Below are 288,358 nucleotides of genomic sequence, written 5' to 3' on the forward strand. Positions count from 1 at the left end.
AAATTGGCAGTATTTCACTATGAGAACATGTAAAACACACCAGTACATATCCAACCTTTCACATACACTACAACCTGCCCATGGGGCTACATTGGTGGTGTCTTACATGTAGAAAAAGGAAAGGATATGCCTGGCCAGTGATTGCACTTGCCAGGTCGACATGACAGTTTAAAACTGCACTTACAGACACTGCAGTGGCAGATCTGAAACATGCTTGCAGGGCTACTCGTGGGTGGCACAATCAGTGCTGCATGCCCACTAGTAGCATTTGAATTGCAGGCCATGTGAACCCCTGGTGCACTTGACAAGGGACTCAGGAGTAAATCAAACATGCCAATCCTGGGTAACAGAAAAACATTATCATAATTTACGCAGTGAGCGCTTGCACTTTAGCACTGATCAGCAGTAGTAAAGTACCCAAAGTTCAAACACCAGCAAACACTAAACCCAGTATACAGTCAAAAATACAGGTGGTAGAGGCAAAAAGGCTGGGGAAACCACACCAGGGATGCCAGGTCTAACATGCGGTAAACAGTGTTACAGCTGGGCTGACCAGAACACCCAAGCGTCTGGCTCTATCCAGCACCCCCAGGTCAAAAGGAAAGGAGCCTGACAGTTCACGGCAGGTAGTACATCTGGGTCACGTCAGTATGAATCCCTTCTTCCTGCATGCTTCTTTAAGGCAGTAGGGAACTGCAGTAGGTCACAGCACTCCCAGCACCCTGTAGACCGCTCTGTCTAAAGAATCAGAGTTAGACAAATGTCTGGCACAACCCTCAGAGCCGTTTAATGGTGTAGAGCATCTTTCAAACTTCAGTGCTGATTTGACAATCAACGTTTCTGGCTGGGATATTGTAAGGCTACAAATTTGCCCCGTTGACGCCTGGATACCCTCATGGGTGACACAAAGCGCTGTACAAATCTACTGATTGATCGATTGATAGTTACTATCCAATCACCCCATAATTCCCATCTAAGAACACAACCCATATTACTTTGAAAAGGATACTGTTCCTGCCCAGGTAGGAAGGGGAGACTGACTTGCTCTTAATTATGCACACCTTAACTGTTACATTGGTACTGTCATTCTGCTATTCTCTTCACTGGCAAAAGGTTCCTATTCCTTCCCTCGTGTGGAGGATTGCCTATTTACTGTATCCTTCCGACTGCTCCCTTTCTGTAAAAAGGCCTTTAAATATTGTAGTTATCTTATCACATTTACTGTGCAATCAAAGACAGAGGTCAAATGTCTGACTTTGTCTTCTGCAGGAGCTTGCTGTTTACTTTTCTTTTTCGAACTTCAAAGTGGGAGGATGTATGTGACAATCTTGTGAAAGGAATGGCTTTTTTTGTCTAGCACCTAATAAAATGTAAATGTCTGTAAATTAACTGTGCAGATATTTCAGAATAGATCAGAATTAGGAAAGCACAAATGAACCACATTTTTTTGTAATGCTGAAGTGTTGTGAAAACAAATATTTTAAAATGATTCGAACTAATCGGTACACTAGGTGATGACATTTCCACACATTATCGTTGTGCGCTTAATACTTTTATAGGTAAAACGTTATGCCTGTGCAAATGTAATGGTCATTTCAATTGAAATGTGTTGTCTTTAATTGCGGTGCACTACCACGCCATGCATACTCCACTCTACACCACTCCACGCTTCTGCATTCTACTGTGCACCACTTCACTCTATGCCACTCCTCTCTGTAACACTGCACTCTACGCTACACCACTCCACTCTAACTCAAGGGGTCATATTATTACGAGCCATCCTTTTAAAGAATCTAGGCAGAAATTTTCAACCTTTGGAGTGTCTCGCTAGAGCTGCCATCTTTAGGCCGGTAGCACTTTAGGCGTTGGCTGCGTCCAGGCCTATTTAAAGCTGGCCACAAAGTGGATTCGCAGCGGAAGCCCCACTGGCACGCCGAAGGCAAGCCCGTCTGCGCTCCGCCGCACCAACTGGGACCAGGGGCCAGCTGCCATGCTCAAAAATACATCTACTCCCCAAGCAATTCAGAAGCTTTGAGTCGGTGAGTCATCAATTAGATACCAGACTCCAGTTTAAGTTGCAAAAGTTAGGATTGTTAAAACTAAGCTATCGCTCGGTTAATCCTGTTGAACCTATGTTACCCCATCACACAAGGACTCTCTCCCAGATAGCAGGGAGCATTAATCAAGGTAGGTCATGTTTTAACTTAGACTCGCTATCTATTACCTATTTCAAGACACGTTCTCGAGTAAAACAAAACAAATTACATCTTCCATTTTTTAGATTTTGACACGCCAGATATTCTGTTTTTGTTTGAAACCTGGCTCACTGACCAATCCTCGCCCAACATTTTAGCCGCCCTCCCTGAGTACTACTATATCATCCTTTTCAACAGGCAAGGTTGGTAAGAGGGGAGGTGTAGCAGCACTGATTAAGAACAATTACTACTTTTTAAAATTAACCTGCCTCAACATTCCTGGCGTTGACAGCCTCATTATTTCAAATGTAGTCCCAGACCTCCCCACCTATATGTATTCTTACTTTCCGGCCCCTGTCATACATGTAGACTATTCCCCAGCAACGTTATGAATCAATGCCCCCCTTTTAATAGATCATGCTATGATTTTAATTCTTGGTGACTTTAACTACTGAGCCAATGACGAGAATAGCTGCCAGAAATCTTTAGATTCTCAGACTACCTTACCTACCTTAATTTAGACCAACACTTGTCTGTTCCCACCCATAATAAAAGCCAAACACTGGACCAGGTTTAGCCGATTAAACTACAGCCGCTCAACCCAGGTTTCACCCTTGCGTTTTTCTGACCATTGTTTTATTAAATGTTCCCTGCCCATGCTCTCCCGCCAAAAATACAAACCACATCCTGGGAGTCTTTCAAGGAACTGGTGTCACGTTGACATAAATACCTTCAGCAATTCTCTGGCAACCACCATACCTGGCGTGGAACATGACACTGAGCCCTTTGAAAAGGAGCTCGCGGCCTGGTGACTTGTATCTAGCAATTTTCATGCTCACGCAAGTCTCAATGGGTCAAACATCCTTACTAAGTTAAAAGGTTTTCCGATTACCTAAAGTCAGCTAAGTTGGGACTGCGCCGTTGAGAACGCAAATGGCAGAAAGACTATTCTTCCCCAAAAAAAGGAAACTTATAAAACCCATCCTACAAATTACAAAGCCCGCCTCTTGCAAGCAAAACCTTCTTTTTGTCCACCAAAATTCTTCTCTCCATGAATAAATATAAGGACATTTTTTAAATTGTATCAGAACTATCTAACCCTGACAGACTCACACTGCCCATTTCCCTGTCTTAGAACTTCTGAGATTCAATCAACGCTTTTTTCATTGACAACATTAAGACTATTAAAGATGGTATACCAGCTAGCATGCTTTTTAAATTGTGTTACACCTGAAGATAGGAATCCTTCCACCTCGGCCATCTTTCCCACTATTAGTAATGAACATCTTATAGAACTTCTAGTCAAAGTAAAATTGGGCTCACCCGATGACCCTTGCCCCCTGAAGTCCTAAACTAGGTCTTCTCTGCATTCCCTGGTCCTGCTTTGTAATTCTTACCTCTATCAAGGCCTACTTCCTAGCTCGTTTAAAGATGCTGTGGTGATTTCTCTCCAAGAGAAAGCCAGCAAGGATCCCCTTATATGAAAAGCTATCGCTTGATATCCTTGCTACCCTTCCTTGCAAAAGTGTTGGATGCTCATGTGGCACAATGTCTTTGCTCCTTTCTTGAAGAATCAAAATTCTTTGTCTTGCCAAGCTGGTTTTTGACCCGCACACTCCAGGGAATCAGTAATCATCGCTGTCGTAGATGACGTGGAGATGTGTGGAGAAGTGTGGCTCAATGGTTAGAGTGGCAGACCCTGATGCAGAGGTCTGGCCCGGGACCAGGGTTCAGACCCTGATGCAGAGGTCTGGCCCGGGACCAGGGTTCAGACCCTGATGCAGAGGTCTGGCCCGGGACCAAGGTTCAATTACCGCCTCGGCGGGTCTTGAGCTCAATTTCGCCGGACCTGATAATTCTCGCCTCGGTGCCTAGTCTAATCATGGGTCCCACTCTGTGACTCTGGGCAATAGCTTGCTTAATCTCCACAACAGCCCCAGCAGCGCTTGGATGCCTGGCTTCACCTTGGGGTGCCCAGGAGTGGACATTTCACAGGGAAAAGCCAGGAAGGGTTCCACAGCGGTATGAGTACAGCGCCAGGACGCCCCGTTGCTGGGGCAGCAGTGCGCTTTACAAGTACAAATTCATTTCATTTCATTTCATGACGTGTGTTGGAAATGGGAAAAAGACTACGCTGGCACTAGTTTAATTGGACGTATTTTGACATGGTCGGGCCACACTCTTCTGGTGAATGGTGTTGAGGCCGCAGGGCGGCATGGCTCAGGGCTTAACGGGATCAAATCATTCCTGAAGGAACATTCCCAAACGGTATTGCTTTCTCCTTCTAGGGCAACAAACGCCCATTTGGATTGTGAAACACCCCTTGCCTCTCACCACAACTCTTCAACATATACATACATATGCTCCCTCATTCATGCACTCAAAAGCGAACTGCATAATCTGCAATTATGCTGATGATATGCAAATAGTTTTAAAGCTTGATGACTCCCCTATGTCTAAGGAAAACTTTTAAAAGACCATGCTTTTCATCCCCAAATGGATGAACAGTAGCCATCTTAAACTCAATGCGAACAAAACCGAAATCGTCATCATGAAAACAAAAATGACTATTGGAATGCCTCGATTTGGCAATCTGATGTGGGGGGTTCCCACTTCCTAAGAAATCTTTAAAAAGCCTCTGAGTACTCATCAATGGCCAGCTATCGGAGAAACCCCAGTTAGGTGCAGTCATTTCGTCCTGTTTGCCACTGCTCCTCAGGATAAAGCAAATCTCCACGTGCCTTGGTCTATCTCGGCTGGACTATTCCAACTCCCTCTATATTGGACTCCCCAAGATCCTTCTTCATAGGCTCCAAGTGGTCCAGATTCAGGCATCACGTCTGATATTTCAACAGGCTAAAGATTGTTATAGTACCCCTGTACCGAGGGATCTCAAACGATCGTCTTTAAAGTGTGGTGTATCATCTTTAACCCCTTCCATGCTCATGACGAGCTGAGCTCGTCATGAGTTGCGCCGCTCGCATGCTCATGACAAGCTCAGCTCGTCATGTAACGCGGCTTTTTTAAAAAAGCCGCACATCGCGAAAAAATCCGCCGCACGCATGCGGTTAAAACTCTTGATGAAAAGAGTTTCTCAACTCCTGAAATACACATTCAATAGGACGTTTCGTTCCTCTTCCAAGAATATCTTGTTTGCACCCGAGTTTAAAAAAAAATGGGTGGTTCCACATTTCAGTTCTGCCCCAATACCTGGAGCTCTTGTTCTCTCGAGATACGGATGGCCCCAAATTACACAAACATTAGACTAGCTCTCAAGATCTGGCATTTTAGACAAGTATAGAACGAAAGCATCTCTTTTCTCAGCAGTCTGTCTATTTACGCCTCCTAGGCCATGAAACCATTTGGTGTGTGTCCTCTAAATCAAATGACTGTAACATAACATAACATAAATCTATACCACGCCCATTTTTGCCACTTCACTCTACTCTGAAACAATTTACTCTACACCACTGCACTCGACACCACTTCTCTCTCTGTCACTCTCCTCTAATTTGCACCGTTCTGCTTTATTCCAATGCACTCCACACTGCACCACTGCACTCTACTCTGTACCACACCACTCTATGCCAATCCACTCTACACCACTGCACTCTACACCACTTCACTGTCACTCTACTCTACTTTGCACTGCTTTATTCCAATGCACTCCACACTGCACCACTGCACTCTACTCTGTACCACACCACTATATGCCAATCCACTCTACACCACTCCACTCATCCCTGCACCATTCCACTCTATGCCACTTCACTCTACTCTGTAACAATTTACTCTACAGCGCTGCACTCAACACCACTCCACTTTATAATGCAAAATTGCACTTTATGCCACTGCACTTTATTCGACACCACTCTACTCAACGCCACTTCACTCTAGACCAATCAACTCTATGGCACTCTAATCGACTGCACCACTGCACTCTACACCACTGTACTCTATGACACTGCACTCTACACTTCTTCAGTCTACTCTGAAACAATATACTCTACGCCACTGCACTCTACTTCACTCTATGCTGCACCTCTGCTCTCGATGCCACTGTACTCTACGCCACTCTATGCGTCTGCACTCTATGCAACTCTGTTTACACCACTGCACTCTGCCAGTCTACACTGTACCACTGCTCTCTATACCATTATACTCTATTCTGCACCACTCTGTGCCACAGCACTCTACGTCACTACACTTTACACCACTCTAAGCTACTCTGCACTACTGTGCTCTATGCCACTCTATTCTGCATCACTATACTCTATAGCGCTGCGCTATATGCCAATGCACTCAATGCCACTCTCCACCACTGCACTCTATAACACTGTACACTCTGTCACTGAACTCTACTCTGCACCACTCTACAGAACTCAATGCCAATGTACTCTATGCCACTCTACTGTGCATCACTCCACTCTACACCACACACTTTAATCTATTCTACACCACTGTACTCCAAGCCACTACACTCTACACCACTCTCCTCTGTATTGCTCTACACTATGCCACAGCACTCTACGCCACTGCATTCTACGCAACTCTACACCACTTCATTCAATGCCACTCAATTCTGCACCACTCTAATCCATGCCACTGTATTCTAAGCCAGTCCACTATATGCCACTCCACAGTACACCACTGTATGCAAATTCACTCTATGCTACTACACTACACAACACTCTATGCTACTTCACTCTACCCCGCTCCAATCTACTTTATGACACTTTATTCCACTCTGCGCCACTCCCCTCTACGACAATCCACTGCACTTCATGCTACGCAATGACACTCTACACCACTCCCTTATGGTTCCCTGTTCTACCCCCGTGGGTTCTGGGGTAAGGGGTGTGGGTTCGATCACTGCTGGTTCCCGGTTAGACCTCGGCTCGCACAGGTCTGTGGCAGCGCTGCAGTCCATTCTTCCCTCCTACACTCACCCCCGTGCTAACCTGGCACCCTCCGCTGTCCTGCCCGATAAGGAGCTGCCACCACAGCCCATGGCACCCACCCATGCCCGCCGGAGCCTGGCACACCTACCAGGTTGTGAGAGGGAAGGCGGAAGTTACAAAAGGGGAAGGAGCAGGTCGGAAAACAAGGATGGCAAGTGTTTTTGAAAACCTGAGATAGCTCGGTCGGGTCATGCGCCTGCTGCGGAGATGCCCTGCAGATTTCTGGGCCGCTCAAGTTGGGGTCTCTCAGAGGATGATGAGGCGAGCTTCTCGGTGACGGGGTAGCACTGGGAATGTACCCGGATGCTGGGAGGGGGCGTGGCACACTATCATTCTATATACCCTTATTTTCACTGTTTAAGCACGCTCGTGGGCGGGGGGGGGGGGGGGGGGAGAGTGAGCTGCGTGTAAGGCGCAGCCTTTGAAGCAAGCAAATGACGAGCAGGGACAGGCTCCATTACTGAGATGGCGCCTTACCAAGTCACACAGACTAAAAGGTTTTGTGGACTGCCATGCACACGCACCTGAGCAAGTTCTGTCCTCACCCAGCCCAGGGCCTGCCCTCTGTGCCCCTGACAGCTGGAGGCCTCTCACTGCGGCGGGCTGGCAAGGTCCTGCCTCGAGGTGGAATAGGTGACTGACGTCTTCTAGAAGGGGGGCAAGGTGGTTCCCCCCCCCCCCCCCCAAACCGGAGAAAGAAAGGGGGCTGAATAAATCATTGCCCAGCACAATTTTCAGCCACATTTACTACAATTCTATTGGTTTTGAAGGGGACCCCTTGGAGGATTCTATTGTTTCACTGTGTGCCTAGAAAGCCGCGTTTTATTTATTTATGCAGGTTTATATAGCGCCAACTCGGCATTGGAGCACTTTACTTAAGCCCCAGGGGGGCAGATTTACAAGCCCCTTGCGTCACTTTTAACACGGGAAAAGTGACACAAAAGTGGCGCAAGGGGCTTGTAAATCTGCCCCCAGGCACATTACTCCTGGCCATATTCATTTTCATTTTTTTAGGCCCCGGGAGATCAAGTAATTTGCCCAGAATCACAGGATGTTGTGCCGACGCCGTGACTCGAACCTGGTTGCCCATTTCCAAAGTCGCCATCTCTGGAGAAGCCACACATAGTGGGGTCTCCCCAGCACTGGTGGGATCACACTATCCCCAAAAACATTTTGAAACGAGGGACAATTGCGCTTTTTCTGGACAATTTCTCTAAAAAAAATGTCCAAAAAGCCAAGCGTGGTAGAGGTAGTCCAGAAATTATAATTATCCATGACCAATCCCCTTAATACTGTATTTCTCCACTTCTACATTTCACCTCTTTTCTTTTTTAATTCTGCTCCTTCCGACTAGAATCACATACAGGAGTGTAGCTATGGGTGGGTGAGGGAGGGATTATACCCCATAATAAATGTATTCTGTAGTAATTAATTGAGTACAGATGCTTTCAGGTGGGGATGATGAGGTATCTGCTGGATTTCACCATGGATTGTTACACACACACACACACGTACACACACACACTCATTCTCCTCTTTTAAAGTTAGGTTATTTAAAAAATATTTAGCTTTAAATACACTTACAATCAGCATTGATCATTGACCTCCCTTTCCACTGCCCCTTAAGCCCCCTTTTCATGTCCAGCTTCTCAGATAATGTATTTTACCACAATAAGTCAGCGTGAGTGTTGGGAGATCAGAACCTCCCCCTCCTAATCGGACTGACCAAGCTACACCCTGTGTACCTATGTTACAACTGACAATCTCTCTGGAAGGGCCGGGGTGAAATAATAGAAGATTCCACACATCTCTCAGCCTGCAACTGTAAACAGTTTTCCAGACTCATCTAGAAGTGATGGCACTCCAGTACCACAGGACTTAAAGGTTCCACCTGTCCTGCTGGGAAAGGTCTCACCCAGCAGTAGCGATTGCCATTCAAATGTGAATTTTAAATAACGGTGGAAGGTGAAACATTTTATCAGGAAGCATCAGCGTGTTAGCCAATAAATAAATAAAACTATATTCCACATTATAACATTGGAATCTTGAGCGCACCATTGAAGACCATGTAGAAGCTCTCAAATGGCCGGTAAAAGCCTGGAGCATCAACATTCCAATGTTGTCCTTCACAACTGTTGCTGTGAACAAAGGCCTCACTGAACCGAGGAGATTTCAAGCCCCTCCGGGTCCCTGAGACCTTTGTTTTATAAATTAGAACATTCTGCCCTCCAAAGGCAGAATGTTCTAATAGCCTTACCGCCCTCCGCGGTGCCCTACACCGGCCATTAGGGCTAACTCAGCAAGGCCCTTTAACACTGGAGCGGGTCTTTAATGGCCAGCATAGCCCGCTGCAGCGGGGTATTAGGCTATAGAACAAATGCTTGCTTCATGAAAAACACTAACAGGTTGTCCTGACATACTGCTGATTCATTCCTAGAACCTATGTTTTGTTCCCAAGCGTTAGTGTATAAGTTTCATCAAACACTCTTGTATACCACAGCCACTAGTGTATGGAATCTACCCTTCATGCCCATGTATCAGTATCTCATGATATGGATGCGAGGAATCACCACCATTGTATTACCACCATACCAAGGGCGAGGAGAATCATACCACGGACACCCGCAATATGCCGTACAGTGGATGTTAACCTTTTGACTTCTTTGGACCCCCACTTAAATCAATACTGGAACCTGGGGACACCCACTAAATCATTATTTGGATCTGTGGACGCCACTGACTTATTACTGGAAGCCAGTGAATCTCACGTAAGTATTTTTGATAATTCGCACCACAAAAATACAGAAAATTAAGGCTTGCTGTATTCCGTTTTTATTGATTTTTAAAGATAAGTACAGTCCGAAAACCATTTCTTTTCTTATCTGTTTATAATTTTAAATGTGGGAAAAAAACAGAAATTGGATTCTTTTTTGAGTGATTCTAAATACTGTCAGTCCTTACTGCCGGGCCAATAGCTGTGCAGATTGACAGGTAAGGGGTTAAAAAAGGAAAGGTATTTTAATAAATGGGCTCCTCTCGCTAACAGTCATGCTTGCACGCTCTTTTTTATCTATAACCCTGCACAGAGACTTTATTACCCCATTTTTAAAACAACTCTGTTTTTAGTTCATTACAAAATCGCCATTTTTATTGCCCTTTTGAAAAATCTGATGTACTGTAGAAATTTGCAAATGTTGAACTTGTAAAAGGTTTAGAAAATGCTTACTGGTTGATTATCAGCTTTTTCACCCGTTTGCACTCGCACTATAGTTTCTGGTGGGAATCAGGAGTACAGAGTGTGGTGACGTCTAGCCTTTCTCCTGCAAGGGCCGGAACCGGAAGGTGTAGACAGGAACCGGAAGGCGGCCATTTTGTGTGGCGCCGAGCCCGGCACAGAGAGATGTGCAGCCCCGGCGCTCTGAGGAATGAAACCAGTTATATCACATTCCTGGCTCCGTGCATTATTTAATGGGTGAAGCAGCATTCCTACAATGGCGACGAGGCGGGATACGAGCAGATAAAGAAAAAAAAAAGGAACATGCCACCACCGGAGCATAAGGAGTAACCTCGGAGCCAGAAACCGGTCCCCGGTAGCTTGTCTCCTTTCTGGTGAAGAATTGGCTTGGTAGTTTGGTCTGCCCTGTTCCCATGATGCACTGGGCCAGGGACAGACTAATTTGCATATAGCCAGGTTCTGAGCTGGGATGGGGCAGTGAGATAAATAACGGTGATGGATCAAGCCCTGATCTTTGGACTGGGTAAGAGTGGTCTGCTTAATTCAGACACTCTGTTCATCACCACCCCCTTTTCTGAATCGTTTTTGGCCACTATAGGTGTGGCAGGGTATACTCAGACATGAGTCCCTTTCTCACTGCTCCATCAGGATTCAAGCAAGCCGGGCCGAAGAGGCTGAAATGCCAGAAACCGGTCCCCGGTAGCTTGTCTCCTTTCTGGTGAAGAATTGGCTTGGTAGTTTGGTCTGCCCTGTTCCCATGATGCACTGGGCCAGGGACAGACTAATTTGCATATAGCCAGGTTCTGAGCTGGGATGGGGCAGTGAGATAAATAACGGTGATGGATCAAGCCCTGATCTTTGGACTGGGTAAGAGTGGTCTGCTTAATTCAGACACTCTGTTCATCACCACCCCCTTTTCTGAATCGTTTTTGGCCACTATAGGTGTGGCAGGGTATACTCAGACATGAGTCCCTTTCTCACTGCTCCATCAGGATTCAAGCAAGCCGGGCCGAAGAGGCTGAAATGCCAGAAACCGGTCCCCGGTAGCTTGTCTCCTTTCTGGTGAAGAATTGGCTTGGTAGTTTGGTCTGCCCTGTTCCCATGATGCACTGGGCCAGGGACAGACTAATTTGCATATAGCCAGGTTCTGAGCTGGGATGGGGCAGTGAGATAAATAACGGTGATGGATCAAGCCCTGATCTTTGGACTGGGTAAGAGTGGTCTGCTTAATTCAGACACTCTGTTCATCACCACCCCCTTTTCTGAATCGTTTTTGGCCACTATAGGTGTGGCAGGGTATACTCAGACATGAGTCCCTTTCTCACTGCTCCATCAGGATTCAAGCAAGCCGGGCCGAAGAGGCTGAAATGCCAGAAACCGGTCCCCGGTAGCTTGTCTCCTTTCTGGTGAAGAATTGGCTTGGTAGTTTGGTCTGCCCTGTTCCCATGATGCACTGGGCCAGGGACAGACTAATTTGCATATAGCCAGGTTCTGAGCTGGGATGGGGCAGTGAGATAAATAACGGTGATGGATCAAGCCCTGATCTTTGGACTGGGTAAGAGTGGTCTGCTTAATTCAGACACTCTGTTCATCACCACCCCCTTTTCTGAATCGTTTTTGGCCACTATAGGTGTGGCAGGGTATACTCAGACATGAGTCCCTTTCTCACTGCTCCATCAGGATTCAAGCAAGCCGGGCCGAAGAGGCTGAAATGCCAGAAACCGGTCCCCGGTAGCTTGTCTCCTTTCTGGTGAAGAATTGGCTTGGTAGTTTGGTCTGCCCTGTTCCCATGATGCACTGGGCCAGGGACAGACTAATTTGCATATAGCCAGGTTCTGAGCTGGGATGGGGCAGTGAGATAAATAACGGTGATGGATCAAGCCCTGATCTTTGGACTGGGTAAGAGTGGTCTGCTTAATTCAGACACTCTGTTCATCACCACCCCCTTTTCTGAATCGGAGCGCGGCAGAGGGCAGAAGTCGGCGTATTAGGCTGGCGCGAAGCAGAGTCTGCGAAACTTCGCACCAACTGGGTAGGCGCAGGGAGAGAACACGAGCTACTCCCGGGGAGAGGGCAGACCCAGAAATAAGCGCACACGACGCAAGGAAAGGGCGCGCTAGGCCATAGAAAACGAGAACTGTCCCAGAACTCAAAGCGGGAGAGAGGAGAAAGCGCAATACAGCACCTGCCCCTCCTACCCCTGCCACAAAACGCTGGCGGATCGGCCCATACGGGGTGAGGAGCCTGGCAAGGAAGAAAGGGCTGGACAACGAGTAAACCTGGAACCCAGAGGGGCAGTGGGAGGCGTGGATAGCAGACAGGACCAAGGGGAGGACGCGGATGCCAGGCAAGCGCCGGGCAGCCGGCCCAACCGTACCGTTCCCGCCCAGGCAGTCCAGAGGGGTAACGAGAAGATGGCGACGCCGTCCACTTCCCTCACCAACATGGTGCCTTTCCTCCCAAAGAGAGGAGAACCCACAATGCCTTGGGAAGATTGGAAACGATATTTCCTGAATTACCTGGAGGCCCTGGAGGAAGAAGGCGATGCAGAATATTCCAGCCCGAGAAGGAGGAAAATACTGCTACACAATCTAGGACCAGAAGGCTTAAGGGTGTTTGACACGATGGTGAAAGTTAAAAGACGCGACGGACACGGATGTATTCCGTCATGCGATAGAGGACCTAGATGCGCACTATAGGCCTGTTGTGTGTGTGGCCATAGATAGGTGCAACTTTTTCCAGCGAAAACAGGAGAGTGGAGAGACCATAGATGAATACATGGCGGCGTTACAAAAGCTGGCACTTATGTGCACATTTGGCGACCTACACGACGAACTGGTAAGAGATCAAATAATCATGCATACGTCAAACTCGCAAATACAAGAAAAGCTATGGGTGAATGGCGATGCCCCCCTCAAGGAGGTCTGGGCCTTGGTCAAGAAGGCGGAGTTATCAAAAAGATGTGCGCAAGCGGCTAGAAGAGACACGGGGAGCACGCAAACGGTATTCAAGATGATGGTGCACAACAAAGGAGACAAAACTAAACAACAAGGACCACCTAAGTACCAGTACACCAGGAGAGGCCAACAGAACGTAGGTGCACCTCCGAAGACTGGTGGGGACAGAAGAACGAGTTGCTACAGATGCGGAAGCGCCTCACACTTAGGAAACAACAAAGTATGTCCGGCGTTCAGGGCGAAGTGCGCTTTCTGCGGCGTATTTGGACATTACGAGAAAGTGTGCAGGCGGAAACCCAAAGGTGCAGCTATCAAGTACATTGACCAGGGCGGCCCAGATGAGGAAGAGGCTCAAGCTGAGGAGGAGTACCTTGAAGAAGTCCTATACATCGACGCCCAAGTCCTGGATGTGGAATGCAAAGAGTCCGACAAACCGAGACTCAACATGAGCATAGGAGGGGTGAAGATCGACATCGTAGCCGACTCAGGAGCTCCCATCACGATAGTACAGAGAAAAGTGTGGGAAGAGAAGTTCATGGAACAACTAAGGGCAGAATTATGTCCAATGGATGTGAGCCCAGTCACCTACACAGGACAGAGGATACCCATGTTGGGGTATTGCCCTCTGCAGTTCGAATTTAAGGGACGCCGAGCCACCTGTAAGCTGTATGTGGCAGAAAAGGGGCCGTCGGTGCTGGGATGGAAAGATCTAGGTGCGCTGGGTATCCAGCTGAATCCAGGAGGAGTAGAGAAAGTGCTGCTGATGGATACGGAAAGAGGACAAGAGGATGAGGCATGGCAAAGAGAATATCCTGAGGTGTTTAGCGGACGGATAGGAGAATTAACAAAGTTCATGCACATGATACGCTTAAAGGAAGGAGCAAAACCCGTGGTCCACAAGGTCCGGAACATACCATTCCGATGTAGAGAGGCGGTGCAAGAAGAACTCGACAGGTTGGAGAAAGGAGGAGTGATAAAGGCCATCGAAAGTGCGGAATGGTTGTCACCCTTAGTGGTAGCACAAAAACCCAATGGGAAGGTGAGGTTGTGCGTGGACCTCAGGGAACTCAATAAGAACATTCTGATCGACAAATTTCCGCTTCCACGCATAAACGAGATGCTCTCAATGACTAAAGGAATAAAGTGGTTCTCAACAGTCGACTTGTCCTCGGCATACCATCAGGTGACACTCCATCCCACATGCAGCCACCTCACATCCTTCATAACACCTTTTGGGTGTTATAAATTCGTGAGAATGCCGTTTGGTTTGGCATCCGCCGCGGCAGTATTTCAAAAACTGATGCACAAGCTCTTCCAAAAGGTGGAAGGAGTTCAATTCCTCCAAGATGATATTCTCATAATGGGAAAATCCAAACCAGAGCACAATGAAAAGCTGCACACCGTGCTAAAGATACTACAAAACAATGGACTCACCGCGGAATGGGCGAAGTGCAAATTCGGGGTGCCATCGGTGACGTACCTGGGGCACGAAATAAGCGAGAAGGGGATTGAACCGAAGAGAGCTAACATGGAGGCGATAAAGAACGCACCAGCCCCCGCGACGAAAGAAGACGTCAGATCGTTCCTCGGCATGGCGGAATTCTATAGCAAATTCATCCCCAACTTCGCCACCAAGACACACCACCTACATCAACTGCTGAAGGAGAGAAACGGGTTCAAGTGGGACAAGGAAGAACAGGAAGAATTCGAGGACTTGAAGAAGGAAATGAGCGAGGCCATACCACTCAAGGGCTTTGACCAAGCAGCAGAATCCATACTCACCACCGACGCCAGCGACCGAGGCCTGGGAGCGGTATTGATGCAAAGGTCAGACAATGTAGAGGTATCAACGGTCTGCTTTGTATCCAGATCCCTGGCACCAAATGAAGAGAAATTCAGTGTCATCGAAAAAGAAATGCTAGCAGTGGTGTGGGCGATGGAACGCTTCCGACAATTCCTGTGGGGGTCCAGGTTTTTAGTCCACACGGACCACAAACCGTTAATAAAGGTCCTGACCTCAAATGGACATGCGCATGCCACCTCGAGGATAGCAAAAATGACACTAAGACTCCTAGACTACGTATACGTGGTGGAATATATACCGGGGCCTAGGAACAAGGTTGCGGATTTCTTGAGCAGGGCAGCTGCCAAGGAGAGAGCAGACGAACAGGAAACCCCAGGATGGGAAGGCTACATGGTGGCGACCATGCAGGACATGGAACAAGTAATCAGTGAACAGGAGTGGGCGGAGGCGTACAGACAAGATGAGGACCTGGAGGCAATCAAGGGGTATGTTACGCATGGATGGCCGGAGAAAAGGCACCTGGCTGAAAAAAATAAAGAAATACTGGGAAGTGAGAGAAGAACTGTCCCTAGGAGAGAACCCCATGTTCCTGCTGAGGGGTGACAAGGTCATTCCTCCCCACGGACTGGTAGAACACCTGTTGGCGATTTTACATGAAGGACACCAAGGGATCACGAAAACCAAGGCCTTGGCAAGACAGGCATACTGGTGGCCAGCGATTGACGCCCAAGTGGAAAGGTATGTGAGAAATTGTGATTCGTGCTCCAAGGCAGACAAATCCCAAACCCTGATGAGACCACAGTTGGGCAAATTTCCTGTGCCCAGCGGCCCATGGGAGATGGTATCCATAGACATTATAGGGCCCATCTTGAACATTGAGGGGATACAGAAATATGCCATAGTATTGGTTGACAGGTACTCTAAGTGGCCTGAGGTGGAGGTGAAGGAAACGGTGGACACTGAACCTGTACTGGCATTCCTGAATGCGATATTGATAAAGGAAGGAATCCCCAAGATAATAACTTGTGACAACGGGCCGCAGTTTGTCCCTGCCAAATGGGAAGCGTTCATGTCCAGAAATGGAATATAAGTTAAGCACACTCCCATATATCATCCAGCAGGGAATGGACTTGCCGAACGGTTCAACAGAGTAATAATGGGGACCGTCCAAGCAGCCATAAGCGATGGGCAGGATTGGAAAAAGGAGCTACCCAAAATGCTATGGGCCTACCGTATCACCCCTGGAAGTACAGGTTACAGTCCCTTCAAGATATTTAGGGGAAGAGAGCCGTTCACAAAGGACAACATCGCGTGGAGACAGAGTGGTGCAAAGCAAATGGTCACCTGCGATAGTGAAAAGGAATCTGGCGAGAGCACAAGAGACTTATACAGAGCATTACAACAAGCGACGTAATGTGCGAGGAGTGACACTGGAAAAAGGAGACTGGGTGAGAGTGAAAGTAGCGACACTGAAAAGGAAAGGAGAAAGTAAGTTCACGCCACCCCTTCAGGTCCTGGAACCGTATGCAAGGTCAGCGTTGCTGAGCGATGGCAAGGTATGGTCGCAAGACAGGATGGCGAAATGCAACAAAATCCTGAGATGGGGGACGGAAACAGAAGGTAACATGGAAATGGAAGAGGAAGTGCCGAGCAGTGAAAGTCGAGGAAGAAGACAAGAGCAAGTTGAAAGAAAGGAAGGGCAAGTAGAGGGAACAGAGGACGAAAACTGTGATAATGGTGAAGAGAGAGAAACTGGAGGTGGCTCTAGTGTGAGGGGAAAGGAGGGAGAATGGAACAAAGAGAGACTGGAGGAAGCTGGAGGTAGCAAGAGTGAGAGACGAAGACTGCACGCAGTCCCGATGACCCAGGGAGGCGAAAAGGAAGCAGGAGAGGTGAGAACGAGAGCAGGAAGAATCGTGAGAGTTCCTAAGAAGTTTGAGGACTTTGCCATGGGCATTCAGTAAGACTATTTGCACCAGTTATTATTGTTGATACAATGTTTAAAGGGGGGAGATATGTGGTGACGGTCTAGCCTTTCTCTTGCGAGGGCCGGAACCGGAAGGTGTAGACAGGAACCGGAAGGCGGCCATTTTGTGTTGCGCCGAGCCCGGCAGAGAGAGATGTGCAGCCCCGGCGCTCTGAGGAATAAAACCAGTTACACCTCATTCCTGGCTCCGTGCATTATTTAATGGGTGAAGCAGCATTCCTACACAGAGGTTTGCCTCACTTCCGGGAGTGCCGGAAACACTTAAGGGAAGGGAACCCGGTCAGCGATCCAGATGCTGAATACCGAGGGTTCTAAAAGCACGGCTGCTGTGCGGCAGCTCAGCGGCCGCGCGCCAAAGGCAAGCCTGTCTGCGCCTGTCCACGCACCACGCCAACCACACTGTCGGTTTAGTATCGCAATCTATAGTGAATACCCGCCATAGATACGCAAGGGAACAGCACCTGATGATAGGTGAGCGAAGGGGTGTTGCTCCCTATTACATCAATTTGACGCAGGTGAGAACACTCCCAGAGAAAGTTGGAGTGAATAGCCTCAAATGTGGACTAATCAATGCTAGATCCCTGGTGAAACATCACCAGGAGATATATATCTTGGTAGAATCCCTCAACCTGGATGCATTATTTCTAATGGAAACATGGACACGCCCCGGCTCAGATGTCAAACTGGGGCTGGCATGTCCACCAGGCTATAAGGTGTTACACAAACCACATCCCAATGGGAGAGAAGGTTGAGTTGGATTCATTTTTAAGGACAGTTGGAACTTCACGCAGACCACCATTGATGAAGCCGAAGGCATTGACCTCTTGGGGTTCGCCTTGAAGGATCTAAGCATCTTCGGTGCTCATGACGAGCTGAGCTCGTCATGAGCCACGGCACTCCGGTGCTCATGACGAGCTCAGCTCGTCATGGCCCGTGGAACACTCAGGTGCGGGGAGAATTCCCCTGCTGTGCTGAGCGTTCCACGGGAGCCGGTGCACCTGTGACGAGCTCAGCTCGTCATGAGCACAGGAGCGCCGTGGCTCATGACAAGCTGAGCTCGTCATGAGCATGCGGGCGCTGTGCGCGCCCCCCCAGCACAGCAGGGGAATAACCCCCGCAGCGAAGGGGTTAAGGGGCATCTGCTCACAGGCATGGTCTGTTATAGACCCCCTGGCGCAGTTAGCCCTCCACATCAGACATTTATTGACATTCTTTACAATATGTCTCTTACTCAATCCAGGTGGTTATTCTGGGGGATTTTAGTCTTTGGGCTAATGGGAACTCAGGTCCGGCAATAAAAGACCCCCTTCAATCCTGTGAGAATGCGAATCTGCAGCAGCTGGTGAAGGAACCTACACATCAAAGGTGGCCATATTTTAGACTTAATTTTTTTAGAGGAAAAGTGGCTGAAGTGGAAGAAATGTCACCTCTTTGCTGGACTGACCACTATCTCATCACTTTCTCAGTGTCCAACCCCTGAAAGAGCAAAGACTCTGCTGCCACGGGTAGCTACCGGCAAGGCAGGGAATGGAACAAACCGCGAAATGAATCCAAACAAGCCCCAGTATTAAAAACGTCTTTGATGTAATAAAATCAGTGGAGGAAAACTATTTGAAATTCTGTAATCAGATCACCAATGTCATTGATCTGATCATTCCAGTGAAAAAACTAAAGAATAAGCATAAGTCGTCAGCCCCGTGGTTCAATGAGAAGTTAAAAAAATTAAAGAAGTGCAGTAAACGAGCTGAAAGAAAATGGAGGAAGTGTTATGAGGAAGTTGATAAAACAGCCCTAAAGGCAACACTGGGCAACTATAAAAGGGAAATGGCTAAAGTGAAAGCTGAGTACTATGCCAACACCATCTTAGAGGCGTCCAACAAAGCTAGAAGTGTACTTAAATTAGTAAATGATCTGTCTAAGCCCGACGGCATAAAAAATAAGACCATTGCGACCCAAGACTTATGTAATGGTGGAGCGACTTTTTTCAAAGAGAAAATCACTAAAATAATCAATGGCCTTGTAGTAGATCATGAAATCATGAAAAAAAAACCTCCCATGTACCCCCTCCCTCATAGGGTATGGAAGGCGCTCTTCCCACAGCTCCGTCAGATCTGCGGTCAATCCTTGAGCAGTGGGGTAGACCCTGCCTGCTGGAAACAGGCAATTGTTACACCCCTGTTAAAAAAAGCTACGCTTGACCTCCAGTGCCCAAACAATTACAGACCCATTTCCCTTCTACCTTACCCAGTGAAAATTCTAGAACGCCTGGTTAGTAAAACTCTCTCGCAATTTCTAGAAACTAATCAAAGGCTGGAAGACGTACAATTTGGCTGTCGCCCGAATCATGTTACGGAGACTGCATTAGTAACAGTCCTGGACGAGCTTAGAATGCGAGCAGACAGAGGTCATTCGGCTATATTGATCCTACTGGACATGTCTGCTGCGCTTGATACAGTCAATCATAAGATCCAGGGCCGGCTCTAGGCTCACGGAGGCCCTGAGCAGGGAGTGTAGGTAGGGGGCCCGAGGCCGCCAAATCCCTGCCAGGGGCCGCCACGCAAATATGTATCTAAGGATATATATTGGCGTGGCGGCCCCTGGGATTTGGCGGCCCTGTGCAGGTACACAGCCTGCACATGCCTTAGGCCGGCCCTGATAAGATCCTTTTGAGGCGGCTCGTGGAAATTGGGGTAGAGGGCATGGCAGTGAAATGGTTCCAGTCTTTACTTTGGAATAGACCGCAAGCAGTGGCCCTTCCCCCTTTTCTACCGAAATATGGTACCGTTCAGCATGGTGTCCCCCAAGGATCGGCAATCAGCGCGATCCTATTTAATATTTATATGAGCCCATTGATTCCAATCATCAAAGCTTATAAAATCAATTTGGTGAATTATGCGGATGACACGCACCTCATTCCGTCTCTAGAGGAAAATCAGTCAATACCACTCAGGTTTTCATGAATGTATGCAAAAAACTGCTAGATGGTACAGATAATTCCCTGCAGTTCAACGGAGAAAAAACAGAAATCGTGTACAGCACGGCCAAGAAAGTCCCTCGTCTGCTCCCGGTTAACTTTCGGCCTACCACTTCAGATAAGCCCCCTACACCCTCCGAGTCAGTGCACAACCTGGGGGTAGTGTTTGACGACAAGCTGAGTCTAGAAACCCACGTAAACAAAACGGTGGGAACATGCTTTTCCTTTATCAGAGCACTGCGTAAAATACTCCCTATGCTACCAATGACAGCCAGGGCACTCGTGGTGAGAAGTGTCATTCTGAGACAACTGGACTATTGTAATCCTCTTGATATTGGGCGTCCTAATTCCTTGAACATGAAACTTCAAAGAATTCAGACGATAGCTGCAAAGCTAGCCCTAAAGACAGGGCCGGCTTTTGCACTGGTGGCGCCTGGTAGGACAATCATTCTTGGCGCCCCACACTCCATGACCGCCTACTCGGATTCTCTCACTACCACCAGGCAAAAGTGCCCTTCATCTCTCCAATCATAAGTTATTGCTAAATACAGCACCCTTCTTGAGGTCGGCACCCCCCTCCACAGTTCAGGGCCCAGTGTGGCTGCACCAGTCACACTGCCCTAAAGCCAGCCCTTCCTAAAGAAACCAGGCAGATCTTCAGCCTCTTTGACCCTTAAAGAGCTCTATTGGCTTCCGATATCACAGAGTATACAGTTCAAATCACTCTGTATCGTCTTTAACCCCTTGGGCGCGGCCGCGATTCTGCGCCTGTACGGCCGTTTTGAAGAGTGGGCGGGATCATGACGGCCCCCAGCCGTCATCAGCACACGCCCACCGTGATGCATGACGGCCGGGGGCCATCATCTGCATGGAAGGGGTTAAGGCTCTGCACGGACTAGGGCCGGCGCCACGGCAGGAATAATGTGTCTGGAATGCCCCTATAAGAAGCCTTTGATCCTCTGCAGCCCATCTGGTTAGCACACCCAGGATTAGAACCACCAGGTTTGGAGGAAGAGCATTGAGCTCTGCAGCCGTTCGCTTATGGAACGAACTCCCGCCTACAGGCCCGGACTGGCCGTTGCGGGCACCGGGCAATCCCCCGGTGCACCGCAAAGGTGGGGGCCGGTTTTGGGCCCTGGGGGCCGTTTTTGTTACAGGTCCGTTTTTGCAGCATAGCTGCGAAATCGGCCGAAAACCGGCCCTGGCAAAGAGCTCGGTCGCACCCCCAGGGGGCCGGCAGAGCTCTTTGCCAGGGCCGGTTTTGGTTCTCAGTCCGGCCCTGCCCGCCTAACCTTAGGCAAACAGGATATTTTCTACACTTTAGGAAGAAGCTTAAAACCTGGCTCTGCCCAGGGGTCTAATGTAGACCAGTCATCCTCATGGTAATATGTGCAAATAGGGGAGCTGATGTAACCTCAGCGCCGGTGTAGGAAACCGGCTATTTCTGGTAGGCTAAGGCTTATGCCAAAGCCAGGCAGAAACCACCATTCCAGTCAGGGCAAGGAAGTCACACGCCAAGATAACCCCTGCTCGCCCTCTAGGTAGCATGGCGCGGGCAGTCTAGGCTAAACTCGGAGGCGATGTGTAAAGCATTTGCGTCAGCGCACGACAGCAACAACATACTAGGCACACCACAAAAGAGACTCCACACAAGGTTATATTAAAATAACTTTTGTATTGTCAAAACATATCAGATAGAAATCACACATGTACATTGTGCCAACTGGCACGGCAATATTCACAAGGGATTACGTACACAGGACAGGGCCACATAGGCCACTGTCATAATCAGCACTTCTAGAAATAGAAAGAGTACTTATAGAACTTAGAATAAAAGTGTATAAAATCAATGTTCCACAAAGTAACAGTTATAGATCACATCCAGTAACTACTGGGAACAGGTAAGTACCTCCTACGCAACCCTAAACCCCTTAGGAGACTGTCACGCAGGGGACCAGGACCTCACTAGGACCACCTGTACTAAAAGAACAACCCCCTAAATATCACACAGCATTTAGGGGTCTAAGAAAAGAACACATTACCCATGATGCAATAACCTACATTCAGAGGAGTAATAAAGAGAAACACAGGATGCCTAAAGCATTCAGAGGTGTTAAGAATAAAGCACATGATGCCATAAAATACATTCAGGGGTGCAGCGCAAGAAGACACATGATGGCTAAACATTCAGAGGTGCAGCGCAGGAAAAGTAAGACACATGATGCATACACCTACACATTCAGAGGTGTCAAGAGTAAAGCAATAGCGCAAGAATCACATGATGTCTAAAAACATTCAGAGGTGTAAGATCAAGGTGCGTAATCATACTAAATGCATTACATTTCCTAGCACCACATCACAATGCGCAAAACTCACATTAGGCAGATACTATCACATGAGCCACTACCTGTGGCAGTCCCTAGGCCAACTGGCCTTGTTGGGGCTCAGACGCCCTGAGTCTCAGTGTCAGGGTGCGCTGCCATGCAGCGCCAGTCTCAAAGTATAAAAAGCCTAAACGTGGCAGCTGCCCACGAAGTGCTGGGCAACTGTGTACCAGAAGCTGTGGCAGGGCTCTCAGTAGCCCCTAGAACAAATCTGCGCCACCTGAGCCACACAGGCTCTAAGACAAACACTGCGCACGTTGGAGCCACACAGGCCCTGGCCAACACTGGTCAAACGTTGGAGCCACACTGGCTCTAAAGCAACATGCCCCCTGGAGCCTCCCTGGACACGAGCTTCTCCCAGGCAGGAGGGGACGGGCACCAACAATATGCCCCGACGCCCCTACTTATCTAACATGGCCCCCACAAGCCTCAACAGGCTCTACACACCGTTGGGGCGGCCCGCTGCCATCCGGGGCCGCCCTGAAGCAGTGCCTCTAAACCGGCACCAACACGAAGCAATGCGGGCCCTCAAGAGCCCCTCGCGACATGGCCCCCACGAGCCTCTCAGTTGTACATCACGTTGGGGCGGTCCACTGCCACACGGGGCCGCCCAATCTTCCGGCCCACAGCTGGCGCCTCGCATCGGCACCACCACAGCCTCGCGGAGCCCCCCCCAGCCGCGTGCACTCACCGGCTGTCATCGGCGGGGGCTCTTCTCGGCAGGCCGCCCTCTCATTCTCATCTTCTCCGGTCTCCCTCTCAATCACGGGAGACCGGCGACACCCTCCAGTTCACCAGCAGGGCTCTCCTCAAGACACGGGAGCCCTGCTTACACCGGCGCCGCCATGCTCCTCCATCGACTTGCTCAACTCCAGCAGGTCACGAGCGATGGGCCAATCCCATCGCGGCTCCTTCGGCGAGCCCCCAGTGACGCGTAGCTTCTTCGGCCAATCGGAGCGCGGCTCCTGCCGAGGGACGGCCAATCAGGTCGCGGCCCCTTCGTGGCTTCGTCCACGGCCGTGCATCGGCGAACGGTGGCTCCTGGACACCTTTAAGCCCCCGGGCAGCGGCAATCACGGCGTGGGCAGCCGAAGTTAAATAACACTAAAAATAAGCGAGGTGGGCACTCGCCAGGGCGGGCAAAGTGCGCCTCAGCGCTATAATCAAAATAACGCGCTCTTCCAGGACTGCGAGCACCAAGGCGCCCCCAAGGCGCTAGATCACAAAGTCCCAAGGTCCTTCCAGCAATGCAGCTCCACCATGCTGCACAAAGGTCCCAGAGAGTCTCAGCGGGCTAAGCAAAGTTCCCCCATCAGCCCAGGCGAGGCAGAGGGTCCCCCAGGAGTCCAGGAAGGTCCATCAGGTGCCCAGGGCTGGGCAGAACCCAGGGATCTTCCCCGAGCCCAAGCAGCAGCAGCCCCTGGCAGATTCAAGTTGAAAACAAGAACATTTTGGAAGGGGCAGAGCCCCTTCTTATACACAGAAAAAGCTTTGAAGCCCTTTGAAGTCGTTGTGTAAGCGAGCCCTAAGCTCTGGGAGTATCTGGTTTCCCTCGCCTGTCAGCCTCAGGTCAGAGGTGACAGGGGGCCATCGGGAGGGAGAGTCATCCAGGGTGGGCCGACAGACACAGCCTGGCACCACCAGAGCTCTTTCCACTCCCCCCTAACAGCAGATGGGGGGCCTTTCATCTACGGCTTGACTCAGACCCCCTCCTCCAGACAGTCCATCTACCAACAGGCCCAGGCATGCCTGGGCCAGGCCCATCAGCCAATCACGTGCTAGCAGACTCACTACACAATTATGCCAACTTCTAAAAGTGGCGCTTCTAGACTACACACAGCCATGCCGCATACACCATTCTGCAGCATTCATTCTCACGAGTTCATACATATCAAACTCGCCCCTGCACTCCCCATGCATCAGGAATCTACCATGGGCATACATATTCCCCATTCATTCCTATGGGAGGGCAGGTCACTCACCATCCATACACAGAAAGCACACGCACTTTACACTGTACCACAGTGAAAAAGTGCGCAGAGGCCTACAATCACCAATCCAGGTTCCAAAAACAGGCTAGGAAAAAGCAAAAAGTCACGGGGTAAACCTGCCCAAAGGACCGGGTCCAACAGCCGGGATACCCCTGGGATGACTGCGCCTTATAAGACTATATTACATTACATTAAACAGCAGTAGATAGGCACTACCCTGATACTGAAATCTTCATGTTTTCATATTCCTGCATTGGTTTATCAGCTGTAGGTGTTCATTGAAACCTATCAGGCGTTCAAGCATGAATGTACATGTATCGGTTATGTAAAATGTGGAAATATACGAGTTTCAACTTAATTTTTTCACAAAACTCAAAATAAATATGGGTAAATGCAGATAACGTCAGCAAAAAATAAGGATAAATACAGACAGAAATGTAAAAAAAAAACATACCATAAAACCGGGAGCCCTATGTATAATATACAGCAATAATCTGGTTTTTATGGGACCCCTCAGCCCTCTGGACCCCGGTGTCACTGCACCTGCTGCACCAACGGAAGCTGCGTCCCTGGTAAGGAGACAGTGACAGGATGGATTGTTTTACGGTGGGGAGGGCTGGTGGCGTGGGGGTGTCACGCACAGACTCGTCTGCTCAAGTTCACTCATTTGCCCAGGACAGCGCCTTTGGCCACGCCAGAAGCACGAGGAGCTATACAAACGCTGCATGACAATCCTGTGCGCCACTACCAGAAACAGTGGCACTTGATGCAACTTGCGCCACTCCACAAACGGACGACCCTTGGTCCCCCCGCCAGTGAAACATCATTGTGTCTCGTGGCAGAAGAGGAAGGGGCGGGGCCTGGTAAGGAGCCAGGGGTGTGGAGATGGGGGGGGGGACGCCCTGGAATGTGGGCGGGAGACGGTGGCCGGAGGAGGAGAGACCAGCACCAGCTCAGGCGTTTTACTGCTATGGAAGCCGCGCCTCGGCTGGAGAGGAGCCCTCGGCGACCGAGCAGCGCACTGAACACAGGCTCTGGGCGCTATGTACCCTGAGATGCAGCGGGGTCGGTGAGCTGCGGACTCTGCCTCGTGGGTGCAAACTACACTACCCAGCCACCTAAAGGGCCCCTTGTTCCCTCCTCAAGTGCAATCTTCACCCCCGAGTCCTATCTGCCCAAACAGTGCACATTCTACCCCATGGCCACGCCCCCTAGCCCAGGGCCACGCCCCCTGTCCCTTCAGCTATTACACGGGGCCCCACGTCTCCCCTTCACTGACTTGCACAACTGCACCCTCTAAGCACCAGTTAGTTACCCCACAGTGCCCTCTACCCGTGACCGGCACACTACACCAGTGCTACAAACTCCACCCTAATTACCCCCACAGGGCATTCTACCCCTGTTGCACTACACCAGTGCCACCAACTCTACTGTAATTACCCCTACAGGGCATTGTACAACTGATACACACCAGTGCCACACACGCCCCTGTGCACCAATGACCCCAAAGTACACAGTACTCCTGGGCTTCACACTACATCAGTGGCAGTGCCACAAACTCTCCCCTAATTACCCCCACAGGCCTTTGTACCACTTATATACACACACTACACCAGTGCCACACACGCCCCTGGGCATCAGTTACCCCCAAGTACACGGTAGTCTACTCCTGAATGGCACACTACAGCAGTGCCACGAACTCTCCTTTAAGTACCCCCACAGCACACTCTACCCCTGACCGGCACACCACACCAGTGCGCCCCACTTATCCCCGCAGAGCACACTCTAACACTTCTATACACACTACAGCAGTGCCACGTGCTCTCCTTTAAGTACCCCCACAGCACACTCTACCCCTGACCGGCACACCACTTATCCCCGCAGAGCACACTCTAACACTTCTATACACACTACAGCAGTGCCACGTGCTCTCCTTTAAGTACCCCCACAGCACACTCTACCCCTGACCGGCACACCACTTATCCCCGCAGAGCACACTCTAACACTTCTATACACACTACAGCAGTGCCACGTGCTCTCCTTTAAGTACCCCCACAGCACACTCTACCCCTGACCGGCACACCACACCAGTGCGCCCCACTTATCCCCGCAGAGCACACTCTAACACTTCTATACACACTACAGCAGTGCCACGTGCTCTCCTTTAATTACCCCCACAGCACACTCTACCCCTGACCGGCACACCACTTATCCCCGCAGAGCACACTCTAACACTTCTATACACACTACAGCAGTGCCACGTGCTCTCCTTTAAGTACCCCCACAGCACACTCTACCCCTGACCGGCACACCACTTATCCCCGCAGAGCACACTCTAACACTTCTATACACACTACAGCAGTGCCACGTGCTCTCCTTTAATTACCCCCACAGTACACTCCACCCCTGACCGGCACACCACACCAGTGCGCCCCACTTATCCCCGCAGAGCACACTCTAACACTTCTATACACACTACAGCAGTGCCACGTGCTCTCCTTTAATTACCCCCACAGTACACTCCACCCCTGACCGGCACACCACACCAGTGCGCCCCACTTATCCCCGCAGAGCACACTCTAACACTTCTATACACACTACCCCAGTGCCACACACCCGACCTCTGACCTACAGTTGTCCTCTTTCCTCCTGGTATAAACACTTCAGAGGCGCGCGCACACCCCCCCAAAGGAGGGTGCCCTCCACTCCCCCGCGTGGACTTTAGTCTTCCGGGTCACGCGGACCCTCGTCGGGTGTGAGCTGCTGGGGGTGGCCCCAGTCACGGCCACGTGGGCCGAGGATCCGCCCGCGCCTCGAAGCCTCCGCCCCGGGGCCGCACCTGAGTCCATCACCTGCTGCGGGCCACCAGCATCCGCGCAGCCAGGAACGCCCCCCGCGCAGGGCAGCCTCCTGCGCCTGGAACTCCCTCTTGGCCAGCGCCTGGCTTGAAACACCCATCCGGAGCTCCCGTCTGACTGAAACCGGTAGCGCCTTGAAGCAGCAGTCCGGAGTCCCCGCGGGGAAGAGGAGCCTGGGCTGCGCCCTGAAGCGCCCACCTGCCAGAGGCGCCTCTGCCACACAGCGGACCCGGCGTCTTGTCCATCCGCACCAGGAGGTGCCGTCCCCGGCAGCGCCTAAAGCGCCCACCTGGCAGCGCCTTGAAGCAGTGGGACTCGACTGCGCCCCCTGGGTAAACCCAGCAGCCCAGGCTGCGCGCCTCATCCATCCGCACCAGGAGGCGGCGTCCACGGCAGAGCGCCTTGAAGCGACCAGAAGCAGTGGGACTCGGCTGCGCCTTGGCGCGCCCCCCTGGGTAAACCCAGCAGCCCCGGGCGGCGCGCCTCATCCACCCGCGCCAGGAGGCGGCGTCCCCGGCCTGGGAGGGGCCTGGCCTCGGCCGTCTCCGGGAGGGCTCGGTGCGGGGCCGGTGATGGACGCGCCCCGGGCAGGAGGCGCCTCCCGCGGGGCCCGGGACTCAAGGCACTGGTGAGTGTGTGTGGGGGCGAGCGGAGCGTGTGAGGCGCCAGGCCGAATCCACGCCAGGCCCGGAGGGAGGATACAGAGGGGGCGAGGGAAGGGGGTGTAAAGGAAGGAAAGCGCACAAAGGAATAGAACCAGATGTGAGAAATAGAAACATGAATCCCCCTCGAAACTGGCGGGAATGAAGGTGTGGAGAGGGCGGGAGAGGAGAATAGTTTCTGGAAATCACCCTGCTCTTATCACGGAAATAACCCGCCATAATGTCATTTCTTGTTAGGCGCTGACGGACCGTGGCTGACACGTGTTTCGCTCCGGCTGTGAACTTGCCCTGGAGTTTCCCCCATGCACTCCTGCCGTGTGTAGGGCGCGGTGTGCTGCGTGTGGGGTCCGGCAGGGAATCCCCAGCGAGAGCCAGCTGTTCACTCGTGTGGGCTTGGACTAGGCTGTGAGCCTCTGTTGTTCGCACTCTGACCTCTGTGAAAGGTGTGTCTGTACAACTGGATGAAACCTGTTTGTGAAGCAGCGGGTAGAAGCGCCTGCGGCGCATGACATTGATATAGCGCTTTCTGCATTTGACCGTGTGTGTCTGTCTCATTCTAGGATTTGTTTCTCAAGTTTATTTTACCTATTTTTGAAGGGGATGGGGTGAGGAACAGGCAGTGGGTGGGTGTGGGTTAGTGGGGAGACAGAAAGAGGGGGGAGAGAACAGAGACGGGCGGGGGGTCCTCGGGCGGCGTGGATAAGACGCAACAGGGCGCAGCAAGAGCCAGGAAGGACGCTCGTGAATGCAGGCTGACGCTACAAATGCACGATTTATTTAAACTCTGCAGAAAGAATCCGAAAACAAAGGGAAACTGATAGTAAAGCATTCTTGGCTCAGTGTGTTCGCGTAGATAGCTGACAGGGTTAAGGCGCCTGTTGCACAGATCTAGTCTAGCTGCAGTAAGCTTCAGGGCACTGTACTGGGAAGGTAAGTCCGGCGGTGAAGACTCTCTCTGGTACCACGTTTGAAACAACGTGAAGCAGCTTAGTGTTGATGTGCCTGCTGCGGGGGTCATCTTGTGACCTGCAGGTGACACGTGCCAGGTGTGGTGAGATAGCTCAATGGGTGAAGCGCTCCGTGCAGACACAGGCACACCACCTGTAAGACGTCATCCAAATCGCTGCCGGGTTTAAATGCATATCTCAGGAAGTGGTGCCTTTTATGAAGGACCGCCCCCAAAACAAGAGTATCTAGTGTGTGATGTCTACTCCCGCCGGCCCAGTGTGCGGTGTGATCACAGCGCACCTCTCCCCCCTGATGGACTTCTGCCCCAGGGGGCGCCATCACCCTGGGCTTCTTGGCTCTCAGCCTGAAAAGAAGGGGTTGTTGACTGTCCTTTAGATGAGGCATTACTGTGTTGTCGTTGGTTGGGTAAAGCAGACCTTCCATTTCCTTCTCCTCATCCTGCTCTTGAAGTGAGTGTGTCTGTGTGTGTGTGTGTGTCTGTGCGCGGGTGTGTCTGTGCGCATACACCACACCAGGAACAGGATATTGAAGGGCAAGGAGGCCGCAGTCAGCGAGGCGTGAGCAGAGGCAGCAGGAGGGAAGCAAGGCAGACGGGGCTGGGACTGGGAGGACTGCAGATGGGTCAGGGGCGGTAAGCGGAGAGGGACAGTGTGGAAAGAGGCCTGTAAGTCACTTTGACGTCCACGTGCTGATGCTTAAACGCCCGCATATCCCTTGTAGGTCAAGGGTCCGAGCCGGCTCACTTCCGGTCTCCTTCAGCCCCTCAGACAGGCCTGCTGTCCAGCCTGCTGTCGGTGCTCACAGTTGGATTCTCTCCAGGTCTGTCCCAGGCCCCTTGTGGATTTGGTGACTGATTGTGTGCTCAAAATAGAATTAGACCAGAGCAGGGTATGGTGTGAGGGGCAGAGGGCGGGGCGTGTTTCCCTCAAGGGAAGCAAAGTCAGGAGCCTGATGGGCCTTCAGCAGGGCGCCTCGTTGATTTATCTGTGTTTGAAGCAGTGTTTACTTTGGAGACCTTAACACACCAGGGCTGGTCTGGGGCCGGTGGGAGGAGGGAGTTTCCCTGCTCTGCACAGCTGTGCTGCTGCCCAGGCCGCAGTCTCCTGGGAACTGTGGCCCCCACGGGGGTACATGCAGTGTCTGTCCTACCTTAAGTCTGGCCTAGAGACAGACTTGTTTTTCTTGCACACCCCATGTGGTTAAACGACACAAAAATACACACATACAATTGTGCATGTATTCATACCTAGAAAGGGTTCGGGCTCAGCCCTCTTCATTCATTGGCCTCTTCAACTGACATTCACATTTTGTTTCCGCCCACCACAGCATGCAGCACTGGGCAATGAGCCAGCCTATTTAAGACACGGTTCTCCCTCTCACTGCGAGTGAAGCATTTTGCCTCACCACGTGCACATTTACTAAAAACAGAAGACACTTTTTTTTCCATTTTTTAAAAATCACCCGTGTATATGTATTGAATGTTTTAATGTTACAGTAATTCAAAGCCAGAAGTACTTTTTTTTTCTTTGCACGCTGTAAGTATAAGAGTTTCCTGTGATATGCTTTGGAACTAAAAAGGGTGTTTTTATATGTGTTCCACATACACCTGCTCACTAGGAAGCAACATACTCCTCTATTTACATTATATGCAAAGGTTAATTTATTTTCACATTTAAACATTTTATTGCTCTCATATGGCATGCTCTATTTTTCTCTTGTCATCTGTTTTTGTGGCATATGCTACTGGTGAAAATAATAAAAAATAAAGTATTACCGCTCATGCTTGCCAGACCGATTGGTTATGCCAATGCTTCTTTTTAGGGTCTGCCTCTGAGAGTTGTCCCACTCTTCACGCCCCTAAGCCTGCTTGGTGCAATGTATGAGTGAATGGGCTGTACGCCGATTAGTGTGCTACTGCGGAACTCGAGGTTAGTGGTTGATCTAGTGGTTATTGTGAGCAGTCTATGCCCAAAGCGCCAAGATACCCTCATGGGTGATTCAGCGCTATACAATTAAATAAATAAATATCAAAATATCAAATATCAGTCGTGCTCGCAAAACAAATGTGTAGTATGTTAGTCCATACATACATGTAATGATGTAGCCGAGGCAGATGTAGTGGAGTTATGAAGTAGATTTATTCAGCCATATTCAGGATAGTAGGAAGTATAATTCTGGACCAAGCAGCCCCACCAGGAGCAGCCTCTTAGCTACTCAGCCCATACTCCAACTGCCAACCCTCATACCAGTCACACAAGCATTCCATCCATGTCAATCACACTCACATTCTAACCTGGAACACTCACACTGGCTGAGTAGCTAGAAGCAGAGAAGCGCAGTAACATAAACACTAAACCCAGAATACTACAAAATGCTATGCATTTACTCCAGTTACTTTGATATATTAATATCAGGTAGGTGTGATCGGGGGTGGGGGGGGACATGTTGTTTCAGGTGAATAGTTAGTGAGATAGGAAGGGTGGCGGTGAGTAGTTAATGTTACATTACAGCGATAAGGTTTTGAAGAGGAGAGTTTATGGCGTATGAAATGAGGTGTCAGCCAATTGCAGAATTACAATCAGATGCACTGCTCGAATGCTCTTTTTATGACAACCGCTGGCATGTTTCCAAGGACTTTAATACCTGTTTGCTGTTGCTACTTCAACAAATAAAAAACAAAAAAGACAACGCCCAACCTCGCCGCTTTTCTCCTTCTTTCACTCTGAACCTCATTAGCTCATTTTCTCAAACTCCTGGTCCCCCTACAACCAAGTTACACATTCTGTATTGTCCCTGCAGATGTAAATGTCCAGTATTTGTAAAGCGCAAACAATTACCTGAGGGTGTCAAGGTGCTGGGGGTTGTCTTGAAGATTAAGCGAGCTATTGCACAGAAACAAATGGTGCTGAGCTGATCTGCCGCCGGTACCAGGGGTCGAACTGTGAACTGTGAGCCCCCAGGTTCCGAGGTCAGTCACCCTGGCCGCTGCGCCACACCTCTCTCCTACACTGATGATCCCCTCCAGTCTGGGTTCCGTGCTTTCTGCACAAGTGCGATAAACGCTTTTCTTGTCTCTAACCTCTGCACATCTGTCGCCATCCTCCTTGACTGACATGCCACAATGATGGCACAGTTCTACCTGACCCCCTGCACACTTGGCACGGATGGCACTGCCAAAGGCTGGTTCTCTTCTTTCTACCAGCCACTAGGACCTAATCCTCCATCTAGTGGGGAAGTGTGGCTCAATGGTTAGAGCAGCAGACCCTGATGCAGAGGTCTGGCCCTGGACCAGGGTTCAATTCCCGACGCGGCGGCTCTTGGACACAATTTCCCCGGATCTGATTATTCTCGCCTCGGTGCCTAGTCTAATCATGGGTCCCACTCTGGGCATTAGCTTGCTTAATCTCCACAACGGCCCCCACAACGCTAAGGATGCCTGGCCTCCACCTTGGGGGTGCCCAGGAGTGGACATTTCACAGGAAAAGCCTGGAAGGGTTCCACAGCAGTATGAATACAGCGCTACGAGACCTCCGGGTAGAAGGCGCTATATAAATACAAACACATCTAGGAGCGGCCAGTCCTCTTCCATCTACGAGCAGCTGGTCTTCTTGTATCCACTACAAGCGTTGGGGTCCTTTTCTTCGAGGAGTAGCTCTATTGCTCTTCGGTTGCCAGATCTCTCTAATGTTCCTACTTATGATTCATTTAACACTGGGGCTCTGTTTGATGTTCCTTGCTCAGTTATACTAGAAGATCCAGTTTCTTCACTGTCGACAGCTAGTTGTAGGACTCTGGACGAGCTGATGCTTTTTACATTGCTTCTTAAATAAGATTTCAGCTTGAAGAGAGGCTCCTCGGCATTTCTGCTATCTCCTGAACCTGGTGGATGGTGACTTCAGCTGCTTTTTCATTAGCCCACTGCCTAGAAACTCTGCCCCCCTCACTACTTCTCAGAGAACCCATTGACTGCTCTCCCCACCACCCAGAGAGACCAGTGCAGAATAGGTGGTACAAGGCTCAGTTATCAGAGCCATAGTAAGCTGTACCTCAACCACCACAGCTGGGGCCCAGAAAACCCTGTCTGGGGGACCACAGGGCCAGGGGCGGCTTTAGGCTCATGGCGGCCCTGTGCAGGGAGCGTAGGTGGGGGGCCTTCGGAAGAGGGGGTCCGGGCGGGATGGAGCGCGGAGGCCAGTAAAGAGGGGGGTCAGGGTGTTTGGAAGTCCCTGCCAGTGGCCGACACGCAAATATGTATCCATCCTCAGAAGATTAATATATTAAGGATATATATTGGAGTGGTAGCCCCTGGGGTTTGGTGGCCCTGTGCAGGTGCACAGCTTGCACATGCCTAAGGCCGCCCCTGGCAGGGCAGAGTGTAACTGAGATGCAGCAGGCATGGCATGTTCAAAACGGGAAACATGCCTCTTTGCATGTAACCGCAGATCCACCACTGATCTGTGGGTACAAAAGAATACATCCTGTTTGTCAAGCAGCAGATTCGACCCGCAGTGCTGTGTGCATCTGCAGCGTTGCCTGGTGATGGCGCCGACTCTAGACTGCCTGTAGCAGTTCCTGGAAGGCGGCAGGCGTGTCCGAGGCGCTGTCGCTTCTGCTCAGTCTGTTTGCAAAAGGAGCCTTTGACTCATCAGTTCTTGCTAACAGTTTCCCACGAACAAAAAGTATGGTGTGTAGGAGGGCTGTGTTGATGCCTGTAGTGTGGACTATGAGTCATTGTGTTGTTTTGAGCCCTCATTCCATCCTTGCCTCTAATGCAAGCCTTTAATCTCTAGAAGAGGCATAGATGTGACACACCTGTGCACTGCAGTGTCCACGTTTCTGTTCCTCTACCGCCCCCTGGAGTCAGCCTTCTCTGCCTGCCAACGCTACCGTTGGAGAGTCAAGTGCACAAAGGAAGTCACTTGATTATTGAATTGTATTGAAATTAATCTGAGAGTTTACAGTCTACTTGAGCCTTTAGTCTCCTACTAGTAAACAGTAGGAGTTCATAAAGACATTCTTAGTTAAGGTAACGAGTGCTATAAACCTTTGATAAATGCCGCTCACAAGGTGTACATTTCACTGAGAGGGCCAGACAGGAACCCAACTTCCACCCACAGTGGGAATGTTTAAGCCACAGCACTGGGAAACTTGATATTTAACCTGGCTGTACCACTGTGCCAAAGTATGATAGTTGTGAACTCTGTTTTAAGTCTGGGCATGTCCACGAAAAAGCAACCTTTCTTTGGTGTGAAAAGTTCTTCAGTCTCACCAGAGGAACCCCTCACACCCTAGTTGTGTAGTGAGCAACATAGAACCAGTAAACATGATTTTTGTTTGTAAAATCCTGGCCTCCCCTTGTGATGAATTGTGTGCTCTTGGGCAATCGCCTTTTGAACAGATTTCTCTACTTTGTGGTTTTTTGCTAAGGTAGAAAGAACTTGAATCTAAACACTGGTAGCAAGTCTGTGATGAGAGAAAAAAGGACTTTGACCCAACAAACATTTGATTTTACCTATCGGGGAGAGAACCAGTCTCCTAGTCCACTCACTAAAATGTGGTGGAGTGAGAAAGTTATGAACCTTGAACGAGGAGGCTGGCGCTGCGGCCTTGATGCTCCTGTTCCATCAAATAGTTTGATCTTGGTTAAATCATGTCCTTCCGTTTGGATAATTTTAAAACGGATTGAGTTTTGCTGGTATATTAACAATTATTGAAGCGAATATGCTCATTTCTTATTAATGTTTTTAACTGTATTTTTTATATTTATCTTTTACGATTCAGAAGAATCGAATAAAGTTATTTTGATGAAGTCCTTCCTATGCTGTTATCCCTTTAATTGCCACAATATGATAGAAGAGGGAAAGCCTCAGGCGGCTCGAGCTGGTACCTGGCTCGGCTCGGCTCAAAGTGCTCTTGGGTCTTTGGCAGGGCCGGTTCTAGGATTTGCGAGGCCCTGGGCTAAAAGGGAATGTGCGAGGCCCCTCTAATGTAGATAAGTGGCCCCTTGCAAGGAGACCATTCACAGACACTGTGGGAGGCCCATTGTCCAGCATTTTGTTGCCCCCCACAGTTTTAACTTTGAGCCCACAAGCATTTCTCACACCTTCAGTCCGATAGGTGTGAGAATTACTTGTGGGCTAAAAGTTAAAACTATGGGGGCGCCAAAATGATGGACAATGGGCCTCCCACAGTGTTTGTGAATGGGTCTCCTTTCAATTGAAGGGAGCGTCTCCCTCCCTTATGTATCCAGATACCATCCCTGAGAGGCCCGGGGAGGGGGGCTCCTCCATTTCAAAGAAAGGTCACACCTTTCTTTGAAATGGATCGCCTGGGAACCGACAGGACACATCACCAGTGCGTGGCCCCATGCTGGTGGGCTGAGTGCGAGGCCCTGGGCAGCTGCCCACGCTGCCCATGCCTAGCGCCGGCCCTGGTCTTTGAGGCCAAAGCAGTCCAGGCCTCCCTGCGGCTTCTGTCTGTCACCCATGCTCCAATCTCACGTGCAAAGAATTGAAGACAAAACATTCACTTTTGTGTAACATGAAAGAGAGATCCATCTAGTGGCTGATTGGCATACTGTGAAACCAGAAAACCCGGAATTCAGAGGCTTCCCTCCTTCGCCAAATTGTGTGATCTTAGGCACTTGTTTTGTGCACCTGCCTCCTTTTCCTTCATTAGTACATTTGAGAGCTCCTTGAAATGCAGGAGTTCAGGATGTGCGTTGTACAAATCCCTCTCGTGCTTGATTTGATGAACTGTAATATTATTTCATTTATAATATCATCTTAAGGCATAGTGGGTGCACGCGACACCTGAGTTACCTCATAGTTTACTAGCAGCATTGCTTTCAGATATAGGGAGGGCATGCATGTTTCTAAGTTCATTTTTGAAATCTAGGCCTTCTAATAAATGCCACTCAATCCAGTGATATAATCTGATGTACTAAGGCAAAACTCTATCGCATTAAAGTAATGCACTTTTTTGTGACTTTTTAAGAGACTAACCTATTTTTAAATGTGTTGCACAATGTCTTTAAATATGAATTTGTTACTCATGATAAGTGGTGCAGTACACATTCTTTCCTTTTCCTTTACTTCATGTAAATAAATATTTGCCCGTTTAACATGTTTCTGAATGTTGGTGGTCTGCCACCTAAACAGCAGCCCAATGCTTGTGTACACCAGGGGACTACATGGTAAGGTCCGGGGGGACCGCAAGCGGTCTCCGGGCCGTACAACGAGTAGCCCTCCTTCGACTGGTCGTAGCCGGGACAGCCAGTGGCCACTGAAACCCAGGGCTACGAGGCCATTTAGTGAGTTTCAATTTTCTCCAGAGTGGATATCGACTACTGTTTTCTTGCACAATGTCTGAGAGATGTCTGTCGTGGCGCTACTGCAAAAAGGCCATGACCATCTCATGATTCTAAGTTTTCAAACCATTAAACTTTGCAGTAATATTTGTCGTTCACAGCACTAAGAAATGGCTCAACTGCTACAAAGCGCGTAAAAACCAAAATATAGTTTATTAAACCCACAGATCTCACATGTGTCCCTCTAGAAAATAGTTGCCCGTGCAAGGCAATCCGTTCAAAAGTGGCACGATGCACGAACACGCAGGTACTGGTGGTTTTCAGGCAGCTGGGATACAAGAAATTTCGAGGCCACAGGCTTCCTTTTGCGTAGCTACAATGAATTTAGAGCCATTTCTTGCAAACGGGTGCCCTCTTGTGGCCATTTAGAGTAACACTGTAAGGCAGCTGCTGAAATTGCCTTTATGCAGTTCAGGAACTGAAGTCAATGAACTTTCTTTCCTCTCGGGTTGAACAGTTATCTTTGTCATTGTTGCCCTCCCCTCTGTTTGCATCCCTCAAATTCCAGTGCACCTTTTCCGGCTGATGTTTGTTCTTCACATTCAGCAGGTAGCGGTGCGCGCGAGTGTTGCATAACACAGATTGACTGCACTAGTTTGAGACTGAAGATTCCCCTGACAGGGCACAGAGCTGTAGAATTATCTTCAATTAACCACACGCAGGCAGTGCTTGGAATGGAAATGTAGAAGTGCCGGTACTCTCCAATTAAAAGTATTATGTCGCTCTTGAGAAGTGCCGGTACTCTCCAATTAAAAGTATTCCGTCACTCTTGAGAAGTGCCGGTACTCTCCCTCTCAAAATAAAAAAGTGCCGGTACTCCCTACCGGACAGTACCGGCACATTCAAAGCACTGCACACAGGGCTGTTTATCTGTCTTTTGGAATCCACAATCGGCTTTGCAAGATGGCGCCTGCAGTGAGCCAGCTGTGTAACTTCTGCGTGGTCCTTGTTCTCTTCGTCACACCTATTCTCACTCTGATAGATGCGTCTGTCACTGAAAGAAGTAGACTTACATATGCGCAGAATTTTGTGTGTGGGGGGGTTTCTCTGTTTTTGCTTGTGTGGCAGTGTGTGTTTATTTTTCTCTCTGTTTTTCTAGTCTTATGTTTGTTTCTTTGTATGTCTGTCCACACGCTTGCGCTCTCTTGGTCTCTTTTACCTGGCCTTTGCTTCTTTTTCTGTCAGTGAAGTGCAGGACCAACTCCTTGTTGATGTCAACTCTTATTTCAAATTAAAGTGGCAGCTTCTTCTGTGACTGTGTTTAAAAAAAAAAAAAACTCCTCGTGCCGTGTATTGTGACCGCAGAAGTTACACCCACCGATACTTCCCTTCCAGCAGTACCACTTCCACTTGTGAAGCTGGCATCATGCCAGATGACTCTCTGGGAGAGTGCCATGGCTCCCCCTGGCACACTGGCTGTCAGCTGAGGAAACTCCACAGGGCTGCACCGCCCCCTCAGCCCTCAGGCCGAGCATGGCTCTGGCAGGTTTAGAAACCGAGCTCCGTTTTAAACTGCTCAGTTTTACAAGGAATAAAATACCATTTTATGTTTTTGCTTCTCGTGCTGTAAGAACACAGAAGGCAGGGTATGGCTGGTTAGGAGAGGACGGGAGGGTATGCCTGGTAGGTCCTAGAGTAGTGGCTTACCGACTTTTGTGGGCTCTAACTGTTTGGTTGGCCCTCTGGGGCCGACCAAACCAGTCATGTGCACTCTACATTTTCTCTATGTAGGCCTCATGCAATTTAATGCTTTCATTAAAAAGGTATTTCTATATGTAAAGAAGTGAATTATTAATTGGGCTGGATGGAAATCCAACGCAACTAACAAAGTCACTAACCTGTTATGTCCAGTCTAATATGTTAGTAATTTAAACCTAATCTCAAACACTAGTAGCTATGGGAGCACAGAGCAGACTGGCTCAACCTACAAAAAATTTGTAAAGCAATTAGAAGTACCAAAACACGTATAAAGTTAAAGAGACAACACAGCACAAATCCCACTCCAGTTTATGAAAACCTGAGAAAAATGTAATCAGCAAATTGACACCAAAACAATATAAATCCAATCCTGGGAACCAAAGATCTATATTTCTAAAGGCTTAAGTGGAAAAAGCGCCAAGAAAAATAGAGGTTCTGTGTAAGTCCATTTAGGCAGTAGATCGAGACAAGGCTGCAATTTCAGATTGACAGTGATGGAGCCCGGATCTGATCCACAAAGTGGATTGGTCCTGGTGAATGTCTGGAAGACATAAAGTGGATACAGTTTCTAATTTCCACTTCAGAAAGGTGCTTTGTCACTTTTTGAGAAGAAAAATCCTTCCCTCTAGGGTCGATACTAAAGCTGTAGTCTTCGCCATCAAACCAAAATCCAGATACCTGAAGCAAGATTAGTGCTCTGGTGCATTCCAGTTTTCTCATAGAAAATAATTGTTCAAGTCCCACCGCAGAATGGGAGTTGTTCTGTTTTTTGGAGATGTGGGGACCTTGAAGCAGGATGAATCTAAACTCCAATCTGATGCTGTGAAACTGCTGCTTGGATACTTTTCTCAGCAGGTCCCAATACATCTCTCAAGCAAACGTTTCTACATTTTTCTCAGGTGCCCAAACTACCACAGGAGTACGTCACATATAATGCAGCCAGGACCTCGGGAGAGGCACTTAGGGACTCTCAGGGTGTGAGTTGGAGGCCATCACCAGGATCTAGTTGCTACTGGTCGGTCAAACTCTATATTAAAAAGACTTCTTGCAGTTTGTCGTGTCCCTGTAGCCATGCAGGAGACCAGCCAGCTGACCCCTGGAGTTCACTTTTTGCCCTCTGTGGAAGCAGTTCTGGGCCTTTGGGTCTCCTCCCAGTTCTGCAGCAGGGGATGCAGTCCTCATCTGCATTTCTATAGGTCCAAAGAGTTTTCTATGGCAGATGCCTTGGGGTGCCACCTTTAGGGTTGGCAACAGCTAGTGGGCAGGGATGACTCCTGGCTCACCCATAAATAATGGAGTAAAGTTCCATGGGGTAACCCTATCCTCTTTTTTTTTTTTTTTTTTTTTTTTTTTCCCAGCACTTCCTGTTTACCCTTCTGTAAACAATCCCACCCTGCCCTTTGCTATTAAAAATCAAGCTGGAGAAATACTTGAGTGTGCAGAGCCAGTGTCCACCCAAAGAAGTTGCAAAGTACACAGTCCCCTCCTCTGTGGCCACTCAAAACTGGTTCTGGGAGTTACTTTTCTCCCGTAGGGTTTATTGCCAGCATGACACAGGCTGGGCATTTCCAGTTTTCTCCTAACATTTACTTGTGGCACGGCATGCCCCTTTGAAGTTCAGGTCCTTACCCACCCAACTGATCTTCTTGCCAGGGGAAGAAGACTCCCCCCCACTCACAGGCCATTGTCACTGCTCTGGAAGCAGTTTTCACACCTCATTCAGGCTAAGCACAGGCGAGGCAGTGGCTGCAGTGCTAACACAACTTAGCCTCCAGATGCTTCAGGCAGGTAGAGATAATGTTGTTTTGGGCTTAATCACTGTGCTTGTGTGATGTTTTTAATAGTACACATGTTCCACACTTAAATAGTATGCGCCCTACCTCACAGGCAGCAAGTTGAGCTTCGGTAGGTTGTCCTACCTGTCAAAAGGGTGTTTTTACAGGTCCGTGCTGCAGGGTTCAAGCTGCTGCTGTCAGGCTATTTATTTATTTTATTTATAAAGCGCTCTACCACCCAAACGGTATCCAGGTGCTAGCCAAATAACAGAGAAAAGAGATACACAGACCAAAAAGGACCCTAAAAAGAAACCCTGATGGGCAACTAGAAATGATAGCAAGACAAGACTTAACCAATTACTTGGGTGAAGAGCCAGGCATAAGTGCCCTCCTACATTGTAACAAGTCAGTCATGGATCTCAGTAGAAGAGGAAGTGAGTTCCAAAGCTTGGCTGAGCTAACCATAAAGGTCCGGAGACCTTGCCTGGATTTCCTGTACTTGGTCGCGCATAGCAGTTAGGCTGATGTAGAACGAAGAGCTATGCTGGTAGTATATCGTCTAAGCCTCTTACGCAAGGGGGCAGGGCCTACCCCCTCAAAAGCATTGAACATGATGCAAAGAGATCTGAAACAAATTCTTTGCTTGAGTGGTAGCCAATGTAGCTACTTCAGAGCCAGGGTGGCAGATCTATTAAGGGTAAGTTTAGCTGCTACCTGAACTCTTGACAAACGATGTAATAGGTACTCCGGTGCGTCCAACAGAGGGCATTGCAGTATTCCAGGTAACTAAGAATGACACTAAGGACTACGAGCGCTCTAGAGGAGTGGGGAAGCACCACCAAGATCTTCCGCAGAGATCTCAGAAGCGCAAAACAAGTGCCTGCAACTTTATTCACATGACTGTCCAAACTTAGTTTGTCATCACATGTGTCTCCCAGATTCTGGACCACTTTGACAGGAACCACAGGACCCTCAAACGGCCTAGGGCAAAAGTTTGGAAGGGAGTACAACCGGGGCTTTTTGGGGTGCAGAGCAGCTCTGGCTTATCACCATTACATTATTAGGAGTTTAGACCAAGCCACTGAATGATGTCCTTCATACATCATGAAAAATGGAGAGTTGTTCATTGCTTGCCAATGAAAGAATAAGTTGTGTATCATCAGCATAGTTGACCAATGTCCCCTTATAGGACTTAATGAGTCTAATCAAGGGGGCCATATAGATGTTAAAATCGGGCTGGCCTGTGGCACTCCATGTTTGATAGGCCTGACCTGGGAGTGGAGCGGTGTTGGAGCAACCTCTAGACTTCTGTCCAAAAGATATGAACGGAACCATTGCAAGACTGTCCCTGATCCCCGCCAGAGGTCTCTAGCCGAGCTAGAAGCGTGGTGCCGCAGACTGTATCGAATGCGGCCGAGAGGTCAAGTCAAACCAGCATCACTGATCGCCCCTCATCAACTCGCCTCCTTAACTCGCCTCCTTAACTCATCCATGGCGGTCATCGGAGCTGATTTGGTTGCTCTTCCTCCAGATAGTTACTGTTTTCCAAATATTGGGCTAATGTCTTACTGACGTTGCCTTCCAGGATTTTGACTGGGTAAGACAGGAGAGAAATACACAGGGCAGGCCTGAATCCATCTTTTCACTGGTCACTAGCAGAGGGACCAAAAAGTGCTGCAATCTATGGGTGACATGCAACTTTCCATGTTACAAGTGTAGTTTCTATACCATAATACTATGACCTTACAAGAGAGTGAACTAGGTTAATCCGGGACGCTTGAAGTTGTCATTTATCCAGATGTGGAGCTGGAAGTGCTGAAAGTGAAGGAAACACCTGAATTGGACGAGTCAATCCTGTATAAGAGGGGACACCATGAAGCACTTTTTTTTTCATTGAGGTTAATTGGAAGGAAGCTCAGAAGGTAGCTTTATCCCAAAAAGGGAAAGAAGGCCAACATTTGTGTCATGTGAGATGGACATGTTAGGGAGACCTGTGTAGGTGCATTGTGGGTCCATGTCCTGTCTGGCGTTTCCACCTTAAGCCCTTTGCAGCGGGGTTTGTTCAACACAAGCTAGGACCCTAGAGGCAAAACTGGAAGTGTTAGTCCAAAGGTCGGGTGTGGGGATGTGTCACTTATGATATAGCCAAACAACAAAAAAAGAGAGAGGTCTGAACTGGTCAAGCCCACGGCTACCAGAAACGTGGAGCAAAAAGATAAGCGAGATATTATTGATCACAGTCACTCTAGTTTAGTGGGATCATAGTCACTCTATTTGAGTAGGAAAGCCCTCACACACCGACCTAGTCAGTGTCATGCTTCATCATCGGGCCCCACCGAAGAGACAGAGTGTCTCTTCGGTGTGCTGCGACGCCAGAAAGACTGCGGAGCTGGTTGTGTGGGGAGGATGTGTTGTGAAGATTCTCAAATTAAAAGTGACTAACAGGGTATCAAAAAAACTTTAATAAGTGATCCCTAAGACACGTGTAAGTGGTATATGTGTCTGAATTTAATAGCCAAGGTTATTAGGATCTAGTTTAAATTCAGCTAAATACCACAAATTTATTAAAATCAGTCAACATGTTTCTGCCTTCAATGTGGTATATATTTACCATGGCATTCTTCAGGACTAAAACCCCGGCGGTATGGACACTCTAATAGTCCACCCTGACCTGGGGGCGTGAAAGTGAAAAGGAAAAGTGAAAAAAGTGCTTAAAATGGGAGAGCAATTTGCTCAATCCAAAAAACCCCAAAATTAGGGGTGTATCAGCACTTTAAAAGTGGGCGCTACTTGCACCATGGGTCTCGGGAGGGGGGTTGGAGCGCGATTGGCACATCGCCCTCAGCGCTCACAGCCCGCTTTTAAACCTGTTGCGACCCTCTAGACCGGACCCCGACGATCGTCCATACTCTGTCTCTTCGGTGGGGCCCGATGATGAAGCATGACACTGACTAGGTCGGTGTGTGAGGGCTTTCCTACTCAAATAGAGTGACTATGATCCCACTAAACTAGAGTGACTGTGATCAATAATATCTCGCTTATCTTTTTGCTCCACGTTTCTGGTAGCCGTGGGCTTGACCAGTTCAGACCTCTCTCTTTTTTTGTTGTTTGACATTTAACCGGGGACTAAGAGAGTGTCTTTGAAATCTCCCTACCTCTCTCTTTGTTGATACACAACTTATGATATAGCACCGCCCTGCAGCTATGAACATTAGTCTGAAATGGTAGTTGTTTTCTAGCACCTGCACTTGGAGAGAAAGGAAAGCATTCAGGCCCTGAGGCAGCTCTGGACGTGTTCCAGCTCGACAGGTGATGATAAACCATGCCGTCAGACCTGTATCTTGGGTTCCTTGTAGTGGGAGAAGTTTTTCTCGCTACACAGTGCTAGTCCAAGAAGATGCAAGAGAGGCCTGGCCTCTCTGAGGATCTCTCCCCTCTTCAGCGCTGCATCGTGTTTGTATTAGATCCACGTGTACTCCTTCGGTTCCGGATGATGCACAAAGGGGTCCACCTCCCGACGTCCCCAACTCTGGATAAGGTAACACAGAGTAATAAGGCAATCCGACGAGGGACAGGGAAGGGTCAGCGGGGATGAGGATACCTGTAACAAAAGGATACAAGGTTAGTACAAATCCTGGAACTCTTGCTACTCTCATATGATCTCACTAGGACTGTCTAGTACCTGTGAACTTGATAGGGAAGGCGTCTGTATTCCTGTATATCAACATAGAGCCCATAGAGCTACTTCTCTCCAATACCATTGCTGTATACCTACAACAAGAAAGTGTGAAACACATTCAACCCCAATCATACCTGTTGACAATCAAAACTCCAATTCTTATACTCCTAGACACCCAAGGAAATTACTTTTATGCTCAGAAGAATTATAAATAAGGAATCCAAGGATGCTCTCCCATTAAGGTTCTTAGAAATCATGAAAAGGAAAAGGTGATCAGAAGTAATGAATCCACTTGTAGTCTTTTTCCCCTAGGAGAGGAATGCTAGAAGTAGATATAAGGACAAGGTTCAAACAATGATAATTTAGTGTAGGGAATACGTCCTCCCTCTGAACAATACTCGCCGAGTACTGAGCAGAACCTCTCTGATGCTTAGAGTGGAAGGCAGTCCTGCACCGATCGCTGTGCAAAAAGAAAACCGCCCTAAAAAGCAACGAAAATGAAAGCGCTTACCTCAGCGAGTGTCTCAGCGCTTACGTCAGCGCGATGTCGGCTCAGCGCGAAGCCAAAGCAGTTTCCCCACTTCTTACTACGAACATAGCATGGTCACTGTAACACGGGTTCAGCGAGGAGCGCCTCCAGAACAATAGTCAGGCAGAATTCCAACGAGGCAAGGGACGAGGAACCAGAAATCCGTGAGACCTCACGGCAGAGAAACCAGACTGGATTACGCGCACCCACAGGTCACGCACGCCGGCAATGACGGGATGGCCCCACCCACTGCACTGGTAGGAAACATGGGAATTGTAGGTGAGTTAGCTAGCGCTTGACACTTTGTGCAAGTTGAGCATCTTCCAGGGTGAATGTCATAAGCGAGCACAAATAGACCACGCAGATCAACCTATACCTGGACATCTACCAACCGCAAACGCCAATAGAGTTGTTAAAAATATCACTTTTTTATAGTGTTTTAAGTGTTAGTATATGTGTTAAAAGTATGTATTATTATTGTAATGCATGTTTGCATTTTTTTAAAGTAATGAATTTTATGTTCTTTAATTTTTGCATAATTTAATTCTGTAGCGGGTTTTGGGTTTATAGGGAATAGGGTGGGAAGTAATTTAATTATAGTAAATTAAATATACATTTTTAGGAATTTTTAATTTTATTTTGCATTTTTAGTTCTGTAGCAGGTTGTGGGTTTATAGGGGAATAAGGTGGGAAGTAATGTTGTAATTAAGTAATTAATTATCTTTATTAATTGGTATTGCTAAATTATTTATTGTTAAATATTAATTGGTAATTAATTTTTATTGGTAATTTTTTATAAACTGTTAATATTTATTAATTGATAATTATATTGCATTAATTTATAATGCGGAGCGGGTTGTGGGTTTATAGGGGAATAGGGTAGGAAGTAATTTAATTGTAATTGAAATGATGTTTATGTATTGATAATTAGTTTACTGCTAATTAATTACTGGCAACTTTTTTATTACTTATTAATTTTTGGTATTCGCCTGTGCGAACAGGGAGAACAGTCGTTATTACATCTTTTATGCATTTGCTCCTTGCTATTAGAACCTCGAAAAATAGTCCTCCTTGAGATTTTTAGGAAATATCAATTGAGGTCCTGCAGAGCTGCAGTGATGCAATGCCTTGGTGAACTGTCAATACTGTTGTCATGTCGAGCCATCACCTTTTGGAAAATGGCAGCCAAAGAACTGGACAAAAAAACATAACAGTCCACACGGCAAAGATATATGACTGTCTGGTCACTCCCTTCCTGCACTGACAATAAATATCACTCTTTTCATATTGAACTGCGATGAAGTTCTTACAATTTGTATAGACTAGAATATTATTGTTTTTAATTGTTGTTTGTGACCAAAGCTTATGATAGGATAATGTTTTTATTTGCTCGCATTTTACAGATTTTTATCTTTGATAACTATTATGTAATGTCTTTTTTCCATGCTTTAATGATTTTTAACAAAACCAAATAAAAGTAATACTTACAAGTAATTGAAATTATGTTTATGTATTGATAATTAGTTTACTGCTAATTAATTACTGGCAATTATTTTATTACGTATTAATTTTTTGTATTGAAAATTTATTTGTTTAATAGGTAATTCATTTTTAATTAATGTAATGGTATTTATAATTTATTAGATAATTTGAAATTTGGAATTAATTTTTAATGTATATGTATTGGTATTTATAATTTTGTAATTGGTAATTAATTTTATATATTTTTTATTGGTATTGATAATTCATTTATACATTTAATTATTAAATCATTAATTTCCTTACTTTCCCACTCTCTGGAGTGGGAATAGTAATTTTTACCCTCCCGCTTTCCAATACTTTCTCTATTAAATTTGGTGGAGTGGGAATAGTAAATTATCCCTACCCGTTATCCAGCACTTTCCTTACTGTTGCACTCACTGGAGTGGGAATAGTAATTTTTACCCCTACGCTATCCAACACTTTCCCTACTGTTGCACTCTCTGGAGTGGGAAAAGTAATTGTTATCCCTACTCTATCCAACACTTTCCCTAATGTTGCACTCACTGGAGTGGGAATAGTAATTTGCACCCCTACGCTATCAAACGTTTACCCAATCCAACACTTACCTTACTGTTGCGCTCTCTGGGGTGGGAATAGTAATTTTTACCTACCCGCTATCCAACGCTTTCCCTACTGTTGCACTCACTGGAGTGGGAATAGTAAATGTTACCCTCCTGGTATCCAACACTAAAAATATGTAATATTTTTTAATATTATTCAGTTAACATATATATGTATTAAAAAATAAAAATGCATGTTTTTTTTAATTACATCATTTATTAATTTTGAGGCTATTTAAGTGTTTTACTTCATTATATTCATTATTTCATTATTTTACATTACTTTCAGGACATTTAAAAAATTTGATAATTTTACAAACTGTTATTTACAACGATATTTTGAATTCGATGTTTTTGTACTTACCTGTTTGTAGATAGGAAGTCGATATTCTGTCATTCCATAATTTTTCGTCGATATTTTGCTCCTTGATATTCTGTCAGTGATCCACAGCAAAGACCAATAGACCCCGCAGATATACCTGGACACCTAACAGCAAACACCAATAGACCATGCACATCAACCTATACCTGAACATCTACCAGCAAACACCAATAGACCACACAAATCAATCTATACCTGGACACTTAACAGCAAACACCAATAGACCACGCAGATATACCTGGACACCTAACAGCAAACACCAATAGACCATGCACATCAACCTATACCTGGACACTTAACAGCAAACACCAATAGCCCACACACATCAACCTATACCTAGACACCTTTGTACTCTGCAAACTGACATGAACGCTCTCGGGGGCACACAAAACATGCCTTCAAGCACTCACGCCCACACAAACACACACACACCAACAAACATGCAGCCATCCAAGCATGTGCACACATTCACAGTAGCCATGCTTCATGGGCACACAAAGCAGCACACTTTGAAGCGCACACACAAAAACATGCGAACATCCAAGCGCATGCACACACAGTATCCGTGTCACATAGGTACACAAAACACACCTTCAAACACTCACACACACACTTAAAAAAATGCACACATCCAAGTGAACACAAGTATTCATGTTTCATGGACACACAAAATGCACCTTCAAACACTCATGCCCACACACACCTACAAATATCCAAGCATGCACACACATAGATAATATCCATGTTCCATGGACACACACAGTACACCTTCAAACACTCCTACACCAACCAACAAACATGCAGGCATCAAAGCGAGTGAGAGAGCACACACATACGCTATGCTCACATGATCAGGCGTTCTTGTGCACATAAACTCCCTTAAACTCACCAATGCACCCTGCATACATACAGGTCTGTTGGTCTGAGACGGCACACATGGACACCCCTACAAGATCTCGTGCAGATACAGTAACCCACTGACCTAGAAGCACACAAATGGAGAGATGAATACAATAACAGACAATACGTATGCAGGAACCCACACAATAACTGGGTGCATGGAGGCACACTGGTACCTATAGATGGACAGGTAATGCGTGACTGCCTGGATTATCAGGGAATGCATGGATGTGAGTGGATACATGAAGGACTGGATGAATGTGTGAGTGAGGTGGATTAATGGATGATTAGCTGGCTGGCGGTATTCAAGCCTGGATGGATTGATGGAGGCATAAACATGCGAGTGCTTGAACACCAAAAGAGGGAGTGGAACATGAATGCAAAGATGGGAATGGATGTATTTCCATCCACACATGTACTGACTTATCAAGTGACCATTCATCAGTCATACTTACTCATTCATCCATTCATTCACCGGTGCATCCAGGCACACACTCCACCGTACACCCACCCATCCATGCAGGCTCAACCCTTCATCCATGCTCTGTCACTCACTCACCCATTGCTGCATTGTCCTACTCATTCATTCATTCAACCATTGCTTCATTCCACACTCACTCACCCCATAGCCCATTCATAGGACCAGGCACACAGAGCCGCCCATTGGTGCGCCCTTTCACTTTTCTAAAACCCAAACCTATTGGCCTTCTCAATATTTGTGCTGTTTTAAAGATTAAAGAAAAACCAAAAGTGGTGATGGACGGAGCGTTGACAATACAAACACTCACCCCCAGTCAACTGATCTGGGTTTAATCCATCACCGTTCTTTAGCTCACTCCGCCACCCCAGTTCAGACATGGCCATATGCAAATCAGTCTGACCCTGTGCCTCATGGGAACAGTCCAGCCCGAACTGCCAAGCCATGTCTTCCCTGGACCGGAATCAAGCTTCCCAGGACCGGTGTCTGGCATTACAGCCGTCTTCAGCCATGCTTGCTTGACTCCAGTGGCAAAGTGAGCAAGGGACTCACGTCTAAGCATATCCTGCCAACTTAGGGCGAACAAAGAAAAAACAAAGGTGGTGATGAACGGAGCATTGACAATACAAACACTCACCCCCCGGTCAACTGATCTGGGTTTAATCCATCACCGTTCTTTAGCTCACTCAGATCTTTTGACTGGGTGTGAGTGTTTGATTGATTCAGATGCTCCGTCCATCACCACCCCCTTTTGTACCGTTTTAAAGATTAAAACACCACTGCAAGGTCATTTGACAACTGTTATTGTTACAGGTGCCCGGCGTATGAGGGCCTGTTTGCTTTTTAAGCGTTAATATTGGAAAATTGGAATAAACAGACTGAGCGATGCTAAGGGTCCGTCTCAGCGCTTTGCACACGCGGGTACCTGGCAGCTGCTTTGTTCTCAAGGTCACAAAGCTCTTGCATTTAGTGTTAGGAATGAATACCTTGTTTACACTCGGCTGTTGTATCTTGGTTTACCCACATCGCTGCGGCCGCTATTCCGCCGCAGTGCTAAGGGGGCGGGGGGGCCGCGCGGCGGGCGCATGCTGGTGACTGAACTGGTCCATCACCAGCTGCGGTTGAGCTGTGCTCATGACGGAGCGGTTCCGTCATGGTCCCGCCCGCTTAGAACGCGCCGTGCAGGCGCGTCGGGCGGGCCATGACGGAACCGCTCCGTCATCAGCACAGCGCCACCGCGGCTGATGACGGAGCGGTTCCGTCATCAGCACGGAAAGAGTTAAGTGCAATGCATCTTCCCTGTTTATCTGTCTTGCTGCTCAGCCAGGGTGAGTGAACAGTGGGATGTTGGTACGTGTGATGAGATGATAGATTGTTGGGGATGCCTTGTGGATGAGTGTCGGTTGAGAGAAAGGGCTGAGCAGCAAGGGAGCTGCTCCTGTACTGAGGACTTATACTTCGCCAATAAACCTACTTCACTACTATACTTCGACTACATCATCCACTTATTTCATTGGCATTCGTGTAGCGCGCTTCCTGCTGTTAGTCTGGCTTCGCAGCTCTTTTCGTGGTCCGGGCCTGACTTTCCAGAGGTTCCATGGCTTCCTCACAGCCTGGGGTCTGCCTCCGTTTGTAGAGATGTTTGGAAGGGTGAGTGAGGCCAGAGGGTATTGAATATTTCCGTGCTGACGTAAGCTTTTTTTATATGTCCTGTCATATTGTGAAAAGTATCAGCCTCGTGCCGCATGCCAGCCTCGCCTGGGCCTGCAGGAACGGACCAATCAACAGGGATAGCGGGCCTGACGTAGCGAGGTAGAAAGGGAGCTCGTGATGTGGTCCTGCATTCCTATTGGTCCTCGCAAGGGCGTGGCCCACCCTGCTCTTTGTGCGGAGTCGATCACTTTGCATGCAGTTGAGGAAGTTGCCCGGGGCAGGCAGTGCTTGTAGACTCGGGGCCAGGTTTATTTTTGACACAACGCAGCACAGCAACAAGTTTTGCTGCTCTGTGTTGCACAAAGGGGAGTAAACCGCACCATCTCCTGCACTGGCGCATACTAGGCTGACTTGAACAGCCTCCCACCATGGAGCTGAAGGGATTGTGTGCGCTCTAGCATAGGTTTTGTACTGGAAGCATTCCCCAGGGCTTTAAGTGGGCTGGGTCTCACCGGGTCGGAGCACCAGCAGTTTTTTAACCCCTTCGCCGCGCTGCAAATACCGCCACTGTGCGAGGGGGAGGGTGGGGCTGAGCGTGGCACTCTGGTACCCAGGACAGCTCCCGGCCGTCATGAGTCACAGTAGGCGTGTGCTCATGACGGCTGGGAGCTGTCCAAACTCCGCCCACTGATTAACCAGGGAATTAACCGCGCATGGGCGGATTGGCTGTCATGAGCACACGCCTACTGTGACTCATGACGGCCGGGAGCCATCCTGAGCATGGAAGGTGTTAAAGGAGGCCTCAAAATGGGTCTCTATTGGGCTCTGTTTTGTTCACTGGCACAGGCGGTCCGTTTTTAGGTCGAGCGTAGCGAAGCATAGCGATGGACCTTTTGTTGGCGTGTTAGGGGGAATGTGAGACCGTGTACAGGCACGAGCGTCTCCGATTTGCCTTCGAGGGCGCGCACGGCGCCGTGCAGACCCGCACACATACACACACGAGAGCACTGAGGCCCCCCCAGCCCTTTGGAACTTACCGGGCCAATCTCGGGGGACTCCACTCGCAGCACGCTCCTTTCCCGGGGCTTCCACTTGGTCAAGGGAGCCCCGCAACACTTCCGCAACCTCCTGCTGGCGGCCCCGGGGCTCTCCACCGCTCACAGGAGCCCAGGGCCGCAAGACGGATTTACGCCTCCTCTTCCGCCGAACGCAACCACGCCCCCGTCACAAGGCGACCTTGTTCTGCAAGAAGTCAGAACTGAAGCCTTTCTTGGAGACAGGACCGGCATTTCCTTCCCTGGCGGCACAGCCTTTGTTGCATTCAGAACCCCATGCGGGGTGCCCCCTTTCCTCCAGAAACACTCACCACCCTCGCATGTTTTTTTTTCTTTTTCCTTTCTTCTGGTGAAATTCGCGCCAATAGTGCATTTTACTGACGATTTGTTGCAATGCTTAGGGAGGCTTTGACTTAATTTCATCAAGTGGGCAGCAGAGTCCAGCCGGAGAGGCGCGGGGATGCCGCGGTGCACGGGGGAGGGGAGCCGAGGGAAAGTATCTGAGCTGAATGTGAGAAATTCAACGAGTGTCCAGCCCGGCATTCACTGCACGCATGCGCAGCGGCCTCTCCAAGGAAACCGAGGCGGAGACGAACTTTACCGCGTTAGTGACCGGGATCAAAGATGTTCTCATGAAGAAAACTGAAATGAGGTTCAATGGCCAACACTGGAAAACTCCTATATTAATGTTCGTGTATTTAGCGCCACGATCGAAGTGGATGTGCAGGACACATATTTATACGGTGCCCTTATTAAAAACATTAAACACTTAAAGATGGAATGCAGGGGCAAAGATTTTCTGAAGAGACTGGGGCTGCCGAGGCATCCTCGCCTTAATTCCATACCATGCCCGTGTTTCCCCCCACCGCACACTTCCTGTCTCCTTATATTTTTCTTGCAAATTCCTTTGTATCACTACTTCCTCCCTTTGTCACTATTTGCCCGTCTTTCCCTACAATGCATTTCTGTCTCGCGCTCTCTACGTCAACGACGGATGATAAAAGAATAAGGGTCCCCCATAAGAGCACTGATGCCTCCGTCACACACACCAATTAAGCACCTGATGTCAAATGTACACCCAGAGATAAACACGTCGATCACAATCTTCCACCAAGAATTGTTACCCTTCCACTACAGTAGTAGTGCAAGCTGAGAGCTTACACTACTGTAAATATATAAAATAATTAATGTTTTAAAATACAGAAGACAAAATGGACCTTACAGAGGGGGCAAAGCAGGAAAATACAGCGAAAACTAGATTTTACGTTCCTAAAAAGACCCTCATTGATTTGGCGATTTAAAAAAAAAAAAAATTATATTTACCAAAACTCAGATGACGTAATCACCCAGGTCCAATTTATGTTTTGCCATTAAGGCTTATTCTGGACAAGAATGTACAACTTCAAATGTAGTGCCAGCGCAGGGGCGTCAACAGTCATCACAGGACGACAATGCAACAGTAACATGTGCACAGATTTAGAAATGTTTGTGGGATAAAAAAACAAGCACTGGCGTTGCCAATAGGTCTCGCAAGAGTTTAAGCTATTGGCATTGTAAATGACAATGCCTTTTATTTATGTTTTAAAAACCAACACGTAAATAAAAGGCATTGCCATTTACAATGCCAATAGCTCAAACTCTCACAACTGCGAGACGTATTGCATTGAAAATGCTTGTTTTTCAATACCGCCGGTCCGGACTCCCCATCTCTTTTTGAAAACTCTGGAGCAGCAACATTGTCATGGTGTCACCAGGGCTTTAAGTGGAAGCTTTTTCAATATTATATACAACGAGCCATAGTTGGTGTTTATTTATCTTGTGCAGCTAACAACCATTCACAAAGGCAATACTCCTGACTTGTTGGAGGTATGACGTTACTTGTGTCATATATCTGGATGCAGTGACTGCAACAGCAAACTACAGGTCTGGCAACACACTATGCTAAGAACAGATTTTTAGTGTACGTGTTTTTAAGCCACGCCCTTAATTACATTGACCACACCCCTTTGAGAGACACCCCCCTCCCCCAGTTTTTTCATCCCACTTAAAGCCCTGCCCATCCCGTACATATGGCTTTGTCTGGAAGAACACTGGTTGTGGTCTCTGCAATTCAGCGTACATACAATGCAGTAGTTTTTTTTTTTTTTTGTAGGGTTTTTTTGGAAACATTTCCACTTGTTGACGCCTGCTTCAAGGTATTATATTTGTGTAAAGTCTGATCTGGCTGTCTTAGTAGATTGGGGCTGTGTGTTGAAACCTATGTGTGTTTGATGTGTTCCACCCAAATACTGCACCATTAGTTCCCTATTTACACCCCGTTAATGTAAAGCAGCACAGAATGCTTTTAGTGCTCACAAGGGGAGCAACTTTTCATCAAAAAATATATTTTTTGCTGGAGAGTAAATGCGAATGCGTCCCTATGTGACAGCGCAAAATCATAGTAAATCTAGGCCCCAATTTCTCAGCACTTTATAAAATAAATCCGTTCCATGGAGATAGGATATGTCGCAAAAACCCTGATATGATCACGATGATGGTTTTGTCACTCCTCGTCTCAGGAGTGACATCAGATGTGGATTCTGCAGTTGAAGATTGATGCAATTGCTCATATACATGGACTCTGTTTAATACCCAGAGTCTATAATTATCAGATGAGTTCTTTGCCTGTTAAGTTAATAAAGTCAATATAAATTTAACTTTTAGGGCAAAAAATGCCCACTCTGAGGGGCATATTCAACTCTTTCTGTCGTGGGGTCGTACACATTGAGCAGTCTGTTTTGCTCACAGTTTCCCCTGGCGGCCTGTCCATGATACCTCAGGTTGGCACCTATTACTCTGAACACATTCAACGCATTTGTTGAGGGCGTTTTGTGGATTCAGTCCTGTGATGAGGCTGCAGAATAAAATCAAAGAGTGATGCCGACACAGCCCAGCGGGCACGACGTGAAGGTGCCACGCTGTGGCCAGCAACGCGATAGTCTCCTGGAGTCCAACATGTGTTCACCATGGTTTGGGGTCTAAGTTTGCCCAACAGATTGAGGGAAGATATCTCGATTACCCTCAAAGCACCCAGTTCATCACTCCGCCACCCTCCACGCTACTACAATTCCTGGCTCTAAAATTTGGTGAAAGCAATCCTTCTGAACATCAGCATCAAGGATCTTTTGGAAATTGATGGTCACTTCTCAGCTAGACCCCAGACGAGCTCTACTGCCCCCTGGGGACCTCCGGTAGTAATGGCGGATCGCCTCCATTGTGATTATTCTCACCAAAGGAATCCGTTCACATGTATTCCCAAGATTCCACCATTGTTAAATGGCAGATCTTTGGAAGGTGAAAGGTCATTTATTATACAACACTCTGTGCATACATACATACATCATGTCTTAGTAGTGCACATAGCCTTCATGGTATATATTGAAAGTTGTTCAAATGAAACCTTCACAGTGGCACTGGTGATTTTGGAAGGTCAGAGGTCACCAGTCACACATGGGAACATAGGAAAGGCATTGATGGGACTCTTAAGGTACAGCAGTGCATAGCATCTGGTTGCCATGGCTCCGCCACTTTAATTTATCAAGTGGGGACAGGGCTTAAAGTCCACAAATACATTTTCGAACAAAAACAATTGCACTCTTCTGACTCTCGCATGTGTCCTTTTTATACCCTATAATTCGTTTTTTCATTAATTAAATGTTGCCCATGTTACTGAAATACTTTTGTCCATTTCCATAACCTAACCACAACTGTATACCAAACAAATATTGCAAGTCACAATGGAGTTGTGCAATAACCAAGCATTGGCAAAGCCAATAGATCTGGCTGTAGTATATTGATACACACAATGTTTAAACATTAGAGCAATACACGACAGAGAGCGCCAGTCAGCAGGAAGAGAGGACTGCACTTATAAGACAGTCCCTTATACACTTAAATGCAAGCACTCCTGTTGAGGCGGAAGGATACAGACAAATAGCTAACCGTTTTAGGTGCGAGATGAATACTCCACTGGGCTGAGCCAAGACATGGTTGACAAGGTCCCATTCTAATGGCTAAAAGAGGCTGGTGAAAGTAAGCCAATGGTTGAAAGGACTGGGCCCTGTGACACTCTATGTATATTGTAAGCAGTAGGTCTGCTTGACAGCTGCCCCTCCGAAACCCAGCCCTGAAATCACATAAGAGGCTGAGCGCTTTAATCGAAGCACAGACCTCAGAGGTGATCTCCAATCTCAATGTGGGGACATTAGTCTAAGACAATAGGGACTCTCTGTCTGACATATGCAAACCTGAGCCTTAAAGCTTGCTGTGGGTTAATGCAGGCGTGGGGGGACTTTTCAAAAGAGAGAACCGGCCTTGGAGACCTGCACGAGCTTGGCTTAGCACAAGTAAATGTGCAGGGATGCCATACCTCTAATCGTGAATTATAATTGGGGCTCCCAGTCTCATAGATTTTTTTTTTTTGTTTATTTTTTAACATTTCCGTCTGTATTTATCCATATTTATTTTTTGCTAATTTTATCTGTATTTACCATATGTATTTTGGGTTTTGTGAGTAAATTAAGCTGAAACTGGTATATTTCCACATTTTTTTAACCAATACATTTACACTCCTGCTTTAATGCCTGCCAGGTTTCGGTGATATGAACACCTGTGGAAGATATATCAATGCACTTGTATGAAAATATGCAAGCTTAGGTATCAACCTTGTGCCGATCTACTGATGTTTTACCCTTTTTACCAAAATTCCTTTCTTTTTGTACCCCCCCCCCCTTATCTAGCAATCCACACACATACTGGCCTGGTAGTCATGGCAGAGAGCATCTAAAATCACTCAAAAAGCAACCCAATTTCCATTTTAATCCACATTTAAAAAGAAATCCAGACAATAAACTTTTTTTTCCGTCTGTATTTAACTGGAAAAATGGAAAGCATGGAGCCTTCATTGTAATCCGTGCATGGTGGCGTTGCAACTACAGCCCTGTGAAGGAATTAATGCGAAATAATTCTGATGGTGTTGTGCCTATGTTGGAACTGTGCCATCAATAATTCTGCCCTTTGATTTGTTGATGAAAAATGCCAATAAAAATGTAAAAAAAAAATTTTTTATTCTGCCCTTTATTAACCTTGAATAATGCTAGGTATATGAATGATGATGTAAGGCTGTGTGACACATTTCCTGCAATGGATTCTTGCTTTCCCTTTTCTGGTCTGGCCTTTTCTGGCTAATCTGAGTCTGGCACGGGCAGATTTCAACAGTGGGACCCAGTTGTACATTTTACACCATAATTTTGGGGTGTGTGTGACATCTCCCTGAATGGAGAGGTCTGTCATCTTTCCTTGTTCTGTGTCAAAATAAAACCCGCCTCCTCACCAAACACGTTCTCTGATAAGGCGGGGCTAGTAGAACGCTGGTAGAACGCTTGGGTGTCAGGTGAGCTATTAACATTGGACATGTTGTATCAGTAACAGCCTTGACACAAAGAATACATGGATGAGGATTTGTTACAGTTAAACTAGGGCTGGCTGGCTGCCCGGAATATTCTATGAACGCTTCACCAGGTGGAGAGTGCAGCACGCGGTGGTACCATGCCACGCTCCCATGGGTAGTATGCCGCGTGGATTAGAGGCACGCGTGCACGACAGGTGTGCGGACAATGGTTTTCCACTTGGGGAATTTAATCTGCCCACAAGCCTGATCCTCCTTTGTGAAGGTGCAGCTGAGACCCTATTGGCGAGTTTTCAATGAAATGTTTTTCACCATCTCCTCACAGGAACAAAGCGCCTCTTATCTCTTGGCCTGTTTTACATGACAACCTGTCGTTGTTTGAGTCCAGGGAAGAGATGTGCCTGAACGTTGGACAATATTTCACCCTCTTGTTGTGCAGCCGCCTTCTTTCCTTTTAGGAGTGGAATATTTCTTGGAGAGAGAGCGGGAATTATTGAGTGAGTCAACGAGTGACTCAGAGTGAGTGAGCCTTTGGTTATGCAAGTGAGTGAATAAGGAGTGTGCTATATTTGATTCCAGTCCTTAAACCTCCACAATCCCACCACGGGTTATTCTTCCGCCTGCCATTTCCTAAAGTTGTTTTCATGACACTGAGTCACTGGTATGGGAGTGCTAAAGTGTAAAAAAAAAAAAAAAGTATGATAAAAATAAAATACACCTAGGTGAAGCACACAGCCCTAAAATAGAACCTGGATGGGGGAATAGTGGGAGCCCCCTCCAGGCTTTGGCACGTCAACAAACGCATGCGCACATTCTAACAGACGCACAAATTTGACGTGTCATGGTTATAGTGTACCTTTCTGTTCCACTGGTATTCCATTCAAAGCACTTCCTATGATGCATCAACCAACCAATAGCGTGAGGGTAGAGTGTAATACTTCTCTTGGTGCAGCCAAAGCCCATTCGATGCATATCCCAAAGAATTGGTAATGATTGGTCGAGCAGACCGCTACACTGAAAGGCTAGATCTAAAGAAGCTATATATGGGGTGGTGATCTGTAAATCAGAGGCTGGGAATCTATTGCAAGGAGGGCACCGGTCCAGTTTGTGTTGCATGAATTTCCTACATTTTATCGACCAAGACCCCCGATACTAGTCACCGAGTTAAATCCCGGAACCAAACACTCTAGATCCTGTGAGGGTTTTGAGGTGATAGTAGAGCAGGTTTACTTTTAAGGAGCTTTGGAAATGGTCTTATTGTCAACGGAAAGCAGGCCCAGAGGTGAGCGCCTTTTGTTTATAGAAGCATTCAGCTTGACTGTGACCAAAGCGAGGGATGGGCCAGCAGGCATAGTGAGGTGAGGCGTGGACATGATACAACCCTGGTTTGGCAGGTAGAGCAGCCGCCTTGCTCACCCGGCTCTTGTAAGCAAAGCATAGAGCTTTGAAGAGCGTGCTAGAAGTCACCATCCACCAGTGCCGACTGTGCAAAGTTGTGATTGGCCATGTCGCCCCTGCTGGAAGCCGAGTACACACATTTGTATTAACCGCTGTTTGACAAAAACTTCTCAGAGGAACCCAAGACAGAAAGAGTGGGCATGAGAATTTTCCATGGTGCTAGCTTCCATGAACTATGTCTCTGAACGAGGAGTTTTATATACGAAAAGCTGCATTTAATGAGAATTTTTTTTTACTGAACCAGGTTGTTGAAGACACACAGATTGGTTTAGTGCGATTAGTAGGTGGTTAGGGCGACATTGGCACATTCATGTTAAATCACTGAATCTTGGTCCTGGCCCTTCAGGTGCCAGTTAACTTTGCGGCCAGCGCCTTGCACGATTTGTAGCCAAGATTGACTTAACCACCATGGAAACCTTCTTTGTCATCTGAAGAACTAGACCTAACCAAAGTCAAGTACTGAATACTAACTACTACCAGCAAACCTTAGAGCTCTATGTTCACTGTACGATTCCACATCACCCCTTTGAGGAGTAATCTCTCTATGCTGAGGGAGTTTTCTTTTTGAGACCCAGGTACCTCCCTGTAAACACACGGGCCGCTTCGAGTCGCTAAAGCAACAAAACACCTTAACATACCCTCTGTGCCTAGGGGTGCATTCGGAAAGCCACAAGACCAAATGCAGAGCAAAAGCTCTTCATACAGCACAATGATTTGGCTGTTAAAGGGTGGTCATCCCCTGTGGACCTTGACCAGCCCCACGCGGACAGGGTGGTCTAGGCTCAGAGACCACGAAGCTGAATTTAGGATAAAGTGTGACTCAGAGAAGGGAGCATGAGCTCTACAGTACTCGTGCGCCTTATTGTCGGATGGCCTCAGGGAAGTCTACTCTCATTAGAGGACGACAATAGCTTAGTGGATATTATTGATAATATTAAAGAAACCGACTCTAAGAAAGGAACTGGGTATGAAATAAACTTGTGGCACATACATGGTTGGAGACTTCTGGGACCAGTGCTTAATTTGAGCCGGTGGTGTCCAATGCTGGGCACCATCACTTAATAGTCAAAACTGGGGCTTATGACAGTCTGCCACAAGGTGGCTCTGTCTGGCTAATTTAGAGAGGACCACACCAACCATTATTTGTGAATTCAATCTACATTAAAAATGATTATTCCTGCCACCCAAGCCATTCTTAAAGCTTTGGGGCCTTTAATAGTCTGAATTGTCTCACTTCTAAGTGTGATGGTTAGTAGTTGTGTTGTTCCTACCAGTGACAGCCTAGCAGGGGCAATGTGAGGTGCAAGCAATACTGACTAGGACCCATCCAGAACTTTACCTCCTTGTGATGAATATTGTCCACATCATAGGATATGTATTCTGGACAATGAATTATATGGATTCCACTTGTATCATCCTTAGGTTTTGAAAAGTCTTGTGACCTTGGAAACTTCCACATATTGTTAGCTTGGCAATACGCAGTTTGTGCCTAAGTGCAGCTTTTGGATAACCCCCCTTCAATTTAGCGTGGGTTTACCTTTGTATTTTTTTTTTTAAATTAGAACTTTACTTTGTATTTAAGAGAAATATACACCTGGAGTTCTCATTTCTTTGTTAAATTCTGTTGCATGGGGAATATTTTTGAGCCACATTTTCCCAATAGACTGAATCTCGGCATCTAGTTTATTTGGGATCCGTGGCTTTGATCCATTCACCAAAGGCTGATTCTGAACCTCCTACGAGGGTTCCTCGGAGCCGTCAACTGACCAGCATGAGGAAGGGAGGTTGGTTCACCTAAAGTGCTGCGTGCAGCGCCTAGCTCTGGGGGGACATTATATCAGCAGAGAGGCTTTAACTGCCCCTACTGCCTCCATATGCTGACTGTGCCCCTGTGGCTAGCGGGCGCGACCGTGCAATGGCCCAACTGCATCTCCGAAGAGAGGGCAAGGTTTGCAGGTTGGGCCCTAGGCCAGGTACACTGGGTTCATCTAGGAGCCCCTGGGTGTGCTACTGAGGCTGGTTCAAGAGGAGCATTGATCTCTGGTCAGAGTATGGTCAGCCCACGAATAGCCCGTCCTTCCTTCCGCTGGAGAGTTCCAGTCCCTCCGTGACACTTTAGTAACAAAGGATCCTTTGGCTTAGAAATCAACTTCTTAAAGACGAGAGCATGGTCGCTGTTTCATGGAGTCTTTCAAAAGCCCCCTCCAGGGAGGTCCTTTCACCACTTCTCAAGGGGCTTGAGTCGAAACAAAAGGGTGGGCTTTAAAAGAGCAGCAATATTATGGGATAGGCTGGAATCGTCTGTCTCGGGATTGAATGGGACCCCGGATAAATGTGAACACAGCTCTTCTCAAAGTAATGTGGAAAGTACTCCAGGATTGTCCTGTGCTAGAACAACCCCCCCATCGGAAGGAGGAAGGACTTCACACGACCTATCTTAACTTGAAAGAGTGATTCTGGTTTAGATTCTCAAGATTTGCGAGAAGCCAGTATAGAAGCGCCCCCCCCATCTTCTAAAAGTAAATGTGGAACGGAGGGGAGTACCCAAGGCGGTGTCGTGCAGGTACCTCCTGCTTCACGTCTGATTGTGCTAGAGCAACCCCCCTTGGATGGAGTGAGGACTTCATGGCCCTCCTGCTCCAAACTAAGTGTAATCCTGGTGTTGATTGTTCACAGTGGATCAGCCCGGACAGTCCTACAAAGGAGGGTCCAGGAAGTGAAACCCATTGGCTCACATGGTCTTGAAGCTGATTGGCTCATATAATAACTTCTCTCGTGCCAAAGGTGTGCAGGGTGATGGCGAGGGAAACAATGGACCCTGCACATCTCCTCCTGGCGGATGAACACCTACAGGTTTTCCATCTATATGATTATGTCCAGCTGACAATGCAGATCTAAAGTTGTGTACTGACCTGTGACATAACCTGGATTGCACAGACTCTGAGCGAAAGTTCAAGACCTCTTTCAAATCAGATCGCACAGGATCCACCTCCCGTTGAAGGCACCACGCCACCCCACCCAACGTTTCCATGCAGCAGAATATGGTTTACGAGTGGAAGGAGCCTAAGCCTTTTGTATAAATTGGGCAGCTGCCGATGAAAGTCCTTCAATGTGTTTGTCTCTCCTGAGAGCTTCCAAACCATGAGCGTCACTTGGTCTTGCAGAACCAGCAGATGAGGAGACCCTACTGGGTCAAGGAACAACTGAGGAAAAAACAAAAGTCGAATGGGCACATCTTCTGACATTTCCAAGAGAGTTGGAAACCACAATTGTGTCTTCCATAGTGGTGTGATTAAGACCAACGACGCTGATTGCCGGCGGACTTGGGCAGCTACTCTCTGAATCATTGCCTAAGGGGAGAATAGCGTAGTTAGTCTGAGATACCCAAGGGTGAAGGAAAGCGTCCGTTCCCAACGCCTTCGGATCCGGTCTCCAGCTGTTTAACCGGGGAAGCTGAGCCTTCTGTCGGGAGGCAAACAGATCCACAGGGCATGAGCCTCAAATAGCCATGATCTCCTGAAACCGGTAAGGATGGAGTTTCCAGTCGCTGTAGTCTTTCAGAAATCTAGATTTCCAGTCCGCCACTAGATTGTCCTTGCCGGGGTTATATTCCGCCAGAACAGTGATCTTCTGTGCTAGGCAGAAGTGCCAGAACTCTCGAGCTATGTTGGATAAGAGACGAGATCTCGTACCTCCTAGGCGATTTATGTAGCGCACCATTGACACATTGTTAATCCATAAAAGGAGGCAACAATTGCTCTTTTTTGGAGAGATCGACTAGATGGCAAAAGCACTCGCCATCAGCTCACAGTTGATGTGTAGTTTTAGTTCTTCTGCTGACGCGGGTAGCAAATTCTCCACACCTTGCACCCCAGCCTCAGCAACTGGCATCTGATTTGAAGACTACGTCTGGAGACACTCCGAAAATGGCCTTACCATTCAATGCTTCTATATGTGTCCGCCACAATTGAAGTTCTTCCTGTTCACTGCAATCGTGTGATCGTAGCTGAAATTCTGTTGTAGATGACGAATTTTCAGGAGTTGTAACTCTCTGTAATGGAGAGGTCCAGGGAAAATCAACTGAATAGAGGATGCTAGCAGTCCAACGATCTTCGCCAGGGATCTTAAAGAAACCATTTGTTTCGACAATGTCATTCTGAGTTCTCCATTGATGGACTTTAATTTAGTTGGAGGGAGACGTAACTGAGCCATCCTGGAGTTGATCTGAAATCCCCTTGCTGAGGAGTCGTCGTCATGGGCTACTAGGGATTTATTACAAATCCTAGATTCTGTATGTGAAACACTTTCCACTGCAGGTGCAGTATCAACAAAGTATGATCTTGTGCCAAAAGAAGCATATCGTCTAGATAGACGATCATGCAAACTCCCATTTCTCTCAGGCGAGTAACCATGGGTTTCAATAATTTGGTGAACACCCAGGGAGCTGAGGAGAAGTCGAACGTTAGGTATTGGTACTGAAACCATTGGCCCTTCCATTGAAATGGGAGGTAATGTTGATGAGGGGAAAAGATGGAAACTGTCAGATATGCATCTTTTAGATCTAACCGGAGCATCCAGTCCTGTTCTAGCAAAAGATCTTTCAAAAGATGGATGCCTTCAATCATGAAATGGCAGTAAGTCACAAAGGGATTGAATGCTCTGAGATTTAATACTAGTCTGACCACCTCCTTTCTTTTGAACCAAGAAGATGTTGCTGCAAAAACCCTCTGGAAGAAGGGTTCCCGCAGTAATAGCCTGCATTGTCAAATGATCTTGCTGCTCGGAGGGTGGTTCAAAGCATCATGGGATTTGTAGTATTGAAATGTTTTACTGTTTTTTAATTGGCTGCTGTAATAACGAGTAGGAAACAGATTGAGAAGTATAATCTGAGCCTCCAGTCCTGCCATAGAATCCAGAGGACAAATACTTCCAGTAACATGTCCTGCATGAAATAACTCCATGTCAGACACATACCACCTGACTGCTGGACGAGCTGAGGCGTTGATCCCTTTGGATCTTACATCAGTGTTTGACACGGTGAACCATGCCCAGTTGCTGACCCGTGTTCGGGCACTGGGAATTACTGGCATCGTATACCAGTGGATTGCCTACATTTTTTAGGGATCGGTCCCAAACGGTCCAACTAGGGGATTGTGCATCCAGGAAAGGCGCTCTGCCGTGTGGGGTTCCACAGGGCTCTGCGCTGTCCCTCCTGCTTTGTAACATCTATTTGCAGCCACTCATGGAAGCGCTGGCAAAATTAGAATGTCTGGTGTTCATCTAAGCTGACGATACGCAACTAATCTTGCGGATCGACTGTTCTACACCGGCACAGTCTAATATACGATAGGGTGGTGAGATGCACTCCTTTTATCCTTGTTTTTCTGTTTACACCATATTTAAACTGATTCCACTTGTTTGGCGTGCAAACTTGTTCTGCGCTTCGCCTCTTGCGCTGCATTCAAAACAAATTAAAGGGGGGAACCGTCCCTGGTCCCACCAAGCTGCACAGCCATGCCTTAGTATGAATCCAATGAATTAAATTCAGCCATATTTTTGCTACCGTTCATCCATATATTAATCCTCTTATTTCAACCCTTTTTTAACTCTTCATTCAATTTGTTTTATCCATATCTTTACGCAGATCATAAACAAGCTTAAGGGCACAGGTTGGTTCCACATGTCAAGATGTTTATTAGAATCACCCAATGCATTTCGGGAAAAACGATTTCCCTTTGTCAGGGGTATCTATAAAAAAATCCATAAATACATTACCATTAATTGTTAAAATTTTTGCAACACTAAATCTATGCATAAAGAAATGCCTCATTACCTTTTAACAACTCTGTAAACTGTGTTTATCAAAAAGCATTGCATGCTCCTACTTTTAGTCAATGTAGCTCTCCTAATTATTTCCGTGTTAGTTACAACTCAAGCTGCTGTTCCCGATTCCCCACTTTTTAAAACAAAAGACACAGTATGTTTGTTTACAATCTCAAACTCCTGCCGTTCACCCCCATTAACCTCATGTAAGTCCCAAGGCTTAACTGAATCAAAATTACTCGAGCGCGTTTACCTTGACATGCATAGCTTTTAAAAAACCTCAATGGCAAACTGTTCGCTCCATTTCAAAACCTTCGCGCGCTCCCTTCAGTGAAAGTTAAACAGCACAACTACATCTCCCAGAATGCTATGTCCACTCTCCGAAACGAGAACATAACACCATAGGGTATAGAGGGGATTATAGGGGTGTTATGTTCTCGTTTCGGAGAGTGGACATAGCATTCTGGGAGATGTAGTTGTGCTGTTTAACTTTCACAGAAGGGAGCGCGTAAAGGTTTTGATGGCGGGCTTGTTTAACAAATGATCGTACACCTGAGGGTACGGGGAGGAGCTAAATATGGCAGCAGGAAATAGTCACCAAATAGTCAGTTAACAAAGAGGTGCAGAAGCACACATTACGAAAATGAAGAAAGGTGAAATGGAGCGAACAGTTTGCCATTGAGGTTTTTTAAAAGCTATGCATGTCAAGGTGAACGCGCTCGAGTAATTTTGATTCAGATGAGCCTTGGGACTTGCATGAGGTTAATGGGGGTGAACGGCAAGAGTTTGCGATTGTAAACAGACATACTGTGTCTTTTGTTTTAAAAAGTGGGGAATCGGAACAGCAGCTTGAGTTATAACTAACATGGAAATAATTATGAGAGCTACATTGAGTAAAAGTAGGCGTATGCAATGCTTTTTGATAAACACAGTTAACAGAGTTGTTAAAGCCAAAGAGACACATATTTTTATGCATAGATTTAGTGTTGTAAACATTTTAACAATTATTGGTAATGTATTTATGGATTTTTTTATAGATACCCCTGACAAAGGGAAATCGTTTTTCCCGAAATGCATTGGGTGATTCTAATAAACATCTTCACATGTGGAACCAACCTGTGCCCTTAAGCTTGTTTATGATCTGCGTAAAGAAAGATATGGATAAAACAAATTGAATGAAGAGTTAAAAAAGGGTTGAAATAAGAGGATTAATATATGGATGAACGGTAGCAAAAATATGGCTGAATTTAATTCATTGGATTCATACTAAGGCACGGCTGTGCAGCTTGGTGGGACCAGGGACAGTCTAATGTACAGCATATTCTCAGGTTCACTATGAACTGGATGACCACCGATTCACTGAAAGTAAATCCCATTAAGACAGAGGTACTAGCTATTACCACAAGGTGCAACCCTTGGTCCGATTCCTTCTGGCCACAAGAGCTAGGCACTACTCCCACACTGATGCCAGTTGTGAAGAGACTCTGCATCAGGTTAGATAACCAGCTAATCAGGCGACCGCTGTGGTGGAGAATTGTGTGGACCTTATGAGGCAACTCCGGAAACTTGTACCCCTCCTTTGATTCTCCACCATGCGTACCGTAGTGTCGGCACTAATTGTGTTACGACTGGACTAGGGTAGCGCGCTATACATCGGGCTACCTGACAAGCTATCGGGGAAGCTTCAGGTGGTTATGAACTATGCAGCGAGATTGATCTTCAAACTTCCTAGAAAAGCACATGTCACACCATTGCTGCAAAAACTGCATTGGCTTCCAATCAAGCAGAGGGCTAGGTTTAAGGGCCTGTGTATCGCACATAAAGCCCTGCACGGAATGGCACCTGATTACATGAAGGAGCGGCTGAAAAGCTATGTGCCAGTATGATGCCTCAGATCATCTCAGGCAAGTTTATTCGCCTGTCCACGGTTTGATAAAGCCACTTTGGGGGGGGGGGGGCTTTTTCCGTGATGATACCTCCACTTTGGAACAAGCTAACGAGAGCTTGCGTAGGAGGAAACTAAAGACTTTTCTGTTTATTCAGGCTTTTGGTTAAGCCTCACCCAGATTGACTGAGCATCGGGTGTGTAGCCTTGGTATGGATTTATGTTTCTCACAAGTGCTTAGAGACCATTGGTGATTTGGTGATATATATATATATATATATATATATCTCCAGATAACTGCTCGGAAAGACCGCTACCCGCGTAGAACACGCGCAGGCACCATACAAGCAGACTCGAACCCAAATTGTGTGCAAATTCTTGTGCGTTTATTTGTCGGCCATAACGTGTTTCACCACCGGAGTGGCTTGATCACATGACAACGCTAGAACATAGGCGGACCATTTAAAGAAGCTACACCTATAGCACGTGATCGTGAAGTGAATAACAGGCATAGAAGAAATGTTGCATCGTTCCAGAACAGAAAAGAATTGTAAAAACATTCGCTATATTGCGAATAAGCATACACATGATAGATATATATATATATATATATATATATATATATATATATAAACAATAACATAACATAAGCACCTTCAGACAGTCTTCTCCTTACCAGGAAGAGCGTAGTAATTATAGTGTCATTCATGCCTAATGTGTAAGAACTGATTGTCAGCTGGATATAAACACAAAACATCACTGCAGATCTGCCAAAAGTACACAGGGCGGGTTCAGTGGAGACTGAACCTGTGGTCATGTGGCTCAACTGAGATTACCTCAGGAGTCACGGATGTTTACAGCCAACAACTCCACCCTGCCCAAACGAGCGAGGAAAGCTTGGTGTAACCTTTGCTTTGGCCATATTCTCCTTTGCTTATCTGGCCCATCAATCAATAGAAAGTTCAAATATTTAACTCGAGCAATCTTAAACATCGAGAATAAACACCACGTGATTGGACTCCATGCATGATGAAACCCTATCTACGTAAGCAAGTGAGTACAATCGCATGATACAGGATGGGGACACAGACTTTACTGCTCTTACGGTGTGCTCATAAACGCATACAGGCACTGCGCCACATCGGTGTCCAAAGGCTCATGGACCGCGACGTCTCCGCGCTTCAAGAAGAACGGCTCACCTGAAAACCAAAAATAGGTGGGGACTCATTTGGGGTTTTGCAGACAATCAAGTTGGTGAATACAAATGTGTCGAGTCAACTTAGTCTTGGTGGCATTGAAGATTACATGTAGGCCTCTAGCTTACGTCAATGTTGGAGGTCAAGTTCCCCTATCAGGACTTCTTCGTCACTGAGATGCCGTTTGAGGACCATCTTTGCTGTTGGGACCAGAAGGGCAAGCGGTGATCCGACAGCAGGCCAAAGAAGAAACGCATCAGGGTTTTAAGAATGGGAAATTTCAAAGCCCTGAAGGATGGAGAAGAGAGGCTGCAGGTGGACATTGGGTCCCACTGGTGACAGCCGTGAGCTTTGTGTTGGCTGCACTCTCTGGGTACAGAGGTGGTACTTCATGTGGTTTCTCATCTAATGGGCGCAACAACCCTCGCAGTAATCCTTAACACCAGAAGTACCACAATGAAGGCTACCATCGACGCCTCCACGGGAAACCAGCGACCGACCCTCAGCGAGTTGTCCGGCATGCTCCAATACCATTATGCGGTCTCCAACATGCCTGACGGGTTCCATATGTCGGGCTGCCCTAAACCGCTTGGAACGGAGATAAGACTTTCTGAAAACAGATTTGGAGAAAGGCTAGTAGTTAATTACTCTGGAGCAAAGAGTGACTCTTGTGTTGGGTGGTATCACTACTGCATATTTGGACGGACAGCGGTTGCGCACCATGCAGAGGTAGGCAGGGTCTTGGAACAGGAGCCCTCAGTGGCTGTACCTTGTTCAGTTGCCTCAAAGCAGGTCTCTGAGGTCATAAGTTTACTTTTGCCATAAACTTGGAGAGAGGATGGTAGAGGAGAGTTGATCAAGTGAAATCAAATTTACTAACGCCTGGACTGTCTCAAACCTGTTCACGTGTTCATTATGACATTACCGCGGGATAATCGCAACCTGATTGCCCATGTGCGGTGGATGCTGGGAGTAAGGGAGTGGGTGGGTGAGTGGATTTAGGTCTAACATAGAATGGATGTAAGAGCTTGAGTTTGTGATTCCATTAAAGTGCCACGACCCGACGGTTGTACATTTGCATGATGCTTTCCTTTACGTTCGTGAAGGTGTGCAGTCGAGCCACAGCTGCTACCTGTCTCACTTGATGTGCGACATTTTTAATTGTCCCAGCTTTACAGCCAGCAGTACTGCCTGCGCTTTTTTTAAGCCATAGTTACACCATTAAAAGTGAAACTACAACTCCCAGAATGCAAGGTTCAGTTCACTAATAGCGAGGGCTGGTTGAAGGTGCCACACATGGCCTGGGCATCTTAGCGGCGATGCTGGGCATCGTTGCTTGTTCGAAGTACTAGTTATGGGGATTTTCCAAAAGCAGTGGTCTTCAAACCTCTGTCGAGATCACTCTTGAGTTAAAATAATGTGCATTTCTCCCTCTCGAGTTGAACAAGCATTTGCAATGCAACAGGTCTCACCTTTGGGACCTTACAAGTTTTTAGCAATTAAGCAGATTATCCTGGGTAACGCAAATATGGTATTTTTAAAAAAAAAAAAACTTTTTAGTGATTTTAAAACAAGAAAACAAAAGAACAATACAAAACAAGGCAGTACATTAAAACGTGTCATTACGTGGTCCGTGGGGGGGGGGTATATAGAGGAATCAAGCAATAGTGCAATCAATAATTGGGGGGGGGGGGAGAGAGGGGGGGAAAAGGAGACCAAAATATATACAAAACAACTATAGTCCTGCGGAGGAAACGTCAGGTTGGGAGGAAGACAAATCAACAAATTCCGACATTGGGGGAGTACATATATCTCCACGGTATGCGTTCCATTGGTTCCACACTTTCCCCCACTTGCCCGGCCTGCCACGGGAGACCTATACAGTTTTTTTCTCGAAACATGCACCAATCCATGTTTTGTGTCCATGCCAGAAGTGTCGGAGGCGTCTGCGCGCCCCCACAATTGGGCAATATCACGCTTGGCAACCATGTTGCCCAAGGTCGCCCAGCGGAGCTGCGCTTGATTGTAGTCATTCGGCTCCCAGACATTCAACAAGCATCTTCGCGCTTCAGGCACCAATCGAACTCCCGTGACCTCACTCATTACTTCATGCACGCGGTTCCAATAACTTATCACAGCAGGGCAGTCCCAGATAATATGAAGGAACGTAGCCACCATACCCCATCCGCGCCTGCACAATCCATCCATCGAGAATCCCATTCGAACCAGACGTGGGCCAGTCACATACACCCTATGCAAAATTTTAGTTGGACGAACCGAAGACGTGCCGGGATAGCCACTTCTTTCGGGGAAGAAATCGCGGACTGCCAGTCCTCATCATCGAGTTCTAGACCATCTCTGGTCCACAACCCTCGAAGACTATCTAGTAGATCAGTCCTGGTATTGATCAACTTTTTATAAATTAGCGAGATCGTGCTATCAGGGACGTGACCATCCAGAATCCGATCCTCGAGCGGGGATGCCTCCGGCACGTCCGAGCCTAGCAGAAAAACAGACAAGATCGCATGCCTGACTTGCGCATATCTGAAGAATTCCTTATCATTCAGCCCATACTCAACTTTCAATTCCTCAAACGTCTTGACCCTGCCCTTGAGCCATACGTCATCCACCCTACTGATCCCGATCATGTCCCACCGATCAAATCCCTTCGATTGCCAAAGGGAGCCCAATTTATCCGAAGCATACGGTGGGGTAGCCCGGGTCGGCCTGTCGGCCCATCCCGTGGCCGCCGTAGCTCTACGCCACACCTGTACTGCTGTTTTGGTGGGGCCCGTAAGAGTTTCGCCAGCTGATTTCGCATATAGAGCCCTATTGTAGTCCCCACCGGGTAGCAACCATCTGTCCATCGCAAAAGCCGGGTTTAGTGGGGGAGTGTAGGTGCCATGGTTAATGGCCCCCAATTGAGAGGCCCAGTAATAGTGACGAATGTCCGGGAGAGCGATGCCGCCATCGTACCAAGGGAGTGTAAGCTTCGAAAGGGCGATGCGAGGACGGCCCCCCCATAACAACTGCCGCTGTAGACTCTCAATCTCACGAAAATATTCCGCTGGCACAACATCAAGCGTGTTTTGAAGCGCATAAAGGAATCGGGGGAGCGACATCATCTTAAACAACGCAGCTCGTCCCAAAGGAGAAAGGGGTAGTCTGCTCCAAGTCCCGACATCCGCCCGAAGTAGTCCGAGAGGGGGCAGCAGATTCCGCTCATACCGAAGTGTGGGGTCCAAGGTGACAAATATTCCCAGATATTTGAAACCATCTAGTACCACCGGAATAGGACAATCACGGGGCAGGAGAGGAGTATCACCGGAGAGAACATAAACGCAAGATTTAGACCAATTTATAACTAAGCCGGAATTCTTACGGAAAGAAGTCAAAACGTCGAAAAGGACGATTAACGACTTTCGGGGCGATGTGAGGTACAAAAGGATATCATCTGCATACAGAGATACACGGTCTTCAAATTCCGGAGTCCATCGAATGCCCTTCATGGATGGTTCCCATCGCAGCCAAGCCGCCAGTGGCTCTAAAGCAAGGGCAAACAAGAGTGGGGACAGAGGACAGCCCTGGCGCGTACCTCTACCGAGAGCAAAGGAGGCCGAGACACGTCCATTCACCACTACCTGGGCTAAGGGATCAGCATAAAGCAATCGAACCCAACGGATAAAGGTGGGCCCAAACCCGAATTTGGAAAGGACCGCCCAAAGATAGGGCCATTCAATCGTGTCAAACGCCATGGTGGCGTCCAAAGACGCCAAGATGGCCGACTCTCTCAATGTCCCCGCTCGCGCGAGGACTCCATGCAGGCGCCGAAGATTGAGTGCCGTATTGCGATGTGGTATAAATCCGGACTGGTCTGGATGAACCAGATCGCCTATAACAGTCACCAGACGATTAGCAAGAACTTTGGCCAGGATCTTGGGTTCAGCATTTATTAGGGAAATAGGCCTGTATGATTCGCAGCGGTCACGTGGCTTACCCTCTTTATGAATAACCACTATGGTGGCCAATCTCTGGTCAGGAGGAAGAAACCCTTCTGCCAGTGATTCCAAAAACATAGATCGCATATACGGCGCCAACACATCCGGACGGAGCTTGTAGAGTTCTATAGGGAGTCCATTAGGGCCCGAGGCCTTCCCGGTGCGGATCGAGCGGATAGCGGTCACAACTTCATCCGCCGTGGGCAGAGCTTCCAGCAGGTCCCTCTCTGAATCAGAAAAGCATGGTAGCGAAATATCGCGTAAAAGCATGTGGGAGTCTTGCTCCGGTCTATCGGACACAGGGGAGTACACCACCCGAAAATAATCGGCGAACCTCTCAACAATCCCAGCAGGGTCCGTGATACTTCCACCATTTGCGTCAACTATAACAGGAACCACTCGACTCGCGCATTCTCTCCTATCCAACCAAGCAAGCAACTTCCCAGACTTATCCCCCACATCATACAGACGTCCCTGCTGTTCACGACTCATCTCCTTCGCTGCATCAGTCACCAGAGCTCTGTACTCATGTAGTTTTAGGTCCAACAGATGAAGCCTCTCAGGGGAGACCCCAGCATCAAACTCTCCCTCAAGATCGGTAATTTCAGTCTCAAGACGAACAACCTCCTCTCGTCTACATCTCTTAACATTGCCGATCGACGAGAGGGCCTGCCCCCGAATTACATTTTTGTACGCCTCCCACAAGGAGACAGAAGAGGATACTGACCCCACATTTTCGGCAAAGTATTGATCAACTGTTTTAAGTAGTTCCGCTCTAATCTTAGGATCACGGAGGTACCATGGGTTGATCGGGGCCACTCGACCCTCCGAACCCCCATGTGCGTTCCAAACCAACCACAGTGGGGAATGATCCGAAATACCCCTGGCAAGATGTTTCACCTCCCCTATACGGGAAGCCTGGGAGGAGGGCATCAAAACATAATCCAATCTCGAAAGGCTGCCGTGGGCCCCAGAGTGAAAGGTATACTGTTGTTGCCCCGGATGGTGTAAGCGCCAACAATCGGTCAGCCCCAGTGCCTCCATGAAGTCCCCAAGCCAGGATTGGAACTTAGCGAGAACTCTGGGAGGATAACGATCACACATCCCGGATACTACTGAATTAAAGTCTCCCCCGACTACAAGCAAACCCTCGGGGACTCCCAGAATCACTCTTCCCAGATCTGCATAGGTCGTAGTTTGAAGACCTGGGGGTATGTAAACAGAAAATAATGTAACCACCCTACCCTCCCAACACCCCACAATGGCGGCCTACCGCCCTCTATCATCAAGTATAATGTCGTCAACAGCGAGGGGGAGGGAGGTCCGGATCAGAATGCCCACCCCTCTGGAGCCAGAAGTGAAACCTGAGTGTGCAATGAGACGATAGCCACGCCTATTCATGGCGTGGCACGTATTACCCAGCAAGTGCGTTTCCTGAAGCAAAACCACATCAGTGGACAAGCGTCTCAGTAATTGCAAGACCACTCCCCGCTTAATTCTGTCTCCCAGACCATTTACGTTCCAACACAGTATCCGTAGCCCCCTACCCCCATCCCAGATTCCACCCCAAGTCCCCCCCCACACCAGCCACGACACCACAACACAGAAGATCATCAGCATTATGCCTTGAAAAAAACAAAGATACACATCTCTGAACTTGTCAACCCCCCAGAACAACATCATACCCCCCACCCCGCACCCCTGCGTTAGACTCAAAAGCCACCCCAACTCGCAGCGTGCCTGTCGCCCTAACATACAACTAATCTACGAAAAGAACCCCAGAGGAGGAAGACTCACCCGCCCCTCACCCTCACCCACACCCCAGTAAGACAATGGAGTAGCAATTATTATCAGTATAGCATCGAACCACTGCCGAAAGTCAAAATGTTGGTCCGGGAGCCGATGTCGCTCCCTATTCCTGCTCCGTCGGGCCGCCCTCCGCTCCACCGGGAGGTTCCGATTGTTCAAATCGCCCTCGTCCATTAGGTAGCGAGTCTAACCAGTCATTAGCCGCTTCAGGATGGTCAAAGAAAAATGTTCTATCGTTGTGGACGATACGCAATCGAGCCGGGAAAAGCATGGCATATTTCATGTCCCTGTCTCTCAGTCTCTTCTTCACTCCTTGAAATCCCAGCCGCTGCTTCTGGACTTGTTGGGTGAAGTCCGGGTAAAAGCTGACCATAGCGTTCTCATATTCCGTGGGGCCTGATGTGCGGGAAGCCTGCAGTATCACATCTCTGTCGCGAAAGTTGAAAATCCGCGCAATGATGGGGCGCGGAGAGGCACCCAGCTTAGGCGGGCCACCCGGGACACGGTGGGCCCGTTCTACTGCAAAAAACTTGCTCAGGCCCTTGGGCGCCAAATGATTTAGGACAAGGTCCTCCACCAGTAGGTCCACAGCTGACGATTCCGTCTTCTCCGGGACACCGACCAATCGGACGACGTTCCGTCGTGCTCGGCCCTCAAAATCGTCCAAGCGACGGGAGAGAGAGTCACGGGCGGATCTCAGATTACCGACCTCCGTCTGTAGGTCCGAGACGTCGGTGGTAAGACTAGTAGTCTTTAGGTCGAGAGACTTGACCTTTTCGTTGGTTTTTGCAAGATCCGCCCTGATCAGATTGACATCTATGGCAAGTGTCCAGCTTGTGGGTTAGGGCCTCATACTGTTGTCCCATCGCGGCCTTCATCCCAGCAATGGCGCACATGACGTCTTTCAACGACGGGTCGTCACCCAGCAGGGATTCGTCCTCAATGCCGGCCGGGGGTTTAGTCATTCCGCTCGGAGAGCTCTTATTGAGGGTATATCGGTCCATGACGTTGGATTGGACAGAACCTCCTCGAGCTGCCGGTCTGGTCTTGCGCCTCTCTGCTTCAGGCTTGGTGGCCATCTTAGGTCGTGTGCCCCGGAGGGTATTCTGAGACCTAGTGAAAATGGCTACACTCGATGTGCCCGCAAAAGCTCAGAGAATAAAGTGAGGACCAGTCCCTAGGCAAACAGCAAGAAAGTCCGGATCTCCGAGCGATGTTGCAAATAGTTGAGTGGAGCAAGCGACCAAGGCAAGGTCAATGACGTAGGCTCGTTAGAATCGAAACTGAAAGTAGAGGACCGGGCAAGGGAGGTTAGTGCAGGCCGTTGTTATTCAATTACTACCCGGCTGGCAGAGTAGGCAAGCCCGGGGCAGTGCCATGGAGCAGGCCGCAAATCTCCAAAAATCCATATATTCGGTTCCCGGAGACCAAATCGAAATCCGCAAACGGATAAGTGATCAGCAGGTTCTCGACCACAAAAGCCCGTCGTCCAAATCAGGATTAGTTGCAGGATAGTCGATGGAGGTGGCGAAGGTCCGGGAGCTCTAAGCTCACGCGACCATCTTGGGTGCGCGCTAAGCTCTTCCTGATGCAAATATGGTATTTTAATGACTTCTGCTGGTCGTTTTCTATCAAGACAGTTAAATAGAGGCAGTTGCTAGAAAAAAAAGTAGTCCCTAAGCGGAAGCAGGTAAGTCCTGGGGGCTATGCTCCAAATCCCACACAAAGTACATACAACAGATCTCCTCGACCTAAAAAAACTGACTCCCAACTCCAACAATGTGCAGCCTTCACAATTACTTAATGGTGAACCCTAAATACTGCTCGTTGGAAGCTAAAATGCATACTTCAGGTCTGCCTTCGGGAAATGTCCTTTTCATTACCACACATTATACACACACACATACACACGTGCACACAAACACGCACGCACACGCACACACACATGCATAGACACATTTCTGCTTACTTCCTCGTAAATGTAACTGGTTACCACATTCTTGCAGTTTAGCTGCAACATTAATGTGTGTTCTGCACGGCAGTAAACGTGCAAGACCCAGGATCAAATCTCAGCGAGTTTAGCTGAGTGTGTTGATGCAATGGTTGCTGAGATCAGCTGAATGTTCTGTCGGTTTTGTACCTGCTGTAAATATCCACGTGGAAGTTGTTTGCCGAAACTTTGCAGAGCTAAATAAACGTTAGTTTTAGTATGTTGTTAATGCTATTAAGTAAGATAGTCCTTTTACAAAGTACACAAAAAGGACGTTGTTTTTCTTTGGTATGAAAACAAACATTGTTACATTTGTGCTACAAATATAACGGTACAACAATAAATACTAATAAATGGAAATGATATATTCTGTGCTCCTAATGTAGACTGGATTCAACACAAGTGTTGCCTCGCCCGGTTTCAGGGGTTCTCGCTCTCACTGTACCTGCTTTTGTTCTGTAAATCATGTGTTTTTAAAAATGTATTCAACCTAATGTAGAAAGCTTTCACACTCAAGTTTAACTTGTGAAGATACATTGTGGATTCCATCTTTTTTCCCACGGTCCATGCTCTTTATTCCTTGCCTTCGGTGGGAATACCTTGCTGGGCAGAATTGTCTTCTGCCCTCTCATCATGGACAAAACAAAACTAACATCTTTCCTATAAGTTTTATTCTTTAAAAAAAAAAATACCCTGAATCGAAACACTCTGCATTTCAAAGGCCTGAAAAGCATTACATAGATTAGTGCAAAATAAGTTTTCGTTGCCACATCCTATGGGCCATATTTATGAACCAATCGTGCAGTGCAGCCACCTTGCTGCGCTGCGTGATCGGGAAAGGGCAGAATGCGCCACAGTTAACATTGTATGTCTCATTCCTGTCCTTTCCTTGAGCTGCAGCAATGTGTGCTGCCTAGCGCCAACGCAGGCGCCCGTGCGTCACGTTGCAAGTGTGCCTGCGTTGTAGGCCGGGTTTCTTTTGATTAGGGGGCACCTTCCTGCACAAAAACAATCCTCGGAGGCGTTTTCCTCTTTCAATGTAACACCGAGAAGAAATAAAGAGACTTCCTCGTTGCGCCTCTGGTGGGGAGACGCACAAGTCTGACACATCCCAGGTCCGCCACTCGGGTAATCTGGGAACTCGCAGAATGCATGGGTGGATGCGTTGGAACACCCAGGCTCCGCATGTAACGCCCTCGCCACGCAGTGTAATGCAAGACAGCGACTTGCGCTGCTTTGCTGCCACTAGATTTACCAAACCACGCGGGCCACCTTGCGTGACTTGATAAAGCTCATTGTAGGTTTTGCGCCACCCTGGGTCTCCTTGCGTGGTGCTGGGCGATACACAACCTATGATGAATATGCCTCTCAGTCTGTAATATTGGCATAATCTGTACAATGCCTGAGGGTATAGGTGCCTCTGCGCTGATCACAATACATTCCAGGTGCAACTTGCTAATGATTGAGCGTTTAAATCCCTGAAAAGTGACTGCCTGTGTGCAAACAGATCTCGAAATGTGCACAAAGTAGTGTTTGCACAGGTGCAGATTAGACCGGATATGGCACAAAGCCCTCCCGCCAGCCTGCTCTCGCTCCCTTCCCAAAAACTCTGTTCTTTCTGGGCCCGAGTCGAGGGTAGACTGACTCCTTCTACCCCAGCCCTGTTTCAGCGGTGCAAAGCTGCCCCTTTCAGCCGAGGCCCGCCTTCCTTTCTGTTTCTCCCGGAATCACAGAAATCTGCTTAACACGAACCGGTGCCATTTTCCGACACTGGACACTTTCCGCGCCGCCTGCACAGTGCAGTGCTTTGGGGCAAGGTGCAGGCAGGGAGGGGCAGATCCGATTCCAGCTGGGTCCAAAACAAAGGCCGAAGTTAAGGGGCCATCAGCCCTCTTTGTTGGAGTATCCCAGCTGGGGGCTCTATGGAGCTTCCCACCTGGATACAATGGTGGGGTAACAAAGGCTCACATCTGATCACTTCACAGGCACTGAAGAGAGAAATGCTTTTGACATTGTTCCTTCCCTGTATATGAGATGCGTGCACTGTAAGAATGTCTGATGTGTTGGTCGGCCCAGCATTTCCACAAATAACCATTTAAATGCCACTATTTTGTTTTCTAGCGCTTTAGCACTTTTCTAGCGCTTTAGCACTACAGAAGTGCTAAAGTGCTGTAAAATAAATGAAACAAAATAGTCACATTTAAATTGTGTATGTGTGATGTAAAGCACGCTGACACCCTGCATTGGAATTAGTAATGCCGCTCATCCCAGTGCAGGGTATCAGAGCGCTTTACATCACATGTAGAGATTATACATTGACAATAAATCATACGTGTGTACATCAGTATAAAGGATATGTTACATAAGACAGTGAGGGTTACAGGTGTGGGGGCCACATGTCCTTCATAGCTCACTGTGCTATATTAAAAGGATTACAATTTATGAACTGAAAGTAACAAAAGGATCTCGGTCTCAAAAGCAGTAATTTTTATTTTTTTTAAACACAATTTTTATTGCAGTGAAAGCACAGTAGTACAGGTCACATGTATTGTAGTATAAACATGGGCATCAGCCTACCCCCCAGATCAGTACATATTTCATGTCCGTGGGCATCAGTGAAATTTGCATATCTCAAAAGCAGTAATCCACTTACCCATTTACATGAAGTAAAATCTGTCATCTGCGTGTCACATAATGTGATTTGTAGGAGACCTATTACACTCTCTGCATATTAACCCTCTACGCATATTACCCACTATGCTACTTTGATTCACATCTGGGAGGAGACAAAAGCTAGATCCCTCCAGCAACTACCTTAACCTCCAGAGCTATTTTACTGTTATTATTATTCCCTGAGATTAAGCTGGCACAAAGATCTCAGCAGCAGGTGCCTTCACCCCATAAGATAATTAGCAATGCACACTTTGCAACCAATTACGTTGAACACATTGACTGCCACGTTTCTTCTTGTTGCTATTTTGTGTGTGGCCGTGTTTGAAAAAATAAATGTATACATTGAGGCCCAGATTTAGCATGGGGGTTGCATCCATATTTTGGCACAACCCTAATGCAAAATCTAGTTTGTTAAATCTTGTAAGGCGCTCAAATATACTCATGATAGACCGGCTAAACATGCGAGGTCTACCATGAGTCCTTGAGGTCATGGGTTGTGATGTCACTTCCTGTGATGTCACACGCAGGAATGTCACACCCATTCTGCCTAACTTGGGGAGTCCCTTCACTTTTTTTTTTTTTAAAGGACTTGAGCCCGGGTTTCTTTCCCTTTAATCCTTTCCAAGTGACCCTGTCACCCATTGACTGCCAATCTATGGGCACTAATAATAGACTTGACAAGAAAGGAACTAAAGGTATTACTCTCAGAATTGACCAATACACTTTTATTCGATTTTACTAATGTCCAGAGAGCCTCCAATGCTGCCATTGGGCCCGACTCAACCATTTGTAACTGGTGTCCTGGAGATTTCGCTAGCACTGGTACGCTGAAGCGAGGAAGGGCCTCTCTCTCCTTTGCAGCTCTCCCTCCCTCCGGGCGGAAGGGCTTTGTTGGTTTTCCCTCTGCCAGACATTCCCGGCTGTTTGAGGCGTCACTCATCGGACTGTGAATACTTGTGCCGGGGCCAGCGCTGTCCGGGGTGAGTGACGTCAGCTGCTCCTCAATGGGCCCATTCTGTCTCTCAGGCCCTGGTATCGGTCACGTGACCGGGCATGCCTCCATCCACCCTCCCAAGAGACGGGCTGACCTCAGGCTGACCCGGCAGAGTCTGTTCTATGCCTCTTCCACACCTGATCAAACCATTTAAGATGGACTGAAGCCACGGCTTTAAGTGGGCCGGGTCTCACCCGTGCTGAGCACCGACAGTTTTTTAAAGGGGGCCTCAAAACAGGTCTCTTTCGGGTTCTGTTTTGTGCCCTGGCACAGGTGGTCCTGAACTGCAGTGACAGCAGGCACGTGGATGTGCGCAGCTCACACTGCTTGCGTCTCACTACTGGAGGTTACGTCATGAAGTCATGCCAGGTGAGCGTTGTAGGGGAAGGGAAATCCTTTAAAGAGAATACGTTTATTTCTGGATTTGCTTTCTCTTTTTAAAACTCAGTAGCAGCAACATTGTCCTGGTGTCCCCAGGGCTTTAAGTGGAAGCTTTTTCAATATTATATACCAGCCATAGTTGCTGCTTATTTATCTCCTGCAGCTAAAAACCTTTGACAAAGCCAATAGTGTTGACTTGGGTATGATGTTACTTGTTGTATCATATATCTGGATGCAATGACAAACAGCAAAATATGTCGGGCGGCACACTATGCTACGCACAGATTTTTAGCCTACCTGTTTTTAAGCCATGCCCTTAATTACATTGGCCACGCCCCTTTGAGAGACCCCCTAGTTTTTTCATCCCTCTTAAAGCCCTGACTGAAGGGTACTTCTGAACTGCGGTTTCTACTGTTCAGTAGTGTGCACAATGCACACCGAATCGCCTCTAGGCACTGGGATACTAGGACTTGTTGATATTCAACCTAGGTTATCGACAACAGGAGGAGGAAAGGTTGAGTCTGCTTCGCTGTAATTGGAGTCTCCGGCTTGCAGGACAGTGGTTCCCACATCTGTCGCCCTTCAGCGCTGTTTCACCCGCTTCTACAGTAACGCGCCTGGCGCCAGGGCTTCGGACCGCTGAGCCTGGTCTGATGTGTCAACGCGCTCCGCGATGTCCGCTGCCGTTTAACTTTCTTTGCAGTGTTGTCCTTGCCCTCAATAATCCCTGACTTTGGCTTACGTTAGCCACCCTCTGCTCACTGTCCTACCTTCCCTGAGTGACTGTCCTCAGTACAGTGCTTCTGTTCATAGTATTACTGCCACTACATAAATAGAAAGTAAAAACATCATGATTAGCCATGACATGTCCAAGAATGTTGGGCCGTCCTCTTTCAAGGTACAGCCTGGAATGCCTCGTGCCAGCCTGCCGTGACGTCACCAAAGACCCAGCCCTACAGGGCTGAATGGGTGCACACTTGTCTTTCTAAAGCCAATAGGTCTCGCCTTGTCCAGCTGGTCTGAAGGTTAAGGTTTTTGTGTTCCCATGCCGTCAGAATGGAGGAGAACCTGCAAAATTCCTCCGTCTAAACAAGCATTTGCAATGCAATAGGTCTTGTATTTGCGAGAGTTTAAGCTATTTGCATTGTAAGTGACAATATCTTTTATGTATCTGTTTTCATAATTAACACATAAATAAATGGCATTGTCATTTACAATGCCAATAGCTCAAACACTTCTAAACGTGAGAACAATTTCATTTCAAAGAAGCGGCCACCATTGTCTCGAGCTGCTTGGAAAGTGAAAGCGTGCATGGCACACTGAGTGTCGCAGGAAAGAATGTTGTGCCTGCAGGAGGAGAAACTCTTGAAAGAAAATGGTGCTTATAGACTAAAAAAGACGTACCATGTAACAACCGAAGTAAAAGGGCCAGTCCTCTTGGGAGGTTACAAATTGAGAGACGATCGCCGGGCATACCTGCCGTTTTGAAGGAGAATTTCCAGATTATCGTTGCCGGAGTTTACTACCGTATAACCCCTATTGTGGGGCTCCTTCCTTTATATAATTATCGATTCTAACATTTGATGCTTTGGAGTATTTCACCTTAATTATTTAGCCCTGATGAAGTTCCTTTGATAGGAACGAAACGCGTTGGCTGATGTCCTATCGTTTGTGTTACTAAGGAGAATAAAATAAACCTAAAAGGACTTAGCTAACAGAGTGTGACTTGGTTCTTGGTGCACCCTCCATTATCTCATACAAATGAAGACAAGGTGGTACAAAGCAGGAACTAACGTGCCTATTAAGAATTCAAAAACAAGCATTTCCGAAGGACAAAGACACAAGCCAATGACAAATATGGGGAGGTGGAGTGGGCGGGGCTTGAAGTCCATACTCGAATACAGCACGGCTCTCATGTTCAGGCTCAACCTAAAAAAAAATTCTTTAGATGTCACAGTTCCAAGTAATTTCAATGTAACTTCTGGGAAGTACTAATCTATTTTGCCAGCAAGGTTACCCTACAGAGCAGTTGTGTTCATGTAACAGGTCAAATGCAGCTGCTTTACTTGGAGGCGGCAGTTTGTAGGAGTGACATGGATTGGCCCTGCCGCAGCTTTACCCCATGCAGTCCAGGTGCTTCCTGGTACCAGAACCTATTAGTCCCATACTTGCCCGCCCTGTGTCTCCTTTCACTCACGGACATTGATTTCACATCGTCCTTTTAAATCTGAGGACAGACCCCTTTAGCCCTCTGGTTAGACCTCATGTGGCACAAACCTACCGAAGGTGCCCGGATCCCTGCTCTTGAGCCATTGGAACGCCTGGCTGAGCTCCTACCGCCATTGGCTCATTGGGTTGTCTGTCAGGTTTTGCTTTCACCTCACGGCAATTTGTGCATGTTTGCACGGTTACAGTTTCAATTGGTGACTATGGCTTATATTTGGTTCTGCAGTTGCAGCTGCCCTTCATACCCATGTTCCTTGCACACTAATTAATGCTAATTGTTGAAATTTATTGCAAAGCACTGGGGAGCGGGTGCACAATCATCCATAGCATCCTTCCCACTGAGGCCTGCCTCCGGGAGCCATGCCTACACACGGTATGATGAGGACCTTTTTGACTGGTGCCTGTTCAGGTTACTTTACTGACATAGGAAAGGCCCAGAGCAGACCGCTCCCCTTCTCCCCCCTCTGCACTGACTTCTAGCATAGCCAACTGAATTGGTGCTGTGCAGCCGCCACCACAATGACAAAGTTCTCAGGGTCGCCCCTCCAATTCTCAGGAGGGTAGGTGAAGTCCAAGCAGAGTAATGTTTCTCCAGGTACTGGATACCTTCAGAGAGACTTCAGGCGGGAGATAATTTAACCTGCCCCGCCCCTTTATAGCACAAACCTCCAGTGGCAGCTTTTGGGCGGTGCCACCGCACTGGGTGTCAAGCTGGGAGGGCGCATTTTGCCCATGCACTCTTCAAACGCGCTCCATGGGAAGCCCCAACAGTTATGCTTTCACCGAATCCATCCTCTTTCCTTGGTGGCCTGTGAAGGGTGGGTGCTGTACTTCATTTTTGCAGCCCACTACACTTTTGTTTTTCACCAGGACTCTCTGCTATGGTGACTTTGCCAAATAATAAGTGGTGACAATATCTTCAGTGCGGTCTGGACCGTCTTTGTGCATCAGTTGCACATTCCTTCCTATGGGTTATTTAACATTGGTGTGACTGAGGGTGGTGAGAGGGGCTGTGTACCAGGGTCACATGATGGAAAGTGCCCCGGGGACGCAACCGGCATGTGCAACCGCTTTGCGCTCCCCAGGGCACTTAAGTATTACAGAAAGGGCCGCAGCTCCTTTTGAGGACAAGGTTTACATGACAATATATTTTTTTGTACTTGGTAATGGTTCTAGTGTTTATCACTTTAGTAGGTAAAATCTTTTGTTAACTGCTGAACTGAAGCCATGTGAACAGATTCCATTGTACTGGGGTGCGTAAAAATCCTTCAGTGCTACGAATATCTACACATCTACTTGAGGAGAGGATGTGGCGTCACGCCCAGAGTTGCACACTTTGGAAACTTGGTTCAAGTCTGGGCGACAGCTCAAACTTTCAGTAATGCAAGACCACCTGCATTGCAAATGCTTGTATTTATTAGGCATGGGGAGATTAAGTAATTTGTCCAGAATCACTGGATGCTGAGCCGTCGCCCCGACTTGAACCAAGTTCAAAGTGGGTAGCTCTGGCCCGAACGCCACATCCTCTCCCCCAGTAGACGTGTAGATCTTCTTGGTACCGAAGGATTTTTTATGTTCCCTAGAAAAATGAAATCTGTTCACGTGGATTCAGTTAAACAGTTAACAAATTAACCAAACATTTCTCCATACATAAGTGATAAACACTTGAACCATTAACCAAATACAAAAAAAATCACTACGTAAATGTAGTCCTCTAATTGTCACAATTTTTCCCGAGCTAAAACAACTTGTTACCTCATTCCAATCTTGGTAATAATATCATACATCTGGTGTCTGTAAAACTGTTTTTGATGGATTTATCACGGTTTATAATTCCCGCATTGTGCTTATTGTAGAATTTCTTGTCGTAGCTGTGAAGTCCTATTTGGGGTTTAGCCTTTGTGCTTGTTAAGGCGCTGTCTGTTTGCGCGGCTCAGAAAGTGGTTTCCGTCTGCCAACCTTGTTTCCCTCTGGTGGCTCTGCAGGAAAGACGAGCGCGCCGTTAGGCAGTACATCAGTGTGCAGTGGATCTACCCGTAGAAAGGACATCCATAGACATGCACAGATATAAATGAGGTGGTGCATCAGATTATCACGTCGATGATGTCATTTGAGATGTCCTCAGTGATGTCCTCAGTGATGTCACTGACCATGTCATGATGATGTAATATGTGACGGCATCAGCAGTACATTGCGGGGGCACGAGTTATAGTTAGCTGAACTATAACTGCCGAATTTCACTGGTTTTGTACGAGTGAAATGTCTAATGTTTTTTTTTCAGTGAATTTACAACGTTTTTTAAATGCTAATTACTAACTATATAACTTCCCTGAAACCTGTTTTTTCAGGGAAAATATTATAGGTTCAGTCAAACACACTGTCTCACACACCCAGTCAACCACACAACATAACATTTTACCTTCATCTGAAATTCTGCCTCCCAATAACTGCAAGCTACAATAAACATGCGGAGAGCTAGAGGCTGTTATGAATTGTAGCTTATGCATATCTCTATCCCAGCCTGAAACACGAGCTACTGCCCTATCAGACGTCCGGGTAGGGCTGGAAGAGGACCCTCTTTCTGTAACCTAGCTTCTGATACGACATGGGGATGACAAGTGACAGGCCCCACCGAAACCTCAATTGCCGATGTGCTGCAATGCTCGCGGCCAGTGTGTCATGTCGGCTATCGACTGTGAATGTGTGAGGTGGGCGAACAAGCCACCGCCTGACGCATGCACAGTTCCAAAGGGACAGTGGAGCCCAGGGCCGGCTTTAGCGTTGGTGGCGCCCGGTGCGACAATCATTTTTGGCGCCCATGACCACCTTCTCAGATTCGCTCACTCCCGGCGGGCAAAAGTGCCCCTCATCTCTCCAATCATAAGCTATTGCTAAACACAGCACCCCCTGATGTCGGTGCCCCCTCCACAGATCAGCGCCCAGTGCTGTCGCTCCAGTCGCACTGCCCTAAACCCAGCCCGGTGAAGCCCCCTTTGTTGCTGGCATGATCCTGAACTTTCATTTGAAAAAAAACAGTTTTCATGAAAGAGTGTATCCCCATGTCCGCAGCTGCATGGAAATGAAGGCAGGCCTGGGCCATACATTGGGGGGTTCGACTGCGTGATGCCCCAATGGGCGACCAACGGACGTGACAGCAGTTCACGCTGTTGTCTGTTCCCGCCCATTATGGGCTCACACCCTCCAGTTGATTCCAGCAGAAGGTGATGCGGTGGCCTGTGTGTGACAATGGGAGTAAAAATTGACATCTATGGTTGTGTAAAGTAACATTGTACATATTCAAGGTTTTGCATGTTTGAAAGTGTCGCAAGGCACCGTGTTTATCAGTGGAAATGGCAGTCGGCGCGTGAATTCTGAAGTTTGACGGCCAGTTGTTTAAATAATTGTTTCTTTAAGGTTAGGCTTGGAGATGTGACAGTGTAGGAGTGTTGTGTGTTTAAGAACGTTCATTGTGAATAACTATACTATAAAATAATGTATGGGTAAGTTTGAGATTGAATCAGTGTATGCATGTGGGGCTATTCAGTGGTAAATCAGTGTGCCTTAGGGTGCAATGGAAGTATGTGAGAAGAGAGCAGTGTGTCTGACTGGCCGCGCAACTTTCTGTCTGACACTCCTGTACCTGTGGCTACAGGTTTGCAAGGAAACTCTAGATAAATTGAATGGTAGATTGAATGGTATACAATGGCAATACACTACGCTCTGAATGAGTCAGTCTTTCCTGTAGCTCATAGGAGGGTTTTTGTTGCAAAGAAGTTGGTCCGTTCCATGTAGTTTCTTTATGTAGATTTATTATAAGCAAGATGGGACCAGGTTGAGCCCCAGCAGGAGCAGCCTTCCTGCTGCTCAGCCCATCCACCAAATGACTCTCACGCACCAACATTCCATAACCAGCTCTCACACCAACATTCCACTCCACAGACACACAGGCTCAGCAGCAGGTATAACAGTTTTGTGTGTTTGTAACATATATGATATATAGCAGTACACAATTTCCTGGCAAGGTGTTGCAGAGGAATCTGTTTGTAAGGAAGACATTTTGCTTATGGCCGTGGTTGAGAGCAGTGTGTCTGTGGCTGAAAATGCTACATTTGTAAGTGTGTGTCTGAAATAGCATTGTGGATGCTTTGAATTAGTGCTGTGTTGAGTTTTATGCCACTGTTTCTTTAGTGTATACAACAAGTAACAAACGTCTCAACAGGTAATACTCAAAGACAATTATATGAAAGCATGCACAATAATTGCCAAAGGAATGAAACGGGGAGGCATTGATGATTATTGCAATATTTGCAAAGAGCAGCCTGTATTAAGAACAGTGTAAGAAAAAGTGCTATATTGCGTTGAATGTACATGTAACCTGTACACCTGAATTGAGTCAGTCCTCACGGACAGCAGGTGGTGAAGTTGGTTGAAGTGCACCAAGCCAGCAGCAGGAAAGGGCGAGGGCTCCTGAGAACAATTGTGGTCACCTGCACTTTTGTACCTTTTTTTTTTCTTCTTCAAATTAAGCAGGAGGGCGGAGCGCGAGTGGGGCGCCAACAGATTCCCACACAGGGCGCCACGACCCAAAAGTGGGCCCTACAAGCATCCCTGCCCAGATTAAGCAAGAACCTATCCCTAGACCCAAACTTATTTATTTATTTTAACACTTATAAAGCGCACTAATACCAACCGGTGTCCTGGCGCTCAAGGTGGGATCTTATTCCAGACAAGTCTTATGAAGTCCCGGAGAATTCATTGTGGTCTCTGCAACACCACACCAGGTACTGTAGCCAGGAGTCCTTACTCCGGTTCCTCTGAAGATCCCGCCCCGCAGTGACCCCGAACAACCGGCCCCACAGTCCTGCAAGATATGACTCCTGAGACTGCTCTCTCCTATGGGTCCAGGCCCCATATTTTGCAAATTGGAAATGGACAAAACTTGTCTTAGAAACTTCATTGCGCCCTAAGGCTACCAGTGAATTATTTTTGTATCACCTTGGGTGCTCATGATGAGAAGCACAGTGGCGCTGTGCTGATGACGAGCTGAGCTCGTCATGACTACCGCGGCGCTCCCCTGCTGTGCTGAGCGTTCCATGAAAACGGGCGTGGTCATGACTAGCTCAGCTCGTCATGAGCAGAGCGCCACCGCGACGAGCTGAGCTCATCACGAGCACAGCGGTGCCGCACGTAATCCCCTCTTCCTCCCCCCTCCCCCCACTCTGCGGGGGAATTATCCCGGCGGCGAAGGGGTTATATGGGCAAACTCCTTGGGAAGTTGGTATTTTTCCAGCTATGAAAGGTTTCAGAGGAGAATAGGTTGCTAGACTGGTTTCAGGCTGGTTTATTTCGAGGTTACAGCCCAGTAATCGTAGTGGGCGCTGGATCAGGACCCTCTTCTTGTGTGGACGGTCTGTGGCTTCTGACACCATCAACCACAACATTCCTAGTGGCCTCCACAGCTGGTTTCAAGAGTTTAGCTCTTGATTGACAGAAATTAGAACTCACAAACCAGCAACCGGCCATCACCCTCCTGACTCCTGACTCAGTGGCTCATGAACGTGACTGTTTTGACCATAAAGCTTTGGCATTGCCTCCTGCCTGTTTATCATACACATTACAGTCCCTGGCACTCCTCTGATGTCTAAACTGAGTGATATTTAATATGTGTGCCAATGGCTCCAAGGTTTATTTTGGCGGTTTAAAGCCGCCACTTCGGAATTTGAGCATCCGGAGTAAAGAAACCAGGTCCGGTGTTTGTCCATCGTGAGGTGCTGATAATATTAATTCAGATATAACTGAGTTTCTTCGCACTTCCTTTGTACAATTCGGCTCTGGATATTCCGAGCTGACCACATACCATTGACCCTCTTCCTCAACCTGCAAAACCTGGCCTGTCCCTGGGGGCAGCGCATTCATGTGAAAAACAGAGCAGCTGCTTTGAAGACGCGGGGGTTTTCACAGTGCAGGCGGCAACCCGGCTGCACTTTTGTCTGAGTGGGTCCCCTTACCGAGGGCTGCAATCAGGGGGTGCACTGACAGTGCACCACCCTTTTGTGGCACACTGTTGTGCGTCTCCTGAGAGCTTCTTTGCCTCTGTGCCTGCGTCTTAATGTATTCTTTATATTCTGCCAGAATCACACAGGATTAATTTCCGATCTTGATTAATGCTCCTAATTGATTTGTGTTCTTTGATTTCTTCTTTGAACGTGTCTCTATCATTGAGTTTAAATATTGTTGTTCTTGAATATATGCAAAGATTCATTGTTTGCTTTTTGCTCAATAAGAAAAGGTGTACAACATTCTTTTTGTTTAAATAATATAGTTATGTATTTGTCATTTTTGTAGTGTGTTATGTGTTGATTGTCTCTCTCAGACATAGGATCATTCTTAAGTGTTTAAAATTTCTAAAGTAAAAGGTATAAATAAAATATACCGAACAAATCTGGAATTTAGCTTGATTTGTTTGCTCAGATTGATGAGCATCTGAAAAGTGGTGGGGTTGGCATCTTGTTCTTTTTAAATACAGTATACGGTCCTGCTGACCCTACGTCCTCGGACCTACCTCCTTAACTATTCAAAATGCGTCTGTAATACGGCATGAGCGCTGAAGCCAAGGGATTCCCTCATTTGCATGTGGTCACGTCCTCATGCAAATGAGGGAACGTCCTCTTGAAGTGCTGGCACTGCTGGCGCTGTATGTGCACCAGCACTTTCGGTATTACAGAAGGGGACATACTAGCGTCTGTGGCCCCCTGTAATACCAAAGAGCCCCGGGGGCATGCAAAGCTGGTGCAAACGCCCGTTGCACTCCTATAATATGGCCGCTGGTCTCATCTGGACCATGCTGGAGCCATCAGATAAATGGCGTTCCCGAAGGCGGTTCATTGTCCAGAGCTGGTTCAAAAGGCAGTGGACTGACTGATCACCACCTCGGCAGACGGGAGCTTATAACCGCAGCATTAAGATCACTACACCAGCTCCCCGGCCGTGGCAAGGTATGTTTGAAGACCATGGTTCATGACCAGGGCCACTGGAATTATGATGCATGGCCAAGTTATGCGTCAGGCTTCATTTAATTATGCAGCAGGAAAAGTAAATTATGCAGCATGATGCAGCACATTTTGTCCTGGTATTATTTGAATATTTTGTCATTTCTTCGCACTGGGCATTGGTCGCACCTCATTAGCACCTGTTTAACACCCAAATATATCAGTGCACAACAGAAGGATGAACAGTCCACTTTGAAAAAGGCCTTCCACTGCGCAGCACAACATGCAGCTTTGCTGTTGGTAACTTTTGAACCATTTGAGGTAGAAATAATTGTTTTTGTAAACTCTCTGCAGCTTTAGCAGCAGATGATGGCCTATGTAGCACGTCTATAACTATGCATCCGATGCTGCGGCTGCACAATCCGGTAATTCCAAAGCTCTTGGTCATAACCCGTGAAGCCAAGTGTTTAAAAAAAAAAAAGAAGAAAACCCTACATCTCCATGTCACCAGCTAGGAGTGGTATTGCACAGGACACAACGTGTGATCCTCAGACCACGCCCTCCTCTGTGTCCTTCTGTGATGGATCACGTTTGTGGCTTCTTCTCTGAAACTCACTCCCTTTTGTGCTTGACATCAAATCTGTTTCCCATGGTTTTGAAAACTCAAGAAAACCTGGTTTGTGTAACTAGTATCATCTCCTGTTTCAGGCCCTTTGCAGGGGCGTAAGGGACTCCCCTGCAGCCCCCGGGGTGTGGGAGGAGGGGCAGCAGTCTTTTCTGCATGCAGAGGCCCCCCAGCATGTCTGTGCAGGGTGTCTCTCTGAAGCAGCTGCAGGGTGCAGCACACTCTTGAGCTGACGCCATGCAGGTATCTGATTCCCTTCAATCAGAGCCTGACACGCACCTTACATGAGTGGGTGGGGCCCCTTCCCCTGAACAGCCCCCCTCGGCAGCCCTTCACAGAGCACAGCACAGATCTGACTGGAGCAGAGGTAGGGTTGACACCTTTCCCACAGAAAAATGACTCTGTCTCTTCATGTGTTAAGATTCTGCAAAGGCCTGCACATGATTGTAAGTAGAACTTTATATGAAATCATCTGTATCTATTTTAACATTGCCTTTCTGCCTTTGCTTACTTAACTTATCAGTCCGGCCATTAGGGCAGCTGAAAACCCATTGTAATTTTTTTTTAATTTAACATTTAAATGTATGTATTGTTGAGGGTAAAAAAATAGCAGCCAGGACATTAAATGCTAGTCTTTGCAAGTGATTTCCCACTGCTACTATTAAAGGATTTGGATGGAATCCCAGAGTTCTTGTTTACCTCGTACCCCTCTGAGGTTGCTTTTTGGCAGGTAGCCTGGTACTCCAGAATCCAAAAAGAATTAGTCAGGTGTCGGGCACAAGTTAAATGCAATACATATAGTTTAAAAATAATTGACAAATATATACCAGCTTTAAATATTTTCAAGCACTTTGTTTTTTTTTTCTCCACCAGATTAGTCTGCAAAGCAGATAGCCTTTCTGTTGCATAAAAGGAATCAGTGAATTAATTATTTAAATAACCATTTTATGTTGCAGTATTGTAAAGCAGAGATGCCACCCTCCCTCTTGTCAGATGTATCTTTTTGCAACCTAGTTCTTATTTGCTTTTCCCATTCTAGACAGGACCACAAGTACCAGAATGCAATGCATCAACTACTCGCATCAAGAATGGCAAGATGCGAGGTCACTGTGTAGGGTCCAATGGATGATTTCTTGTTCATATATAAATCCTAAAAGCCGTTTCCTTCATTGTTCCCACAAAGTATGCTCGTCTTTTCATATTGGAATAAGAGCACCATTGCAGTTTGTTTCAAATCTAAAATCCCTCTCATGTAGGACAAGGGAGTCCATGATCCCAAAGCAGTGTCTGTGGGCTGCGGGGAAGGGACTGAGCACAGGATTTTACTGGGCAGATGAGAAAGCCAGGAGGATGTAAGGGAATCATTGCTGATGGGGATGTCTGAAAGGCTTTTCTGAATTGCAAAATGGGTCTAGTGCATTTTAAAGTTGTTTCATGGTGGCAAACCCTATGACTTTGTGAATCGAAGGGACCGCGAATCAAAATCTATTTTGGTTTTTAGGTTCTTTGTTGGGTAAAGTATTTATATTCAAGTGGTATGTTGTGGTCAAAGATGCAAATCTTTTTAAGTTGGACTTTTTTTTCTACTGTTTTTCAGTAAATATTGACTTTTCTGTTTTTCCTACCTCAAAACATAACACAAATATGAAATATAGAAGTTAGGGCTGCTGGTTTCATTATGAGCAATCCCATAACTAGACTATAATTAATCTCACAAATATATATTTATTGGATTTGTTGCTGTGGGGATACAATCGGAGGCGCAACTAGAGCCAAATTTCAGGGGGGGCTAATAAAAATATCAGGGGCGGGCTAATTCTTCCAGCAATCGGCAGAGTGGAGATGCAGGGGCTCTAAGACTGGGTGAAAAACAACAAAGACTCGTTAACAAGTAAACGGTCTTTTAAAGACCCCTGAAGTACTCGGGTGCGGCTGCAATAAGACGGACGCCAGACCAACCAGCCTACAGCAGCTCAAAAACTGTCTGTGTGACCAGAAAGCTGCCACAGTCCCAATGGCCTACATGCCAGGGGGGTGGGGTCGCGGCTGGAACCATTTGAGCCCCGTGGGCTTTGCGCACATGCCTGTATCCACTGCACTGTCACTTCTGTTTAAGGGGGAAATCCGACTGGATGAAATATGTGCATATGTATTCCCAAAAGTGGCAAATTAACTTTATGCCTATCAGACCAAAGCAGGAGAGATCAAATTTTATGCAAAAAAAAATGCCTCCATGAAGGTTTTTGTGTGCTGTATGATCAACCTCCCAATGAATTGTTGCGGCACACCTGACCCTACACGAGAGAGTAAGCAGACATATAGGCAGTGCTTAATTTGCGCTGGTGGTTTCCAGTGCTCGTTGCTGGCACTTAATTGTCAGCAATGGCGCTTATGACAGTCTGCCACCTGGTGGCGCTGTCTGTCTAATTTAGATATGAGCACATCAGCAGCTGTTTATTAACCGCTTCGGTGCTCATGACTGCTCCCGGCCGTCATGAGTCACAGTAGGTGTGTGCTCAAGAATGCAGATTTTTGTTTTCTTTATATATGTGAATCTATAGATTCACAAATGTATAGATTGAAAGCAAGCGAGCAGGTGGTACGGATGTAACACCAAAGGACTAATTCATTGGCCATCAAATTTCATGAGCATAGTCGTACGTTTTGAGTAACGAGACAAAAAATCATGGTGGAAAAATAAAAAGTCAAGTTTAGCAGATCGGTGACCATGGAGGTGAGGTGGTATTAAATAGAGGTGCTAGGACTGAACTAAATTGTTAAAAAAAAAAAAAAGGTCAGAGACATCACAAATCCTATAATCATATGTAATTAAGATGAGAATGGACCTTGCCTAGGAGCTGGAAATTTAATTTTGTGAATATTGTCGGCCAATTTTGTTCTCCAATAATGGCAGCCTAACCTTTTCCTCTCTTTGCATGACTGCACAGAGACCTTTTCAATGAAGATCAGATCTCCCTGCGCATGAAGGCGGCGGTGTGAGCAATCCACTCGCTTACGCACAACCACTGAGGTTGCCAGATCCAATCGGTAATGGTGGACAACCTGTTCCTGTGATAAGGGCGAAAGATCTTTGTACAGCGACACTGCTCAGGAGCTGCCAAACCAGAATAGCCAGTTTGAAGGCCTTACCCGTGACCGGGCAGGAGAATGAGCACTTTTTAAAAATGGGGAGTGTATCCTAGGGAGAAAATTCATTGTAATCCAATGCAAAACCACACGCGTACAGCTTGAGTCAGAAAGTTAGATGCACATGTGAGAGATACCCAAGCCCAGAAATGCTGTTCTGTATGAGATATTCTGTGATTATGATCTCCAGAACAGAGGATCACCAGACATTTGTGGCTCCCAGAGTGCACTGTCCTGTTGATGATTTGCCATTGTAGGTGGTTTTCCATTACTGATGCCTCCACTCCACAAAAGGTGGGCAAACTGTTTTAGTTATTGTAATGTTTATTCTTAATACAATAAAAATTTATAAAACTTAAGAAAGTTGGGAAATGCCCACAAATGTTCTACTCCATTGAAAGTTACTCTTGGCAAAACCAGGGCTACCTCCCTTTCCAGGGTGGGAAGGGCATGGGCTGCCTCTAGTGTCTCAGGCAGGGTTTAGGGGCAAATTGTTTTGGCCTTGGGGCAAATATGTTCCTTCTTAAAGGAACAAAGTGGAAAATATGCTTTTGAATGCTTGAAGAATATATATTCCGTTTGGACAGTCCACTGGCGTCTGCAGAGAGAATCTTGGATACACTTAAAGTGTAAGATTGGCAGAGATATCTAAGGCACGCCTGCAACCTGTGGATTCCTTGAAATCCCATTCTTCACAGATCATAAGCTTGATTCATAGAATTGCTAATTCATTTTCCATGAATTGAATCCATGGGACAATCAAATCCCTTGGAGCAGCACAAGCGGAAAGGTGAGGTGCAATGTGCGCAGGTGGCGTGGGTGAAAACCTGAGGGTGGAGACGAAAGTCAAATATGAGGTGTAAAGGGAACTTGTGGTCCCACCGTTGGCATCTGCGATGCACCCTCATCGATATATTGATGTCCAATGATGGATGTGGCATCTCCAGAACGATAGACCGCGATGAAGAGAAGTTGAGAGACGGGCTACAAAATGGTACAAGTCGTAAAAAAGTTTTATTAAAAAAATGTATTCTACTGCAGTCAAAAATCACAATTCCTTCACTTGCTTGTATTGATCGAGTGAAATTGACAGATTAGCAATGGAGGTGGATCAGGAGGTTGGCAAAGAAGGCCGGGGCAGGTTTACATATAGCCTTGGACAAAGGATGCAATTTCTGATCTATAGGCTGAAACTAAGCTCCAAGTGTCACAGCTGTGGTGGAGACAAGGAGAGTTTTCCATTACTCTTTTTACCCAAGTGTGTCCTCAACTGCCACAAAAGGGATGCTGTCGCATCTGCTAAGTTTTGCTATAAAGCATGGAACATTCGTTCCTCCATATTGACTGCGGGTGGTTTTCCAGCCAGTACTGATGAGTTTGACCATTTTTAGTTCTTTAAAAATTGCCATGTGTTGAATTTTTTTTTTTTTTTTCAAATTTGGCAGTGCTGAACATGTTCCAGGTTTCGTTCAGCTGTTGCTGGTTGCAAACACTGTTTTCTGCACGGCCCTATCTGTTTGGGGCACCGCCGTTTCTTGTCTCCGCACCCAATGACACTGTACCGGCTGTGGATGGATTGTGTCAGGCTGCAGCTCCTGTGGTCTTTTCACTCTACTAAAGCTCTTGTGGGGTTCATTAATCCCCCTTTGGTCTCCTACAACTCCTAGGGCTGCTGCTTTCAGAGCTGAATTGGGGGTAGAGGGTCAAGGGACAGCCGCTGGAATTATACAGCAGGGAGGGCCAAATTATGCGACAGGGTTAGCTTCATTATGCGGCACCAAGGCAGATAATGCGGAAAATTTGGGGAGAATAACCTCATTATTTTGTCATTTATTAAAGTTAACATTGTCTGGGCATAGGTTGAACCTGATTAGTAGCAGTCTTGAACACTCAAATTTTGCAATAAGCAACCGAATGGTGACCAGTCAGCCTTTGCATGGTAGGGGCCTTCCATTGTGTGGCATTACATGGTGCTATGTTTTTAGTAATTTTTTTAAAGGTGCGAGTTGGAAACAACATTGTTTTGTTCAAATCTGTAGATTTTAAATCCAGTATTATTAATCGAAAAAACACTGCGCAATGGAATAATTCCACTGGTTATGGGACACCTGTATAGTTTTCTTGGTGACAAAAGTGTATGCTGTGAAGTGTTTGAATATGTCATTTGTTTATATTCAGAACTGTCTCTGCAACCTATGCCTTGGTCTTTTCAGTCAATATATTTATATAAGAAGTTTGTAAACTCCTTTGGTGACAGCTCGCCGTGTGCCTGATATGAAAGGGGCATCACAGACAGAGAAAGTTCAGTTCTAGTTACTATGATTGTGTTCACTGGGGGGGAGGCGTTGCAAATTTTCTAGTCCTGGTTTTAGCTCGGAGCTGAGCTCCTGGAGTTTACACTCTGTTCCTCGCCGTGTCTGTTATAACTCCTGAAGCATGAGTGATGTATCAGCTACATGGCTTGTTTGATTTACCCTCATGTTGTAGCTCCTGTGTAGTGTCGTCTGCAACAACCCCTGTTTGTTTCAGCACCATTTACTGATTTATTTTGGTGTTTTGTAGCATGCTGAACCTCGTGTTCACTTCATAGCGCTTTTTTGTACAGAGAAATAGTGATGCGAAGCACTATACAGTAGCCAGTGGTTCGATAAGTCCAGCTGTAGAAGGTGAAACAGTGAACCCACGTGTTTCGATCCCGAAACCCACTGGAGCGGATTCAGACACATGCTTTCCAGAAGAGCTCGATTGTAGAAAATTTCCTGAACCAGCGGTAGTTTGGTTTCACGTGGACTTTGGGATCCAGAGTGTTCCACAGTTTAGGGCTCCCAGTGATTGGCCACCTCGTTTTTGGCACTTGTATCAGCATTGTGACATCTGATATCGAGGGGCGGAGCAAAGGATCCTGGTGTGGACAGACTCATGCCACCGAACACTATGCGTGGACCACGGCTTGGGCCGAGAAACAGTTTTTATATAAATGGACACGTCGCTTGTGGTTACTTCCACAGTCCTTGAGTCCTACCTACAGCATGTGTACATTGAGCCATTCATATAGTCACTTGAGACCTAAGTTAGTGTTGGGTATCCATATGAGCAAAACATGCAAGAACTAGGCCACATGACCCCCAGCCAGTAAGCCAATGCGTATACTTATAAATGACATGAAAACAAACGTATAAAGCGCGCTAAACCCAAAGGTGTCAAAGCTCTGAGCCAAAAAGACAACAATCGCATCGGAAACAAGAGGAGCACTAAGGGCGAAGTCTACGGAGAGAAGGGCCACGCTTGAAGATGTTTTCTAAACCGAGAAAAAGAATCTGCTTCCGAAATATTAGCAGGCAGAGTATTCCAAAGCTTAGCTGCAGCAACCGAGACGAAGCGTCCTCCCCATCTGGCGTCGCAATACCTAGGAATAGTCACCTTCTTGTAGTGGTGTAGCAAGGGAGGGCAGGGGTGCAGTCCGCCCAGTTGGCACAAATTTTTGGGCCGGCTTCATTTCTCCCGCTCTTGGTAAACCACGTTTACCATGAAACTTTTTCCCCGCGGGGAATCTCATCGCGGTTGTTACATTGTTGTGATTCCGCATACCATTACTCCGCAAGTCGGAACAACGACTTGCGGAGGGGGGGTGAGGTGTTAGGTTTAAAATCCAACACCTTCCATAGTGTCCGCACAGACTGGAGTTGGAATAGTAAATTATACTATTTCCAATATCCAGCGCCTCCCCTCGGCAAGTCGTTGTTCAGACTTGCGGAGTAATGGTATGCGGAATCACAACACGGTCGTTGTAACAACCGCCTTGTGATTCCCTGCAGGGGAAAAAATGCGGGATAACTACATACATCCTCCGTTCTTACATGCGTTTGCTGCATGGGGGGAAAACGCAGAATTAATCGACAGCACCCAAACCCCCACTCTTCAGCGTGGGTGGCAAAGGCAGAGACCGCCGCGGGCGGCAGAGTGCCTAGCTACGCCACTGCCTTCTTGCAGAGGGATGAGCTAATGGGTCTACCTGTATGTATCATTGGAAAAGAGAGGAGATGAGTGGGTCCTACAGTGAAACAATTTATTAATATCTCTCACGTTGTAGAATCAGTTACATAAAATATGATCAATTTTATACAAATAAATCAAAGCAAGAGGACTACTCCCACTTTGCCAGTCTTTGATAGTTAATATTAACTTCTCATGTAGGTTATAAACCAACCAGCCAGAGACTCTGGTGCAGTTCTACAATAATCCTAATGTTACAGTTCTCTTCCAGCAATAGTTGGCTTTCATCGCATAAACAAAGAATTTGATCTTCCTCCAACTGTCTGTATTACTTGTTGGATCTTTGGAAGTTTTAGTGCATTTATATTTTTGTGCGTCATGAACAGAGTGCAGAATGTGAATTTACTCTAGATTATACATGTACGCACTGATAAAGTGCTATTGTATTTGAGATTAATTTCCAAGGACATGTAAATGTGTGTTTTCTTCGCTCTTGTGAACTGGCCCTCTATTCGGGTCTGGGTTCCATCTTTTTGAAAATGGATGCATTTCCCTGTCCTATTTCACTGTTAATCATTTCTGAAGCGCAAAGTCATGCCGAGTAATGATTATTTCCATTGACCTTCTTCCTGCTGTTCTCGTGGAAATTTTCCAAGCTTTATCACAACACTGAATCTTTTTCATGGCTCTTCCGCGAGCTCACCGTGCCCTGCTCATTCATAATAGTTTGCTGTTTGTGTAACCAGTTTGTCCTGCCATCTCCCCATGACATTATTATTGAGAGGGCAGAAATCGATATTCAAGCTGTGGGTTAGTGTTTAGGTGCTGAGGTAATAAGTTTAATTACACTATGTCCTCATTTACAAAAAATGTAATACTTTTGTTCACCCCCGTGATGAATCTGTACTTTTTCTGTCCTTTTCTTTTTTTTCCTGTACATTCCTCTCCTACGTGCTTTGTTGATTTTGTGTTTATGTAACCTTCATTTTTAGTTTGTAATGTATTGTGTTTCCACTGTTCTCTTGTAACGTAACTCTATTGTACAGCGCTCTGACACCTTCGGGTAATGTCCGCGCTTTATAAAAATGCACTAAATAAAATAAATAAATACTAACCACGCGGTCTGTTTCTCTATTGGTTTTGCTGCTCATGTGGGACTTTGATTTTTTTTTTTCTGCTACTGTTTTATGAGAGACTTCACGGCATTGACTTTTGCACCTTACATTTATATCTCTCCCAGCCTTTTTGAGTTTTAGTAATAAATCCTACACATTTTATTACTGATCTAGAACTCCATTACTGATTGGACCCTTTTTAAATTTTTCTGTATTATTGATGTGTTGGGGATCCTTTACCTCGGGGACACATTGCCTCATGAAATTAAGGTTGAGTATTGTATTTTATTGTGTTGTATTTATATAGCGCTTACTACCACGGATGAGGTGTTGAAGCACTTTTTCGGCGAGTAGCACGCTACTCCAGTACCCATGAAGAATTAGTGCTGAATTAGTATAGTGAAATATTAAAGTAATTTGAGTGGTGGATATGTTAGTCCGTTATTTGGATTGAGAAGGATGGTGGTGGGATTGAAGAGGGAAAACGTTATGTATTTATATAGCGTTTGCTACCCTTGATATTGTCCAATTCATCATCCGGTGGGCGTTCTGTTGAGGTAAAGTTTTGGGGTGTAAAATTTTCAGGGTTCTCTATGGCCACAGATGTGTATAGATAAGTTCCTGATAGTCCTACTTGGCATTGGACGCCCTTTTCAGGACAAAGCAATTTTTGGAACGCGGAAGCCACATTTTATAGATATCAATAAATATTGTCTTTAATTAAAGAGGTCTCCTGCCTTGCCCTTTTTCGTTTAGGGGTTTGCAGGGAGCGCCATCCTGCCCAGCTCCTTGATCCATTCTTCGTCGGAGTGACCCTTCGTAATCTTCTTTGTTTGTCGGTTTAGTTACTCTCTGCTCTTGGGTGATGCTCACTCGCCTGTCGCTGTGACAGCAATCTTTTGCTTCTTACTCATCTGAGGCAATTAATTGTCCCAAGGACATCCCAGACGCTCCCTTACTCCCTATCCCTTCGTGGTCCACTAGTTGACCATAGGACCGCGCCCTCTTTTCCATCGCATGACTTCCAGACTCCCGCTTCATGTCCCAAATGCACCTTACCTTCTGCCCTATGAGCACTTGTGCCGGTCTTCCCGCACAATGGGTGTCTTTTGCCAAAAAAAGGCACCAATTTTACTGTTGTATTTTGACTTTGTGTGATGGCTTTCCATGATAGCAGGACACGTATGTTTTTAACTCGACCAGCAGCTAGTACTTGCTGTATCTTTTGGCATCAGGTTGGACTACGAACCCAAAGCAGCCCCGGCAATTTTGTCAGACCAGCCCCGGGGTGAGAGGGGGATTGAAAGTGTGAAGCCCTGTTGCTTTTGTTACTGGGGGCAGATATTGCAGCACCACTGGAAAACCGGGCCCCAGCCTCCCGGTGAAACACCCGATGCTGCTATTCCAAATCCAATCATTCACTCTCCGAGGAGACTTGGTCGCCAGCCGGACACGGATACACCTTTATACACTGTGCTAATATACAATTTATCGTTGTGATATGACATTACCTGTCTGTTTTCTACACTTTAATCCGGAAATTGTCCAACTAAAGACATACGGGCGGCTACTCGAGCCTTAGTAGGCCTCTTTTGTACCTCTCGTCCTACACTGGACGCACCACCGATACCTTATTACCTTGGCACGACGCTCACAGTGCCGCCCATCGCCCTGAAGAAGCCCCTGTGTGTGTCGAAACGCGTTAGCTGTCTAAACTGATGCAAATTGTGCACACTTGAAATAAAGAATCCAAGACTGCAATCAATGACTCTTGTTTATCTACCTGTATATCTTAAATCAATTGCATGCTTACATTGCCTCTCATCTTTCCTTGTTTGCATATTGCCAATCCAACCCTGATTGGCATCTGCCTTGGCACTTGCCCAGTATTTCCTCAATCGAAGGGGGCGGGGGGAATAACTACATTTCAACTCCTCTGCATTTTAGCCAACCCAGACCCAGCCATTTGTTGGTGTTACAAAGGAAATTGTGAGAAGCTAGAAATGACTTTGCGGTCTGGGGCCATATTTTGATGTGCCCCACGAGATCAGCTGATTGGAGTCTTTGAATGATGGAACCACCTCCTAGAATAGTATGGTTTTCACATAAGGATGGCGCTGGACATCAGTGCCCATATCCCGGCACTAGGATGTAGGTTAGCCTAGAGAAGAAAGTGTGCAGTAGATGCATGTCTTGCAGGAGTGCGTGATTTCAAGTGTTCGCGTTTTTGCAGCTCTGCTTCCCCACCAGAATGTTCCATGGGAGATCTCTGCCTGCCTTTGACTAGGATAGGTCTCTGCTGGCGAGGGAAACGGAAGTATTTAACCCCATGCGGGCTGCGGGTCTTCCCGCTGTGCGCTGACTTTTGCAAAAAGCCGCGGTTCATGACGAGCTCAGCTCGTCATGAGCGTACGACAGGCGTAACTCATGACGAGCTGAGCTCGTCATGAACGTGCAAGGGGTTAAACGAGCTCCACAGGTCGACGCTAGTGGCATGGCTGGCCAGGGTGGTGGTAGGGCCGCCTTGATGGGAGATGGATCTCCTCTCTTACACCCTACTTTCAACTCCCCCATCTTTCACCTTTCCTCCAAACACACCTCATTCTTTCCCAAATCCCTACCTTCTTTTTCCCCACCTCCTCTGAGATAGCCCCCAATTGTTGCCCCCTTTTTGTCCACCCAACTCCCACCTATTCTTGCTCCCGACCTCCAAAGTCCCCACCATCACATCCTTCCACAGACTCCTTCATTTTCGCTCCTTCAATCTCTCTCCAGCCCTCTTTTTTCTAATTATTTTTTATTTTTAGGTTTCTTTCCAAACCCACATCACTATTGTCGTGCTCACTCTTTTGACTTCTGCTCACTATTCTCTAATCGTCTCTCCCCCTCCTGTCTTCTCATCTCCATCCCTTTTAACTCGCTTCTCCCACTCACCTTTTCACCAACTATCCCAACCCTGTTCTTTTTCTCCCTCCTCTCAACTTACACCCATCTCCTCCCATTTCTCGATCTGTTTTCACAACTATCACCAGTGTTTCTCACCCACAATCTGAGCCTTCTTTTTCCCATTTCCACCCGGCCTTTTTCCATCTCATCCTCCTTTCTCCCACCCTTCTTTCTCCCCCTCACATCTCCCCCTCACACCTCCTTTCTCCCCCTCACACCTCCTTTCTCCCCCTCACACCTCCTTTCTCCCCCTCACACCTCCTTTCTCCCCCTCACACCTCCTTTCTCCCCCTCACACCTCCTTTCTCCCCCTCACACCTCCTTTCTCCCCCTCACACCTCCTTTCTCCCCCTCACACCTCCTTTCTCCCCCTCACACCTCCTTTCTCCCCCTCACACCTCCTTTCTCCCCCTCACACCCTTCTTTCTCCCCCCTCCTGCCCTCCTTTCTTCCCCTTCCCGCCCTCTTTTCTCCCGCCCTCTTTTCTCCCACCCTCTTTTCTCCCACCCTCTTTTCTCCCACCCTCTTTTCTCCCACCCTCTTTTCTCCCACCCTCTTTTCTCCCACCCTCTTTTCTCCCCCTCCTGCACTCTTTCCTCCCCCTTCCTGCCCTCTTTCCTCCCCCTTCCTGCCATCTTTCCTTCCCCTCCTGCCATCTTTCCTTCCCCTCCTGCCATCTTTCCTTCCCCTCCTGCCATCTTTCCTTCCCCTCCTGCCCTCTTTCCTTCCCCTCCTGCCCTCTTTCCTTCCCCTCCTGCCATCTTTCCTTCCCCTCCTGCCCTCTTTTCTCCCCTTGCTGTCCTTTCCTCCCCCTCCTGCCCTCTTTCCTCCCCCCTCCTGCCCTCCTGCCTCCCCCTCCTGCCCTCCTGCCTCCCCCTCCTGCCCTCCTGCCTCCCCCTCCTGCCCTCTTTCCTCCCCCTCCTGCCCTCTTTCCTCCCCCTCCTGCCCTCTTTCCTCCCCCTCCTGCCCTCTTTCCTCCCCCTCCTGCCCTCTTTCCTCCCCCTCCTGCCCTCTTTCCTCCCCCTCCTGCCCTCTTTCCTCCCCCTCCTGCCCTCTTTCCTCCCTCCTGCCCTCTTTCCCCCCTCCTGCCCTCTTTCCCCCCTCCTGCCCTCTTTCCCCCCTCCTGCCCTCTTTCCCCCCTCCTGCCCTCTTTCCCCCCTCCTGCCCTCTTTCCCCCCTCCTGCCCTCTTTCCCCCCTCCTGCCCTCTTTCCCCCCTCCTGCCCTCCTTTCTCCCGCCCTCCTTTTTCTCCCCCTTTTCTCCTCTTTTCTCCCCCTCCTCTTTTCTCACCCTCTCCCAGCCTCTTTTCTCCCCCCTCTCCCACCCTCCTTTCCCCCCTCCATTTCAACCTGCCCGCCTCTTTGTCTCAATCGACCTCTTGTCTCTCCACACCTTTCTTCGTTCCTCCCTATTTGTCTCTCCCACCCCTGCCAGCTCCTCTCCCCACCTCCTCCAGCTCTCCTTCTGTGCCCCACCCTCAGCTGCTTCCCACAGCCATGTCCTTCCCAATGCTCTTTGCTCATCTGTCTGCGGCCAGGCAGGGGTTAACGGCGGAGAGAGGTGGGACTGACCTTCGCTGTCCCAGCTGTATCTGGTCTGCTGGTTAAACTGTAATTACAGTCCGTGCACGTGCAAACTACTGTGTTGTGCAAACTCCGGGTGCAATGTGTGCCTGGTGCAAGCTGGGACTACTGGACGTGTGTGTCTGTGTGTGCGCGTGGGTGTGTGTGCGCGTGGGTGTGTGTGCGCGTGGGTGTGTGTGTGTGCGCGTGGGTGTGTGTGTGTGCGCGTGGGTGTGTGTGTGTGCGCGTGGGTGTGTGTGTGCGCGTGGGTGTGTGTGTGCGCGTGGGTGTGTGTGCGCGCGTGGGTGTGTGAGGCTAAAATGCCACAGGGTTTCCACCTCTAATGAAATGTAGCTATTTTCTTCCTGAGCCCACGAATATTCTGTCTCTGCATTAGCAGGTGAGCTCTGCGCCAACAGAGGACGGTGCAAGGGATCCATGTCTGACCTGTGACCTCAGGGCCCGAAAGTGCCCTCTATTCTGAATCAAAAAGGACAAAACAGTGCGTCACCTGTGCGTATTCATCAGGAAATAGAACGCCTCCGCCCGACTCATTTTGGACATCCCCCGACGCAGCCACATCTCCGGCCACCTGAGGGACCTGCACTGGCTCCCCGTTGACAAGAGGATCACGTTCAGGCTCCTCACCCACGCACACAAGTCTCTCCACGACCTGGGCCCTAAGTACCTCAACGACCGCCTGACCTTCTACACGCCCACCCGCCAGCTACGGTCTACCAGCCTCGCCCTCGCAACAGTACCACGCATCCGAAGAGCCACCGCCGGAGGCAGATCCTTCTCCTACCTGGCGGCCAAGACATGGAACTCCCTCCCCATCCACCTCCGGCTGACCCAGGACCACCTCGCCTTCAGGAGAAAACTCAAGACCTGGCAGTAGCGGACCCCTTCCCCCAAGCGCCTTGAGACCCTCCGGGTGAGTAGCGCGCTATACAAATGCTGTGATTGATTGATTGAAATAGAGTGCACACAATTGATCTTGTGCCATTTAATAACCAATCGGAACAAGAGCGCCAGGAAAATAACATGACATCAGAATTGGTTCTTTACACGTTTGTTCAGATTTATATTTATAAATCTTAACACATGTACACATATTAAACGTTTCCCGGCATTTGATAGCAGCATCCTGGCATATACATGCAATTCTGATGTTTTATTTTTCTGGTGCTCTTGTTCTAATTGGATATATTATATTTTCTACCATGATTAATAGTTCTGCTCAGTTTGAGATCTAGAGATGCGAATTTTCTAAAGCTAATTTTCCAAAAACTACTGCAAAGATTTACACCAAAACAAGCAATAAACTTCCTTGAGTAACGTTCTGCCTTCGCGCCAAGCGTGGTGTCATTCCCTTCAGCCATTCTGTATCGGACAGAAAAGAATCCAATGTGGAGTTAAAATGGGAATCCCCAACTCAGAAAACATGTATTTTTTTTTTTAAGTTTGATTTAGATTTGTTGAACAGCGCCAAAGTTATTAGCAAAATAAAAAATGCCTTTTCAATGGGAACTCTAACCATGATTACGGATGGGCCATTGATGTCTTTCAAATGTGTATCCAAGTGTTGCTCAAATCTACTGCGCTGCTTATAGCATTAGTGTATTGACCAAATAGTGCAACGTGCTCTTAACCCCTTCGGTGTGCCAGAGGCCGTCCGACGCACCAGTGCTCTTGTGTGTCGGACGCCCCCGGCCATCCTCTCACATGGCACAGGGAATCCCTCTGGTGCAGGCACCAGAGGGATTCCCTTTATCCCCCCACCCCCCTTTTCCCTTATTCCCCAGCTCCCGAGGCTGTCTGCTTTGTTTCCCTGAAATGCCAATCGGCGCGCACGTCGCAGTGACGCCATTTCAGTGAAACCGAAACTGAAATGAGCCAAGAGGCTCATTTCAGTTCCACTTTCTACGTGCACAGGGGACTATCTCAGCCCCCTGAGCACGTAGAAAGTTAGGAGAGCGGCACCTTGGGCTAGGGTCTTTGCTCGCCCCATAACAATGAGGGTGAATTCCGTCTTTCTGCCACCCCTTGGGGGCAGTTTCCCCCAATCTGCTCCCCCCCCCCGGTGGGCAGAAAGCCCACTAGAAACGAGGGATTTTTTTCGGCCATTTAAATTGGGGGTGGGAGCACGTAGAAAGTTAGGAGAGGTATGATTGGAAAGGGGAGAAGCTCCCCTTTCCGATGGTAACCCTCCCTAGTGGATCCATGCTTGGGGATAGCCCCAGGATGGCGATCCCCAAGCAGGGATCCACCCACTAGGCAGAGGGGGGGGTGAGCGGCACCTTGGGCAAGGGTCTTTGCTCCCCCCATAACAATGAGGGTGAATTCCGTCTTTCTGCCACCCCTTGGGGGCAGTTGCCCCCAATCTGCTCCCCCCGGTGGGCAGAAAGCCCACTAGAAACCAGGGATTCTTTTCGCCCATTTAAATTGGGGGTGGGAGCACGTAGAAAATTAGGAGAGGTATCGTTGGAAAGGGGAGAAGCTCCCCTTTCTGATGGTAACTCCCCCTAGTGGATCCCTGCTTGGGGATAGCCCCACGATGGCGATCCCCAAGCAGGGATCCACCCACTAGGCACTAGGGAGGGGTGAGCGGCACCTTGGGCAAGGGTCTTTGCTCCCCCATAACAATGAGGGTGAATTACGTCTTTCTGCCACCTCTGGGGGGCAGATGGGGGCAGTTGCCTCCACTCTGCTCCCCCCGGGTGGGCAGAAAGATCACTAGAAACCAGGGATTTCTTTCGGCCATTTAAATTGGGGGTGGAGCTGTCCAAAACGGGCATGCCAATGCCCCCACCCCCCTAAAAATGAATGTTTCTGGGGCAGTAGCTCCCAATCTGCCCCCGCCCGGAGGGGCAGAAGGCCGACTAGATGCCGGGGTTTTCCCCCCGTAGAATTTGGGGGTGGGGGCTGCCCAAAATGGGCATGCCAATGCCCCGACCCCTCCCCCCACACAATTCCAGTCTCGGGTGGGGGCAGATGAGGGAACGCAGGGTGGTAGGAAATTTGTGGATCCACGCAGGTACCAGAACTTTCCACCACATAAATGTGAGGAAATTGTGTTTTTGTTTTACAAAGTTTGAGGTTTTCAAGGGATTCTGGGTGACAGAATCTGGTGATAGCCAGTCAAGTCACCCCATCCTGGATTCCCCTGGGTGTCTAGTTTAAAAAAATGTATAGGTTTGCTAGGTTTCCCTTGGTGCCTGTAGAGCTAGGGTTCAAAATCTACTGGTAGGCACTTTGCAAAAAAAGGGTTCATTTTCACTGTGAAAATGTGGTGTGTCCACGTTGCGTTTTGGGCCATTTCCTGTTGCGGGCTGTAGGCCTACCCACACAAGTGAGGTACCATTTTTCACAGGGGACTTTGCAGAATGCGGGGTGGGTTGAATTTTGTGGATCCACGCAGATTCCAGAATATTCCGCCACAGAAATGTGAGGAAAATGTTAAATTTTTTTTTTTTTTTTACAAAGTTTGAGGTTTGTAAGGGGTTCTGGGTAACAGAACCTGGTGAGAGTCAGACAAGTCACCCCACCCATAACTGGGTGTTTAGTTAAAAAAAAAGTTTAGGTTTGCTAGGTTTCCCTTGGTGCCAGAAGAGCTAGTGTTCAAAATCTACTGGTAGGCACTTTGCAAAAAAAGGGTTCATTTTCACTGTGAAAATGTGGTGTGTCCACGTTGCGTTTTGGGCCATTTCCTGTTGCGGGGGTGCCAGTACTGATGAGGAAAAATTTTTATGATCTCACAGTGTACATCCTAAACACGAAACAGAAATCGAGAAAGGGTATTAACTACTTAATAGCTTTTTATTAGAAACATTTTCTGGTATATTTCAAGGTTCAATACATAGTACAATAATACCTTTTCCAATATACAAATAAAACATAAAAATCTCAACATCCATTCAAACATTCATTCAAAAAGACAGGCATGGGGGCGTGGCTAGCAGCCGATGATGGCGGCCGCTGCTTAGGGAGGCTCCCGGGAACAAGCGGCTTCCCGCAACAATCCGACGCTACAAATCCTTCACCCACTAGCTGAGTGGGGCGGACCAGACCCGGAGTCCGTGCGGCTGTCTTTGCCGAAATTCTGGGGTACACGGCGGCTTTCTACGGTGCGGAATCCCCGTGCAAAGCGGAGGAGGAGCTGGGCCTGTCTGCCGCAGTGAAGCCGCGGAGCCGCGGAACGTCTGGGACCGGCCGGAAGCGGCCGGGTGTCGGTGGAGGAGAGGCCGGAAGTGCCGGTGAGCCGAGCGACCGGCTCCGAACATCCGAGGAGCCCCTCCGGTGCCGAAACTACTTGTGCGCCTGGGCGAGAGTGGCCCCGACGCCTCTGCAGACCTGTGTGTCCCGCTCCGAGGAGCGGAGGACGCCGCACGACCTTGACTCGGCGCCGCCATTACACCGCAGCACCCAGGAGGCACGCCGGGACTGCGCGACGGCCTAATTGACTACGCAGTGCCCGCGGACTGTGAAATACGCACATCGTGCGGTCCGCTTCCTTGGGGCGCCGAGTGGCCGAGTGGCATTTGATGACTGGCCCGGCTGCGGGCGGGGGCATTACACGGGGGCGTGATCTGTGGCTGGAGGTACTTGGGGGTGACTGCCCGGTTCCCCACTGAGCTCCATCGGGCTCACTACTGAGGTGTGGATTCGACGTAGATTCGACACAGCGTCTATAGGGGCGGCCCCCCCGCCCCCCCCCCTCCTCCTGCCACGGCCTTGCAGAAGACGTCAACTGCCCTCGCTGAGTGCTGGCCTGCACGTATTGCCGCGACCTCTCACTGATCTGCGTGGGGGCGACCCGTCTTTCGTCACGCCCGTTTACACCCCCCCAGCTGGCGCCATGTCACACAGGGGCCCTAAGAACACCCTAACCCAAGCCAAGCTGGACAAGTTTGCGTATGACAAGCAGTCATCGCCCCAGGAACAGCGCAAGAATGCTGGAAGGGTGACGGAGACCGATGGGGCGAAGAAGGCCACGCTGGATGATGTGCTGGCGGCGTTGGCCCAGGTGCAGGCAACGGTGGGTGCCACGGCAACCGAAGTCACCTTAATTAGGGCGGATCTCCAGAAAATGAATGAGAGGGTCAAGCAGGTCGAAGTGGTTACTAAGTCGCTGGTCGAGGATGTGTCCGAACTGCAAACGGCGGTGGAACGACTGCAGACTGATAACAAGCTGCTCAGAGACAAGCTGGATGACCAGGAAGGTCGCTCTAGGCGCAACAATGTCCGCATTGTGGGTGTGCCAGAATCGGAAGACAAGGGGGCGCTTGACCTCTATGTGGAGGACTTGATCAAGACTCGGCTGCAACCCAAGGGGCTCTCAAACTTCTTCTCGGTCGAGAGGGCACACCGTGTTCCGGGAGGTAAGCCCAAGTCGGGTGGCGCACCGCGACCGATCTTGGCCAGACTATTCAATTTCTGCGATCGTGACGCCATTCTACAGGCTGCGAGAGTGGCGCCGGCCATCCAAATCCAAAACTCGAAGATTGCCTTCTTCCCGGATTATACGGCGGAAGTGTCCAGGAGGAGGAGGACGTTCCTAGAAGTGAAAAAGACTCTGAGGGAGAAGGAACTGCCGTATTCCATGCTATTCCCGGCTAAGCTTTGAGTGGTTGCGGACAAAAAAGTTTGGTTCTTCGATACCCCCGAATCGGCCCGGGACTGGCTGGAGGGCTGGCACACTGTTGGGCGACAACGCAGGACGCACAGGCCGGATCAAGACCGCAGAGGTGGCAGCAGAACGGGATCCCAAGCATCTGGTCGTATGGAGGGAGCGGAACGGTCTCCTTCCCACGGATTTGAAGGGGGAGGTGGGGACGAGTGACTCCTACCCCGAACTCTGCATCCCTGAGGGTCGCTAGTTCCCAATGTTTACTGTTTCGTTACAATGCTGCGCGTCGACTCTGGCATGGCCGCCCCGACAGCCTACAGGGAGGCCGTATACCCGGGGAGACGCTCTCCCCCCCACACGCAAGTACTCTGGTTGAGGGATGGATACAGCACTCTGCTCAGTTGGGGTGGCGGGCAGTTCGAGGTCCGTTAGGCAGGGGGGCAGGGAGGGGGGTTTGTTTTGGACTGTTCTTGTTCTTATTAGGAATGTATGCAAACGGTCGGGGTTGCTGTTTTAAATTATGTGTGTGCCAGTGCATGTTGATGGGGAGGGAAAGTGATACTAGGCCCCCGTGATGTCCCTGTGTTTTGGGCTGTGCGATGGCGCGGCCGATTGTTTAGTCCTGCTTCTCAGCAGGTACATCAGGCGCCCCTTTACCACCGATGGCTGTTAACTCTGGCCCGTCAGTGGATGTAGGGTCTACTGACTCACGCTGTCCTCCCTTCCGATTGATGTCCTGGAATGTGAGGGGCCTGGGGGATAAGGTTAAGCGGGGGTTGGTTTTAACTGCAATCAAACGCCAACGGCCTACTGTGGCCCTGTTGCAAGAGACTCATTTGGTAGGGGGGGCTGTGAAAGCTCTGGACAGGCGAGGTTACAAGATGTGGGTCCACTCCGAGTTCTCGTCAGGCTCCAGGGGGTCCGGCATACTAGTACTGAAGAATTCACGATTCCTACCTTTGTCAACGAAGATTGATGATCAGGGGTGCTTTGCAGCCTTACATGGGCAGTGGGAGGGGAAGCTTTTTAATGTAGTGTCCGTCTATATCCCACCAGCACTACATTCGGTCCACCTCCCGAGGCTGGGTGAATTCCTTTTGAATCTCCCCGAGGGTGATACTATTCTGGGAGGGGACTTTAATGCGGTTATGGACACGCAACTGGACCGACACCCTGCACCGGCTCCACAGGGGGGGGGCTCCTACCTCCAGCGCTTCGCGGCAGCTATGGGATTGACTGACGTCTGGAGGCACTTGCACCCTAGCGCGCAGCAATACACTTTCCACTCTGCAGTGCATGGCAGCCTTTCGCGCATTGACTACTTTCTATCGCTGGGGGAGGGCCTCCGACATGTTGATACTATGATAATTCTCCCGCGTGGGATTTCCGACCACTCACCACTCACGCTGACACTTTCTTCGCAGACTAGTGCGCGCAAACGTATCTACCCTATTAGTGCTGCCTACTTCAAGGTCCCTCAGGTTCGTAAGGCCCTTAAAAACACGACGAAGCAATATTTCATTGAGAATGTGTGTTCGGTGAGCTCCCCGGCGACTCTCTGGGAAGCCTACAAAACGGTCCTGCGAGGGCAGGCCATTACTTCCATCACGGGGCATAGGAGGCAGCTGTCCCGAGAACTGGCGGATCTGGAGGTGACACTGCAGGTACACACTGAGACTCATGAGCGGCACCCCTCTCCCTCAGGCCTTCACACACTCACCCTCCAACAACAGTTGTACACTGCTCACTTGCGCCAGCTGGTGAAAGGACACATAGCCGATACTCGAAATAGGATTTATGAGGTGGGTGACAAAGCGGGGAAGATGTTGGCGTGGCTTGATAAGCGGGAGGGTAACTCTAGAGGGATCCAACGTCTGAAAGATGAGAGAGGGGACACACATACTGATCCACGGCGTATCACGGAGATACTGGCGGCCCATTTTGAGCGGGTATACACCCCGGAGAGTGCGATCACAGCGGAGAGGGCTAGGACCCTCTTAGCCCCAATCGAAGTCCAGAGGTTATCGCCTGAGGCCTCCAGTCAGTTGGAGGCAGACATCACTGCCGACGAAATCCAGTTGGCGATTAAGGCGCTAAACCCGGGTAAAGCAATGGGCCCGAACGGCATACCCGTTGAATGGTACCAGGCGATGCCCGAGACCCTTAGTGTGCACCTGTTAGGGATGTATAAGGATTGTTTGGAGACAGGTTGCCTCCCGCTGGACCAGCGGGCAGCGACCGTCGTGACCATCCCCAAGCCGGGCAAACCGCCGGAGGAGTGTTCCTCTTATCGGCCCATTTCCTTGTTAAACGCCGAAGTGAAGATATTGGCTAAACTCCTAGCGCAAAGGGTCTTGCCCCATTTGTCGTCGATTATACACCCGGACCAGTCCGGATTCATGCCACACAGGAATACATCGTTGAATCTTAGGCGGCTACATGGAGTATTGGCTAGGGCGGACACCATCGGCACATCAGCGGTAATTTTGGCATTGGACGCCAAGATGGCTTTTGACTTGGTGGAGTGGGAGTACCTCTTTGAAACACTGAACCACTTGGGGTGTGGACCTCGTTATATAGCATGGGTCAAACTACTGTATGCCGACCCGGTGGCGCATGTGTTGGCTAACGGCCACATTTCACGCACTTTCCCATTGGGGAGGGGCACGAGGCAGGGGTGCCCTTTATCGCCTCTATTGTTTGCGATCTCCCTGGAACCTCTTGCGACTCTTTTGAGGGCTTCACCACTCCTCAAGGGTATAACGTGGAAGGGGGGTTGGGAGGACCGTCTGTCGTTATACGCGGACGATATGTTGCTTTATTTGACGGACCCTGAAGATGGGGTGCCGGCTTTGCTACACATTTGCGATACGTATGGCAGAGTTTCTGGCTACGCGTTGAACTGGTCTAAATCAGAACTGTACGTTCTGCAAGGTCCAGCCCCGAATCTGGCCGACACATGCCCACTGAAGCTGGCGGGCTCCTCGTTCAAATACCTGGGTATTCATGTAACCAAAGACCCGACCGAATTCTTTGATAAAAATTTGAAACCTCACCTAGATAGGCTGAAACGGGATGTCACGTTCTGGTCTGGCTTGCCGCTGACGCTCTTGGGCAGGGCGGCGCTTTATAAGATGATGGCGCTACCGCGCTTCCTATACGTCCTTGAAAATACACCCTATCCTGTGGTACCGCGGTTTTTTCAGAGAGTGGCTGCTTTAGTTTCAAACCTTCTATGGGGGAATCTCCCTGCGCGTGTGGCGCAATCTAAGCTGCACAGAGATTGGTATGACGGGGGTATTGCGCTGCCGAACCTTAAGCTCTACTACTGGGCGGCACACTTGAAGTCGATAAACTCCTGGATTCATGCCCCTCAGGCCGAACCGGCTTTCCAGTCGGATAGGGCTCAACTGGGCACAGACACTTTGCTGGGTCCCTTGTATGATCGCCGCAGGGTGCGGGCCTTGGTGGGCCCCACCAAATTGACTGTTCAGTTGTGGCACACGGCGACGGCGGCACTGGGCTGGAAGGGGAAGATCACTGGGATGACTCCGTTGTGGGATTCCCGGGCCCTGGGGAATATGAGGAATACGAAGGGTTTTACACACTGGGATACGATAGGTATTTCCACGGTCGGAGATTTGTGGGAAAGGAATGCTGTGATACCCTTTGTCCGGCTGAAGGCACTGTATGGTTTGAGTGACAGGGAGCTTTACAGGTACGTTCAAATACAACACGCACTGCTCGCGGCCCTGCCCCCTGACACGCCTCTGCCGGAGTCCTCGCCCTTGGAAGATCGCCTCCTTACTGAATACATGTTGGAGAAGGCGACATCCCTCACGTACCGCAAACTGATTAATAATTTCCCGGATCCGACACTCCAATTAAAGGGGAAGTGGGAAGGGGATGTAGGTGATATGGATGAACATGAATGGTTCGAAGCACTTGGGTCCCCTAGGGAGGTGGGCATCTCGGCGCGTATGCGCTTAGTGCAGTTTAAGATCTTACACAGAGTTTATTACACGAGGACCATGCTACACCGCATACACCGGGCACCCCATCCGTATTGCCTTCGTGGGTGTGGGGAGGAAGGCACGTTTTTTCATACCATGTGGGAGTGTCCCAGGATACAGGACTATTGGAAGCAAATACTCCGTACGATTTCACAGACACTGAACCAGTCCCTGTTGCCCGACCCGCGGAGGTGCCTCCTTAACATATGGGAACCTACTGACCTCACCAGGTATGAACAACTCTGGGTCACGGTGGGGTTGATGGTGGCAAAGAGAGACATAGCGCAGCGATGGGGTGTGGCAGATCTCCCGTCCAAGTCCCAATGGTGTCTGCATATGGATACGGTGATGGTGACCGAGAGGGCGGTGTACTCCAGCCGAGCCTGCCCCGGGAAATGGAACAAAGTGTGGTTGCAATGGAATGGGTACAGGGGAGATATTTGTGATCCCTTATCGGAGGATGACCAGGAGGACTCGGATGGGGAGGGGGAGGGGTAGTGAGTCTGGGTGTCATGGTGGAGCGGGGGTTCGAATGAGGCCGCTAAGCGCATCCTGCTTTTAGACCGCTGGAAGTGTGACGAGGGGGGATGTATGCATGAAGTGAGCGGGGGCGCTGGACCGCTGGGACATGGGATGGGAATGGGCCTCTCCCGAGAGGCACTTATGATTCAGATTGGTTTAACCCACGACTGACCGTACTATCATTCCTAATGTTGAAGTTTTGGAGTTTGTTGTTTTTCAAAAAAAGATAAAATACCATCAAAACCATCTCGAATGTTCACAACGCTATCACAAATGCACTTTTACTTTGGAAAATGCTTTATTGGACGATTACAGGAACTGTTGATTTTTGGGACACCATACGAAGCTATGTTTTGTCTGATGAGCGCGGTTTAGCGGCCGGCCCGCAGGGTTGTAGGCGTTACGCTGTGTACTATGTAAAGTGCAATAAAGGTTTTGTTAAAAAAAAAAAAAAAAAAAAAAGACAGGCATATCACAAGTAACCGAATGGAATTCATACACTCAGAAGAAGAAAAAAAGATTTTTTTTTAATATATCCAATAAAACAATAGACGGGAAGGAGCCAAAGTCTACTTATGATTTCCAATGATAATGAAATAAACTATTACCAAAAGTACATTCCTATACATCGAACAATTTCATTCGAATTCATTGTAAATTAATATTGGAAGGTAATGTACAAAAAAGTGAGAGCTCCAGGTTGAACTGATTGGAATACCCGGATGCTCAGGTAGACTGGATGTGGCAGGGCCTACGTGTTTCGAATCCCACTTGGATTATTGGGGATTCTCATCAGGGCCTATTGTAGAAATCTATAAGAATTTAAAACAAAAAAAGGAGAGAAAAGAGAAAGAAACATAAGTGATGCGAATTATTTTGAACTTTTGCAATTATGCTAGTGGGACACACCAGGGGGCACAGCTTTGCAATACAACAACACAGTCTCCGCATAAGCTTACCAAATTCTTTCTGGGGTCCTAGACGTGTACTAGACAGACTAACTGGTCATGGGGGGTCCTGTCCTGAAAGATGTAAAAATTACAGCATGGATGTAAAGCCATGTTGTAGTGGCAAATGTTTTTCTAGCTTCTACCAATCCAAAACCAGTAACCGTTACATTGATGAGTTCATTTAATTACTAACCTGTTTGTAGCCCAAAGGGTTCGTTCTAAAGGAGGTATGAGAAACGTGGTCGAGGGACGTCAAAACTCGGGTGACATAAAATGCCTGGAGGAGAGCAGATTCGATTAGGACTATTGATAAAACGAGGGGTGCCAAACTGAATCGAGTGTGCACAATTTTTAGTCTCTTACCCTTCATAGAACTTGGTAGTGAATCAGGGCAGGCGGGTGAAATTCACCGCGGGAATGGAGAGCGGTATGAACTGTAAATACAGAGAGATGGACATTTATACTTATGTGGGACGCCGCGGGGAATGCCTGACGTGTCCGTTGCCGTTAACGCATTCGAGAACTGTTAGGCATCTAAGTAAAACGGGACCGGAAAAAATGCTTCTACTAAACCCCAATGCCCGAAGGTACACAGAACTATTATTACATTCTTTAGAGCATCTTACCGGTCGGATTTAGATCGTCAACTTTGCCCGGTCTAGTTGTAAGATTAGTTGCCCAACTGGAAAGCAGGCTGGGGGTACAAAGGAAAAAAGAGCTGTTAGGGGGGTTACTAGTAAGAGTGCAGAAGTGAAACAGCACTTACTTAAAGGCCATTCTACTTGTTCTTACCGGGTGGATTCAAAGTAACCACAGCACCCGTGCTCGATTCAGGCGTCGGTGTTGCTGGGTCACGCCAAGCAGCTGAATTGCCGCATTCTAAAACAAGGCAAAAACAGGGGGGAGATGACCTTAGCTACTAGTTAAGGTAAAGAAGCAGTCTAAAGACCATTAGGGGAAACGCACTTACTTCGGTCTAAGGCGGCCACGAAATTGACCAGCGTTCGGCTTGACACTGATTTCTTGCGCATGCGTGAAGGAATGCGTTTAAGACACTGATCCTTTTAAATGAGCTACTAGGTGAAAACACCCAATCACGGCGTGACGTTAGGCTTCTGTGTAAGCGTTTTGGAATGTGATGACCTACTAATTTGAGGTCGCCTCAATGTGCCACAATATTGGATATGTGGGACTCAAATAACTGTACACGGACAGGGCTGGTAGTGCAAAGCGACAAGAAAAAGACACAGTTAGCAATATATCTGAGCACAATTAGAGACATTAGATCTCACTCAATTCGTTGAGACCTGATGTAGCTGTATCAAATTTAACTATAAGAAAGGCCTCTCGTTTGGATAATTTTAAGTTCCAGTCACCACCTAGGGGATCTTTTTCGACCCTGGATATGACGGTCCACTTCAGATCGCTGATGTTATGGTTCATCCTGGTCCAATGGTTGACCAATGGTGCATTTTCTACTTTCCTTTTTAATCTTGACTTGTGCTGGGAGACACGCTGGTGCACTTCTTGATTGGTTTTACCAATATATAGGCGGTCACACGGACATGTTATCCCGTAAACTACAAATTTTGATTTGCAGTTGCTGAATGCATCATGCTTCCACGAAATTCCATTGTTGGAATAAGGACCCTTCCACTGTGGTTTCGCAGCAAACGCACGTACCACATTTGTGGTGTCCTGTAACTGGCGGCATGCCCAACATTTGGCGCAAACTTGTGATATGCCTGTCTTTTTGAATGAATGTTTGAATGGATGTTGAGATTTTTATGTTTTATTTGTATATTGGAAAAGGTATTATTGTACTATGTATTGAACCTTGAAATATACCAGAAAATGTTTCTAATAAAAAGCTATTAAGTAGTAAATACCCTTTCTCGAATTCTGTTTCGTGTTTAGGATGTACACTGTGAGATCATAAAAAAAATGTCCTCATCAGTACTGGCACCCCCGTTTTGTTTGTTCATTCTTAGGCTCAGCCTTACTGATTAGAGCCAGCCCCCAGTAGTTTGATATTTCCTGTTGCGGGCACTACACCTACCCACACTAGTGAGGTACCAATTTTTATCGGGACACATAGGGGAACACAAAATTGTAGAGCAACTATTACCTATTACATTAGGAAGGTAGAAATGCATTAAAAGTCAAGACCATGTGTAAAAAAAGAAGTCACTTTGAAAAATGACCTATAATTCACATGCTGGTATGAGTACCCACAATTTCGGATATGCGCAAATAGCTACTGTTTCTAAACTCTATATTTTGTTTCATTTTGAAATACATAGGTGACTTTCATACCAATTTTTCCCTGTTTATATTTTCCCAAATGAATTGCTATATACCCGGTACACAATAAAAAAACGATTGCAAGATGCTGTTCAGTTATTGGCTCTGGGTTCCTCGGGTTCTTGGTGAACCTAAAAGTTCTGTGTATCCCCACAACCAGAAGGTTCAAGCGGATGTAACAGTATATTGCTTCCAAACATCTGTCATACTTAGTAGAAGTTACAGGTGAAAACGTTAGCATCTATGGCTGGTTTTTGTAACTTCTTTACAATTTTTTCTATTTTCAACTGTTAGTTTTTATACGAAAATCTTGAAGGATCTACACAAATAACCCCTTGCTGGGTTCCAAAGTTTGTCTACTTTTCAGACATGTATAGCTTTCCAGGATCCATCATTGCTTTCATGCCCATTTTTAACATTAACCGGAAGGAGGTTTAAATCACAAAAAAATGGCAAAAATAGGCTATGTCCCTGAAAAATGCCAAAACGATGTAAAACATGTTGGTTTTCTGACAAAAGTCTGCTTGTCCCTGAAAGCTGTGAAGATGGTGATTTTAGCACCACAACCCGTTGGTCGATACCATTTGCTGGGAAAAAAACAGACACTTTCATCTGTAGCCCTTTTTTCCCACTTTTCCACCCTCAAAAAATGTAGCTGCATTTTGGCTAATATCTGGTTTCCCTCCAGTGGAATCAACAACCCCTGGGTATCTTTAAAATCCCCATGATGTTGAAAGAAAAGGACACCAATTTGGTGTGGATACCTTATGTGGTCAAAAAGTTACAGGGACCCAAGCGCGAACTACTCCAAATAGCCAAAACAATGCCTAGCAGAAAGGAGGTGTGGGGGGGAGGCCTAGCAGCGAAGGGGTTAATACAGACCATCACGCATTTTGCGCTTCACTGAAAAATCGTAAAATTGGATGACTAGGGCGATGGCCACAATATTTACTATTTTGGCTGCAAGAAAAGGTCTCCCGGCAGATAGCAAATAAATTGTGCCGCCGCACAGCCATAAAAGAGCTGCTTATGCCTTCTGTTGGCATTCAGTGATAGGGTTAGATAGTGCTTCAGTGAGTGTCACTGCACAGCTTTACGCTATTCCTTATTCCTAAGTAGTTAGACTCTCTTGGACGGCGGATGTCTTTGCAGTGTAGGCGGCCAGCCGCGGGGTGCCTCCGTACGGCTGTAGGTTGTCCATCTCTAGCACAATTGAAGCGATGACGCAATCACTTTGGATTATGCTGTAATAAAATACTTTAGTACTCACCGTGACCATTTCCTTTCATTCAATTCCCATTAACTCTCTTGATGAGCGGAGGTCTGAGATGTAATTTCCTCTTTCCGCTCGTCCCTCCCTCCCCTCTGGAAGGCTCTGTCTCTCTCTGGACCTGTGGACCAGCAGTCTACTTCCGGAGCCTTAGATGTCGTTAGAATACAATACTTCTGATGCCCTGCACTTTAGTAGCGCTTCCCACTCTGCAATGATGTACATTTGATGTTTTAAATATTGTTTTTTTTAGCACTTTTATATATTTTTTTTATTCATCTACATTCGTGCAGTTAGCATGTCACTTCAGAGTGGCAACAGAGAAAGGGATATTGGACCATTGTGATGACTGTGATAGTAACTACTTGTAGATAACACTTTGTGCAATTATATTAAGAACTAAAAGGTGCTACTCTGGGTTCAGAGTGGGCGGGGTTTATTGGGAATGACGTTCCCAGATTTTTACATTGTATCAAAACAATTCTCATACATTTTGGTAAAGATTAGCAATTCCTGCGCGGTTAATGAACACCTCGAGTTGCTTTGGGTTGTAAGGAAAGTAGTGGGGGGGGGGGGGTGAGGGGGGGTTCTCCAGTGCTGTAAAGCTTCTATAGCTTGCATTGGTTTTTCATTTGAGAGGTGTGTGCGTTATTTTATATGCAGCTACTTCTGACTAAAATCCCAGCAATAGTGGCAGAATATTTTGTTCTCTTGGTTTATGTCCAGACCCTTACTCCCACTCGGTGACTTCGTCCACTCTGTGCTCAGGATCACAGTTCGCATACTTTTGTACGTTCTTCCACCGGTGGTGAGACTACTTTCCAGTTTAATCGTACCAGGGTTGGATTGAGATTAAAAATAGGCCCGGGCACGCTAAAAAAAAGTGGCCCACGTTTGCATATTGCCTTCCCGCAAAACACTGCTGTGGCGAAATATTATTAAAACAAAAAAGTGTGGGGGGTGGTTTAAAAAAAACCGCACAAATTATTTTACACTGTTGAAACACACCTGAAAACAAGTGAGGCCACTTTTGCTCAGGCCCACCGCCCCCAGTCAATATGCATATATTAATGGGCCGGCCCAGCGAGGGAAAGGGAGTGACACCTTTGCCCCTTGATAAAAGGGAGGTAATGGACGCCTATCTACCTCCAGAAAGGCCACTCAGGCACCCACTGGGCCGCTGGTGGCATCGAACAGCGAAGAAACCGCCCAAATCGCCCCTCCAGCCTGCTCAAAACAGCAGCCCACAGCTGGAACTGGACACCGGCCCTTCAGGCATTGCCTGACTGCTCGCGTTGCCAATCCGAAGCTGAATCGTACTCTGGTACCGACCTCGGAAGGATGGCCGGCTGAGTCGGCCTCGCTTGGCGGCGTTTGATTCGACCTGTGACCTGCTTAGCTCTGTATATTTCAGCAGTGAGTGTTTAAGTTACTGCGCCATCTTGCTGACCAGTCATAAGTGGTATTCCACATACAGTTTACAAGACCCTCTTATTTAGAGGAGGCGGCCTTGTGTATTTCCAGAAAAGCTGTAGCTGGAACAGTTGGGTGTAGTTAATTACTCGGACCCTCCAGCAGTTCACGATTATTTAACACAGAAATGTGAGCTACCTGCATATCAGGGCCAATGTGTGCTTTGGCTCTAGTGACCCTGTTAATGTAGCAACTTCACTGCACCACGTGGTGCTCCATTTATTAAAGTCGCAAAAAAAAAACATTTTCTAAGGGGCGGAGGTTATAGGAGTTTTAGAAAGTCAACTATATTCAAACTTGTAGAGTCGCGCTCTAGTTGTTGCGCGCTACGTGATGACAGCGCGCGAGAGGCCATTTTGTAGACTCGCCGCGAGAGCGCGAGTCGGGGCTAGAGTGTGAGTACCAGACGCCCGGCGCTCTCCTGCCGCAAGAATATAAATAAATATATATTCCTCCCCACATTTGGCCCAAGAGTTCTTTGTGTGTGCCATTTATAGCTTCATTACAAAACTCTGCAAAATATCCAGGTTACTTTTTAAGTCTGAGAATTATGTATTCAAATGTAATGGCAAAGTGCACGCACAGTAATGAACCCCTCAGATCTTGATACTCTGTGTGGGGGGTGGGAGGGCGGGGGGGACTCCACTGCTTGGGGATGGGGTTTGCTCTTGGAGGAGTTTTGTTGGAATAGTCTCATATTCAGGGTGTAGACTGCACACACAGCGCCTCTAAGTTACATTGAGGTGGGGGCTGTACAGCAAAGCTGCCAAGGTTCCAGATTGCTATGCGTGACGTTTTCATAATTGCAGTGTAATTACGAGTGACGTTTCAATGAGAATGAATGACGCTTGCGAGCAAAAGTTCTAGCATTAAAGACGAGGGAAACATATAGATATAAAAAAATAGACCCATTGGAGCAACGTGAAACTCTAAGGGGTAGATGTATCAAGCCTTTTGCGAATCGCAAAGGCCGAAATTTGCATGTTTGGGAATGTATTAAAAAATCGCAAAATAAGGAATCGCAATAATTTGCGATTCCTTATTTTTCTTAAGCATTTAAGGAATCGCAAATTTTGCGATTCCTTAAATGCGATGTATGAGGGTTTCTGAAATTGCGAATTTTGGTTAAGGAATCGCAAATTACCACCAAATTGTAGTTGGTGGTAATTTGCGATTTCATTTAAAAATGCCCTATTTGGCATTTGTGAAGGTGGCATGTGACGCAGATACATGCCCATAGGGCATGTATGTGCGCCATATGCACAGACATGTACATTTCAGGGGTGCAGCAGGGTGTCTTTGAGACACCCCTGCACCCTTGAAATTATTCTCAATGTGCGAATTCGCAAAATGCGATTTGCAAATTGAGAAATATTGCGCAATCATTCCTATGGGCCTCCTGGCCCATAGGAATGCATGGGAAATTATTCCTTATTTGCGAATTCGCAAAGTGCGAATTCTCAAATAAGGAAAACTAAGAAATCGCTAAAAAATAGCGAATTTTTCCATACATTCCATTTTGCGAATTCTAAATAGCGATTCCTTAAAAATCGCTATTTAGCAATCGCAAAATGGAATTTTGATACATCTACCCCTAAGATCTTAAAACTGCTGCAAACGCCTGCGGCGGCGGACTCCTAATTACAATGAAATTATGAAAATGTCGAACATAGCCATCTGAAACATTGGCAGCTGTGGTGATTTAACCACTCGGTGCATTCTGCTGGCAAGGGGCATCCGGGTGACTGTTGTTCCGGCTAAATTCCTAATTCTCCAGCGCCTCGTTTGTGCAGGTGGCGGGATCTTGCGCTCTATTTTATTTATTAACTGAATGGGACCCATTTTTCATTATTCAGACTTTACCGGTAGTAAGAAATAAAGGCCGAAAAAGGAAAAAGATGAAGGGGGGAGAAAAACAGCAAAAAAAAGGAGAAAGCATGGACGAAAAAGAACTTGTAAGAGAAAGCGAGAGACCAGCAGTGTGGGTGTGGTGGAAAAAGAGGCATTAGTTATCCACAAGTCTAGGCACCCCAGCCTTCAGTTGCTCCTTAAGAAAATCTTTGACCCTCGTGTTTATTATTATTTTTTAAATTACGCCCTTTCTCTCTCTTCATTTCTCATGTCCAAGAGTCGACAGTCCATGCCTCCCCAGTTCAGGGCGTCCCTCCCTCGTGGGTAATTTGTCCTCCCTCCCTGGGAAGCTTGTCATTCACAGGTGCTCTGTGTTAAGGGCTCTCCCACTCCGTCCCTTCCCGAGTTTTTATTGGTCTCCCCTTTCACAGACTTCACGGCCTTGGGTAATAATGGTATTATACCAGGGGGGAGCTTCTTTTGCCCTAGCAGCAGGTCCTCTCTGTCATTTGTTGTCGTCTGGCTCCCTCTTGTGCCCATTCTTGGTGGTGCAGTAAGCACTGCAAGACGCAGTCTGCCCCCGTCAAGTCTTGGCCAGATTTAAACACAGTTTGATGTTCAAACTGTGCTAGAAAAATACAGAAGCAGTTAATATTCCTAGGTAATTTGGCATAGCATTTGTTTTTTTTCTGCAGAAATACTTCATGTTTATCTGTACAGCTTTGCAGTGCACACCTTGAAAAAAATTGCATCATTCTTTTAAAGTGGTCATGGATTGTCTTCTACTTTTGAATGTTTTTGAAGTATGTACCCTCCCTTAGGAGTAAACGAGCGGATATAGAGGCATACAGAGCCGAGCCAATTAAATGGGTTGGAGGAAGATGAAATTCTTGTGAGGAGAGGAGGCAGAGGTGAAGGAGAGGGGGGGTCTTAGCTTGGATGTCTGTCGCTGTGTCTGTGCAACAGTGAGTTCTGCAGGACCTGGGTCGGGATGTCTTTCACTGGAGCGCCAGCATCACAGTTTAACCCAAACTGTTATCTTTAGTTCCCAACTGTTTTTACTGAGTGATAATCAACCGAAGCATTATACAACATTGTCCCAATTTATAATAGTTGTTTACTACCATTAATGCAACTCTATTGCTAAATATTGTAGCATGGATGCCAGCGTTTGTTTGAGGGCCGGGCCCATGAGCGGTTTCATGCTATCTACGTGGATTGCATTTCAGCCCAGTGATTTCCATTGGGCACCATTCTCATTGTTACTGGAAGCCAGAAATAGGTCTGGCCCCAAGATGGACAGGACACCCCTCTATTCCAGATGTTCATGTATTGTCTCCAGCTGTGATATAAACACGTGCAACAGATTCTCCAATTCTCTGCTCCCCAGGGTGCGAGGAAGTGAAGAGGGACAAGCGGAGGGATCAGAGAGAAGAGAAGAGGATCCCATATTCCCTCAGTGTACCCAAACAAACTTCCATCACTGATTGCAAAAAGACCTTCCTATGGGGGCCCTGCACACCACAGGCCTTCCTAGATCAGGGAATGGTGGAAGCCGCATGGTCGCTGCACCTGCCGCTGTAGTGTCTCTGTACCTCTTGGGTTGGTTCAATGAGCGGCTGGCCCACCCCCAACCCCACAGACAGGGAGAGGGATTGTTCTTGCTGGACATTGGGCTGCTCCCTCTCATCCTATGATTACAGGTTGTTCTTCGTCCGCACTGCCGTCACTCCCAGCTACAGGTTGGCTTCACCACCTCCAGATTCAAGGGCACCATAGGGCAGCGATGGAGGCGGATGGACCCTGTATTCGCACAGTCATCCAGGATGCCCGCCCATTAGTCCAACCTACCGTTACCTCCAAGCCCTACATTTTCAACATGTGCTCTAATGGACCTTGGGGATTCTAAAGGTACCCAGGGATTGTGGATTCCCCTGGAGGGGACCCAGAAATTAGCCGAAATACAACTAAATCTTGGGGGGTTTTTCGGGGAAAAAAAAGTTACAGATGAAAGCGTCTGTTTTTTTCCCCCTGTAAATGGTATGAAAAAAGGGGTTATGGTGCTGAAATCACCATCTTCCCAGCTTTACGGAACAAGCAGACTTTTGTCAGAAAATCAAAATTGTTTACAGTTTTGGCATTTTTCTGGGACATAGCCTATTTTTGCTATTTTTGTTTTGTGCTTTCAACCTCCTTCCTGCTAATGGTAGAAATGGGTATGATGAAAGCAATAATGGATCCTGGAAAGCTATACATTTTAGAAAAATAGACCACTTTTTTTTTTTTTTATCGGGATCACCTGGGGGAAAGCTGGGTGGTAGGAAATTTGTGGATCCTCGTAGATTCCAGAACTTTCACAGACAGAAATTTGAGAAAAAGGTGATTTCCTTCAGCTAAATTTGATGTTTGCAGAGGATTCTGGGAAGGAAAATGTTGGGGGACCCACGCAAGCCATACCTCCCTGGACTCCCCCGGATGTCTAGTTTTCAGAAATGTTTGGGTTTGGTAGTTTCCCAAGGTGGCCGCCGGGGTCAAAAACCCAGGTGACCCCCCCCCCTTGCAAAACCAGGTTGTTTTGTGATAGGTCATTTTGATGTCGCCTCAATAAGTTTTGGGCCCTTTCCTGTCGCGGGTACTTGACCCACCCACACGAGTGAGATGTCATTTTTATCAGGAGACCTGGGGGAACACTGGGTGGTAGGAAATCTGTGGATCCACGTAGATTCTAGAACTTTCCCAGACAGAAATTTGAGAAGGGATTTTTTTCAGCTAAATTTGAGGTTTGCAGGGGATTCTGGGTAGGAAAACGTTGGGGGACCCATGCAAGCCATAGCTCACTGGACTCCCCGGTTGTCTAGTTTTCAGAAATGTGTGGGTTTGGTAGGTTTCCCTAGATGGCATCGAAGCCTGGGACCAAAAACTCATGTGACCTCCCCTTGCAAAACCAGGTCATTTTCGGATACCTCTGGGGCATCTGCGTTTTTGGTCCCGGGGTCCACAGCTATCTAGGGAAACCTACATGAGTGAGGTACCATTTTTATCGGAAGGCTTGGGGGAACGCTGGGTGGTAGGAAATTTGTGGATCCACGCAGATTCCAGAACTTTCCACCACATAAATGTGAGGAAAATGTGTTTTGTTTTTTTACACATTATGAGGTTTTCAAGGGATTTTGGCTTTCCCTATGTTGCAGCAGAGCTAGGGTTCAAAATTTACAGCTAGGCACTTTGAAAATAAAAGGGTTTGTTTTCACTGTGAAAATGTGGTGTGTCCACGTTGCGTTTTGGCCCATTTCCTGTCGCGGGCACTAAGCCTAACCACACAAGTGATGTACCATTTTTCTCCGAAGACTTTGGGGAATGCGGGCTGGGTGGAATTTTGTGGATCCATGCAGATTCCAGAATTGTCCACCACAGAAATGTGAGGAAAATGTTTTTTTGTTTTTTTTATTTTACAAAGTTTGAGGTTTGCAAGGGATTCCGGGTAACAGAACTTGAGGAGAGCCAGACAAGTAACCCCTCCTGGATTCCCCTAGGTGTCTTGATTTAAAAAATATACAGGTTTGCTAGGTTTCCCTATGTGCCAGCTGCGCTAGAAACCAAAATCGACAGGTAGGCACATTACTAAAAAAACGTTGTTGGTGCCTAGTGGGCTTTCTGCCGCCCTGAAGGGGAATGGGGGGGAAGTGGGTTGTCCCGATATGCCCCCAAGGGGGGTAAAAAGACTGTGGCTATTTTTTGTGGGTTGTGAGGGCATTGGTATGCCCATTCTGGGCAGCCCTCACCCCCTCGCATTAAAAAAAGCCAGCGTTATCGCTGGCGCCTAGTGGGCTCCCACTGCCCCATCTGCACTCCCAGGGGGAAGAAATACTGGAATTTTTCTGGGGTGGGTGGGGCATTGGCATGCTTGTTTTGGGCAGCCCCCACCCCTGATCCAAATTGACAAAAGAAAATCCCTGGCATCTAGTGGGCTCTTTGCCCCCAGGCCCTCCCCCCCCCCCAGGGTAGAAAGGATGTTATTTTGGTGGGGGACATTGGCATGCCCTGTTTTGGGCAGCCCCCACACTAATTAAAATTGCCCCCAAAAATCCCTTGTTTATTGCGGGCTTTATGCCCCCGGCGGGGGGCAAATTGGGGGCTACTGCCCCTATCTGCTCCCCAGGGGGGCAGAAAGACTGTAATTGTTGCGGGCGTGAGGGCATTGGGCATGCCCATTTTGGGCAGCCCCCACCCTAATTTAAATTGCCCCCTGAAAAATCCTTGGCATCTAGTGGGCAGAAAGGCTGCAATTGTGGTGGCAGTGACATGCCCATTTTGGGCAGCCCCCACCCTAATAAAATGCCCCAAAAAATCCCTGGCATCTAGTGTGGGGCTCCAAAGAGCATTAAATAATCTTGCAATATATAACCAGGAAAATAGCCTACGGATTAATGAGAGCAAGACCAAGATCGTAATATTTGGTAAATACCCCCACAAAAAACAAGCAACATGGTCTTTGGGTGAGCACCGAATCGGGACAGCCACATCCTACAATTATCTGGGGGTATGGGTATCGGAGAGGGCCACTGCAGTCAAACACATAAAGGAGTCAACACAGAGAATTAACAAAATAATCCTGTCGTTCAGACGTCTAAGCCATCGCCTAGTTAGTCCATCAATAGAACCCATGTTGACTGTACTTAGGGCAAAACTGATTCCCGCTATCATGTATGGTCACCTAGCCTTCCCAGGAGCACTTGAGAAAGTCATCAATAGAATAAAAGCTTACAAGACTCTGCTACAAGCTCTTAGACAAGCAAGGAACACCAGGCTAAGGCTGGAAATAGGTTTGAACCGCCCGGAGTTGGTACTACAGGGGGACCTAATAAAATATTACATCAGAGTACTGAAAGCCCCTGAAAACAATCTTAAACACTTTCTAAAATTATTTTCAGAGTAGCGGGCTCCCCATGGCACTCCAAGTTGGAACAAGCAATAGACCTATTGAAAATCGAGGGAAAGAGCATGCCCCTTCAGGAAATTCCTTATTTTGCCTGGGCCCAAGCTGTATAGAGCCAAGCCCAGACCATCTTGTTTGAACTGGATCGCTCATCACTCCGGTACAACCCTCTCACATTGGGCCTGGACAAGTCATACACTCCTGGCAAATTGCAACCATATTTGCAAGACTCACTTTCAACTCAAGCAGGAAAGAAAATTCTGTATTTGCGCCTCCTGGCCCTTAAGATTTTGGATTTTAACCCAAAATGGGCACAAACTGACAGTACCATCTCCTGTTGGTTATGCAACTACCACAGAGAATCTTGGCTACACCTTTTATGCTGCTGTTCAAAGCTGAACCAACGGAAATGATGAACGGAGTGTTGACAATACAAGCACTCACCCCCTGTCAACTGATCTGGGTTTAATCCATCACCATTATTTAGCCCACTCTGCCACCCCAGTTCAGACATGGCCATATGCAAATCAGTCTGACCCTGTGCCTCATGGGAACAGTCCAGCCCGAACTGCCAAGCCATGCCTTCCCTGGACCGGAAACAAGCTCACCAGGACCGGTTTCTGGCATTGAAGCCGTCTTCAGCCTGGCTTGCTTGAATCCAGTGGCAAAGTGAGCAAGGGACTCACGTCTGAGCATACCCTGCCACACTTATGGCGAACAAAGCAAAACCAAAGCTGGCCAGCGATTGTCATCGTCTGCTGCACCCGGCCCTAAGGAACTTGGGCTTCAGAACTTGCAGAGAGGCCTCGGACTGGTGCTTCTCAGAAACCACAACTTGTTTACTTGCCAGGGTTGGCAAGTTTATCCATCAAGTTAGAATTGCACTTGACTTCCATCAAAAGGCCACAGAACTGAGGGGGTCCTGTCATTCTGCAATGAAAATTATCTGGTGCCCTAACCCTGTTAGTCGTCACCTAATTTAGGGATTTCTTGCAAGGCCACTGGAATCACTGGAATCAGAAATCCAATTTGGGGCCAGACAGGGGGCTTGTTAAGGACTTATCGTAATGACAATAAGCATTATGGAGAGAATAACCCTGCTGGACTCTTATACAACTATTTGATCCTTGGAGGTGCAAAGATGCGAAACTGTGCTAACTCATCATTTTAATTTAAAAAAAAATAAATCTTTGAATTGAAGTTTTAACGGACACAAAGTAGTAAATAGAGCCTGCGTAGCCACCATGCTATTTTAAAGCTGAACATTGGGTTTTTACTGGGGGTAGGTTACTTTGGGTGGGGGTGTTGTTTGTGTTTTATACTGTAAAGATTTTAAGTAATCGCACAGTTAATAAAGTTACTAATCCCTGGCATCTAGTGGGCTTTCTGCCCCCCTAGGGGGGGCAGAAAGACTGAATTTGGCCAGATTGTTTTGGGGGAGCAAAGGCCCTTGCCCAAGGGGCCGCTACCCCCTCCCTGGTGTGTAGTGGGTGGATCCCTGCTTGATCCCCTTCAGGGGCGATCCCCAATCCACTGGGGAGGGGTACCATTGGAAAGGAGAGATGCTCCCCTTTCCAATGATACCTCTCCTGTCTTTCTACATGCTCAGGGGGCTGAGATAGCCCCCCTGGGCACATAGAAAGTGAAACTAGGTGTCTGGTTCAATAGCCTTGTACTTATTTTTTTAATTAATAATTTGATGGTTTCTATGGAAATGTCTGAGCTCTCACTTGCAGACAAGAGGTGCTGTGGCCAAAGGCCACCAGTTTGAAACCCAGCAAAGGAGACTGTCTTTTATCCTTCACAGCTGGTAAACTGACTACCCTTATACTGAGTAAATATAACATGTTATTTAAAGCACCTAGAAATTGCAGACATTTGTTATGAAGGGTTATTTAGGAAAGTTGCTATTTAAGTCTGGTTGCGGACAGCACTAGGTGGCTGCTAGAGCTCTTGTGAACACAATACACAAATAATATATGGGTGAGGCTTTAGGCCTGCCCCCGTTGGCCATTTTGTTGCTTTGGTGAGCCCCCTTTTGTCATTTTATTCATGTTGTGTCCATCATGTTCAAGATCGTCATTGGGTATTTTGCGGATGTTTACATATTGCATCAGTCATGGGATGCAAAGTAGTTCCTCCGAGCTGCTGCATTAGAGTGTGCCTGTAACGTCCCAGCTGTCCAGAAGTCACTGCATGAGTGGAGTGTACCGCAGTGTGCCACCCTAACCCCTTCACAAAGCCCATATTTGTGGCACTGTTGGCTCATGCCGGTGCTCTAGCTGCACAGCGAGCCGCAGCACAGTAAACAAGAAACAACTTAGAACCCTGCTGCAAATCTTACTGACTGAAAAGGCGACTGTCCTCATCCAAGATGGCCCCCACATCAACCTAAAGCTGCAGCAGTTTCCGATGATGGGATTTTCCAAACAGTGTAATCAATAGCAATTGCCAGCCAGGCGGACACCAAAGTGGCACCCCTCTCTGGGAAATGTCTTGGTGCATCGTCATTAGACTAGGGAGAATTAGGGTGACCAGGCGTCCCCGTTTTGCCAGGACGGTCCCTGTTTTTAACCAGTTGTCCCAGCAAATTTCAAGAAATTTAGCTCATGTCCCCGTTTTTGGAGAGGGTTGACTGAAAATGGTGGGAGGTATTTTTTATGTTTTACAAAGCAGGGATAGTTAGCAGTTGTTTCAAGAAAGCAATTTAATTAACAGGCAAGCTACTTGGCTTAAAAATTGCATTTTATGTATGTTCTTACTGCCTGTTCTGTAATTCTCTGCTGAGGAGTGCTCTCATTGCTTGAAGTAAAATGGTAGTCCTTCTTCTATTTTTGTGAAATGTCCCGGTTTTTGGCGTTAAAATTCTGGTCACCCTAGGGAGAATGTTCAAAAGACACTGTGTGCCCATGTGTTTGTGTCTGTGCTTAGTGTGAGCCGGTGGTTTCTGGTGCTTGCCACATGCTCTTAATTATCAACACCGGCGCTTGTGACAGTCTGCCTCAAGGTGGCGCTGTCTGTTTAATTTAGAGGTGACCGCAACAAAAAAATTATTAATTTAATATACATTACAAATGGCTATTACCTGCCCATCACCCATTCTTATAGCTTTGGGGCCTGGAACAATCCGTATTGTCACACTTATTTATTTATAGGAGGAGTGTGATGCTCGTTGGTGTGTTTGTACTCTCTGTCACTGGCAGAGCCGGCGGGGGCAATGTGCGGTGCAAGCTGCAGTGGCCTCCTGACTAGAGCCCGGCCACTTATGTTTTTTACAAATTAAGCACTGGTTTGTGTGTTGCTTGACAACATGCAATGAAAAGATCACAAGAAAGCACATGCTATATCAGACGATTAGGCTGTGAGCATCTGGACTACATTAAATAGGCATTTTTGGGTCTTGAACCTCTAGTTATTCCACCCAAACCACATACGAATGCTATTCCCAACTCCTGACCTACCTTTCTCCCTCTAACTAGAATTACTAATTTCTCACTCTTTGTAAGCAGATTCAGAAGGACAAACCTTGATGTAAGCAAAAGTTCTAAACCATGATACATTTTCAAACATCTTCTTCGTCTCACATTAACTGAAATTGATTTTCAAATTGTACACCGGGGTACAAAAGTATTATTTTGTTGGGGTGCTGGAGGTCTCTTCCCCGCTGATCTAATCTATGCCCTCCCATTGACTAACTTTTGCAGTCACCTGTTTGTTCATCGACAATATTGCACACAAACTCATCAGCAAAGCCTTGCCAATGCCTATTTAATGATCTGATACAACACAAGTAGGCCCTGCTTGTAGCTACTGTAAAGATGCAAACAAAGTTGGCCTACCCGCTAGGGCGGTCGACCTGCGATCGGGGAAACCGGGTTCTAGTCGCGGCAATGATGCGGAACATCCTGTGACTCTGGGCAACTCACTTAATCTACCCCGTGACTAAGAAAAATGAAAATGTCCTCATGTAATGCAACTGATGCTATGTAAAGTGCTCTGATTACCGTTTTTGTTCCAGTTCGCGCTGTAGAAAACTGTTAAAAAAAAGTGTGAAGCAACAATAAAAATATTAATAAAAGGGGAGCGATGCAGCTTGTAGGCTCTAGTAACTATTCATTGTAGTGTGACCAAGGAAAAACTTTTTTTTTTTTTTTTTTTAGCAATAAATTGTGAAAATTGTGAATTTGAATGTTTTTCACTAAATATGTTTTTATAATTGTGACTAATTGTTTTGAAATGACGCATAACATGATTCCAGTACTGCACTGATATTTTAACAAGACCTTTAATAAATAATTTTAAGCTCGTGTGATAATGTGCCCCTGATGAATAATTGTTACAAAGAGTTTTGTAAATTTGGTAACCTGCCCAAAGGCTTTCTTCACACTGAAGGGTAGGTCGCTATACAGTTTAGCGACTTGCCAGGATTTTTCCATCCTCGAAAAAAACTTTGGAAAAGGAAATTTGTTGTTTTAATAAAGCACGCAAGACCTGCCACTCTGTATTGGTTCAGGACAAACGGAATGGATACATTTACTTATAATGAGTCTAAGTGGAACTCACTTAGGGCCTGATTTAGAGCTCAGTGAACGGGTTATTCACACAGGTTATAATGGGATTTATATTTCGGCGGACAGGATACCCGTGCACCGAAATCGAAGTACGGCCTTAAGTCTGTACTTATGCTGAAACTAAGCATGCAGCAGGTCATTTTGGGCCTACATTGGACACCCCATTCCTAGGTGAACCATCCGGTTTTCCACACTTGTTTAAATGCAGAGTAAGCATGACAACGTGTGTGAGCATGTGGGTGTTGCAGAGCGGGTTGAGAGACTTCTACAGAGTCTCTGTAGAGAGAGGAAGGCCTGAGTCAGGCATATGTCAGGGTCAGAAACTCTGGTCTCCTCTGCAAGCAGGCAGATTGCCAGTGATGGTGTAAGTCAGTGCACCAAAGAGTACCACATGAGCATGTGGGGGCTCTTGAGTACACCTCTCTGTGATGCATGTTTCCTTGTAAGTATTTCTTTTGATTAGTGGGAGAAGGAATGCTGTACGGTTCTGGGGTTCTTCAACATTGCAAGGACTCTTTTCTTTTAGTCACTCATGTCCCATCGACTTCAGCCTGAGGATTCTAAAGTTACTGAAAGCCCATAGATTGTTTTTACAATGTCCACCTCTGAGGAACCCATTCATTCCCCTCAGGCTTCACGGGATGAGACTCGGAGGCAGCTGTGGAATACGCCATAGCAGAGACCCAGCAAAATGTAATTTTGTTGTCTTGGTGCTTTTGCGCCTATAGAAATGTAAATGTAGAGGTACTTGTATAGCGCACGACTACCCGGAGGCATCTCTGCGCTTGTACAATTACCGCTGAGGAACCCTTCCTGGCCTTTCCCTGTGAAGTGCCCACTCCTGGGCACCCCCAAGGTCGAGGCCAGGCATCCTAGCGTTGTTGGGGCCGTTGTGGAGATTAAGCAAGCTATTGCCCAGAGTTGCAGAGTGGGACTCATCATTAGAATAGGCACCGAGGCGAGAATTAGCAGGTCCGAGGAAATTGAGCCCAAGACCCGCTGAGGCGGGAATTGAACCCTGGTCCCGGGCCAGACCTCTGCATCAGGGTCTGCCGCTCTAACCATTGAGCACTTCTCCACTGGTCCTGTTGTCATGGGTTCCGTGCATTGCCCAGTGTAGTTCTCCCCTATGTTAGCCTAACTGTGCACAATACAAGCCACATCTGCATTGCGTAGGTTACTATATAAAGTAATTTGACTTTGTGCCACATTGTACTTTCATACAGAGCTGGCAGCGGTTTTCACGTTCTGTTCGTTCGTGGATGTTGTCTGAAAACAGCAGACCAGGTCAAACAACAATGTCACTTGTTTCATTCTGGTTAGGCACTAGCACCTAGACACAACACAGGAATGCAGTTGTTGTTTGTGAGCATATGCGCCTTGTCACATAGGTGTACACAGTAATGTAACATATATAAAAGAAGAGACTTTCTGAGAGATCACGGCTGTCCCCGAGATGTAGAACGTGCACCTGTGTACAGTAACGTACGTGGTCCGCTATTCATCCCAGAGACCTTTGTTGTATAATCATTCCACTTTTGTAGAAGGGGAGGGGTGTTAGGCTAATCTGTTTTATAATATGATGGGGCTTTTCATTCTATATGGGTTACTGACTATTCTGACGGTATTTTTGTTAGGCATTTTTATTTCTGATTGTGGCGCGAATACTTCATTCTAGAGTACGATCATTTAAATAAACATTACAAACTTTCTTTGTGTCTCTGTTACATCTTACTGTGGATGAGTACAAGTGTGAGAGCGAAAGGGGGTGTTCTGTTTCCGTAATGCCTGAGAAGGTACTGAGTGTTATGTTCTCTGGTGTCAATTCCCTTGTCTTTCTTGATAGGGTTAGAAGGGCAAGTGAGACACTATAGCTAGTCGGACTCGGGCTCATGGATACTGAGGTGGTATGGTGACTCGGTCCCTACCTACTGACGTTCTATGGTCCCAAGCATAGCTCTTGTTCCAGAGCTGAATCCCTGCAACTCTATCTGTGGCCCTTGGTATGGGGATGGGCTAACGTGGCTACCTATCGCAACCTTAATGTAGCATTAGTCATGCCAATATAGTTGGGAAACTTTGCAATAGACAGTTTTTTTCTTCCCACTACACCTGCAAGCATCTAATCCACTCGTCTTCCTATGTCTTCACAGATGCAGGTCTCTGGTTCTGCTAGGGCCGGACATCCCACCTGTACGCTGAATCTGCCACCCTTCCACCAGTGTGGCCATGTCCTCCACGCGGATATGGAACGGGATCACAAAGAGCCTGCTGACCGTGGGTATGGTCATGCTCATCATTGGCATCATCCTGGTGACCATCCCGGGCAATGTCTTCACTGTTGGAGTCTTCTTCCTGGTGGCCGGTGTCATCGGGGTGATCATCTACCTGCTTTTCACGATCGTGATGTGCTTCGCCAAGCGGCCATCCACGCAGCCTACGGCTATGGAGGCAGCAGCCCAACAGAGAAGGGCACAGGAGGAGCTCCAAGAGAGGTGAGCAAGCCGTGTGAGCTACTCTGCAGCCTCTCTTTCAGTCTGTCTTTTCTGCTCTGATGTATTTTCTCAGTCCCCCATCACCATCTCCAGAGACCTGGCCCTTGTCTCACCGATGTTTGTTTACTTCCTTCTGCCAGTGCTCCTCACGCTCCACAATATCTGTTGTTGACCCAGACTGTCACGGTGTGACTCCGCTTATACCTTCAGCACTCCCTTCCTTAACACTTCAATGTATCTGAATTGTGGTTTGAATCCATTCTTATACCCTTTTGCCACTCTCCCATCTCCCTGTCCTTCGCTTCTTCTCATTGCCAGACTTCCGTCAACTGATTCCTTTAATGTGCCTACTCATCTCCTTCTGCTACTCCTTTCCTGCTCTTGACTCTAATTTCTCCACCTTACTTATTTAATTTACTCCTTTTTAGCAATGGTCTTCAGTTCTCCCTCTTCGTCGAATGTTCTGCTTACCTTGACTCGCATAGTATTCCCAGAATATCCCTATCCACCACTTTACAGAACCAATGTAAATGCTGTCCATGATGGGGAAATACCAGTCCATGTGCTCTTGGGAGGCTGTGGGTAGTTATGTAAATGTACTGAGTGGGTGAGGAAGAGCAGGTGATTGGGATGGAGAGATTGTGGGGGGCGCCACTGGAGCAAGGCCAATGTTTCTATGTGGTGTAAGTGGACAGAGTAACTAAGAAAGGTAATGTAAGATAATCTGTCTTTAGCACACTGAGATTTTCTTAGGCCATAAATCCACTCTGGCTAGTCACCCACAACAAGACGATGCTTCTCAGGGAGACCATGCTGCAACCAAGCACTTCCTCGTGGTTTGACCCCCATCCATCAGCGCACTTCAACACTTCCTCAGGGGTATGTCGTGCTATATAAATGCATTCACATATCTAAGCGCTTTTAGATAGACGGCCTCCGGGGATGAGGGCAAACCCCTTGAGCATACCCTGCCACACTTATGGCGGCCAAAAGCGGTACAAAAGGGTGTGGTAATGGACGGAGCATCTGAATCAATCAAACACTCGCACCCAGTGTGGCAAGGTATGCTCAGACGTGAGTCCCTTGCTCACTTTGCCACTGGATTCAAGCAAGCCAGGCTGAAGATGGCTGGAATGCCAGAAACCGGTCCTCGGAAGCTTGTTTCCGGTCCAGGGAAGACATGGCTTGGCAGTTCGGGCTGGACTGTTCCCCTGAGGCACAGGGTCAGACGGATTTGCATATGGCCATGTCTGAACTGGGGTGGCAGAGTGGGCTAAAGAACGGTGATGGATTAAACCCAGATCTTTTGACTGGGTGTGAGTGTTTGATTGATTCAGATGCTCCGTCCATTACCACCCCCTTTTGTACCTCCTGAGCCCAGGCAGGGTGCATTATATTAAAGGTGTGGATATCTAAGTGCAAGTTTATATGTCCCTATAGTAGACCTTTTTCCTTAAGGGCTACTATAACTGAACAGTGGTCCATAGATTGATATGGACTGGCACCCGGACAACTCCATTATGGTACCACCAAAATGTCATGTTTGGTGTCCAATATTTTACCTCCTCACCTGTGGGGCAAATCTCATGCCAGAAGCGGTGTGGCATACACCCAGGAGGCTACCTTAGAGGTGGCCCACCTGGTTGCCGTAACCTTTCTTGTGCTCTGGCTGCCAGCCCACAGCTGCTGCCACAAACACAGGAACCTGACCCCTGCCAAGAGATGTGAACTGTCACAGGAAAACAGAAACAACGGACTGTACAGAAATGAGGTGACGGCTCTCTCTCTTACAGGATAGCTATTGAAGTGGGATATTAAGATTGGGAGCTTCAAAGCTTACGCCACCTGTGATATGCATCCAGGCTGCCTCCTACATTTACACTTGGGAAATCTATGTACTCTAGGTGTAACCACACAGAAGGCTAGTCACACCCCTAGGGTCAGGAAGGTTACTGCAAATTTAAAAAGTGGCAGAATAGAGGGTTCTGGGTCGAAAAGGGGGCACCCCCGTATGCGATCAAATCAGAGGCGGTGTAGCCTCTGGGGTTAGTAGCCTATTGGCCACTTAGACCCAATCCTCTAACACCCATAAATCTAGGATTTAAGGGACAACCCTGACACCAGGACCTTAGTTCTGATCTGCAAAGGCACGATATTCCTCACCTGTGGCATCCTTCCTGGAACTCCTGGATTGGCACTTGTCCTGCACCAAAGACAGGTTCCCCCAGACAGAGGGACTCTTTTGAGAGCCAGAGGCAGCGGCAGCTTCACCTGGACTAGTGGGACTAGTCACCTGCACACTGCAGGTGAAAACAGCACACCGAAACCAAAACATCACTTGCCATCAGGCCCTCCAAGGGATTGCCCAAAAGTAGATGGTCCTGTGCATTGTGGGAAATGCAGTCATGGCCTCCAGCAACTTTCAGGAGGCTACCATTTTCCCCAGGACCCCCGGATGTTGAAATAACTTTCTGCTGAGCTTACCATTGCCAAGGCTTGTTGATCTCCAGCCCGGCAGCCTCTACATTTACTCGATGGGGCACCTCCAAGGAATTCCTGAAAATAATTCATCCAACGTCTGCAATGGCTTCGTTTTTTACATTTTGCACCTGGTTCCACACCAGCACCATGTAAGTGGCAAAACTAGCTCCCCTGCGGCTCCCACTTCAGCACCACGGACAGCCAGAACTCTCAGCTCCTGGGCTTCTTGAGCCAGGCAAAATTTAAATTGACTGTCATGGCTGGGTCCTGGGACCCGGATCACTTTAACCCTCCTTGGGTTCCACACGCTCGATCTGCAAACAGATTGTCGGGGCATTCCACCCCAATAAGGGAGAACCCCAAAGTTGGCACTGGTGAGGCCTCTCCTGTCCCCAAGGAAGTCCTGAATTGTTGGGAAATTTCTGAGAACCAAGGTGTCCGCCCTGAACTGACCGAAGCAGGAGAGGAAGGGGAGTGTCTGCCACAGGAGAATGGTATTCCCCCCTGCCCCCCACTCTGAACAGCTAGGGAGGTTCCAAGAACCCATAGCTGCCCCTAAAGTAACTCATACACCTGTCAATGGAGAACGTAGGGTATGGTTTAGACACAGACCGCTATCAGCAGCATCTGTTGGGTGCTAGCCTGATTGTTGGTCATGGTGGGAAAGCCCAAAGTGTTGGGTGACTTCAGTGGGTAAGCTAAATGTTTCCCTCGCTAAGATAGGGTTAGAAGAGGTGGGCACCTACTACCCAAAGTAAAAGGGGACAAGGGTAAATACACCGCTTTAGTTAAAGTCCAGTTTAAATCGGCTTCCTTTACTTTTGAGGTGGGTCAGCTGCCCAGAGGGCGTGACCCTGACAGAAGGATGTGAGACCCTGTAATATGTCAGCAAGTTTTCTGTACATCCTTTCTTGCTGGCAAGTCAGGAAAGCTCACACAGGGCTGGGTTGAGTTTCCTGGATGTGTTGTCTGAGGGAAAGGAGAGGGGCGTGTGGGCATTGTGGGTGGCGGGGTCCATGTGTTGTGTAGGAAAACAGGCCTTCTTGCAGATGGCCCCCACTATTTGGACTACTAAATTATGGTTTTAGACTCTGACTCTGACAGTGCACTGAAGCCTGCTAACCAGGCCCCAGCACCAATGCTCTCACCCTAAAACTGATACATGTGAATTGGCAAGGATGTTAAACCCCTCATAAGTCCCTAGTATATGGTACCCAGGGCATGCAAGTTAAAGGTGTCATCCGGGCATGAAGCACTGTTTGTGACACCCTGAGTGACCCTAGTAAACTAATGACAGCAGCCCTGCCATTACAGGCTGCCGGAGCAGTGCCAACTGCTCTAATTCGATTTTGCCCTCACCATGAGTGGCAAGGCCACAGCACTACTTTTAATGTCATTTACACCTAAGGAAGACCTCCTGAGCCTAGGAGGCAGGGTGTGTTATATTGGAGGTGAGGACATCTAATTGCAAACTTATGTCTGTATAGTACACTTATCCATTAAGGGTTATTGTAAGTGATCGTCCGTCCGTTGGATAACACATGCTGGCACTAGGACAACTTCTGGGTTGCCATCTCCATTATGGTACCACCAAAATCTGTCCTGTTTGGTGTCAAACAATTTGCCTCCTCACTCCTGACCAGATTCTCACGGCACATGAAATCTGACATGCACCCAGGTGGCTACCTTGGAGGTTGCCCGCCTGGTTGTGAAGCCTTTCCTGCGCTCGGGCTGCCAGCCCCCAACCTCTGCTGCAAAAATAGGAATCTGACCCCCTGCCAGAAGGCTTGTACTCTCCCAGGAGTCGGAAACAATGGCCTGGATGGGAAGAAGGTAACACCTCCCACCCTAACAGGATGGCTAATGAAGTGGCACATCAAGGAGCTGAGCTTAAAAGCTTTCACAGCCTCTGATTTGCAACCAGGCTGCCTCCCAAAGGAAGAAACAACTGTCCCCCTGCTCCAGGCACATCTGCACCAGGACAAGTTATGTAGTCAAGAGGTGTACACCCACAGAAGGCGTGTCACACCTAGAGTGAGCTACCTAATCTGTACTGCTAAGGAAGGTTTGTGCCATTTGTAAAAGTGGCAGAATAGAGGGTTCTGAGTAGAAAAGGTGACACCCCCTCCCCGCCCCCTGGATGTGGTCACCTCCAGGGTGGATTAGCTACAAGGGCTAGTAGCTTATTGGTCACTTGCACCCACACCCCTAAATGTTGGATTTAAGGCGCACCCTTGACACTGGAACCTCAGTTCTGATCTGACTTGCAAGAGGACAAAAAGACCCGTGTCTGCAACAACAGGACCTGCACAGAGCAAAGGTATGGTACTCTGCACCTGTGGTAACCTTCCAGGAACTGCAAGACTGCGACTTGCCTCGCCCGAAGACTGGTTCCCCCAGACTGAGGGGCCTTTTAACCCCTTCGACGCTCATGACGAGCTGGGCTCGTCATGAAGTAGCCTCCTGCTACGCTGATGACGAGCCCAGCTCGTCATGAAAGCATGAGGATCGCGGAATCCCAGCACAGCAGGGGAATTCCCATAGCATTCAACGTGTTTAGAACCAAAGGCAACTACAGACTCCCCTGGATTAGTAGCACTAGTTCCCAGCACACGGCAGGTAAAAACAGCGCACTGGTACCAAAAGAATCGCTGCCCATTGGGCACTCTGAGGATAGCGCAAAAGTAGATGGTCCAGTGCAATGTGGGAAATGTAGTTCTGGCCTTCAGCTTAGTTTGAGGTGGCTATCATTTTCCCTCAGTCCTGCAGATGTTGAAATACCTTTTTGCTGAGCTTACCGCTGCCAAAGCTTGTTGATCACCGGTCCGGCAACCACCACCTTTACTCAAAGCGGCACCTCAAGGAAACCACACAAAATCTTCATCTGATGTCCGTTGTGTTTTCGTTGTCGACTCTTTGCACCTGGTTCCCCATCAGCGCTGTGTATGTGTTAAACCCAGCTCCCCCCACTGCTCCTGCTTCCGCACCTCAGGCATCCAGGGCACCGGCACCCCAGTCCTCTTGAGTAAAATTGTACTACCTCATGGCTTGGCCCTGGGACCCACATCACCTTAACCCGGCTTAGGTTCCATGCAACTCGACCAGCGAATGATCGATTGTCACTAGTGCTTTTTACTATCGACTGCAGTGCTAAAGTTTTGCAGTATTGATTTGCATTGATTTAATTTTGCTTCTAAAATTATAAGTCTGGTTACACTTATCTGACTGACTTTGTTTTGGTGTCTAAATTTATATTCAAATCTGCTTTAATTTTATGAATGTGTATGATTTCTTTCAAGCCATGTCAATTACTTATTGTCCATGTTAGTGCTCTAAAATGTTTGCACATGGGGGGCGTGGCCAGCAGCATGGCCGGTTAGGGAGTGAGACTGCGGAGCTCCGGGGCGACAGCCGCATGATCCGTCTTTATAACAGACCGCAACTGCCCTGCTAAGTCCTGACCGGTGGCTGAAGGTGTCCAGCACCCGCTGCGAGGTGCGGAAAGCAGAACGGTGGTGTTGGCGCCGGGAAATTTGCAGCGGAGTCCCGATTTCGTGCGCTGCCTTCACCAAGATGGCGGCAAGTGTTTAAGAGCACCGAGCGCTGTGGGGTCCGTCAGCCGACTCGTGCCGTTGCCCTGTGTGCGACCCTGTCGGAGTGGAGGCTCTACACGCCGGAGTTACATCCCCGGGCGCCACCCGGTAGATGCTCGGTCTCCCGCCGGCAGCAGAGGACCTGAGAGGCGACGGGATGGCCTGCACCAAGATGGCGCCCGAAGTGACGGAGGAGCCCCTCCGATCCTGAGCGGAGTGGGGAGAGTCGCATGCAGGCCGGCACACAGAGACCCAAGGCGCTGACTGCTGGCGGGAGGAGCGGCGGGAGAAGTGAGTGACAGCCCCCCCTGCCGCTGCCTACACCGAGGAGACCTGGCACTGCGTGGAGGCGAGCCCTCCGACCCTACTGCTGGGCAGTGGTGATCCTGCGGAGGCGGACGCGCGCAAGGGCGCGAGAGGTGAGAGAGGACGTCTGGCCCCTGCTGCAAAGTCACTCGGCAGTCACAGTCCCGTCCACACCCAGAGTTCCACGCATAGAGGGGGGAGCACATCTATCCGGCCACGCAGCGGTACCAGGCCCGTCCACACCCGTGGAGTAACGCACATTGAGGGTAGATATCGCCCAAGAGGAAGAGCTGGAAGAGACACCCGGCCACATTTGGGAGGGCGCTGGACCATACCCCCCCCCCCACGCGCAGTTTTGGCGGGTCAAGACCACCATCACAGGTCTGGCAGAGGCCCTTGCGCTGCAGGGTAGACTCGCCCGCACGCTACAGAGAGACGCTGACCCTGTGGGACCGAGGATACTAGCAGGGGCTGAGGGGGTGGGCCACGCCACCTGGAGAGCAGGGGACAGCCTGCCGGCGCCACCGGTCACCCGCGAGGAGAGGTTGCTCCGGCCCCCGGACTATTGGGCTAGCGGACGCTCGAGGAAGTCATGGGGAGGGGAAATGTCCCCCCGAAGGGGGCTAAACAGGGCCCGATGGACAACTAGGCGGCCCCGCGTCGGGGGGCAGACGGCCTCCCAACAGTCCCTACCATGGACTCTGACACGGATCGGCTCTTGGCAGCAATCCAGGCATCACGTACAGACATCCATGAGTCCAGAGCTGCATTAGAGGTCAAAATTGGTGAGGTGGGGTCGGAGGTGACGCTCCTACGACAGGATTTTCGTAACCTCTCGGATAGGGTCACGGCGGTGGAATCCCGAGTGGGGGAAGCGGAAGACACCATCACAACATTGCGAAAGGACGTGGCAGACCTCCAGGCATCGCATCGCCAACTCGCATGGAAAGTAGATGACGCCGAAAATAGGGCGCGGCGCAACAATCTACGCTTCGTGGGATTTAGAGAAGGAATTGAGAAGAACGACATGGTGTCCTTCCTGCAAACGTGGCTACGAGACACATTCCCACAGGCGCCGTTTTCGCAGTGCTTCATAATAGAGAGGGCGCACAGGGCGCTCTTGGCGAAACCTCCGGAGGGGGCCCGACCACGACCGGTGATTGCAAGATTTCTGAACTTTGCTGACAGGGACCTGATACTGAGAGAGGCGAGAAAACTGGGCGAGATCCGGATTGAAAACTCCCACATCATGATCTTTCCGGATTACAGCCAAGAAGTGCAAAAGCAGAGGCGATCCTTTGATTCGGTGAAGGCCAAACTCAGAGAAATGAAACCTCCATACATGCTAATGTTCCCCGCGAAACTTAAAGTACTATTCAACAGCCAAACACTCTTCTTCACCCACCCGGAAGACGCGTGGCAGTGGTTGGAGGAACGGCCAATCCTGAACAGTAGAGAGGTTGCAACACGGGAGGAGCTAGACAAGGCACTGAAAAGCAGGTCGCAATGGGAACTTCCAAAGCCGCGACGAATGCACTCTAGACTAGGCAGGAGACAAACGCCACTGACGCCGTACCATAGCCGCGACCTCGGGCAGGCAAGGAGGGGGCGGTCGGCCTCTCCAGGAGGAGCAGCAGCCTCGGCTTCGAGATACGAAGTGCTACGCACCACGGCGAGATCTGAGGGTGAAGAGGAGGACACACGTGACGATCCCACCTCTGGTGGAGGTGCAGAATTTGAAGATGACATGCAATCGGATCATCCGTTGGTGCAAGAGATCAGGGTACTGGAGCGGGACGGATCGGAACCTCACAGTGCACCGGAATCTGAATCGCAAGACTCGAAATCCTGAAGAGTGGCAACAACTGGCGAACAAGGCATTATCAACCCAGGGACATTCCGATGATGGACCACGGACTCATGAGAGGGCAGGCCGGAAACTGTGGAGTGGCAGTCAGCTGAAGGGACTCACGCAAGTTGACACTCCTCCCTCCCCTTTTTCTTTTTTGTGTTGTGTTTGACGAGATTGTAAGGTTGTTGAGGTGTTGTTAGGGGGGGGGGGATTGGGTGGGCGACAGGCCTACTCCTTCAGAAAGAGATGCCCGTGCTGCGGGCACACCTGGATGGGGAGGGAGGTGGGGTGGGGGGGGGAGAAGTTCATGTTTGGGGGGGTTCAAGAGAAGCAACACTGAGTTCCCACACGTTGCAAATGGGTAGGTACACAAGTTGGGGATCTTGGGGGGGATGTTGGTTACCGGAATACTCATGGGGAAACAGTCAGATGCCCAATACTCCACGTGGTCGCAAACAGATGCTATGGTCTCCTACTGACCTTCAGACACACTACACAGTATGGCAGATACATTGATTACCACTGAGAGACATCAGAGGGGCCTCTCCATTCTGACATGGAATGTCAACGGACTAGGGTCCAAAATAAAGAGAGGATTGGTAAACTCGTACATCAAGAGGGTCGCACCAGACCTTATCCTCCTACAGGAAACACACCTCAGGGCAGGAAAATGCACGTTCATAGCGAGGGGGAGGTATAAAGTACTGACTCACGCGGGCTATACGTCAGGGGCCAGGGGAGTTGCAATCCTAATAAGCAAAACACATCCCTTTACCGTCACACGCTCGTGGAGCGATCCACAGGGGACATACGTGGGAATACAAGGGTTCTGGAACAGGCGGCATATGACAATTGTCTCTGTATACGCACCCCCAAAACTCCAATCGCGCACACTCAGGGAAATAGCATCCATCCTATTGGACACGGCTGACACGATGCAGATAGTGGGGGGGGACTTCAACGACGTCATGTCAGAAGCACTAGACCGTTCAGGTACAACACGCAGAGGGGGGACACAAACGGCATTGGCACAATATATGGCGGAGATGGGACTCACCGATACATGGCGCTGGCGACACCCGACACAGGAGACGTTCTCCTTTTACTCAGGGGCCCATAAAACCTTCTCCAGGCTAGATTACATCTTCATGGCCAGGCAATACCTGGCAGAGGGTGACGTGTTCGCCTACAAGGCACGGGGGATATCTGACCACTCGCCTCTGTATGCACACTTAGGGAAACACACGGTGCGGCGCGAGACTGAGTGGCGCTTGGCAGCTTGGGACATACAATCCCCCGAGATGACACGAGGGCTGCGGGCCGATGTGAAAGTATATGTGGCGGAGAACGAGGGTTCCGTAGACTCCGATATTACCTTCTGGGAGGCAATGAAACCGGTGCTGAGGGACAGAATCAGAGGGAGACTACGGGATGAACGCCATAAACGGCACAGGGAGGCGACAGGGCTTGAGGCTGCCATCCTAGCGCTAGAAAGGGAATACCTGGTCCACAAAGGGGAAGGCGTACTGAGGCGGTTGCAAGACAAACAAAGGGAGTATAGGCAATTGGTCTCTAATGAGGCGAAGACACAATCACTAGCAACACTGCACCGCCTATACGATGTCGGTGACAAGTCAGGTAAACTTCTGGCATGGCTCAGCAGGAGAGAACGAGCAGCAAGGTGGGTGGAGAATATCAGGAGGGACGGGGGCATCATGGAAGCTACCGACAAGGGCATAGCAGAGGAGTTTGCACTCCACTATGAGGATTTCTATAGAGGCAGAGACCTCGGAACAGTTGACGAGGCCCTACAGTATATGGAAGATGTGGATATCCCAGTACTGGAGGCAGAACTCAGCGCCCCTTTGGAGGCGGACATCACAGTGGAGGAGGTTAGAGTAGCCATAAACAAGTTAAAAACGGGGAAAACGCCGGGACCCAACGGGTTTCCGGCGGAATTTTTTAAAAAAACGTCCGACTTGCTGACGCGCCACCTGTTAGCCCTATATGTTGAAGCCTACGAAATAGGGTCGCTCCCACGAGACCTTACACTGGCGACCATAGTACCGATCCACAAACAGGGCAAGCCTGAGGAGGATTGTGCCTCGTACCGCCCAATCTCATTGCTGAACATGGAGGTGAAAGTGCTGGCCACGATTCTAGCGACACGTCTCCGGACGGTCGTTCCTGACCTTATACACTCGGACCAGTCGGGGTTTCTGCCGGATAGAGCGACAAAGCTTAACCTCCGACGGACGCACAACTGGCTCCAAGAAGTGAGAGATAAGACGGAACCACACTGGTTCATGTCCTTAGACGCCGAAAAAGCGTTCGACGCGGTACACTGGCCCTTTCTTATGGCGGCACTTAGGCGGTTTGGTTTTGGTCCACACTTCCAAAAATGGATAGGGCTGCTATACACGGCGCCGAGAGCGCGGGTACGAGTTAATGGATGGCTGTCACGCGAATTCTGGGTAGAAAGGGGCACCAGACAAGGCTGCCCGCTGTCCCCGCTACTCTTTACACTCACGATAGAAATATTGGCGGCCAAAATTCGGCAGAACCCAAGGATCCATGGTTTTACATGGAGTACTTCGGGGGAGACACAGGAAAAGGTTTCATTGTACGCCGACGATGTCTTGCTGTATATTACGAAACCCGAGGTCTCAGTGGGTACGTTGTTCAGAGAGTTGGAGGGCTTTGGGGCGGTGGCAGGCCATACCATCAACTGGCACAAATCAGTCTTGTACATGCCGCAGGGACCTGTGACAGACGTGCCTCTACCAGACCGTTTGCTCACTACCACGGAAGGGTTTCAGTACCTTGGGGTCTATATCACTCTGGACAAACAGCGCTCGTTTCAAACCAACGTAGAACGAGTAATGAAAGAGGCAGTAGAGGATATGACGAGATGGAGGCTGCTACCACTCACCCTCCTGGGTAGGGCGGCTATGTACAAAATGATCACTCTACCGAAATTCCTCTACGCACTTCAGAATGAATATTACTCACTCCCGACCGCCACGATCGCCAAAATCCATGCAGGCTTAAGATCGTTCCTATGGTTAGGCAAACAACCACGCATCGCACTCCAAACGCTCCAACGGCACCAATACAATGGTGGGATTTCCTTGCCGAACCTGGAGGCTTACTACTGGGCGGAACACTTGACCCCCATAAATGACTGGTTACATGCACCGGCGGACCACCCGACGTATGCATTAGAAAGACATAAATTATCTCCACACAATATTCTTCACTACATATATGGAGGGGAGACAGGGAGGACGCTCCTGCCCGCGACTATGATCACGATCCGCTCATGGATAAGGGCCACTAGGGCCACGGTGTGGGAGGAGAAACCTACACGCCAGACACCACTGTGGCATTGCAACTGGTTCACGGAACTTAAAAAACTGGAGGGCTTCCATAGGTGGGACGATATAGGGATCTCTACCATCGGGGACGTGATCAGGCAGGGTGAGTTGAAGACCTTTGCGATGCTCCGGGAGGAGTTTGGATTACATCACACACAACAGTACAAATACATGCAGTTAGTCCATGCTTGGCAAGCACAGAAGATAGCTCTACAAGATATACCGGAGTACTCACCCTTAGAAGGGAGACTCCTACAGGAACAAATACTACACCAGGCAGTGTCCCTCACATACAAAACACTCACGAATAACATGTTTGGAAGGTTGCCGACACTCAGGGGCAAGTGGGAGGCAGAAGTGGGACAATTGGAAGATTTAGACTGGGAACTGATTCTGATGCACCCCCGGGAAGTGGCCATTAAGTCACGGCTGAGGCTGATTCAATTGAATGTGCTGCACAGGACGTACTTTGATAGGAGGCGTCTCCTCAAGATGGGCAAAATAACAGACGACACCTGTCTGCGTTGCAGGGCCGAACCGGGGGACTTTTACCACACAATCTGGTCCTGTGCGGAGATTCAACAGTACTGGTCTCACATCTTCACGGAACTGGGGGAGGTACTGGGTGTAGAGCTGACACTGGACCCGAAGCTGGCACTACTGGGACTGGTGGCCGACGTAGACCTGCCGCGCCCGCATATTATTTTCTTGGTGCTGGCATTAGTAGTGGCGAAAAGAGACATTGCCAAATACTGGGGGGCAGCGGAAAGGCCAGAAGTAGAGGAATGGAGGAGAGGGCTGGACCTCTATATGGCTGCAGAACGAGTGACGTACAAGGCGAGAGGTTGTCCCAGAAAATTCCGAAAGGTATGGGGTAAATGGAGACAATACCATGGCCTAGAAGCCGGGCGCTTGGGAGGTTCCGCATAAGCGAACGGGGTGCGTAGGCGGGAAAGGGAGATCACCTGATGAAGAGATGTAATTGGGGGCACTCTGGCACGCTGAGAAATTTAGGGTCACCACACATGTGAGGTTATGTACAGCATCATGGGACAGGAGAGGGGCATCAGCAGAGTGGACACGAATGGTGTTGATGGACACGTGCCATTTCATTGGCCGCGCATGAGACCGAACTGTAACCGCATTGAGATGGAAACCAACTAGTTTGAAGACAGGGGTGGGTGGGAGGGGGTGGGGGGGAGTTGTGGGGGGAAAATAACTCAAAAAAGCAGGTTCGGGGAGTTATTTACAGAGCTCGCACGTTGTGAAACAACAGCACATTACTCAACGAAAACAAAAGTCGCCGCCCGGCCTCCGGGCTGTGGGCATGAAGGCTGTGGAGATAGAACCATGTTGTAAGTTTTCTTATGCCGAAATGTGAGCTGGCTGTGACTGTATTCTTTTCCACCTGCACAAAAATAAAATTTATAATAAAATGTTTGCACATGTTTGTTTAGTAAAACCTGACTGCTCTTTACAACACTACCGGGACTGAGCTAAGGATTTAATATTGTGAATCCAAGGGCCATCTTTGGGGTATTGTGATTATTGCACAGTGAAGTCTAACCAGCATCATCACCTATGAATGCATGAATTAGCTGGGAAGCAGTAGATTACTGTACATCATGAGGGTGCTGTAAGGTGGTGCAAAAGTGTGTATATTAAGTAGGAATTTAAATCTTTAAATACGTTTCATACATAGATATATACATTACATAGATATAAACATGTGCTTACTTAGATCACTTTTACCCCCCCCCCCCTCGCACTGCTACATCTGTAAGAGGCAGTGAATTAGGTTCTTCTTTTTCAGAAACTACACATGATTCACCGCACTGAAAAATACAAAACAGAGGTGCATGGAGTGTTTGGCATAATCATCCCAGCCACTAGTGAGCACTCCACTTGTATCCTGGTCCATTGTTTCTTCGCCCTACCACCTCAAAATAGATCCAGCGATGTGCCAATCAACCTTGGTCCTGCTCCAATGCGAACAGTCCAGCCCGAACTGCTGAGCCAGGTCCACTTGGACTGACACCCAAAAAATCTAAGACCGGTTTTGGCCTAATTGGGCCTCTTCCGCCATGTACAGCTTGGCACAGTGAGCATGGGACCCGTGCCTACGGCTGGGTCTAGTCCGATGATGGCATGATGCACAAAAAAAACTGGGATGGGATGTTACCGAGAACGATTGCCAGTCTATGTGCAAGCCTTCCTCTCAACATCTTTTGTGTGTTTTTAGGGGCGTGGCTTGGAGCTCGGCGAACATGGCCGCACTGTAGTGCTGCTCCGCCAGCCATCGAACAAAATCAGCGAATATCCTTGCCCTACTCTCTCTAAATGTCGGAATAATTCCTCGGAGCGAATTACTGAAGCCCTGCAGCCGCCGGAGCGCTGTGCAGCGTCTTAAACGGACTGGGAAATGGAGTTTGCTGATCCGCACCGCGACTGTCCGGGACCTGCTGAAAACGGCGGCGGTCGAAAATGCGGAGGGAAGGACCGGAGCAAAGGCTGCCATGTGAAGCAGCGCTTGCTGGTGAGAGGACGACTAACAGCAACGCTCTTACCCTTTTCCTGGCGCTAGTCTCGCTTGTGCGACTGCAGATGGAAAGGGAGACGCCGGGCGGCGAAACAACGGAGGTGGTGATCAGCGGCGCCTGGAGAGGTAACCTGGGACAACTTCACGTGAGGTCCCGGCGTAGAGGACAATCCTAGGCCGCAACTGGGGGTGGAGCTCCACGCAGACGGAGGAACGTGCATAAAGCAGGCGCGCTGCAGAGACACTTACCTGTCGCCTCCCAAGGACCTGTGACAGAGACTAGCCACTAGTAGATCGGACAAAAGTGGGCGCTCCGGGCACTGTGCGCTGCGTACCCCGCGCGGGTGCACCACGTGGCTGAGACATCCAGACAGCAGCAAGTGTGGTGTACGGAGAGTCTGGTGGACACGCTGGTTGGCGTTCTTGGGGCGCCAGCCGGTAGCTCCCGGCTGATTTACTGCGGGTTGACAGGCCTGCTTGGTGCGCGCAGTGCACTATTGAAGAACTTGGCGCATGCTGGAGGCAGCTGGCGGGGAGTGGCAGTAAGTGACCCTTGGCAATACATCAGGAGTGGGCACCTATTTCATTGCTGCGGCCCCCCCACAGACTGGCTCACATGGGGAAACCGGACAAAACTCAGCCCAGACTCATGTTTGAGCTGAGGAAGGGGGGACGCCCAGGACAATCTTTGACGTCGGACACAGAACACGATGCTGCCGCGACGCCAAACTCCGCCCTTGAAAAAACTGCTATACAAAATAGTCTACAGTCGATAGACGGTAAAATCGAAGTCTTACCTGGACGGAAGGACCAGTTCTTATCGAAACTTGATAAACACACAGTCCGATTAAATGAGGCTGAACAGCGGATATCGGATACGGAGGATGGCCTACGACAAGTTGCGGACAAAACGGGAGAATTCGCCAAGCTATTGGAGGTCATACAGACTAGGAGCGAGGATAGCGAAGCGAGATCCCGCAGGAACAACATTCGCATAATAGGGCTGCCAGAATCCACGAACGTAGGGAAACTAGAGGACTACGTTGAGGCTTTGCTACTGGAAATATGAGGCAAAGATGAACTGTCCCCATTGTTCGCTGTCGAGCACGCACAGAGATCACTGGCGGCACGTCCTCCACTGGGTCCGCCTCCGAGGCCCATAATCGCCAGGCTGCTAAATTTTCGAGACCGGGATACAGTCCTGCGCATTTCTCGACAAAAAGGCTCCATTGACCACCAAGGGAACACGTTATCGTTTTATCCGGATTTTACGCCCACTGTCCAGGCAGCGCGCAAGGAATACCAAAATGTCAAGAAACTCCTGCAGAAAGAGCAAATACCGTATGCAATGTTATATCCGGCGAGATTGCGCATTGGAACATTCGAGAAAGGTAAAATCTTCATGTCGCCCAAGCAGGCTATGGACCATGTAAAACCACTGCGGTGCCAGCAGCGACAGTCCTCTGACTCTCCAACATCAGATATTGACGAATGAACAGTAAGGAGGGTATGTTGATCGCTTGCGAAGGCATTACAATGCCCACACCTATACCCAGCCTGAGATGGCGTGTGACCCGAAGTAAGTGATATGGTAGGCAAACTAACTTAAGGGTGGATACTCACCTGCCGGCACGGGAGAGATGCGGGGAAACACGATGGAATCGATGGCTCCCCTTCCTCTGGATCCCTGGGAGTGGTGGAAGCCGCCATGACCCCCAATGGGTAATCCCCAACCTGATTTTTGGGTAATTATGTTGTTGTTTGTTAGGGAGTTAAATGGGGGACATGTCTTTAGCGATTGGGGTGTGCTGAAGTGGGAGGGGGGGGTTCTTTTTGTTCTTTCAGATCAAGGGCAATTGTTTCTAGGTATAATAAAACCCAGACAAATTGTGAAGAGTTGCACTCGCATGCAGACTCAAATGCTAGACACATTGCCTTGCCACTGATACCACCATGACGGGAACCACATATAAGGGTAGATCGTGGAATATACGTGGGCTTAACACACCACAGAAGATACGGCAGGTATTAGCGTACTTGGATCATCACAATGTCACACTAGCACTATTACAAGAGACTCACCTCACTAAGGTAACGGAGGACACAGTAGCTAGAAAATGGGCGACGTATAGACTTGCTTCCTCCTACTCCTCATATGCAAGGGGTGTCCTAATATTAATAAAGAGGGGGGGTCAGCTTCAAGATGCTAGACTTTGCTACAGATTAGGAAGGTAGATGGGCGACGGTACTGGCAAAACTGGGACATGCAGCGGTGACGATTATAAGTTTCTATGGCCCAGTAGTGCGTATGGGAACTTATATAGAACATTACGCACATGGCCGGACACAGCTATACTATGGGGAGGGGATCTAAACACACACCTAGATCCTAAGATGGATAAATCAAACCCACAAGGGGCTAGGATGGTCAAAGTAGCTGCATGCGTAAAAACTTGCATGCTAGAATTTGGGCTGGTTGATCCCTGGCAACACAGACACTCAGAGACCCTAGCGGGCACACACATCACGCCGGCGACGAACGGGTGGTCTAGATTGGACTACTGGCTGATTAGTGACGAGGTCAACGCTTGGGTGACAGATGTCAAGACACTGCCCCGAACGCTATCAGATCACAACCCGATATTGCTTACAATGACTATCCCTCAAAATCAGAATCCGCCATTCACATGGAGATTTAGAGCAGGGGCACTTTTAGATCCCACGTATGCAGACACAATCAGGGTTGCCATAGAGCGATACTTTGAGGAGAATGTTGGGTCAGTGGATAGCCAGGGGATACTCTGGGAGGCCTTCAAGGCTACGATCAGGGGAACTTGCATTAGAACGTCAGCGGGCATCTTAAAAGACATACGAAATAGGCTACATATGGTGGAAGGCAAGCTGAGGGAGCTGGAGACTCAATATGACACTGAATGTGGTACAGAGACACTAGCACGCATACATGAGCTCATCGATGAATATAATGAGCTAGCAGATTCAGAGGTCAAGTACATATCAAAAAGACATGTAGCTAGGCGATATGGAGAGGGAGGGAGACCGAGCAGATCACTGGCGGCTAAACTAACGTGTAGGACTATGCAACCTCCTATTGACCGTATAGTGGAAAGCAATGTAGGGGCACACCACTCCCCAAAGGAAATCGTGGAGCAATTCCGTACTTTCTATAGCTTGCTGTACAATTCTAGTGGGGGCACCGACAGGAAGGATTTGAACGAGTACTTGGATGACATTGCATATGCATGGTTATCTGATGTGCATAGGAAATACCTTAGCTTGCCGATAGATATAGAGGGTGTAGTGACGGCTATCAAATCACTCCCAAATGGGAAAGCACCGGGGCCGGATGGGCTGACTGCAGAATTTTACAAGGCATACGCTACGATACTTGCACCTCACATACTGGCAATGTATGCAGAGGCTTATGAGGCTGGCACACTTCCACCGTCACTATGCCAGGCAATGATTATCACACTACTAAAGAAAAACAAACCCCCGTATGAACGTGAATCTTACCGCCCCCTGGGCCTTATCAACCTAGATGCCAAAATTTAAGCGAATATCTTGGCCACGAAGCTACAGCCGTTAATGCTCCTCCTGGTCCTTCCAGACCAATCTGGGTTTATCCCAGACCGATCTACGTCTCTAAACTTACGCACTATCTTTGCCATGTTACATGTCTTAAATCCGGACCTACCAGCCGTTGCGGTGTGATTGGACGCTGCAAAGGCGTTTGATTCCATAGAATGGAGTTACATGGTACAGATACTATATAGGATGGGCTTCCCCCCCATGTTTGTAAACTGGGTTAAATTACTATACACGGAGCCTACCGCTAGAGTGCGGATTGGCGGTTTCACATCTGAGACGCTGCGAATAGAACGAGGCACACGACAGGGATGCCCTTTATCCCCGTTGTTATTCGCCATTGTGCTGGAACCTCTGGCGTGCAAAATCCGTCCGCTACATAGAGCTGCGGCGCTCAATTTTTATAACAGACCGGTGGGGATTTCACTTTATGCGGACGACATGGTCTTGTACGTCCGTGAACAGTCCGCATATCTGTCTCCCCTTCTTCGAGAATATGTAAAGTTTAGTCTGCACTCTGGTCTTCACATTAATTGGAAAAAATCGGTGATAATTCCGTTAACCGCTGTCACCAAGTCTCCAATTGTGGAATACCCGCTTGTATGGTCTGACGAACCGGTTAAATACTTGGGAGTGTGACTACACAGAGATCCGGCAGTGGTCATTGCCGAAAACTACGGAGCGGCCTATGCCTCCTTGGTCACTCATGTTGATAAATGGCTAGGCTTGCCATTATCACTAGCGGACCGGATAGCCATTATAAAGATGGTAATATTGCCTAAGTTCTTATATTTGTTCTGCAATGTCCCTGTTCCCCTGACAGTTCACTTCTTTAAAACAGTCCCAACGCAATTATTACGGCTTGTGTGGGGCACAAAACAACCGAGAATCAGCTGGCGCACACTATCACTCCCATACGACAGAGGTCGGTTTAAAGCGCCTGATATTTATATGTATTATCTGTGTTGTCAAGCTCAGTACGCTTACTACTGGTTTAAACATCATGCATTCACGCCACACGTGGCGGTAGAACAGGGTGACGCTGCTCCTATACCATTGAAGGGCATTATCACACATTCCCGCAGACACACACCGAGAACAGAGATTGACACAATTGACGTCACCACGGCGGCATGGCAGGCGATTGGACGGAAGACCCACAAACTTCCCCGTTACGCTCCTGCACTACGAATCGAGGGACAAGGGGTCGATAAAGGCACTGAATGAGGTCGGGATTGTAACTATGGGTGACCTATATGTAGAGGGAAAGTATATATCTGGGGAGGAATTATCCTATATAACGAGCCCGACGCTGTTGTTTAATTTTACCTGTTACAGGCTGCGACGGGCGGTAAAAGCTCACTATACTGATTATCCGGCAGAACCTGAAATGTCACTGCCACTCCAATTGGTAATCACGGCCCCTACAAAGAAGAAAATGGTCACTAAATTGTACAAAGCAGTTCAAGCTGATATACCACACACTGTAGATACTAGCTTAGTGCGATGGAACACTGTACTAGATGCTCCATTGACGGAGGCAGACTGGGGGCGAATATGCTCGGTCAGTGGGCGACTGACCCCAAACAGTAATTTAAGGAATATACATCTAAAGTTTCTGCACCAGACATACCACACCCCTCACAAACTGTGGAAAATAGGGTTACGCGAGGAGGGGAAGTGCAAAATATGTGGTTTGGACCCTGCTGGCTTTCTGCATTGCACACAAAAGGAGTTAGGTCCTTGAGGGGGCTGAGGGAGGGCTGGACCGTTTTAGAATATCAAAACACACACAAAATGCCCCCTCTCACGCTACTTCCAATATGACTTTAACAACGACCAAATAAACAATTTCATTAGATCTGGTCTGGTACATTTATTTATACCTATTATTCAAATATTCTCAGTGGAAACTAGTATACTCCAGAAAGAATTATTTTAAAGGCAGTAAATAGAATACACATATCAAAGCACTTACATCTTATTCAATCAATAAACTACATTCCAAATTGACATGAAACATTACAAAAACACCTAAGGAAATAACATTAAAAAAAATCATCCAACGAACATTTACAAAATCCGATTCAAGAATTTGAAATGTGCTAAATTATTTCATTAATCACAATCCTAAAAAAGACATAGTTCATAACAAGAGCAACAAGACTTGTATCACTTAATCAAAAACATTAAATGTAATAATTAGCTCTTGATGGATTTGCTTTCTGCATTTGGCTTGGGAATGCGGTCATGTGCATGCATTTTAGGACGATGTTTTGTCTAGTGTTGTAAAGATGACAAGGACTGTGCTGCAAAATACTCCGGCACTGTGCCTGCTGGGACATGCTCCACAGCTGAAAGGTGTCACGGAGAGACTAGTACAGGTGGCCTTGCTGTTAGCGAAAAGACGAACTCTGTTCACGTGGGACAGCAGAAAATGCCCTAAAGTAGAGGGATGGCTGAAGGATATGGTATACTGCAGGGACCAGCTGGAGACATATGCAGAAGAGCTGCCCACAGCATCAAAACCCAGAGACACATGGGCCCCTTTACGAGAATCCCTGCTGGCCTGCAGTGACGGCCACTCTGAGTGTGAGTCATAAATTATAAGGAGGTGAGAGTAGGGAGTCATGCTCATCTAATGGTGTGCTGTTGTGGTGTCAAATCCAGATGCACGATTTACGATGTGGGGATGGTTTGTAGGTTTTAATCAGTGTTCCTGCCTCTCTTCTGCGTCCCTGATTCCATCTGTCCTCCCCTCTTTCCCTCTGTGACCCTGTCTTTCATGGTCACTGCCGACAGTTTTACCACAAATAATAAAACATAACAAGAGCTGGAGCAGTGCACCCTAGTCCAATACAAACCAGGGAAAGACGCCATGTTCCTTCATTTGGCAGGAAAACAAAGTTTACAAGCAAAGCTGTTAGATAAAGGTACAACACTCTTCCTCCTTAGTACTATGATCTCGATTTTACACCTGCTTGACTTTGGGACCCTCCTACTTTCTTTTCTTCACTTTGTTTTCATCTTCTCTTTTATCTTCTTGGCTTCGTTTGTTTTCCTTTATGTTCTTTTTTTACTTTATCTCATTACCTCACCTCACTTTCTCCTTCACTGCTTTCTTCCTCGTCTTTGTATCTCGTTACTCTTTTGTCTTTTCCTGCCCTTAACTGTTTCCTTCCCATGTTCTTTCTTCCATTAGTGTACCCCCTTGGATGTACCAATTTCTTCTCCTATTCTCCTTTTTGTGTTTCTTCTTCGCTACCCATTTTCATACTTTTTTCTTCTCTCCATTTAGTTTTCCTTTCCTCTCTTTTTCTCCTTCTTTTGGTTTATTGTCTCGCTTTTTAGCTCTGGCTGTAAGCTCTAGACCCCTATCCCAGCACAATGTATGTACAACATATGTCTGTGTCTGCAAGACCGTGTTGAGACATTCCCCTGGTGTTTGTTCAGGACTTGTTCATGAACTCTACACAAGTCGAAGTTCTCTACTCGCCCTTCCAGTGGTAATATAGCTTCTTCAATGTATAAAAGTCACATCCTCTTGCAATAAATATTTCGTTATGTTTAATTGTAGGCATGATTGACACCTGACAATATTTTTATTAGGAATATAGACCTCATTTTAGCAAACTAGATCAGTTTCACTAACTGGCCACTCTTACATTCCTCTCAAAGTTGTTTGTGGCCTACAACCACCTTTGGGCCAGCGGATTGACTGCACTGTTAAATGAATATTTTGTAAAACACCATTATTTAGACATTCCCTTTTCACAACTCACCATGGCACTTTCTGTTGCACATATGACCACAAAACCAAAATGTCTTTTACCACTTGCAAACCTGGTGCTCAAATCCTGAGTGCTTATATGTCAAACCTGACCCCATTGGCCATTCTGGCCAAGGCTGGAGCACCCACAATGCAAAGTATATCTTAGGGCACCATCACTTGGGGTCAAATTACAAGAAAACCTCCACCAATGGCATTTTTGTTAGCCGTCAGGAAGCGTTCCAGTGCAAAAGTTTGTAAAAATAGAAGCGCTTGGTCCCAAGGTATTAAGCTCACCTCCCACAGTTGCGATGGCTTGACCCAGAGTTTTTATTATTTCTTTTTTTAAGTATATTGAACACGTTTTTTAAATTCTTTTGAGATCTGCTCAAAAATAGCGCCAATATGTGGTGGACTGTCATAAATAAGTGCCATATTTAGAAACCAGTGCTGACACAGAGCACCAGCAAACACCAGCACAAATTAAGTATTACCCTGCCCAAAAAAATCCTTGCAAATCCTGGCCATAACAAAGGCGAGCCTGTGAGGTGGGTCCTTTAGACTGCTGGGAGCATAGCTCTGCAATTGAATTCCATTGCACCTAAGCCAGGGTGCTAAAAAGGCATCTGATGTGCAAGTTCTATCCATGTTTTAGTGTTTCCCTCTATGATACTCTGACGTTAAGCCAAACAGGCAAGTGATGCCTCCTCCAGGTAGATTTTAACCATGTACCCTAATTTGCACATTGTGTATCTTCTTTCTGAGGGGAGTTTTACAAGCTCTTTTTAAAAAGTGGTTTTAAATACTATGCCACAGTGACTGTGTTGTACCAGAGTCCATATTTGGTTTGCCTTTGGCATGAGTTGTTTGCTGATGGCCATAACTACCAAAATTCAGCGGCGTTACGCCATTGAGCCAGAACCATAGCTCAATTTTTAACTGCGTTTTTTCAGCTGTGTATATTCATTTTTTACAAAGCACAATGGCCATAGACTGAGTGTTTTATGGTTAGGTCAGACTTTCCATTGAAAAGGCATTTTTTGTTTTCGTAATAACTTTGGCTCCATTTGACGAATCTTCACAAAATTTTCCAATAAAACAAAATCGTTAGATTAGTTTTCTGACGTTTCATGTAGATCCACCCAGCGAAGACCAATAAGTGGAGGTTAAACAAGTGGCATTCCCCACTTTAATTCCCTAAGGATTCTTTGCATCATGTACATTGCATCTGGTGTGTGTTATGCTTTGCATGGTTGTGTAAAATACGGATCGTGATCCTAACCATAACTTGCGAATTTCGATTTTGGTTTGCAACGATAACTTCTTAATTGTTTTTTAAGCTCTTTTTACATTAGAAAATGGATCCTGCTGTATTAATTCCTTTAAAAAAAATCGCTCAAATGGCTTATTGGGTTACATGATTTTATTATATTGTGCATTGTGTAATTACTTTTATGATTTTAATTAATCGAATAAAGTGATTTGACTGACTAACTTCACTTTGATTCGATTTTCGGTGAACTTTTTTTACATTAGTTTGGCCAATGCATTTCTTACTTTAAATTTAACTAAATGGGCAGTTTCATGGGGTAATTATTAATGATACACAATATCCCCCATTTATAGAGCACACACACTGCAAATCAAATTGTATTGTTTACTCATGAGCATTAATACTCCGCTCAGTGATGCTCGTTTTATGAACCTGTGAGATAAAAGCATGAGAATGCCAATAGGAGTCGGCGGCACAAGGCGTTGTCACCTTCTAGCCCGGCGCGGGCGGCACTGTACTAATCCTAGGGTTAAAAACTCTGCTAGAGAAACAGACATTTGAGATGAGCAGGTTCAGAGTGTCTCTGGTGTCGTAGTGTGATCCATGTGCTCCACTTAAACTTTGGAACTACCCAGAATTCCCTACTTCTTTTTTTGCATTATTTATGCAGCACTCTAAGCCTGCAAGGGTATTGTCTATATATATATATATATTTATGAATTTTTCACAGCTTTTGTTTTGCTCTGTATTGTCAATTATTCTCAATTATTAGTTTAATCTGCATAGAGATAGTGTATTAGGTCTGTTATCTCACAAACTGCATCCTAACTTTTTCTGGTTTCTTTACTGCAGTAATGCTGCTGCATATGCCGCCCCGTCATATGAAGACGTGGTGGACCCCAGATACCTGAATCACCCTATTGAGATCTGGACTGTTGGGCTCAGGCCTGGTCAGAGCCCCCTCGCCGCCGAGCTGAGCGAGCCCCCTCCTTACAGCGTAATAGACTTGGAGCACGGAGTGCCAGCTACGTTGACCCCCGACATACACGAGGCGGAGTCTGCAGACGGTAGGAGCCCGGCAGCAATGAACTCAACCGCTAACCATGGCGGAAACCAAGGACCGCACTCTGGTATCGTAGGAGGTCCAAGGGTTACGATGCCCCACCAGCTGCGAAGGATCAGCTCGGACATCCACGAAATCTTAGCACTGAAGGACGTGTCAATGCACCTGGAACCACTGACTCCTCCCCCTTCATACCTTGAAACTGAAGAACACCCATTAGCAGAAGGACATTTCCAGCCTGTGGAATAGGACTTTAGTATGGCCTAAAGAGAGCAAAGTTGATGCAAGGCCAGCAAGCAAACATTGTGACCGCTCGAAGGGGTTTCATACATGTGTCCACTGAAGCAAGAAATGGTCACTATACAAATCGTCCTTCTGGGTTTGGGCACGTGACCTGGACTGGTCGTTCTCAATGATGGCTGATGGTGACTGCACTTGCGCACTTCAGAAGTTTGTCGGTCAAAGGGAGGCTTCACCATCCATACGGGGATGTTGGAGGTGTTGCCTGAGCCAAAATACACTAAATGCACCAATAGGTGGTTCGCATATGTTCAAAGCACTCTCTAGGTGTGTCTGTCTCCAACTGCAATAACTTGTCATCTCACACAGGTTGGGTTTCCAGAGCTGTGCCCCTACCTGGGACTGCATACACCTTGGTGGGGTCAGCTGGCTGGAAGTGGTCCATTCAGTAGGGAGAGGTCCCACAGGCATGAGCTGCCCTCTCCATGTATCCTCCTGAGTGAGATCACAGCTCTGTACTCCTGAATGATGGCGCGAGACTGACACATCATGAGGTCAATCGCAATCCATGCAATGGACGTCTTGTGCAGGCGCATCGTTTAGGTTACCATATTCCGAGCCATTCCCCCTTCAAAACTCAGAAGTATCATTGTAGGTACCTAGACATGCCTAACCTCCTCAATGGACACATGACAAGTGCTCTAATGCTGCCCACAGAAGAGCTATCCCCCTAAGGTGCACATATCACGTATGATCTTGCAAGCATTACACAGGAAGGATCATAGAGGACACGCCAAACACAGCAGAGCTATCCCCCAAGGTGCAGTGATGGGTAAGATCAAGCATTGCACTGCAAGGGTTCTAAAGGGACACGCCAAACACAGCAGGGCTATCTCCCAAGGTGAACTGATGGGGTAAGATCAAGCATTGCTCTGCGAGGGTTCTAAAGGGACACGCCATACACAGCAGCGCTATCTCCCAAGGTGCACTGATAGGTAAGATCAAGCATTACACAGCAAGGGTTCTAAAGGGACACGCCATACAGAGCAGAGCTATCCCTAAAGGTGAACTGATGGGTAAGATCAAGCATTGCACTGCGAGGGTTCTAAAGGGACACGCCATACACAGCAGAGCTATCCCTAAAGGTGAACTGATGGGTAAGATCAAGCATTGCACTGCAAGGGTTCTAAAGGGACACGCCATACACAGCAGCGCTATCCCCCAAGGTGCACTGATGGGTAAGATCAAGCATTGCTCTGCAAGGGTTCTAAAGGGACAAGCCATACACAGCAGAGCTGTCCCCCAAGGAGCACTGATGAGGTAAGATCAAGCATTGCACTGCAAGGGTTCTAAAGGGACACGCCATACACAGCAGCGCTATCCCCCAAGGTGCACTGATGGGGTAAGATCAAGCATTGCACTGCGAGGGTTCTAAGGGGACACGCCATACACAGCAGAGCTATCCCTCAAGGTGCACTGATGGGTAAGATCAAGCATTGCACTGCAAGGGTTCTAAAGGGTCACGCCATACACAGCAGCGCTATCCCCCAAGGTGCACTGATGGGTAAGATCAAGCATTGCACTGCAAAGGTTCTAAAGGGACACGCCATACACAGCAGCGCTATCCCCCAAGGTGCACTGATGGGTAAGATCAAGCATTGCACTGCGAGGGTTCTAAAGGGACACGCCATACACAGCAGAGCTATCCCCCAAGGTGCACTGATGGGTAAGATCAAGCATTGCACTGCAAGGGTTCTAAAGGGACACGCCATACACAGCAGCGCTATCCCCCAAGGTGCACTGGTCAGGTACGCTCAAGCATTACCCAGCAAGGATTAAAGAGGACATGTCAAACACAGCAGCGCTATCCCTCAAGGTGCACTGATGGGTAAGATCAAGCATTACACAGCAAGGGTTCTAAAGGGACACACCATACACAGCAGCGCTATCCCCCAAGGTGCACTGATGGGTAAGATCAAGCATTGCTCTGCAAGGGTTCTAAAGGGACAAGCCATACACAGCAGAGCTGTCCCCCAAGGAGCACTGATGAGGTAAGATCAAGCATTGCTCTGCAAGGGTTCTAAAGGGACAAGCCATACACAGCAGAGCTGTCCCCCAAGGAGCACTGATGAGGTAAGATCAAGCATTGCTCTGCACGGGTTCTAAAGGGACACACCATACACAGCAGAGCTATCCCTGAAGGTGCACTGATGGGTAAGATCAAGCATTGCTCTGCAAGGGTTCTAAAGGGACAAGCCATACACAGCAGAGCTGTCCCCCAAGGAGCACTGATGAGGTAAGATCAAGCATTGCTCTGCACGGGTTCTAAAGGGACACACCATACGCAGCAGAGCTATCCCTGAAGGTGCACTGATGTGTAAGATTAAGCATTACACAGCAAGGGTTCTAAAGGGACATGTCATACAAAGCAGAGCTATCCCTCAAGGTGCACTGATGGGTAAGATCAAGCATTGCACTGCAAGGGTTCTAAAGGGTCACGCCATACACAGCAGAGCTATCCCCCAAGGTGAACTGAAGGGTAAGATCAAGCATTGCACTGCACGGGTTCTAAAGGGACACACCATACACAGCAGAGCTATCCCCAAGGTGCACTGATGGGTACGATCAAGCATTGCTCTGCAAAAGTTCTAAAGGGTCATGCCATACGCAACAGAGCGATACAGATCCGGTATGCATTAACCTCTTCGCTGCGGCGACAATTCCGCCGCAATACTAGCTGGTAGGGGGAGCTGCACGGCGCTCCCATGCTCGTGACGGAACCGCTCCATCACGAGCTTTGGGCGCGCTGTGCTGGTGACGGACCGGTTCCGTCACGGCCCCGCCCGCTCAATGGAACGTCCAGCGCAGGTGCGAAATCAGCGCCGCGCAGGCGCACCGAGCCGGCCGTGACGGAACCGCTCCGTCACCAGCACAGCGCACCCGAGGCTCGTGACGGAGCGGTTCAGTCACGAGCATGGGAGGGGTTAAAGAGGGATGCCTCCAGCTCTGGAGCGATCACACACTACATGGAACATATAACTAAATTACTGACGAGCCTGGCTTCTTTCAGTCGTGACCTTCCGGCTGAAGTCCATGGACACCAGCCCTAGGGTTACACACACCTGTGATATCTGTGGTGTGCATCAGATGCCATGCAGTGCACACAGACTCGAGGCATCCTATCACCATGAGCACCACCACAGAAAGCGAGGCACAGCCATGGGGTGCTGCTTTGCTACTTGTGCAGCAGTGATTAGAGCACGCGCAGTTTCATCCATTCCATATCGCCAAAAGATTTCTGCACATGAGCCAAAAAGGAATGCATGGTAGAACCACTCCGGAACATATAGTGCACAGGTGCAGATTATAGATTCTATAGTGCACATATAGCCCACAAGTACTGTTATAGATTTTATAGGGCCCGTATAGTGCAAAGTACTGTTTATAGATTTTATAGAACAACTATAGTTCACAAGTACTTTTTATAGTTCGTTTTAAATGTGTGATAAAGTGTTTAACAAATAAATTTTGGTCCAAGAATAAAATGGGAAGTTCATTTTGCACTGATTATTTAGTTTGTAATAAAAAAGGGAAAAATTATTCTGTCTCACTTAGTTCAATTGTTCACATGTGAAAAGAAAAGCATGTTCTACAGCTCCTATGATGTGGACACAGCAGAAGGAATATAATACTCAGGTCTCGAACATGCTCTGCTATGCAAGCAGCACAGGATTATGACACAGATGCAAAGTAATGTGCCTCAGACAATACACCTGAGTATCTCTGTCATGTAGACTCCTAAAGCAAACAGGAGGATTGACTTCCCGTAACACATATGTCCAGGTAGGTCTGTAAGAAGGCAGAACCCCCCCGCCACTCCCCAACCCCGCCACCACAGGTGCTGACTGCAGAGCCCCTTGTGTGAAGTAATAAATCAATTGCAGCAGGCATGGGGTTGTGTCTGAGACAGCAGCAGGCATGGGGTTGTGTCTGAGACAGCAGCAGGCTTGGGGTTGTGTCTAGACAGCAGCAGGCTTGGGGTTGTGTCTGAGACAGCAGCAGGCTTGGGGTTGTGTCTGAGACAGCAGCAGGCTTGGGGTTGTGTCTGAGACAGCAGCAGGCTTGGGGTTGTGTCTGAGACAGCAGCAGGCTTGGGGTTGTGTGATAGCAGCAGGCTTGGGGTTGTGTCTGAGACAGCAGCAGGCTTGGGGTTGTGTCTGAGACAGCAGCAGGCATGGGGTTGTGTCTGAGATAGCAGCAGGCTTGGGGTTGTGTTTGAGACAGCAGCAGGCATGGGGTTGTGTCTGAAATAGCAGCAGGCTTGGGGTTGTGACTGAGACAGCAGCAGGCTTGGGGTTGTGTTTGAGACAGCAGCAGGCATGGGGTTGTGTCTGAGACAGCAGCAGGCATGGGGTTGTGTCTGAGATAGCAGCAGGCTTGGGGTTGTGTCTGAGACAGCAGCAGGCTTGGGGTTGTGTTGGAGACAGCAGCACTACCTCTCCAGTACCTGCACAGTTCACCCTTAGAGGCCCCCTCTCAAAAGCTCTTCGAGGCGCTGTTCCTGAGCGTCCCTGCTTGGGTCTGGTACAGTAAAGGGGCTGCATAACCTTCCCTTACATTAAGAAGATCCCTCTTGCTCTGACGTCATTGTGATCACTGGTTCTAGCCCACATATCCCACTTCCTCATTAGCTTGGAGAGTGAACTCGCCAGACTCCCTCACACACAGATGATAGTCCTCAGAGTAGCTAGACCTTACATGGGCAGTCCAACTGTCCTCCGGTTTCACGGATTGTATGCGTGCATGCCACAACATCCAGCCGCCACCAATTTACCGCGCTAAGCAGGTGCATGACGCGAGAAACACTGCCATGCACACCGTTCACTAATGCATGCCTGAGGCAGCAGCTGTTTTCAGCTCAAATCCATCCTAAAACTAAGACACAATAAGGTCTCTGACTCAATGTTATTGACAGGTCCACCTTAGATCATGGCGTATCCAAAACCAGGAGCCATTTTAAGGGATTCTAGGAATATCTGATGGTCCTGTAAGCCATCGGAAGCAGCTGCTGGTCAGACCTTGCAGCGCTGATCCCAGGTTGATGAAGTGACTGCTGAGTCAAGTGTCTGTGTTCTAGGCTTGGCTCCACTAAGATAACGCGAGTGATAAACCAAAGATGTAACGTACTCTGCTGACCCGCCAACTGCCCACTGCGAATGGTCGCTAGTGGTTTCTTCGGTTGTAGTATGGATGGGATGCCCTTCTAGCCTTTGCTTTATGGTTCTGGCTAGCATAGTTGCCGACATTTGAATGCTTGTCAATGGTGGTTCTTCCAGTGGAACATCCAAGGGTTTAAAGAGCAACATCTCTTAGTGATTTTCTGTACTTGTTTCTCTTGCACTCTGCTCTCCTGTCTATTGTTTCGTCATGTAAATATGTTAATGTCGGTTTGTTACATAATTTTTTGTACTTATTTCTTCGGCACTTAGACACTTTTTGTGGCTTAATTGGTGCTGAGTTCTGGCCATGAATAACAGGAATATCATAATACAGCCGTTTTAGTGAAGTTATCACCCGTAAAGTGTAGTGCACTAGGTGCTTCGGGTGTGGACTCGATGAAGCATGCCACGAGAGGGAACTCCAGTGGGTGAGAGTCCTTTTAAAAACTCAAGGTCTTTCAGGATAGGAAGGATAAAGTGGCACTACTCCCCTTTCATGAACTCAGGTGGCTCCTCTCTGTGGCCGCAGAATGCCAGAGTGTCTTTACTCTGACCTCTGCGTTTGATTTCCTAAAAGGGACAGTCTTGGGACCAGATTGACAAAGAAATGCTCTGCAGTGTATCTGGACCTGCCTGGTTCTCTGAGTTGTAACCAATATATTTTATCTTATTCAGATGAGCATATCCGGAGATCACGGGGCAAATTTCCCATCGCCTATGCATGATCCGGATTCTCTGGAGCATTTTTTTGTTTATTATGACATTGCCTAAAGTATCTTCAGATTTGTTCGTGTTAATTTTATCTAATAAAGAACAATTGAGTGGAACTCTGATGTGCTCCAGGAAGCTTGTTGTGTGCTCTAGAGTAGATCTTCGTGAGCGTGGCCTGTTATGCACACTCCAGATTGTGCTAGTACCCGCACTGCCAATGCAACACCTCGTTTACTAAGAAGCCGTGCACTTCTCTGGTGAGCTCTCCAGCCTCCCCCTTGCTTCTTCCACAGGGTAGATCCCAGCTTAGTTTAAGATGGGTGCACAGCCTAGACTCACTTTCAGGACCACCATTTTTGTAGGCACGTATGCGTAGATCTTGGACTAGTTCTTAAAATATTAATGTTTTTGAAATTATACCCAGTTTGCCAAATATTGAATCAAATTTTGACAGAGCTAAAACATATTTTAGAGAGCCTGTTGTCTTGAGAGTTGATGTGTAAAAAGGAGCAAAATGATGCCTTCTAATATGCAGGAATTATCTTTCAGAAGAATATACTTTACAGGTACTGCAACAAAAGGGTTGTCTCCTAAACATCCTAAAGAAACTAATGGAAAAACAAGCATTTTAAAGAATTACTGACCCTTCTGTCTTGTCAAGATGTCTTTCAAGGAAATAATTGTTAAAGATGTGTAAAGTTCTAGACTAAATAAAATCCATGCAGTAAAAAAACGTTTGCCTTGTCAACAGTAAAGATTCTCGAAAATAATTATAACGGTTTGTGTTTCAGACACATACATTTGACATCAATTATTGTTTAGGGGATTTGGCTTCTCGCTCCGACACGCACAAAAAAGTGAGCAAACTGGGCTTTTGATTCCAAACAATCAGTTACATTTGTTTTTTGCAAAGGAGTTGAACATTTACCTAGTGCATCATATAGCTGACGCTGTATCTGTGTTCTGGTTTGAAAAATAAAGCCCCGAGATGTATAGTCCAAGTACTTCTTTACATTTTTCGTAAATTTTGAAACATATTCTTGTGCACAAGGAGGACCAAAGAGGGTGCCCATAGATGTTCCCAGAGAGACCCTTGCCATCTTCCTCCGCACTGTTGTCGGTCAGTAGGGCTGGGAGAGGTGTACCAATTTCTTGGGTCAGTGCTGACTCCATGCTGGATCCCACAGGACACCGTGTGCAGCAGGTAGCCCTTTTTAAAAAAAAAAATTATTCAGGAGATATTGAATCGTGAATACAAAAGACATTAAGAGGAAGGAATGCATTTGTGCCACACGCAGCACGCCCACATCATAATAGAAAATCTATGTTTATAACCATACACAATAAAAACCACAATGATAATAAAGTGCAATAAATCAAGTCCTTAAATTATGCATTCTGGTTTAGCAATGTTTTCCAATTAAATCCGATTCCAACTTCTCAGCATCCCCAAACAACTTTTAACCTGAGTTCTCCCACAGAGCCTTAACTTTTTTATAAGAATCTGCTTTTAGAGTGTACTTTCTTTCGTGGTCTTTAATCCTACCCAATTTACTTAATACCTGAATAAAAGTAGGAATATCCGCCGATCTCCACCTCTGCAGAATCATTGACCCAGCCAGGACCAAGATAAAAATCTTTTTTTTAAGCATAGTTGCTGTTAAGTCTACAGAATATCCTAATACCATTGTCTGAGTGTCTAAAGTCTGTGGGACTTTCAATGTCCTGGCAATATTTGTTCATATTCTCCCAGAAATGGGGGCGTGGCTACGCAGGCGAGCGGAATGGCCGCCTGAATATAGAGCTCCGCCGAGCGGGCTGCAAACGGGGCCATTCCCACGAGATCCGACACTGCGCAGGGGTCGGAAAATGCCTGATACCGACCCCTAACACCATCGGATGCAGCTGGCCGAGATTGGAGGCCGGGGGACGGCGAGAACGGGTGCAGCTGCGGAGGGGTGGTGAGGCCTCCAGGGCCTCGCTGGACGTGACCCTGCTGCGCCGGAGCGCCTGGTGAGTCTTCTGGGTGGCCCCTTCGTTGGCCCCCTCGGCATTGGGGTTGCTGTTGGGCTCTCCCGGGCCCGCTGATTGCCCCCGGTGGTCTCCGCTGGTGGAGGGACGGACCCTCGGTGCGGGACCGGCCCTTGCGGCCTGGTCCGGCCTTGGGAGCCGGGGCCTCGATTTTGGAGACTGCCCGGGCTGTGTGGCGGCGGGCGGGGGGGGCGGGCGGCGGGCCCTGATGGTGATTGGGGGGTGACGGGGGTGCGACCGGGGGGCTCTAGGGCGACTTCCAGGCGGCCCCGCATCTCTGCATTCGGTGGGGGCGCTACATCTTCGCCCTCACCACCAACACGCAGCCCTGCCTCGCGCCTGTCCCCCACACAGGCCCACGAACGACACACACTCTCCAGCCCTCACAATGCTGCAACAGGCCATGACTACTGCACGCCTGTGACCCGCTAGATTGCCACAAGAGGTCTGCATAGCCTGTGTGACTCTGGCCAATTTACCTGACTGTGCCTCGATGTCCTGGATACCTGGTCCCCCTGCTACGCTGCCATTTGATGCCTGACTGGATGGAGGAATAGTCTTGCCTGCTGCTGCTGTATTGTCGTCACAACCCTCCACTGGCCCTACTTACTGCGGGGGTTGGCCGCCAGATTGGCTCCGGACGGACGTGTCACCCCGGCACAGGAACCCCCCGGGATGGCGCGGTTCGGCCTTGGCGTCCCCGCGGCCTCTGCGGTGCGGATTACGCCTAACACGAGTGGGTGTTTGAGAACCCTGATCCATTTGTCCTGGACCGGACACCTTGCTTGCGGGGTGCCCTGTAACTGTGCTCAACACTCTTGCTGGTCGCACTTGTCGCTGTGTCTTGACACACTGGTGTTTTGTCCACCGCCATTTCCACCATGGGAAAAAGAGATCTTAACCAGAGGAAACTTACCTTCGAAACGGCTTCCCTCTGTACGGTTAAAGACCCACCTACGCATGCTGCGGACGCTGAAGGCCCAGCGACAGCAGGAGACACCGCTGGTATGGTCGCCGAGATGTTGGACGAAATGCGTGCTGGATTCAAGGCTTTGGACTCCCGCTTCGACACCCTCGAAAAGAAAATGGCGGATATGGGCGCGACGATTCAATCGCATGATAGGCGCCTGGATTTGGCTGAATCCAGGGTTTCCGACATAGAGGATGGCGCTGCATCGACGCTGAAAAGATTAGAACGCGTGGAGAAGATCCTCAAGGATGTCGCAATTAAGAACGAGGATTTAGAAGCGCGCAGTAGGCGCAATAACATTCGCATAATTGGTGTGGCGGAGACGACGGCGACCGGACGCTTTGACACATTTGTGGAAAATCTCCTGATCGAACTATTTGGAAGGGACACGTTCACGGCCGGCTTCATAGTGGAACGCGCACACAGATCGTTGGAGCCTCGGCCTAATCCAGGGTTGCCGCCCCGGCCCATCATAGCCAGAATCATGAACTTCAGAGACTGGGACGCGGCGCTAAAAGCTGCCAGGGAGGCTGGCGAGGTGAAGTGGCAGGGTGGAGTGCTATCTTTCTACCCAGACTTCACAATAATGGTCCAAGACGCGCGCCGAAAATACACTGGTGTCAAGGCTGCTTTGCGCAAGCTGGGGTTGCGCTACGGAATGCTGTACCCTGCCAGGCTCAGAGTGGACGTGGATGGCAGGTTTCGCATTTTTGACTCCTCCCGCTGAGGCACAGGAATTTTGTCAAGCTTACAAAAACAGAGGGTCGCCTCAAACCTCAGGCGAAGCACAAAAATCTCCGCCACACACAGACTCGCAGACTAGTACTGACCTTTTTGCTGAGAGCGGACAAGGTTGACTTGTCCCCCTTTTTTTTTTAGATTGGCTGTTCCCTTCAGTATTATGCACCTAACGTTGTTATTTTTGCAGTGTTTCTATACTTGTTGAGAATTGAATGTCGCCCCGGCCGGGCTACCCGCATGGCGGAGCGTAGCCACCCCCCCATGGCACGAGCCGCATTGTGCTTTTCTCTTAGTTTGCTTTTAATTTTCAAGTACATTACTGGACGATTGCTTTTGTCTGATGATCTTGGTATTCTTCTTTGGGGTGGGAGAAGCCTCCTGGGGCTTAAGGAGTGGCTGGGTGGTGGGAGGGTGGGAGGGGTTGTTTCATTCTCTGGTTCTAATGTTAATGAAAATGCACTGTTTTTCTTCATGAATGATGCCTGTTTTGCGGGAGGGAGGCAGCGGATATGCACACACTTGTTTAATTGTGATTCCTTCGGTTTTAAATGGCTACGGTAGGACAGCAGGCTGGTCCTTCCAGACTTATCCTCATGTCATGGAATGTCCGAGGTTTAAATAACACGAGAAAACGGCGGCAGGTTCTAAACTACGCAGCGCGACATGGGGTCGATGTATTGTTTCTACAAGAGACACACTTAGTACGGAATGACTCTTCCTCCTTTGCCAAGGGCTGGGGCGCACACAGGTTCTTCTCCAGGTATAGTAGATATGCGAGGGGGGGTGGCGATAATGATACATAGGCGCGTCCCCTTTGTGCACTCAGACAGTATATTTGACGTTGAAGGCAGATATGTTATAGTTACGGGGGTACTTCTTGGCTTCAAAATCACCTTTGCTGGAATATACAGTCCCAACTCAGACTCCCCCGCCTTCTTCCAGAGTCTCCATGATGCTTTGCTACGCTTGGACACTGATATGTTGGTGATAGGTGGTGACTTTAACTTGTTGATGGACCCTGCCAGGGACAGCACGTCTTCTTCCCCAGACTGTAAGTCCCGCTCACGCGCTGTACTGACCGATATGTGCACACACTACCCGCTCATTGATATTGAGGCTCGTTTCCACCCTAACACACCCACTTATACCCATCACTCTGGATATCACAACACTAGTACCAGGATCGACTACTGGCTCCTTTCCCCAGGGGTGGCCGGTTGGGTGAATGATCATTCGACACTCCCACGCACGTTGTCGGATCACTCTCCCATTGTACTAACCCTACTGGTTCCCAGACTGGGGGGGATATGAGAAACAGTGGCGTTTCCCCGGCAAGGCGCTATCTGACCCGGTCTTCAAGGAAGACATTCGTACAGCGATAGAGGAGTATTTTGAGCACAACAAGGGCACAGTAGACACTTGGGCCACGTTATGGGAGGGATTCAAAGCCACTATTAGAGGGGTTTGCATCACTAAACACGTGGGGGCCTTGCGCGAGATTCGTGCCGCCATGACATGTATCGAGACAGAAATAGCCACACTGGACAGGGACGCACTCACAGACTCTGATGGTAAGATAGAGGCGAAGAGGTTGGGACTGCTGCAAGAGTTCAGGGATGCTGCAGACAGGGAATTGAACTATCTGTGCGCGCAACACTCAGCTAGACAATATGGAGAGGGAGACAGGCCTGGCAAACTCTTGGCTCAATTGCTCCGCCCTCCCCGTCAGGCCTCCTACATCTCTGACATGGTGGATGACTTGGGCGTTCGACATCAGACCACCCCTGCTATCTGCGATGCCTTCTTATCCTACTACAAAACATTGTATACCTCCACTCTAGCAGTGGACCGTCGCGACCCAGGCCCCTATATCAACGAGATCTCAATGGTATTCCTGGAGAAGTATATGCAGGATTTTCTAGCTATGCCTATTGATCCGGACTGCGTCATTGAGGCCATAGATGCATTGAAGGGCTCCTCGGCGCCGGGTCTAGATGGCTTTTCGGCCGACTTTTACAAAGAATACAAGGAGGAACTAGTACCGCGCCTCATAGAGGTGTATGCGGAGGCACTTGAAATGGGGGTTTTGCCGCCCACGCTCCGAGAGGCGGTCATCATTTTACTTCCTAAGCCGGGTCGAGACCCCACGAGATGTGGCTCTTTCAGACCCCTTTCCCTACTCAACCTTGACTACAAGATTTTAGCAAAAGTCCTCGCAACCCGATTGTCTTTACTGATGGAGTCTATTATCTCGCCGGCCCAGTCCGGATTTGTCCCCCACAGATCCACCTCCTTTAATCTCAGAACGTTGTTTTCGGTGCTCCACAGAATAGACCTAAATACACCGGCGGCTGCGGTGTTCTTGGATGCCGAAAAGGCGTTTGACTCTTTGGAATGGCCCTTTTTTCTGTCAGTCATGGACCGGATGGGCATGCCACCGCTGTTTGTCTCCACGGTCAAACTGCTTTATACCACCCCTAGGGCGCGTCTGCGCCTTAATGGCACACTTTCTGATAGCTTCCCTCTTTCTCGGGGAACCCGACAGGGATGCCCCCTGTCCCCCTTGCTATATATCCTGGCCATGGACCCTTTGGTGCGGCACTTTCAAGAACACCACCTGCACCGTGGACTCCAGTTTCGAATGGGTCCGCTACTCATTTCCCTCTACGCGGACGATACCATTTTATATGTCAGGTCTCCGGAGACGAATCTGACACCCCTGCTTCTGGAGGTGACCCGTTTTGGGGAATACTCCGGCCTTCGTATTAACTGGCACAAATCCGACCTCTTTCCACTCACCCCCTCCACTGACCGCTGGGACTGTCCGTTCCCGCTGGAGTGGAATGCTGATTCGGTGAAATATCTGGGTATCCACATTCATCTGGACACGGTATCTATGATTCGTCTGAATTATGGCCGGGCGTTGGACTTTCTGGAAGATAATCTAGCATGTTGGCTTCGCCTCCCTCTTTCGATGGCTGGCCGTATTGCCATAATTAAAATGATTGTGCTCCCCCGTTTTCTATATGTATTTAACAACATTCCGATCCCACTCACTAAAATCTTCTTCACCCAACTACGCTCGCTGTTGCTGCGGTTGGTGTGGGGAGACAAGAACCCACGAGTCTCTTGGCGAATCCTGACACTGCCTTATGAAAGAGGTGGCTTTGGAGTGCCCGATTTTTATCTTTACTACCTAGTCGCGCAATGCGATTATGCACATCCCTGGTTCCACCCGGACGCTCGGATTCCATATCTGAGACCGGAGGCGGACTTGGTGTTACCGCTTGCCCTCAACACGGTATTACCCAAAGGCTTACCCCGAGACCCGCAAGACATACAGACTGTTTCCACTACGTCATGGGCTTGGATGCAATTACGTAGACTACTCCAGTTAGACGTGCTGTATTCCCCGGCTCTTCCACTACCGAACCCACACTGGTTCCCTATCACCGCTGAAACGGTGGTTCGCAACACACTGTCCAAATATCAGCTCGCCACAATAGGAGACCTGTTCCCAGACGGACATGTCTTTTCGGTGTCGGAGGATCAGCGACTCACCGACCGGACGTTTATGGATTCGTTTGTATTGACCAGAGTGCGATCCATGCTTAGAGCGCAGTTTCCCTCGTTCCCACTACCCCCAGATGACATGGCTGCCCTAACTTTCCTGCTCCAGTCCCAAACGGGCGCACATATGGTTTCTAAGCTGTACAGACTCTGTGTGGCGGCCCTTCCTACTTCGGACGCGAGGGTCCGTGCGGCATGGGAAACTGATTTGGGTAGTTCTATCACAGATGACCAGTGGGCTGCCTGTTGCCGAGCTACTAAAGATGTCTCCATTAACAGTAGGCATAAATTGATACATTTTAAGTTTTTGAGGCGGCTGTACTTCACACCGGCCCTGGCCCACAAAATCGACCCAACCAGGCCTCATTGTTGCCCCAAATGCAAGGCTCCACATGCCGATTTTGCACATCTTACATGGACTTGTCCAAAACTGCATGGCTACTGGCTGCAAGTACACCACATCTTGGGCGACATTTTAGAATGCGAGTTGCAGCCCATACCAGAGATTGCGCTGCTTGGTTATGTTGCTGAGTTCCCCCGTGCCACGCGGAAACTTGCTGCCATAGGCTTCTTGCTCGCAAAACGGGAAATTGCTTTATTCTGGGGGTCCAGACGAATCCCCAACTCCAAGGCATGGTTACGCAGCCTTGCCCACTGTAATATCAATAGTGTGGAATACTCCACACAGGTCCCAACAGCCTCACGCCCAGTCGATATCTGGGGCCCATACCGACAGTACGTTAGCAAATTAACGCAGGCTACACAATCCCAAGCTGCCAGTTCTATTGTCCCGGAAGGGGTGGGTTAGGTATAGCTAGCATGACAGTTGAGCGTTGCCTGTGGCGTTATGAAGGTCTTTTTATTAAAATACTACTGGGACGGGGGAGGCGGGAACTGCTGATTCAATGATTGATGATGTTTGTGAACGGGGTGTTTTCTTCTCTGTTTCCTTGCCTACTTGGCCCCGATTGAAGATATTGCATTACCTATGTCTCTTCATATGTCATTCCATCAATCCTCGTCTGCCTATGCCAATGCTGGTACCACCTTGATCATAATTGATGTGTTGCTTGTCGCTCTCTCTCTCACGAAGGCATATTCATTTTTGTTATGTTTGATAGCATATATATCTCTTTACATTATCCTTCCACACGTGCGATTCCCGTGTAGAACTGGAAAAAGGAAAATAAGACTTCTAGAATGTGTTGCACCACTTGTAATATTATTGGTCACGTCCTCCAGCTGCCTCTTTTGTATAATGACTACTCAAGTTTTCAATGTAATCGGTTTACTATGTGATTGTATGCTTACACGGACCAATCTGATGCTAATAAAGAGATTTAAAAAAATATATATGTATTCCTTGTAAATGAGATCTAAGAAAAATATTGTACTTATTAATGTTAAAAAAAACCTTCATGGATCTGTATAAGGTGTGTGCAAAATTAGCGTAATAATATTCTTTCAAATTAGGAAGAGCTAGTCCCCCTTCTGCTACTGCTCTGAAGAGTGTCTTCATTGACAGTCTTTACTCCTTATTTGCCATATACATGTAGAAAAGAGGCCTTGGACTTCCTTAAAAAAAATTCATTTGGACTGTATTGGGGTGGATAACAACAGGAAATTGCATAGTGGGAGAATCATCATCCGAATTAAAGCTACACGGCCTATTAACGAAACTAGAAGTTCTTTCCATTTTAGCAATTGTACTCTTTATTTTATTAATAAGAGGGTTATAGTTTAGGGCATAGAGATCATTAATGTTCTCCGTTATGCATATCCCTAAATACGTCTTCGGTCGTGTATTAACTAATGAGTCCAAATCAGTTAGTAGTGATTCAGCTGTGCAATTACATAGCATAATCTCTGTCTTCGATGTATTAATTTTATAGCCCCTGATCGATTGAAATTCATTAAACAAGTTGAACAGTTTCAATTACACTTCCCTTTCAGGGCTAAACAAGCATTTGCATAGCCAATAGGTCTCGCCTTTGGGACTTTAGAAGTGTTTAGCCATGCCACAGTTGATGTTGTTGCACCAAGGATATTGTGCTGGATTACCAAACACTTATAAGGTCCCAAAGGCGAGACCTATTGGCTATGCCAATGCTTGTTGTACTTTTGTAATGTACTGCTGTTCACTTGATGTGCTTAATCACTGCTGACTACAAACGTATACATATTTTAAATGCATTGGGGCTGTACTGATGCCAATCACAACTGCCTATAGCTCGAACATATGTATTAGTGTAATTTATTTTTCATCAGCAAGTGCTGTTCAAGTTCTTCTTCTGTTATTACCCTTTATTTTAAAGCACACTATCACTTGTCCAAGCTCTAGAGCGCTGTAGCAAAAACATTTCAATTAACGCAAAAACATTTTACTCTGACAACAGAGATTGGGCTATTGGCTTCTTAGTAGAGTATTGGGGTTCTCATAATCTTGAGATTAGGAGAGCTATGTATGTGACCTTTAATTAAGAAGGAGTATTCTGCATGATAACCCCACTTCTCTCCTGGAGGTGGCAATTGAGCCAGTAGACAAACCCTCCAGGACTTCGCGATTTTGCGGTTTGCCATGAAATCGGCACTTTTGTAAAAATGCCACAATTTTTACAAAAGTGCCTACAAAATCGGAAGGTGATTGGGCACTGAAGGAGACACCGTTGACGTAGAGAAGATTTGACCCTGGGGTACCGTTCACTGCTACCTGTCTGTCCACTCGAACGCATTCTTGCATTACTTGAAAACACGCCATCCTGGGTGACTTGGAGCACGTCTGTGTTGGTCTATGTTATGCAAATATTCTACACGAGGTTGAAACTAGCATTTATGCGACATGTAGAAAACTCAAACATAAACACGTGCACCGCTGCTCGAATACATTATTGGTGAAGCATCTACACTGTTGCGTATTTAAACACACACACGTGATTAAGTAAAATGCCCGCCGCATCACAGTGAAGAACAGATGTAAACACATGCACTTAAACAAACACGACACACAAGCACACACAAACAATTTTAACGGACTATCACTGAGGAAAAACACACAAATACAGTTTCGCCATAAACATTCGCTCTTTCGCTCTCCTACACACTCGTTCATAACAACTATACACGCCTCCACAAACACACTCGAGCTGCCAAACACACCGTTTTACTCACAGGCTGTTAAATCGAACACACACAAACATACTCACATTTTCAGACGCACTGAAAGCATCAAACACGGCCAACAAATAAACACACAAAACAGCCAAAGACACATACGAAAACAGATACTACAAAAAATGTATTCACCACATTTTGCCTCTTACAGTTTTGTGTGCGGCCTATTTATGCGAGTGTGTGACAAGCTTTGGTGTTGAAAAGGGCTGCTGCCCTTTCTTTGCTCTGCTTTTCCTCTTTGAACCCAATTTCTTTCCTGCCTGCTGCTCTGCACTCCTTCTATCCTTTCCGTCTCCTCTCACCTCCGTGTGGTCCTGTGTACTTTGACTCCTCCCTGCTAGCCCCCTTGTTTTCTCCCATCCCTTAATTCGTTCTTTCACCCACCCACTCTTTCACCCACTCATCTTTCTATCCATCCTTCCTCCCTTCAATATTCCTTCCATCTTTTGCTTTCCTGTTTACCCATCTTTCATTCTTCCTTGCGCTTCTATTGAGGCTGCATTCTTCTATAGCATGAATTAGGACCTTTTGTCTGCCAAGTAGTAGACAGAAGAGGCCCTTAAAGAACCCATCCCTGCTGTAGCTTCTAAAGCGTGGGTTCACAACTTCCCTGGATGTGGGTTTTTGAGAAGTGCTGGTACACTCTCATTAATAGTATTGGACGCCCACTGAGAAGTGCTGGTGCTCTCCTTTCTCAAATTAAAGCAGTACTCAGTATACCTGTGAGTATCTGCCCACTGCACTATTTCCTTCAGTGTATCACTTGACGCCCCCCCCCCCAATCCCATTTGTGTCTCAGCCTGGGCTAAAACAGTTTACATTGATTTAAGGCTGAGAATGAATGATTATGAGTAAAATAAAGTGCCGCAAAAATGCCGCTAAATTTCCATATTTTTGCCGCTAAATTTCCATATTTGTGACGCTAAATTTCCATATTTGTGCCGCCAAATTTCCATATTTGTGCTGCTAAATTTGCTAATCCATGCCGCTATATCCTGGGGGGTCTGAAGTAGAGCCCGCAGAATTTCATGTGAAGCAGAGGGCTGGGAAATGTCCACATTTTACAGCCCCTTTAATTTTGGTGCAGGAGTGCGCACCTGATTGCTGGGAGCCACAAAATGTCAGAGCTTCAAAAGCTTCTTACTTTTACTGCGTCTAAATAACGCACCAAGGAAGTATGATTGGACTATTAAGTCTAACCAGCAACTTTCATGTCAGTTTAGGAAAAAAACAGACTGCGAGTATGAACCGGTCACCCAATACAAGCCTCAAAATCCCACCAGCTGGCTCTTCAAAACAAGGAAATAACTTTGAAAAGTGCAGAAACACTAGCTTGCCAAGCACACTTGCAGTGCTACCTGCCAGCCCCGAGGTGCCCTCTGAAGTTTTAAACAGGCTGAAGCGGACTATAAACAGACTTTGTTTTATATCGTAAAGCCATCGTGCTTATTCCTTTCAATCAAATACACAAGTAGCTCTGAAAAGTGTATACAGGCTACCTTGATCTGCTCCAAATGTTTTATGCATGTCATAATAAGGCATGGCGTTTATAAATGCCTCCCAGTGCTAAAACGATTCAGAAAATGGGGGTGGTGATGGACAGAGCATCTGAATTAAACAGAACACTCATACCCAGTCAAAAGATCAGGGCTTGATCCATCACCGTTTTTTAGCTCACTACACCATCCCAGTTCAGAACCTGGCTACATGCAAATTAGTCTGTCCCTGGCCCAGTGCATCATGGGAACAGGGCAGACCAAACTACCAAGCCAATTCTTAACTGGAAAGGAAACAAGCTTCCGGGGACCGGTTTCTGACATTGCAGCCGTCTTCGGCCCGGCTTGCTTGAATCCTGATGGTGCAGTGAGCAAGGGACTCACATCTGAGCATACCCTGCCACTCCTATAGTGGCCAAAACGATTCAGAAAAGGGGGGTGGTGATGGACAGAGCATCTGAATTAAACAGAACACTCATACCCAGTCAAAAGATCAGGGCTTGATCCATCACCGTTTTTTAGCTCACTACACCATCCCAGTTCAGAACCTGGCTACATGCAAATTAGTCTGTCCCTGGCCCAGTGCATCATGGGAACAGGGCAGACCAAACTACCAAGCCAATTCTTAACTGGAAAGGAAACAAGCTTCCGGGGACCGGTTTCTGGCATTGCAGCCGTCTTCGGCCCGGCTTGCTTGAATCCTGATGGTGCAGTGAGCAAGGGACTCACATCTGAGCATACCCTGCCACTCCTATAGTGGCCAAAACGATTCAGAAAAGGGGGGTGGTGATGGACAGAGCATCTGAATTAAACAGAACACTCATACCCAGTCAAAAGATCAGGGCTTGATCCATCACCGTTTTTTAGCTCACTACACCATCCCAGTTCAGAACCTGGCTACATTCAAATTAGTCTGTCCCTGGCCCAGTGCATCATGGGAACAGGGCAGACCAAACTACCAAGCCAATTCTTAACTGGAAAGGAAACAAGCTTCCGGGGACCGGTTTCTGGCATTGCAGCCGTCTTCGTCCCGGCTTGCTTGAATCCTGATGGTGCAGTGAGCAAGGGACTCACATCTGAGCATACTCTGCCAGAAACAGGTCCCCGGAAGCTTGTTTCCTTCCCAGTGTAAGAATTGGCTTTTGTAGTTTGGTTTGTCCTGTTCCCATCATGCACTGGGACAGGAACAGACTAATTTGCATACAGCCAGGTTCTGAAACTGGGATGGTGCAATGAGCTAAAAAACGGTGTTGGATCTAGCCCTGATCTCTTGACTGGGTGAGAGTACTCTGCTTAATTCAGAGACTCTGTCCCTCACCACCCCTTGTTGTAAATATTTTTGTCCACCCTAAGCGTGGAAGGGTATACTCAGACATGAGTCCCTTGCTCATTGCACCATCAGGATTCAAGCAAGCCGGGCCGAAGACGGCTGTATTGCCAGAAACCGGTCCCCGGAAGCTTGTTTCCTTCCCAGTGTAAGAATTGGCTTTTGTAGTTTGGTTTGTCCTGTTCCCATCATGCACTGGGACAGGAACAGACTAATTTGCATACAGCCAGGTTCTGAAACTGGGATGGTGCAATGAGCTAAAAAACGGTGTTGGATCTAGCCCTGATCTCTTGACTGGGTGAGAGTACTCTGCTTAATTCAGAGACTCTGTCCCTCACCACCCCTTGTTGTAAATATCCCAGTGCTAAAGGCAAAACACATAAAGCCGATAATACTACCAACCGCATAACAGAAGACAGCAGAAGCCGGTTCATTCACTAAGTGATTGTTATATTACATACATAAGGGCTTTAACGTTCAGTGAGAACAAGGTGCAATATGTAACGCAATTAGCACAATAATAATGTACATAGAAAAATATTCTGTGAGTGCAACATTATAGCTTGTTAGCATCTGTGCAGTTTGAAAAGCTAATCGGTAATTTGCTTGCGTTTCATTGTCGTTGGTAAATTAATGGTTTTCATTCATTGTCTGTTGTTCAGAAAACTGTTAATTTTGTATACTTGTGGGTTTTGACTGTAGAGCAGCATAAGAGGACACTAAATTAACAATTGATCAAAAGAAATACAAAGAAAAAGAAAGATTTTCAGACGGCAAAGATACACAACGAAACAAACAAAAGTGCAAAAGTGCTACCTTGCCAAAAGTAATTGCCGCCAGCCCCGAGGCACCCTCTGAAGTTGTGGAGGTAAAATATTATTACAGGCCATCGCAAACTATTAAAATATCTATCAGAAAGCTAATGAACGTGTGCTTTTCAAAAGTATTTTTCTTTTTTTTTTAAGAAAAAAAAATTGTGCTTCTTTCTTGCAATCATACAAAAATTGCTTTGAAAAGTGTATAGATTATACCTTGCGCTGCTTACAGCTCTTTGATCTGAACACTGGATACTAACATTTTAAGGAATATGTGGAGTGCAGAAGGCAAGTCACAGGAAACCGATTCAATGTAGGAACAGAACAATTACCACTGATGCTGGCAACAAGGAGAAAACGCAACCATTTGTATCAATACATTTGCAAACAAAAAAAGTTTGACAAACCCATACAAAATACTTATCAGTGGAAGGATATTGTACTTTGTCGCTGGGCTCAGGAAGGGATAAACAAGAAAGGAAGCATCGCATGGTAGCTGGTTCGGGAGTGGTGCGTGCGTGTTTGCTTGCACGCACACCCTGCTCTTTTTCAAAGCACATACTCGTGCTTGTGGCACGCCGCTGCGCACTCCTGCAAGGCATATGCCGCCATAAGCACGAGTATGTGCTTTGAAAAAGAGCTGCACGGCGGCTAAAGGTCTCCTATGCAGTGCATGTGCACTGCGTAGGTGAGACCTAACCAGTGAGAAAATGTAGGAGACTTGTGGAGAGAGTAACTGAGAAGTGGGAGTAAGAGGGCAGAACTAATGAGAGAACGTTACATAAAGATGAGAGGGGAGTGGAGAGGATATGTGGATGTAAAAACACGGAACCAGAAAGAGATAGGAAGAGCCTGGTTGTAGGAAAAAGGACAGTGTAACTGCAAGCCCTGGGAGCTGCCAGCGGGGACGGATTGGAGGAGGTGATTGAGTTTGTGTTCAAGAACGCCTTGCACGACAGCTGGCTTGAGTCACGTCGCACACAGTAAACCTCAGGCCACCAGCACGCTAAGACAAGCGCATAAAGAAATCAAATAACCTTAATTAAACTGGCCTCTTTACACCAAGGCAGGTTCCGTAACTCAACAACTCTGGAAAAATAAAAAAACAAAAATGTGATATCCTCAGTATAGCAGGTACAGCGCCATCCGGGACCAACATTGTGAGAGGCCAACTGCACCTTCATTATTAAAGTCCTTCATTAGCTGCCCAACAGACAAGGGAGCATTTCCCCTTGCTTGTGATGAGGCCCATGCCCCCCCAACCCCTCCTCCGGCACGTTGCTGACCTAACTGATAAACATTTAGTTGGAGGGGGGAGGTTGGGCGAGGCTTAGGAGAGATGTGGCTTAACGTCTAGAGCGGCCATCTGTGAAGCTGGGGATCCTGGTACGAATCTGGCGGGAGGCTCAAGCATCCTGGGAAAATCACTTGATGTTCTGCCAGTACCTTAAATTAATGTGTCCGTCTATAATGCGACTGGTGCTCAGGTGAAGCGCTCCGATACCTTTGGGTCGAGTTCGCGCTATATAAATCTGCAAAAAAAGGCTGAGGAGTCCTTGTTTCTGCATAGCAGCTTCGGGTTGCAACAAACCCTGCTACACCGAAGGAGGAAAGGGCCCGGTGGGCTGCGAGGGGGGCACACCTGTGTGTTTGAAATATTACTTTACAGGGCAAGGGGCAGCTGGCCTGTCTGAGATGAGTTCACTGAATAAATGTTGGCATCTCTCTGCGGCAAGGGCGACTGCGGCATTTCCCTCTCACTTCAGTCAGGGGGGAAGCGCAGGTACCCCGGTGGATGACAACAGCCCTTTGAACGGTGCTTCGGTCCCTGGGAACCTTCATTGACATGCATGTCGTGTTCACTTTGAACAGCTTGCCTTTCATTTCCCCGCAGCAGCGACTTAAACTTAATTTGATTTTAAACCTGAGATGCTTTTTCGATATCGGCGCCTCGTTACCTTCCCGCCTGCAGCCCCGCTCACACGCCCACGTGTTCACATGCCGGAGAACCGGAAGCACGCCCGCAGGCCCATTCTCAAGAGCCCACTAAACACAATACACTATATTCTGATTTAGGTGACAGGATTACTTGCCATCATTTCTAGCCTTCGCTGTTAGCCAAGAGATATCGTTATAGACCAAAAACAAAACAAGCCATTGCAGACATCCCTAAAAATTAAAGTTGCTTTTAACAAGTGCAGCACGAGGACGCACAGGTATTTTTTCACAAGTTATTATAGTCACGGGAAATACTGTTAGTCAAGCCAATGACAACCGATTTGACCCCCCGGTTTACATTAAATGTTTACATCAGGGACTATTAGGTGAAACTTATACCATTCCAACATGGACTCCTCCACAACAGACTGGCCTCATCCCAATGCAAGATGGACGCAATGATTAGGTAATACAACTTCCCATCGGGACTTCCTATTCCTAGGCAGACGTTCCCTTGCGTGACAGCGATGTAGAACCCATGAGAGCAGAAGCATGGCCAAGCGCGCCCTTCGGCTCTACCTGAACCACTGCGTCCCGGAGCAGTGCGCTCAGCGCCTCGTTCTTGAGCGTCTCCCGAGCCTTCTGCTCACTCAGACCAATGGCCGTGAACAGGGACACACTCTCCGCCGCCATCTTGCAGCTGGCAAAAAAGACGAGCGCGCGCGCCTCACGGGGCAGCAGGGGGAGGACGGGGGCCTGCGCGATTCACTTGCCAGAGCGATAATTGCTGCCATATGGCACCGCCCGCTCCCGGAACTGAATCGCCACACGTGCACGCGTTGCCGTTGAAGGCAATGGAAGGCGTGCATGTTTTTAGCTGAAAAGCCGAAGCCCTTGCTAAAGGTCTTTTTGCCTATGGCGCACATGCGCGCTGCATAGGCGAGACCTAAAAAAAAGGGCTATGTCATCCGCATATAGTTTAATATTGGTCATACCAGGCATTGGAGAAGTTGCTCTACTTAATCAGCGGATGGCTATTGCTTGTGGTTCGATTAAACCAGCAAAGAGCAGGGGGGAGAGTGGGCAACCATGTCTTGTCCCCCTAAATACTCTGCAAGTACCTACCCTCTTGGTCGTTCACTATTATTTGGGCCGTGGCACCCTCGCAGATTTTTTAAATAACTGCGATCAGTTCTGAGGGGAAACCAAATCTAGCAAGTGAGTAAAAAAGGCTGTCTCACCACACAAGGTCGAAGGCCTTTTCTGCGTCTAAAAGCATGCTCTGAGACAGTGTTTTCTTATGTTTAAAATAATCCAAGGCTTCAATTAAAAAAGTGATGTTAAAAGATAGTTGTCGCCCTGCAACAAAGCCACATTAATCCTTGTGGATTATAGACCCTGTACAGTTGCTAATTCTATTAGCCAAAACTACCACAGCTGTTCTAAAAGAAGATGGTATTCCCCCTCCTTGTAAAATATGATTGGCCAGCAGCTCGAGTTCCTTAAGCAGGCTTGAGCTAAACAGTTTGAAAAACTCAATCGGAATACTGCCTTCCCCACATGCTTGTTTATCTTTTGTTTTCCAGGCTAAAAACCTGCCTGTGAACGCACTCTATTTACCACAGGCATCCTCCCCCGTGTGCACCCCCCACCTCTCCTTCACTCCGGGGGCACACAGGGGGCCCCCGAAGTGAAGACCACATGCCTTTCCGTGGCGGCATCTGTTTTGGCCCATCATAATGTGGCTGGCGGTGTCTAACAGACACCGCCACCATATTTAAACCTTTTCCGCCCTGGCCGCAAGGCGACCGGGGCGAAAAGCGGCGGACAGTCTTTCCGTCCTCCACGGACCCCCCAGCCATCCTAATGTGGCGGGGGGTCATTTCAGTGCAGATGGTGGGTGGATTGCCCCCGCCAGGCCGGCGGTGGCTACCGCCAGCCTTGCGGGGCCAATCCGCCCGCCATCCTAATGGGCCCCTTAGTGTCTACCAAACTGCTTGTTTCCAAGTGTTCCGGGGCTTGGACAGCTCCTGGTGCCATCTTTGCTATAAGATAGGGAATGGCCTGCGCATGACCACACCCACCTCATGCACGTGAGAGCGTCAGCAGGCCTAGGTCACGACCACAGATGCAGGTATGAGGGATCAAGGATAGATACATTTCTTCTCTGATACCATCCCAAATGGAGAGAGGACAAGAATCCTATTTGGGTTCTAGAATTTATAGAGACATTAAAGCTATCCTAGCAAGGCTACTGGTGGTGCATATACAACGGATGCAGCTGCCAAAGGAAGTGTAGCTGAATCCTTTTCTTGGGCCATGATCATTGTGACAGCCCTGTGACTTGCAAAAGCTTTATGACCTGTGCTCAAGAAATTGGTGAGGGGGAGTCTCTTTAGTACAGAAAGTAATACACTCACAACTAAGCACCCTGATAAATGCCAAAGGTTCCAATGACAAACAACACTTTGATGCTATCGATTTGGCTGATGTTGAGTGCTTTATTAACAAACTAAGCAAGAGAATTAAACTGGTCAAGCTACTGTGATCTGGAAAGTGAGGATTACAGTTTCTGAGTGCCACAGCGGAACGGGTCCAGTTTGCAGATCCTCATTACTGAAGAATAGGAAACCGTTTACCTAGAGCACCACTTTCAGTGTATCACATAGAATATTGTCATTGCATTCATATGTTTATGTATTTAAATGGAATTACCAATAGTGTAACAAAAAAATAAAAGAATACATTCAAAAAAATGTAAAATCATATAGGGCCAGATGAATGTAGGAACCGTTTTGCGATTCCCTAATTGCAAATCCTTGTGATATATATTATATATTAATATATATATATATATATATATATATATATATTAATATATAATATATATATATATATATTAATAATATATAATATAACGCTCCTTTAACCTTTGTTTTTGTCAGTGCATATTTATATATTTAAATATATATATATATATATATATATTAACATATAATATATATATATACATATATTAATATATAATATATATATATATATATTAATATATAATATATATATATATTAATATATAATATATATATATACATATATTAATATATAATATATATATATTAATATATAATATATATATATTTAAATATATAAATATGCACTGACAAAAACAAAGGTTAAAGGGGCGTTATAGTTAGGGGGGAAGTGGCAGCTAACGCATACTGTTTTAAACTAACAAAACCACTGACAATCACCAGTTATAGTTTTCTTAAGTAATTTATATCTTGTGGCCTAAAGTAACTTCCCTTGCGCCCCACCATGCAGTGTTGCCATCAATGTAGTCATTTCAGATGTTGCAGTGATGTTATCCATGATGTCATAAAACATGTCATGAGTAATGTGATATGTGAAGTAATTAGGAGCGCATGACACGGGCACAAGTTTTACTTACTTTAGAACATGGTCACTGCGCATAGCTGACTAGGTCATGTAACAATATAAAAGGTGCTATATTAAGCAAGGCAGACCTACTGGCTTTCTCAAAGGATCAGAACACCAAAATATGCTGTTGATAGCCCTTAGGTAGTTATAGTATGACCAAAGTTTCCTTAGGAAAAGGGTTTCTTATTTTGCCAAGAACTTTGGCGCCGCTTGATGAATCTTCACGAATGTTCACAAAACTTCCCCTTTTTGTTGCAGCTGTTTTGGAGTGATCCGTCAAGCGGGGGCCGAGACAAAAGGGAATCCCAAAATGTGTTTTCCCCATGTTATGTCTATGGAGATTTTTCAATTTTTTAACACTACAGCCCGAACCACTGAACGGAATTACACCAAATTTGGCAAAAAGCTAGATGTTGGTTCAGAAAGCGTGCTTTTTTGGTCGAGCCTAGCGCGGCGCGCATGTGCTGCACTGCCAGGCTTCTTATAACTGTGCTGCACAGAGGGTGCGAATGAGCCCTACCTTCAGACGTCCTGCTCTGGAGCTGCTGCCTGGATCTGCGGATGACTTCACCCGGAGGTTGTGTGAGTGAGGCCTCTGGGGGTCACTCTGACTATCAGTCAGGCGCCCCTTACTCTCTGGGGGTGCGCGGGCGGCCGTGAATGGCAGCTCTCCTTTATGTGCAGAGGAGAAGAGTGCTTGTGAGGCCAGTCCTAAGCCCTCTCAGAGGAGCCAAGATGAATTCTAAAAACCTGCCAGAAATGCTAAGAGGAAGTCAAATGAAAGTTTGGAACAGGCAGTTCAGACATCTCAAATAGCAGCGAAGACAGCCCGCTGCCCCCCACTCACCCCCTCTCCCAGACGTGGCGCTTCCTCAGCTTTGACGTTTGTCTGTAGTCTCATTTTTTGCTTGTTTAACTAAGTAAAGTACATGGCGGTTACATTTCAATGGACAAAAAGGCATTTCAGTCTTGGCGTCACACCACCATATTGTGATCTTGGCCAATTTACATAGTCAACATTTTAGCTACCTAGAGAGAGCAAGATACGATTGTTTCACATGGTAGAGTCAGCCACATTGAAATACTATTTGAAAAAACTTTGTTTTCACTTTTATGTCTAAAACATATGCTGTATTTACCATATCTGCGGCAGCTACGCATTAATGGCATACGCCCGTGTCGACCTTTCTAGGTGCCATGTGCTTCAGTTTGTGAAAAGTAATGCAGTAAATTTTAAGAAATATGCATACTGCAATGCATATATATATATATTTGATTTATATTAGTCTCCACATCGTACCACTGTAATGCAAGTAATGCTGCCTTTAACATGTTCTTTATACATAAACCGCTACCCAGGGTGTCGTGTCCTGATAGGGTGGGCGACCGACAGTAGGGCGTTAGGACCCTGTGGGTCCTAAGGGAGAGTGACCAGGTCGTCACCGGACACCAGTTCCGGTGACGGGACAGGAAGAGGACAGACAATGACCAGGGCAGAGACGAGGACGGACGTACTGACGAGCAGCTGTACAACATGATAATAAAGGAAGTACCCGACTAACCTGTGTCCTGTACTTGGTGTGCCGCCCAGCGAATAGCTACAACACGACACTGGCGACGAAGGAAAGAAACGGATCGACGTGTGTCCAGCACGTGCACCATCGTGGAAAAACCAGGTGCTCACCCTGGATGTGCCGCAAGTAAGATGGAAGACGGGAAGAGCGACGCGGGAGCCCACCAGACAGCGACAGTGGAAAGAGGCAGCAGATCGCGGTAAGCGCTAAGAACAAGCGCGGGCCTTTGAAAACAAGGCGCGAGGTCCCGCGAGAGCTTAGGAGTTGTAGTGTAGTTCCTGTTATCCTAATAGGCTCTGCGCATTGGAATAATACCTTCAATAGTATAGGCCTAGACCAGACGTTAACTAGGTCTTCTACTGTCGATATTAGACTTAAAGTTTTGGGTTTGCCAGCTAGCTCAGAGTTCACTAGAAACTTTCTCGAATAGGCAAGGAGGAGTTGAACCTCCCTGGATAGACAAGAAGGGATTTAGTTTCTGACAACCATAGAACATGACAACTTTGCTCTCCCCTAATCAAGAGTGTATCTCTAGAGTCGTGTGAAAACAAAAGACAACTTATTTTACTCAGTCAGTACGTGCATTCTTAGTCTCACCAGATTGTAGAGAAAAGGAAGAGACGGGCGTGTTCAATAAAAGATGTTATTTATTGATCAGTCTCTTTTCTCATACAAGAGAAATGGATCGATATTATCGCAATACTTATGGTTAAGTAAAGTGCATACAATAAAAGCAGAAGTATAAAATAATACTGTAAAAACATTTATATGGTTTCTAAGCCATATGGTGGTTTTAAAATGGATAAAATAGATACATACATATATACATTTGACTAATCGTACTCAACTGGTGTTTCTAACTATGCCTACCCCAGTGTACCTGACCTAAGCCTAATACGTGGGTGGGAATAGAAAGTAGCAGTTTAAGTTAAGTTAAGTTTGTTTTGCCAAGTGACTGACTCAAGAATTCTCTGCAAGGGGTTATTCAGTTCTGTACCTTGAATCTAGGATGGTTGAGGGATGGTATCTCTCGTCTCTGGTCTCGATATTCCAGGCTGCCTGCGAGGGCTGCTTGGAAGCGCCGGAGCTGGATTTCTCGGCAGGAGAAAGCAGCGTCTCGTTCTCAGCGCGTCAGGAAGGCGGGGCTGCGCCAGCGGGGTCTGCTCTGCTCTGGGCTTCGGCAAGTCTGGCTGCTCCGATCTCGTCACCACCGCGTGTGTTTGCTTAAGGCAATACCGGTAATATTTATACCTGTAAGGTGCCGAGATTGACGTAAGGATGGACATAGATACGTCAATAAGGATGTCATACGAACTGGTCGTTAGCACATTCTTTTGCTGAAGTTCTCGGTGAAATCAAAACAATGGCCGCAGGGTTTTTCCCAGGTTGTCATAGGTTTGATTTGTTTTGAGAACTCCGTATGCCTTATCTGGGGCTGGAGGAATATCGCTTGTCTAATTAGATGGCAAGCGTTATGACCTAATCAGATAACACGTTCCTGTGCCGTAGTGTGGCTTAATCAGATAACGGTTTCTGCATCATGGGATGGCTGCTAGTTAACTTGTTAACCAGAACAGGGTCAGGAATAGGGGGATCGATACAGAACCTATAGGAATACATCACACCCACTCCACGCTAACTATGGCCATATTTACGAATCTAGGCATAGTAAAACATACTGTAGAGTATTGTGTATACCTTACCACCCCAAAATACATAAAATGCATTTCGAATTTATCTAATATACGAAAAAAATAATCACACGTATTATATGCACTCAAGCTGTAGAATAATGCTAAAGTAATCACGCATATGTATACATTATTGCTAATTGGTATATGAGAATTTACACATGAAATGGCTCTTAATACAGAAAAAAGGTTCGAGACCATTCCATCACAGAATAAAATAATTATGAACATACCAGCGGGCAGCTAATGTCTATAAAGTATCTAAAAATAGAAATTTTAGTTCTCTAAGAATAGTTCTTACTTTAAGCAGAAGATAAGTGTCCCGAAAAATCGTAAAAATATTTTGGGGCTGCTGAAAAAATTCGCTGTCCGTGACTGGAGGGGAAATTGTTCATGCTACTTTATTATTAAAGTTGAAGGCCAAATTCAGGGTGTTGGGAACGCCGTGTGCTAGCTTGCTCAAAAGTCTCTATTTCTGCTCTGGTGAGAACATCATATCATTTAGACTGTCGAAAAAGCGGTCAACAGCTTCCTGGGAGAGTTCCACTAACTCGGAAAAAGGTGTAACCATGCATTCGTGCGCATGATTGTCTCCATTGACGTTTTGATTAGTATTGCTGACAGAAGGTCGTACCTGATCGATGCTGCTTTCATCTTGAACTTCACTACCCCTCAATCGTAGTGGTGAAGTTTCCACGAATGCCGTCATCAGGATTGGTAGCCGTTGAGGGCAGCACAAAGCATGAGCCGTTATTGGACTCAACAATGTTTCTGCATCCATTGGCGCATCCGATTGTAGCGTCAGACAGGTGTCCAACACGCATTCTTCTCCGCATAGCAAGCACCTTAATACAGGTAAAACACATCGATGCCACATTGGTCGAAATGAAAGAAACCAAGTCATGTTCAGGTCTCTAAGCCGGGATAGTCCCAGGATTTTTGATATTCGGTCCCGGTATCCAATGGCTCGGATTGTTTCTTCCCTTGTCGCAGGTGTTTTGTCTGTGACATGGTTTGCCATAACGAAATATTAGGACCAAGAATAGGATTCCTGCAATTAGTCCCAAAATGAGGGGAAGTCCGCCAAAAATCGAATGGACGAAATCTGGAAAAATACCCAGTATGGCTTTGAATGGTGTTAATGCCATCGAAAATGCTGTCTTAAATACCTTTGAGACTCCACTGGTATCAGAAATATTTAAGATTTCATTCAGGATTTCTGCAAAATGTATGGGGGAATTAGTTGATGATAAAGAGTGAATCTCTGCAGTCGTCCTTGCGACTAGGAGATCATACGTTTCTTTTGATGACGTGAGTCTGGTCGGCGTCTGAAGAAGCACTGTTTTCATTCTGCTTAAAGTATCTATTCGTATAGAAGTAATTTTCAAGTTAGGCCATGCCCTTGCCTCCCTGTCTGGAAAGGAGCTGGGGAACAATAAGCGTCCACAGCACTTGACCTTCGCAGTCGTAGTTACGAGATAAGGAGTCCCGGGCATAAGACTACAACATCTGCGGTCCACAATTAGAACGTAACTCCCATTATAGAGTCTTTGAAAGAATGGTTCTATCTCTGTTGCAGGTGTGCCTAGCTGGTGACATGAAAGGTTATTTGAGTTCCCTTCACAGGCTCCATGCAAACTAATTCCATTACACAGAAGTGTACCGCTTAGTGACATCGCACAATTATTGCCACTAAGAAACACTTTCTGTCCTTTATTACTGACACATGCATGTGAATAGGGCAAGTTCCATGTTGTCTTAATGTACCCTTTTCCCAATTTTTCGTACATGCCAGCCTGTATATATTTTTGGCAGTATTGAAACCTGAAGGTTGGTATTGGAATATTAATTATCCCATGTATTATCCATTCACTGACAGGTCGTTCTGACATTGTCACTGGTAATCTCTCGAGTTTCTCAATGCTCAGGATTGTATAATCAGCACCCTTCTGTGCCATACTGATTTGTGTATCAGTAAGGTTAAAGATATTGAATAGTGACGTTGTGTTGATTAAACGCCAAGGCACATAGCCTGAACGCAGATTTTGTAACATCCAGCCAAGCTGTACAATAGAACGCAATTGAGACTGACCGTGTTGTAACAACAGTAAGTCTTGCGATAATATGTCGATTGCTGAAGACACAATGCTGTCCAGAGAAAAAATTCTGGAGGACAGTCATTAACCCATTGTCCACTACAGAAAGTGATTTTTCCAAATTAATACGGTCAATTTCCCGTATACTTTCTGCTGTCTCAATTTGAGTCACCTTCCAGGCCTCGTTGTAAGCTGCATATACAGAGGCTGCTATGAAACGTTTTTGACGCTGTTTGCGCGGTCCCATAATGAAATCACGCAAGTCAGCACCATCAGTAAGTAAAGTTAGGTGTTGCTTAATTTCTGTCAGTGTGGAAGTTTGTAGCCATTGAAGGCATACTTTGCCCACACTGTAGGTGGTTATTATCCCTGGGTGTTGTCTTTGGGAATATCTAGGGTCTGGCCTGGTCAATGTGAACCCCTGTGTTTTGTTCAGGAATCTATCTTGACAGTTATTAGTATCTCTACTTATCGGGAGTCCACTTGGCCTACTATTTGTTATCGGCCACATGATTGTGGTTTTACCAGGTCGATGGATACAACTCGGTTCTCCTTTTTACCAGCAAGCGGCGGTAGTACAACTGATCTTGTCCCGTTGATAGACAAGACAGGAACTGCTTTTCTGTAAGAAGGCCCAAATTCCTTCTTTACCGCGATCTTTTCTCTGACTAGATCCCCGACTTTTGGAATCCAGACAGGTCTTGCTGGGACAGGTGGTGGTTCTTCAGTGGTTGTTGGCTGCTGTTTAAACTTTATGTTGCTCAGGTCTTTTTTTGTTTTGTTTAAGTCCTGCAAAATAGCCAAACGATCTTTGATATCAAAGCTTTTTTCCTTCACCACTGAAGTCTGACTGTCAAGATCTAAGACTAACATCCTAGTTCCAAACAATAATTCGTACGGGCTGAATCCCCTCAGAGAATTTCTTGGCAGGTTGTTTAGACTACGTTGGACACTTATTAGATGTTTGACCCACCCAGCTCCCGAACCTAATATCCTTTCCGTTATAGATAGCTTTATGCCTTGGTTTTTTCTTTACACCATCCCGTATCCCTCAGGAAGGAAGTGAGAAGAATCCCGCTGTGCTATGCTCATTTGGCCATGTTTCCCCTCAGGCTTGAGAGCTAAAGTGAAAACATTGGTCAAACGTAGCATGCTCCTAGCGTATATGCCATTTAGACTCGCAAATCTTTGTATAACAGTCCAGACGTCAGCCGAGTGCTGGGGATCTACATTATAAGTGGAAACTAGCCTGTATATGTTAATCGGACGCTTTGCTTTTTACTGTTGATCTTTTCTGGAGTTAAACGCCACGGTAGTATACCGTTTCTCTCGCCACTGCGATCTCTGTTGCAGTCCGGGCATTCTTTTACAAAAATGTGATGATGCAGGCTCATGCCTGGCCACCAGTACACTGATTGTAGTTCTTCCAGAGAATCTTTTAGTTTGAGGTGTCTGAGACCCTCGCCCATATGTGCGTCTGCTATTAACAAGGTTCTCCTGTCCTTGTTTGGAATTACTCTATCCCCCACTCCAGGGATTCGAGCAAAAGGGACGGAGTTTGCATCGATTATGTATAATTGAGTGGATAGTTGATCGGTAGCGCTGAGCAGTCGCCTTTTGATGACGTTTTCACTGCCAGCACGGTTTCACCGTCAATGTATTCCGTTGTAATTGAATTCACCCATTGTATCCATTCCGGATTCAATGCTGTTGTTGGTAAATTACACGGTGTTGTTAATGCCTCAAACGCTGATTCTGCTGTTCTGACTGTGATACGTCTACCGTCAGCTTTATATTTTCCTCTAGATATTGCGGTTTGAACTGCATGAACAATGTTTTCTTTAATACTGAACTTCTTTTCAGCTTCTGCTTAATTGGGTACTGTCTTTGTGCAGTAGGTTGTGATTTTAACTGGATTTTGTGAGGAGGAGAGTCCTCATCCCATCCTACATGATTTTTATATAAAGCAGGAGCTTGAGCTACTGCCCACTTTCTAGCAAGTGTGTATTTTTTTATGAATTGGGATATGATTTGAGAAGGCAGGCATAATTATTTCTTCGCCATGAGGGCAGTCCCTGACAAACTCTGGTGGCCAGTCTTTTTCAGCTAGAAGGATGTCATAGCCCTTGGAGAGATTATCCCAAAATAGTCCCCTTATTTTTCTAGTCTTATCCCCTTCTATACGTAAAGTTATTTCATATATTTTGTGAGGTTTGCTAACTCTGGTGTCTGCAGTTTCCACTTGAAGGTATTCATTCGTGTCCACTGTCTCCAGATGATTCATAAGGACTTTGCGAGCTATGCTCACTTCTGCTGCGCTGTCTAGCATTGTCTTGGCCCATTCTCCGTTTTTCAGTTGTGTCCTCAGAATTCTCGGCATTGTTAACTATTTTAATACTGGCTACCTTCTTTTTTGGAAATTGTAATTTCTTTTTTAGATGAGCAGGTTCCTTGTCTTTGGACTTGACGTGCTCTTCTCTTTGTTCTGATCGTCCTCTTCTTTCCGATTTCTGCGAGGAAGTCTGAAAAGATTGAGAGGGGCGTGTATCAATTTCTTGATATCTATCAGGCTTCTTTATATTATCCCTATTTCTAAGGTTGTATCTTTTCCCAGAGGGCTCACTTTGGGGAGACCTGTGTCCTTGGTTTGGAGATCTTTCTCTCCGCCGAGGAGACCTTCCTCTGGACTGGAATTTCTTTTCTTTAGGATTGGATTGTTTGTTTCCATCCCAGCTCTTTTTTGTGATGTTAAATTATTATTATAAAATACTTTTTCAGGACTTTCAATCAGTTGTGGTTTTACTGGTATTCCACCTAAACTATCTCTACCTAGTTCCTCATAGGATTTTTCTATAATTCTGGCAATTTCAGCTGGTTGTTCTGCTATATCTATTTCTTTTAACCTCTGGCGGATCGCCACGTTTGCTGCTTCTCCCTTTATGTTGGCTAATAGTATTGCCGAGACCTGCTTGAAGTCTTTTAGTAATTTCATACCAAGAGTTAAAGCGGGTTCTGGACCGTATTCATCTTGAATTTGTTTTAGCACATCTGGTATTACCGAGATGGATGGAACGCCATGCGTTTTTGTGTAAATGGAAGCAAAGACTGTACCCCAAGTGTCACAGTCCTCCACGTGTGGTGCGATTCCCATTGGAAGACAGATAGTCAGAATCCTGTGTTTTTCTAACGGGGTGGTGTCTGGAAACACCGCCTCTATTTGGGTGATTTTTTGTGCTAACCAGAATGGTATTTGTTCCCGTTTAGCTGGTACTTTACCTAGGCAGGACTGTATGTTCTGTGGTGTAATTGTATTTGTGTTCCCCTGATGAGGGGTCAGCTGTGGAATTTTAATTGCTGGTTGGATTGTTGAAGTCCGCATTACATATTGGACTAATTGTCTATGTAATTTTATTAATTGTTTTAGTTGTATTAAAAGAGCTGCTGCAGACATCCCGTCGATGTCTGGATGAGGTGTGTATCCGACTAGGACCGGCCACGTTGCTCCTGGTCTACCTAACGGACCGAGCCTGGTGATGTGATTATTATGTTTTAGGGCGCCATTAAACAAGAGCAAGTGCTCTTGAAATTTAAGTGGTACTTCCACCTCCTCGAAAGGAGTGTACTCATTAGGAGGTTCCTCTGTTTTGTAATAGTGGAAGACCTTTGTTACAGCGTTCGCTGCTGGAAAGTGTATCCATGAATAGAACACCTCTGTCTGCCGATATTCGTGTGCCTCTATTACGAATATGACTGTGCCACCTCTAGGTGTCAGTCCATTTTCTATAAGTTTTAACGTTATAGATTTTCTTATGTTGACCGGGATGAGTATTATATTCGGGTCTGTTTCTTGCATAGCATTATCTGCTGCTACGAGTTCAACTGTTATTCTAGCTGCCTCTCTTTCTCCTTCACTGTCTGACATTGTACTGTCCAGAAGGTTATTCCGTTTGTTTGCAGATCAGGTTTCTTATGGAAACAAAGATTAGATGCACAATATTTTTGGAACAGTGTATCCTTCAACGTTGACTAAACCAAGAACCATACATAGGAGTTTCCTCCTGCGAGGTCTGGCGGATATGACCTTTCACCCACTCCAGACGTCTTTGGAGTATTATGGGAAAAAGGGGTCTGAGTGAAAAAGCACGACTGAGTTACTCTAATGTCTTGCGTTAGTTTTATCGCCCTTCCAAACGCGTTGGGCGCAATGTAGTGTAGTTCCTATTATCCCAATAGGCTCTGCGCATTGGAATAATACCTTCAATAGTATAGGCCTAGACCAGACGTTAACTAGGTCTTCTACCGACGATATTAGACTTAAAGTTTTGTGTTTGCCAGCTAATTCAGAGTTCACTAGAAACTTTCTCGAATAGGCAAGGAGGATTTTAACCTCCCTGGATAGACAAGAAGGGATTTAGTTTCTGACAACCATAGAACATGACAACTTTGCTCTCCCCTAATCAAGAGTGTATCTCTAGAGTCGTGTGAAAACAAAAGACAACTTATTTTACTCAGTCAGTACGTGCATTCTTAGTCTCACCAGATTGTAGAGAAAAGGAAGAGACAGGTGTGTTCAATAAAAGATGTTATTTATTGATCAGTCTCTTTTCTCATACAAGAGAAATGGATCGATATTATCGCAATACTTATGGTTAAGTAAAGTGCATACAATAAAAGCAGAAGTATAAAATAATACTGTAAAAACATTTATATGGTTTCTAAGCCATATGGTGGTTTTAAAATGGATAAAATAGATACATACATATATACATTTGACTAATCGTACTCAACTGGTGTTTCTAACTATGCCTACCCCAGTGTACCTGACCTAAGCCTAATACGTGGGCGGGAATAGAAAGTAGCAGTTTAAGTTAAGTTAAGTTTGTTTTGCCAAGTGACTGACTCAAGAATTCTCTGCAAGGGGTTATTCAGTTCTGTACCTTGAATCTAGGATGGTTGAGGGATGGTATCTCTCGTCTCTGGTCTCGATATTCCAGGCTGCCTGCGAGGGCTGCTTGGAAGCGCCGGAGCTCGATTTCTCGGCAGGAGAAAGCAGCGTCTTGTTCTCAGCGCGTCAGGAAGGCGGGGCTGCGCCAGCGGGGTCTGCTCTGCTCTGGGCTTCGGCAAGTCTGGCTGCTCCGATCTCGTCACCACCGCGTGTGTTTGCTTAAGGCAATACCGGTAATATTTATACCTGTAAGGTGCCGAGATTGACGTAAGGATGGACATAGATACGTCAATAAGGATGTCATACGAACTGGTCGTTAGCACATTCTTTTGCTGAAGTTCTCGGGGAAATCAAAACAATGGCCGCCGGGTTTTTCCCAGGTTGTCATAGGTTTGATTTGTTTTGAGAACTCCGTATGCCTTTTCAGGGGCTGGAGGAATATCGCTTGTCTAATTAGATGGCAAGCGTTATGACCTAATCAGATAACACGTTCCTGTGCCGTAGTGTGGCTTAATCAGATAACGGTTTCTGCATCATGGGATGGCTGCTAGTTAACTTGTTAACCAGAACAGGGTCAGGAATAGGGGGATCGATACAGAACCTATAGGAATACATCACAGAGTCTCGGCGGCCATCACTAAGTCAGGCGGCTGAGCCAATGAAAGTGGGAAACAAATGAGGAGGCCATTATGAGGTCAGGAAAAGCGAGATTTCGATCGCGAAATCTCGGCGGCCATTTTAAATGGGACATTGGAGAAACAGGCCATAAGAAACAGCGGGGCTGCCATTACAAGGCCAGGCGAAGAAGAAAATAAGTGAAACAACATGGAAAAAGAGACAATTAAAGAACACGAAGAGAAACAAAGGTAAACAGAGGTAGAAAGGGACTAAAGATCCCCACAACAAAACAACAAAGAAGAAAAACAAGGGGCAAAAGAAGATAAAAGAGAAGAAAATAAGTACAAACACAATTAAGGTGCCAGAGAAAAAGATAAAGGATAAAGAAAAAGGAGCACAACATAGCATACCAAAAGAAACAGAGACTCAAGAAATGATCAAAGGAAAGAACAGAGCAGCCACTTCAAAGCCAAGCAAAGGGCAAAGAAGAAGAAGAACATAAGACAAGGTGAATTAAGGAGAACGCGAGCAAGAAGAAAAGACAGGAAGAAAAAGAAGATAAAGAAGAAAAGAAAGATAAGCACGGAAAAGGTCTGAAAAGGGAGACAAAGGAAATAAATGTCTTGATTGAAGAATAAAGGATAAATAACGGGCAAAAGAGCGCACAAGTGGAAAAAAGAGCAATAAGAAAAAGAAAGAAGACAGTGCAATAAGAAAAGAGAAAAGAAAAGAATAATAAGTGAAATAAAAGAGAAAGAAAGAGAAAAAAGAAAAGAGTTAAGAAAGGAGCAAAAGAGAGTGAAAGAAAGAGAGTGGAGGAAGCCAGAGAAGGCTAAACAAAAGACAGAAAAGAGAAATAACAAAGAAAAGAGGGACAAAGAGGACTTAGAGAAGGAGAAAGAAGGAAAGAATATATACATATATAAGAAAGAAGAACAAGAGAGTGGAAGAAGCCAGAGAAGGCTAAATAAAAGACAGAAAAGAGACACAACAAAGAAAAGAAAAGAAAACAAAAGGAAAGAAAGCAGAACAACAAAGAGAAATAAAAGGACAAAGATTGCGCAAGGACAAAGAAAGAGCAAAAGAGAAGTTACAAGGCAATAAAGAAAAGACGAAAGAGGAGTAAAATAACGAGGAAAGAAGGGACCAAAGAAACAGGAAAGAGAAAAGGAGGACATAAAAGAAAAAGAGAGAAAAAGGAGACACAAAGACAACAAAAGAGACACAAGAGAAAAGGACAAGGAGAGCCTAGAAAAGGCTAAAAGAAAAGGAGAATAACAGAAGAAGAAGAAAAAAAGGGACACAAGAGAAAAGGACAAGGAGAGCCTAGAAAAGGCTAAAAGGAAAGGAGGATAACAGAAGAAGAAGAAGAAAAAAGGATACAAAAGAGACACAAGAGAAAAGGACAAGGAGAGCCTAGAAAAGGCTAAAAGAAAAGGAGAATAACAGAAGAAGAAGAAGAAGAAAAAAGGACACAAAAGGGACACAAGAGAAAAGGACAAGGAGAGCCTAGAAAAGGCTAAAAGAAAAGGAGAATAACAGAAGAAGAAGAAGAAAAAAGGACACAAAAGGGACACTAGAGAAAAGGACAAGGAGAGCCTAGAAAAGGCTAAAAGGACAAGGAGAGCCTAGAAAAAAAGGGGTAAAAAGGAGCAACGCGAAAAGACATACCGCAGGAGAAAGAGCAGCAAAAAGAAAGGACAAAGACATGCAATGAGCAGAGCGGACAAGCGCCACCAAGGAAATAAAGGAAAGAGGCACCGCAGGGCCAGGACCAAAGGTGTTGAGACCGCAATAATATAGATGATAAGACAACAAGTTCTCCAAAGAGTCACTGGCGGTGACGAAAGTGAAAGGATGGATGATAACGGCTGTCTACGACAAACAACGAATAACAAGAAAGAGATAGCATCTCAAGGACAAAGAAGGCAGAGAAAGAAGAAATGGCAGCGACATCTGCAGCCACATGGAAGGTAGAAGATAGAGGACAAGGAAGCGATGGAGACACTAGATTCACAAAGGGCATGCAGTAAACAACAGAGACTCATTGAAGAAATGTAGAATGACAAGTACTCTCTCTCTCTCTCTCTCTCTCTTTTCGTTCTTTCCCCTTCATCAATGTAACTGTGAATGAGGACTGTCAATGGTGGGCGACAGTGGTTATGATAAATGTGTCATGAACATTTGTTTGCAACAAGGGGGAGATGTCGTGTCCTGATAGGGTGGGCGACCGACAGTAAGGCGTTAGGACCCTGTGGGTCCTAAGGGAGAGTGACCAGGTCGTCACCGGACACCAGTTCCGGTGACGGGACAGGAAGAGGACAGACAATGACCAGGGCAGAGACGAGGACGGACGTACTGATGAGCAGCTGTACAACATGATAATAAAGGAAGTACCCGACTAACCTGTGTCCTGTACTTGGTGTGCCGCCCAGCGAATAGCTACAACACGACACAGGGCAGCCAAGTTTGGGGTTACACCCCTCCCAGGATGCTGGCTTTTCTTGCCAGAATCTGCACTAAATCCATTGGGAGAATGCACTTCAATACAGTTAATGCGTCCGACTCCACTCGGTTCTCTGAACAGTGAATTGGAGGGTCAGGACAGGTTAAGTCCTAGAATGAATGCATAAATACATCGCTGCGTGCATATACCTGCTAGTTTATCTTCCACTCATGTCTTTATATTTAGCTATTCCTGTTCTTGCTTTCAACCGACTCCACACCTCACACCATAATATTATTGCTGGCAGCTGCTAAGCATCTCCCCCATCTTAGTTTTTTAAAAACATTTTTATAGCCTAAAATCGACCCAAAGGTATTCGAGCACTTTACATGAGCACCAGTTACATTACTCAGTTACGTTATTTGCCCAGAATCACAGGCTGCTGTGCTGACACCGAGGCTCGAACCTGGTTCGAGCAGCCCTGGTCTTGAGCTTACCAGCCACGGCCGGCAGTGGGAGTACCTGCAGGATGGTGATGTGGGGAGGGGGAGGGGCAGGGTGGGGATAGTAATGGATGGATTACGGAGTTTTACAGGTAAGTAAACATTTAAATAAATGAGACAAATTTCGTTGCGCGCACTGCATCGCATTTGGGGTTGCAGTGCACTCAACGAAATTCGATGCATTTATTTAAATGTTTACTTACCTGTAAAACTCCGTAATCCATACATTACTACCCCCCATCCTGCCCCTCCCCCTCCCCACGTCACCGCCCTGCAGGTACACCCACTGCCGACCGCGGCTGGAGCTTACTCAACTTTACCTTTTTCTCTTATCCTTATTTTGCTTTCTCTAACCTTCTATTGTTGCTCCCTTTCTGTAACTCAAAGCTCCTATCCTCTCTAAGTTTAACTACACTCCCCAGCGTACATTATTTCACTGTTGTGTGCATTTCCCTGCTTGATATCTTCCTGCTCCTTTCTTTATTTTCCTGTGCTTGTCCTTACTTTAAAACACACCTCACACCATAATACCATAGCTGGCAAGTTCAAGTTCGGAGATTTGTATAGCGCACTACTCACCCAGAGGGTCTCAAGGCGCTTGAGGGAGGGGGGGGGTGCATTACTTATCGAATATCCAAGTTTTTAGTTGCTTTCTGAAGGAGAGGTGGTTCTGTGTAAGGCGGAGGTGGGTGGGGAGAGAATTCCAGGTTTTTGCCGCTAAGTAGGAGAAGGATCTACCCCCCATGGTGGATTTATGGATGCGCGGAATATCGGCGAGGGCTTGATTGGACGATCGTAGATGGCGGGTGGGGGTGTAGAAGGACAGTCGTGTGTTGAGGCATTCGGGTCCTAGTTTGTAAAGGGCTTTGTGTGCGTGGGTGAGGAGACGAAACGTTATTCTCTTGTTGACGGGAAGCCAGTGGAGGTCTTTCAGGTGATCGGAAATGTGAGCTTGGCGGGGGATGTCTAGGATGAGTCTGGCTGAGGCGTTTTGGATGCGTTGGAGTTTTTTCTGTAGTTTGGCTGTGGTTCCGGCGTAAAGGGTATTTCCGTAGTCCAGGCGGCTTGTGACCAGTGCGTGGGTGACCGTCTTTCTTGATTCGGTGGGAATCCAACGGAAGATTTTTTTGAGCATGCGTAGGATGTTGAAGCATGATGAAGAGATGGCGCTGACTTGTCTGGTCATCGAGAGGGAGGAGTCCAGTATGAAGCCCAGGTTACCTGCGTGATCCGTGGGTATGGGTGCGGTTCCCAGGGCCGGTGGCCACCATGAGTCGTCCCAGGCAGAGGGGGATGAACCAAGGATGAGGACTTCCGTCTTGTCCGAGTTTAGTTTTAAACGGCTGTTCTTCATCCACTCGGCTACTTCTTTCATTCCGGCGTGTAAGTTGGTTTTGGCGGTGTTTGGGTCTCTGGTGAGTGAAAGGATCAGCTGGGTGCCGTCTGCGTAGGAGATGATGTTGAGGTTATGTTGGCGCGCGATGGATGCGAGGGGACTCATGTATACGTTGAAGAGGGTGGGACTGAGTGATGAACCTTGTGGTACGCCGCAGATGACTTCGGTGGCCTCTGATTTGAAAGGGGGGAGGCGGACTCTATGTTCTTCCAGCGAGGAACGAGATGATCCAGTCTAATGCTTTTCCTTGTATACCGATGTTGTTGAGGCGTTGTATGAGGGTGCTATGACAGACTGTGTCAAAGGCTGCGGAGAGGTCAAGTAGGATGAGTTTCTCCGTTGTCCAGTAGAGTTCGAATGTCGTCTGTTGCTGCGATGAGGGCGGTCTCGGTGCTGTGTTTGGCTCGGAAGCCGAACTGAGATGGGTCGAGGGATTTGTTGGATTCAAGGAAGGCGGCGAGCTGATTGATGACGGCCTTCTCAATGACTTTGGCAGGAAAAGGGAGGAGCGAGATGGGGCGGTAGTTCTTAAGTTCAGTGGGGTCTGCTGTGGGTTTCTTCAGAAGGGCGCTGAGTTCGGCATGTTTCCAGCTTTCCGGGAAGGTGGCGGAGTTGAAGGAGCAGTTGATGACGTCGCGGAGATGGGGTGCGATAATGGAGTCTGCTTTGTTGAAAATGTGGTGGGGACATGGGTCGGTTGGCGATCCTGAGTGGATGGAGTTCATCAGGTGGATGGTGTCTTCAGTGGTGATTGGGTTCCAGGCGCCAAGGTTATTAGAGTGTGGTTTTGGTTCGGAGGTGGGTGGAGTGGATAGGTCTTCGGACTGGTTTTCGAAGCTGTTATGTATGTCGATGATTTTGTTGTAGAAGAATGATGAAAGAGAGTCGCAAAGGTGTTGGGAGGGAGTGATGTCGTTGTTGCGGGCGGTGGGGTTGGTAAATTCTTTGACGATGTTGAATAGTTCCTTGCTGTTTTGGGCGTTGTTATCAAGGCGATCCTTGAATGCTGATTTCTTGGTGGATCGGATCAGCTGGTGGTGTTTGCGGGTGGCGTTCTTGAAGGTGGCCAGGTTGTCCGTGGTTGGGTTTTTTCTCCAGGCTTTCTCGAGGGTACGGCAGAGCTTCTTGGATTTCTTAAGGTCATCGTTGAACCAGGGGGCTTTTTTACTATCTTGTTTGATTTGTTTTTCTTTTCTTTTTTTTTTTTTTTTTAAGTTATTTTATTGCACAGAGAACAAAGACGGAACTTAAAACTGGATAACTTGGCCCTTTCTCTTCTTGTCTCCGCCCAATTCAAAGTGTTTACATCTTTTGATGGCCAGCATCCTCTTGGACCTGCAGTTCGACTCAACGCACTCCAATCTCAATACAATCTTTTTCGTGGTCTTAGCCTTCTTACGGAAAATGGGCTTCGTTTGACCACCATAACCGCTCTGCTTACGATCGTATCGTCTCTTTCCCTGGGCATAGAGTGAATCCTTTCCCTTCTTGTACTGAGTTACTTTGTGGGGCTGATGCTTCCCGCACTTCTTGCAGTAAGTCCTGCGAGTTTTCGGGACGTTCACCATCTTGCCAGCATCAGGTGCTAGTTCGTCGGCGCTGTGGGTGATCCATTGTGTGAGGTTGGTGGCTGCTTGGTTTGGGTCCGATGATATGGCAGGAGGGTTTTGGTGAAGCGAAGTGAAGAGGTGGTCGGTGGTAACTTTGTTCCAGTTTCTTCGGGGAATAGGGTGTGGGGGGTTGAGGGTCATGTTTTTTTTGTAGTTGAAGTGAACGCAGCTGTGGTCCGTCCAATGGAGAGCTGTGGTGTGATCGAAGGAGATGTGCTTGCTGGAGGTGAAGATTGGGTCGAGCGTGTGTCCAGCATAGTGGGTGGGGGTATTGACAAGTTGTTCGAGTCCGAGGTTGGCCAGGTTGTCCAGGAGGGTGGTGGTGTTACTGTCGTTTGTCTTTTCCAGGTGGAAGTTGAGGTCTCCCAGTAGAATGTAGTCCTCGGAGGGGAGGGCGTGTGGGCTGATGAAGTCAGTGATGTCTTCGTTAAATTGTGAGCGGGGTCCTGTTGGCCTGTAGATGAGGGTGCCTCCGAGTGTGGTCTTGGGGTCGGTGTGGATCTGGAAGTGAAGGTGTTCGGCGGCTGCGAGGTTATCGTCGGTACTGGTCGTGATGCGGATGGTGTTCTTATGGACAATGGCGATTCCTCCTCCTGTTTGGTTGGTGCGGTCCTTTCGGATGATTTTGTAGCCGTCCGGGATGGCTATGGTGATGTCGGGCACTGATGAGGCGTTCATCCAGGTTTCTGTAAGGAAGGCGACGTCCGGCGATGTAGTGTCGAGTAGGTTCCAGAGTTCGATGGAGTGTCTGTGGACCGAGCGGGTGTTGAGCAGGAAGCACTTTAGGTGGTTAGTGTCGGAGCTCTGTTTGGAGATTGTGGATTTGGTGTGGGTCTTGGTGCAGTCTAACTTGCAGGAGTGGCAGGCGAAGGGTCCATGAGTAAGTCCTGGGGCAGCTTGGTAGCAGTCTTGGAGACGGCCGGGGTTGAGTGCTGAGAGGGTTGCGGCGTCATATGTTATGCGGGTGGAATGGGAATCGCGAAGGCCAGGGGGACTGGTGCTGGGCGCGGTCCAGGCGCGGACGGGCGTAGACGGGCCCACCCCTGGCGCGCCCTTGGCGCGCATGTGGCGCGACCGCTGCGCGTGAACGCTGCGCGCAAATGCATCTGTCATATGTGGATAGTGGAGGGGGGAGGGGCGAGGGAGGAGCACCTGGGAGGCGGGAGCGGGTCGGAGAGCCGGGCAGGGAGGTACAACAACAAACAACAAGCGCACTATCGCAGTATAGCGCTATTATACAAATATAATGAGCAGTCAGGCACTATTAATTTCGTGAGCAATGCGAGCTAGCAAGTATTAATCTGGCAGTCTGGCGCTACGATACCAATCAGCAGGGAGCTGGGAGCAGCGTGAGGAGCGACCGCTTCTGATCAGATCAGGACGGTCACAGAGCTACCACGGGAGAGCGGAGCCTGCAGTATCAGTGGGAGGGAGGAGCAGCTGGGAGGCGGGAGCGGGGTGGAGAGCCGGGCAGGGAGGTACAACAACAAACAACAAAATGGATGGCTGCGAGCCAAAAGCGAAAGAGGATTGGGGCACAAACTTTAAAACGCGATCAAATTGGCAATGGCACCGGCACAATCAGTCACAGGAGATATAGTTAGGCAAAGGCAGCACAGCACAGTACAATGATCAGCAGCTGTTATATTCTTGGTAACTGTATAGATCATACTAAATACAACTTTGACACAATGGACACTTACAGTGATGGCTGGGATATGCAAAAGGATACAATTGCATAACTAGTGACCCACCTTCTTCTAGGCATGTGCTGATTCACAGCCCCATCCCTCGTCTCCAGCAACTCTGTTGCATGAGCCATTGCATATTGAAAGATCACACTGGAAAAGAGATATACATGCTGTGTAGACTGGCTTCTGGTGTCCATTGCATCTGACGTCACACAAGCCTTCCAAGTGTTCACCATAATGCCGCCCAGAAAGAAAAAAGCAAGTGGCAGAGGCAAGCATGTATTCCTGAATCATACTGCATGACCCAGAATGTAGTAATAGTGTAGCTATTCAATCCCTGGCGGAACAGCAACCAGGATAAAGTGCTGCATGACTAAACACTTATAAGGTCCCAAAGGCGAGGCATATTGGCTATGCCAATGCTTGTTGGGATTTTGTGTAAATCCGTTCGGTAGTTTAAGAGATATTTAGGTTTTAAAAAGTTATAGATATCTGAGAGCACAAAATCTAACGTTAATTTGATTGGCTGTCAACACTCCAACTAGGAAGTGTTAGCTGCCATCTTGAGACCAATATACATGATGGCACGCCATTGAAATGCAGTGTAGCGAATGGCAGGTTTTGAGGGTCACAAAAAGGAGAACGTATAAAGGGCAATAACAGATTTTAGTTACAATATAAATCATTTGTTGATGGTACCATATTCATTTTAGGAATTGTGGTGTGTTCCAAGGTGATTTTACCTTGTGGAAAAACCTTCTGCAGAGATTTCAAGAATCCCATTTGAGAGAAAACTGATTTCCCCTTAGAGGTTATGGAAGATGTCCCAAAAGCTAAAATGAGAGCATGATGTAAATGCACATTATCTATCTCAGCCATATGAAAATGAAGTCTGACCGTTTATTCCCTGGAGTTCTACTGCAGCCTCCCAGAGTGTTCTAAAGAACAACTAGAGCGCAAACAGGTTTACTTATGACAACATTATGGCACACCTGAAGCCATGTTGATTGAATCAGACTGGTAAAACCTAAAACATTTAATTTAGAACTAAATAAAATGAGGGTGGTCAGTTTGTCATAGAAATCAGTTAGTGCTGTAGGAAGAAAAATTAGGACACATTTTAAGTGAGTCCTCCAATATCTTCCTCACCTATTTCATTAAAACATTCTGAAATGCAGACCGAAACATGCACTTTCAACACCAGCAGAACACTGCTAGTCAACTCCCTGGTGATGAGAAGTTTTACTACAGTGTTCTAGTGAGCAACTAGAGTGCTAACATTCTGAATGTATGCCAAATGTGTGACACATATGAACGCCCTCTTTATGGAATCAAAGTAGAAAACTGAAAGCATTTTCTACGGAGGATACTGAGGTAAATGTGGAAATTAGGGATCTTCAAAACATATAAGTCTCCCAAGGTGGCCCCCGGAGAAAACAAATCCTGAATATAGCACACACATCACCTAAATGTAGCCCAATGACAGAATTGTGCAAAACGCTTAATTATTTTGCTTTTTTGCAGTTTTATGTAGCACAGACTTGACCCGGAGGTATAGGAGTGCTTTACATGAGCATCAGTTATATTGCACAAGGAAACATTCATTTTGGTTTTAGGCATGGGGAGATGAAGTGATTTGCCCAGAATCACAGGAATTCGAGCTGACGCCGAAACTCAAACCCGGTTCTCCAGTTACAAAGTCTGCAGTTTTGGCAGTAACGCCTCATCCACTACCTTAAGTTTAACATATAATCAAGTGATCAACTGGATAAAAAAAACGAAGATAGCAAATTATTAAAATGTGCTTTGTTGCTAGTTGAGAAGTTAGAAAATGTAATTTTAGCTGTTTAGAGTACAAACTATAATTTTTATCGGACTAAGACCTTCTAATTAAAAACAATACAGAGGCAACAAGTTGACCATGATGTGCAGGCAGTGGCAGCACAACGGACCATGGAGGGCAGGGAAAAGCGGGGCAGGGGCAACAAACCAGAGGCTGTGGCAATATAAACGACCCTTGGGGCAGAAGGGAGAGGCAGTAGCAGTACAACCATACAAGCCAACAGCCCAGATTCAGGCAGAAGACTCCTGATGTTTTTAAGCCCAAAATGTTTTTATTTTATTTGTCTCTTGCCTAAAATGTCCTCTCTATCAATGTAAATCAATGGGGAAAAATCAATTCTCCACGTTTTTTCTAAAACCTGCCTATTACTGAGTTCGAAATGTTGGCAGGTTTGGTACATTGGATCACGGAGGGCAGGAGGAATGGGGTAGGGACAAAGACTCTAATGAGAGAGGGCAGGAGAGAGATGGGCAGGGGCACCAAACTGACCTTACAAGGCAGGTGTCGGGGGGGGGGGGGTTGCAGCAACACAATACATCACATAGGGCAAGCAGGGTGGCAGTGCAGCAAACGGACCATGGAAAGCAAAGGTGAGGGAACTAACCCTGGGCGTAGTACTACGCTACGCTCGCGCTACTATGCACTACGCGAATTGCACGTAGCACAGTGCAAAAACGTTTAGTGTTGCGGGTGTTTTTTGCTTGCTCGTGGTCCTCAACGTCAAGTTGACGACCGCGAGCAAAATCAACATCCCGGCGAGACTTTTTCCTCATTCGATATCAGCAACATCAAGTTGTCGATCGCGAGCGTGGAAAATAAACCTCCCGGCGACATTCTCAACGCGGAGAGGTCAGGTTTCTCATTGCAAGTGGTCGTGTATGCTCGTGACCGCTCGCGATGAGAAACTACCAGTCCGTGCTGAGAAAGCTGCCGCTCGAGTACAAATCTACTTGAGCGACAGAAAACAACCACTTGCACTGTGCAAGATGCCTTTTGCAATGATTGCACAGTGCGGACAAGCATCCGGCACTGTGCAATCAGTGCGAACAGCATTTTCCCTACCGCACTACGCGATTTGCTTAGCGTGCGTAAGGAGGAGGACAATAATGCTGCATAGAATTGGGGAACGGAGGCAGCAAGAGTGGGCAGGGGCATTGAGGTAAATGGAAGGCAGTGACAGCACATCGTTCCATGTACGGCAGGAGGGAGGGACTCGTGCATGGACTCGGACAACAGAGTGTAGGGTGGATGTTGATGGGGCAGCAAGCTAAATGCAAAGAAAAATCCCCAGCACACGATAGTAATGTCACAAAATTATCAGAGTGCCAAGTGTGAGCACAAATTTAACGCAGAATAGTGAGTTCTTGTTCTTCTCTGTTATTCCTTGGGTCTTCCAACAGTCGACACGTGTTTCGTCGATTACATGGGAAATCATCCCGCGACTTTATCAAGGCTGTACAGAAACAAATGAGATACATGATGTGTCACCTAATACACTTGTTAAGTGTGCACAATATTTCTACATTCATCCTGTGATAGGTGACAAGGAAATCTCTGTGTGTCTACTCAAATATGCACAAGGTTTGTGAAACAAGATGCTTCCAGGAAATGTTCGCTTGTAGAAAGGATACAAATTTACATCCGAAAGACCAAATGTAAGGATGGAATGAAAAACGTAAAACGCGTGTGAGGAAAAAATAAATGATAGATCTAAGTGTCACTATTCGAAAGGGCAGTGAACATTTCTGAAAGGAAAACTTGAGAAAAGTGAGTATCGATCTTGTGAAGAGATAGTGAGTGATAGCCGAAAGGAAGTGCTAGTGTCCAGTACAATATAGCCCCAATTACAGTAGCGAGAGAGCTATATAAATACCTCTCGTCTCTGTATGTTTCTCCCTGTTAGGAAAACGCAACAAAACCACCCATTAGTGGGTACAAATACTCATTAGTCACATCGTGACTACAGTTCGCCAATGTAAATGATGTTAATCACCTACGTTTTTTGTGGTGATAATTAGCCCACACTGGCTGGCAGTAATATTGCCACATATTCGTCAAGGGGCTGCAGTCTTACGTTCTGCTTTGGGCACCCCAAGTATTGGTGCTACCGAAATACTAGTGTGCAATCCATAACTACATACGTGACTTCCTAGGTCATGTGTCTGATGTTTAAAGACACAATTAGCCCATGTTACCTCAAAGGTAAAACCACCTTATTATCCGTTTTGCGCCAGACGTGTCAAGTGCTACATGAACGCACATTAATCACGTAAAAAACATCAAGGCATACTATGAAACTTTGTATAATTTTGATGTATATGATGATTCGCATACGTGTAACATCACCCTTCTTGTCTAGTATTCCCCAACACCCTCGAACTTATCATATCTTTTTCAAAGCACTCCAAGCAAGAGCTCTATGCTCTTTAGCTGGCTGAAAGGCCCTCCCCTGGTAATTTTTATGATTTTATTTTGTTGGCTGAAAAATTTTAAAGACACAGACCGGTTTTCTTTTCAATGCCTCAGTTTTTCTTTTACATTTTTCAGCCACGCTAAATGCAATCATAAAAACAATGCCCAGAGAAAGACTCGCAGACATGTTGATTTTATTTTTTATTAAAAACGTTATCATGCATTTTTATAATAATCATTAACACTTGAATTGTACAAATTATAAAAATATATATTTGGTTAAAAATATTGCTAATTTTCGGAGAAGCATGAAGATGTGCTTCATATATACAGATATGCTCACCCCTTGATAAAGCCAATAGGGACATGTTTATGTTTTGGTTTTAAAGGCTGTGCTTGGCGTAAGGGTTTCTGCTGCAGGCCCTGCGGCCAACCCCATGCAGTACAAGGCCTGGGGTTGGCTGCATGTGTGGGGGTATCTAAAGTAAATGTAACCTATGCTCTGAGGTAACTGCAGCGCCTTCCCCCACCATGTACTGCTAATTACCCCATACATTACGTCAGTTAGGACATGTTCTATGGCATCATTGATAATATCACTGCAACCTGATTCTGGGCAAATCACTCAATCTCCCAGTGAGGGGAAACACAGACACACAGCTTATCACTTCACATGTACTTAAGAGAGGCATGGTTTTTACTTTGTTCAGTCCCTGTATACAAGAGATATGCTCCCCTGTTAGAAATGTTAGATGTGTTGGTCTGTCCGAGTATGTAGAGAAAAAACAAGCTAAATATCATTTTTTTCCTAATATAGTGCTACTCATCCCAAGGCAGGGTGTCGGAGAACTTTACATCGCATGTAAATATAATACATTGAAAATAAATCATACAGAGGCAGCCAACGCATATAAACAGTGGCGGGGCAGTAGGGGGGGAGGTTCAGGGGGGGGGGGCTGTGCGGGGTGGAATAATAAAAAAATAACATAAAACTTACCTGATGCTGCTTCGGCCGCCTCGTGCCTCGGAGATCCTCTGCTTCCTGGTCCCAGCAGCCCCTGGAACAGCATCAGAGACTCCCTGCCCAATCCCAGCACTGCTCTAATGTTGCATGAGAGGAGCGCGGGGATATTGCCTGTCCTGTCTATTCCCTGACCCCTCAAGTTGAAAGATTAATACACACACCTATTGAGTCCACAGGAACCTTTTTTCTTTGTTACTACTGGCATAAAGTTTGAGCGACTATGATCTTGGATCTTCAAAGATAGCAAATCAAACAGATAATAAGACTAACCTTTTTCGTATATTGTTCGATGTCCTCATGAAAGCCATATTACGGAGTGACTTACTCCCAAGCTTTGCTTCAGAAATGTTGTCAGCTGACCTAGTCTCATGAGCCAAACTGCTAAGATTGCCGCAGTTCCTTTATATAGCAATTTACATTTATCTGATACTGGGATTATCAAAGAGTGAAGATGGAGTAGAGGCTTACTATAACAAGCAAACTCTTACATGTGCTGTTGTTCTATTAAAATCCACCATGTAATTTAGAAAGGTCTTCTCCATGAAAGTCACCACTGAAGGAAGGCACACTTCTAACCAACTTTTTCATTTTGGAGTAGAGTGAAAAAGATGAAACACGTGTCATGTACAGTTCATTGCTAATGTAATAATGTCCTTTCTATTAGACCAAAAGATTATAACCCCCTCAATCAATGGAACTTTCGGAAATGCCTCTAGTTGGTGAGTGTTGGGAGGGCCGGATGGAGGAAAGAGAACTCTATTTTGGCTCACTCTGGATGGCCTCTTTCTGTTCATCTCTGTCTCATACTGTGCCAATGTGGTTCCTAATTTATTTTAGTGCTAAAGATGACATCTCGATAAATATAGGAAGTAGCATTACTGAACTCGGTGCTATTTAAAACCCAACTTTACCCTGTCCACTTCCTAGAGAAGGTCATGCCCCTGGTCTTCTATGAAAGAGCAAAAACGTTTTATGATTAATGTTTCCACCATGAACAGCAACTTTTGTCCTAAACTTGGATTGGATGCCGGAAGTACCTGGTTTTCGCACTTGCTAGGCCAGTCCTTCCAGACCACCCCTAGTAGGTGAGATGGCATCTATTGAATCTTAGAAATGCAAAGACTATAAAAGAGGGGTGATGATACACTACTTTTCCTACCATTAGCAGTTCCTATTTTTGGCAGGTGACCACAACCACTTGGGAGTTTAACCTTGATCCTCTTGGAGGTATGCAACTCAATAACCAAAGTCAACCCTATTAGCTATCATCTCCTACTAACTTTGTTCCATAGGGACAACCTGTCCACCCAGTCTAATGGTGCGCTGTAATCATCACAAAAATACCACTCTATTTCACAAGTTGAATTATCTTTCTAGTGCGCTTTTTTCCTCTGAAGCAGCGACCTCTGCACAAGTACTTGATAATACAGATCTCCTGTTTGATAACTTGTTAGCCCATTTATTGTTTACCAAATAATTATAAAACACTTTAGACATGGCTGGTATGAAGAGATTCCAATTCATCAAGATCTATAAACAAATACAATCCCATTATTATCTCTCTCCTACCTGCGAGTCTTTCCTCTTAATCCCGCCAACATCTAGAGTCACCGAAAGCTTTGTGAGCCATCTGATGGTGAACTTTAGATGCACAAGAAGACAATCCTACAAAGTGTCATCTACATGACTTATCAGAGGTCTAAGACCAGCCAATGAATCCATCCCAACAAACCACTGGCGCTGTGCTTTATAGTTTCATTTATCATGGATCAAGGCTTCACTCTCTTGCCTCCCTCAACAGATGATGTAGACACATGGTGATGGTCCCGCGTTTTAAACTGGTCAGAGCTGGTGGTCGCTCTTTCCGTGTGCTAGCGGTGAAGTCTCTTCCTCCGCATATCCGGGCGATGGATGATCTTCTCCAGTTTAGACGGGCCGTCAAAACTCTTCTGTTTGCTTAAATCCCTCTGCTGTCTTTTTCCTCTTTGAGTTTCTTAGTGTTGTGTTGTGTTTACCTTGTCAAAGCGCCAGGACGCCCCTTCGCTGGGGCAGCTGTGCGCGATACAAATAATAATAACATAACATAACATAGACACCACAGGGCGGAGCCTCCTGCCAATTTCCAGTCGCAATTTGTTAAATCTTTGAATCAGGATCCGGAGATGGTGCTTCGGGCAGAGTCTAAATCTGGGGCCGAAGGTCCAGTGTACTTTCTGGAGGAAGATGTTGGCACTCTTGACGTCAAGAGAAGGTGTGTTCTGGAGGGGACAGATATAGGTTTTGAGTGTTTGGGAAAGATTTCAGGTGGAAATGAGGGTTCAGCAGGTTTCCAACAACCGGAGCGTGAGAAAAAGCAAGTGAAGGCCAGAAGCTCCCGAAGGCTGCAATGTGGCTGGGGCTCTAGGTTTCCATCAGGATGCAACAAGGTCTAAGAAATCAGAATGAGACAACTGAGAAAAGGAGTGAGGCAGAGGGAGCGTGAGTGAAGAAGGGACATTGTAAAATGTTATCGTGGGCAAAAAACTCTTCTACAAGGTGGGAGTGGAGAACTTTTTTTAAATTAAAAAATAGTCCACATGAGCGAACAGTATATGTAAACCGAAAATGCCCACAGAAATGGATACGGCTCAGGGGTGCATGGAACGAGTACCGAGGATCTTTATGTGACCCCCCGGCGTTGGACAGTGAGAGTGAGTCTGAGTAGGAGGGGGCAGGCGGGACACTTACGAATAGACACAAATGTACCCAAATGCAATGAGGATTGCGGTTATTTTTCATTTGTTTTCCCTCTTTCTGTAATGTATCTAGACCAAGTGATTATCGATCTCCATGTATGCACGCAGTGATTCTATGTACGGCCTATGATTGTTTTGAATTATACTAAAAATTGTTAAAATAAATAAATAAAACGAGTCCACATGAGCATTGTAGGACAGGTGTGAGTTATTATAATAAATATTATTAGTTCTGTGAAACAGAACAGCAATACATCAACTCTTGCAGGAAAAGATTCCCATGCCTATTGCCTACTTGGCAAACGATTCCCGCCTTTAGAAGTCTTCACCTGAAAGCCTGAACAGGGCAGAGGACGGGGCCAACACCTGCCCAGTGTTGCCACCTCTGATCGTCTTGGGTTTTGGATTAATCCGTTTCCAGCAAGTGGCGGATTTAAAATGCCGTGGACTTTACACAAGTGTGTCTGAGGTGAGTACCCACAAGGGCACACTGTCCTTTGCCTTTCAAGGCGCATGGAATGCCGGGACACGAAGGGCATCTTTTCTTGCAGGAATCGCACACAATTTAATCGGGTTTTTTCATGAAGTGGTTCATTGTTTTGTGGCTCATGATCAGTCAGGGGGCGGGCTGCCAGCGGTTTTGCTCCATCACTCGAAGACAGACGCCCTCTGTCCCTCTGTCCTGCCCCCTCTGGAGCTGAATGGATCCCTTTGTTGGGAAGGTAGGTGCAGGGCCGCTCATCCCAACGCTGTCAGCAGCCCAGTGCGTTTCTGATGTATGGGCTATGCATCCCGTGCCTGAGACTCGACACAGCCTAACATCAGCCCGGTGACGTGCACTCCAGACAAATACTAAATCAGCTTCGTTGGGAAAGGTGGTGACAGCACTGCTCCAGCCTGGAAACATCTCGAAGTTTTTAAGTTAATTAAATATAGAAAACTTTAGAAGGTTAAAGCCGGGGATTTAATTTTATCCGTAAATCTTAGTCTAAGTATGGCTTCCAGCTGTGACAGCCCCGGAAGTGCTGCTGCAATTGACTTCAATTCCCGGAAATGTCTAAAAACGAGAGATTCTACAACAGCTCTGCCAGTCCCACTTTAATGAAAACCCGGTCAATAGTAACAGTTAAGTCAGTGGTGTAAAGCAAACTGAGGGGAGCCCCTGCGGAATACCATGAGGGGGCCCGAGTCTTCCATATTTCAGAGACAGACATTTGTTTGGGCAGCTCCTGTTGAAGGGCTGCCCCCGCCCCCTCCTGCACTGCAGGGGCATGCATTACGCTCCTGAATTAAATGTGTATGTATGTATATGTGTATATATATATAAAATGCAAAATAGCGGTAATTCTGTGCCTAGAAGGGTAAAAGGCTTTAATCTTTTGTTCCATTTTACAGCTGGGCGCGGATGGCACTGTGCTAATCCTGTGCCTAAAAACTCTGCGACAAAAATTGACATTTTGGTGTGAGCAGATTTCGAGTGTAGGTGGTACTGTAAAGCGCTCCATATACTGGAACTTGTCTCCTCCTCAAGCTGGGGAACTACCCAGGGCTCCCTACCTCCTTTTTATTACTATTAAATAGTTTATGCGGCACTCTGAGCGTAAAAGGCTATTGTAGTGTTTTGATATATAAGGCAATGGCGCATTTATTGTGGATGCAGAACTGTTAGGTGGACACCATGAGTAAAAGAGTTGAGCCCTAGCGGGTTTGATTTAGGGATTCGCATTAATGTAACCCTACCAATCCCCAGAGAGGGCAGTACATTCCAACTGGCGGATGGACTACCGCTGCAGGGAGTTAGTAGGAATCTCTGCTTTTCTGTGTATGCTCTGGTGGTACCAACCGGTTTCGATGAAGTTCAGCTTGTGATGACTCTGAATTGGGCTATTAAAATATACTTCTAGATAAAGTCTACATTTAAGTACAGTCTAACTGGGGAACTTGCATCTGGCTAAGGATACAGACTGAGATTCGCGGCTGTAATACCACATTTCAGGAATGTGCTTGAGCAAAATAAAAAAGAATTCTATCCGCCTTGTAAGTTCTTTCTAGGATGTGTGGACATCCACTCTCTCTCGTTCTCTCTCTTAGCTGTCTGCAAACAGTGGCTGGTGAAGTGAGGTCTAGTTAGCAGTGGGACAGTTTCACCTCCAAGGCACTTCATACTGTGGGCTGATACACACTGGTTCCTCTACCGTGAGAGTGCCGCTCATTCCTGCACGTATCATGGAGGAGTCCATTGGCTTTGTGGTAGGAATGTATTTTTGTCTTCACCGTCACTTTCGTATTCATGATGGTCCATTCAGAGAGGCAGATACAAAAGGTAGGTACGACCTACTCTGTAGTCACCTTCTTTCACCTTCGCTAGGATTTGCAGAAGTTCTGGTAGATGCTCTAGAATATTCCAGCGTCTTAGAAACTATGAAACCTTCAAGATGAGAGCTCACTACATAGATCCTTGGGTGTCACAGCAGATGGAACATCTAGTTTGTCACATGAACAGGACCAGGGAGCCCAAGTAATAGAGAAACTAAGGAAAATCCAGCACCTCAAACCCAATGAAACTTAATTTACAGCAGACTTACCTCCTGTAGACTAACAGCTGATCACATTGATCTGTCTGTAATAGAATGAAAGATCTGCACAATGCAGACTCTCACCACAGCTACATGAAACAAAGTCCTCTGATGGCTCAATTCTGGAGAAGACCCCTTGCTCCAACTACTTCGGTCACCCGCCACGTTCAAACGGTTAATCTACAATCAGATGCGAATTGGACTCTAGCGTGAATTACAAAATGGCTGACACCTTGCCAATGCAAAAAGGAAGCTTGTGCTTATCCGTTAGTGTTCATTAATTTAACTTGCCAAAATAGCTAAAAAGCATTTAAGTGGTCGCCCCCCCATACATAATAAACACACCTTGCTAATTACGCCATCACCCTACAGTAATTTCACTTTTCAATGGCCAATACAGACGGGCAATTGCTATAGAGTGATCTACATCTCTATGGCCATCCTGCTCCAGGAAGCGGCAGCAGTCTTCGGAAGAAATGGTGGGCATCTCTATGGTTGCCACTAAGGCTTTACTTCTGATAGCTACGTGAGCACTGATAGACTACCCAAGTGTGAACCATCCTGAGGTGCAAAGAGGCACTGATCTTTCCCTAGAGCTCTGTGGGCTCTGAAGAACAGTATTTCATGAAAATGACTTTCCATGCAAATCTCAAGGAATACCCATCTACAGAACTTTAATTGTAAAAAGCTGCGACTGCAAAAATGTGGCCACTGACCACACGCAAAAGATGAAGCCAAGCCTGTGTATCTGCATCCTCATCGGACAACTCTCTGCATCAGTGGCATCCCTCAGGAGGCTGACTTCCTGAACGAAAGGACTGATCTCGCCAATCGCCATGATGATCCAACAACCTTACCATCTTCATGGGCTCCATATGCTTCCGTCCATTGCACTTTACTTCACTCAAGCATCAAGACCACAAGCACTGACATACCCAATCCAAGGCGGACATGAGTCAATCAAACCCTTTCACCAGTCCGCTTCCATTTCATAGAAGTTCAGTGTGTGTGAACATCTCAAGACTGAGCACACATGTTCTCATTTGACCCAATCTTTGCTGCATGTTGGCTAAGTCCATCCAAGCCCTAAGCGCCCTCATAGACCAGCGTCTACTAGGGGCAGCTGTGTTCCAGAACCTGGTTTTGGTAACAATACTCGTAAATACTTAGACATTTTTCTACCACCATCGACTGTAATAAACGCCTGGATTACTATGCTATTCTAAAACCTGACCTCTTTCTCCCAAATGGATGGTTGCCCGCTTGCTATCCTCTTTTGGGTTATATTTAAGGCTCCCAGTTTTCCGTTTTTACTGATTTTTACAGGTAAATACAGACAGAAACAATGTGTTTACTGCCTGTATTTATTTTTAAATATAGAAAAATACAGAAAATTGTGCTTCTTATGAGAGACTCTCCATGCTGTCTTTCATGGATTCCAAGTAAAACCTGAACAGATACACAGCATAGGGAGTTAAAAAAACATAGGATGAGGTTTCCTTAAATACAGATATGTTAAAATATATTTGAAGTATAATCATAATATGTACCTGTGGGTGTAGTTTTATGTTAAATGTGGCTTCTTTATTTGCTAAAATGCAATAGATATCCACGTATAAGGGCATTTGTAAGAGTTAAATAAAAGTAGAAATATACCATTTTACGACTCATCTATTCTCAAAATACAAAATAAATATGGATAAATACCAATAAGATCGCCCAAAAATAAATATGGATAAATACAGACGGAAATACAAAAAAAAAAAAACTCCATAAAACCAGGAGCCATAGTTATATTCCATCACACCCACAGTTTGTAAGCCTTGTGTGTGTTTAAGGGAGGCTTTGATTCATCTCTGGAAGTGAATAACTGAGCCCAGGTAATTGTGGAGGTGTTCTACCTGTTTGTCTATCCACTGCACTTATATCGACCCCACACTGTCTACGGCCAGCAAACAGTCAAGGTAAGTAGCTGTGGAGTTAAGAATAGTCAATGCATACTTACCTAGACAACATGGTGACAACCGATACGGTGGAGCTGATATGGGTGCAGGTGGATGTTCTCGACCTTGAAATTGTGACATGAACCATGTAGGAGTTTGGGTGCAGTGAATCCGGCTTCTAGCCGCTCCCCACTACTACTGGGCCAGGGATGTTCTCACAAACACGCTATTGTGATGTATATAGCCTTAGATTTGTACTGTGTAGTATACAACCCTTTGCAATGAGGGACACTCTAGGATTATTAGCCTAGATGGGGCGCTTACACTGTGATCCAAGACTACAGCTCTTGTCTATTGATTTCCTAATATCAATCTTTGTGGAGTCGAACATTTCTGAGAGTAATATACATTGAGCCACCAGCAGCCAGTAGATACACTTATGCGTAGGGATGCTTCAGACTCTGTGCGAAATCAGTCATAGATGCCAGTGGGCTCTCTCCACCTCACACAGCAATCCAGGGAGGGGGAACAGCCAATCAGAAAGCAGATCTACTGCCATTCACTACTGTTAGACCTGGCATTTTTGGCGTGGTTTCCCCAGTCTTTTTGGCCTCTACCTCCTGTATTTTTGATGCTGTGCTGGATTTCGTTTTTGCTAGTTTAGATGCTTTGGACACTCTGCCACTGCTGATCAGTGCCAGAGTGTAAGTGCTCCCTGTGTAAATTGTTATGATGATTGGATATACATGATTGGTATATTTGTATCACCACAAAGTCCCTAGTAAAGTGCACTGGGTGTGCCAGGGCTGGTGATGACAAAAGCTACTAGTGGGCCTGCAGCACTGATTGTGCCACCCACAGGAGTAGCCCTAAAATGGTGTCTCAGGCCAGCCACCGCAGTGCCTGTGTGCAGTCTATGAACTGCCATGTCCTCCTGGTCAATGTCCCTACTGACCAGGCCTAACCTTTCCCTTTTTGTGCACATTGGTCACCCCTATGGAAGGCCCAAGGTACCCCCATGGGCAGGGTGCAGTGTATGTGAAAGGTATAGCATGTACTGGTGCAGGTGACATGCTCTGGTAGTGAATTACAGCAATTTCTGTTTTTCACTATTGTAAGGCTATCTTGCTCCATAGGTTAACATGGGGGATGCTGGCTACAGTGGCTACCAGCATTTCTTCCCAAAGGAACAAGATAGGACATAAGTCTAGTATCTCTGAACTCAGAATTTAATAACACATCTTTTAGGAAAGGTTGATTTTGAATCCTGTGTTTGAGAACAGCACTTTTAGAAAGTTGCTGTTCTCTTGTCTGACCTTCCTGTGTGCCTTGGCCTGTTTGTGTATTGACTGTCTGGTTTGAGAGTGACAGGGGCTGGGGATTCCCCGGGAGGCAGGCTCAGTCAGCCCTAGGCTGAATGACTGCATTTGCAACTTGAGTGGTGGGAGGAGATAGCACCTGGGCCTGAATAGTGCTGTGCCTGCCTTCTACAATGCTGGCTCCACCTCCTGCTGGGCAGCTGACGACCCTGTCCCTCACTCTGAAAGGAAAGGAGAAGCCAGGAAAACAAAGTGCTCAAGAAACACCCAGAACTGGTTCAGACCGGGCTCAGGGCCCACTTGCACAAAGAGAACAAAGACTTTTAGGGGTATAAGTACAGGACCCCTGACTACAGAAAATTAGATCATCCTGGAATCAAGAAGGAACCTCTGCCAAGGAGAAAGCTGAAACTGAAGAAGGAAGATTGTCCAGCTGTTGCTCTGCTGGATTGCCCTGCTGTTGCTTTGCTGCCAAGGAGAGTGGAAGGACTTTTCTTTGTGCTGTGTCCCCTTGCTTGAAGGAATCTCCAAAGGCCTGAGAAGAGCTGGCTCCCTGTTCTGAAGTCCCAGGAACAAAATGACTTCACCCCCAGCTTCCCCTGAGCTCTACTGAGAGAGTTCTGTCCTTCCAGGAGTGCTTGGCCCATGTGTGGTGCCTCTGGAAGTTGTACCTGTGTTGGGAAGCTGGAAACTAAGCTTGAGAGACATTGCTACAGAAACGTTTTCGCATCGCTCGCTGCGGAGCGCATCCCCGACAGTGCGAGGAAATTCCCGCCGCTACGAAGGTCGAGATCGTCGCAGCGCCTGCTGCCGCTGTCAGAGCCGTTGCATCCTTTGTTTGCGGGATGCACCCGATCGGTGCGGGAAGTCTAACATCGCTGCGAGTGTCGTCGCAGAGCCTGTCTTCGCTGGGTGAGATCACCTCACCGCCTGCTTGCGGACCGCATCACGTCACTGCAAGAGTCATCGCCGAAGCCATCGCATGGAGGAGCTGCGAGAGAGAAGATCACCGCTGGTCTGCGCATTGTCGCCCTGGAGATCGTCGCAACTCTAAAGATCATCGCATCATACTTTTGCGAGAACAAACTTCCTACGGAACCTACGGACTGGAATCCAGATAAGTGGCCTTCCTCCCCATACAGACCAGATTCATCGCAACACGCCCGCTGCTGCAGCGGGGCTGTCGCAAACGCCTCCCCAGAGTCTCAGGAGTAACGCATCGCTTGTTTTCCACCGCACCAGCTTCGGCTTTTGGAACTTTGTCGCAACTAAAGGTACTGTGAGCTAAACGTGATGCAACTGTAAAATTTCCACGCAACTGTGAAATATTTTTATCGCAACCTAAAGAACTTTATCGCAACCTTAAGAACTCTTTTGAAACCATGGGGCATATTATCAAGTAAGGGCGTTACATTATCGCCGCTTTTATCGGCAGGAAACTGCCGATAAAGCGGTGAGAATGGGCTTGATAATAAGCTCTATGAATTCCAATCGAAGCCCATGTTAGATGTCTTCACATCTAACATGGGCTTGCATAGAGCCTATTATCAAGCCCATTATCGCCGCTTTATCGGCAGTTTCCTGCCGATAAAAGCGGCGATAATGTAACACCCTTACTTGATAATATGCCCCCATATTCTTGAACTGTGTATGTTGAATTTTTGTTGTTTTGGTCTTGTGTAGTTTTAGATTAAATACCTTTATTTTTCTAAACTGTTGTGGAGTCAGTTTGTGGTGTTTTCACTGTGTTACTGTGAGTGTTGGTACAAATACTTTACACATTGCCTTCTGATTAGCCTTGACTGCTCGTGCCAAGCTACCTAGAGGGTGAGCAGGGGTTATCTCAGAGGGTTTCCTCCTTACCCTGACTAGAAGCAAGGGTCCCTATTTGGACAGTGGTACCTACCTCTGCCAACTAGAGACCCCCAGTTCTAACAACTACTATGAGGGATGTCTTCTTACAAGGGCATCTGCAATAATGCAGTATTCAAATATTCAGCCCTGAACAGGACGCACCCAGGTGACTTAAGGTGGACTGTTTACTACATGCGGGGCAAATTAAATCTACATTCCTGAAGAGGACTCATCCAAATGATCTGCGGTGGATTTATTTACTCCAAGCGTGGTCCCAGGAGGTAAATAAGGGTAAAGGGTAAATGACAACATCTACTAATGTTAGGTAAGGGAAAATTTAGCCCTGCTATGTAGGCTTTCGAAAATGTATAATGGTCCAAGAATTGAGTTTTCCTTATGTTTTATTATATTTATGTAATAATTTCCATGTATTTTAAAGTGGACTTCATTGGAGTTCCAAATATTTAATAAATATTGAATTGAATAGTCAGTTGTTTCTGGACTGTCGAGACTGTAGCCAATTGAATAGCCAGGTGAAAAAGAGATAACCAACCTCCGTAAAGTAAATATTCAGCCTTGAAAGGACTCCCACACATGATTTAAGGTGGACTGTTGGGCGACGGGGGACGTCGCTTTGCTTGGCTGCGAATAGCCGCTTGATCGAGCGGTTCCGCTGGCTGAAGCTAGAAATCCGTCAAATATTCGTACCTGTTGAGTACAATCGGGATTATTTGCCGGAGTATTACAGCCAACTGAAGCCGACCAGTGGGTTCTGTTGCGATGATCGGCCCGACGGAGAGCCCAAAGTGGGAGCGGAGAAATCGACCTACCGCCGTTGCAGCAGAGTCCATGCCGGGACATCGATTAGGAAGCCTGGCCGCGCTAGGGGCGAGATTGCTGGAGGGACACCACCGGAAGTTCGGGCCGCCGGAGGCGCAGAGTGACCGTGGGGCTCGGATGCGCATGGGACACATCTGGTAGTCCTGAAGGGGTGCTGGGGACCGTGCCTGTGAACTGCGAGGAGACACAAGTAATGGAGCTATAGGTACCGCTTGTGTGCCGCTGTACCGATTAAGAGGTGAGGCAACAATACTGAGCGAGTGGTGCCGCCTGGGATACTGTACGAGGGCCCTGGCTCTTAGAGACGTTTTGGAGGGAGAGGTGAGCGCTGGCTCCAATTCAGCACGTTGCATTTTAACCCGGGTGTAGCTGCGGGACTGCCATTTTGTGCAGGCAGCCGTTGCGGGAAACGCGGTACGGTCGCACTGCATGCCACAGTTTGGAAGGAAGTTCCTGACAGAATTGTGCCCCTACGAACAATCAAAGATTGAGGCTCCGGAGAAATTTCGCATGAGCACCCTGCCTCGAGTCTTGTTGCACCCCCTCCCGCGGGATCATGAGTGCTTTGTGTGTTGCAGAGGCATCGGCTGGTACACTACTGTGACTGTTCCATTTTCCTGTTTGTGGCCTTTGGCATAGTGGAGTTGCGCGGGGTTGTGGCAGTACATGCGGCCCTTTGTGCACTTTAAATTGTACAGGCCCGGGCCTGGGGTCAGAGATAACAACCGGCCGGAATGCTGCGTGATGGTTGAGAGCCTCAAAGCGCGAGCTGAAGATGGGGTCGTAATACATTTGAGCATCCCGCAAAGGACACCGGTGTTGTGACGTAGAGCTATACGGAGGGGGCACGAAAGAGAAGAGTGACTGCTGGCGTTTCACTGGAGCTTCTGCCTGGACGTGTTGGGGTACATAGTGGCTGCTTGGATTCTGACGGCCAAACATCGGAGGCGGAGAAATAGTTGTGGGTGGTGTGCACTGTTCCTCACGAGACACTGTTCAGGGAACTAGGGCAGCCCGAACTGTAAAGCTAGTGCCATCAGACGTTGTCTCGGTCGGAAGTGGTGTGCCACCATGGGAAAGCCGGAAACACGGCAGCCGAAGATTACTTTTGACAAAAAACTAACAAACCCACAGATGCTGAAGCTGACCACCAGGAACCACCAGGGGAAAGCGCTGTGGTCCAGCCACCTGAGGATGATATTCGATCAATGTTTAAAGACTTGAAATCCAGTCTTCAAGGGATAGATTCGAAAATGGACTCGTTGGCAGAGCAGTTAGATAGAATAACGCAACGAGTTGAAAAACACGACGGCCGCCTGAGTGTGATTGAAACGAGGATCACGGAAATGGAAGAAGGTCAAACTGATATGGACTGGAAATTACGCGGAATGGACGGTATTCTACAGCTCATTAAACAGCAGAATGACGATTTGGAAGCTAGATCGAGGCGTTACAACATTCGCATTAAGTGGATTGCAGAATCCACAGACATTCAGAATATGGAGAAGTACATAGAGGAGATGATGCACAAACTATTTGGCTCGGATCTATCGGCAATGTTCTTAATTGAGCGCGCTCACCATTTCCTGGGCCCTCGGCCGAAGCCGAGAGCACGGGTGAGACCCATTCTGGCCCGAGTTCTGAATTACAGAGATAGAGACACGATTCTTCGGCTTGCAAGGGAGAAGGGGGCTATCCAATATAAAGGTAACAACATAGCACTATACCAGGACTTCACGCTACAGGTGCAGGCGGCTCGGCGAGAGTTCATTCCTGCGAAGAAGATATTCCAGCAGATTGGTACCAGGTATGCCTTGATCTACCCGGCGAAGATGAGGGTTCAGGGCCACGGAAAACCAACCTTCTTCACGGACGCTAAGGCAGCGCTCACGTATGCAAAGCAGATGGCGAAAGAACATTTCCTCAACGCCCTTGACCTCACTCAAATATGCAACAGTCCGACTCACGAGAAAGGCCCTATCCTCGACCTTATCATCTCCAAAGAGGCCTCTATCCAACTCGATTCTATCCAACCCTGTGACTGGTCAGATCATCATATTATCACATTCTTCATTAATGAAAAAGTTAAATTTAACCCTGTTCAATCCTCCAGGCCCAAAGTCTGGAAAAGAGACATGAAAAAACTAAACTCAAACTCTCTACCCCCCAACAGCTGCAACCTATTACTTCCTCCTACTGGCGTTACGGACGTCCAATCCTTGACTGATCACTATCTCAACACTATGACCTCAATAATTAATGAAGCCGCACCATTGCAGCTAAAAAAAGTCTCCGCAAAAATTTCCAATCCTTGGTACGACGGGAGTCTCAATGACGACAGACGTGCCATGCGAATGGCAGAACGCACCTGGAGATCAGCTCCCTCTGCACTGAACCTAAAAATCCTGAAGAAAAAGAGAAATGCCTACTTCAGGAAAATAAAACGCTCAAAATCAAACTTCTTCAGTCTTCAGCTCGACCAAGCCAAAAATCGTCCGAGAAAGCTGTTTGAGCTTATCAGAACACAATCCAAGGAACAACCCCGACCTCTCAGCACTATGCGCGAAGCACCCTCCTGCGAAGACTTCGCCTCTTTCTTTAACCAAAAAAACGACAACATAAAGAATGACCTCCTCATTGACGCAAGCATCTACTCCAAACCCCACTGCATAGCACCCACTAAACCAAAAAACAATGCTACATGGTCATCCTTTGTCACCTACTCGGAAGAAGAAATTGGCAGACTGCTCAGTACTCTGAAACCATCCAATCACCTCACAGACCCCCTTCCGGCTAACGCTGTCAAAGACCTTACCCCTTTGCTCCTTCCACTCTGGACTAAAATCATTAACAGCTCACTTCAACAAGGGACCATTCCAGACTCCCTCAAAGTTGTGTGGAAAATGACAAAATGTATATGTACATAAGCGGCGTTCATTTGTGTTCACCCTCGCCACTGTTGAAGGTAAAGAAAGTCACGAAACAGTGGCCCCGCCATCTTGTTCCCTTTTAGGCTCCATCACGAACATAGATAGTAGCCATCTTTGTGTCATGACCTCCCTGCCCATTGCCGATAGCCATCATCACTCTCTCACACTCTCTCTCTCCCTCTCTCCAGTCCCGCAAGCACCCCGCGCCCCGACAGCCCCCGGTCTCTCCTGTTCGGGCCATAAACGCACCGCTAAACATGACCTTGTCTCCGTGCTGAACCCCTGCCCCCTCGCTCTTTCATCCTACTCATAGAACGGGCCCTTTTGGTAACCTCTTCCTCCCTGCCCGATTGCCCGGCCTGATCCCAGGCCATCACCTAGCCCAACAGATGCAGTTTATTTCCCCTACAGTAGGACCTCGCCTCACATCAGAGGAGCGGTGATTAATCAAGGCCTTCACACCCCTAGACCTGACCGACACCCCCGCATCCCTCCCAGGAACACCCTTCCTCTCTTCTGATGCCCGCCCCCCCGGCTACACCTGGCCTCTCGACCCAGTCCCACATCATAAAACTAGGTCTCGTGGATGTACCCCTCCGGCCCCGCATAGCGAAACATGATCTTATCGCCCGCCCAACCTTAGATCTGACCACCCCCTCCTGCCCTCGTGCCCTGTTGGAATGTCCGGCTGCAGATTGCAATCACATGTCACATTTGGGAGGGGAAAACAACATCAGAGCGGTCAGTATGGGAATGGGCCTGGAGCTGGGGTCCCAAACATGCCCTTTTTGTACTTCAAAGTGTCTTTATTGCAATAAGGAATGTTTGTACATCATAAACCTGTGTATAAAAGACTGAGCCGTAGAGAAACTTGTTAGAGCACCTCGAGAAGATACCCTGTTGTCTGATTTGACGTGTTCTGTTCCGTCGGAAATAAACTCCTGTTTCCTGCCTTCCAGTCTCCAGCGCCTGCCTCTTTGTTTGGGTAATCGTGAGTTGGGTGAGAAGCGGCTAACGCTGGGCAAACCTAGAAAAGGGGTAAACGACCTGATCTGCCTGAACCCTTTTTCCACAATTGGCGTCCCAAGCGTGGGGCCCATCAGCGACACGTGGATCCAGTGAGAGAGGTCCCAACGACAGAGTGAACGACTGCAACGATCGGGAAGAGCTCCTGCCCGATAGACCCTTGTCTGGCAGCCGATCATCCGAACTTCACCGGTTCCGAACAGACCTCTCTCGAGTGATCTACGGTCCTGACTGGGAACCATCAGGAGTGCCACAGCAATTACGGAGAATAGAGGACGATCGGGCGCTGGAAACGGAAGACTAGAAACCGTCCATACGGTCCGGGTAAGGTCGTGGAAACACGACAAATTGCGAATTGATTGTTTGATTGTCATTGGAAAATACTAGTATTACGCATTTTGATTGTTTTGTCCTGAGAGATTCTCTGTCTACAAACGGGGAAGGATAGGAGTATTCTCCCTTTGCAGATAGTGAAGGGTGGGTAGCGCAGGCTTTTGCCCCCGTTGTAACCCGTCGCGCCTACTTCCCTCTCCATTTGATTGATTGTTATCCAAGCATTTATTGTTTTGGAATTGGTTCTTTTTGGATCATTCTCTATTTGCAAACAAGCACAGGGCCGCCATACTCTGTTTAGTCTTTGCAGATAGTGAAGGATAGTTAACGCAGGCTTTTGCCCCCGTTGTAATCCGTCGTGCCTATTTTTATCCCCCACTGATTGATTGTTTGACCGGACCTTGATCGTTCGGAATTGGTTCTTGGAAAGGATCTTCTCTGCCTACAAACAGAGAGGAACAGGAAGATCTCTCTCTTTGCAGATAGTGAAGGGTAGGTAGCGCAGGCTTTTGCCCCCGTTGTAACCCGTCGCGCCTATTTTATTCCTCATTTGATTGATTGATTGTTTGTCCAAACTTGACTGTTTGGAATTGGTTCTCTCTTTGGGTATTCCCTATTTGCGAATACTGTAGAATAGAAATATTCTACCTAGTCTCCGCAAAGTAGTGAAGGATAGGTAGTGCTGACTCTTGTCCCCGTTGTAACCCCCCATTGCTCAGTAGTTGGTTCAGCCCGGACCATTTATTAAAGGTAGACCATCTGGCTCCACCAGAGGACACCCCTAATAAAAAGGACATATATAAAGAAAATGCGGATTAGCCGCTGTATCGTGCTAGCAAATAAAAGAACACAAGAATCGTTAGGAAAAACAAAAGGAATCGAGTAAAATCAGTAGGCCACTGATGAGATCTCTTTTCAACCTCACTGAAATGGAAGCATTAGGAACAACCCCTCAGGAAATATGAAACTAGTGAGGAAAGCCGAACTCAACGCCATGATGACTGCGAGGCAGCTCGGCTCCACAGACCACCCCGCCCAATTAACGGCAAACCCTAGGCAAATATTAGAAATAAACAATGCAATAGCAAAGTAACAGGTTAAAACGTTTTTATTTTTGAACAAAAATATATTAAACAACTATTTACACGGCAAACGGCTGCAACAACAAACCCACAATGCATTTCGCCGTCTGCTTGACGCCGTTCCTGTCCCTCCTTCCCCAAAGTAGCAATGTCGGGCTACTTTGGGCTACTTTCTAGTAGGTTTTTGGGCGTCAGAAAGTCTACAAAAGCCGTCGGCGGCGGCGTGGGGTGGAGAACCATTACGCGAATAGTCCGGAGGTGACACCACGCGCCAAGGCCTGTCCCCGGGATGAACCAAGGGACCCGTTCCTGGGGCCGTGGCAAAGAACGTCCGGCCGCCGAAGGCATGGGCCCGACCCGGAATGAACTGGTCCCCCCATTCCCTTCTCCTCCCGGCGCCTTGCAGGCCACGGGGGGGGGGATGTCTTGCATATGCCTCCGACCCCCCCCTTCTTCATCGCCTGGTCCAGCCATAACAAATGTCAGCGAGACGCCGTGGGGTGCACTGGGAGGGAGAGGCGGCGCGGACGAGCCTCTCCCGCCTCCCCAGGTGGAGGCCCCTCAGCTGCACCCCCAACGCTCCACGCACCCGGCAAAGGGTTCGTCCACTCTTGCGGTGCAGGGACGCTCCACACACCCGGCAAAGGGTTCGTCCACTGTTGCAGTATAGGGACGCTCCACACACCCAGCAGGGTCTCGTCCACTGTGGCGGTGCTACGACGCCTCACCCAACAGGCTGGAGTCCGTCTGCTCATTTGACCCAGTGACTGCCGGTAGCTGCAGAACTCCTAAAAATGGCGATCGACCTTGCAGGAACGAACCTGGCGTGCAAGGATGGCCTGGTCGCTGGCCAACTAGAAAAACGAGTCCTCCGTTCAGAAACGTGCTCCTCAGCTTTGAAGATTCTACGAGAGTTGCGGAGGGCCCTCGACCTCCGCGGGCCCCCAACCGCCACCGATAGGAAGTGACTGCCATGATCACCCGCAGAATGACCAAGACGTAACCACGAGACGTCGGCGCCCTCATGCTGGCGCCAGCCTCAGTTTTGAATGACCCAAGATACTGCAGACTACCGATTTGATCAGTTCCGGTGGAACGTCAGTACGACCCGGTAGGAAAGATTGTTGCCCCTCCCTTTTCTTTGATTGATGGTTCATGTCACCGGTCCCTTCTGTTGCCCCTTAACGCAACTTCTGGACTGCCGAAAAGAAGTTCTGGTCCAACCACGAGTTGGTAGAGACAGTTTGACTATACTTGGACCTGCCTGACCCCACCCAAAATGGCGCCGGTACAAACGAAACTCACAATTCCCCGTTGTGTTCCGGATGCTCAGACTTGATATCGTGAGATATGTATGCAGTTTTGAAGCACATGGCGGGAGGGGATGAGTATTGCTCGAACATTCGGACAGTGAATTTGATATTAAGTTCTGACGCATCATTGATTACAGTATTATTGAAAGTTCGAATCTTTTTGACACTGATGGTACTTACCCACAATGAATTTTCGATATGATTTTATTGCACTTATCGTACCTTGATGAAATAAAACAACCACCGACTCAGTTATGTTTTCCGCAGATAAATATGCCCTCATGTACAGTTCCAGTCTGCTCCGTGGCTGGCCCACGTGGTTGTAGGCCTGCATTTGTACGTCAACATTTTTTAAAATAAAGATTTTGTGACAAACAAATAGTCGTAGCTTTTGGATTGGTAAGTTTTGAATACATAGCCCTTGTTTCCGATCTACGTAAAATATAGGCGAAATAAAAGCAAGTCGATTACTGAAAGGTTAAAAAGCAAAGTACCTAGGAATATTGAAAATGTGAACGATCCAAGTTGTTGCGTGTGTTTTTTACTTTTGTGCAACCTAAGGCAATCGATAAAGGTCCCGATGTTCTGTTTTACTTTGTATGCCACATATCTCAGGGAAATTGTTTCAGATGCCCCTAAACCAGACCCGGTACCACTGTAGACCACCCCGACTCCTCGAAGAAGAACACGAGTTCACCCACTTTACCCTGATTGCCCTTTTGTTTCGACCCCCCCCACACAAGATCCGCAATACCACACGTGGGCGATCTATGCAATGGGCAGTCCATAAATGATTATGCCTCCCGCACCACTAGTCCCACGGGGCTTAAACGCCGAGATGGAAGGGACTGCACCCCGCGGAGATAGGTCGAAATACGTAGTAAGTAAAAAGCCTTTTGGGTTTATGCGCGCGAATGTGTCTTTAAACGCTGCCCCCACCCCTTCTTCTTCCCCTTCTTTCTGCAGGTCGCATCAGAACATCGACTAAAGTGTGGAGAAGACCTAAGCAACGCGGATTTGGGTGATATGAATGCATGTGTGCATGACCGAATGTGTGTAACTCAACTGGATATACGTTGCACACGTTGACCTGATAAGAGAGATGTTTTTGTACGACTTGAGTGATGATTGGACGGCCGATGGAATGGGGAAAAAGGGGGTCTGAACATAGCACCTATACACGATAAACAGACATAGATATAACGCACCCTTACTTAGAAACGACCATCTCTCTAATAATGCAACCAAGAATGACGTGCACCTACGAGTAGATTCTTACGCCATGAAACTCGAAGTTGCCCATTGTTCCCCCAACTAACACCCTCCGTTGCCTTGGCCTGGATATCCGTCCGCTAAAAAATGATTCAAAGATCCCACCGTAAGTACTAGCCCGACCAGGATAGTTCCCGAACAATTGACGAAAGTATAAGTATTTGCAACAGAGACGAACAGCAAAAGACAGCCAGGCGAATTAAATAGGAAACTAAGGATGCGCAGCATGCAGGAGGAAATGTCTTTGGCCAAGTACTGTTCTATGTTTTGTCTTGATTTCTGTATGTAAATGCATGTACCTCCCCCCCTCGCCTGAATTCATGTGTACGTGGTATATGGATTTACGTTGTCCCTCAGTCTGTGTTTCTATATAATATGACCCCTACTGTTTTGTGTTTTGTGCGCACCAAAATGGCCTATTATTGTACACGTTTCTCTCTCTCTCGTCCTTTCCCTTCATGTTGTACGTGTACCGAATAGTTCATTTAAAATGCGAACGACCCCTGCTCCCTCTTCCTATGTGTGGTAATGTTGTGCCCCACCGGCACGAGCCTAATTGGTTTTTCGAACACAAAGGTGATCGACAAAAATTGCCAGAAACTAAAACAATTGTAATTTGCCATGTTACTACCTCTCCTTTTCTGTAAAAATGACAGAACTCGAATTGGCTATAAGGAAAGGACAGGTAAGATGACTGATGTCCCCCTAATCTGGCCTTTTTTATAGGAGGACTATACGTCAGTGGCCTTCTGCTCTCAGCTCGTTAGAAACACAATCTCCTAGGCCCAGATTGCCCCACCCCTCCGCACCCAAGTACGGATGTCCAAAACGTCCCCGTTCCTCCCGCTTGACCCCAGCTCCGTAAACTCGAGGTATAACTGATGACCCTGCTTAACTGTTGCTCCCCGAGAAAAGAGTGTTTGGCCTCTACCCCTCTCTCATGATGATAAAAGACTGCCAGGGCTAGGGTCAGAAAGCCACATGCGACATGAATGAACGCCAAATGGACCTAGTTCAAAATCAGTAGACACGCCTGTATACATACTCCACAGTGATAACTTCTGACCGTGACCGATGAAACGTACCCCCAGCTACCTAGATCTGGGACGGAATTGAAATGTATAAATGCCTTCTCTTGCCAGTTCGCTCAAACCTGTTTTGTACCCATTCAAGGATACACAGCCACCGGAGGAGAGGGGCTGGACGTGACGCACAGCCTGGCCACAGATCGTGAGGCGCGTGTGACCTCGACCTAAGATGGAGCCGCAGAGCAACGGGACGCCGGACGATGCACCACTCTCAAACGCAGAAAACTAAGGAATGGAGGGCTGCCTTGAAGCCCTCTACTTGTTGACCCACGCGTGCCAGAAGTCCCCGCCCCTTTGAGCCCGATTGATGGACCTGCCTGCGCATCACCCTTTTGCTCCCCTGGTCCGTCTCAAAGATCCGGTCCCACTCCGCCCTCTCCTCCCCCGATTATCCGACAAAACCCCTTCTATCCTTTCCACGTGGATTTTGACTCCGAGACAGAAATGCAGGTGCCCAGCATAAGGCACCCTTAAGAGAGATTAGCTAGGAAACAGGACTGTGGCCTAACGGCAAAGGACAGATCACACCCTGCGACGTGTAAAGAAGGACCCGAGCTGGACCTATAGCTCCACCGCCGGTGCTCAACAGCGCCAACAGAAGAAAACGAACTACCAGTGATGACTCGCTACTAATAAAGACACTGTGGCGAAGACCCCCCTTTTTTCGGAACTTTCTACACCCCTTGACTAATTGCTTGTATTGGACTAAATTCCTCCCTCAATCACTTTTGCCTGTAAAATGTTTCATCGGTCACTTTTAAGTACGACAAATGTACATTTATATGTATTCCACCTCGTATGTTGCATCAACTACACACGGTTATATGTAAGTCTACCAATTTTGACAAACGCTATCTCATTGACTAAACACGACTATATGTATGATAAACACGGAAATGATCTAGCTTATGTAAAAAGCGGCGACTGTGGAAAATGACAAAATGTATATGTACATAAGCGGCGTTCATTTGTGTTCATCCTCGCCACTGTTGAAGGTAAAGAAAGTCACGAAACAGTGGCCCCGCCATCTTGTTCCCTTTTAGGCTCCATCACGAACATAGATAGTAGCCATCTTTGTGTCATGACCTCCCTGCCCATTGCCGATAGCCATCATCTCTCTCTCACACTCTCTCTCTCCCTCTCTCCAGTCCCGCAAGCACCCCGCGCCCCGACAGCCCCCGGTCTCTCCTGTTCGGGCCATAAACGCACCGCTAAACACGACCTTGTCTCCGTGCTGAACCCCTGCCCCCTCGCTCTTTCATCCTACTCATAGAACGGGCCCTTTTGGTAACCTCTTCCTCCCTGCCCGATTGCCCGGCCTGATCCCAGGCCATCACCTAGCCCAACAGATGCAGTTTATTGCCCCTACAGTAGGACCTCGCCTCACATCAGAGGAGCGGTGATTAATCAAGGCCTTCACACCCCTAGACCTGACCGACACCCCCGCATCCCTCCCAGGAACACCCTTCCTCTCTTCTGATGCCCCCCCCCCCTGGCTATACCTGGCCTCTCGACCCAGTCACACATCATAAAACTAGGTCTCGTGGATGTACCCCTCCGGCCTCGCATAGCGAAACATGATCTTATCGCCCGCCCAACCTTAGATCTGACCACCCCCTCCTGCCCTCGTGCCCTGTTGGAATGTCCGGCTGCAGATTACAATCACATGTCACATTTGGGAGGGGAAAACAACATCAGAGCGGTCAGTATGGGAATGGGCCTGGAGCTGGGGTCCCAAACATGCCCTTTTTGTACTTCAAAGTGTCTTTATTGCAATAAGGAATGTTTGTACATCATAAACCTGTGTATAAAAGACTGAGCCGTAGAGAAACTTGTTAGAGCACCTCGAGAAGATACCTTGTTGTCTGATTTGACGTGTTCTGTTCCGTCGGAAATAAACTCCTGTTTCCTGCCTTCCAGTCTCCAGCGCCTGCCTCTTTGTTTGGGTAATCGTGAGTTGGGTGAGAAGCGGCTAACGCCGGGCAAACCTAGAAAAGGGGTAAACGACCTGATCTGCCTGAACCCTTTTTCCACAGTTGGACAAGTCACACCTTTACTAAAGAAACCTACAGCCGACCCCTCTGACCTAAACAATTACCGTCCCATTACCAATATTCCGACTCTTGCCAAACTGTTGGAAAAATGTGCACAAATACAATTGACTAAACACATTAATCAGTTTGATCTCCTCAACTCGCATCAATCAGGCTTCCGAGCAAATCACAGTACAGAAACTGCTATGACTCACATAATTGATGACGCCCTTCAAATCCTAGATCAAAAAGATACCTGCCTCCTCATCCTTCTTGATCTCTCCTCTGCATTTGACACCGTCAAACATGAGAATTTACTCGAACTATTAAACACAAGAATGGGTCTATCTGGAACTGTGCTCAAGTGGTTCACGTCCTTTCTACACAACAGGTCGCAGAAATTCAAGAGTAACAACTTGATGTCCTCGCCAATACCTGTATCGCTAGGCGTACCACAAGGAACCTCCCTATCCCCAACTTTGTTCAACCTAGTTATGGAACCTCTCACCACCTTGCTACAAGATTCCAATGTACACTTCCACATGTACGCTGATGACACCCAACTTTATCTCAAACTACAATCACCCAAAGACATCATGCTCTTGAATTCTACGATCAGAAGCACCCAATCCTGGCTGGCCGCTAATCATCTCAAACTCAATGCTCTTAAAACAGAGTTCCTTTTGATCTCACCTCCTGCGAAGATCACTACCGCACAAATTTGGCTTAAACACCTAACGGCACTCAATGTTCAACCCACCATCGTGGACTCAGCAAAATCTTTAGGCATAACACTTGACACAAATCTCAGCATGCAGGAACACATCAACAAAGCAACTAAGGGAGCAAACTACCAAATCAACACCCTAAGGAAACTTAAACCCTTCCTTCCAGCCAAAGACTTCCAAACTGCGGTACAATCACTAGTCATACCTCGAATAGAATACGGCAGCATCGCCCTCTGCGGTCTCCGCCTAGCTACTACGGCACCCATAAGAGCTTCTCTAAACGCCGCAGCGAGACTCATCACTGGATCAAAAAAACACTCACACATTTCCCCTGACTTCAAATCCCTGAACTGGCTGCCTTTTGAAGCCAGACTACAACTGAAAATCGCTTGCTTGACACACAAGGCTGTCCACCTCGCTCAGAAGCTGACAATTTCTGGAGGCTCCAGAAACACTAGAGGCACAAACAATCTTTTGCTAAAGCCCAGAAGATTCCGCAAGGAAAAAACCTATAAACGCTCCTTCTCAGGAATGGCACCCAGGATTTGGAACTCACTCCCTCCTGAAACCAGGCTCATCCCCTCTACCATACTTTTAAAGAAAGAAGTAAAAGCTATCCTCATGGCTAAATGCACTTGAATTATTACTGGTGATTAACTTCAAAGACTCGATTTTGAGCTGTACTACTTGCTCAAACCTTTTGCATTTTTGTATGACTTGTGATATTGACTTACCTGATTGTTTATGTTACCACTTATTTGTATTTTTATCATTATTGATGTATCTGTCTGTCTGTGCTCCCTCGTATACCACCCCCACCCCAATGGTTATTCACTCACATGCTCGTACCCCTCATATGTAAAGCGCTCTGATATCTGCAAAGATCTTGTTCGCGCTATATAAAACTTTCAAAATAAAATAAATAAATAAATAAACAGCAAGCTCCACAAACTGACTCACACTCTGAAAGGACATTGAGCGATAATAACTGACATAACCGGTCATGATCGTTGGAGTCGCAGATAAGTGGAAATATGTTACTTATGTCCTATTCCGATTTGGTTATATCCTGTATTTTGGACGCTTCTACTTGTATCTTGTTCACTGCTGCCCCCATTACTGGCTGGTGGATCACTGTTGTTTGGTTGGTTGTGCAAGTCAATCTGACAAGAAGTATTGAATTGAATTGGCATGTCCTGGCCTCGGCCACCCTACCAAGAGTGTAGGGTTGTATGCCGGTGACCTCACATACCCTGTGGGTTTTTGGTGGGGTGGGACAGGGGTGGGTGGTCACAACCTAATTGGGGGGTTGGTGTGGGAGGTAGGAGGAAAAGGGACGGGACTGTTACTAGTTATTGCTGCCAGGTCACACATCTTAGTCAATATGTTGCTTATGCCTGCCTGCCTTGCCCTCTTGCGTTGCAGTTCTTTATAGAAGATCACACAAAACTTTACACCTACACACACTGGGACATTATGGCAGGATGTGTAGGAAAGCAAGTACGTCCATCAGTATATGGTTCATAAATGACAAATATGGCTGTTGTTAAGTGTCTCTCGTGGAATGTCAGAGGCTTGAACGATAGGAGGAAGGCCAGACTAGTCCACTCCTACTTAATTAGACGTAAAGTGGATATCTGTTTGTTGCAGGAAACTCACCTAGCATCACCAGCTACGAATGCACTTAGGCATACTAGATGGGGTGAGGTAGTGGAAGCCACATACTCTAATTACTCCAGGGGGTAGCGATATTGATAAGCAGAGGACTGCAATGGAAGACGCATCAATCGATGATTGACAATGAAGGTAGATATGTATTGCTCCTGGGCACACTTTGCAACACTCCAGCTGTGATTGTGAACACCTATGGTCCCAACACTGACTGTCCAGCCTTTTTTCAGATTATGTGGCATAAAATTCAATCACTGGGTGAGGTAGCGATGCTCTGGGGTGGGGATTTTAATGTTGTTTTGTCACCTACTATTGATAGGCGGGGTGCGGATCGGGAACACCATCCTAGGGCGGCTGAGATGCTATTGGGCATCATTGATGATCTACAATGGGTGGACACATGGAGAATGTTACACCCGACTGACAGGGAGGGTACATGTGTAACACAGCATCGGAATGCCTGGTCCAGATTGGGCTATTGGTTAACATCTCGTGACTTGCATGCTTGGGTATCTGGACCTACGCACTTCCCGCGCACCCTCTCTGCCCATGCGCCCGTTCAGATTACATTGCAAATTCCGCCACCATAAATACAGCCATTCAGCTGGAGATTTCCGCCAAGGGCGCTATTAGATCTGGTTTTCCGGGAAGAGCTTAGAGAGAAAATAGTCGAATTTTTCTAGCTCAATGAGGGTTCGGTAGACTCCCCTTGGACACTGTGGAAGGCCTTTAAAGTGGTCACTAGGGGGCATTGTATGACACTAAAGACAGGAGTATTGAGGGACATACGCAATACCCTTCAGAGGCTGGAAGGCGACATTAAAAAGCTAGAATTGAGCCTTCAAGGCGATCCCTCCCCTAACACTAAGACTGCGCTGCGATCTAAATTAACAAAATTTCAAGAGGAGGCAGAACGGGAAACAGCCTATATGCATAAATATACTCAGGCCCGTAGATATAGTGAGGGTGATCGAGCTGGGAAAATGCTGGCGAATATGCTCCATCCCCCTAAGGGATCAGAACATATAACTGAACTTCACACAGAGGATGGGGAGATGGCTAGAACTCCGCAGACTATCCTAGCGACCATGACTAACTTTTATAAATCAATGTATACCTCTCATATTGACCCGTCTCATTCCGACATCTCTGAATACTTGGACACCGTGGCGCTGGCATGGTTTAATGATGGGGCTAGGAATTATATGGAATTGGCCATTACAGTGGAAGATGTTAGGCAAGTGATATTAGGCATGCCTGCAGATAAGGTCCCGGGCCCGGATGGTCTCACTGCGGCCTTTTATAAGGAATATGTTGACATTATAGCCCCTCGTCTGTTGCTGGTTTTTCAGGAAGCGATGGAGACAGGCGAGCTTCCACCCACTCTAAGAGAAGACACAATAATAACGTTATTGAAACCAGATAAAGACCAAACCAAGCCCGACTCCTATCGTCCACTGTCTTTGATTAACCTGGACGCAAAAATATATGCCAAGCTCCTTGCTAACAGATTGCGGCTTATGCTCCCACAGATAGCGCTATCGGACCAGTCAGGTTTTAAACCGGACAGGTCAACGGCACACAATCTCTGTGTCATTTTTGGTCTGTTATTTGGCACCGCATGTTCAGGCAGTGGCAGCTCTACTTGACGCTACAAAAGCATTCGACTCTTTGGAGTGGAAGTTCCTGTTCGCTTTGCTCACCAGGATGGGCCTGAGTCCCATTTATTGAACAAATTCAATTAATCTATACCAATCCACGGGCTAGAGTGAAAGTGAATGGACAAATATCAGAATTATTCGACATCACAAGAGGAACGAGAAAGGAATGTCCACTGTCGCCGCTGCTGTTTGCTATTGCAACTGAGCCTTTGGCGGCTAGGTTAAGACAACACCATACTCAGGTAGCATAGGTTTCACGGTTAGGGGACTGTTAATATCCATGTACGCGGATGACATGACGATTTATCTAGTTAATCCAAAGGAAAACTTTGATATCGGAATGAGAGCACTGATCCGCTATGGGGGGCTGATGGGGATGCAGATAAATTGGACGAAGTCTGTGTTGATGCCACTTACAGACGACACCAAACCCTGCGATACAGAGTTCCCCATTAAATGGGTGACAGAAGCAACACGGTACCTGGTCATTTGGATAAGCAGATCCCCTCAAGAATTATGGCTGGCCAATTACGGGAGAGTGGTAGACTGGATAGAGAGTAAAGTAAAAAGATGGAGAAAGCTCCCATTATCCCTCACAGGGTGTATTGCTATAACTAAGATGGTGATCCTCCCTAAGCTTTTATACCTTTTTGTGAATATACCTATGCCTCTTAACACTCATTTTTTAAAAAGGCTTCAAACAAGTGTTCTTGAGTTGGTATGGGCGGGAAGACAGCCTAGAGTTTCTTGGAAGTTGTTAACGCTGCCGTTCTCTCAGGGCGGTCTGGCGGCCCCAGACTTAGAGCTATATGCTTATAGTGCTCAGGCACAATTTCTACACTACTGGCTACACCCAATACCCTATCAACCGCACGTGACCATAGAGATTGACAGGACTGCACCCACCCCTTTGGAGGTAGCAGTATTTCAGCCCTATAAGCGTCCGAATTCGGAAATAGATACAGTGGAAGCATTGAAATGGGCGTGGACACGTATTGCAAAGAGGGCGGGACAAAGGGAGTTATTCGCACCTTCTATGCCGCTGGGGGGCAACCCCCTCCTAGGGCCGTTGACAGACAGGGCTGTTACTGAAAGAGCGAAAAAACATAATTTGATGGTGGGCCGAGATCTATACCCAGATGACAATTTCATGACCATGCAGCAGATGTGTGACCCACCCCCACTCACAGCCTCAGACATGCTACTATACTATCAACTTAGGGTGGCATGTCGGGCGAGTTATGCTAGATTCCCGGCTGCTCCGGAAGCGCTTCCAGCTTTGGAAAACATTATATCAAACAAGTCCCCTCGCAGATTAATAACGCAAATAAACACTATAACTCAGGAGACGTCCCCATTACCTCTAGTTCATCTAAGGCCAACTGGGAAAGGAAGTTAGATATTTCAATCACTGACAAGCAGTGGTGGTTCTGTTGTACACAGCTGGAGCACCTCTCGCCAAACTATAGGCTACGACTTCTACACTTTAATTTCCTACATAGGGTTTATCGGACACCGCTACAGCTAAGTCGCATGGGCCTAGTTTCAGATGCGGGCTGCTGGAGATGTGGAGCCTCGGATGCTACGTTTGCTCATCTCTCCTGGGATTGCAGGCTGGTGGCACAATACTGGACGGAAATCTTTCGGCACATTAGTAACATTATCAACATCCCCTTACAGGCTAGTCCTCTTATGGTGCTGTTGGGCTTTGTGTTTGAGGTCCCAAAGAATTCTCAGAAATTGGTGGCCATGCTGCTACTATTTGCGAAACGTCAAGTGACGATACACTGGAAGAAGACCTGTCCGCCTGATATAGCAGGTTGGGTTACTGCAGTCACATATTGTAAAGATCAATTATCAAATTATTGGGAATTAATGCCAAGTGGTTCTAAGCCGCAGGATATATGGGGACCTTTCGGGAGCTGGCTGGCCCAGGGAGGCTTGGACCTCCGTACAGACAGGGATGAACAAGTGTAAATTGGAATGAAGTTTGTTTTTTGTGAATATATATGTGACACGTCCTCTGCCTATTATAGGGGTGTTTTCTTGAAGTAAGACATGCCTAGCTGGCTACAAGATTTTAAACGGCTACGCATGGTGGGCTGCGGGACGGGTAGGTGTCGTGTTTACATTTCTGACTTGGCAGAAATGTAAACACAACACCTGTTGTCTTTTATTAACTTGGTTGGTTGTATAGCCCACAAGGTATAGATTGCACTATATTAACATGTAAGAATTGGTGGGTACACTTATGTGTGCCCTTGCATTGCTGCCGGACCCCGGGTTGTCTGCGAATTGGCTGTGTTATAAAGACGTACAGTGCTAGATTTACTGCTGCCGGCCCCAGGGTTGTAGGCACAACGCTGTGTAATCAATGAAACTTGAAATAAAACTTTAAAAATAAAAATAAAAATTAAAAAAAAGGTGGACTGTTTACTCCATGCGTGGACCTTGGAACTGCCAGGTGAACAGTTAACTAAACTCGTGAAAAGTAATGCCACCTCTGAGGAGGGAGTGGGGGAAGGGGTATTTATTGTAAGTTAACAATACAATTACAACAGGATAACAATGACTGTGTAACAGCTCCTGTAATAACTGCATGAGTACGCCCAAGTGTTGCAAAGTCGTGTGGTGCCCTTGATGCCCAAGTGTTGCTAAGTCGCGTGGTGCCCTTGATGCCCAAGGGTTGCAAAGTCGCGTGGTGCCCTTTGCAAAGGAGTCTACAGGACCTGGTGTTACACCGGGCCTCGCAGTTCAGTCCTTTCTGATAGGGTATGGGTGCATGGATGAAGGATACTATGTACATCTACCAGGCAGAGGATTGAGTTCTATTCTAGGAGTTGGATCTGTGTAATTACACTCTTCTCTGAAAGAGCTGTTCCAATATACTGCAGAGGGGCTCCACCCAAAAGGGCCATCAACCAAAGGGCGCGGCTGAGAGCCTCCGTGTGATTGGGAAACACATTGTTATTTATACCGAAATAACCGAATGCATAATGGAGGGATGAGGTGCTCCTACTAGCTCTCCCAGGTTGGAGCTCATTCCTACAGTCATCAGCGGATTCGCAGGCGCTCCAGCATTTAAAAAAAAACTTGTCATAATCCCCTACGGATTTACAGAATTCAAGGGTTCAGTTCTTACTGATCTGAAAAAACCCTAACGGTTCCAGACACATAGAATACCCGCCCCACAGTCCCACATCCCTGAATGTAGCAGTGCGAGGTATACGATGAGAGAAAAACTGCAACCCCCTCTTTGAACCGGGATCTTACTCTTCACTCACTCAGAAAAGTAGAAAGTTTCACCTCAAAGCAGTAATCTACAAGTAGTTCCCTATTTTACTGGCAGTTCTACTATCCCATTTTCAACTTCCTGGTTCCAATTTCATGGTCTGGCTTGACGGCGCAGCTGTTGCCAGACAATTATGTGAGCAACACTAGAGACCCGCTTTGGCTCCGCCCACATGTTGGGAACCAGAAGTGCTTGTTTTAGTTGGGCAGATGTTGTGTGCTTCCACAAAAAAAGTGCTTGCCCTCCACACAGCTGTGAGCTATTTATTTATCCAGCTGGCTGAGATTGAGCGTTTAGGGGCACACGCCAGACATTGTAATGCTATTAAAATGTCTTAGATAACTAGATGATTTATGGTGTTTTTCTCTGGTAGAAGCACAGATGGGAGGAGGGTAGTGATTAACCCATATAGATCTTTAGGACTGGCTTGACAGTGCATTCATAAACCAGACCTATCAGTATTGCCAATGCTTGTTTCATATTAGGCTATTCTCCTTTGTAAACGCTGTACCAGCATTCATCTTAAGGGCTGCCTCTGCATACGTAAGCACATGAACTTATGATTTGTCAAACTATCTGACAGGATGCACCACAATCATGCCTCTAACTTATTTATTTAGTGACAGCAACATAATGTGCATAGAAAATATGTCGCTAGCTGCATATGATTCACAAGTCCAAGATGTAGCACGCAGGTACTAAAAGTTTTTTGTCTAGCTACAGACAAATCTAGAATCTAGATGGTATGCTATTTGCAGATATACAATAAAGTTGGTAGCCACCCAAGGAAAGATTTACTAACAAGTGGTGCATGGAAGCGCAGCAAGCAAAAGTTGCTGCATTGTGAATGAAGGACGTCGCATCCTTGATGAGCAGCAACTGCCTGAAGCTCAACTTGGAGAAGACAGAGGTCCTCATACCTGCCCGCCCCCTCTGCATGAGACAACACCTGGTGGCCCACCGCCCTTGGCAGCCATCATTCCCCACGGACCACGCCTGGAACCGCGGCATCGTACTCGACTCCTCCCTCTCCATGACGCGACAGGTCAATACCGTCACCTCCACCTGCTTCGGCACGCGCTGCATCCTCCGAAAGACCTTCAAGTGGATCCCCCTGAATCAAGGAAGACTGTCACCCACACATTCATTAGCAGCAGTTTGCCAGGGCCTGTTTCGGTTCCCAGTCCAGCCCTGCTCGCTATGCAACAACATTCAAGCCGGACATTGATGGGGCCCAATTACGTAAAAAAAGTGTGAAGTTGCTAATATGTAGGAAACTAGCCTAACAAGTCAGACTGGATGGTTCCAATTGGGCAAGAGTATGACTGATTTGCATAAGGTTGGTTCCTGTCTGGAGTGGCAGTGTTAAAGCCCGTAGTAATTATTAGTAGCCAGGGTTAGTGCAAACATTCTACCCATCACTTTTTTTTTTCTCATTCTGACATTTATGTACAGATGTAGGCTCAGTGCTCACTGTGTCATAGGCTCAAGTTGTGCCCCACTGATGCCGCATCAGGTTTGCACCAACCTTATGCACATGATCCATGGGAGCTTTTTTGGACACCTCACCACTCCCACCAATTACCACGCATTCAGAAATATAAGGGCCGGTGGTAGCGGCGGGGAAAGGGAAATGGAATAAGAGAGACAACAGAGACAAACAAGTTACTTACCTTCGGTAAGGATATATCTGTAAGAAACATAGGTTAATTATAGATTCCTTACCTTAGAACTACCCACAGGCGTCAGACTGGATCCAGAAAGTTTTTCGTCAGTAGTACCCCTGCGTATCGGAAGATGGCGTTGGTCGACTCCACGTTCGGCGTCGTGGTCGCCAGGATGGCATTGCGGTAGCTACATAGATGCCGCCCTCGCGTGCTGACGTCATTTCTGTACACGACTTTCCATGCTAGAAGCACAGAGCCATGCAAGACACTGACCAATGTTGCACAAAACTAGTGCCCTGAAAGGATGCCCTTAACCCTAGAAGTCAGTTCACAGAACGGCGAGGATGGGTGGGGCGGTAAGGAATCTATAACTAACCTATGTTTCTTACAGATATATCGTTACTGTAGGTAAGTTACTTGTTCATCATTATAGTTCCTCAATGTGTCGTCCAGGTGCTCACACTAGTCGGCCAGATCAGGTGGTATGAGTTAGTTGAGATGCACCTTGATTATGCAATGATGACATAGGCTCAGATGCTAGCTCTGGACATTCAGACGGGGTCGTCTCATTCTTGATCTGAGCTGCTAATGAACATCGAGGTATGTATGTATGTATGTATTTATTGCTTATTAAGCGCAGCTGTCACCCCCAAGGGTATCCTGGCGCTGAGACCGAACCGTGCATCTATTAAAACAGCTACATTACTCTGGGAAACAGGTAGGTTTTGAGGCTCTTTTTAAAAGTGAGCAGATCAGGGCAGCTCCTTAATGCCAGGGGGAGAGTGTTCCACAGCGTGGCAGCCGCAAAACTGAAAGCGCGACCACCCATTCTCGTTCTATTAATTTTAGGAACTTTTACCAAGAACGCCGAAGATGATCTTAGAGGTCTGGCTGCCTGATACCAGAGGAAGAGAGTCTGAAGAGGTATTGGTCCCAGTCCATGCAGGGCCCTAAAGACAAGGCAGAGAGCCTTAAACGCAATTCTCTGCTGGACTGGAAGCCAGTGTAGATCGGCCAAAGCTGCCGATGAAGAGGCGGACCGAGGTCGAGACAAGGCCAATTTGGCGGCCATATTCTGTATCCTTTGGAGCTTTAGGATCAGAATCTTCGGAGCACCCAAAAGTAGTGCGTTACAGTAGTCAATCCTACTGAGAGTGGAACTACGCACTACCTCAGCTCTGGATCCCCGTGGAAGAAGTGGCAGGATTTTCCGTAGAACACGGAGCAGACCCATGCATGTTGCTGCCGTTTTGTTTACGGAGGCATCAAGCTGCAAATTGGGTTCAAATAGAACTCCCAGATTGCGAGCTGACTCTGCCGCCTCCACCGATCCCGGGATGGACACTGGCCAGAAATCTGCCGGTAGTGTACGGGGAGTTCGGTCCAAGGAGCAGTGGAGTACCTCCGTTTTTGATCCGTTGAATTGCAACGCATTGGCTCGCAGCCATGCTGCTGTGGCTGCCATACAACGGTGAAAAACATCCCTTGAAATAGTCTCTGAACCCTCAAATGAAAAAATCAACTGAGTGTCATCGGCATAGTTGACAACAGATATGCCGAATGACTTTATCAGTGCTATCAAGGGACGGAGATATATATTAAATAGGATCGGGCTAATTGCCGATCCTTGAGGGACTCCCTGTTTCACCCGCCTAGTGGCTGATCGAAAAGGTGGTAATGCCACGGCTTGTTGTCGGTTGTCCAAATAGGACGTGAGCCAGTCTAGGGCCAGGCCGCACACTCCCGCACTCCGAAGACGGCCAAGTAGAACTTCATGGTCCACCGTGTCGAACGCGGCCGACATGTCAAGTAGCACCAAGAATGCAGACTTGCCCTTGTCGACTCGCGTTCGCAGATCGTCCAACACGGTGACCAAGGCCGTCTCGGTGCCGTGCGCTGGCCTAAAGCCATATTGTACAGCATCCAGACACAGATTTGTTTCTAGGAAGTTGGATAAGGCTCTTGTGACCCATCTTTCAAGGACTTTAATCGCAAATGGTAATAGCGAGATTGGCCTATAATTGGCCGCACAAAGAGGGTCCAGAGAAGCCTTTTTCAACAGAGGTGTTACAATGGCCAACTTCCAGCTGTCTGGAACTGACGCTGTGGTCAACGATTGACAGCAGATGGAATGCAGCGGAGGGAAAAGCTCATCTTGAAAGGCCTTCCAGATCTTGTGAGGCATGGGGTCCAGCGGTGATCCTGACGATACACTGCTTGCCAGGATAACAAATTCCTCTAACGAGGGGACGGGAAAGCTGGACAGCTGAGGCATACCTTCCTTGTTAGGTACCCAATTGGAATCCATGTTGTCAGACGGTTCCAAAGGAGAGACTGCGGTTGTTACAGATTGATCGCAATTTTTCAGTCCAGTCAGGATAGTCCTGATTTTCTCCTCAAATGCAAGGGCCAGCGAGTCGCACAGTGCCTGTGAGGCCGGGATAGTGGACGCCATGCAAGGCGGGTCAGACAAAGTCTTGACCAGTCTAAACAGGGTCTGAGATTTGTTAGAGGCCTTCGCCAGAGTGTCTTCCAAAAACTTGGCTTTTGCGGCTCTTAACTGGGCCTTGTATTCGTGCAAGGCTGCTTTATAAGCTGCCTTATCCTGCTCCCTATATCCTCTCCTCCAAGTGCGCTCCGCCTGTTTACAGCGGAGTTTGGAGTGCCCTAATTCTTCGCTGAACCAGGCGTTAAGGCCCCTGGGCCTGTCTCTTACCTTGCGTAAGGGGGCCAGGTCATCGAGAGATGATACAATATGCTGGCAAAGAGAGGCATAGCTCTTATCCACATTCTCCTCCATCTGAAAGGTTCCCGGTAGGAGTGTGGGTCGAATCGGTTCCCTAAGGAGACGACTCCATTGCCGATTCAGCTTCCTGCTGGTCGATTTATTGGGTCTCCATGGGCCAGGCATAAGGAGGGACAGGACAATCATAGAATGATCGGTCCAACCCTGGGCCTCGACCTTATCTACCACAACCAGGTTCTTATCTGCAAATACCAAGTCTAGTATATGTCCCCTATCATGGGTGGGTGTCTGAACCAGTTGAGCAAGTTGGATATTGCTACATGCTTGACACAGTTCTCGGAAGGCCAAATCATGGGGGCCAGAAGGCCAGAGGTTGAAATCACCCAGTACTAGAAAATTGGTATGCGAGTTCGAGAGGTCGTAAATCAGATCAATCAGAGATTGAAGGGCTGTCGTAGGCAAAGAGGGCGGTCGGTAGGTAGGTGTTTTAAGTGTAACAAGTTCCGTGTGATGGACTTTTCAAGACGATGCACTGTCACCATGTGTCCTTTACACATTACAACCCAGCAAACAGTCCATTTTCCGTTTCTGTTTGACTAGTATCCAGTTCCCTTTGTCAATGACTGTTTCTTGTGTGCATCGGCGCTGATTGTCATATATTTTCATTTTGCACTCTCAAGAAGTGTCTTTGACACAAACCTTGTTGGCATTCATCAATCGGTCTGATATCCATTGTGGTAGTTCGGTTCCGATGGCTCACCCAATTAGCAAGGTGGCAATGTGTGGAGTGAGGAGTTGATCAGTAGGCACGAAGGGCCTTGACACCTGGCTTGGTTTAGATTGATTCCTTCTATCAATGTTCATTAAATTACCCTCTTGACCGTGCAAATGAATCGTTTAACAATACCATTGTCAGGAAGATGGGTTGGAACTGGATGACGAGGACTGGCAGGAAGCGGTGTCATCCCCGCGGGTTGTGGCAATTCTGATGAGGCTTAGATTGGTGCAGCTAAAGATCTTGCACAGGTCGTATGTCACGGTCCCCGATTGGTTCACATGGGCCGCTCAGGGAGAGGGGAATGCAGGAGGGATGCAGGGAACTGGGGACATTTACACATATTCTGTGGCATTGTACGAGGGTGCAGGGGTTTCGGGGGAGAGTCTACAGCACGTTGCGGGTGGACCTGGGCATGGAATTGCGGCTGGAAGCCCGGAGGGGTATTCTGAATATCTGGGAGCCAACCAACGTTAACGCATACAAAAAGCAATGGGTAACGTTGGTGCTCATGATTGCCAAGCGCAATGTGGCCCAATTGTGGGGAGCCAGTCAGCCGCTTCCGGTGGAGAAATGGAGGGAGGACTTGGACTGGTATATGTTTATGGAAAGATCAGTATATTCCACCAGGGGTTGTCCGGGGAAGTGGGGCAAGATCTGGGAGCCCTGGAATAAATATAGGGGGGACACTTGTACCCCCCCAACGGGTGCCGAAGAGGCCGAGGAGCACACGTCCCCTTGGTCCGCCAATTGAGATAGCTGCAGCATATTTTGTAGGTATGGAATGTCATCAATTGATCTGTATTATTTTGTACTGTGTCACCTGATGTTTTCTTTGTTGATTTTATTTAATAAAAAGAAATTTAAAAAAAAACAATACCATTGTCCTGGGGCCAGGGAGGGTAATCATTAGATTGACATTGAGTCGAACAAGCAACTTAAATTCTTTGCTATTGAAAGGCGGGCCATTATCAGATTTGAGAATAGTGGGGGTGCCCAACCTGCAAATATGTCATCAAGCCGCTCAATGACTTTGTCATGGGTTGTCGAAGATAATTTTTCCACCAAAGGAAAATGCAAATATTCATCAATGACTACCATAAAGTGATATTCGTTTCCTAGAGGCCCAAAGAAGTCAACAGCAACTCTTTCCCAAGCCTGTGCAGGGAGGTCAGACCTTGTCAATGGATGCTGCGTCACCTTGGGAGATAAACAGTTACAAAGATGGCATGCTTTCAGCTCTTTCTCAGCACATTCATCTAGATGAAGTAACCACATTCAGTTTGTTAGGGACCTCTTTGTAGCTACAATGGCTTTCATGAGCTAGCTCAATAACTTGCTTTCTCAGGCTCGCAGGCGCGACAATTCTAAAGCCTCTCACTATTATACCTTCTTGGGAGACAGATAGCTCACCCTGTACAGTTTGGAATATTTGAAACTCAACATCATCAGCAAAGGGTCAAATACTTCTTTTCCAAGATTGCGTCATAATGAGGTCTTTGAGGATGACCATGTATTTATTTGCTTTGGTAGCAGCAATAATCTGTTCTATGGATAGAGCTGCTAAGCGTGCTGGACCTCAAAATGAAGTCTAGATACTCTTCAGCTGCTTTGGATGTCGAACTGTGTTGATGCTGCGGCACTTGTGAAATGTAATCTGCAAGGTTTTGATCTTTCCCCGGCTTGTGGACAATTTCATAACCATAGTTTTGCAGTCGCAACCCCACCTCAAGGGGGCATCTTAGCTTTTGGGTTTCAAAAAATAGTGGTGTCAGTGATGACTGTGAAATGTTTTCCCTATAGAAACACATGAAAATGTTTGCAGGTCCATACTACTGCCAGACTCTCCTTTTCCGGCTGATAATAGCACATTCTGTTTCAGACAGGCTTCTATTTGCATAGATGTGCCTCTGAGCATTCAGCTGCCCATTGCATTGAACAAGAATTATCCCCAGCCCCACCAGGCTGTGCTCTCAGCATGTAACTTGGTTTCAAAATAGGCCATTTAAGTTGCGTTCTCAGTCACATGCTTTATTTCTTTGAAACTTTTGTCGCATTTAGGAGACTACTAGAATGGGACATTCTGTTTTGTTAAGTCTCTCAATGGAGCACTCACTGTAGCATAGCCACAAATGTACCTTAAGCAATAACTGGCCATGCTTAAGAAGGATCGCAGCTTGATTTACATCTTGTGCGGGGCAAGTAGATGACTGTGCCTGCACCTTATCCAGGTCAGGAGTCATTCCTGCAGGAGAAAATGTGTGCCAATAGAATGTAAGTTTGGTTTTGTGAAACTCACTCTTTCCTGCATTAAGAGTGAGACCTACACCAGCAAGTAATTGCATACTTGTGTAAGAGCCTTGTCATGGTACTTTTGTGTTGTCCCAAATACCAGTATGTCATCACTGTATTTGAAAGGATGTGTAACAGGTTGAATTACTCTGCGAATAACCTTATGGAATATCCCCTCAGCCGAAGACACTTCAAAACTCAGTCTGTCGTATCTGAACAAACTAACATGAATTGAAAAAATAGCAATGTACCTACAATTCTCTTCCAGCTTGAGTTGATGGTATCGTTTGTTCAGGTCAAGACGGGAGAAAACTTTGGCTCCATTCAGCTGCATGATCATGTCAGCTTTGTGGGGACCAGAATGTCTTTCTCTCTTGATTGCTTTGTGGGCCTGGTGCATATCAACAGTAATGTGCAGTGCACCTCCACAGTACTTTTTTGGCAACACAACTATGGGTGGCACCCATGGCGTAGGAATAATTGAGCATTCAATGATGTCAAGCTTCAACAGTGTTTCTAGTTCTTCCTCAACGGCTTCTCGTGAGTGAAAAGCGACTCTGTGGTGCAGTTTGGCAACAAAGCGAATGTCCTCATTGATAAGAAGTAGTGAAACTTTCATTTTCTTGAGTCTTCCTAGGCCATGAAACAATGAGGGGAACTGACTCACAATTCCAGACTGATCACAGAGGTTGTAGATGAGAGATATCAGTCCCAGGTCAGCAGCAATGGTAAACCTACGCAGCATGCACTCAATGAAGTTCCCCGAAAAACATGAATGAGTGCTTGCATTGATGTTGTTTTGTGTCTCATGTTTATTGTAAATGACTCTTGACTCTGTATCGGTTTAGACGCAGCCCTCGTGTATACCTTCATGTTTGACGGGGTAAGGCGTGGCATAGGAGATAAGCTGTTAAACTTCTCTATGGGCATGATAATAATCAACACATCACTGTCAATAAGGAAGGTTATGCAGCAACAGTTCACCTTTAATGTCATTTTAGGACAGTGTCCAAATGAATTTTGGCACTCCATTTGGTGTTTCTTTTTTGATCTTCTTTGCAAACAGCTAATCCTACATTTGCATGTCGTTCCTTAGTGGATATCATCAGTGCACAACCTTCTTCGTCACTACCGTTTGATAATGACATTGAAGAGCCTTTTTATGACGACCTTGACGACAATTAACTTTGCTTGGTTTCTACTTCTCGTAACTGCCACATGTGGCCTCTGTTTTTCTCTGCGGACCATTATGAAATGATTTTCTTATTCCAATTGTCGAAGTGGATTTCTTCTACCTCGCCCAGGTATGCTCACAAAGGAAGACCAGCAGTCGGAGGTAACTGTAACATAAAAAGATTTATTGCGCTCGAGCGGGTACACCACCTCACAGCTCCATGTGGCTATGAGAGAAGTGGACAACTTACAAAGTCATAGACAGCCTTATATACTTTTGTGCTGGAATAAGCGTAGGTGGGAATGAATACACAGATCAGCAACTGCCAAGGATGATGAATGATCCCAGGACGGACCCACGTACTAGTCAGGATGAGTCACTCTGGAAATATGTATATCTGGCATGCAGAACGCAAATATAAAGGTTACTCACTAAACCCCATCAGTCATCAATAATCTTGTGATACACAGAATAAAGCAGAACTATGCATAACTTGTGCCAAGTATAAACATAGGCGGGCCTGTGGTTACAGAGTCAGGCGCTCACTTGATTACTCATCCGGATATGGAACAAAAGGTTATGTCTCCTGTGTCAACAGTAATTTATCACCATCAGCAGTGTTTAGTTAACTGTAATACATTGGCAGTAGTTAGGTAGGAAAGTTAAACAAATGAGTCATTGACCTTTAAGCAATGCACCCTGCTCTACTTGTGTGTCATAAAGCAGAGTACAAACATATGCTCTGGGGTCGATCGATGTATCATCGTTTCTTCGTGCAGATGAAGTGGCCATGTTATATGTGCTGAGGTGGCAGGCTAGAGAAAACTTAACTCAAAATGGCTGCTGGAAAATACAAAATGGAGGAGCTTTCGTCCATTACAAAAACTGTATTTTCACAATCGACCCTTTGGACGCAAGGTCCAACATTTTGCTGTGGCCTAATGTACATGTTCGTAGATAGGCCGGCTGTTACTATAGTGTGCCTCATTGCGCTCATTAACATAGTCAACTGTGTTGGTGTCAGTGGGGCTGTTATCCGAGATATCAATATCCATCAATTGTTGAGTTTCAATATCTCTCATTATAAGTGCATTGGACACTGTCACAGGGGGCATCGGGGGTGGTTTAAGCAATCGCCCCAGACACTGGCAGCACATGGGTAGGCAATTAATGAAAATGCAGCACCCAATCACCACGAGGAAGATAATCACCAGAAACATCCCTATCTTCCAGCCCCAAGCAGATAAAGCATTCCAAAAGGAACCTACAGGGTCCCAGGGGCCAACATCATTATGGGCCTGGGCTCCTATATCATATAGTCTCTTGACAGCTTCTCTAACTGATGTAGATGAGTCAGGAACGTATGAGCAACAGGAGGACCCGATCACCCTACAGACTCCACCCCGTTCTGCTAACATCATGTCTAGCACAACCCTGTTTTGAAGGGCAACGAGTCTAAGAGCCTTCAGCTCAACTGTGATGTTCTCAATTACACCTGCGGTCTCCTCTATAGTCGCCTCTAATAGACGGGACAACCTACGTATGTTTCTGGAGTTTATGGCAGGGCCATACCAAGGAACAAAGGCCTTTAGCACATCACCAGCTATCTCACCCACTGTATCTCCTTGATCAACACTCCTCCTGCCCCTTAGAGTTCTGGATGCTCTATTCACTTCTGCAGTACTTTTTACAGACAATGCTGGTGTTACAAGACCCAGGTGGCAGCAGCCACCCCAGTTCACTGGCAGCCAAATGTAGGCCCTGGAACCACAAATGAAATAGACTGAGTCACCAACATAAAGTGGAACAGTTATTTCCTGGGAAGACACTTCAAATGTTATATTGCAATTGGTACTATTCCCCATGTCAGTGGTACCGTTACTCCTGATACATATACTCCCAAGTACACTACGCTGCCTCATTTTCAAAAATGGTACCTGTCTTGTGTCCCTCTGGAGCGGAGGTGTGCTATCATTCTTTATCAAAGACAGTGGGGTGAATATACTTGAAAAGGGGAATGTTGCATTGGGCAAAATAACTTCAGAGCAATTCCCTGCCTGGAGAATGTCTTTGTCATAATGGGTATACAAGGAGGCAGTTGATGTTCTGGTGGTAGAACGGGGAGTTACTAAGCTACTGAAAACTCTTATTAACTCAACTTTCAGCATTGCAATGTGTAATGCATAACAGGACGCCTCAAATGGCAGGGGTACTTGGAGAAGGGGTATACCTTCATCTACATAAGCTGGGAATTGCATACAGATCCAACAATTATTTTTATCAATGACTTGGTGGGTCTGATGAAGTAAGGTAAGGAAAGAATTGTGACGCATCTCCTCTCTGTGATCCATATCCTCTGGTGGTACTGTAACTGAGGGGACAAAGTCAGAGGGAAGCTCTGATGGAAGCGGGGCTGTTTTTGCAATAGGATGGTAGAGCTCTAGAAGATATAGTAAACCAATGACCAAAGACATTATGCAAAACAACATACAAAATATGCATAGTTTGGAGTACCAACGCCCCTTCTTGTTCAATTTAAGGGTAGAATATGTATCCTCCATCTCTAGTAAAGGAAGGTGTCTTGTTGTTCTTCCAAACAAATATACCATTCGAAATATTTCGTATTTTGAAATATACAATCTCACAAGTGCGGCAGTTCAACAGTGTTCGTTATAGGCCTCACTGTTACAGACCTTGCAATTGGTGGAAATAACACAAATTCGACCTCACACCCTCTCCTCCTATGGGTCGCTGGGCTTCGGAGGTGATCCTTTCTTCTCTTTGCAGATCAGAGTTGGCAGTGTCCTTATTCTACTAACCTCACTGCACAAGTTAGTCCTTTAAAGTTGGCACTATTCAGTGCGGCAGTTGGTGCTTGCTCCGTCCTAAGCACTCTTCAATTTCCTTGGGCGTAGATTGTATCCTGATGCAGCTGGTTGATCATCGATGCGTGCAGGAGTGCAGTCACCAGTCCTTCGGTCAGAACGGTCCTCTTCCGGGGGCAGCTCTGGCCAGAATGGTGGTGCTCTCTTCACGTTAGAAAGATGAATCCAGTTTTTGTGTCCGTCACATCGAACCGCCGTCTGTGTGACTAACAAAACTTGCGCTGGCCCTTTCCACCTGGGCTGTAGGCTGTTCTTCCTCACAAAGTTCTTGGTCAGGACCCAGTCCCCGGGCCTGATATCATGCACTTCTCCTTCCAGAGGCGGGGACCAAGTGTCTCTGACCTGTTGGCGAATGGTAGACAGGGCAGAAGTTAGTTCTTTACAATAATCCAATAAAGCAGAATGCGTCAATTCTTGCAACTTTGGTGGAGAGGCAAACCCATATACATTTGCTGGTTTCCCCATAACGAGCTCATATGGAGAGAGTCTGTTTTTGGATGTAACAGTTGTCCTCATGGAGAACAAGGCTAAGGGCAAAGCATCTACCCAACTGAGAGTGCTTGATGCACATATTTTTTGCAGTTTATTTTTCAATGTAGCGTTGCAGCGCTCCACAAGCCCTGCCGCTTTTGGGTGATACACTGAATGGAACTTTTGTTGCACCCCTAATCCTTGACATACTAGATCCATTATTTTATTCGAAAAATGTACCCCGTTATCAGACCAGAGGCTTCTGGCCAAGCCGTAGCGTGAGAAGTACTCTTTCAGCAACATCTTGGCCGTGCTTAATGCGGTGTTGTCTTTCAAAGGGAATGCCTCCACCCAATTACTGAAACTACATATAACAACCAAAACATATCTCTTGCCATTGGCAGGGGGCATTTCTATGTAATCCATCTGAAGGCATTCAAAGGGGTATTCTGGCAATCTAAAATGACCCGGTGGTACTTGTATCCCTTTTCCTACATTATGGAGAGCACAGGTCATACAGTTCTTGGATAATTTTACAGCTGTCTTCCTAATGTTTTTGTTGACCCATATCTTTTCAATGGTATTTGTCATTCCATCAGCCCCCAAGTGTGCCGGACCATGAACCATGTGAAGCATGGGTAGGAGAAAACTGTCGGGCAGGACCCACTTTTTCAAATCACCAAGTGTGTGCATCCAAGCCCCAAAATGTGTGTCAAAATAATATCCTTCCTTAACCCACTGCTTCTTTTCATCTTCACTTGCAAAGTCTTGAATGTCTTTTATCTCTTTATATGGATCAATATTTGTCTCTTCTTCTTTAGATCGTGACACTACATATGTTAAGGTGTACTCACTCAATGCAGTGTGTTTTGCTGTTTCATCGGCAAAAGCGTTTCCCTGACCTACATGGTCTGTAATTTTCTTGTGTGCACTACACTTCATGATAGCCAATTTAGTCGGTAATGCAAGAGCATTTAGCAGTCTGGTAATCAAGGTGCCATGCTGTATTTTTGCACCTCCAGATGTGATGTACCCTCTTTCGGCCCATAACCGGCCGAAGTTATGTGCCACCCCCCAGGCGTATTGGCTGTCGGTGTAAATGTTTACGGCTAACTTCTCTGAGAGCTCACATGCTCTAGTTAAGGCGATCAACTCGGCTGCCTGAGCAGACATCTGTTCTATTTTACATGTTTCAACAACTGTCTTATTTGTTGTGATTGCATAGGCTGCAGAGGTAGTTCCATCTGGTCTTTTTAAACAAGAGCCATCCACAAATAGTGTTCCATCGACATTTTGCATAGGTGTGTCTGCCAAATCTACTCGACCTTTTGTTTCAGTTTCAGTAACAATCACGCAATCATGTTGTACTTCATCCTGCTCCAAAGGGAGAGGCATCAGAGTAGCTGGATTTATGGTGTTACACCTCTGCAAGGTCACGTTAGTGGCCATTAGTATTAGCTCATACTGAGTCAACCTGGCATTAGTTAAATGTTGAGTTTTGGTTTTGTTCAGCAGTATGTCTACTGAATGAGGTACGTAAACCACAACTGGATGTCCAAGTACAATAGAGTCTGCCTGTCTTACTGCAGCAGCCGCCGCAGCAACATTTCTGAGGCAGTTCGGTAGACCTCTTGCTACCGGATCCAATGTTGAGGAAAAATAGGCACATGGTCTATTCTTCTCTCCATTTTTCTGGGTTAGTATAGCCATTGCGCATCCTTCTTTCTCATGTACGAACAATGCAAAGTTCTTAGTGTAATCTGGTGTGCCCAAAGCAGGTGCATTGCATAAAGCAGTTTTCAAAGCCACAAAGCTATCTTGATGCTCTTGATCCCAAGGAACAGGATCTTCCACATCTTTGTGAGTCAAGGACAGTAATGGCTTGGCCAGATAAGAGAAATTTGGTACCCATTGCCTACAAAAGGAGACCATTCCAAGAAATGCACGCACATCTTTTTGTGTTCTAGGTCTGGGAATGTTCTGCACTGTTTGTATTCTGTCAGATGATAATCTCCTCCCACCTTTCGACAGGAGATGACCTAGGTAGGTTACCTCCTGTTGACAGTACTGTAGCTTAGCTGGCGAAACCTTGTGTCCATGCGAAGCAAGAAAAGTTAGAATAGCATGCGTAGCTTGCTTACAAATTTCATTTGTTTCAGCTGTTAACAGTAAATCATCCACATATTGCAGTAATACTGTACCTGGTGGTAAAGCACAGTCATCTAGTTGTCTCTTTAATGCCTGACTATAGATGCTAGGGCTTTCTGTATACCCCTGGGGAACCCGACAAAATTTGTACGATCGCCCATGGAAACTGAAACTGAACAGATACTGGCTGTCTGGGTGTATGGGGATACTGAAGAAGGCGTTCTTCAGATCTATGACGGTAAACCACTGGGCTGAAGGTGGTACAGACGAAAACATTGCTGTAATGTCGGGTACAACAGGGTATTGTGGTTCCACTATTTTATTTATGGCTCTCAAATCAACAATCATCCTATATTTGATCTGTCCTGTTCCATCATCACGCTTAACCACAGGTAAAATTGGACTGTTACAGGGACTGCTTGTAACTTCTTGTATTATTTTCCGCTGCAATAGGTCTGAGATAACTAATTTCAGACCTTCCTCACCTTCTTTTGATATTTTGTACTGGGGGATGCGAGGTAGTCTAACATTTGGCTTTACTGTAATATGCACTGGCTCAATATCCATTTTCCCTACATCGTTTGGTCCATGTGCCCATAAATTTGGATCAATATCTCGCAGTTCAGGCGGAATGTGATTTTTATCTGTAACCATGTATTGTCTAGACACTTTTTGCTTCTTACAAGTTAAGTAAACACCATCTGGTGTACAGTATATAGTAGCATGCATCATTTTTAAAGCTTTTAAACCAAGCAAATTTAGCGAACATTTCTCTGTTAGTACAAATGGCATACTCCCTGTTATAGGACCAATTGTGAAGTCCAATGGTCGTGAAATGGGGCTTGTGACAACAGCATTTGAAAATCCCACCGACTTATCTAATCTTCCCGAGAGAGGAACATGGGGGAGCAAGCGGTGGGAAATCGATGTATTAGTGGCACCAGTATCTAGAAGAAATTTCCTCTCCTCACCTTCAACTACCATTTTTACATATGGGCCTGAAGAATCCACTGGTATCTGCACTCGCTCCCTGTCCTCTCCTGGGCATCCCTATTGTGTCCAGTCCTCGTTGTCATCATATGGTGTATAATCTTGAGTGAAATACGCATTGTTCCTATTATTGTCAAAATAATTTGCCTGCTCAGTGTCACTGTAATTTCTTTGCTGTCCTCTACCTCTCCCCCTGTCTGCACGGGGAGTTGAATTTCCTCTGTAAGTGTTTGCACTATTTCTCATAGTTTGACCCTTGCCCTGTAAGTAAGGGCACTCATTCTTCCAATGTCCCTCCTCATAGCAGTTAGCACATTGATTATATCCTAACCCTGCTCTCTGTTGCGCCGGAGCTGAAGCAGCGCGACCAACCCCACGACTACGTCCACCTGCCCTCTGAAAGTTTGTACGTCCTCTTGACCTTCCTCTGTCAGGAAAAGCTTGCTGCATTAACGCTTTTGTCTTCAATTCCTTCATTTGCTTATCCTTTTTTCCCTTGTCTGAATTTCTCTTATTTTCATAATAGCACGCCATTGTCAATAACTCAGCTGGATCTTTAGCAGTCCAGGTACTTTCGTATGTCTTTATACTGTCCGATAGCTCAGGTAAAATGTTATTAACAAACTGATTAGCAAAAATGCGCTTTCCTTGTACTGTCTGGATGTCCTGTCCACTGTGTCCTTTAAAAATCTCTTCTATTCTGCTAAAAAAATCAGTCACTTCTTCTCCCTCCTTCTGTCTACATGCAGTCATTTTATCCCAGTCTACTTTTTGTCTAGGCAGAATTTCCTGCATGCGTGTTATAATGTGTCCAGGTAAATCTTTTAACACTTGTGGCACATCCTCTCCTGCTGCTCTACGATTATCCGCAGCCGCTATCGCTCCCCAGTTAATGTGTGCCGAATTATGATCCCTAACGGGGCGCCACAATTCCTGCGGTACCAAAAAATCGAACAGAAGATCAACATCTTTCAATATCATGGGCGTTAAACTAAGAGCAGATTCAAGATGCTCATAAAACACTTTCGGATTACTTCTAGGATCAGGCAACTCTTTCTTTAGGGCCAATAAATCAGCCCTCGTCCATGGGGTGTGCACATATTGCCTGATGGCGGGGAGGTTTCCACCCCTTGGATCAGGAATTGGGTGTACTTCTCTCATAGGGAAAGCTGCGGTATCATGCTCGTGTTCTGGACCAAAATGCTGGTAGATATGTTGACCGGTGGCGTTATGCATAATAATATCTAGCTCTTTGTGATAGTGATAACAAGCATTAAATGCACTTTCACATTCTGTGTTCGTTAATATGGATTGTTCGCTCTCCCTCCATAATTTGTGTAACCACATTGGTATTCTAAAAAGAACAGGACTATTCTCTAACAAGAGTTCACAGTAGTCAAGCAATCTAGTCGCCATGCTATTAATAACAAGATTTCTAGCTCTTAGTTCCTTCATTCCCTCAAATGTTTCCCAGGCTCCTCTCTTTGTTATGTCCCCAAGATCCATCCATTTTTGTGCCATCTTTTTTATAGTTTCTTTTTCATTACGACCTAATCGGGTGTGTCTAACGTACATGTCTGGTGTTCGCCTATTTGTCGTTGGTGATCTAAACCACGGGGAATTCGGCCAAATGTTTGCTCTTTGTGCGTCTGATGCGGGGGAATCACTTTGTGAAGCGAGGGGTGTCATTGGTACTGGAAGTGTCACGCTGGAAAGTGCTGGAGTGGACGGTGTTGCTGGGATGCTTCCTACAGATCCATGTGTGCCCTGCAAAGTATTAGTAGGAGAGACTGTTTGTTGGGCGGTTAGTTGGGCCTGAGCTGGTGCAGCGAGGGCGGATGCTTGTTGGGCCGGTACAACGAGAGGGTGCACAGGCTGTGCTTGTGGTGGGGCAACAATATTAGGCTGTTGGCCCCCAATACCCGGACCTGGTGGGGGTGGCGGTATTTGGACAATATTATATGGAGGAGGTTTGTCTAATAAGTCCTCTAATACCTCATCAAGAGGAGGGCAATTCCTTTGGTCTACTGCGATAAAGCATTTTTCTGTTTTCATCCTAAATTCTCTGTCATGCTGTTCTATATTCTCACTTATCTTCATATTATTATAATCTGCCACTTTGGCCGTAGTTGTTTTATTCTTTTCTCTCTCTCTATCTTGTTTTTGTTTCATGTTCCTAGTTCTAGCATATTTCTCCCATGTTTGAAATGCTTCAAACATAGCAGGTCGGACTTTTCGTTCCATCATACATTGCTGTAAATACTGTAACTTGGCTAAATCAAAGGTACCATCAATAGGAAACTGTAATTCTTTATCCTTTTTTGTGTACTCATGCCATATTCTATTGTATAAATTCACATTTATTCCCTTTTTTATCATTAATATCCAACCTGGACTATCTTCAACAGGGGCGGGGACGCTTTCGTCCAACTGGTGACCTGACTTTATACAACAGAACGTTTTAGAAATGCATTTCTTCATTGTTCCTATTTATTCTTTTAGTTATAACTATCCTTTTACTCTTTTACTCAAAACTTATTCAACAACCCTAGTTAACCAAACTTCTTTTTAATAAAACATGCAACAGAACAATCTCACCAATCTGTGGTGTGTCCTGAATCGTCCGACTGTTGGTCTTCGGACAACACGTCTGTTTCAGAAGGGATCAGCTCGTGGACCTCTGCCGGGGAATCCTGTGTCAAGAGGCCAGTCGGGACTTCAGATGGCAGCTGCTGCGGAGAAACGCCGTCTCCTTCGTGCAGGGGCCCCTACGATCATTCGGTCCTCAGTCGCACCTCTCAACCACGGACTCAGCTAGCCGTTGGATATCCCACGGAGAGGTCCCACCAGAGTCGCCAATTGTCGAAGTGGATTTCTTCTACCTCGCCCAGGTATGCTCACAAAGGAAGACCAGCAGTCGGAGGTAACTGTAACATAAAAAGATTTATTGCGCTCGAGCGGGTACACCACCTCACAGCTCCATGTGGCTATGAGAGAAGTGGACAACTTACAAAGTCATAGACAGCCTTATATACTTTTGTGCTGGAATAAGCGTAGGTGGGAATGAATACACAGATCAGCAACTGCCAAGGATGATGAATGATCCCAGGACGGACCCACGTACTAGTCAGGATGAGTCACTCTGGAAATATGTATATCTGGCATGCAGAACGCAAATATAAAGGTTACTCACTAAACCCCATCAGTCATCAATAATCTTGTGATACACAGAATAAAGCAGAACTATGCATAACTTGTGCCAAGTATAAACATAGGCGGGCCTGTGGTTACAGAGTCAGGCGCTCACTTGATTACTCATCCGGATATGGAACAAAAGGTTATGTCTCCTGTGTCAACAGTAATTTATCACCATCAGCAGTGTTTAGTTAACTGTAATACATTGGCAGTAGTTAGGTAGGAAAGTTAAACAAATGAGTCATTGACCTTTAAGCAATGCACCCTGCTCTACTTGTGTGTCATAAAGCAGAGTACAAACATATGCTCTGGGGTCGATCGATGTATCATCGTTTCTTCGTGCAGATGAAGTGGCCATGTTATATGTGCTGAGGTGGCAGGCTAGAGAAAACTTAACTCAAAATGGCTGCTGGAAAATACAAAATGGAGGAGCTTTCGTCCATTACAAAAACTGTATTTTCACACCTACAATCTTTGCATATTTGTCCTATGGCTGGACATTTATCTTCATGGGGAAATGAAAACCCACATCGTAAGCATAATTATTTCTTCTTGGGAGAAGTCAACTTGTGTGCCTCTATTTTGTGCTTACGCTTGATTTTCATTATCATCGCTGATTCATTGTGAGCTGTTCCAGCTTCCATATCAGCAGCTTGTTGATTTGCTCATTCTTCTGCCAGTGGTGGCTGGTGACATTGGAAAGTGGTGAAGCGTAAAAGATGGGTATGACTTTTATGTAGCGAGTGACGCATCACATGAGCACGCTTAATGAACAAAGGTAGGGCCCAGTGTGGGTCCACCTCCCAAGAAAAAATTCAAACAAATTGGCAAATTGTGCCATTTAAAGCAAATTCATTTAGTGATAAAGCAAGGCTTATAAAGCAGTGGGAACCTATAGTCTTGAAATATTAAACACATTAAAAACGGCCCCATATCTTACTGTGTTAATACGTTCAACAGTTACTGTAATGTGCAAATTGTTCAGAGCAAGAACTTAAGCCGTTTTGTGTGTGCTTGCCCAGTGTCTTGCATTGCATGTGGTATCAACTTTGAAATAAAATGCTCTAACCAGGCTTTGGAAAGCACCCACACCTGCTGGCTGCAACCAGTCATATAGGAATATGTGCAGACAGGTCTTTAAGTGGGATGAAAAAAGTGGGGAGACTCTAAAAGGGAACATGTAAAATATATTTCTGATTCCCATAGTGTGCCATCCGAACAGTATTTTGATTTCATCCAGATATATTACACAACAACTGACATACACCTAAAACCGATCAGTATGATTGACTTTGTCAATGGCTGTTAGCTGTTTAAAGATAAATGAGTAACAGCAGTGATTTGTTATAATTAACTAAGAATGTAAATGTTTCAATTCTGAAATTGTGAGTCTGTGAATTACATAGTATTGAGGCCTGTGGAAAGGGTTTCGGCCGTCAGTTATGTGCACTTTATGTTAGATATGTACGCTCTTTTTCTCTGCACATCTCGTCCATTTGCACATCTTCAACTGCCTCTTTTCTCTTCAGCACCCTCGTTTCACTCTTCCTCGAATGCACTTCCTGGCATCTCCCTCACTTCACCACTTGTAAACATATACTGCACTCACTCACATGTAAGCAATTTATTCCCTTTTGCTTTGTAAATATTTTGACATTCATGTATCCTCTTCACACACATTTACACATAATTTCAATTGCAACCAGAATACATAACCATTGTTCTGTGTGCTCTGCAGATAGGCCGACCCCTTTGCTTTGGCTTCAGCTTCAGTGCCAGCGCTCTCAATAAAGGCCCCTCAGAAACACCTGGCACGACTCACAGTATGCAAGAGTAATATAGGATGCACGAAAATACAGAAACATAATATGAAGAGCTAACACTCTTGGGGAATGCAAGATTAAGTAAAGCATGCGAAATAAGAGAGGAACTAACTAAATCACTGACATGCATTGCTTTAACGTTTTTAGCGCTCATAGTTCAAAAATCAATCCATGTTTTTGGCATTAATGTTGCTTCTATTACTGTGCATCTTAACTGGATAGCTGGCAAAGAGACCTCCAAAAGAGAATGCAAAAGGTGGGATCAAACTCCCGTGAAATGTGTCTTTACATCCTACACCAAGCCCAGCAGGAACATTCAACTGCAGCAGTGAAGCAAAAGCTTGAGATACATTAAGGGATCAATGCATTCTTAAACAGCAGAGATTAAATCAAGGGATGTAAATGTAAATCCATATTTGTAAAACCTGAACTACTCACCCTTACGGGTCTCAAGGCGCTGGGGGCCATTGTGGAAATTAAGTGAGCTATCTCCTAGAGTCACATGGTGCTGAACTGAGCTGCTGCTGGAGCCGGGGATCAAATCGTGAACCCTGTGCTCCGAAGTCAGCTGCCCTGGGAGCTGCACCACACCTCTCCACTTTACTTGATGGATCTATCCATTAAGGTTGGTGGAGATGAAGTGAGAGCCTTACAGTCGGCTCAGTTTGTCTGGGTTTCATTTCACAATGAACAATTACCAATGAATCCTATTTGGGGGAAGGTTGTGTTCTAGCCAGGCATTCGTGCAGTGTGGTGCATTCCTCATAGCAGGCTCTATTGCTAAAACACGTGGATGGCAGCTTCTCCAGACTCTGGGGAGAAGCAATAGAGCAGTAAGTAGGTCGCTATAAATTCAGCAGTCTGTCATGCATCACTCCCGTTAGGACTGAGTGAGTGAGATGACTGGAGACTGATTGGCTGCCCCAGGACACCAAAGGTGGCCACCTACGAGGGCGGCCACCCTTAGTGCCATAGGATGGCACGGACCCTGAACGGTCTAGTGGCTGGGGGGATCAGTGGTCCCCCCCGTGACGTCACTTCCTGTGTCTTGGGGGGAGGGGTGACTATATAGCCCAGGGTGCGAGGGTCAAGCGCCCTCTTTGTTCGTTGGCCGCTGCTCGCGCTGACCCTCGCCCTCCCCTGCCTGGACCCTGAGCGGGTGACTGCCTGTTGCCTTTTCGGGGTATGGATGAGTGGTGATAGGGTGGGGTTGTGTGGGGGAGGGTGGCTGTCTCTGTTGGTCGGGGATTGCTTTTGGGACGGGGCGGAATGCTGCGGGAAGGTGGCGCAGGAAGGGGGGTGGGCTCACATTTTCCTGCGGGCTGCACGCGCTGGTCCCGGACCTACTTTTGCTTCCGTGGCCTGCCGGCGTTTTTCTGCTTAAGGTGAGTAAGGACGGTGTGGGTTTGTTGCAGGGTAGAGGGTTGTTGGTTGCTCATGGGGATGTGCGGGGGGGGTCGTTCTGCTTCTCCTGTTGTGGGGGGAGGGTGGTGCTGAGGGAGGCGAGGTGGGCGGCTGGGGCAGCTGTGGTTTGTGGTCCGTGTGGGGAGAGGGGGCCGGGGTTCCCTGGGGGCCATGCGAGCACGAGCGGATATGTACTCACGCTGTGCCTTCTCTTTTGAGTTCTCCTTTGGGGCAAGGCTAGTCTCTCGGCATCCTCTCTCGGCCACCCTGCTGCTGTGCGTGTCCTCGTGGTTTTGGTCCCACGCAGGACAGGATTTTGGGCGGAATTTTGCTTTTGTGGCGGGGGGTTGGGGGGTTCTTTCCTTTGGGCTGACCGCGCGAGGCCAGTCGAGGATCGGCGTCCCGCTCTGGCTCTGTGGCGGGTCCTCGTGGCGGGGGCCCATGTAGCACTTTGTTTGGGTGCGATATGGCGGCCATCTTGGCGCTGAGTCGCGCATGCGCAATTCTCATGCGCGATCCTCGGGACTCCCACCCTCTCCTACCCCTCCGCCTCCCTTCGCGCTCCTCCGGCTGGATGTTTCCTATTTACGCGTCTACTTCACTGGGGAGATCGCTGCCGTCAATTTATTTATTTATTAAATTATGTGCGTTTTTATATAGCGCGAACTTAACCGGAAGGTGTCAGAGCGCTTCACATTAGGAACGGAACTGATACAGGAGTACTTTACAAGTGAACATAATACAAATGCAAACGTTACATTAAACGAAGCAATATTGAAAATCGCGAGCTACAAAATAATAGAGGTAGCAAAGTTGAAAGATTATCTTCGGCTTGAATGACCATAATTGATTACGCAGAGTGCAGTGGGGGGGGGGCATACGTAACTGATGTCTCTTTTTCTTACTGCAGGACAACAGCAAGGGGAGGTTGTCGGAGCACACTACGTGGATAGAATGAACATGGGTAAACAGGTGGCGCACTGTGACTGGGTGGACAGTGGTAGGCCTGTGGGCCGGCAATAACGTAAACAGTTGCGGGGTGAGATTGATTTGGATAGCTAATGCGGCACACACTCTGTACAGGTCAGGTAGCCTAGGTCTGCTATCCAGGGATGAGGTAGTTCATGGGTGAGTGGAACCCACTTGACGCCTCTTACTGCGACATGGCTCTACAAGGTTCAAGGAGTTGAGTATTACGTCAGGAGTAAAATAGGGAACATATCAGAACGGAGAGCTGACGCAAACATCGATGCTCCTGGGAGTTTGTATATTTACATATAATACTTACGCATGCAGAGCTATTTTCTTACAGTGGACAGTGCAGCCTACATTACTTAACATCCCTAATCTCCTTCTCGCTTTCCCAGTCCTCCTTGTGTTTTTCACCCTAAACCAAGACCAACACTTCCCCAGGGAGGACTTAATCGAGCTGTTGGTAATGTGAGCAAATGTAACAATTAGTTGCAGTTAAACATCCTAATCGAACAGGTCCTTTCCATCAGCCCGCACCCCCTCTCCTACGTCTGATGTCTACCACAACAGCTGTTGGATGTCAGGAGTTTCTAATTATAGAGTTATTACATTTACATAGCGCTTACTGCCACTAGGTAGAGCTCCTTACACCAGGCAACACACTGCTGCTGTACCCAATGTTAATTTGATTCCAGTGGCTATTGCTGCTCATTGTGATTAGTATGGTACAATGCTGTTGCTCTGTTTCTAGTGGTGTATATGATATGAACAGGCATTAGGCATGACTTACGAATCTATGCATGTGGGGCGATGTCATATGTCGTTTCTACGATTACAATGGCATAGGTAACACAACACCATGGGGCTTAAGCCTATGCAATTTTCGCGAGCCCGTCCAGGCTTGGTTGACGTTTTGCTTTATATCCATGCAGGCGATCGGTCAGAGGAGGACGTTGTGGCGCACTTCATGGCAGGTCACCGAAGTGAACAACAACAAATGGTGTACAGAGTTCCCCCGGGTGAGCTCAAGAAATTTGGCTCAACCTATAATTCTCTCTCGTGATATCTAGACAAGGGGTGAAGAAAGGGTCTCAAGTGTGCAGTGTAGACCCATATTCCAGAATGAAAAGGTACCTCACACAGGCTATCGACAGGACCACAGCTGTAGCCCCAGTCGATAGTTGTCCAGCCTCATCATCGGTACCCTGCTCCTTCGGCAGGCTGGCGGTGCAATGCCCGTCGGGCAGCGGTGAAAGCTGCACTTTTGGTGGAGATCTTTAATTCTGGGCCAGCGGGTGTGTGCGTGTGAGGGGCCTAAGGGAGTGTAATCGTGAGCGTGGTAGTGAAGTTAAAAGAAGTCAGGGGAGTCCTGTTGGTGAATGTTTTATTGGTCAGGCTCCCTGCTTCAATAAAAAGAAAAGGGGTACTAAGGGGTGGCAAGTAATGGAACCAACCCTTATTCAACCCTTTATGTGCAAGAAGTGGTCAACATGTTTCACGCCCTAAGGGCGATTCATCAGGACCTGGGTGCTCATAAATTACTTGGTTCCTTTAAAAATTTGTCAGGACACCAGTATACGACCTGAGGTAGTGTCGTATCATAATGGTTCCACTGAGGGGACCTTCTGGAACTGAAAAAGAAAAGAGAAACAAAAGTATAAACACAGATAATGACTCCTTTACTGTAAGTTACTGGTGACTTATTTTCTGTGTTTGTGTGCATGCTATCCCAAACATGCGTGCCCAGTGAATGGCTTTGCCTAGATATTAGAAGCATCAAGTATTTACCGTGCGGGAGAGAGAGAGAAACAGAATCCACTTGATTCTGATCAGTGCGTGGAAGGTGCTCGCACTAAACAGTGGTTTGCGTGCTGCTTTTACATTGAACCATGTCGTCAAATGAACACTGCCGCCTGTATCTAGTGACCAGGCGCGTGTGCAATCAAACCCCTCGAGGAGATGCGGTGGTGGGTGACACTGGTCAGCCAACCGTGAGAGGTTCGACTCTTTATACTTAAATGAGAGAGCCACACAGTGAAAACCGAAGACGAACGTAGTTTGACACTCTGTGGGGAATAATTGTTCTGTGCACCAATCGGCGCACTTACCCCTAATGTTTCCTTCTTGAAACCTCACGGGCCGTCCAAGTGGGGCCAGCAGCGAGATGAGGGAGCCCTACGAAGGAAGAAGACAACGGGGCAGGTGCCCAGTGGGGAAGGATATGAACACCGATCAAGGTTGCTACGGATATACTGAGAGGTCGGCAAACCGTCAAAACAACCAGCCGGTAACGAACCCGCCCCACACCTTACCTCTAGCGTCGCTGCAGGCAAGCTGCTCTGCACCTACCCCTCCCACAGGAAACCAAGGTCTGGACAGCCGGCATGGTTGAACAGAACGTTTCCGGGTTTAAAAGAGGGAGGTAGCGCGCGCACAGACAGGGTGTGTCCGTCACGTTGCTTAGCGACGGAAAGCCTAGCTGACAAGGAAGACGGTGAAGAACTGCACACCTCGGGCGCGTTAGTGTGAGCGCCATCTTGGAACGGAGTTAGATGTGTTAAAGTCAAACGGATGCACAGTTATGGAAATAACCGTGGACAATGTGTCCAGAATCATGACTATCTGGCGAGAGTCGTCCAGGGCACCCCGTCATTTAAACCCAACGTATCACACTGCAAGCGATGTATCCATCTTTGTTCATGCATGAAGAGTGCTTGTTGATTAAGGTGTGGTAGGGATTCAATCACAGTCCATCGAATGCTCTCAGGGGGGTGTTCCTTATCCTTGCAATGGTCATACAGTTTGGTGTGAGATTTGTGACAACGAATGTTACTGTTATGTTCCATTATCCTTTGCTTGACAGGGCGCATGGTCATCCCTATATATAGACAGTTGCAAGGGCAAATTAGGACATATATGCACCTAGAGCTGTTGCAGTTCGTATGCTTGCTGTAAGTCCATGTGAAATTGTTGTTCAGGGTAATGGACTTGCCCTGGATGGTCTGTGGACATACTACGCATGTGCCACACCGATAGTGTCCAGTTACAGGCGGGAGATCCCACAAAGTCTTGGTAGTTTGAACAGTAGTCTTCTTGGGGCGTGTATGTACAAGAGTATCTTTGAGGTTTGCCGTCCTCTTAAAAGCGAAACGTGGACGTGGCATCTCCAGTCCTGCAGAGTTCAGGATACCCCAATGGGCATTGACAGTTTTTTTGATAAATATTGAGTTCCTGGTGAATGAGGTCACACAAGTGATCTTATCGTCTGGTACCTTAGGGTGCACCTCGAGAAGGGCCTCTCTATTGTTATTGAGAGCTCTTTTAGTGGAATCTTTCAGGAGGCGGGTGGGGTAACCCCGGTCCAGGAGTTTGGTTTGGAGGGAGCGTGCCTGTCGTTTATAGTCATCAGTAGAACTACAGTTTCTCCGAAGGCGGAGAAACTGACCAAATGGTAGGTTATCCCTCAGGGACTTAGTATGGTGGCTGCTATATGGTAGCAGGCTGTTCCTGTCCGTCTCTTTCTTGTAGAGGGTGGTGCTTATTGTCGTGGGTTCCAGCACAATGGTGAGGTCAAGATAAGGGATATTTTCACTTGACACGGTGCCCGTAAATTTGAGGAACGGGTCCTGTTGGTTAATCCAAACACAAAACCTCTCACAGGTCATCCGGTCACCTTTCCAGAATACCAGAATGTCGTCGATGTAACGACGCCAGCAGGTGATGTTCTCACGGAATGGGTTTCGATCCGGGGGGTAGATGCACCTTTCCTCGAACGATGCCATGTATATGCAGGCTAGGCTCGGCGCAAAGGTCGAGCCCATAGATGTACCGCGTATCTGATGGTACAGGGACGACTCATACTTGAAAAAGTTTTCAGTTAGTGCCAAATGAGCCAACTCCATAATGAGGGAAATCGGTGTTGGTGAGACCCACTCCTCTTGTCGGAGGAGTGTTTCCACGGACTCCAGTGTTGCTTGTTGGGGGATGTTCGTGTAAAGTGCTTCCACGTCAAGTGTCAGGAGAAGATCGATGTCCTCTCTCCCATCCATATCGTTAATGAGGCGAAGCACATCTCTAGTGTCCTGAAGGTAGGATGGAATGCGTTTAACCAAGGGTTGCAGGAAAGCATCGCAGAACTGGGAGAGGGGTTCTAAGATAGAACCAATACCAGACACAATGGGTCGTCCTGGGACAGGGGTGATGCCCTTATGTATCTTTGGTAGGATGTAAAAATACGGTGTTACAGGGTCTGTGGTCACCAGGAATTCTGCCTCTTTTTTGCTAACCCATCCATTGGTCTCTGCTTCAATGACCAGGGACATCACGGTGGTCATGAGACGGTTAGTGGGATCTTCTGTCAATGGTCTATAGTGGTTAGAATTAGACAATTGACGTCTGCACTCTTGGTCGTAGTCATCATAATCGAGAATGACAGTAGCTCCCCCCTTATCGGCCTGCTTTATCACAATGGAGATGTCATTGCCAAGTGAGGAAGCTGCCCGTCTCTCATCATTAGAGAGATTGTTGAACGGTTTGGTGGATGGTTTGTTCTTCAGGGTTCTCAGCACAGCTCTTTCGAATGTCAAGACCTCAGGGGGGACCATCCCATCGGTTGGAGTAAAAGTGGAAGGTTTCCTGAGGCCAGTGTCTTCACAGGGGATGTCCGGTTTGTTGTCAAAAAACGCTCGGAGGCGTATCTTCCTGAAGAATTGCTTCAGTTCTATCATTTCATGGAAGCTGTCGGGGGTCGGAGTAGGGACAAACCCCAGTCCCTTCTCCAGGACTGTCTTCTCTGCAGTGGTGAGGGTTCTCTTGGAGAGATTAACAATCAGGCTCTTTTCCCCCTGGACGTCGTGCTCCTGGTTTCCACCCCCGTCGGTTCTGGCACCTGGTCTTGCCACTGAATACCTTTGTTCCCGCCTCGCTTTCGCCCTCTTCCTCTGCCCCAACCTCTGCCCTGAAAAGGAGGCGGATTGAGGGGGTAGAATTGCGGGGGGCCCTGGGGGTAAAAAGGGTATTGCCATGGTGGAGGTATATTGGGTGGGCCATGGAACATTGGTCCTTGATGATATCCTTGTTGCCAAGGGCGGGTCGCTCTTGCATTTCTCACTGGGTAGCCTCCGCTGGAGTCACTACTCGAAGAGCCACGCCTGGTGTCAGTGCTTGAGTTATCATCCGAGGAGTAGTTATTCTTTTTCCCTTTAAAACCATCCTTGAGGTATGGGTATACCTTTTCCTTTGAGAACTTCGCTATATCCTTTTCCAGTTTGGTTGTTTTCTGTTTGAGCAGAAAATCATGGTGATCAGACATCTCCTGATTGATCTCAGTAAGTTTAGTCGTGTATGCTGATTTGTTGTTTTTTGAAGTAGCATTTTTCATGGTCGTTTCTAGGGCAGAGATTTTTTCTTGGAGTGCCTCAGCTAGTCGTTTCGCTGTCTGACTAATCAGGAATAACAGGTCCTTGGTGCACTTCCAGGAAACCTGGCACCAGTCTACCTTGAAGCGATTGTCCTCCAGGAACAATCTCGGGACGATGTTCACAATAAGGCCCTGCGGGGCAATACTGCTCCTAAGATACTCAGTCATCATCAATCCGTGGATTGTTATCCTGATCAGTTCTTTTTTCATGTCGCTCAAGATAGACCATTCATTGGATGTCGCTCCGGATGTACCTGATGCCGCTGTCGGTGGATTATTAAGTAGGGAGGGTGTGTTCCTTAATGCTTCGGCTATCGTGTCTTCGTTGAAGCTGAGGCCAGGGACATCCTCCATGTTGGGGTATCGTCAGGGGTGCCCTGAACTCGTGAGCCAGGGCAGAGTGTCAAACAAAAACCCTAGTCAAGGGTGCGTAGGAGGTTCACTGTATGGCTTGGTCCAAAAGGCGGGTAAAGACCGCCCCTGGTAACCTAATTCAACAAATCCCGTGCACAAGGCACGCTGACTATGATATCAAAAAGGGGGAAAGGAGGTAGGACAATTTTTAAGGGGGTCCAATGTACTTGTCCTAACAACAATCAACAACAAATGGTGTACAGAGTTCCCCCGGGTGAGCTCAAGAAATTTGGCTCAACCTATAATTCTCTCTCGTGATATCTAGACAAGGGGTGAAGAAAGGGTCTCAAGTGTGCAGTGTAGACCCATATTCCAGAATGAAAAGGTACCTCACACAGGCTATCGACAGGACCACAGCTGTAGCCCCAGTCGATAGTTGTCCAGCCTCATCATCGGTACCCTGCTCCTTCGGCAGGCTGGCGGTGCAATGCCCGTCGGGCAGCGGTGAAAGCTGCACTTTTGGTGGAGATCTTTAATTCTGGGCCAGCGGGTGTGTGCGTGTGAGGGGCCTAAGGGAGTGTAATCGTGAGCGTGGTAGTGAAGTTAAAAGAAGTCAGGGGAGTCCTGTTGGTGAATGTTTTATTGGTCAGGCTCCCTGCTTCAATAAAAAGAAAAGGGGTACTAAGGGGTGGCAAGTAATGGAACCAACCCTTATTCAACCCTTTATGTGCAAGAAGTGGTCAACATGTTTCACGCCCTAAGGGCGATTCATCAGGACCTGGGTGCTCATAAATTACTTGGTTCCTTTAAAAATTTGTCAGGACACCAGTATACGACCTGAGGTAGTGTCGTATCATAATGGTTCCACTGAGGGGACCTTCTGGAACTGAAAAAGAAAAGAGAAACAAAAGTATAAACACAGATAATGACTCCTTTACTGTAAGTTACTGGTGACTTATTTTCTGTGTTTGTGTGCATGACTTCTTTTAACTTCACTACCACGCTCACGATTACACTCCCTTAGGCCCCTCACACGCACACACCCGCTGGCCCAGAATTAAAGATCTCCACCAAAAGTGCAGCTTTCACCGCTGCCCGACGGGCATTGCACCGCCAGCCTGCCGAAGGAGCAGGGTACCGATGATGAGGCTGGACAACTATCGACTGGGGCTACAGCTGTGGTCCTGTCGATAGCCTGTGTGAGGTACCTTTTCATTCTGGAATATGGGTCTACACTGCACACTTGAGACCCTTTCTTCACCCCTTGTCTAGATATCACGAGAGAGAATTATAGGTTGAGCCAAATTTCTTGAGCTCACCCGGGGGAACTCTGTACACCATTTGTTGTTGATTGTTGTTAGGACAAGTACATTGGACCCCCTTAAAAATTGTCCTACCTCCTTTCCCCCTTTTTGATATCATAGTCAGCGTGCCTTGTGCACGGGATTTGTTGAATTAGGTTACCAGGGGCGGTCTTTACCCGCCTTTTGGACCAAGCCATACAGTGAACCTCCTACGCACCCTTGACTAGGGTTTTTGTTTGACACTCTGCCCTGGCTCACGAGTTCAGGGCACCCCTGACGATACCCCAACATGGAGGATGTCCCTGGCCTCAGCTTCAACGAAGACACGATAGCCGAAGCATTAAGGAACACACCCTCCCTACTTAATAATCCACCGACAGCGGCATCAGGTACATCCGGAGCGACATCCAATGAATGGTCTATCTTGAGCGACATGAAAAAAGAACTGATCAGGATAACAATCCACGGATTGATGATGACTGAGTATCTTAGGAGCAGTATTGCCCCGCAGGGCCTTATTGTGAACATCGTCCCGAGATTGTTCCTGGAGGACAATCGCTTCAAGGTAGACTGGTGCCAGGTTTCCTGGAAGTGCACCAAGGACCTGTTATTCCTGATTAGTCAGACAGCGAAACGACTAGCTGAGGCACTCCAAGAAAAAATCTCTGCCCTAGAAACGACCATGAAAAATGCTACTTCAAAAAACAACAAATCAGCATACACGACTAAACTTACTGAGATCAATCAGGAGATGTCTGATCACCATGATTTTCTGCTCAAACAGAAAACAACCAAACTGGAAAAGGATATAGCGAAGTTCTCAAAGGAAAAGGTATACCCATACCTCAAGGATGGTTTTAAAGGGAAAAAGAATAACTACTCCTCGGATGATAACTCAAGCACTGACACCAGGCGTGGCTCTTCGAGTAGTGACTCCAGCGGAGGCTACCCAGTGAGAAATGCAAGAGCGACCCGCCCTTGGCAACAAGGATATCATCAAGGACCAATGTTCCATGGCCCACCCAATATACCTCCACCATGGCAATACCCTTTTTACCCCCAGGGCCCCCCGCAATTCTACCCCCTCAATCCGCCTCCTTTTCAGGGCAGAGGTTGGGGCAGAGGAAGAGGGCGAAAGCGAGGCGGGAACAAAGGTATTCAGTGGCAAGACCAGGTGCCAGAACCGACGGGGGTGGAAACCAGGAGCACGACGTCCAGGGGGAAAAGAGCCTGATTGTTAATCTCTCCAAGAGAACCCTCACCACTGCAGAGAAGACAGTCCTGGAGAAGGGACTGGGGTTTGTCCCTACTCCGACCCCCGACAGCTTCCATGAAATGATAGAACTGAAGCAATTCTTCAGGAAGATACGCCTCCGAGCGTTTTTTGACAACAAACCGGACATCCCCTGTGAAGACACTGGCCTCAGGAAACCTTCCACTTTTACTCCAACCGATGGGATGGTCCCCCCTGAGGTCTTGACATTCGAAAGAGCTGTGCTGAGAACCCTGAAGAACAAACCATCCACCAAACCGTTCAACAATCTCTCTAATGATGAGAGACGGGCAGCTTCCTCACTTGGCAATGACATCTCCATTGTGATAAAGCAGGCCGATAAGGGGGGAGCTACTGTCATTCTCGATTATGATGACTACGACCAAGAGTGCAGACGTCAATTGTCTAATTCTAACCACTATAGACCATTGACAGAAGATCCCACTAACCGTCTCATGACCACCGTGATGTCCCTGGTCATTGAAGCAGAGACCAATGGATGGGTTAGCAAAAAAGAGGCAGAATTCCTGGTGACCACAGACCCTGTAACACCGTATTTTTACATCCTACCAAAGATACATAAGGGCATCACCCCTGTCCCAGGACGACCCATTGTGTCTGGTATTGGTTCTATCTTAGAACCCCTCTCCCAGTTCTGCGATGCTTTCCTGCAACCCTTGGTTAAACGCATTCCATCCTACCTTCAGGACACTAGAGATGTGCTTCGCCTCATTAACGATATGGATGGGAGAGAGGACATCGATCTTCTCCTGACACTTGACGTGGAAGCACTTTACACGAACATCCCCCAACAAGCAACACTGGAGTCCGTGGAAACACTCCTCCGACAAGAGGAGTGGGTCTCACCAACACCGATTTCCCTCATTATGGAGTTGGCTCATTTGGCACTAACTGAAAACTTTTTCAAGTATGAGTCGTCCCTGTACCATCAGATACGCGGTACATCTATGGGCTCGACCTTTGCGCCGAGCCTAGCCTGCATATACATGGCATCGTTCGAGGAAAGGTGCATCTACCCCCCGGATCGAAACCCATTCCGTGAGAACATCACCTGCTGGCGTCGTTACATCGACGACATTCTGGTATTCTGGAAAGGTGACCGGATGACCTGTGAGAGGTTTTGTGTTTGGATTAACCAACAGGACCCGTTCCTCAAATTTACGGGCACCGTGTCAAGTGAAAATATCCCTTATCTTGACCTCACCATTGTGCTGGAACCCACGACAATAAGCACCACCCTCTACAAGAAAGAGACGGACAGGAACAGCCTGCTACCATATAGCAGCCACCATACTAAGTCCCTGAGGGATAACCTACCATTTGGTCAGTTTCTCCGCCTTCGGAGAAACTGTAGTTCTACTGATGACTATAAACGACAGGCACGCTCCCTCCAAACCAAACTCCTGGACCGGGGTTACCCCACCCGCCTCCTGAAAGATTCCACTAAAAGAGCTCTCAATAACAATAGAGAGGCCCTTCTCGAGGTGCACCCTAAGGTACCAGACGATAAGATCACTTGTGTGACCTCATTCACCAGGAACTCAATATTTATCAAAAAAACTGTCAATGCCCATTGGGGTATCCTGAACTCTGCAGGACTGGAGATGCCACGTCCACGTTTCGCTTTTAAGAGGACGGCAAACCTCAAAGATACTCTTGTACATACACGCCCCAAGAAGACTACTGTTCAAACTACCAAGACTTTGTGGGATCTCCCGCCTGTAACTGGACACTATCGGTGTGGCACATGCGTAGTATGTCCACAGACCATCCAGGGCAAGTCCATTACCCTGAACAACAATTTCACATGGACTTACAGCAAGCATACGAACTGCAACAGCTCTAGGTGCATATATGTCCTAATTTGCCCTTGCAACTGTCTATATATAGGGATGACCATGCGCCCTGTCAAGCAAAGGATAATGGAACATAACAGTAACATTCGTTGTCACAAATCTCACACCAAACTGTATGACCATTGCAAGGATAAGGAACACCCCCCTGAGAGCATTCGATGGACTGTGATTGAATCCCTACCACACCTTAATCAACAAGCACTCTTCATGCATGAACAAAGATGGATACATCGCTTGCAGTGTGATACGTTGGGTTTAAATGACGGGGTGCCCTGGACGACTCTCGCCAGATAGTCATGATTCTGGACACATTGTCCACGGTTATTTCCATAACTGTGCATCCGTTTGACTTTAACACATCTAACTCCGTTCCAAGATGGCGCTCACACTAACGCGCCCGAGGTGTGCAGTTCTTCACCGTCTTCCTTGTCAGCTAGGCTTTCCGTCGCTAAGCAACGTGACGGACACACCCTGTCTGTGCGCGCGCTACCTCCCTCTTTTAAACCCGGAAACGTTCTGTTCAACCATGCCGGCTGTCCAGACCTTGGTTTCCTGTGGGAGGGGTAGGTGCAGAGCAGCTTGCCTGCAGCGACGCTAGAGGTAAGGTGTGGGGCGGGTTCGTTACCGGCTGGTTGTTTTGACGGTTTGCCGACCTCTCAGTATATCCGTAGCAACCTTGATCGGTGTTCATATCCTTCCCCACTGGGCACCTGCCCCGTTGTCTTCTTCCTTCGTAGGGCTCCCTCATCTCGCTGCTGGCCCCACTTGGACGGCCCGTGAGGTTTCAAGAAGGAAACATTAGGGGTAAGTGCGCCGATTGGTGCACAGAACAATTATTCCCCACAGAGTGTCAAACTACGTTCGTCTTCGGTTTTCACTGTGTGGCTCTCTCATTTAAGTATAAAGAGTCGAACCTCTCACGGTTGGCTGACCAGTGTCACCCACCACCGCATCTCCTCGAGGGGTTTGATTGCACACGCGCCTGGTCACTAGATACAGGCGGCAGTGTTCATTTGACGACATGGTTCAATGTAAAAGCAGCACGCAAACCACTGTTTAGTGCGAGCACCTTCCACGCACTGATCAGAATCAAGTGGATTCTGTTTCTCTCTCTCTCCCGCACGGTAAATACTTGATGCTTCTAATATCTAGGCAAAGCCATTCACTGGGCACGCATGTTTGGGATAGCATGCACACAAACACAGAAAATAAGTCACCAGTAACTTACAGTAAAGGAGTCATTATCTGTGTTTATACTTTTGTTTCTCTTTTCTTTTTCAGTTCCAGAAGGTCCCCTCAGTGGAACCATTATGATACGACACTACCTCAGGTCGTATACTGGTGTCCTGACAAATTTTTAAAGGAACCAAGTAATTTATGAGCACCCAGGTCCTGATGAATCGCCCTTAGGGCGTGAAACATGTTGACCACTTCTTGCACATAAAGGGTTGAATAAGGGTTGGTTCCATTACTTGCCACCCCTTAGTACCCCTTTTCTTTTTATTGAAGCAGGGAGCCTGACCAATAAAACATTCACCAACAGGACTCCCCTGACTTCTTTTAACTTCACTACCACGCTCACGATTACACTCCCTTAGGCCCCTCACACGCACACACCCGCTGGCCCAGAATTAAAGATCTCCACCAAAAGTGCAGCTTTCACCGCTGCCCGACGGGCATTGCACCGCCAGCCTGCCGAAGGAGCAGGGTACCGATGATGAGGCTGGACAACTATCGACTGGGGCTACAGCTGTGGTCCTGTCGATAGCCTGTGTGAGGTACCTTTTCATTCTGGAATATGGGTCTACACTGCACACTTGAGACCCTTTCTTCACCCCTTGTCTAGATATCACGAGAGAGAATTATAGGTTGAGCCAAATTTCTTGAGCTCACCCGGGGGAACTCTGTACACCATTTGTTGTTGATTGTTGTTAGGACAAGTACATTGGACCCCCTTAAAAATTGTCCTACCTCCTTTCCCCCTTTTTGATATCAAGGTCACCGAAGTGACCCGTGTTGGGTAAGGAATGCGTCCCAAGTGGTAAATTTATGGTGGTGCATGACTTTGTTATTGCAATTAATTTAGCGTGAAGGTTCTTCATGGGCTCTTTACAACGGGCAACACACTGCTGCTGTGCCCAATGTTAATATGATTCCAGTGGTCATTGTTGCTCATTGGGACTAGTATTGCTTTAAGGAGAACATGGAATGCTTCATCGTGTTTTAGTTGGTGTTATTAAGTGAATAGGCATTAGGCATGCCTCAGGATTCTATGCATATGGGGAAGTGTCGTGTCAATTATACGATTGCATGCCAAAGGTAACTCAACACCATGGGGGTTCTCGAGCCCGTCCAGCGGGCTTGGATGTCTTTTGTTTATATCCCTGCAGGTATCGGTCAGAGGAGGACATCGTGGATCCCTTCATGGCAGCCATCGAAGCGACCTGTGGTGGTTTGACACTGGTACAAAGTAGAAATTGATGGTGGGGCATGCCTTGTTGCAATTTACTTAATGTCAATGTTCTTCATGGCGTGTAAGGTACACACAAACACTGTCTAGGTGGTGTGTAAATAGCATATCTATGAATTACATCGTTAATAACTGATCTATTAGCATTGCTGATCATTATGAGCGTATTCCTGGTGTTTCGGAAATAGTGTCTTCATCCATCATTCCTGGCATGATTCGCTGGAGTGAGGGTATCCATGCTAGCAATGAATAAAAGTTTAAAAAGGACATTGCGGGCCTACCAGGGGGAATTGGGCCTTGCATGAGGATATTATTGCAGGAACTCCTAACAACTTGAAGCCGAACTCTGGGGGAGCGAGAATAGATTTAATCATTCAGTTAAACGTGGAGTGACTGACCCAAGCTTCTATTTAGAGGTCCGCTACAGAGTAGACCGCGTAGTTTTAGAGTGAAAGGAACCTTGTTGCAGGTCTCTGCAGTTCTATGCGCCTGGCGTGGGAGCACAGACTTTGCCCGATGGGGGTTAGAACGCTTCTCAAAGGGGACAGAATCAATACTCCCATAGGTATTCTCGTATATAGCTACGCGCAGTTACAAGAAGCAAGTTTCAACACGAGCGGATAGTAGAAGATGTTTGTACTTGGCATTACAGGAGGAGAATAGGTCTTGGGTACTAATTACATTAGCGTATATAGTACTAGTGAGGTACATTCAAGGCGGTCAGTCTAACCTAATAATCAAACGTTAATTAAGCATTGGGGCAACGCGTGCAAACCTCGGATCTAAACAGACTGTTAGAGGTAGCAAGCTGTGTGTTACCAGAGGTTGGTGACGGGCGCATGCAACAACAGAGGATCTACTCAGAGGGATATTAATACAAGAATGGGCAGCCTCTCGAGGCATCAGAACACTTGGGTAGACACCTTCAGAGCCAAGGAGGGAAGTGTTTCGTTTATGAATGGACTTCCTTCAATTATTAAGAGAGGACAACTTTAATTGTGGAAGGGTGCAGGTAATGCTCACTAATTAATGCTGGTAACACCTACTGGCCTGGGTAGCTTGTGGGGGCATTGAGGGCCATGTCTCATTGCAGAGAATGCAAAGCGTGGATCGGGGGGGGGACATTTTAATCAATGTTTTCTGTCTCTAATGCAGGAACCGCGCACGAGAGCCGCCCCACCCACATGGGGGCCACCTGAATTATCAACAGGTATAAGGATCATAGCACACTGGGGGCAGTGTGTTAGGGTCTGGGATTCCCATGTTCTCCCCAGTTGTCATTACTATACGGGGTGTGGGACGCGTGCTGGTTTCACTCATGGAAGTAATACATGGATAGTAACTGGGAGCTGGGACTTTTTAGGCAGCCCTGTGCAGAATTGGATGTTCTCTCTTACTTGAGTATGGGCAATGGGTTTTACGGTACAATAATTGGGGTGTTCCCGCTGGATGCAGTGGCAGAACAGGGGTTAATCATGCATTTAATGCGAAAGCAAATGGGAAATGTGTTTTCAGCTCAACAACAGGTTGATTTGGGCATATAATGCATCTCATGTGCATTAATGGATTGTTGTGCCGTTTGTTCTCTAATAATTTATTAGTAGTTTGAACATCTGAGGCCCCATCCACTGAGGGACGGGAGGGGGCTCTGATACCTGTAGCACATTGATAAAATCCTTGTTGGGACTACTCCCTTGGCACAGGCTGATCAGTTCAGGATGGTGGAATTTTGTTTTCTTCCCCGATACCCACAGTTATTGTTTAACAACATTAGGCAATGACCAAACAGCAACAAAGTCTTATTTTCCTGTCGGGCTACAGCTCCTAGGTGACTGGACAAGTAACCTCATGGGTAGAAGGGTAGACGACTGGGCGGGTCCTCATTGTGGGGTACATGGAGGACTTCTCTTAAAATCTCTGGTCTCACAGGGCCAGGCAGTTCTGACTGACTGTGTAATTTTGTGATACTCTGTTCCATTTGAGCTACGCAGTCTCATTCAAGACCAGGCACTTTTACGCCCAAGGTTTCGTGCATAGGTTACTGCCTCACACATGCACACTCCAAGCTATGGAATGTCTGACAAAAGCAGCCTGATAACCATGGTCTGCCTAGAATCCTTGCGGGTCTGAGGGGCGCAATTCTGACATTTGGCTCCCCTTAAACTTCAATGATGTGTACTAGCAAGAAAGTGTTTTTCTTAGTCCTTCAATGTCACTCATCGTGCACTGTAATGTCCCACATAGCAGTTTTACGCGTGTAGCTCTGAAGGGGGTGGCTAGTTCGTGTTTGGCTATGCAAGAAAGCTTTAACTGTGGCTTCTTCATCTTGGGCAACTAAGCAACATCGACTGTGGAAGTGAAGTGCTCCTTTTGTAAATTACAGGGAGGCAATTGGCATAGCGGCTATATACCAGGCAATATTCAGCACTTTACCTGAACAAGCTGGATAGCCCTGCAGATTAGTGGGCCGGCATAAGCCTCACATTAACTGCTGCATCCTGGCCCTCGCTGAGACAATCACATAGTTGTACCACAGCATTGCCAGTTTCCTTTACTCTGGCCCATTGGCACTATGGGGATGCATTATCAGGTTGCACAGAATTTTGGGCCTGCATTAGCCACTCACATACCTCCTCCAGTCTGATCCCACTAAGATCGCTCAGCTCTGCATCCACTTTGGATCAGGCTGATACAGTATGCCTCTAACTTGTAATTCATGGGACACATGCTGGCACATGTTGGCCATGTAAGCGTTTGGTTTGGCTGGTTTTACGTGAAGGGTTCGGTAGGGGGCAGGCAATTTTAACTGCTAAAAATAAACAACAGGGTTTGTCACACAGTGGAGGGCCCGCGGCTAGGTGTTCGGGTAAGTTTTCACCTAGATAGTATCTACTTAGTTGTTTTCAGGTACTAAAGTAAGGATTCCTTTGGCAGTGTGCACATGCCAGGAAGTAAGAGCGAGGAAGGATTAGTTCACTTAGTTGCACAACTTGTATATACAGTTGTATAGGCGGCTTGTTACAAGCTTCATAGGGTCCATTGAAGGCCAGGCACAGGGGGACGTCTTGTACAAGTGTCAAACATGAATGAGGAGATCCTCTACACAGTGTTTTAAGCCAACACCAGAACGCAGTTGGCAGGCATAGTTGAGAGGTGATGGTCTTACAATTTGGTTCCCATGGGTTTGAAAGTTACGTGTCTTTCCAGTGAGGCTAAACATGCGAGGAGTTGGTTAGCCTACAGTAGGGTCGGCGTCAGGGGAGTGAGCCGCCTGGCGTGACCTTGATGGTGAATATGTCCCCAGTAGGTCTAAGTAAGGGTGTAAGGCCACATGCTAGAACGGGGACACCATGCCAGTGGCAGTGGTGTTGTTACCTGATAGGGGCTTGTTGGTTGCTGGTCAGCCAGCGGTACAGAATAGGAACAGACTGGGGGATGGCACACTAGATGGACACCTGCAAAGCACAGTTGGCAGTTAGTTGTGAAGTTCATGGACATCACTGTCACAGTTCCCTGTCCGGAGGGCGGCAGAAGTGAGAAGGAAGTTGGGTTGCGTGCCAGCTTGGCGGTGCTGAGGAAGAGAGCAGACTTGTCCTTGCCTGAGCCGAAGGAGGCCGGTGATTGCAATTGTAGTGCAATAGGTCCTTGGCGCCAATGAGAGGTGGATAGTGTCGCCCGACAACTTGGGAGTAGCCTGAAGCATAGGAGAACTTGTTTCATCAGGCTCGGGTTGCTACTTGCCAAATGCACTGTGTGCTTTGATGTAGACTGGGTTCATTTACCCGAAGTTGATATGACGATCTTTGGTTGATATAGCGGAAAGCACTAAGAGCAGCAGGTTGTACTAATAGGAAGCTAGTAGGTGGGGGGACTCTGGGGCGGCGGCGGCCACACCCAGAGCCATGGCGGAGTTACAGGGCGATCCAATGCAGAAAGGTACAGAGGGGTACCCTCTACAGGAGCATCGGTGGGTGCGAGAGCAGAATTATCCCCCAGGGAGATCCACGCTGTGATGGATCCTGGAGGACCGACGGCACCCCGTTAGTCCTTCGGGCGGTTGTAGACCTGAGCAACCGGGGGTTGCCACAACGCTCCGCCCCCCGAGGGGTGGGGCGTGAGCAAGGGGCGGAAACTGACAACGCCCCCGCGGTTAACACCCCGGGGGGTTATGGCTCATCAGGTGGGCGGGTCGCGAGAGGCGGCCTGCTCTGGATCGACCCGTAAGATAACCCAACATTGGCATAATGTATATGCTAATAAAACTGCAACAACTTTCTCCATCAAACTTGTGTTGTGTCGGTTATTGGTGAAGTGGTGTGTTGTATGAAGAAAGGTCTGGGGCTGGGCCGATATTGGCACTAAGGCCAGTCGTCGTCGAGCACGTATGCAAAGAAGTAATCTGCAGCCTAGCTCAGTGTGAGCACACCAGTCTGCCAAACATTCTCATGCAATGTAATGACTCCCTCTGAACATGCCAGCAGTTATTCAGCAAGAGCAAATATTTATATGCATCTTTGTTTGTGGTATTTGCATTGCGTGAACTGGCCAATTGTAGCATGGCAACATTTACGTTAGCAGCTTTTCATGTGAAACTGGGAGAGCTGCAGGATCTGCATTAACAGCAACCAGGCTTTCGAAAGGATTACTAAGAAAGGGGAGGGGTTGGGATCCTCACAGCAGTTTGCTCTGGTCACCGTGATTGGCTGGACCTAACCACAGCGCAATCCAATCCACCCTGGCGCTAAGCAGCTGTGAAGAGCATTCTTGCGTGAAGCCCACCGCATCAAAAAAGGTATCGGCTCATGCGTATTTTGAGAAGATATTCTAATAGCGTTACCCAGGACTGGGAGGCTGCTGTGGAAGAGCGAGAACAGCACCTGCTTAGATCGCATTCGCAGCAGCTTACGAAGCAGAGAAAATTTATTTTTAGAGAACAAATAAAATAGAGCATTTTGGATCACCGATTTATTCACGCTGATCTAGTATGTTGCAATGTGCAGATTTGCTTTCCTGGTTGTGGAATGGTGTTAGCTAACCACACAGAAACAAGCAAATGGCCGGAAGTGTGCCGACCTCAGGCCGAAGGGAATTCAATTGTTCAGGAGGACCCCCCGTCCCCCTTAGGCCTCAATAGTGCAACCTCCCTGGCCACGGCAGAAACATGTAAACAGTTTTAGCATTACTGCACTTCACATTGAATTGGGGGGGCATGAGGGCCACATATAAGTGGGGCAATGCCCCAACGCCCTGAGGGGGGCACTGCCCCATCTCTGCTCTTGCAGCCATTAGCATTTTCTCTAAGCTGAGTGTCTCTCTCAGCATGCGACTTCTGAAGGAATCTGAACGACAGCCATCAATGACTAAGAGGTGCATGACTTCTTAATTATCAAAGTCACAGAACCCACAGTGCATCAAGTTTTTCAACAAACTCATCTATCCTTTCCACCAGCCTGTTATCGTGCCCGATTGAAAATGTACCTTTCATAGTCGACATTCGGCATTGGATTGAACTTGACTTCCAACGCTTCTTTTATCTTTTGGTACGATGTTGCATCAGATTGTGAGACTTCCTTTAGCACTTCTTTAACACCATCACCAGCAAGATTTTTCAAATATTTGATGATTTTCTTGTCGTCTTTTTCATCTAGTTAACCTATGAAGTTGACAAATGTTCCAATCTATGTAGCCCAGCTGGCACCGATGTTCTGTTTCTTTGTTGTGTCAAACAAAGGTGATGGCTTCAAGAATGTAGCCCGTAGTACCTTGTTCTCCCTTCTGTCACCATGAAGAGCATGTGCTGTTCTGGCAGCATTCTTCATGCAAATCAGGCCCTGCAACCTCTCCGCGCACCCCGCTGTTGTTTGGGCCTGGTCACCTCATCCAATTTCTAGGTCGTATAGCACTTCACTCGCTTGTGCCGCGAGTACGCTAAGTACGTTTCTGCTTTCGTATGTGTTGTCACTGCCTTTAGTATTTGCTTCATGTGGATGATGGCTCTGTGTTATGGAGCCATGCATTAGCTCTTCTAACAGCCTTACTATTAGGTTCTGGTGGGCTTTTCGAATGTGCTTCTCTGCAGGGCCTTCAACTTCTTCGATGGCCATGTATAGGCTGGAGCATGGCTTTGACTCCACATACACCAACCGCAGACTGCTTTGCATCGATTTGGGGCACATGTGACACGCATAAGCAGTTTACTGGACCATTGCAAACTCTCAGGGAGAGCAGCCTTTTCCCTCTGAGACACGTATCCCATCCCTGTTGCAGCAACTTTCCCAGCCCGGGAGCAGGCAAATGAACACGCCACACATAGAGCTCTGTAACAAACATCTTTTTTACTCAGCATAAAACAACACACTACACACATTGCATAATAACTTTTATAGCCATATTTTAACACCTCCCAGCGGATTACGTAATTCCTGTTTAGAGTCCGCCCAGAACCCCAAGGGTCCTAGCACGCATAATATCACAAGACTACATCATGCAGCCAGGTGAAGTTTTTTCTCACCATTCAAAGGATAGACAAGCACATAACTGAGGCTTTATTAACCCAACTATTCAAGGAAAGATTCACTTTGAGAATGACCTTGAGATTTTTGGCAGATGATTTAGAAGAAGGTTGGGTTCCCACGTCAGCTGGTTACCAAGTTAAAGATCAGCCAGAGGACTGGTTATCAAACAAGAGGACCTCCCTCTTGTCACTGTTTCAGTCAATTAGTCCTCATTATTGACGCAATGTAAGACACACAAGGTCGAAAGCTGGGTTTGATGATAGAATAGTTATCAGAAGACACAGTCATTTGTGTGTCGTCAGAGGACGAGATGTTTTTACAATTGAGAGGTCTAACTAAATCGCCAAAGGGATACATGTAAATATTGAAAAGTGTGGAGCTCAACAAGGATCCCTGAATGACTCCACAAGATATACGCATGTCTGAAGACCTTCAGGACATGACTGAGATAGCCAGGGATCTGGAATACAAAGGAAAACACCCAGATTATATTTTCTAAGTAACTAACTAAAACGTTTTCCACTTTAGGAATGCAATCATACCTGACTTACCAGTTAACTGAATATGAAAGATTTGTATTAGTCAGATTTAGACTAGATTGCTTTTATCATTTAGTGTTGTTCCCTTTAACAAACGACTGGTCAAGATACTTGGGACCATGCCCGTGTGATGGGGTTGCAGTTCAATCAACAATACACATCGTGTTATTTTGTAAATGTTATGGGGAATATAGAAAAAGATGGATCATTCCAATTTTGAAAATGTGGAGTTTGAGGCAATGTCGCCCGGCTTACTTTTCACTCCAATTATTGGAAAATTACTGTTATGCAAAAAACATAGCATTATTTTTAAAAGCTGTTATCAAATCACGGAAAAATGTAATACTATTTTAAAAAACATTTGTCTATTTTGTATAAAGCATTTCTGCAAAATATGAATTTGAGATGAAATGACCAGACCGTTGCTTGGGAAAGACGTGACATTTTTATAATATACTGGATGGTTTCTCTTTTAAAAACTAAAGATTTTAAATGTTGACATTTTGTATTTGTATACTATGCTTTTATGGTTTTTTAAGTTTAGAAAAGAAACCGAATAAAGTGAATTTGAATTGAACTAAAAGGTTGTTTGCACTGCAGTTCCTACTGCTATATGATATAGCCCAAGGTAGGTTTCCAAAAGTACATAGCTTATGCTGTCATCTTGTGGCCAGTTGACTGAACACCCAAGTTCACCCCTACACTGCACACTGTGCTGAGCCATGAATAACATCGCTCCACTGTAACAGAGTGCCAGAGTGGTGCCATGAGTGATTACACCATTTATTGTGCACCTGAAGCTCTTTGGTATTACAGATGGAGCCACAGACAATTCACCTTCTGTAATATAGATTGCACAGGCACATTTTATGCCCAACCAGGCAATCTCTAGGGGGCAATGGGGTTTGGTGGAAATAAGAGAATGACTATGCGCATATACCTTACTACAGACGCAGGTGCAGGGGTTAACAGGCATCTATAGGGCTCCACGCGTGAAGTGGCATGCAGATAGTGCACCATCCAATGTTGCCCACTGGAAGGGGCATATGGAGTCCCAGTAATGCCCCATACATCTCCCCACAGGTGGTTCAGTAACACACTGCACCTTCCTCTGAGATGACCTCTCCCCCCTCCTATAAGGGCTGCAAGCCCTGCTGAAAAAAAAGGAGAAGCTGCTAGTTTGCCTTTCAAGGCACTTCTGTCCCAAGCGCATGGTACAACTGTGCCAGTACTGGGAACAGCACGTTTTGTGTGTAGTATGAGGTAGTGTCCTTGTCTAGGCCCAGTGCATCCGAGGGAGACAGAGAGTATATGTAGACTTACCTGATAAAACTTCCCTCCCTTGTTTGCATGGTGCTGCTGGACTGCAATACATTCACCACATGGTTGCTTTAAAGTGGTCGATACCGCAGACACCCACAGCACAGATGGAGTATCATCTGAGCAACTTTCTGGAACCTCACCCTGATCATGCTACAGCGCTCTCGGTTCTTAATCTAAGCTGTTATGCAGTTGGCACTATGTTATGATGGAGTCAGTTGTCATGTACAGCAACAATGTATCATGCTTGGGTTCGCCTATATGGCAAATGTCATTTTAACCTCTCACTTTTTTTACATTTCCCAAGCATATAAAATATAAGTAATGTAAGCAGCTTTAGGTGACAGAATTGAACCACCATCCTCACTCTAGGTGACTCACAGCACTGACACTGCCATAAACACATCATTTGCAAAGCGAATGTTCACCCCTTGGGTCTGCTCAACTCGATGGTACTCATTTTATTGACATCAGAAGAATGAATGACTGAGTTGGGCCCACTGGGATTCATACTTGTTACCTTTAGGTCAAAAACAAAATCCTGGTGTGGATGTATTGGACCACTGAGAGACCAAACTTAGTATAAACGAAGAACTACTGAATCCAGGAGGAACTGGGTGCAGGAGATCACATGTGCCTACTGTGGACATTACACACTTGCGACACTCTTGTAATTCAATCATAGTTACTACTGCAGATTTATTCATGTCTGCACCTGGCCCGGTCCCATGAGGGTTTGTCCTTGTATATGAATGAGGGGATGTTTTGGGTGTGTGTGAGATTAACAGATTCATTCTTGGGCTGCTGAAGGCTCATGTGATCCATCGGGACAGGCTGGTGAGTCTGTCATATCAGAGTAGGTTGGTCAGAACTGGTTCTCTTCCTGTGAACTAGGGGAACGTGGGTTTTGAGCTGGTTTGAAGAGAAGGACAGAGCTTAGTGTCCTAACAAAGTCTGAACTAAGACACTCCCATCAGTAAAAAAAAAATGCCACCCCAACTAGGGCTTACTCAAAGACCTTCCTGGTACCCATCTCATGGTTTGCAAAGGAGGTTTCCCAGCCCTTAAATTCTCATGGACCTGAGTGAGTGAATCCCTTGTAGACTGTAAATTGTTGCAGATGAGACAGGGACCTCATTGGGATGTCACTCTTGCACACTGACCCCATCACACATGCTGCATTACCTTTCTTTGCCACCCTTTATTGCTGACAACCCTGTCCACTTGCAGCAGGCTCTTCCAGCTCCCTTGCATGTAAGTGACCATCAAGAGTCCCACAAAGTGTGAGACCTTCCGCCATATGCATTCCTTGCTGCTCAGTCCCTTATCGAGCTGACATGAGGCCGCGTCAGTCCTTAAGCCTGATCTCCTTCCTGTGTTCTCCATGGGTTCCCTGAAGAAGTGAAGCTCTAGTAGGCCTTCTGCTGTGTCTGCAGAACCTCCTGTAGGAGTCTGAGTTTAGTTCACCCTCATGCCCTGGCTCTCAAGTCCACAACTCCAATGCACCAATGTCTACAACTACTGTGATAGCTGTCCAACCGACGCACAATTTGTGATCAAAAAGGGATTGCAATCCTAAAAGCTGGCATTTTTGGTGCTGAATTCGATCAATTAGTCAATTCAATTTCAAAAAGCTTTTATTCGATTTGTACATCAAATCATACAAGCAGAAAGATACATGATTAAAAATATTTAAAATCACCATACTAACACTTATAGGAAAGGGAGTAGGGAGATGTGCAAAGGCTGGGATGCAACAATTAAAAAATACTCTTGCCATTTTAAATCAACATACTGTTACAGAAATGCAGGACATACATATGTGAACAGAAAGGAAAACAGTAAGATTTACTCAATAGGCTTTTCCTGGCAACTGTGTATAACAATTTAAATAATCATTTTATACTGTGGACATAAACCAATAAAATAAATAAGATAATACCTTAATGACAAAATTGATGATAGAAGACTTAAATGCATATATATATACAGACAGGAATGTAAAGAATAATAGCAGCATGATACAATTCCTGGCAGCTGTATAACATAGGTACAGACAGGTAAGTATATAAAATGTTATAGTACAATACTTTTCCTGGCAGCTGTACACTTCAGAATAAAAGTAGCCAGAAAAAAGCAAATTTCCTCATTCTCTAATGAAGATAAAAGTGTCAGTGCAGTTTCTGTAGTACGAATATTATACTTAATAAAAATCGGTTTAAGGTATTTTAGTCTAAAAGAATGAAAAAATTTACAGAAGAGTAAAAAATGGCAACTACTCTGGCGGGAAATACTGTCACACGGACAGGATATCTCTGGACTGGCTCTTGTGTTTGGGAATGCAACCAGATGGTGAACAATACCCAATCTGACACGCGTTAAGACATACTGATGGGAGGGACGGGTCACATACGTAAGATAGGGTTGGAACCCCGAAATCAAATTCAGATTTTTGTAAAATTTTACAGTAATTAAATTGCTATAAACTTTATCTCGCTCTGCTTTTCGGAAGTTTAGAAATGTTGTCTTAATTTCCTTTTTTGAGATGGAGACAACTTCTTCCGGCTCACGGAACACATCAATGTTAAAAAGAAGAAGATACCAATGGTGGATGTATCTTAGCCACTGAATGCGTAAAGAGTGGTCCAAGCCTATACAATCAAGAATAATATCCTGAGTAAATCGAGTCTCTGGCTTAGCCCAAATAGAACGCCACAATAAGAGTGGCCGGACTGCTGCTAAGTCAGATATAAACTCGACCCCAACCTCTTCATGGATCAGTTGTATGGAGGCAGAAGGGGGAACACACAACAACCTCCTTAGGAACTTATTCTGCTCCTTCTGCAGGGAAATACCCTCTTTGTGGCCCCATACACCTGCCCCATACAATGCGGAGGAGACACAGCAAACATTGTATATGTTCATCATATCTAAAATGCTTCGTGAGCCAAGTTTAGAGGCAAAGCGAAAAATACTGCTAGTGGACCGCAGCATTTTTAAACTAATAGAATCAAATTCCGAGGTCCAAGACCCACTATTATTGAAAGTGATTCCTAGATAACAAAAGGACTTGACATGAGTCAACTTTTCCTTATCGAGGAAGAAAGTATGTTTGGACTGTTTAGCTGCCCGTCCGCATGACATAACATATGTCTTAGTTTTATTCACGCGGAGCTGCCTAGCTTGAATAAACTGCATAAAATTATCGATTAGGCGCTGAAGGCCAATCTGTGTTCGGGATAAAAGAACAGCGTCATCCGCATAAAGTAACAGCGGAACTGGTTTACCACCAATCAGGGGGGCATCTGCTGGAATGTCAACCAAAGAACGGTCGACATCATTAATAAAAAGGGAAAATAAAAGCGGGGCCAAAACACATCCCTGGCGTATGCCCCGGGACACTTTAAAAAACGGGGTACATTCGCCAAGGGTGCCATAGCGGACTTTACAGGAGAGTTTTCCATAAAGTCTGGCTAAGAAATGAACAATTTCCTTCGGGGCCCCTGCATCAAGCAGAACCTCCCAAAGAATAGCGTGGTTAACCAAATCAAAAGCGCTGCTCAAATCAGCGAAACATAAAAAGAGGTTGCCATTTTTGGCCACAGTAAATTTGTTAATTAAAAGATCCAGATTGACACATTGATCCAATGTGCCCATGCCTTTCCGAAAGCCATACTGGACTCTAGTTAAAATATTAAAATCAGTTGCCCAGTCTTCCAGCCTCTTGAGCATAATCCTACTCATTACCTTTACAGATGAATCCAATAATGAAATTGGCCGATAGTTAGAAGCCTCTGATTTGTTACCTTTCTTGTGTAAAGGGATAATAACCGATTGACCCCAAGTAGGCGGGAAATCAGTTTCTACCGCACAATTAAATATCCTTACCAGGATGGGGGCCCACAAAGCTGGTTCATCTTTATATAGATCCAGCGGGACCCCATCAGGGCCAGGGGCCTTGCCTCCTTTGCTATTGGAAATTGCTTCATGGCTTTCTTCTAGTGTTATTCCCAACGGTAGGGGAAGCCAGGGGGTAGATTCAGGTAGCAATGACTCAAGGGATAACCCTTCTGGATTAAAAATTTTTGAAAAATGACTAACCCAATCATTGCACGCCACATGGGATGTGAGTTCTGGAACAACTTCTTTATTGAGAAAGGGGCTGTTAATTGTTTCCCAATAAAGTTTGCAGTTTTTGGTCTCAGCTGCTTCCTTTAGCTTGTCCCACGCCTCAGTCTGTAATACCTTTTTCCTATTATTAATAGCACTTTTATATCTAGCCCTAAAGTATTGTACCTCCGTCTTATCACGTGGTTTGGTACCTAAAGCTTTTTTCAGTTCTCGGAGGGCGACTATACAGGTCTTATCAAACCACCCCTGCTTCGGACCACTATTGGGTGACGGGGCCCTTGTAAAAATACCATCAATAATACTGTTCATGGAAACAAAATGAGCTACCAAACAGCCCGGGTCGCAGTCATCATGTAAACAAAAACCAATTTGATACTTGCAACTAGTCAGTACCTCCTTCTGTTTAACCTTAGAATTAAATCCAGTCCATTTAATCCTAAGACCCTTCGGTCTTATAGGTACTAGGTCAGTTGTGCATTTTTCGCCTGAAACTGTCGAAGTACCATGCCCTAAGAGGGTAACACGAATGCTGTTATGGTCGCTGAGACTTTCTTCATTTATATACAGATCAGTAAAGTCTCCACTGCTAGACAAAAGAATATGATCTATAAATGATCCTGCATCTCTGCCTGTAAAAGTAGGGCACATTTTTGCCTGGTTGTTTATGTTGCAGTTTAACAGGGTCATATCTAGTGTAGCTAGCATGTTATTTAATATAGAACCATAACTGCAATGTTGGAAATGAGGAGAATCCTCCCTCACTCCCAAACCCCCCCATTGGCTACTCATAGCTGCTCCAAAGCCGCAAATATTCCCATTAGACAAATGGCAAGGCTGCAAGTTAAAATCCCCTGCCCAAACAACCTCGGCCTTTCTTTTGGATTTACCCAAGGCCTTGGTAATTTCCCTTTCCAGGGGCGGTAAAATATCTCCTCTACTAGCATCAAAAATATTGTTGTAGAAATTTACTACAACTAAATCAATGCCTTTCCTGCACTCCACCCTTAAGACTTGACTATGGGTCCCAACTGTTGTACTGCTTTTAACTGTACAATCACACAGCTTAGTGGATAAAAGCATCAAGAGGCCCCCCTTAGCCCTACCCGAACTAGATTTGGTGGCTTTAAGGCAGTAGGATGCGTACCCTTCGATAAAAATGGGGTCCGGACACCATGTTTCCTGCAACAAAATCAGGTCCAGTCCCTCCCCCATAAATCTAGTCCAAAAGGGTGTACCTAATTTGCTGGCAAGGCCAGCAATGTTCCAGGAAACAAGGGAGAGTCCTACTGGTTTACCAGAATCGCCAGTAACGGTCGACTCTGGCTGGATTACACCTAATCGGGTAGGACCACCTTCCCGGGAATTGATGTCCTGGCTTAATCTGGAAGTAACAGTAGGAGTGCATGCATCAAAGCTATCCCTGTTCCCTGTATACAAAAGGGATATTAGCGATGACACCATTGGCACTTCAGGGGGCGCAGATAGAGGGGTAACTGGAGGAACAGTCTCCATATCTAAATTGGGCATAGTAATGTTTAAGTCCCAAACATCAGTAAAACTGAGTCAATCTACCGCGTCTAATGCGGCATACCTATTCGGATGGGCAAATTGTGAGTACTGGGGCTCTTGAGAGAGGGGCAGATCCTGCCAAATTTGTTGCCGCTGGGATTTAACTGGTTGTAAAGGCTGAAAAGGTTGCTGCCACTGATGGGCAGGCTGAAATAAAGGTGGTAAAAAATGGGGAGGTTGTTGCCATTGGGGATTAACTTGGTGCGGGAGAAAAGGTAAAGCATGCGGTGGCTGCTGCTGAAAATTAGCATAATGTGGGAAAAAAGAAGAGGGCTGTAATGGCTGCTGCCAGAGTTTAGTAGCATGTTGCGGGGGATACACAGGACCTCCATTGCTTTGAAAAACAGAACAAGGAGGATTCGGTCTTGTTGACATCGGAAGAAAATAAGACAGAGGGAGTGGATTGATTTGGGTCACAGGACCACTAGTAGGCGCATTACAGATATAACTAGCTGCCCCTATATCCCTGAAGTTAACTGTGATTACATCCCCTACGATCGTTTTCTTGCTTCTACCCACCCAATCCCCTCTACGCACAGTAAGAATTTCCCCATTCATATTGCTGGGTAGAGGTTTATGTAGATGTAGCCATTGAGCACATTTATTTCTTAGCTCAACAAAACTTTCTTTTACTCCCTCCTTCAGCGGGGGAACTGCTGTCAACACAACCACAAAAGGGGAAACTTCTGGTGGCAGATTAATAGACTTAAAACGTGCCTGTTTTAACTTAGGACCATCGGTCTTATTTGTGGTAGGGCATACTAAGGGGGTATTCGGTTTTTCTACAACATCTGTTACTTGAGGAGTAGTAGTTTTATTACAAACAACAGAGTGTTGGTGGGTCAGAATAGGGCCCCCCGCCTTTAGAGTGGGTAAAACTGTAGATTGAACAGAATTATTCCCTGTTTGCGACAAATGAGGTAAAACAGGGTTATCGGGGGCTATAGTTACTTGAGCATTATTCAATACCTCTTTAGGGGGCTGGACACAAGATGAGCATTTGGGGACCACTTTTGTGATCCCTTGTGGCTGATCGGGCCCTTGCCCATTCGTTTTATGTGGCCATTTCGAATGAATTAGAGACGTAAGCCTATCAAGTTTGGAAATTAAAGGCTTAATTTGTGCTGCTATTGTGGCTTCAAGGTCCAATTTTAAATCTGTTACCATGTTTTGCACCCAGCAAGGAATACCTGATGCCAATTGCGGGGTGGGTGAAATCAGATTATGGTTCCTAACTCCAACTTTTGGTTTATGTTTACTCTTAGAAGTGACTTTTGGAAGATAGGGGACCCTTCCTCCTGAATCTATAGGTACAGGAGCTATTACCACATCATCATTAAGCCCGCTCGGACTCAGCACCGCCTTGCCAGGTGACTGACAGGCTTCTAGATCTGGTGTGACCTCTAGATCGACAAAAGACGGGTCTGAGTCCGATAGGGCAACCGATAAATCAACAGCATTCGGTACAGTCGTAGCACTAATAGTAGGCATAGATAAAGGTAAAGAACAATTGTTCGGTAACTGCAAAGCGGGTGACTTAGCATTTGCAAGAGAACCCAGGGATGAGCGCTTAGCATTCGCAAGATCCATGGAGACTCTTTTTTCCAATAATACAATGCTTTGGTCAATAGTCTCATTCACCCGTGAAATAAAAAGATCTATAGGCCCAGTCACCTGTGCTACCACCGTAGCTTTTTTGGTACGACTCCTAGTTCTGTTACGCATAGCCGACATCTATAGCACAGGGAGGATGTAATATAACTGTGGGGCGGCCACTGGTATTACAATAAACAAATACAGGACTCAGTTCCGCCTACCTCAGGCAATTATGGGATTTAGGCCAAAAAGACAAAAAGGCAGGGGTTCAGGGCCAGGGCCGTCCTCTGCCGTCCTTGAACGGCCTTAAACGGCCCGCTCTTTGCCCGGTCTTCGCCCCGGCCTTTGCCCCGCGCGCGTCCCGCGTGCGCGTTACTCAGGTTGCTTATTACTGAGTAAAGGAGGAGGAGGGGGGCGGGAAGAGGACCAGCTGCGGCCGATCAGCGCCGCTGAGCACGCTGGTCCTCGCAGTCCCGCCTCTGTTCCTGGGGTCAGCCTTGAAGTCCCTCGGAGCGCGTTGGTGCCCTGGGGCACGGGTTGGAGCCCAGGAGTTGCCGCTGACAAAGTCTGAAGCCTACGAGCGGCTCCCGCGGAGCGGGGGCCGCGAGGCGTGGCGCAGTGGCCGGACGGGCAAACAGGAAGGCAAGTAGTACAGGAACGCTGGCAGTAACCACTCGGCAGGGTCAGTGGTGGATCCCAGGAAAGACTCTCCCCGCGCTGTTTTTAACTGGAGGAGGGGGCGGGAAGAGGACCAGCTGCGGCCGATCAGCGCCGCTGAGCACGCTGGTCCTCGCAGTCCCGCCTCTGTTCCTGGGGTCAGCCTTGAAGTCCCTCGGAGCGCGTTGGTGCCCTGGGGCACGGGTTGGAGCCCAGGAGTTGCCGCTGACAAAGTCTGAAGCCTACGAGCGGCACCCGCGGAGCGGGGGCCGCGAGACGTGGCGCAGTGGCCGGACGGGCAAACAGGAAGGCAAGTAGTACAGGAACGCTGGCAGTAACCACTCGGCAGGGTCAGTGGTGGATCCCAGGAAAGACTCTCCCCGCGCTGTTTTTAACTGGAGGAGGGGGCGGGAAGAGGACCAGCTGCGGCCGATCAGCGCCGCTGAGCACGCTGGTCCTCGCAGTCCCGCCTCTGTTCCTGGGGTCAGCCTAGAAGTCCCTCGGAGCGCGTTGGTGCCCTGGGGCACGGGTTGGAGCCCAGGAGTTGCCGCTGACAAAGTCTGAAGCCTACGAGCGGCACCCGCGGAGCGGGGGCCGCGAGGCGTGGCGCAGTGGCCGGACGGGCAAACAGGAAGGCAAGTAGTACAGGAACGCTGGCAGTAACCACTCGGCAGGGTCAGTGGTGGATCCCAGGAAAGACTCTCCCCGCGCTGTTTTTAACTGGAGGAGGGGGCGGGAAGAGGACCAGCTGCGGCCGATCAGCGCCGCTGAGCACGCTGGTCCTCGCAGTCCCGCCTCTGTTCCTGGGGTCAGCCTTGAAGTCCCTCGGAGCGCGTTGGTGCCCTGGGGCACGGGTTGGAGCCCAGGAGTTGCCGCTGACAAAGTCTGAAGCCTACGAGCGGCACCCGCGGAGCGGGGGCCGCGAGGCGTGGCGCAGTGGCCGGACGGGCAAACAGGAAGGCAAGTAGTACAGGAACGCTGGCAGTAACCACTCGGCAGGGTCAGTGGTGGATCCCAGGAAAGACTCTCCCCGCGCTGTTTTTAACTGGAGGAGGGGGCGGGAAGAGGACCAGCTGCGGCCGATCAGCGCCGCTGAGCACGCTGGTCCTCGCAGTCCCGCCTCTGTTCCTGGGGTCAGCCTTGAAGTCCCTCGTAGTGCGTTGGTGCCCTGGGGCACGGGTTGGAGCCCAGGAGTTGCCGCTGACAAAGTCTGAAGCCTACGAGCGGCACCCGCGGAGCGGGGGCCGCGAGGCGTGGCGCAGTGGCCGGACGGGCAAACAGGAAGGCAAGTAGTACAGGAACGCTGGCAGTAACCACTCGGCAGGGTCAGTGGTGGATCAATTAGTCAATCATAGCATTTGTAAAGCGCACTACATACCCGTGAGGGTCTCAAGACGCTAGGGGTAGGGGGGCTGCTACTGTTCGAAGAGCCAGGTCTTGAGAAGTCTCCTGAAGGTTAGAAGGTCTTCGGTTTGCCACAAGCGGATGGGGAGGGTGTTCCATGTCTTGGCTGCGAGGTGGGCTAATGATCTGCCGCCAGCGCTCACTCTTCGGAAGCGGGGGACGGTGGCGACGGCACGGTCTGCAGAGCGGAGCTGGCGGGTGGGGGTGAGAGGCTGAGGCGGCTGTTGAGGTACACTGGTCCGGTGTTGTGGAGTGCTTTGTGTGCGATGACTGTTTTGTGAAAGCTCTGTGAGAAAATACACAGGCAAGGAAGTTAGACCCTGTGCCCAACCCTAACAGCGCACAGCCGAATTAATAAGCGGTTAGCCCACGGCATGGAACTGAGTGAGTGTCTCACTTCAAGCCTGCCCTCATGCGCTGATGTGCAAAGCTAATGGCCATGGGCTGAGGAGGTGGCTGCTGGCAAGTGGTTGAAAAATAAAAGCAATGTGAAAAAAGTTAACAACTGAGTTATGGTTCTATCCCGAGCACACAAAACCACTGAAATTTGATAGTTATGTTATGCAACACACTTAATGTACACCATTGCTCACAAAGCCTTCCAGGCACAATTTTTTTTTGCATATGGCACTGGAAAGAAAGTAGTCCAGAACAAGTTAAACAAGTGGGAATCATAATTATGGTATAACTCACTTTTAAGTGTGTTTTTTCAGGTGCCACTGTGTAGTTATAGTTAGGACAAGGTTTACTTTGTAAATAGAGTTTTTATTTGGCTAATAACTTTGGCGCCATTTGACTGATCTTCATGAAACTTTTCAAAAACGTTTATCCACCTCAGCAGCTGCCTGGAATATTTTGAGGTGATCCGTCAGGTGGGGACATAGAAAAAGGTGGGAAACCCAAAACATGTTATGTCCATGCAATGTGCATTAGAATCTTTAGACAACCCTGCAGCTTAAACGGCTCAATAAAATTACATCAGATTTAGTAGAAGGCTAGATATTTACCCAGAAGGTGTGCTTTATGTGATTTGGTGAAAACCTGTTTAGCCGTTTGAGAGAAATTAAACTTCAGTATATACAGATATCATGTGACTAAGTACCACTGAGACTACAGAAGAAAGAAATAACAAAAGAAGCATTCTGATGACCTGGTCCCACAGGACTGGGACCAGTACCACCAAGCATTGTGAATGGTTTGCCACAACATGAAGAGAAATGTTACTATGCTATTTTAGGATTTAGTCCCTGTGTTGTAAATATTAAAATAAAACAACATATAAGTTTTCAGGGCAGGGGTACCTTGATGTGCTTGCCCTTGTAGAGATGTCCTGTAGAGACCGTAAGGGGCAAAAGTGCAAAAACTTTTTTTTATTGCTTCGCCGTTGAGTTGTGGTACTGTTGAGGGAGTACCGAGGGAAAAAATGAAGCATTCTGATAGGCTGGTTCCCA

General features: G+C 47.2%; 2 protein-coding genes across 8 annotated transcripts; one reads left to right on the plus strand and one right to left on the minus strand.

Moving 5' to 3' along the window:
- The first annotated feature begins 27,426 nt into the window (after positions 1-27,426).
- Positions 27,427-158,563, plus strand: LOC144770835 (uncharacterized). Of its 7 annotated transcripts, none has more exons than XR_013599046.1 (4): positions 27,427-27,974; positions 130,525-130,866; positions 154,515-156,760; positions 156,923-158,563. XR_013599046.1 is itself a non-coding variant. In XM_078655615.1 (3 exons), exons 2-3 carry the CDS (start codon positions 130,601-130,603, stop codon positions 154,972-154,974), a joined length of 726 nt encoding a protein of 241 aa, XP_078511741.1. In that variant the 5' UTR covers positions 27,427-27,974; positions 130,525-130,600; the 3' UTR covers positions 154,975-158,563. The 7 variants fall into 7 exon arrangements, 1 of the variants encoding a protein (XP_078511741.1); XR_013599047.1 differs by having other exon boundaries at positions 154,515-156,717; positions 157,042-158,563; XR_013599042.1 differs by having other exon boundaries at positions 154,515-156,354; positions 156,437-158,563.
- Positions 158,564-196,848: 38,285 nt separating this feature from the next.
- On the minus strand, positions 196,849-197,260 carry LOC144767791 (large ribosomal subunit protein eL42). Its single transcript, XM_078651171.1, has one exon. The coding sequence runs from the start codon at positions 197,227-197,229 to the stop codon at positions 196,909-196,911; it is 321 nt and encodes a 106-aa protein (XP_078507297.1). The 5' UTR covers positions 197,230-197,260; the 3' UTR covers positions 196,849-196,908.
- Between the last annotated feature and the right edge of the window lie 91,098 nt (positions 197,261-288,358).

This window comes from Lissotriton helveticus, chromosome 7, assembly GCF_964261635.1.
Source record: "Lissotriton helveticus chromosome 7, aLisHel1.1, whole genome shotgun sequence".
Taxonomy (NCBI): domain Eukaryota; kingdom Metazoa; phylum Chordata; class Amphibia; order Caudata; family Salamandridae; genus Lissotriton; species Lissotriton helveticus.

What these genes read in the sequence shown, in the direction of transcription:
- LOC144770835 (XM_078655615.1), top strand. Translation starts at nt 130,601, where the DNA reads ATGTCCTCCACGCGGATATGGAACGGGATCACAAAGAGCCTGCTGACC. An exon ending in CAGGAGGAGCTCCAAGAGAG is followed by an intron (nt 130,867 to 154,514) that starts GTGAGCAAGCCG and finishes TCTTTACTGCAG; the next exon opens with TAATGCTGCTGCATATGCCG.
- LOC144767791 (XM_078651171.1), bottom strand. Translation starts at nt 197,229, where the DNA reads ATGGTGAACGTCCCGAAAACTCGCAGGACTTACTGCAAGAAGTGCGGG.